Below are 207308 nucleotides of genomic sequence, written 5' to 3' on the forward strand. Positions count from 1 at the left end.
GTGAACTTAAGATAATTGCGTCCAAGTGCTGAAGACAGATACTTCTCTGCCGAGTTTGTTGTTGAGCGTTTCTTAAATTGTTTGCTTTATGTTACAATTCAACAAACCAAAAGAAAAACATGAATGGATGCAAAAATAAATACCAAGTATGTATTTATTTTATCGTGTTTTCCCAGAGTGATTTGGACGCAGAGCGTTTTGTGCGGATGTGATGTCAAAGGGTTGGTATTCAAAGGAATAAAGCCTTTTAAAACTGAGCTTTGAGGGGGCAGTGAGGCGTTGGGTGAGACGTTGACTGAGGGTTCAACAGCCGACATGAGTCAGACCTCACAACATCATGACTTCATGAAGCCTCAGCAGCAACAGCCATTGTTTCACTTCCCCAAACCCCTTATCTTATCAAACAACCACCTGTCTGGTGCACGACTCTGCCTGTGTTTTTATGCCTCTATGTGGCTCATATATGTACATATATGGAGTGTGGTCAGCAACTTCAACCAAACTTGATCAATTGTCCCTTGACCAAGTACTTAAGAGTACTACTTCACTGTTAAGGACTATTTAATTTGCATGTTGACTGTACCTAAATTGAACTTAACCACACCCACACCTCAATTCAGAGTTCAATTTCTCCCATTTCCTACCTACTGTACCATGATGTCAGGGGCTCTTGCAATAATTCTCAAAATGCACATTATCATTCTGGGGTTTCATGCAGTTATTTAAATTTGATTTGGATCAGAGATAAATAAGTAACTAATTTGGTTTTAAATCAATTGAGATACATTTTAATAATAATAATGATAAAAAAAAGAATTGTATCCATTTAATTATTTCTACTTTTAAATATGCTGCATCTCACATCCTAAAAACTTAGTGTGAATCAGATACCAGTGATTGTATTGCAGATACACATTTGTCACAACTATTAGTTGGGTGATGTCACTTTCTGAGGGTCTAAATAAATCAACAGACGGCCCAGACACCGTCAGAAAGCAACATCCTCCCACATAACAAAAAGTAACATATCGTCAGGAACACTCGGAACGTTTGGGGACTCGGCACGATTTCCAGCTGTTTCAAACACACGGCAATGTATCACACGAGCAAGTTTCTTTATACCACAAAATCCATTTCTTTATCAAGGAAACTTTACCTTGTCGTCTCCCGAACTTCCTCTTCTTCTGCTTGTTAACTTTTCACGGACGCACTGTTCAAAACAGTTTGAAAACGGTACTGTTCAGGTGAGCGCGCTAACCCGGAAGTTGAGGTATGTTTTCTTCCGGCCATATTTCTGTCAGGTCCTCGCTCCACTTCAAGCTACTAGCCGTTTCTCCTCGGTCTATACGACCGAATGATGTCACGGCGTACTGTGTTTCGGAGCTCGGCTGATGATTGGCTGATGCCTTCACTTTCCTTTTTCCTGCAATAAGAAATAGCGAAGATCCGTCTCTACTCACTTCTGATTGGCCAATGCCTCTTGCCTCTACTCCATAACCATGACATAATAGTGCGTTCACGCCTCACCAAGCCAACTGGACTTTCCAAGCAAATGAACTTTAATTGAACAATGAATTCAACCTGAAATGTTGCCATTCCAGTAAATACTTTAAAGACTTTACGATCATATATTTAGTAACAAACCCAAAAATTTGATGGAAAGGCGTTTTTATCAGATGCCAGAGAAATTGATTAAAGTTTTGTTTCAATAAACTAAAAACAGAGTTTATTTACGGAGAATTTATTGCTTGTGTAACAAACTTGGAAGCTGTAAATATTAGAAATGCCAACGTGATCATTATTTCCTTTCCCTTCATTCTTCTTCTTGTTCTCATTCTTTACATTCTTCTCATCCAGAACGTTAAACTATCCTCCATTATTTCTCTGCATACATAATGTTTTCTTCTAATTCCGTTCTTTTGAAACTTCACCTCCCTGCTCCCTTCCATAAACAGTAACCTCACACGACTGCTGGTATGCTTAGATCTCTATCCCAATCAAGTATCTCTCTTGTATAATACATTTATTTAGGAAACACTCCAAATAGTGTGTGAGGTTACTATAAAAGGGCAGGTTCCCACAAGAGGGCCTGAGGTTAACGCAGGATCTGTCATCAATTCTACGCCACCTTTGGAATTCCAAGCAATGCTTTACCTTTAAATAAACACAGTGTTATTGTAATTACACAAAAATAACAACCTATGTATGATAAGTGACAACACACACAGTTTCCCACATGTGCTGAGACCCACAGCTCCTCTCTGCACATAAGAAGATATGGAACACACACGCTTGTCAGTCAACATCAAGCACCATTGTCTCGGGGCTCCCACACAGTTCACGACACAAGGTTTTACATCCAGGGGCGTCGAGAGTCTATTCATGCTGGTTTACATTTATCTGGGCTGTTTGATTGCTGGTGACCTGCTTCCTCCGCCACAATGATAATGATGAAGGAATGAGAAGCCTCGAGTCAAATCTGCAGTGGGCGGAACGCGCAGATCTGCAGTGGCACGTATGTACAGAGAAAGAGGATTAAAAATGAATTTAGAGAAAGGGAATTAACGATTACCCTGAGGAATTAACGATTCCTCAAAATAATCCCTGATTACTGCATACATGTAGTTGTATAGCTAACACATCTGTGATTATTTAAAAAAAACAAAAAAAAAAAACATTTTTAATTTTCCTAAAAATAATAATTTCAAAATATTATTTTACAATTCGGAAAGTCACACCATTCCACAGACAAAGTGCAACCTCATGTGGCTACAAGAGGCTAGCTAGAAAAGAGACAGCAGAACAATTTTTCATTCAAAAACAGATAGATAGATAGATAGATAGATAGATAGATAGATAGATAGATAGATAGATAGATAGATAGATCATTGATATGAACCATATTATCTAGTTGCTCCATTGCAAAAGAAATGAATCTGATGCCCCTTTTATGACGACGGGAGCAATCATCCGGTGTGACCCGAGGGTGTGTCTGTGTCCTTACTGCATCATAAATCACCTCAATAATCAGGTGAGCTGTTGATGAAACCAGCGCGGCCTCTGGTGAGCGGCTATATATAGGAAGAGCAGAGGTGGCCACTGAAGCGTAGAGGGCAGGAAAATATTCCCACAAAGACAGAGAGTTCTGTCCTTCATCGCTCCTCTGACGTGTCTTTGAAAAAGATTTGTACGACGTCACATGTGCAACGTACTGTACATATCACGTATTCTGTTAACTCATGCAAACGCATTACGTCTATTCTGGGCTCCATTGTTTTAGTCAAATGCATACTGGCTGTCCTTTTTTTCATAGTGCAGTAAAAAAATGTGCCCCTCCTCCATCCATGTGGACAGGTTGTTAATTTAAGGTGTGCTCTTGCGTAACAATTGAAGAGGGGGCACGCACATATACACACACGCACACGTGCGCGTACACACACTTTGAGATGTTGCCAAAAACACACTAAATGCAAAGGCGCGCACACACACACACACACACACACACACACACACACACACACACACACACACACACACACGTGCACCTCTTCAGGATGTCCTTCATGTCGTCCTGAAACAGTGCAGCTTCAGAGGTCTGGAACAGCGCTAACATGACTGTGTGTTGGCAGCAGTCCCAGAGCTGCTCCCACTGCTGCTGCCCACTGATCTGTCACCAGGTTACTTGCAGGGTTGCAGAAATATGCAGAGCTCTTGGTCTTGGTCTGGCATTTCAAATTTCTTCTCTTTTTTTTTTTTCAATAAGGTGTGTGTGCGTGTGTGTGCGTGTGTGTGTGCGTGCATGTGTGTGTGTGTGTGTGATCCCGCCTGTGCGCAGCAAAAAGTCTGTATTGCAGCATCCAAAGCTGTTTGCTGATGCAGCCATCAGGGGGGGCTGTTATTGCCTGTCCAAAATGGAGGAGGTGTGAGCTGAGCGTGAAAGGCACCTCCTGCTGCAGTAAAATAAATAACGTGGTAAAGTGGAACGGCCTGAGTGCAAAGCGTTCAAACCCTTCATGAAGCACTCACTTGCAAAATTTAAAGGAAGAAAGCCGCCGGTGAGTGTGCGAGTCCAACAAACAGGAAAACTCAAGGTTTTGTCTGCATAATTTATTTCTTTATGGACAGTCCCCATAAACAAACACATTACAAAGCCTGGTACCTCCTTTCTCTGAAGAACATATAAATGCACAACTGTAGCATTGACAAAATAAAATAAAATAAAATAAAATAAAAATAATCTTAAATCACATTGCACAAAAAAATACTTTCATGCCGAGGAACATGTTACTGTGGAAACGTGCCACGAGACGCTTCTCAGTCAACACACTTGTTGCGATTGTTGGCAAATGAACATTTAAATATGTGCGCTTGCTGTTTCACAACATGAAGCGACTGTGGAGCAGCGAACCTGTCTGGGCAACAGCATCGGTGACAGACTGCGGGGTGTTGCGTGTTTTAAGGGTGAAGACTGATCACACCAGTAATAGAACAAAAAGAAGGCAAAATATTGAGAATGCATGCGATGCTGGTGACATCATCTAACCCTATAACCTTAACCCTTCACACACCAGATGCCCTTCATGAATGTCTGAGAAAGAAAGTTTTGCTTATGCTGCACAGTGTGAGTGGAAATATGATGAATGGAGTTGCTGTTAAATAAATTGACAAGCAAATGATAAAAGCGTCAGTCTTTAAAAAAATCCAATTTCATATCAGTAGAGATAAAATAGAATCAAAAGGGGCGTGAAGAACTGATGAAGGATCTGACCTTCTCCAGTCCACCTTTACACAACTGGGAATGATGATGATAATTGTTGTTTGGGATGTTAACACTGACTTATACATATTTTGATTGCACACAGGTGCCGAGACGAAAAGAAAAAAAAAAGCTTTGTCAGCTGTCTCCTATTTGCGTTTGAGCGACACCTACACTGTCTCTATTTGCAGGGTTTAATGGCCTGTTGTCGAAACTGTCATGACGTTTCAGGATCCCAACTGCTAGAAATGTCAAAAATCAACGCTGTTGTTTTGGTCACAAAAAAGATGCTGCCAACCCTCCCCCCAAAAAACAGCTAATTTGGGTCAAACTGCCTCCAAATAACAGGACGTTTGACGACCAAATAGCATGCATTACGGACGGCAGACTCCAAATTTGTGTGTAGCCTCCGCTCAAATCATTTCCATTATGAAAAAAGCAGATGTTTAAATTGTGCATAAGCTGCAGGCAGCGTTAGCGCAGCACAGATGGCTGCCAACGGTTTGTTTGGACGTGCATTCAAAATTAGGTGTTTGGCTGCCGTCGTGTATTTAACTTCAGCCCCGTGTTAAACATCATCTTGCCTTGTCACCAAGGCTTTGACATGCTGCAAACAGTAGGCACGTTTACATTTACCTTCAAACGGGAAGATGCAGTAAGTTGATATTAAGACATACATTTTGGAAAAAGAAACACAGCTAAATGTATTTAAGCTCACATACGGTGGCAATATGGCTTGTTTGTAAAAGGCATAGTCCAATAACACCAACATGTCTTTCTCTTACTTCCTGGTCAGGTGACACATGAATAAGAAAGATGGTAATGGAAGAACATCCACCAGCTTGTTTCTTTAAAGGTCTTAACTGGACACGAGAAAATGGCGTTGTTGTTGTTGCTTTGTAACTCAGTGCAAAAGCAGTCAGAAGTTCAGTAAAGGAAAAACCACCTCTGTCTTTTTTTTTCTTGTTGTTATGAATATAAGAAATTACAGCAGTTAATCCAGAGCTTTAAACTTTTTGCACTCAGCAAAAAAAGAGAAAAAAAAAGCAGCCTCATGTAGGAAATGTAAAGGACGGTTGTTGTTAATTACATTTGAATATAGTTGCAGTGCTGCTGTGAATAACCAATCACCCTCATGGCGGTAAAAGTGGCGTAAGGAAATGTGCAAAATCAGTTTGGGACAATTTCAATCTAAAACGGGGATGTAAATGTTATTCTGCCAACTATTTGCTGCAACTGTTAAAGGCCTCCTCAGGTTTGCGCTGGATCTGAAGAGGCGGGGAGGGTTGCTTCCTTGTAATGCAGATAACTACAACCCCCTATATGTTAACTATGGCTGATTTCTACTGATTGCACTCATTTAAAGGGCGCACATGAAGCAGAGTTCACTCTTCCAGCGTCATCTAACCGGAATATGTTTCTATATATATAGTCTGCCAACGGAGTCCCTGTAAATAAAGAAATCTCACTCTTTACTTCTTTTGCAGAGTGTGTAAAATCTGCCTGTTGTGATGTCACAAAGGGCAAATATTATCCTCAGGTTAGTGAGAACATCCCCAACCAGCTATTGGTTCAACCATCAGAAACAGTTTTGCAGCAACTATGTATTTATTCTATTACAAGCGTGGAATGTCCAACAAAACCTTTGTTTTTATTAGGATGTAACAACAAAGTCATTTTGCGGAGGGCTGTAAACAGAGGGATAAATCTTCTTTCTGAGTTTCTGTATAAATTGATCATGCAAAAATGCGGCACTGAAGTCAGAATGAAACAAAGATCAGAAAAAGGGTATATTGTGGGACCTGTAAAATGTGCTATGGCTTATTGCAACATTGATTTAATTTCTGCTATTTTCTGTTGAGTAAAATGTATCTAGCACAGCTGAGCGGTAAATTGCTGTTTTCTAAGTGGGCTGAATGATTTTTCTGTCACACAATGAGTCAACAATAACATTGTATATCACTCACATTACAACAAAGACACTTTTCTGTCTACTGCCTTGCTTTTGCAGTTTACAAGCTGAGGTACTTCATAAGGCTTCATTATTTCTTAAAAACAAAACAAAACAAAAAAACATTAAGACGTTTCCAGCAAGCATTGAAAATGTGTTTGACCATATATATTTATATCTTTCTTCAGTACGTCATATTTTGGAGATTTTCTCCTCTATGTCTGCCCTGTATGTCCAGTTAGTGGGGGTCGGGGGGGTGCAAAGATGTCTTGTCTCTGACCAAAAACATGACACAGATGAGCGAACGTGTTCCGTTTGGAGAAAAAAAAAAAATCATTATTTATTATTATCATTGTTTGCAAGCTGCCTGAAAATTGTTGTCCAAATTGTCAGACACAGTTTTTCAGTATGATGCTTAGATGCCACACCAATGATGACATGTGAACCAGTCTCTCAACTGAAATAGCTCAGAATGATTCTTTTTATATATAACTTCCTCCAGACGAATTTCTGTGGACAAATTTAGATCTTCTCAGACTTGAACCTTCACTTGGCCCCGTTTCATTTTGGACACCATTTGGGCTCAACCCTGACCTCATGATACTTACTTCAAAGTCTAATGACAGATTCTCTGGAAGCACGAGCTGCAACACTGGAATCAGTGATGACACATACAGTTGACAAGCTAACATTAGCATGCAGCAGAGCTCTTTAAAAAAAAAAAAAAAGCTGATACGCAGGCTGGAGTGACGAAAATGGAACAGACTCAGCAACAAGTTGAGCCCGGCGAGGCTGTCACTCAGAAAACACTGTCAGAAAAAAACCCCACAAATTAAAAGCTCAAAAGTCTTTACATTTTTGCTGAAATAACCATTTTTTTGTCTTGCTTTAGCGTGTAGACTTTTATGAAGACTTGCTGCTGTGGTTGTCGGCGAACGCTGTGAGTTGCTACGTGATGTGAGACGAGAGTCGGCGGAAGAGTCAACCACATTTGCCGTCTTGCTGCAAATGTTGAGACATTTTGGTGAAGGCGTCAACTCACACTTGAGTTGCACATGCACAAAAAAAGACATCATCAGTTATGACATTTTAACCTGTATTTCCGGGCTATGCAACGCAACAATTTGGTGAAGTTGGCGAGCAGCGACAGCCAACTCTTCTGCTCGTGAGTGACCCACATTATTTGTCGACATTGGCAATGAGACGATACGTGGTATTGGACGCCTCCACTTTAGCAACTGCCGTCTTATCCGTCTCATTCCACGGATGGAATGAGTGTTCGACCGAACGACCGACGGACCAACCGACCAAACGAAGTGGCGCTCTGAGATTCTCCGGGCTCGCCGGTCTGGTCACACCGTCGACTTTGTTCTCCAGCGAAAAGTCACTTGCGAACACTGAGAATGGTCATCTGGAGACACTCCTCCTTCAGCGCCACGAGTTCCGTCTTGTAGGTGTTGGTCTTGCCTCCATCGGCGTAGACGCAGGGCTGTTTCTTCGCCGACAATGGCGTCTCCATGGTGACCGAGCCGGCATTGAGTATGTCGGCGTGCGACGGCGAGGAGGTGGAGCCCCTGTGGCAGGCGGCCGACAGCAGGGCCGAGAGGGCCCGGCCCACGTCGTGCCTGGCTCCCTCGTTGACAAAACAGTACAAAATGGGGTCGGCCACACAGTTGAGGCTGGTCAGCGCCAGCGACACGTGGTACGCCGCAAACAGGCTTTCCTCGGAGCTGCAGTCACACGGCTCCTTCAGGAACATGACGCTCCGCACCAGGAGGAGCACGTGGTACGGTCCGAAGCAGAGCAGGACGATCAGGATCAGGCTCAGCGCCAGCCGCTGGATCTTCGCCTTCTCCTGCCGCTCGGTCGAGACGTTGCAGCGCACTGCCGCCAGGATCCCTCGGTATGCCACCAGCATGGCAGTCCATGGTGCGAGGAACCCTAGGAACGTCCTGTAGAGGTTCATCCCTGCCACCCAGTCCTGCATGGGGTACTTTTCAAAGCAGAAGGTGTGGTTGAACCTGCCCTGGAAGAGTTCATCGTGGAAGAGAGGAGCCGAGTTGGCCACGATCTCGATGATCCACACCATGGCGCTGACCATCACAGCTGCAAAGAGTCCAGATAAGAGTTAGAATAGATCCAAAATCAAACTGACGTTACCTGAGATACAAGGGCCACCTTGGAGCCTCCGTACCTGTCTTGATCCGTCGGACCTTGGCAAAGCGCAAGGGGTAGGCCACGGCCAGGTATCGGTCCAGCGAGATGCAGCACAGGAAGGCGATGCTGACGTAGATGTTGGTGTAGAAGATGAAGCCAAAGAGTTTGCAGCTCTCCTGGCCGTGGATCCAGTCGTCGCGCTGCAGGAAGTAGTCGATCCAAAGCGGAAGGGTGCTGATGTAGAGAAGGTCGGCCACCGACAGGTTGATCAGGTAGACGCCCAGCTCGTTGCGTTGGCGTACCTTTGCGGCAGAAAAGAGTAATCGGTGAAGATTTCACGTTGCAGTGTTTTCATTTATCACAATTTTTAAAAATGAGAGGAGGATGTTAATAATGTGCTTGAAATTCAGACCTTGAATGAAATTGCTACACAGGTATTAAAAAGTCCAGTTAAACTTTCTCAATATCAAATTGATCTCCATTTTTCTACTTATAACGTCACCGTATACTCTTTTTTTTTTATGATGGAGCAGCTGCATTCAGCTTGGCCCAGGCTCAAGTTGAATGCGGCAAAGGGTGGGTACTGAGATGGAAACAATAACCTAAACTTATAATACAAGTCAGGAAGGTTGGTCGAACGAAAAGTTAATTACATTTCCTCCTGCTGCTGCCAAAGCAAGCGGACGCTCCGTGGGAAGCGCGGCAACTGTTTGATGGCCGCATGGGAAAATACCCCCAGTGTGCGAGGGTTGCATCGGACATGTTTTATAACAAAGTGAAAACATGAACATGGTAACTCATGGTTATCGCACTCAGTTACATAAGTTATTACGTGACCTTCTGTGCTGGAGTAATTATTTTACAGGAAGCCAAAACACTGCGGCTCAGCAAAATAGCCAGCGATTTTTAAAAAATCGTTATTCTCTATAAACCCGGCATTCGCAAGCTCGTTTAATGGCCCAGTATGTTACATTCCAAAGCTGACCTCTTGGGATGGAGTGGAAGTGAAAATACATGGAGGTGTTGCTTTCAGTTAGACAAATACAGTAGAAAATAAAAAACTTCTGTTTTAATTTACTAGAAAAAGAACTAAGAATAGGTCAACCTGTCAGGCTCATTTACAGTAAAACAACGAATCCCAATAATTTCATTTCATCAATCCCTTAGGGGAAACTGTAACTCTGCATTTGACCCGTCCTACTCATAGTCAACCTTCACTTGAACTAGGACTTGTTCAAGGGGCCTCAGTAGTGGAGACGAGCAATGGCCACTTTCCCCAAACCGAATCTCCAGCAAACCTCCTGCCACAAGCTCGTTTTTCACAACCACGAGGCCACCGCTGGTTGGTGCCAGTAGTCCAGAACATAGAAACTGCACTGGACTGACTGGTGAACCGCGGTATTGCTGATGGTGGACGATAGAATCAAGCGGCTCCTTTACTGGGGAATGAATTGTGAATTTATCACGTGAGTTTAGTGTGTGTGTGTGTGCGTGTGTGTGCGTGAAAATTAAATACTCACAAACAACATTACAATTAATGTGTGCCATGTTGTTATGTGTAGGGTAGCGTTAATGCACGGTGACACTCAAATCTGTGTGTGTGTGTGTGTGTGTGTGTACGTGTGCGTGTGTTTGTGTGCTGCCCCCCCTCCTCACCTGCATGTAGGCGGCCCACAGAGCCATGCAGTTGGTGGGCAGCCCCAGGACGATGACTATGATGTAGAGCGTGGGCTGGAAGTACTGGTCCACCTTACTGTCCACATCACAGAACGAGATGTTGCACATTGTCTTTTGCAGAACACTCTCCGTGTCTGTCTGTGTGCGTGTGTGAGTGTATGAGTGTGTGATTTGCGTTTGTCCAGCCACCCTCAGCTCCGGGTGTCTCTCTTTGTTGTCACTGCGCTCCTGCTCCAGCGCTCGGACAGCGACGTGCCCGCCCGGGCGTCCCGCTGCTCGGCTGCCTCGCGGCCGTCCAACGTGGGGCAAGGGAAGAAAACGCCGGCGTCACTTTTTCTCATCGTTCCCGTTTTAAGCGCTGCGCGTCCAACCCAGGGGGGCCCGATGTGTCATTATCCCCTCTCATGTTTCAAAGCCAACCCCCCTGCATCCCTCTCGGAGCAGATAAACAGCAGGGGAGGGAGGAGCCGGGGATGAAATGTGGTGAAATGAAAGCCGCCCTTATCGACGTCTCGCCAGGTCTCCTGCGCCGGGACGGGACCTCATCAATCTTTCAGAGAATAAAGCTCTGCCAGCCCAGGACGGCGCTGAACATGGAGCGTATCCGTGGGGGCGGGGCCGGGGTCGAGAGCGGGTGGGGGGATCTCGCTGACACATTAAACTCCTGCGGGATGCTCTCGCTGAACCACAGCGCTGGCTCTGAATAGCTTCACCTGTCTGGGCCAGACAGGCCTTTTGTTCACTGTGCAGTCCGGAGCAGCTGCAGGAGGAAACAGAGGAGAGAGATTCAGTCACGAGGCTGCAGACGCAAAACGGCAAAAAGGGAGCGATGCCCTTTTACCTTTTTCTAAAGCAAACAATCCCATTGTAATGTGCTCATTGCCTTTCAAATGGTGTGTACTTTAAGGTCAGGTGGAAACAGCAGAAATGCTTTTATGGCAAATGTTGTTTTTCCTCCAGGTTTTGCAACTCTGAATCAGAGCAGGACAACAGTTTTCTAGGATAACAGTCACAATTCAATGAAGGCATTGGCAATCATAAGGCAAGCTGCATACATGCATAGATAATACAATTTAAGTGTAATCTAATCTCTCAAATCATAATCAAACCAAAAAAAGCCCATAATATTCAACTATATATTGCAACACATTTTTAATAGGTCTGTGCTGGGCCCTCTAGGCTCTCCCATTTAAAACTAAGATCACATCACTTCCTGCAGAGCACCACTGCGATCACTGCCAATCAACTTCATCACCTTTTTAAAGCTGCCGTCAGTGTGTGCGTGGGTGAGCAGCAGTGCGCCCACATCAAACGCGGTCTATTGATAGAAACTGAGGTGCGTCCCAGAACAGCGCCGCTAACGCGGAGCGACGCCCACTTTGTTCCTCAGCGTGCGACACACACCGCTGTCACCGGAATGCGGTCGGTTCCGTCAATTAAAGATGTTTATCTGGGAGCGTTTGCACCGCACGCAGGTCCGCCCGTGCTGCGGCATGCACGCACAACACGAGTGTGTTTCTGAGTCTAATGCTGCGGTGTCAGCGTGCAAACATCACTCGCAGACAAACACTCAACGTTGATTCATTTGTTTGTCCGACATGTGAGCTAGGCTATTCATGTCCTGTTAATGTTTCCCTCTCAAAGTTTCCTGCAAAGGGAAGGTCACCTGCACGGCACGAAACACTGACACCGCAGCAAACCCAAACAAGGACGTGGACGATTTTCTCCTTAGTTTCTTTGTTTGACATGTTTTTGAAGATGAAAATAAATGACCCACATTAATTAGGAAGTATGTCACATGAAATGAATTGTTGTTTACCTTTGAGTCCTCAACACACCACCGCAAACCTTTATACAATTCCACCGAAAGTGAAGCCGCTAAAAAGTCTTATAAATAGTCTGAGCGGATTTATTGAGGCGCAGCCGGTAATTTTACGACCGCTTTCTTATCATTTCAACAGAATCTCACACATCAGCGCTCACAGCCAGTGTGAATCATGAATCATCATCACACCTGTCACACTGCCGGCCCATAAACCCTCAGTGACACTTCCTCCTAATCTCTAGCAGCGTGTTTCTGTGTACTATAATATGGTGGCTTAAAGAAGGCTGCATGCTTGACCAACTTGAGCAAACACCTTCATTAAAGTGAAACTGAGGCAAAACCAGGGCAGGAAGAAAAGATGGCATCATTTCTTTTTTTTTTTTTTTTTACCTTTCTCTGTATAAAAAAAAACAACATTTTTTGGTAGAGTACTATTTTGACTTCCTGTTTTGTGAATATAACCGGGACGTCCGAAGCACTAGGAAAGGCAAGATAAAATGTAACAACACATCGGTGATGGAGTCATTTGCTCAGTGAGAAAACTGAGTGGTGTGGGTGTGGAATCTTGAGCGCAAGACAACATTTTCTGGAACGCAGACTCACTCCTCAGGGGACAAACTTCACCGCTAATCTAATTCTAAATAGTGGCTGAATTCTCACTGCAGGAACAATCGTTTTCTCTCAGTGACAATAATATCATTTTCAGCCACATTATGAGCGTGTGTGTGTGTGCGTGTGCGCGTGTGTGTGTGTGCGTGTCTCACTGGGCACCAAAAACAGGATCACATGCCAAACAATCTTATTGACAGTCAACAGTGGAAGCAGGAAGACACCAGTTACGCTACACTATAAAACAGGAAAACACACCTTTTACACTACACACTGTGGTCATTCATCACACACACACACACACACACACACACACACAACCCTATCTTGCGCAGGATAATAACATAACGCAATTGAATAGCAATGCGCTTTGTGTGCATTTCACTTTGTCAGAAGTGGAGATGATTCACTTCCTACCACTGAAGGCAATTAAACTGCACACACAATGACCCTCATGACGCCGCATTCCGACCGACTCCATTTTCTGCCCACACAACAACGAGCTTCACTTCTGACCTACATAGAAATGCGCTGCACAGGAACTGTGCAGGTATCGCACCGTTTCTATTTTGCCTGGGCTCTGCAGGAATATGAAAACTCCATCCTTGACTTTTTGCTGCCTGCACTATGTAGAGAAAATGGGCAGAAAATTAGCCTTTTGTGATGTCACCAAGGGCTGATTCTGTCTCCTACCAAACATGTGAGAGGAAGGAAAGAAAGGAAGGTTGAAAACGGATCCCATAAAACATGTGATGATCAGCTTTAAAGAGGAATCCTCTTTTCCATCACCTGTTGGGATGTCACTAGAAAGACAAAGACACAAGGACGTGTGCAAACAAAGCCAACAGCGCGAGGTTAGCAGTTCAAAAAACAAGAACAAGAGGGAGAGACATCACAGATGGCGGCTCAGGCTCCGCGTCCTGTGTTTGAGACACGCACCCCCAGAGGTCTGCGCCTGTCGTAATGAGTTGTAAACAGCGGGAGGGACGGCTCGGCGTCCGCCCCCAGAAGCGTGGTGGGAAAAGCCCGGCATCATCCTGTTAAAGCTCACAATAATAAACAGCAGGAGGAGAGGAAGAAGAGAGGAAGAGGAGAGGAGGCAGAGAGGAGGAGGAGGTGTAAGAGGAAGAGACTGAGCGGAGGGGGAGGAGGAGGAGGAGGAAGAGAAGAGGAGGAGGAAAGCTGGATGCTGCTGGCAGACACAGTGACAGTGAGGGTCAGGCCAGAGCCGCTCCATGTTTATGTGGGCCTTTAAATATTTGTGACGAACAACTTGAGTTTTGGATACACAAAAGGAATTCCATACACAAAGGAAGTGGCTTGACATTTTTCTTTTTAGAAAATAGGCCTATATGGCTCTTGATATTTTCAAGAGCCAAGACACCACCAAGGGTGAAATCCGGTCAGCATAGAGGGGAAGCTCTCGATATTGCTCCTACAATCAAAACGTATGGCCGGGAGAAGGCGTTTGATCAATAAATAAACTCAGCACACGGACTAGTGTTTGCTGTGCGCCGTCCAATGTAGCGCTATTGACCCCTGAGGAAGGAATATGATGATAAATGAAAAAGAAAAGACAGTAGAAACATAATCATAAACAGAAAACATCGCGACCCCCTCCGCCCCCCCACCGCGTCCCTTCACTGTCACAGACGCGCTTTATTTTCAGTCCCCCTGACGTGAAGCGCAACTGTTGCATGTCTCGCACACACAGCTACACGTCTCCAGATGGCCGACGCTTGTTGTTTGTGCTTTTTCCTTCCTCTTGCTCGTGGGAGCCTGCGCTGCTTCAACAGTTTCTGCTGTAACCCCCCCGAGCAGCCAGCGAAAAACGCAGAGAGAGAGAGAGAACATGAACGCACCGATAAACACGCACAGCTGAGGTCCGGCGAAGTGCTACACCAAGGCTGCAAACACACTTTTCTGCGATGGCGTGGGAAAAAATTAGAGAAAAAGCCTGATTATTGAATTTCAAATTGGAGCATTTATAAAAATGTTATATTTTATCTGCGCATGGGAAACAGCTGTGAATACGCGTGCAGACAGCCAGCTGTCTAAATGTGCTGGAAGTTTTGTTTTCACCTCTGAAGATGAGACGTTACTTGCTCCCACGTTCTCGATCTCTCTTGAACCGTGTGCACCCTTCAGCCTCGGCATCCCACCTGCAGCGTCCTGTCGTCCCTGGAGTAACGGCCCTTCAAAAAAAAGCATCCAGATATCTTGTCTGGAGCCCAACGTTTCACCATCCACGTACCACTTTAAAGTCCCTCTAAAGCTGCAGTTGTTTTGCAAACCGCACTTTAAACTTGTAAACACACACAAAAAAAGTGAAGAAATCTGGTTGCGTCGTCTAATCTCCTCGAGGTGTTATCTTTCGAGGGATGAGGTAAAGTTCCAGTTCATGTAGCGGTAGCAGTCGCCTCAATTGCGCAGGAATCCTGCCAAACCGGTAACATGCTCAATAATGGGATTATCTTTCAAAGGGAAAGTCCCCACCTCACTTCTTCACTCCGGCATTACATAATAAACTCCCAACAGGCTTCCAACCCATTCTCTTCAAAAATATTTTGCATTTTTTTGATGTTCACTTTTTCGTTCCACGAACACATCGTCATCATCATCATCATTATCATCATCATCATCATCTTCATCACCGGCCCCTTTGCTGCCCTTTTTCCTGTCCATCATCAGATTTTATGCATCACTTCCTGGAGGCCCAGCCAAATCCGTCCGAGCGTCGGATGTTTTTCGGAGCCGACAGCTTGCCTGGAAGCTCGAGATCCCTCCCAGTGTTGCTTCCTTCGTCCGCGCGTCAACGCACCATCTGCGGTGAGGCCAGATATTATCTGCCGTGTCACATGGAAGCTGTCCAGCGGCTGGAGGCACCAGCGCTGGTGTCACAAAGAGACCAAGGCGAAGCGATCTGGCAGGATTGCAGCGACAAGGGGTCGTCGACGGAGCCGGCGGCCGCAATCCTACGAGCTACCTTCAAACACAAATCTGATTTGGAAATGTCAGACATCTTATTAAATTACCCTCATGTTGGTTGTTGGGTGGGACAGGGTTCAACTGCACAGAGAAATGTAATCTTTTGACACAGAGTCAAATGCAAGAGCGGTCCGAAGGAAGAAGACCCAGGCAGGAGTCAACGACTGGAAAACAAATAAAGACTTTTAACGAAAATCTTATCTTACTTTTTTTCATCCAGGACTCCAGCAGAGAAGCCTTGCACAAGTCAGTGTCTAAATATTTGTTTGCACAAGAAAAAAAACAAAAACATATTTTACTGGAGACGCACATTGTTAGAAAAGAGTATTGCCTCATGTAGATCTTTAAGTATACAACTGCATGGATGTCATAGGATGACATGACTTTGATTGGTACTTTTGAAAAACCGCAGTGCTGCACATATATAACCTGCCCCAAAACACTGATTTTCCCAAAAAAACAAACAAACACAAATTCATTTTTAAACACGGCTACACCAGCACGTCTGAGTCGCTTTCATCACACATTTTGCTCAACTGCTCAACATTTTATGGAAGGAAGAAGACAGTGTCGCTTCAAATGCTTCAATTCATTTGCTTGCGCTGTTATCACTTAATACTGCACCTTTTTTTTGAGATTTCACACGCGCTTTTTCGCACATCGCAGATTCGCGACTAGATTTTGATTTGCGGTGACAAAAACGCTTTGCCAGAAACTCAGCTGAACTGAGTGCCTGACTGACTTGGCGTGAGCGAGCCGTTTGAGAAGCTTCAGTGCTTCAGGTCCACCTTCTCCACCGATGCCTGCACGCTGGAAGCTGTGTTTTCCCACCAACACCTGCTGTGGGTTTCACTGAGAAAATTACCTCACGGGCTGAAGACGCAGCAGATCCGCTGCTGTAATGGCCCCAACGCTGCCGCACCAACTTTCAAACTCACTTAATCACACGGTGCCCTGCTGGTCTTATTAGCGACAGTTTCCATGACCTGTGCGGCACCTCGCTCAAATTGCTGCCTGCGTGTGTGTGTGTGTGACTTGTCACCGGCCGTGTGGCTGCTGCCAGGGTTACGGTTATTACAGCGATCCATCAAAGGCCTAATCCTGTTACAGGTGACTCACAACAGACAGTGACTTCAGATTAGATTACGGAGAAGATGATTGGGTATATCTGGAACAAACAGCCAGACTGTGTTATTAGAAAGGCTCAGTCTCCAGCCAGGTAATCACCTTTTTTTTCTTTTTTTTGCAGTATCTCCGGTGTTAGGGGAAAAAAAGGCTACTACTATGGCATCTGACTTGGCAGTGTGTGCGTGTGTGTGTGTGTGAGTCAACGATATGGGATGTGTCACCATGTGAGGTCGCACACAACCGAAATTTGCAGGAAAGAAAAAAAAAACACAGCAACACATGGCATGTGTGTTACGAACCACTTTGTGTCAAGGGGAGATGGTTAGTAACAAACGGGACCACCACAACAATGTGTCACATCAAACAAGCCGAGGTGACGGACTCTGTGGTTCAGTTTCCTGTTTGGCTCTGTTGTGGCATGAGTTTGATGCAAACAACAAGGGACTTTCAAATCATAAACCTCTGCGTTAATGTTTTGGGGGCGAGGTTTGCCCGATGTGCATGTTTGGTATGTGCGCTTGCGTCTTTACCTTGGTGCAAAAGGGAGGTGGTGGGCAGAGGTGGCAAAGGTATTCACATTCTGGACTTAAAAAAAGTACAGATACTTGTGTCAAAAATACATTGGTAAAACAACTTATGAACTTAAGAACTTATGACTCCTTATAATTCGCCATACTCACTTTGACGTATGAATTTCCTCTTTTTCTTTGTCTCTCGAACCTCGAGAGAAGTTGGTAAAAGGTCATTTCATTATAAGGCTCTTTTCATTGTTTCAGGAGTTCACTTTACTCTCACCTCAAAACAAACTTTTTCTATGCCTCCTTCTACTTTCTTTACTATTTTTTTCTATTGTTTTTATGTTAACCTCATTGTTCCTGTCATTCAATTTGTCTATTCTGTATGCTAGACTTATGTGGGTCGGGTTGTGTACGGGAGGGGGGAGCAAGATGTCTGTATTTGTTATATAAGTTATGTATGTCTATCTTGTAATGTAACATTGTATATGTTTGCTCAGGACCCCCTTCAAAAAATGAGATGGCACAGCTCAAGGAACTCCTTTGGTAAATTCAATTCAAAATTAAAAAAGTTAAACTGATTCAAAACCTTTACTCGAGTAAAAGTACGAAAGTACAGGTTCTGAAATGTACGTAAGTAAAAGTAAAAGTAAAAAAAATCAACTAATGAAACAATTGTTTTCTACATTTTTATATCTTTTTTGTGTACTGAGAAAAATGACATGAAGAACTTTGAGTTGGAACGCATCCTCGTGACTGACAACTTGAGGTTGGCGGCTGCAGCGTGAGGACACGCAGGAAGCCGTGCGGTGACTCAGATCAACCGTTGGAATGTGTCCACGCACAGTTGCGACCAACCAGTGAAACACACCAGCAGCGGGCCGGCAGTGACACAGTTACAAACCGAAAGTCACTCCGACACGGTAGGCGGTTAACACGTCGATGGCTCACATCTATCAACATCCTGACTGCGGCAGGAGGGGATGTCAGAGCTGCTACTGTTGTGCATTAAACAACGAGTTAGTACAACCAGCTCGTTTTTTTTCTCTCCCTCTTTAACTCCCTCTCATCCATCTCCGCCCCCTTCTCCTGACGTTAAAGTCCTTTAGTCCGGTAAACAGCAGTTACAATTGCAAATGTTTGGGCCCAGTCAACGGTTCACCTGCGCAGCCCAGAACATTTACACCAGATATTTACAGACATTTCACTTTCTCTGTTGACTAATTTGCGTCTTGGGGCACCTGAACGGAGGGGAGTTTGCACGAGAAAATTAAAAAATCTTGAAATGCAATATTTTTTCGAAGTCTTGTTGATTTCAGGCCTTGTGATGAAACAACCTAAATGCCTTTTCTCTTCCTGGGGATAAACACACGCCGCCGAGGGCAGTTGAAAGCTCAGAGTGTGAACCCGCTAACCCAAAACACCGGGAAACTCTTTAACTCTTTAACATCGAAAGTCATTAGCACAAAAGTCTGACAGTGGGCTACAGCCGGCCAGTGTCTCCCACGGTCTGCTCTTGTCTTTGAAGAACACACACAAGAGATTGTGTGTGATTTATGTCCCAGGCCTGTCAGTGTAGGAAAACAGCCCCTTGTGATGTCACAAAGGGCTTGGACACTCCACTATCGCACCCCCTAGACAGGGGTGTCTGTGTTTTCCATTTGCTGCCTCCTTATAAAATGTAGAAAACACATCTGGAAGCGTGGCAGGAACAACAGGGTGCCAGATTGGGCTGTAAACAGATGGCAAAATATGCAGTTTTCTGGAGATTTGGGGATACATCATTGTACAAGGCTACTCCACTGGAGTTCAGCAAGATAGACATTTGAGGACGTGAAGGTCCTGCACAGCCGGCTGGCAGCAGCTCATCTGTTCCCTGTCAAGGTTCTGAAAGTCAGTCCAGAGTCCCTTCAGATAAACCATATCTCTGTAAACATTCATCTGTTCCGGCGGCAGATAAACACATCAATGACAAACTCTGGTGCTGCAATCAGCGAGGCACACCGCAGCTCTTCTGCCAGATGCATATGCTCAGCGGCCCAAAGCCTTTCATTTCTGCCTTGACAGCAACAGCGAGCAGAGCGACGGAATCTCCTCTCTGCACGTCACTTCGCTCCACTGACCTGGAAAAGGCGACACGAGACCGCAGAATCAGCGAAAACGCCACACTAGTCCCGGATGTGACGCTGCGGTGAAAGTGACCGAGTGCGCCGCCGCTTACGCAGCACGGCGTGCAACGCGATGACGCGGCTGCTGAGGGCAGCAGGGAACAACAAGGGAAGGCAGCGTCCGCATGATAACAGCTTCCAGGCCATCATCAGCCACCGAGCCGAGTCATGAGACTCAAGTCTGAGCAGCCACGCTGTCATCATATGGCTGTATTACCTGTACATATGTGTGTGTGTGTGTGTGTGTGGGGGGGGGGGGGGGGGGTGACACAAAGTGCGCTTTGTCTATTCAAGAGCTGGCCCGTTTCTTTTGCACAGGAGATTAAATTATCAGATGAGTTGTTCCACCAACAAAGAGCATCTTATGGAGAGCAACAGAAGCTGGAATAAAGTTCAAGAAACCTTTAAAAGGGCACTGAAAACTTCCGCCAAAAGCCATGAAGCCATGCGAGGCCATCGGCTTTGCAATGCTTAAAGGAATAATTCACTCAAAATGGAGATTTCAATCATTTTCTTCTTACCACATTGTCCAACGAGCCTCCGTTGATGTACTGTTTTTTAAGAATGGGAAGAATTCTAATCCAATTGAAACATTGGAGGCCTGTGACATCAAAGGCTTTTTAAAGTTTTTTTTAAGTCTCCCTTCTTCTTGCACGGTATCGTCCAAGTGTCCAGCCGACTCAGAGGTCCGATTTGACTGGAAGCAGCAACGTCAACCTCCTAGTCAGGAGCTAGAGCTCGTTCACGCTGACCTCATGTTTGGTGAGAGCTTTTGGAAGTGCGTGCGCGCACCAGCATGAGCGCGCGGCCCCTGTCTGGGAGGCCGCACTGCATATTTAGGTTAAAAACATGGTGTTAACGTCGGCTACGTGGATCAGAAAGTGTCAGCAGAGCCTCCATGAACGCAGCAGAGGGTGGAAAATGGGTCAGACGGTAATGTGGGTTGAAGCGTTCCTCTAATTAGGTCGTGCTGACGGGACTTGGATGCTGCACAGACAACTCGGGGTGACATCAAAATCTGAACGTCCATCTTTTAACGAAAGGAAGCAAACGTTCACGAGAAAAGCTTCACGTCTTCAGTTCTGATTCCAGACAAGAATCACCCAAACTCCTCCTGCCCCTGAGCTCCTGCAGCAAACTCCCTTTTGCCGTTTATTGTTCATACGTAGCCTTCCTTCCTGCTTTGCCGCATGAATCTATTTGAGAAACATTTCAGGAATTTAACGTGCAAAAAAGCCAGAGCGACATAACTGACTCCAGACTCCGGAGGTTCCTCGCTCAGACGTGCCCCCCCCCACCCCACCCCCCTCCAACCCCCCACTCTTTCACTCTTTTCTCTCTTTCAGATGTCTAACTTCCTGTTTCTATGTTGGGCTCCAGGAAACCTAAACTCAATCAAACGGCTCTACTGACATCCCCCGGCGCTGCCGTTGACGAGTGGCTGAAACAAAGATATGGAACAAATCAAAAAGGCAACAGGATAATTACTGGACACAATAACAGCGGCTTTGATCCCCTTGTGTTACTGCAGAGGGACCAACAATTTCTCCAGCAACGATCTGTGTCTATCTCCAGGTTTCCTCATCGTTGGGCCGCAATATGTTCACACGCCATAATTAAAAGTCAGGCTGGTTGGAATCCTTTCACAAAGACTTGATGAGCAGGACGACAACAGTGTTGACTTCCAGCCTTTGACACAGCGGCCTCTCTTGTTTCCTGACACACCTCAGAATGCTCAACGGGGTAAATTTACGGCCACATCGCTTCACCTTTAACCGTCAGTCACTTGGTTTGAATGTGACGGTTGAGGCCTCGCGTATTCATAGCTTCGGGAAATGTTATTGGCTCCTGCTGTCAAGGACGGACATTGTCTGCGCTGCTTATAAACGTTTCATTCTAGTCGCTCGCTGCACTCGAGATTCCAACCAAACCAGATGACTCCACATGACTGTCCTATCTCCGAGGCCCTCCTCCCCATTCCAGAGGTATCTACATACGATCCTTGTTTCTTTTCCTTTTCTGCCCACAGCTAGTAGCTTATTTATTTAATTCAGATATTTACATATAATTTTTGTTACGTCTGTTGTTCTGGTATACTGTGCTTCAATCTAGCAGTTGTGCCTGTGAAGCGTATTGTTTCTCTTAATAGATGTTTCCTTTACATCATATCGAGGTAGATTACATTTAAAGGGGCCCTATTATTAAAAAAAAAAGGCCACTTCCAGATTTGATAAGTTACAAGACAAACATGACAAAAAAAATTGAGTTTGAGCTGCTGCACAGCCTCGCAAAACCAGCGTTTCTCTCACTCAGCCTCAAGAGGAAGTTTTGGCTGTTTTTTTTGAACATGATGAACCCAACCACACACCATGACAGAAAAAAAAAAAAAGCTGGGGCAAAACTAGAGGTGCTCTGAGAGACTTAAAATACACAACAGCCTCGTGTGAAAAATGGCACTTCCCGTCTACAGCGACCTCCCTACATCTTGGCGTGAAAGGTCTGGTCACCGGACCGAGTCACAGACCCACACATGCCTCTGTCAAGCGTCTGTTAATGCTAATGTAATGTGTGAGACGGCTGTCTGTCAGCGTTTGCTGGGCTTAAATCTCCACCTTGGGCCGGGATTTAAACATATACATACAGTATTTCACCACATCAACATTTATTCTTGATTTTTAAAAAGTCAAATTCAAAAAATACAAAAATCCTCACACGTCCTTTGTCAAGGAAATTTTTTATTTATTTATTTATTTATTTTTTGCCTGACAAAGGTCTAGGATGGAAACGTCACAATAAAATTCTGCAAGTTGGCTATGTGTGCGGCAATTCTTTTTGTTAAAAAGACAAATCTAAAAAAAAAAACAGAAACGAGTCCAAATTTTATGAACTACTGCCTCATGTGACAATGGAGTTAGGACATAATCAGAAAAATCAGACCCAACACAAAGTGACAGAAAATGAAGAAAGCCCATGTGGTACAAGGTAACTGGACAGATTCACACTGTACATTGCAGCAGCTGCAGCGTCTCAGATCCTGTCAACCTGAATGTGGAAACAGTCGGCAGCTTTGCAGCGTATCCGCCGCAACACGGCCCCGAATTGTGACCATCTGGTTAAAAATCTGGCCGGTCAGCGAGCAGCAGCAGCAGGAGGAGGAGGAAGTGGTGGAGGAAGAGGCAGAGGAGGAGAAGGAGACGGGGAAACGCAGAGTGTCGAGGAGGAAAAGACAGTCGACAGAACGGCGGGTCCGGAATGACAAATGTGGCCGAGTCGGAGCGAGAGGAGGTGAAAAGCTGCAGGTCGTTTGTCCTGGCTGTTCATTTCACGCCTGGGCGGCGGCGGTGGAGGCGTGTTTCCAATCCGCTGACCTGACACCATGCAGGGAAAACTAATGACTTCAATAAAGTGCATCGCGCTCCCACGTGACGCTTTCCCCCGCACCGAGCCTCGCCGGGCAAAAATCTTAATTTAGCTGCGGTTAGATCACTGCCCGTCTAGCGGGGAGAAAAGTGAGTCGCTGGACTCGCCCCACCGGCGGGGGGGACAGAGAGCAGCGCAGGTGTCCTCCAAATTTCCCAGGAACACAGATGGCATTTTCTCAGCCTGCTTGAAGAAGCAGCAGATGAAGCCGTGAGCTCATAGTCACGTGTAATAATAATATAATTTAATAATGTGAAAACTTCTACAATAGAGATGTGCATTAAAGGCCCAATGCATTGCATTAAAAAGGTTATTTTTTTTTATATTGAATTAAATCAGTGGTTCTCAAACTTTTTCTGTCACGCTCCACCTTGGAGGAAGAAAATTTTTCATGCCCCCCTAGAACCCTCAAATTTGACGTGTGTCTTGAGGGATCCCGATGAACCTGCAAGTGGTCCCATGTCTGTAGGACAAAGTTGACTTTTGACCCCATAGACTTGCATGGCATTAGGGTTAGCGATAAGGCTGGAATTAGGGTTAGGGTTAGGGTTACTGCTGAAATTAGGGTTAGGGTTTCGGGGTTCCTCATGGGCTAGGGGGGGGGCACCCACTTTGAGAAACACTGAATTACATAAATAAAAACTAATTCTCTACAGGTATTTACTGTCGCTAAGGTCAAGGATCCACGTAAGGCTTTAAGGTTTTTTTTGCTGTTGCTTCCAGTGACCTCAAAGCCACAATTCACATTTAATTTCTCATTTCTAACCAACAGCAAGATGCACAGACAAGAAAGAAGGTCCAGTGCTCAGAAGGTTCTAAGCATGTGACGCAGGTGCTCTTTGGTGGGAAACAAAGTACCAAAAAACGGAAAATCCAAGGCACTCGTCTAAAAGCCTCATAAAAAGCCTTTATTTTAAACCCACATTTTGTGCCTTGGTTTTATTCTTCATGTGTGTTTTTGTGTTTCACGATCATGTTGTCTATGACAGTATTTTTTTTCTTCCCCAACTTGATGTGTGTCCTCGTCTGACTCGGCGGGTGAGTTTTGTCAGGACGCAGCAGTTTCTAAGTTTCGCGCCGTGTCGTCAGCGGCACCCCAGACAAATGATATCGTAGCCGAGGGTTTGGATGCCGAGGTGTCAGCGCTTCTAATGACGGGATGCGGGAAAAGCTCCCGTCATTTGTGAAGTGCTGGCTGCCAGAGCGATCCCAGCTGAGCTCTGTGTGCACGTGTGTGAGTGTGTGCGCGCATGTGTGTGTGGACGAGCGGACGAGAGGCTGGGGGGGGGCGTTCAACAAAACAAAAAAAAAAACAAATACAGACTGGATTACACGGATCCTAAACAAACAGGGAAGAATCTTTTCCAGGAAACAAAGAATCGCAAAGAGCTGCGAACGTCACGCAACAACAGGTGTGGCCGTGCGTCGTTTCATCACTCCTGCTCTGCAGTTCTCACTCTTCTTCTTCCTGCACACCCAGCGCTGAGATCTCGGCGGAGGAGGCCGAATCTAAATCCTCCCAAGGACCTAGTTCGGGTTCAGGTCCAGGTTCGGGGTTCATGGGTCATCGAGCCTCTTCTAAAATTGCTGCCAGGATGCAGCTGCTTCCTGTTCCATTTCCTGTTTTGTCTATTCTCGTCTGATTGGCTGCTTTTTATTCTGGTCTGAGGAGTGCGGAGTGACACGAGGGCACGGAGGGTGCAGATCTTACCAAATCCTGTTTCACCTTCAACCCAGTGAGCTTGGCAAAGATATGTGACACACACACAGTGAGCCTTTTGTTTTTACAAGTGAAAAACAAGTCAAGAAGCAAGTATCCAGGTAGAGCAGAAATACAGATATTTTGTTATGCAGCGCAGAACAGTTGACTAACAACAACTGTTCTGCAGTTCATGAGGCTGATTCAGTTCAATTCAATCAGGCTACTGAGGTGGAAGACATGAGATAAAGCAGGTTTCTGGGTCAAATAGAGGAAACCACCACAGAAGAAGAAGCCGGAAGACGCGCCGTGGAAACTACATTATAGAGCAAATGAAATGAAAGTATCAAACATCCTCCACTCTCTGCAGTCAGCTGTGCTTTTGCTTTCAGACCACTGACTTGATTCTCGCCAGCAACTGAATGAAAGATTGCAAAAATGACTCAAATGGGATGATTATCCAACCTAAAGACTAAAGTTTCATCTTGCATTCCAGCGCAGGACACGAGAAAGAGCCTTTCTGACCAGCTTCCGTAGCAGCAGGTCCGATGTTTGGGTGTGAAGAGTCACTTTGCACACCCTGAAGGGATCAAAGACCGAATATTTAGAGCACCGAAACTTTTGCGCTGATTCCTGAATTTAAAATGAACTGAGATTTTAGATAAAACAGCTGTGGCCAATAAACTGAAAGAGATGTTATCGACCCTCGGTTGATTTAGCAGGCAAGTGTGTGTGTGCGTACAGGTCTAGACGGACAGCAGTGAGCTCATCACACCCTGGATGCATTTAGACGTGGCGTCAGCAGCAGTAATGCGCGCACACATACAAACACATGCATTTCCCTGGTCACATCTCCTCTTTCAGTAGAAAAGTGACGGGCACAAGGTGAAAAAGTGACAGACACAAGGTCAACACCAACCAGTACAGTCCAGGGGATGTAAACATTACACCTAAAGCAGTATCGCTATCCCTGGGATTTTAACTTTATTTTGTCAACGTTGTGATTGCAAAACATGACGTCATTGGCGGCTGTGCCATAGTGCACAATTCCAAATAAATTACACAGCCCATAAAGTCAGGGTTCCATATTTATTTGTTCACATTAGAGCATAAAGCAGCGAAGCAGTAGCGCACACTAACTGAGAAGAATGGCTCTGAAATCGAGTCCCTGTGAATTCTAATTTAAAAATAAACTCTTCATTTTTTTTGCTGCGATGAATTACAAGCGAGGCATTATTTTAACGCGGCGGAAGAAGTGACTAAATGAGGCGGCGGTGAAATGTCACCGAGCTGGTGTCGGGCTGGCGAACTGTGAGAGGCGACAATGGTCGCGGCAGAACTCAGATCGACCGTGAGGACAAGAGTTTCCAGTAGAGCTTAGTAAGTAGCAAGCTGCATCACCATGACGACAAACAAATCAGCGGTTCGTAACATGGGCTGATGAGGATGATGTTGATGATGATGATGGAAATGAGCACTTGACTCTCTTGGAAACAAGATTAAAAATTAAAAGAAGATACTGCCACTGTGTGGAGGAAGCAGGATGTGTTTTGTGTGTATGTGTTTGTGTGCGTGTGTGTGTCTCAGCCGACCATCACCTGCACTTGCTTGTGAATCATTCCTCGAACCGAGACGGCGGCGTTTATGACATTTCATTTTCCAAGATGAGGGAGACGGAACTTCCGCCTCCCGACCCTGCAGCCGACGCAATTTCATTCCAAGCCATCACATAGCGGCGCTATAGACTCCACAGGCGCATGCATGCACACACACGTGCACACACACACACATGCCCGAACACACACGTCCTATCATGCAGCAATGGGTGGCCTTTTGTTGTCGTTGGCCAACCCACTAAGCCTTAAATGACAAAGACTGGGGCCCTTCGGCATCGTGGACGAGACGCAAATGAGCAGCAAACCTCTGGGAATATGTGAAAATATGCAATGACATATACTGCACATTATACACAATTTCTTGAGCAACTCATTCCCACTCCAGTGCCCACTGGTGACATTTTCTTAGCTAAGTAAACATTTTTCCAGTGTGAAGAATTTCACAACTATTGTAGTCAGCTACTGCACTACTGAGACTTTTGTTTTTAAGTCTAAAAATATTATGAAGATGTGCAGTTATGTCATTTGTCTGATGTCCTCAGAAGTCCTTTGCCGTGAGTGACTTTCACAGAATTAGAAAATGTCCTCATGGCTTCCACTGACCCTGGGGTGAGTCGTAAAACATTGCAGTTTGCCGAATTTTCCCCTCAAGCACAAAAAACGGAACTCAAACAAATTTCCACACTGGTCTTCAGTTTCTTTGTGGTCAAAGTATTATTAGAACTTGTAAGACATTATTTTGTCTTTGCTAACATTGGTCGAATCTTTAGGTCTGATCTTCTGATCTTTATGTGACTGACATGTTTCAAATTGTGGCCTCCACCAGGGCCAGTGAGGTGATGACCCCGAGGAGCCAATGGCTAAAATGTGACCCTAAGGGTCATCAGGGTCATCTTGGACGATGACCCTGATGGGAGGCCACGAGCCGAAACACGTAGTTGTACCAAGAATATCTGCTCTGCTCCAACAGACTGAAGACACTCAACAAAGTGTTGCTGCCTCATTAATTTTTTTTCTCGATTTTACGAACTAGGAGTATCGGCTAAAAGTTAGCAGTGAGCGGGTATTCACTTCATTCTGATGTCACGCAATTTCTAATCAATGTTGTTTATTCCGTAATCTTCACACGATCCGCTGTAAAGTCAGCGGCCCCTGCACCAGCATCTGCAGCTTTGTATGAAGTATAAATTATGTCGCTTACTCACGCCAAACACCCACAGAGTTTCTAGCATCATGAACACAGCAGTCACAGTTAGCCGCACAACATTGTACAATAAAACACAAAGATGAGAATGAGTTAGTAAAAAAAGAAAAAGAAGAAGAAGAAAAATCCCACATCTTTATCCTTAGTTTAGGAAAACTACTCCCAGTAATGGACTGGACCGAACAACAGGAATTTCAAAATGCTTTGTTTTGTTTTGTTTTGGATCACTCAGCAACACATCAACTCATCTATAAACTGTCAAGCTTTTCCAAAAAATACGTCAATGACGTTTTTTGTTGTTCGTTTAAAATTTACCAACAGAGTGCGTCGAGCGTCGATCCTCCCGACTTCCTCGCTGTTAGCATCGCGCCGGCCCTTAATCACTGTGATTACAGAACCACAGAGGCTCTTAAGTGCTGCTTCTCAAAACTCCCCTGGAGAGCAATTACACACTCACTGCGTCCTCCGTCACATTCAACCCCGGCTGAAGCTCCTCTCGGCACCCTCGCCACCTCATTTAGGCTCACCTCCATTTTTAAACAAACTCTGTCAATTATGGTTTCTTTTTGTCTTTTTTTTCCCTCTCTTTAACTTGACCCCGATCCTTGAAGTGAGGCGACACCGAGAGCCGCTTGTAGCGTTACGACCGCACTGAGGCAGAGGGATTCGCTCGCACACAGAAGATGCGTGAACTTCTTGTTGGCATGCATGCAGTCACTGATGGGATTCAGAGCTGCTGTTGGACGTGAACGGACCCCACACGCCACTCTGAGTGAGACCACTGCTGCTCTTTATAGGTCGATAGGCGTTAATGTTGCAGACATGGTCTTAACGTTTTATGAAGGACTGGAGACAACGCACAGGTCGATGCAATTAAGGGATACAGTGTTGTTTAAAAATTCATTTTACCTGTGTTTTCTATCTTTGCATCTTCGGCCTTTCAGGGAGTCAAGACATACGGCCCTTAGAACACACACACACGCACGCACGCACGCACGCACGCACGCACACGCACACGCACACACACACACACACACACACACCCCTCCCACCGACAAAGTAGGGAGCGCAGCAAAGCATCAGCCTCGGCAGCAAGCTGTAAATAGAGGGCTGAATCTGTTGTGCTCTGGAGGTCGATAAAGTTTTTGAAAAATTGCATCAAGAGAAGTCGACCCGTTTGACTCTGGGATGAAAAATGAAGATCTGAACTGGGTGGAAAATGGTACTTACATTATAGGTTATAGACATATGAAGAGTTAAAGTCAATTTTAAATGTGGGACCTAAAAGAAAGTAGGCTCCTCGACTTGCAAGTTGGAGGTGGAGGAGCATCTGATACATCCGATCCATTGCAAATGATTTTTTACAGCGGCAAATTTACAGGCAGTGCAGTGATGAATGGCCTGACTTCTGAGAAACACTGTTAATACACTGAAGGGAGGGGTCTGATCTATCAGGAGGATGTGGTTGTGTGTGTGTGTGTGTGTGTGTGTGCGTGTGTGTGGGTGTGTTTGGGTGTGTGTGGGTGAGAGAAGGAGAGAGAGAGAGAGAGAGAGAGAGAGAGAGAGAGAGAGAAAGAGAGAGAGACAATGAGAGAGGGAGAGAGAGGGAGAGAGCCCAGAGTGGAAGATCAGTTAAAGGAACACAGCCGAAGCTCTTCGCAAACCACAGTCATTCTGCCTTCAAGGTTGCAGTTCAAGCAGCCCAGATTATCTTTCACCTCAGGTCAGAAATAGTTCAGAAGAGAGGATGGAAAAGGTGGAGGGGGAGGGGAAGGATGGTTCTGATCCAAGCAGAGGATGCCGAACTGAGGACGATTGGCTGAATATAAATGAAACAGCAGAGATAGATATATGACTGAATAAAAGCAAGACGATGTGGTTGTTTTCCTTAAAGGATCATTTTCATCATCCGCTGACTTGTGACAGCTGGAACAGCACCTCTGTAACTGGCACAGCTCCCCCAGCTGGCCTGGCAAGTGTGGTTGCTTGCCCAGCACCTTCTTGCAAGAACACAGCTCTCCGCTCTCTGACTCGACTAATCACCCATCTTCTTCTACTTCCTTTCTCACCTCAGTGACATCATCAACACTGTGGCTAATGTGCTAGCCAACTTCCAACTGCCAGGCAGAAGATGTTGTTGTTGAAACAAGAAGCAACTGTTGTGCGAAGTGTGTTCGCACAACAGTTCTAAGGTCTTGAATCCAGCCAGGCAGAATATTAGAAATTATTTTCAAACAGTAGTTTGAGGGGGAAAACACTGCATTGCATTGCTGTTAAAGGTTTTTTTTTGCTGCTAATGTTTGAATCTAAAATCAAAATTACAGTTGATAGTTAGTTAGTTTGTCAGTTGACAGGCAAAAAAGGAGGCATGAACAGAAGAAGTGGAAACTGATACAAGTAAAGTAAGAAGGTGCATGATGGACGGCTCGAGGGCGCAGGTGGAAGGGGAGAAGAAGATGGAAAACAGAAGGGGAAGCGCGCGGACGGAGACGAGGAGGAGTTCCCACTGCTTTTTTAAAATCAAGCTGTCGGAGCCGGACGCAGGAATTTTGTAGGAGGAACAGAGGATTCATTGTGCCAACTGTTTACTGAAGAGGACTGTGAAGGTCTGCGGAGCCGCTTCCCTGAGACGCGCTCAAGCACGATCCTCTCTTTTCCGGAGATCATCGGCCTCGCCATCCCTCTCTTCTCCAACCGCCCCGACAGCATCATCTGCGCCGCGGCGCGGTGATTCTCAACTGTGCGACTGCACGTCTTTGCGGGGAAACAAAAAAAATGCGGCTTTGGTAAACTGTCCGTATGCGCGAGATGAAAGGCCGCCGGCTGGGAATGCGAGCAGGAGGGGCGCTGGCGTCGTATCTGCCAAGGAAAATGAAACACAAGCTTGTGGATTCATCTGGTTCTCAGGGCTGCACGAGTATCATGATAGGGAGCGAGTGTGTAATTGATGTCGGGAAGAGTCGGAGGCTTACACAGAGTCTCGAGTGTCATCAGAAATGAACAAAACACTGAAGGGGGAAAAAAACAAGAATCCTAATAATAATCATTTGTTTTGGCCGAACCCAGTGTGTCACACCGCAGTTGTTCAAACAGAAGGTAGTTGTTGCTTCTCGAGGCTCAGTGTGTAAGATTGTAGTTCTGATGTGACTCAGGGCCACATCATTAAACACAACCGTTCCACATCCTGGAACGCTCAAAGACGATTTGGCCAATCTTATTGTTCGCAAATCGAAACTCAAAGGTTGTCTGTTTTCAGTGACCTTCTCGACGCTACACAAGAACATCGACTGAACATCGACTGTCGGTTTTGACACAGTCAAGCTCTCCAAGTGCCAAAGGTCGACTGTTCTCCCAACATCAAGATCTCTCTGAGCTCTCTGCTGGCCCTCAATGCATCAAGTTCTAGATCACAACACCAATAAAGACCAAAACCACTTTGAAGGTGGAACTGTCCCACCAGGCATCCAGCAGACAGACCTAACAACACTCAACTCCGAAATCTCATCAGAAGATTCCAAACATGATAACACGTTCGTCCAGTCACACACCCAGCTTGTCTCTAACCCTGCTTCACTTATCGCACACGTCTCCAGATGTCCAGGATCACCGACACCACTGGCTGGTCCACGAGTTCACACTCACAGGAGCAGGCAGAGGACACGCGTGTTGAGGCTTCACGCTCATCCAACTTTGCCCTTTTCCAGAGTTGGCAGTTTGAATTCACTGATATTTAGGAAGATCATGGGAACAACAAAACACGCACACGCACACGCGCACACACACACACACACACACACACACACACACACACACACACACACACACACACAAACAGCCCTGCAAACTGATGCAACGGATGATTTCAAACCCTCAGCATAAAGAATGTTAAAGGATGTTCACTTGCTGTGGGAAATCTGGGCCTTACCAACACTGAGGGAACGTGACTGTGTGTCGCTCCCATGGTGCCACGAGCTCCAGCCTGAACCAGAGATCCGTTCTGAGGACTCACAACCTGACTTTTTTATTTCCAACAACACAGCCGCGATAAATGAGCTTTTCTCTGCCTGGTCAATATTTTCTGCTGCCATTGATTCGCTCCAGCCAGCCGTCTTCTGGACGCGCACGCACAGACGCGAGCCGGAATGCGCGCGAGCTCTCTTCCCCGAGCGTGCGGCTTTCTGCGGCGGCAGGTGTCGCTTTCACTCGCGTAGACAACGACTCCAAAACACTCACACAAACACACACACACACACACTGCATCGGGCGGTGCACTCACTTTCAGCGTCCGCGCGTATCCAACTTCTCCACGCCACGTCGTCTCCGCGAGGAGAGAATTCAGCAAAAATAAAAAAATAAAAATAAAATAAAATGTTATTGATTTAAAAAAAAAAAAAAAAAGGAAAAAAGAAGAAGAAGAAGAAGAGTGAAACGCGTACTGCAGTTTCAGAGAGCAAGCAGCGCGCGGACTGAGAGATGAAGTCACTGAGGGAAAGTGTGCGTGTGTGAGAGTGAGAGTGCGCGAGGGAGCGGGAGGGAGGGAGAGAGAGGGCGTGTTCATGTTATGTAGATTGTCTCGCTCTCTCCTCCTCCTCCGCCCCTCTCTCGCCTTCATCACGAGCTTTAAGTGGCCCGTTTACTTCGTGCCAACTAATTACTAACAATTGCTTTATTCCGAAAATAGTATGTACTGTAGTACATACAGTTATGATGTATACAAATATGTGGTCTTTATTGGAAAGCATTATTTTCCAACATCATCATCACCATCATCATCATCATCATCATCATCATCATCATCATCATCATCGTCGTCGTCGTCGTCGTCGTCATCATCATCGCTGATGCTGCTGTTGTCAATGCTGTCTAATATAATCCCTCTCTGTCTTTTCAGACTCTGCCTGAGTCCTGAAGCTTAACGGAAAGCCACCAGCAGAGGGCGCCTCGAGCTACTGATCCTATGTTTGGCGGAAGAACCACTGACTCCACCTCGATGGCGCTAATTTTCTCACATCCAGACACCCAGTGGCTAAATATAGTGATTAAGTCTGACTTAATGGTTATAAAGCTTCAGATGTGCCAAAATGCAGGATGAACAGAGTGAGAACTCGTCTTTGTCCGGCTGTCCTCTACCTTCACAACGTATTGTGACTATATTTTCTTATTGCTGTTTTATTATCAGGAGGGTGTGTGATGCTCTGTTGGGTTTAGCTGAATATACGCACTATAAATCAATTGTTTGTCTTTAACAACAATATTTAGATGCTGAACACATTCCCCTGCAAGGTGTTTACAACTGTTTAGATGACACTCTTTTATCATGGTTTGTGATGCTCAATGACGACATTTGAAATTATTTGCTGTGAGAATTTTTAAAAACATCAACACTTCATCGGTTGTTAGCAGAGGATAAACAGGCTCTTCGACGAGTGTTAAAGAGGAGGAGAAACTGCATCTCTCAACAATTTGGACGCACAACTTCATTGTTTGCTATTCCTCGGGCGCATTCACTCGCAATCTGAACCAGTGCAAAAGCTGGGAGACAACAAATTCAGGCAAAGATTCGTCCAGGACCTGATGGTCCAAAAGGTCCATCAGGTCTCTCTGCGCTTAATGACGCAGCACTAGCGAGGCTGCCGACTCCGACAACGTGTCCGTTCACATGCGTCCACACCCTTCAGGGGCCCGTGTTCGCTGTGTTGAAACAGGTGGTGTCTGCGGAACACACAGCAGTCCAGAGGAGGGTGAGGGGGAAGAGGAGGATCAGAACCACGCTGGGATGAAAGGCTTCGGCCCTGAGCTACTCACGGGGGTTTGCCGGCTGGAAAACAAGCTCGTGTAAGCTGCCTGCGAGCTGCCTGAGCAACGTGGAGCAAACATGGAAAGTGGCGCAGCCATCTGCATCAGTCGCTAATGTAGGACAACCTGAACAACTTGTGTAGCGTTCAAAGACGCTTTCATCACAGTTAAAAATCCAGCTTTTATCACTTTCAGGTGTGTGTTGCTGTTGATGATGATGTCTTCAGCATCAAATCTAGTTTAACAATTGTGGATGAATATTATTAGAAAGAAAAACATTTTAGCAAACTGCATGCTTACAGCCCCCAATAAAAACCATATGTTATTTTTACCATCCTGCTAAAACTGATGCTTTGTTGGGGGGAAAAAAAACCCTGATGATCTCAGGGGGAGGAGCCAACACCTGGCTGGGTGCGCTGCTACCAACCTGGCATAGGTTTTGGTGAGCTAGCCTTGCCTTTTGTGACAAATCAAAGGGCTGATGATTTGAGAGATTTCTCAATCAAAATTAAGTAGAGGACACACCTTTCCATATCCAGGGAGTTCTCACATTGTGGCCTAACACTGCAAAAAAGGTAATTTTTTGCACAATGTGAGGCCTTTAATGCACAACATTTATCACACAGACTGAGACGGCTCTATAATATTGCTAAATAATGCCTATAAATGCATTGTCTCACCACCACACTAGCCTATACTGTTCTTTATATAATTCCATGTTGTTATTTTTTGTGTTCCACCCCGCGGGACCCCTCGCAGATGAAGCCGCTGTTATTCAGCTCCGCCCAATATATCAACACGCCGCTCGACGGGACGCCGGCCGCAGCTTGGGACACCCTGGTGCTGCGGAGAATGGGCCGCCAGACACAATCTGCATTCTTGACCTTCTCCTTGAGCTCTCGCTCCCCAACACTCCCTCCTCTCACACCGTCACTCTGCCTCCCTCGGACCGCTTCATCTGTTGCGGTCTATCTTTCTCTCCTTCCATCTTTCTCTCCTTCTCTCTCCTGTTGTCTGTGCCACTGCAAAAGGCGTCGTTTGTTTCTCTCAAGCAGTTTCTCTTGAGTTTTAGCTGATTGTTCGCACCTGGGCCAACAGGTCGTCTCTCTCTCTCTCTTTCTCACTCACTCACACACACACACACACACACACACACTCCCCTCCTCTGCATTTGTTTGAATGTTGCTTTACAGTTTGATTTTGTTCAATAAATAAATGGATTTGTTGAATTTGTCAGGTTGGCCGCTCTATTTCTGTTACCACTTCGACATCAAGTGATCTCCACACTTACCGACCAACTTTGTTATGGGACTTTGCCTGGAGTGTTGGAGAGTGTTTGCCACGATTCCATGAACACAACAGCCCGACTGTAGCGCCAAAGCATAAGCAGTGTCATGTGATGCGGCGGCTCACGGCGCTGTGCTACTTCTCCATCCCTGCAAAGTTATTTGACTGTTTTAAAACATTTTGTCAGAATGAATCATGTTTGTGACTACAAGGTGTGAAAACGAATAAAGATATTTCTTCTAAATACTATCACTAGATTTTTTTTTTCCTATGAGAGAGACTGTACAACCTTAAGCTTTGAAAAGTTATTAAATCTTAACCCGAATTTATAAAATAAAAGCTTAATAACCAATTGGACTATTGTAGATGTGAAGACAAAGGTCTGATGCGGTTCCTTTTAGCACTACCAGTAGCTTTGTGTGCGTGTGTGTGTGTGTGTGTGTGTGTGTGTGTGTGTGTACCATTTGTCTCCTCATTCCCGCATCTCCACTGCTTTTAAGAAAAAGAAAGAAAAAAAAACTTCTAACACTCCCTGACGATTTAGCAGTAATTATTACAACAGAATTATTCATTAATAATATTGTCATCTTGCCGACTGAGTCATTTTTAAGACGCCCACAGTGACATTTATTTCTCCCAGGGGCTCGGATCAATACAAGTGAGGTGATTAACAGACTCCTGCTTTTGGCTACTTTGTCTTTCTAATAGTCCATTTCCTCCTAATCGGCCTGATTTATGCCAAATATATTTCTTTAATTCCCTTCATCTGTGCTGATGGAAAACATGGTGCGTGACGCATTAATGTGCCGCGATACGTAGCCCGGTCCATCATCCTGTCTCAGAGGAGAAAATGTCAGCCAGAGTCGAGTCCCTCCGAGTGTCAATCAATAACTATGAGCCTCCGGCCTGACTCATTCGTCAGCACACCCACTCCGCAGATGCTCCGGATCCACACACAGCCTGTTCCTCACCGTTGCCTCGTGCTGAGAGGCATCATGACACAAAGTCTCACTCAGCCCCCATAGCTCAGTTATTCATCAAAAGTTGAAAGTAACATTGCAACTTTTCAAGGCCCAGCAGGAGAGTCTGAACTGTGTTAAGTGTCTCTTAAGGCTTAATTGATACATAGTTACATTTATAATGCAACTGAATGCATTATAAACCATATGAACCATATGAATGGTAAATGGCTGTGAACACATGCACAATTCTGAAATATAACTCCACGGAAGGGATGTGCAGAGCAGTGTATTTGTATTAATAAGTTAATAACATTAGTGAGGTGTTATTTATTTATTACTGATGTATAACAGTGCTTGTAAATAATGCTATGATGGAAATCTCCAGAATTTGTTCTGAGACAAACTATGGAAGATAGACAGACAGACAGACTGACAGATAAATAGATAGATAATAAATTGCCCCTGAAATCCTGAAATACAGGCAATGGCCAATTAACACACCTTGTAAATGCCGGTTAAATCATTACCTTTCTTTTTCAGGAGGGCCTGTGCTTTCTGGGAAGCCCTGGCGCTGCCTTCCTCCGGCTCCCTCTCTTCCTAAAGGTCGATGTTTATTGTGTTAAAGTTTAGGGTATCGTATGTCTCTTGCTCTTCCCCTGAACCACATTTAAGCTCCGTTTGTCGTCGTAACGTTCACATTGTCGGAACGTTCACATTGTCGGAACATCCTGTCACACTGAGCTAGGAGTTGATGCAGAGGCTTGTTTATTTCTAACCGCAGAGCAAGTGTAGCTCCGGGGCTCAGATGAGGCGCGAAGGGGCGGAGGAGCTTCTGATGCAGAACCTTCAGCAGATCAAACACAATGTAGATCGTAATCATATGAGTTGCACAGTGGATAAATCAAAATCCAATGAAAGCACGTTGATGTCTGGAATGTTGCTGTAAATTGCACTTTTGAGTTCAAAATTAACTATTCTAATTATTAAATATTATAAATAAAATATTGTTGTATTTTATTTCTCACTTAGTGTCTATCAAGAAAACTTGACGACTTTTAAACATGTGTTGTTCTGCTTTGTGGCGAGGGACCTGTGGGGTCTCGGGCCCCTTCAACTTGACCTCACAGGTGTTTGACAGCAAACAGGCCACTAATGACGACAACATGACCTGAACATGATGTGGCTGACTCTGACACGAAAACACAGAGATCTTCCTCCTCGTCTGCTCTGCTCAGAGACAACGGCAAGTCTCCGGGTCGCCGAGCGACAGCGTAAAAACCCCTCTGACTTCAGGCGAATGTAAATCTGGTGGTGCTATACACAAGTTTTAAGGTTAGCAGCCACTAGAATACAAGAGAAAGAATACAAGGGTGCCTGCATTAATATTGGCAGACAAATTGCCAATTTTCCATGAATCCAAATATTCCGGTGGTGCAGTAGTTTGCAACTGCCTTTTTATTTTATTCAAAAAGAAAAGAATGAGTACGCGCTATTTGGTTCATTTCTTTTCTGTCTTTTAAGCTAGATATATTGAATTGAATTGAACTTGAATGAATGAAATACTAGACCTTCTTAAATCTCAAATTCAGGGTTCAAGGTCGTGACTTTGGGACAACTTAGCTGTGAGAGGGGTCAAAGTTGGGGTGAATTTCGCAGTAACAACAACATCCTGAGTCACCCGCCCAGACTCCTGAGTGACCCGGCTATTTAAACCAGCAAAGTTCAAAGTCACCACCATACAGATATTGACTGTCAATAGCTGACAGCACTGTGACCACAACATTGACTTTGACTTATTTTCCGAGCAAAATATTTTGAAAACGATTTAATTCCTTCGCAAAAGCACGAGGACACGGCGGGGCTGATTTTCTCTATCGGCAGCAGGAAATGGCGTTTTTCAACTTGTCTGCCGGCGTTCAATGAAGAAGCCTCGTGTGAGTAACGTCTGGGTAAAAACTTTATTTTATTAAAACAGAAGGCAAAGCACAGCTTCCACAGCACAGCAGCCTACATGAACCTTCTGCCAGTCGCTAAAAGTGCCACGGGGAATATGATAACATCCATCATCGTTACAGTTAAATATTAAATTAACACAGCCACTCGGATATACTGCATCATACATATTTACTTTAGAGACCTTTGAGACAATATATAGCATCTACAAGGGGAGGGCCGCCGCCGCCGCCGTCGTCGTCGTCATGCTCATTGCGTTGCATTGTGTCGCCACCTAGTGCCACCACAGAACAGTTACAGCAGTAGTAGTACAATCAGACACGGGAGCCACTTCGTCTCGACAAAAATCAACCTGTGATACGTACAAATACAATCTGCACGACATAAGCCTGGAAGCCGCGTTCAAGAGCAGAAGGGATGACAAGGCATTGGGGAGGATGCTGACAGTTTAAAGGGTAATGCTGCCTGGTTGGAGACTAACACAATCTGCTTTCGGATAGGTCAACTGGGTTACATTCCGCTTTATGGCATCCGGGAAGGTGTGTCCGTCAGAAATAAGATCCATTTTTCTGAATAATGTACCATTGTCTGATTATATCACAAAACAAGCTGCTTTTCTTGACTAGTTGTATTTTTATAATTATTATCCTGCTCATTTTTGCGAATCCATTGACTTCCATGCAATTAAGCAGATATTAATATTTCAGTGTTTTGTCAAATGTACACAGTCTGTTGATGTTTTATTTATTTTTTTAACATATATATGTATATATATATATATATATATATATATATATATATATATATATATATATATATATATATATATATATATATATATATATATATATATATATTAAAAAATATATCATACATATAAAACCTACAGTTCTGATATATGAACAGAACTTTCTGCAGCTGTGTAGGACGCTTCTGCCACTTTACTGGGGAGGTGAACATCTGCAGTTTGGTCGCTGCTGAAATTGTTTGGAATTTTGGGAAATGTGATTCACATCCTGCATCGCAACAAGGCGCTTCTACATTCTATGACAAAGAGCAGGGAAATAATAATAATAATACTAATAATAATAATTGATAAGAAGAATCCTCTCATCTGCTGTGACATCTATGTGGAGGCTGTTTCTTTTGTTTCATCCACTATTTAGTAGGCACAGAGGAGAGACAGTGCCCCCTGGTGGCAGCACAGTAGGACGTTGAAAAAAGTGGGCGGGATGGGGGTGGTTGCAGGTCCCTGAATGACTGTGGCAAGGTGGGTTGCCTAGGCAACCACCCACTGCAAGATGCTGGTGTCTTTCCCGCCAGCGGAGATCAGGTGACTGTTGTCGTGCAGGAAGGCAACGTTGGTCACGTGACTGCTGTGACCACTGTACTCGTGGCTCGGAGCCTGAAGGGGAAGCAAAAAAAAAAAAAAAAAAAAATTAATTCCTTACACAAGGGGGGAAAAAGAGGTGTTATTTTCCACGACAATTAACAGCTTTAAAAATGTCCGTAAAGGTCCTTTAAAACTCTTAACGTCCTTAGCTTGCCCAATTTTAAGAAAGCACGCAATTAAAAATACATCATTCCAGAAACTAGCAGTTGTGAGATCACAAAGGGGCACAGATGCCTCTCCCAGATTAGTTTTTTTTAGAAAAGACAACCTTCCCATCTACGCCACTCTTCCTGAATACTCCTTCTTGGAACTTTGACTGGCTCTGACGTTTAGTTAGAAGATGTCTGTATAATGAGCCTGCAGCCTGGTGAGCTCTCTCACAAAACTCAACCCACTCAAGTTTTTACAGCCTCTCGGCTCCTGTGCTAATTACTGCCAGCTTGCTCTCAACGCTCAGTTAAGTTTAAAGCTGCGGCTTAATTGGCTTCGGCTGAGAACTTGAAACTTGTTCTTAGGTAAAGCAACACGTTTGCTGGCTTGAGACCTACTAGAAACTGTGCGTGTTATGGGTTTGGCAGTAAAAGGAAAAAAAAAAAGTGTTTTCTTGGTTCTGCTGAGCTTTACTTTGGGTTTAACCTGGCACAGCAGATGGAATGTTTCCTGCATGATCTGGATGTGTCTTCACTGTTTATCTGGGACAGAGCTCAGAGCATTTGAAAACTTGGAAGCTGAGTGGGCAAAGCATCCGTCCGGCGTACTTAAACAGAACGATCAGATTTTATTTTGCTGGCTTTGTTTGGAGGGGACGACATTAGCCCTGTGTTATTGACCTGTGGTTGGCACTGCTCACTGCCACAGCGTTTAAGGGAACCAGGCTGGAGTTAAATGAAACGATGCTGCCTTCTGGGTGAAAATGCTTCAGAGCCGCTTCGTCCTCATTTCAATTGAAAATGCCACCCAGACCTGATGAATTAAATGATTACTTATGGAATCATGTGACTTTTTAAAGTATGATTGAAAATTCAGGTTATTATAGCTGAAAATGCAGACAAGCTAGTTGTGTTAGTCTTTGACACTTAATGACAAAAAAGGATGAGGAGGATTAGAGCCAAGTGAGGTCGGCAGATGCACTTTTAAATGAAAGATCAGAAACAGCTGCAGGACGGCTGCCTGGTGCTAGCGTGCTGCGTCCGACACTGACCCTTGGTTGAGAACACGGGTAGGAGAACAAGTGCACTTTGCCAAAGTCATCAGCAGACGCCAGCAGGGAGCCGTCATGTGACCTGCACACGGCATTGATGTCCGTGCCGTCGGCTCCGTCCGGCCAGATTCCTGGGAGGAGAAGAAGAAGACGAAGAGGAGAGATGGAGAAAGTTTCAGTTTCTTTATCATTGACTTTTTGTTCCATTTTAAGGCAGCATCAAAACATCAAGTTATCCTACAACGACGGACATAAACAGAGATGTACAAAAAAACCAAATCAAGCACATTGATTGCATTTTTTTTAAACCCACCGAAAGTGCTGAAGCTCAGGGTGCAGGTGTACGTGGCCCATTCCATGTTGCGCATTGTGTCCATGTTGGTCACGTGTTTGCCACAAGATGCCTCCCCTGAAATCAACAAAACAGCAACAAATGTTTCATTATCTTCTGTAACAATTTGCAGCGACTCAAAGTGCAGGTGTAGGGCCGAGGACCTACAGAAGAGGATCTCGTAGTCTCCTGAGTTGGTGACGAGGTACTGGCTGTCTTGGGACCAGTCCACGTGGGTGACAAAGCTGGAGTGACCCTGAGGAGGAGGAAAAAGAAACACCATAACACCTTATTCCAATTCAATTCACCACATTCAACCTCCTGGAGTCCAAAATATCACTAAGAGACAAAACCGGTAAAGATTTTTAATTTCCAGGGTTGCACAACAGCGTTGAGTGGCCCAGAGCTTTTAAAGTAAGCAGACGGACAGAATCTTTTTTTCTTTCGTGCAACTGAAATATGACTTTGTCGGGACAGAGTGGTTGTTTACAGACGGGCACTCACAGCGCATTTCCCCACTCGGCTGTATTTTCGGCCGTTCTCCGTCACAGCATAGATGTAAACAAAGTTGTCATGGGAAGCAAGAGCCAGGAAGTTACCGTCTGAAAGCACAAAAAAAAAAGATGATGCACAAACGTGATGTTACGGCATCCAAAACCACTGTCGCTGCAGCAGTTGATGCACGCCAGTGTGGTTTTACCTGGAGAGTACTTGACATTGGAGATGATCTCGTTTCCATCAGTGTGCACAGACACCAGATCCCGGGTGTCAGTGTCCAGCACCAACCACCTGACAGGCAACACACACACACACACACATCAAGATCACAAGGAAAATGTTTGGAAAATAGAAAAAGACAGATTTTTTTTATTTTTTTTTTATTCTATCTTTATTTGGAACAGACAGGCAAATCAGTCTTATTGTGATATCACAAAGGGCACTGATAGCCCACATATGCATCTGTTTGTTCTGGAAGAAGCTAACCGTAGCCCAGTGTGCTAACCTGACTGCAAACAGAGGGTTAATCATGCTGATTTCTGCAGATCTATGTTGCTATTTTGGTAACCGATGAAGCGACGCAGCTCCACTGGAGTCCGAGATGAAAAAGAAAGATTTGAAAAGAAGTATGTGACCAACCTGCCGGACATGGTTCCCACAGCCAGGACGGACCCGCTGGGATGGAAACCTGCAGACCTCCCTGGATCCTGGAGTAAAAGAACGACAAACAGCAGAATGTGTTAACATGACACCACCGTCTAATAAGATCCAGGCATCGTCGTCCGTGCTTAAAGCGCGGCCACCTCGATGGTCTTGCTCCACAGGGGTTGATGGGTGCTGGTGTCCCACAGGTGAACCTGTTTGTCCTGGGAGCAGGTGACAAACTGCTCCATGGAAGGATGGACATCGAGACCCCACAGCTCATCTGTGTGACCCTAAGAGTATATATACATATATATATATATTAAAAAAAAATCTATATATTTTTTTCCGTAGAACTTTATCAACAGTTTACGAATATGTTGAGTTTTTTTTCTGTGGCGCCTATACCTGCACGATGGGAGTCAGAGTGTCGGGGAAAGCAGCTCTGATGATGGCGTTCTTGGTGGTTCCTACAAAGAGTTCTCCTGGTTTACCTTCAGCCAGAGCCCGAACTGGGCCGAAAGACTCGCCCACCTGGACGCACACACCACCAGGGGGCACTGTTAGGACAACTATCAGTTTGCGCTTCATATCAATTATTATTTTTCCTCATGCTCTTCCCTCAGAGAGTCTCCAGAGCCTGATTTAAAAACGAAAAAAAGAAAAGGATCTCTAATGCACAAAGGTCATCACCTCCATCTCCTCCTTCTTCCTGTAGTCGTGGCCCCACAGCACCACCTTGCGGTCCTTCCCTCCTCCGGACACCATGGTGCCGTCCTTCAGGACACATATGGAGAAGATTCCTCCCTCGTGGGCCCCCGACACCTGATGGCTGATTCGGTTTCCACCTGTCGGTCAGAGATGAAGGAAATCAGGAGCACAGCCAGACGTTCTTTTTAATTTCTTATTTTCTGTCCATACGATTCATGTTTTCTCTCAATATATGGAAAAGGGTGTTGGAATTTATCTGACTGAGTCTCCACCTTTGGTCCAGACGTAGATGTTTCCACTGGAGTCTCCAGTGATGGCGTCTCCGTTCTCAGCAAACGCCACGCACAGCACGTACTTCGGCTTCTCGTGTTTCTAGCGTGAGGCGAAGAGCGTGCGGTCGTCAGCCGAACAGTTCCAAAGTCCCTGCGGCCGACTGGATTCTGCAGCAGTGTTCTCACCTCGAACAAGCCCTGCCTCTTAGTCAGGGTGGGGCCGTCCATGGTCCAGAAGTTGATGTGAGATTTTCCACAGGTGACAATCAGGTTGGCGTCCATCGGATGAAACACGGCTCCCAGTACGGAGTCATTGGAGCACTGCAGAGCAAGGGGGGAGAAATAAATGATTATGAAGTTTAGGAAAAGAAAGAAAAAGTCACAATCGGCAGGAATTTTTTATTTGTTTGCTGCTTTTTAGCACCAAACAGGCCAAAAATTCTTATTGGGGACTTGTTTTCCCTGGATAAAAATCTACAATTTTGATTAGGTTGACACACTAGAGTTTTTTTTTTAACCAGCCTTCTCTTTCATATTAACAGTGTTGTATAAATGTAGGTATTTTTTCACATCTGCAGGTCAACGGCTCCGGCTTAAAATGAACTGAGACAGGAAACGAAACAAACGAATGGCAAGAAATCTCATCCGTTATGACATTATGGAATAGAAACACAAAGCAGCGTCCAAACACAAAAAGCCTCCAATCACCTTGACCTCAGCCAGCTGCTTCTCCTTCTGCCAGTTCCAAACCGACAGTATGTGATCGTTGGCGTCGTCCACGGCGCAGAGGAACGCGCCGCCGTTCTGATGGGGAAAAGCAGCGAGTTACAGATCGACGGAGGCCTGCGTGTGTGTGCGACGTGATGGAACCCCGCAGCTGTTTTAAGTTTTCCTACCGACTTGGAGAAGGCCACGCAGGTGACCGCCCGGTCAAACACCCCCGTCCCGATGACGTGCAGCGTGTTGAGGCTCACAGAGTCCCAAATGCGGACGTGAGGAGCCAGCAGCTGAACGGGACAGGACACAGAGACTCTGTGTTAGATATACAACAAAGAAGATCTAACAGATAAATACATATGAAGCAGAGAAAGTGTGGGAACTGGGAAGCATTTTTTCCGCACTACCTTCCCATCTTTAGAGGTTCCAGCCACTTGGCCTGTTGCTATGGTGACCATGTCAGGATGCACGCTCAGGCTAAGAGGAGAAGAAGGCAATCAGGACTCTATTATCACTCTGCGCTCAATGAAAACTGCCATCCAGGAAATACGAGTGCACATTGCATTGAAAACTAAGTGACTAAGTGAAAGTTGCTCTGCCGTCGCTGAAAGCATTCCTGAATCCTGAAATAAAAGATGACGTTTGTCTGGCAAAAATAGAAGGGAAATATAGGACGGAATAGCTTGTACTCAGGCTGGATTGTCATGATCACGTCAACCCCGCGTTTCCTGTGACACATTCGTTTTTGTTTTTTTTTCAAACTGCTGATGGCATAAAGGAGAGAGCTCAGCGGGACATCGTGGGAGAGAAGTGCATGATTGTTTCCCTGCAGAGATGAGTGGCTTTCCCAGCATGCCTCCGGGGGATCGAGTTTGTTTACACGGCAGCGATTCCAGTCACAGAGCTCAATCAGAATGCAAAATGGCAACTCGTTAAGGAGGCCCGACGTCACGTCAGTGATACACACAGTCGGCCTCTGGAGCTGCGAGAGCGAGCAGGAAACAAAGTCGATATGTCATTTATCCTTGAAGGGGGACCCATGTGAGACAATTTCACCACTAGATGGCGTAGTTTCGCACTGCTCGTACACTACAACAACAAACAAGGCATAAAGTCACTCAAAACAAGCGACATGTATATTTTTCATATTTCAGTTTGGTAAAAACGGCATTTACAGTTAAATAAATAGTAAGTCAACGCATAAGAAGGCAACTATAGACTATAGGAAGGCCAGAAGACAGACAGACAGACAGAAGCTTTATTCTCACCATTTGACATCATCGTTGTGGCCCAGGTAGTGGCGCTGCTGCTGCTCCTCGGTGTTGTACAGCACCACCACCGAGGCGTTGAAGTAGACGATCTCGCCTGTGGGCAGCAGGTAAAGGTTGGAGCGGCAGTCACGCCCACGGTAGCCGTACCTGTTCAGGGTTTCTATTAAGGAGAAACGTGGGTGTAGCCGCACCGGATGAATGCAAAATTTAGATATTTTCCCATCTATAAAATGGGATTGAAAAAACAAAACAAAACATAGTTTTATAGACCAGCACTGCTTTCTTTTGTCAAGGATACACCCACTGCAGTTTCAGTTTGCGGTCGGGCAGCGCCACCTTGTGTTCGAGGCTGTAGCTCTCCTTCAGGCCGTCAGGGATGTGCATGGTGACAGGACGCCCGCGGAGGAACATCCTGACGTAGCCATCCTCTGGAAGCAGAGACAGGGGGAGGGAGGGTTTACAGGAGAGGAAAAAACAACTGGTTCTTCATGAACCAATATAAATGTTGATTATTAGTAAATGGAAAGACAGTCATTTATATTCTGGGCGTTGTTTTCATTAAGCATGACTGAGTCAGAAGAGGAAGAGGAGAATGGCTCTCTCATATAGGATCTTTAACACACTGGGCAAGTGGCTCTAAAATGTTCTAGGTTTAGTGTCATTTAGTCAAAAGTTAGTGCGGTCCAAAAGTCATCTTACCTGCATTCAAGGTGCATTCTTTGGATTTACTGAAACAGAGAGAGAGAAAAAGTCATCGCTGAGTGAGATGATTGTTTGGGCCACGTCAAATAAGATATTTGGATGTTTGAAAGACATATTTTTCACCGTAGGGATTTCTCATGGGTTTCACAGTCTGAGGTGAAAACAAATCAACTCTTTTAATCCATATTTTATCATTTGTTCACTTCATCAAGCCGTTTGACTGAAATACCCAACCGCTGGGCGCAGAAAACAAGTTGTCGTCGACGATGATGTCACGCTAACTCATCAAGACATCAGCACATAGTGACAAAGCACGCATCATTCTCTCTTACATCCAAGTGATGAGTGACTTTGGCACTGGCGAAAAGCACCGGCTGTCAGCGATAAATACAGTGTGCATCTCACAGCAGGCTGCTGGTTTGCTGCATTCTTGCATTGTGCAATCCTGCATGTCTGTGTTGACTCAGAGCTGCATTTAAAATATCTGCACATTTTTGGTCTGGTTTTTGGTCCAATAGCATCACATGCATGTTCATTGTACTGTGTGCAGTGGTCATACTGTCTTAAATGACAAGACTGTGCATTCAACATTACACCCACAGATCCAAAATGAAGTTCAGTCAACTTGAAGGTGACAGGACGAAAAGGTTAAAACAAAGTTTTGTTTGTCTTTGAGTTGAATATGCAAACACTTCAAATGTGGGTGTTTACAAAGACAGGTTAAAAAAAAATAAAGAAAAGCAAAGACAACAGGCATCTTTGATCCAGTCAGGAGACAGAGGGCAAAGCTGCGAGTCAAGACGGATGATCCGTGTGTTCTCTGCACGCCGAGACCGGTTATCATTTAAACACTAGCGGCTCCATCCGCCACTCGTGACATCGCAGCGAAGCGGAAACGGAAAAGTCAGACGCAGCACTCAACATCATCAGCATCGGACGTGTACCCTGAACGCGACACGACAGCAGGTGGGTCAGCCGTTCTGCCACGTAGGGTCACCGCAGCTGCCAATCACAACCTGCAGCTGCCTCATCATCTACCGCCTCCACCGCTGAGGCTCTTCCTGAGTCAGCCAGCCTGTCAAACACTCACAGCCCATGCATGTATTATAAGAACTGGAGATTGGACTGGCAATATGGCGTCGGGCCGATTTTCCCAGTGGACACGAGGTACTGCAGAAAAAAATCCCATGGTCCCAAAAAGCATTTTTCCCCATAGACCGCAATACAACAATAAACACCTTTAAAATGGCTCACAGGTCAACTGTGACCTGAAATGCGATTCATAGCAAATCTTTCTATTGTAGATTTTTCAGTTATGGTCTTTTAGTCGTTGACTAAAAAATCACCAGACAATAATTTATTACAGTAGATATAACATAGCTAGATCAAAGTTTGACAGTTAAAACTGAAACCAAACAATCCCATAAGCTGTGAATTCTTCAAGCAAAGGACCAGAGAAGCACCTCAGCTGGGCCCAGTTCAACTCCGAGTCCGTCTGTGTTTTCTCATCAAGGTCCAAATAATAGAACAACATAAAAGCAGGCGACCGATGTGGGAGCCCACTGTGTGGTCTGTGTTGTGTCTGCTGGGCTGGAGAAGACCAGGCTGGACGTCTCTGGCTCTTTAAAGTAGCCACACAAAGGCCTGGTTGTCTCCTGCGCTGAATTTGCGCTGTTGCAAGGCACGGCACACGCACAGCCAATCGGAGCACGGAGCGGATCCAGAGACGGTAATTAGAGGAGCAGGGCATGCTGGGTAACTGGCAGCCAGACAGGACTGGGGATCTAAAGGGACTTGTGGCTGCAGGCCCAGTCAGCAGGTTTCCAGGGGGAGGGACGGCACAAACACAGTGCTCATTAACATGCAGAGCGTCGCGCGTTGTTGACATTTAGCGGATGCCTCCACAGTGAAACACAGGGGAACTTCTGTTAAAAAAAAAACACACACAAAAAACAAAACACCAGGACAAAACTTGTCCATATCCAAGAGTCTTAGAAATCAAACATCATGGAAGAACTTTGCGAGCAGGAACCATTAGAGTTCAAAAAAACATTTTCTGGTAGAAAAAAGATGGCTCGACTTTCCCCGAGAGTCTGTTTTTGACATTTTCAGAACTTTTGAAGCCAAAAGTCCCTCTGAAAAGGTTCCAGACAGAAAAGAAGTGTAGGCAGGAATTGAAAAAAAAAAACCAACAACAAAGAACACCTTCAACCTCGAGACAAAAGCGGTAATTAATTGCTTCATTAATGCGCTTCTTTTCTTTGTTTCGTTTTTTTGGCTTGGCTGCTTGAGATTTGTTGCCAGATTTCAATCTTCCAAAATTAATGAACAAAATTAAAATTTCTGGGAAACGTCTGAGGGAAGAAGAACTGATATTTGGAGTAAAACATGCTGGGGAGATGTGATGTGATGTGATGAGAGCTTGAAAGGTGGGAAAATGATGAATGACGTCAGACCTAAATTTCTCAGAAATTAGTGTTTGGTGTTTCAATTATATTCAGACAATTGTATATTTCTTTGTTAATTTTAAAGCAAAGCTTTAACTCCTATATGAAGAACCCGCTAGGTTTTGTCAGCGTCCTGATGAAAAGGACTGAATGTATTTCAAATTTTAATTGGATTCAATCTCTTGAATGAATATAAATGACAAGATGCCATGGCAAAGTAGATATAGCATAGATGGCGTTGAGCTTTACAAGTGCAGAGGAGCTGCCACGGACAGAAAATGGGTGACGGCGGACGGCTGAGTGGTCAAAGTGGTCAACCGTGCGTCCATTTGGCTGCTCGTTATGACTGATGTACTGCAGTGGTTCAGTTAATGGACACGCACGACCACATTCTCAAGCCGCTAAAGCAAGGAGATTGAACAGTGTTCCACATTACAACAAAGTCGTTGGAGAAGCAGAGGGGAAGACGGGAAACCATCAAAAACCATTTCCGTCTGTTGATTGCATTTCTAAAGATGACTGTGTTCATTTTTTCTGAAACTCAGCTCATAGTGCTTTGAAAAATAAGTATTATTTTGAGCAATAAAAACAGAAGGAAACCACAACTGTATCTGTTAGTCATTAGACGGATGAAAACAACACATTAAATACTCTTTTATGCGATTCCGTGAATGGCCTTAACGTACAGCTGATTCAAATTAAACTCTTTTCGGGAAAAAAAAACAAAAACAATGCGTGCAGCAGAAACCTCAGCAGCGCTCAGCAGCTCTGCCCTCTGCAACACTATCAATATGTTGCTATACTTGTAAAACACCAGGTCCAATCAATGTGGTTAGTGTTTGTGCAGGATAAGCAGAAGCAGCCTGACAGCTGCAGCCAGTCGGGCTCACAGAGCGGCAGCCTCTCCAGGGTACGTCATTCAAATTCCGAAAAATCAGCTGATCACTTTTTAAAACGTGCATTCAACCGTGCGAGAATTCCTGGGAAACCTCCAGCGAAGGTTTATGCAGGCTTTCAAAAACACCACACAGGGCGTCAAAATTTAAAACAGGTGGCGATTTGGTGATCTTTGTTTCCGCATTAAACGGTGAAAATTAGAAAAAGACCCGTCGCCGTCAGTCTGAGAGATAAAGGTGCATTTCACCACGTCTGTCCAAATCCATTCAGCTCCAAACGACAACCAGCTGACGGACAGAGCTGCCGAGCGCACTCGCCCCGTTTTGTCGGTGCTGCATCTTCAAAACGCCTAAAGGCATCATGTCATAAGTGACAGATGAGGAGGCGTGTGACAGCATGTGGTATTACTGACAGAAGAAAGATAACCGCTCCAGCCTTTGGAAAGTCAATATGCGTAAAATACATTTTCAGTGACTTTGGAAGGTGCTAACTTCAACTTGCTGTAACTTGATCTTCTCTTACAGTTCATAAGATCTGCCTGCTGCCATTTGATCCACTAAACCATGGTGTCTAATGCTGCTGCCCCTCCCTACAGCTCTAAACACTTGGAAACCTACTGAAGCAAAAGGTTTGCGTGAGGACCGTGTTTGTCACGGCAACATGAAAACATCCCCCTGCAGCTGCCTGACAGCCGGACCACACCAACTGGCAGAGACTAACCACATCTTAAGCACGGTGGGAGAACATTTCACTGCAAACCAAGCTGTGCAGCCCCCGAGACATTTTTAAAAGGAGGAAAAGAGGTTGTTTTTTTTGTTGTTTTTTTTCAAAGTATGACGAAGGCAGTTGCAATTATCTATCAAAAAAGACTTCAGGCTTTTTTTGCATCTAGCTCTGAAAAAGCAAAAGCCAAAAACTTTTATCTACAAAATGACACTCACACCTGTGGTAGCCCTCAAGAATCCTGCATAAAGTTTTGTCAGAAAGCCCTCTCTGCTTTTCAGATCCATAATAGTATAATGGCATAAGGCATAAGGTTTTTTCTTTACCTGGATGATCTCTTCATGGCAGCTCAGTTCCCGTTAGCGTTGACAGTGAGCAGTGGTGAGCAGTGCTGCTTCCTGTTGTGTCTAACAGCCACAGTGACACACACACACACTTCCTCCTTCTCTTACCAAACTTTTACCCCACCCACCATCCAATCAGAGTGAGTCTCCCTCACCATGAAGGCCCGCCCCCCTCATACCGGCGAACCACACTCCTGTTTTTACAGGGAGCGGAAATGTGATCCATCCAGCAGAAAGAATAGGAGGGGGTTAAGGAAGAGAAAAGAGGAGAAAATAAAGAGAGAGAAAGAGAAAATAAATGAAAAAGGTTAAGTAGGGAAGCCAAAAGGCAATAGAAGGAAGTTAGAGTATGAAAGAAGGAAAGAGGAAGAGAAACCTGACATGAAACAGGAGTGCAGACAAGAAAACATTTTAGATTGGGTGGAAGAAATATGGAAGATTTTAAGAAATATGAAATAATCTGAGATGAATCACAACATGAATAGTGGCAACAAAAAAAAATGGATTTGTACACAAAAGACAGGACAGTGAAGGGGACCAACGGGTTCCCGGGGCCTCGTCACTGCAGACTTCAAAGGCCATTAAGGGTAAAAACAGAATTTGTGCTGACATGTGAGTTTCATCGTGAGTGCAACAAAGTGCTGAAAGTGGAAATGAAACAACGATGATGATGATGATGATGATGATGATGATGATGATGATGATGATGATGAGACACAACAGACCACATTAATGTTGACGATTCATGCCCAGCCTTCAAAAACACTCCCAGGTCTGAATAATTGAAGCCTCACACACACGCACGCGCACGCGCGCACACACACACACACACACACACACACACACACACACACACACACACACACACACACACACACACACACACACACACACACACACAAAACCAATTGCTCAGGATCGTCAGCTGCTCTCACACTGGAACATGCAAAGCAAAAGCCGGATCAGATAATGATCACTCCGCTCTTCATCCGCCTCTGACAAACAAAGACTCTGTGTTTGGCTGGTCGTTCAACCGAGGGGAAAATTACGGCCTTTAAATTAGCGTCACTTCAGTGAAACGTGCAATTTACTTCTGCATTTTTCTTGAAACGCAGCAGCAGGAGGCGGCAGTTTTTAGACAGTTCTCGCTCTATTTCACAATACTTTTGGTTGTTTTTTGCAACATGTGAGTTTGTGTAAAATGTGCTGGTCATTGCTGCTCTTCCACCGCATGGAGTGATTTAGCGTGCACCTGCTCAAGGGAACACTGTTCAATTCGGATCAAGCTGCTACCTTTTGCCTCCAGAGGAGCTGCTGGAGGAGGTAGTTCGACTCCGACTCTCCGCACCCATCTCTCTCCTTATCAGGGTGAGTCGCTCCGTTGACATACTCTTCCTAGTGGAGAGGAAAGGAATTACAGCCAAATAGGACCAACTGTAAAACTGCAAAAATTGTAAAATGTAAACTGTAACTGTAAAATGACTAATTATCAAGGCAAGGCAAGTTTATTTCAGACAAAATGTAACTCAAAGTGCTTTACATTAAAAACAAGATATAGTGATTTAAAAGAAGAGAGACCATGTAAAATTAACACAGAGCAAAAGATTAAAACACACTAACATTAAAAAGACATTCAAACATTCAAAGACAAAAATATTGACAGCAAACAACTGCTCCAAAACGCATTATGTTTTGTATCTCTATCCTCCTCAAAGTGGGGTCTCATGGGGGACGAGATTTTACGAGAATTACGGTTTTACACCATTCAATGGAAACGCCTGCGAATCGCAATTGTACGAAATTTTATGTTGCTCCTCTTTTGCGAAAAACTGTCATGGAAACAAACACAGCTAATGTGTCAAAATAATAGATGGACTTTGCATGGATCTCAGTTTGGTAAAATATAAATTTCTTCCTATATAATTTAAGAACACCGGGGGGGAAAAAAATCGATACCTCTTGATGGACTGCAGCACCTCCTTCTTGGGAGAGGAAGGGGAGGAGAGGAGGCGTTTCTGTTGAACCGTGTAGCCGTTGCTCAGAGGTCTGGAGGGGAGAGCCTGGAGGAGCTGCCGCACTGAAAAGATCACACACGAAACAGAGGCTGAACCAACAGCATTGTATGTTTGTTTAATCATGCAACAACCCAAAAATTCATTCAGAGGGCAGTGGAACTTAAACTGTCTGTATTTTTGGACCCCTAATCACAATCATCCCAGGAAATAGCTGCTCATCAGCGCCCTGGCTCACCTTTGGTGGGCGGAGTCGAAGCTGCGGCGGCCGCAGACCTCCTCCCAGCCGCCTGGGTGCCTCCTGGCTGCACACTCAGGGTTTGCTCTTCGCAGCAGCCCAGGCGGCGCAGGGCATCGGCCAGAGCCGACTTGAGCAGCTGGATTTCGTCCTCCTGCAGCTGCAGCTTCTGCTCCAGGTGGGAGACCCGGTCCTCCATGTCCATGTTGCTGCTGGCTGACACTGTGTCATCTGGAAGGGCACAGCAAACAGAAACAAACCCAATGCTGTAAAACAATTTCTGAACATTTGCAAGGTTTTAAAATGACGTGGGAGATTTTCGGGCCGTGTGCATGAACAGACGTTGATTTTCCGCCATAATCTGCGTTCATGACTTTCATCTTGAACGCCTTCCAGCTCGTGATCCACCTTCACCCCGCCCATTAGATTAATGAGGGCAAACTGCCCAGAGTAGATTATTAATCAGTGACCCGTGCAGATAATCACGACCCGACATGACACACCAGCAGAGAGAACAAGTTTCCGATCACGCACAACATTTCGATTCGACATACGTCCAACTGTAAATGTTGTCCGTTTTTTCCACGTCAATTCCGTTCAAATGCAAAAAAAAAACAGAGATTAGAGGTTCAGCTTGAGCTTTGAAAATAAACTCCAGATTTTAAATAAAACATTCAATTAAGAATCATTACTCATGCAACTAAGATCTGGAGTGAAACGACGTGATGCCTTCATGTTTGCAACATTCCTGAGTGCGTTCAGCGCCGTAAGGTGAGGTGTGAAACACAGACTGTTGGAGTTCCTGCATCACACGCTGCAGTCAAATGGGAGAGGAAGGAATAACAATGAAGACCGAAGTGACGTCCAAGTCAGCCTGCAGCAGATTTGCGTGCATGACCACATCAGATATCCTCAAACTGTCATTTATCATTTAATCACACGGCTACTTAATTTGGTAAGGCTTTCATTCAAATGACACCTTCGGCTTAATAGGTCAGAGTCTGTTAAATACCATTTGCACTTGGAGGGAGAAGTCATTCTCTGATTCCTCCTTAAGTGTTTCTGCACTGCCAGAAATACTTGGGATATTTACACTTGACTTGAACATCATAGATTCTGCACAGATGAAACACAGACAGAAACCAAGCATAAACCTCTCTTATTTTATGTTTTTGTAAAAAACTAAAACATTAGAACAGGGAAAAGCAGGATGCATGTGGGAGGGACTGCCGAGGGAGAAGAGCAGAAGGAAGGCTGGGAAAGATAAGGCTGTCGCACAAGGATTAATGTTTAACTAAAAGCAATAATGTTTATATTTCATCCGTCCAAACATGGCACGAAAACCCAGCGCAGGAGAGTTGCAGGTGTCTTTATCTTGGCATCAGATAAAAGGGTGGGAACCCTTTTCATTTACTGAAGACAATAAGATATTGTTCTGAAAACTAAGCAGTTTAAAAAGGTTCTGCAGTGTCCTGCTAAAACTGATGCTTTGCTGAACTTTCCACGTGTTGAAAAAACTTAAGCAGTGGTTAATAATAAAACAGACCTGCCCTCGTGAGTACTCATCTCATCTTTTCTATGTGAATTGGAACTAACTCGGTTTCTGTTATCCATTTGTCACAGTGTATTGTGTATATATAATGTGTTGTTTCTATCTTTTAAAACATCTGCCTTAGGACAACGGATTAAAATTATCATTCATGCTAACTCCGGCATATTTACATTGATGCTTTTGCTGACATGTTAATTAATGCGCATTGTCCTAATCAAGTAAATAGATTAAAAGAAAAAAAAAAAGATACAGCTGCAAGAAGACCTCAGCCCTTTGTGATGTCACAGTGGGTGTCAGTGACATAGAAGTACGGGACAGACTCTTCTGAGAGCGGAAGGCGATCGCTGACCGGCCAGGGAACACCTGTGTTACTTGTAAAAAGTGAATTTTGCACATTATGGGACCTTTAAAAGGAAGAACGCCTCCTCAGCCTTCACACACAAGGACAAAGGACGAAGAGCGAGTTGAGAAAGAACTAATGAAAATAAATGAGATGGAGAGACGAGCAGAGTTCACCTTTAGTCTCCTCCACTGACACGACACCTGTTTAAAAAACACTGCAGGGCCAGCTGGCTGCCAATTTGCCCTTGAATCACACACACACACACACACACACACACACACACACACACACACACACACACACACACACACACACACACACAAACTCACACGTACACACACACACACACAACAATGGTTGCACCTGACAGAGTAATGTGCACACACACACACACACACACACACACACACACACACACACACACACACACACACACACACACACACACACACACACACACACACACACACACACCTCTGTCGCCATCCCTGCAGAGTCATGGCTGCAAATGTCACCAGCTGATAGAAGCGCAAGTGTTTTCAGAATTAACGGAAGGAAGGATGATGTAGACAAATGGATGGAGGCCAGACGGATAGAGAGAGGTGGAAGACGGCGTGTGTGTAAGTAAGTGTGTGTGTGTGTGTGTGTGTGTGTGTGATGGAGCCGGCGAGCGGGACAATGGGAGGTCGGCGGGAGTCATAAAACCACAGGCGGCTGCTGCTGCTGTTGCTGCTGCAATATTCATGGTGCAGTGGAGGGATGAAGCGAAGGTGGAGGTGGTGGGGGGAGGGGCTCACCTACCTGCCATCACTGCCGCCACGTCAAGTCAAGTCAAGTGCACGCGGTCACTCCTCCTCCTGTCAATCAACTGCCTCAACGTGTCCGTGCACACGGCACAGCACAGCACACACACACTCAGTCAGTCAGTCAGTCAGTCAGTCAGTCAGTCAGGTCGCTGACTCGCTCTCTCTCTCTCTTCCCTTCCTCCCCCTTCCCGTCCCAGGACAGCATTGGATTGCTCTCTGTCTCTCACTCACACACACACACATTCACAAAGTCTTCTCCTTTCCTGCTAAGCCCCTCCCTCTCTCTCCACCCAGATCTCCCCACCCCCTCACCGTCACTTCCAGGACCACTCCCTCCTCCTCCTTCTCCTCTTCCTCCTCTCTTGTTATCTTGTTACTTAATAGGCAGAGAGGGCAGCGACAGAAGGGGTGGAGCATGGCTCTCCCCGCCTCTCACACACACACACACACACACACACACACACACACACACACACACACACACACACACCACACACACACACACACACACACACACACACACACAGCATCAGCACAGCCAGGCACCACCAGGAAGAGATGCTGCAGAGTCCAGGATCAATAGCGTGTGTGTGTGCGTGCGCACCCACACACACACAAACCAAGGTGATGCAGCACCCGTGATCCACATGCCCTCAGTGCCCCTGTGTATAGAAGCCCAACTCAAAATGTGCGAGCTGTCCAACTCTAAAAGCGCAAAAGGAATTCAGCAAGACCCCAATAGTGCTGCCTCTTCCATCTAATATTAATATCCAACCACAGTTTTAATTAAAGTGAAAACACAGTTAAATATTAACAGGGATGCTGCTAGATGAAGACAAACTAAACATGCAAAGAAAGAGTCAAAAGTTTCCTCAATGCAATTAAAAAAAAAATAAAAAAAAATCAAGCAGTCGTGCTCATTAATGCTCATTGCATCTATAGAAAAAAAAGGGATCATTCTGTACCATTCTGTACTTTGCTCTGAGCACCATGAATCAGCAGCTCCATGTTTAAAACGCAGCGCTCACCCTGAGCCCTGAAATCAGCGGCGTCATAAAACAACATAATGAATTGAGGGAGGAGAGTGGGCCGTCGCATTAAATCCTCCCACCGTGCTGAAGTAAAGCCAGGACGTTAATGAGGAGTATTCCCCCACGTCCTGCTGCTGACTTAATTAAACCGCGTCGAGTCGCCAGCAGGCCCCCACAGTCCAAGATGGCGGCCCATTGGTTTCAATGGAGCTGCTCACCCAGCGCAGACGCCGAAAAAGTTTTTGCCTTCCGTATAAATGGGCCCACAGAGCGTGCGCAGTAGCGTCACTCCCCATAATGCATCTGTCACTCACAAAATCTATTTGGCCAATCAGAAGGATCCTGGAGAACGTCACTTACAGACACGTCAGGACGCAGCCAATCAGAACGTGCTGAGACACAGCAGCAAGCACGACGTCGTAGAAAGATTTGATATGAATCACGTTTCAGGTCACAGTCGTCCTGTCGCTGTTTAAAAGGCGTTTATTTTTGGATTGCGGTCTATGGGAAAATGCTTCTGGGCCCATGGGATTTTTTTGCTGCAGTACCTCGAGTGGCCACTAGGAAAAGATTAGCACGCCGCCACATTGCCAGTCCATTATCCAGTTCTTATAATACATCCATGGTCGCCAGCGACGAGAGAACTGCTCAAACCTCCAGCAGGCGTCACGTGACTAGAAACAGTGCGGCGTCATCATACGTCACCGCATTCCGGGAAATGCAGCCGAGTACATTTGTTTAATTGGATGCCGTCGTGGTCAGGTGATTTGCGATTTCAACTGACTTTAGGATATTAAAAGAGGGAGAAACGTTCAGCAGCACAGCAAAGGTCCTTGTTGAGTCCTGGATGACTGCACAGCACAGCAACACGATTTTCCGAGAAAACCAGAACTCAACCGCTGCAATAAAACCATAAAGACATACAAGCAGGGGGAAATGGTGTGACCAGGTGGTGAAGGACAGTACGTGATAAAAACTGCTCAGGGTCTCAGGTTTCTAACTGAGGACAGATGGCAACAACAACACAAAAGAGGATTGGAGGTGACGGAGGCTCGCGTGGCAGATGTTGCACTTCTGAGATCATCAGCGCAGCCACACTCCAAGTCAGCGTGGCAGGGGACGACGGCGCCGCACCGCTCCGGTAAACAGCACAGCCGCATTTTCACACCGACTCGACTGTCGTCTGAGTTTGTCTCCTTCGCTCCTGCTCTCAGCCTCAAGCTCAGCATCACTGCGACGCTGTTGGGTGAGGATTTAACAACTGTTCATCTACCGCTGAAGCCAAGCTGATCCTTTTCCAGACTGCGGTGGATTTGTTATTATTATTTTTTTATCATTTGATTTTAAATAAAACCTCTACTGCTCAAAGAGGTCAATTTGAGCCCAGACTCTGCACTGTGAAGGGAAGATGGCAGAGATGTGCTTGAACAGGGGTGGGCAAATTTTTTTTCGACTGGTGGGTCACAGTGGCTCCTAAAATGTGACAGAGGGGCAGGAGCACGAGCAGATGGATGGAGAGTTTTGGTGAAACACCTCATAGGAGATAAAAATATGTCATGGGATATGAAGAAAAGATACGCTTTAAAGTCTATTAAAAATGAACAAAAGCGTGTCACAAAACAAAATCAGTGTCTTTGAAGGCTCACGATATTTAGCGTTTCATTGAAATGGCTCTTAAAACATTGAGAAAACGGATGAAATGCAGCTATTTTATGACGTACAGACTATCAATCAAAATGAAATGAGTCAGAAATGAGTCAAGAACACAGTGAATTTCGAGGGAGGCTGCATTGGGCTTTGTGACATCACAAAGGGGCTGATTCCCAGAACTGCATTTCATGGAAAGAGGAAAAAGACAAACGGATGAAGCTTACTCATAATAAAAACAATCCTACTTGGAAGATTTTGATATTTTTCTCAGACAAATATAGATATCACAAACACTCTCCTTACAGTAATAATAAACAAAACAAAACCAAATACACCCTGTGAGGGTGGTAAGCTGATCCTCGGCCACAGGACCAGCTGTCACTGACTGGACAAGCACTTCCTGCAGCTGAAATTAATATACTTGACCAACACCTTTTTGTAATCTTCTTTACCAATTTGTGTGCACAGTGTAGGATTTGTCTCAAAGTTAAATTGGATCACACCTCCAACCCTTTTACTTAAGACAACTGAAGTAACCAGACTGTCTCCAACATGCATCCACTTGGATAATGAACAGACCACAGCTCAGATGCAACTGGACTCGTGTGACCCCTTGCTGTCTCTGCACCTGTCGCTCAATATGGCTGTCTGTGAAGTTCGGTTCACTGGGGGGAGGGGGGGAACGGCGTGTCGGGCAGCCCACAGACAAACCCTTCTGGATCGGGTCAAAATAGTGGTTCTAGAATAATAATACAAGATTCTAGAATAATGGCATAGAGTTTGTTTGGAACAGCAATGGCACACAGGCTATTTGGAGCATGAGCAGATAGAAAAAGGCTGTGGAAAGTGCTGAAACGCTGCCAAGATGATCATAATAAAGACAAAAGATTGAGAGTATTAAAAGACTGATTTTTTTAAATGCCTCCCGATAACTTGGCGTCTGGTGTTTTTTTTTTCTCTTTAACTGGGACCAAGTGAAATCAAATCAACGTCAACTCACGGTGACCAGATAGCTTTTAAGGTGATGTTATTATGACGGATTTCACTCTCGAACCATTCCCCAGCACCCAGCACACTGCTGTGGTAAGACAAGACAGGAAATCCCTCCAAATGATCTGAAGTGCATCTCATTCCTTACAATTAGATCAATGCAGTGAGTGTAAATGGAAGAGAGCGCCCAGAACGTCTGTTGTGGAAGCGCTATCAACATACATACATTTACATTACTGTCATCCGACATTGCATGAATGGGTAAAAATAAATAAATACATAAATTAAACGATTTTCATTCATTGATTCATTCATTGTTTTTTAGATATATTATCCCAGTAACAAAAACGTATGGTGCGTATTATTATTGGAAATCTACCGCTTTCCATAAACTGAGGGGATGAAATGCCAACTGATGATCAGCAAAGTGTTTCCAATTTGGCTGCTGTGTGCATGCATTTGCCAAACACTAGCTACAGGGAAATCTCCTTCGCCCTTCTTCTGTCGATACTCGTTGTCAGCAGCTTTATTCCAGACACATCCCAGTCACCCTCGCACGGACTGACTGAAGAAATGAACATGAATCGTGGCAGTTCTCTGTTATGTGTCGGGCTTGAATGGAGGAGCAGCTCACCGTTGTTGCAGTACTGTAGCAGCAGGCTGGTGCTGTCATACAGGCTCCCGCACGAAGCCACCCGCTCCGACATCCTTCCTGATCTTCTCCTCCTCCTCCTCCTCCTTCTTCCAGCTTTTTCCTTCCTCTCCGCCGGCTTCCCCCCCTTTTCCTCCGTTCGTCCCCTTGTCGGTCTCCTCTTCACGCCGTCACCCCTTCCCGTCTCCCCCACATTCACAGGCAGACAAACACACCTCCACCTGCCCCGGCTCTCCTTCTACTCTCCCGCTCCTGTCTCGTCACCAGCATCAAGCTAGGAGCTACGCGACAAATTGTACTTCCGCCACGTGCTTTCAAAATAAGACAAGTGGAGAAACATATGTGCCAACTTTCTTTAATCAGGGACAATATTTTAGATTATTCACGGTACAAAATGAGCTCATATTCCTGAATGTCAATAAATTTATCAGTTAATTCATCTTCTACCTAGACTGGGGAGACTAATATATTTTATTTTGAAATAAAAGCCATTCGTATCCTGGCTGTAGTCACTTTTTGATATCCGCCTTGACAAATTGTTCTCCCTTGCCGTTGTTACTATAGTAACAGGCTCTCCAGCAGCTCCTGCTAGAGATCATTGGAGGCGGGAGAAACTAAACATGTTGAGCACGTTGTTCAACGTTCCGCATCTGCGAAACATTTATTTTTCCATTCTTCCCGAGTGGCCTGTAAATGCAACAGCTGACGTCCGGCTGGTGCTCCACTTTCTGAAATGAAAAACCCGATCCCAGTATCGTCTGTGTGCTTGAATAATTCATTGGAAACTTGTCGCGCGTGTTCGTAATTGATGCCTCAGGCAAAATGTTCAGTGTAACATTCAACAGTCTAAGTTAGCAAGTTTATATAAAAATTCAAGTAACATAACGTTTTAAAGAGTGTCAACCTTTTAACTACATTAGCGATTTGGGTTTCCAGACCAGTAATGACAAAACCAAAGCTCTTAATTTATACTGGTATTTAACTTATTGATATGATTTAAATAATAATAAAATAATAATAATAATAATAATAATAATAATAATAATAATAATAATAATAATAATAATAATAATAATATTAAAAGCACATGTATTCTGCGTTGATGTGTGATACAAACGCAGTTTCTTATTGTGCCCGCTAGAGAGGGGGAACGACCCTCAAATGAAATCCTTAACTCCCTTAACAATTAATTCCGAATCATCAAAGCGCACATTAAAGCAAAACCACTCCACATGAAACGCCCCATAATGACAACTCCTTGCTGATATGGCTAATTCTGACGCTCAACAGACTGCATCATTTCATTGAAATTTGAATAACGCAGTAGGTCTTCACCGTGGCCGCTAGAGAGCAGCAAACCCCCATATTTCACCAGACGTGCGTCTATTCTGCCTCCGTGACACTGCGAAAATCCTTTATGACGTGAGCTGCACCTACGCTACAGTTTATTTTTTCATCTATTTATTTTAAATAAATATCTAGTGGTCGTATTATGCAAACACACAGCACTACTTTTAACACATTCTCTTCAAAAAGGGAAGACTTCTTAAAATAAAGCGCGCATGCGTACCCCTTCGAGTTATTATGGTCACGTGACGGCTGACTCAACGCTGTCAGTCGTAGCCAACTAGGAAGTATTCTCGAAAATATGACGAAATTATCTGTCATACCCATGTGCTGACGCGTTTATATAGTGGCGGTCACAATGTCGGGTTGACTGCAAGTCATCATTTGAAGTAAAGTCGACGAAAAGCGCGCTTGAAGCAAGCAACTTAACTTTCAGCATTAGCATTATCTGAAACTTGTCAGAGGAGGGAAGTTGACAGCATCTTGACAGAGACAACTTGGCGGAGCGTGAGTTTATATTATACAACCACACCGCAATACAACTCAATTTTCCCTCAATGTTATCTAACTTTATGTCACTCTAGAATCCCCGACTCACTGTCGCCTCTCCTCAGATTTGCTTCAGGATGCGAGGCGGACCGAGGCGATCCCACTTGGGCGTGCTCCTCCTGGCTTCTCAGCTGCTTCACGTGGGTTTGGAAAACATCCCCCCGGTCACCCTGGCGGTCCTGGGACTCAATGCGTACCTGTACATGTTTCCAGCTGTCCCATTGTTACAGGTGAAGCATATATCAATAATAGTTTCTAATTTGGAAAAAGTCACTTTTCCTTCTTCACAATAAGAAGGTCGTGGGTTCGATTCCGGGCCTGGACCTGGACCTGGACCGTTCTGTGTGGCGTGTTCTGCCTCCCTATGTCTCCGTGGGTTCTCTCAAAGGATGTAATTAATTAGTTTAATGGAATTTTAGGCAGTTTTACTGTTGTGAAAATGTCGTCAACTTCATCCGTCACTCCAACATCATTTTTCCTACACTTTTCCAACCTGCAGGCATGTGTGAGTGTCGAGCGGGCCTACTGGTACAAGGAGTGGCGCCGACTGGTGCTGTCCCCGCTGCACCATGCCGACGACTTCCACCTCTACTTCAACATGGTGTCCTTTCTCTGGAAAGGCATCAGGCTGGAAAGGCAGATGGGCGGACCCTGGTTCTTTTACTTGCTGTCAGTCTTCTCCCTGCTCACCGGAGTGGTGTATCTGCTGTTGGAGATAGCACTAACGGAACTCACCCAGGAGATAACGTACAGCATGCAGTGTGCTGTGGGCTTCTCGGGTAATTCAGAAAAGCACTTCAAGTGTTGTTGGTCACTGTTTTTAGGACCACGTTGCTGTTTCCTGACATCCAAATGCACAAAAAAGTTTTAAATATGTCAGCATGAGCGTATTATGACAGCAGTAGTTGCGCCCCACTGTGAGGATGTTGCTCATGCTCTTTGTTCATTTATCTCTGCTGACTGGACGTTTCCAGGTGTCCTGTTTGGACTGAAGGTGCTCAGCAATCACTACCACCCTGGAGGTGTTACCTACATTGTAGGTTTTCCTGTGTCTAATCGCTATGCAAGCTGGTTGGAGCTGGTGTTGATACACATAACATCACCTGGGTGAGTTTTCCATTTGCAAGCATAAACTCACAATAAGATAATATTGCTTTGTTTTAATATAATATTGTTTTCGTGTATTCCAAAGATGAGCAGTAGCTATTTGTGCTAAGTTGGCCAATGTGAGCTACTTTTAAGCCTTTAAAAATGAATGTAGTCTCAGTGGTCTTTCTCCTGTTGTAGGACCTCATTCGTTGGTCACCTGGCAGGAATCCTGGTGGGTTTACTCTACACTATCGGACCACTGGAGACCATCATGAAAAAATGCGCAGGTCTGAATTTCTTCCATCCCTAAAGTCTTGCACTATGTGATTGCAATTGTGAAGGCTTTCCTGAAAGTATTGTTTTCTGGCTGTCCTTGTGTGAGCTCACCTCATTTGCGTGCATCAGTAGTAATTCCTCATGCTAATCTGGGTGGTGCGATTCACACCACATCATCGGATGGTCTGTTTCTATGAATTCCCTCCAGGTTTTGTCACCACAGATGGAAATAACTCTGGGCATAGTGCTTACTACAGCTCATCTGGCTCGTCAGGTAACTCAGATTAATTAACTCATTTTCTTTTCATCTTTTTTCCACCAGTTCTATTGCAGAAAGAGCTGAGAAGCTAGCAGCATGAAACTTCAGCACTGTGTGTGGATTTTAACACTGTGTGCGTGTCTGCAGGCTACGGTAACGCCCACAGAGGATACCCTGCATATCAGCCGCACAGTCCGTACGGTTACACAACAAATTCAACTTCCTACACAGGTGGGCTGACAGAAGAGGAGCAGATAGAGGCGGCTATTAGAAACAGCCTGAATGACGGAGGTGAGGGAGGACGGCGAGATAAGTCATTTATGAGGGATGCGTAGGTGGCACGAAAACCATCCATCCAACGTCTGCAAACGTGTTAATTTAATTTTGTACCGTAGGACAAACCAACCAGAGAGGAGCCCCTCCCCCGTATGGCTTTAGAGAACCTGGAGATACGGCTGAGGAGGTCCGTCAGAGGAGACTGAGGAGGTTCGAGCACTGAGCTGCCAAGCTGGGCGAGTGAGGAAGAAAATCCACTGGCCGATGAAAATGAGCCTGAATGGGGGGCCTCAACACAGAGTAAACATGCAAGCTTGCCTTTATTAATGGGCCTCTGAATATTATAGAGGATGGCAAAACTAAAGCTTGAACTGGAATCTGGAGCTTCTGAGTATCTTCTCTTCACGGCATCATTATGACTCATCTATGAGGCCATAAATCTCCAGCAAACTGCCTTGCGATGCATCTGTTAGCAGCCTTTTTGTTTGTGTGACTCCTTGAATGAGAGTCTCCTGACAAATGTTAAAGTTGTTCCATTTGTAAATGTATTTTTTGAAGTTGTTAAACTCACAATGTTGCAATTTCACAGTCTAAGTCAGACTTGTGGGAGCCTGTTAGGTCGGAGTTTAGAAATGTGAAACTGAGTTTTCGGCTTTAAAATACGTTTTTAAAGGAAAAATTTATGTTTTGTCATGTGCCAGAAAATGATGACCTGGAAGTCCTGTGTCAGGACAAAGGAAATATCTGCAACCAGTTTTATCTCCGTATTAATTGGAGAGCTGTTTAGTTATTGAAATCTTTTCGGTAAGACCGGAAAGTCTTGGCTGTTCTTTTCTGCCATAACGTAGTATTGAGAAAGTAGTGGAATATCTGCAGGCTAAAACAAAACAATAGTTCAGCTCTTTGAATCTTTAATTGGATGAATGAAAAATGAACAGAGTTGAAATTCTCTTTTATTTTATTGAGATTTTCAATATTAGTGAGTATTTTTCACAGATTTCAGCACATGGACAGAAGCAAAGATGCAGTTCTGAAAGGCATTGCCCGAATGTTTAATGAAAAATCTTAAATCATTTATTTTTCTTTTCAACTCGACTATTTTTTGTGCTTGCTTGAGGCCCAAGTAGCTTTTGTAATGGGATTTCAAAAAATAAATATTATTTTGTCTACAAGATCAGCTGTTTTTGTACGTTTGTATGAGTTGGTATCTAACAATGAATGTCAACATACATTTTTTTTTTTAGGTAATTTTTAAATGTATGTATATAAACAACAGAATTCACTGAAACACCAAGAATGCAACATTTAAAACTTCCATATTTGATGGATTATGTCAAGTCCAAATGGAATCTATCATTTTTTTATTTCTTACAAATGTTTGTAATATCAATTTTATAATTTATAAACAACATTCATCTGTTTTCCTCTTTTTTTTTTTGTTTGTGAACCCAGTGGCCCCATTACACTGCTATAGTGTAATGTCTGTAAGCAATGTCACAAAAGCAACATCAAAGAAGTACACTGCTGGGTCTGATTTCCCCCAAGCCTGAGGCATGATGGCAAGTAGGACGGCTTAAACTAGAGCCACGATATCCAAGGATCCGTCACCCACCACCGATCTAAAATTGTGTAGGAGTAGATTCCATCAGAACGCACAAGCCTGTTCTTGGAAGGAGCGGTGAGAAGGTCCCTGTACGATGGGCGCTCCTTAGTTTTTCCTGCAGGAGTGTTCAGGACCGAACTGAGCTCAGGTCCAGCAACAATAGCAACAACAAAAAAAAAAACAGCCTTTAGCAGTTTAACAGTTTATGGCACAATGGTGGTTTTGGGAGTGTTTTGAATGGTGAGTAATTTGTAGCATGCAGCTCAACATCAGACGGATGAAGCTCCACCTGCTCTGACGCTGTCACTGAGCATTAGAGAGAAAGCTGTTGGTAGCAACCCCCCGCCCCCCACTCCTGGTTCACGCGTTTGAAACCGAATTCAGTCGACCGTCTATGATGGCGCCGAGGTTCAGCGGTCGAAAGCTCTCTGAACAGTGTTCAAAGACGTAATAAAAAAGGCGCAAGGCTTACTTCTGTCCATAAAGGGAAGCTTTTGGATCCCAACTAATAAACTTTTGAAAATCTGATCTGCCAGATGGTGGTTTGTTCCTCAAATCAATGAGATACATTTTACATAAGACATGTGAAAAGGACACACAAGCACTCTTGGAAAAGTGGAGCCCTCCTCCGTCCCTGGAGGAACATTTTATCTTGTCTCGATAAAAACAGCAAATCCACCGTCTTTGCTATCAGTCGAGCCAGTTGGGAAGCGCTTAACCCTCACTGTGATGCCAAAATCACATGGCCCAGAGCGCACGTGGAACATTCAGAGAGGCCAAACATGCAAAACCTCAACGTTCTCCTGGAGGTTGCTGTCAAATGTTCCGTGATCAGTGTTAGTTCTGCTTTTGCTCCTACTGACGACTTATTTAAAACAATGATGTGACATTGTGCTGATCAAGCATGTGGGAATGAATCTAGAACTTGCTTGTAAATTAAAAAAAAACAAAACATGCAGAACTTTGTAATATGCACTATACAATTATTTTGTAAAATGTTGCAGATTAACTCGATTAACTCGGCTTTGCAGAGACACGGATTCTTTGGTGCCACCCCAATGTGCTCCACGCTGCTTCTGATCCCCCGGCAACGTAACGACCTCCACCCAAGCCATCGTGAAGGTCAATTTGTCTGCGCGTCAACCGCGGCAGCCGCCTGAATTTACTGCACAGTCCCGCTGGAGCGATAAGTGTGCCTCGGCGTGTTCCGGCATTCAGCGAGGGAGGGAGTTCTGGATGACATTTTTGTTCCTCCTCCACACTGTGGTGATTAACTTCATCGTGCTGAAAATCCTACCCAGCTTGTAAAATCTCATGGAGAATGGCATTAACTTGTGCTGAGGTATAATCCCACAGCTCAATTTTTTATTTTTTTTTGGCGCAGGTTTATCGCTCGTGTGCCAGAGTTACAAGCTGCTTGCTGATGATTAAAGAAACTTGCAACAGTATTTACAGGATAATCTAGGCAGGGAAAAAAAAAATCCCACATCACTCCCAATTTACTCTTACCCTCCTGTAATTATTCCACTGACTTTGTTCTTCCCTCGCCCTGCTCTTAAAAGTCCCCATTGTGAGGCCTAATGGAACTTCCTGTTTAACTGACTGAGGCCCCGTTCACCCCAGTGGTTGTCTAATCAGATACTCACCAAAGAAAGAAGAAGAAGAAGAAGAAGAAGAAGAAGAAGAAGAAACAGTGATAAAGGTCTAATTACCCTGTCCAAAGGGTTTCAGCAGGACAGTGAAGAGGATTTCAGGGGGATGGACGCAGTCTTAAGACAAGATCTAATGAGATAAAATTAGCCTGGGTAGAGAGCAGTGTCAGAGTGTCAGACAGTGTCAGATGTGTGCGGGGTAAAATGAGACAAGATCAGATTAACACATCACTATGATTCCGGCCCACACTGACGATGACTCAAGTCGGGGCCTAAATTGCAAATTCACTCCATGTGGAAAGAGGAGCTCAATGTCAAAGCGAGAATTTTGCTCAAAGTCAAACTCAATACATATATGTATGTATGTATGGATAGATAGATAGATAGATAGATAGATAGATAGATAGATAGATAGACAGATAGATAGATAGATGCTGATAGGCCATGGGAAATTCTAAAAAGACCAATTGGGTGTTTCCAGTTCAAGGCCACGTCGTGACTAATTCCAGCCAGCAGGGGCAGCGAATGGGAATGATACACAGCCAACGGAAGCGAGGCTGATTATTCCCAGTGGCCACTCAAGTTACTGCAGAAAAAAAAATCCCATGTGCCCAAAAAGCATTTTCCCCATAGACCGCAAAAAAAAAAGAAAAAAGAATGAATTTAAAACGGCTGACAGGACGACTGTGACCTGAAACACGATTCATAGCAAATCTTCCTATTGTAGATTTTTCAATTATGGTCTTTTAGTCATTTAAAGAAATGATAAAGGCCCGAAAATCACCAGAAAAGAGTTTATTTACAGCGTGACATCACCACGTCGTATGTGCTGCTGTGTCTCAGCTCATTCTGATTGTCTGTAAGTGACGTTCTCCAGGATCGTTCTGATTGGCCAAATAGATCATGTGAGTTCAAGAGGCATGAGGGGAAGTGACACTAGTGTGATGACTAGTGATAGACACAGATGAGAGCTTTCATACTGTAACACATAGGATCAATTATTGTTGGTCTGTCTGTGTTCGACCTGCTGTTATACTGCGGACTTGTTCCAGGTGTAACATTGCTCTACGGTCCCCTTTACACAAAGAAAACAAATAAAAGAAGACGTCGTTTCAGCCTCATCCAAGCCTTCATACGAATTCTGCCACAGCCACTTAAATCAACTCGCACAAGTTGCAACTTCTTTAAAGTCGCTGCTGCTGCTGCCGCTTGAGATCACCCCCTCCCCCCCCCCGACTCTTCAACAAATATATCAACTGGAATCTACTGCTTCTCTCCGTGCACCTGGCCCTCCGCTGCGCTGCTGTCACACAATCTCTCCCGCTTACGTTTCTCCTTTTTGTTCTCTCCTGCGCCCTGCCATCTCTCCCTCTCTCTCTCTCTCTACTGCTTTCGGATCCCCCTCATACCCCCCCCCCCCCCGCCCCCCTTTGAATTTCGATTCCTCCCCCGTGTCTGCACTCTCCTCTCCTCCTCCTCCTCCTCCTCCTCTTCTTCCTCCCTCCTTCCCCTCCTCTGTCTGCTCCTCTGCCTCTTCGTGCGTCTCGCCGATGCTCTTTTCTCCTTCCCCTTGATGTTTCCTCTCGCAAATGCTAGCGCCGGTTTTGATCTCCCTACACCTCTCCTCTCCACACTCTTTCTTTTTATCCCCATCGCCCCTTCTTGTCCTCTCCCGCACACACACACACATACACACACACACACACACATTGACACACGCTTGCACACATTCCCAAACTGTCTTTTTTCCTTCTGGGTTGCTCGCAGATAAGAGTTGGCGTGTCTCTCAGTTAAGCTGCAGAGTTACCCAGCTCCTTGATTCATCTCAGCTATCTGGGTGACCCACTTCTGCGCTGACTCGCACGCAGCGCCGCCACGAAATAAAGTATACGTTAAAAGTGTCTCGCCACTTCAGTTTTGGCAACATACAAGACGAACGGAAGCCAAACCACAACGTCCGCGGCTTGCGAAAAGGAAGTCACAGTACGGCCTTGCAACCTCGAGCACCAACATAGTCTACAGACACCTTTAAAACGGCCCGATAGAGACACAGCTTTAGAGAAGATTGAACTCACATTAGTCATCTTCCACAACTGTTAATAAAACATCCTTTTTTTTTCTTTTTTTGGGAGGGATTTTAGCGCACAAAGCTTTGATGATAAGCACATCGCTGCTGCTGCTGCTATTTTACTTTACAGTGATGACATGATGTGAAATACTGACGTCTACTTTGAAAGGCTCAAAGATAATAATTTTTTTAAAAGGCTCATTGTTCTTACAGAGAATTTTCTGATGTAAACGTGGTGAGGTTACTAAAAAGGCGCATTTCACGCTGGAAGACGGCATTCGATTAAGTGAGTTCTTGAGATGTGTCGACTAATCTGCACGCAGCAGCGCCCACAACAGCATGTATTCCTACAAGAGGAACTTAACTGTGAACATGAAGCATTTGGATAGTACAGAAACGTATGCCCTCTCCTCCTTGCACCTTCGTCCTTCCCCTTCCTCTACCTGCATCCGCTACTTCCTGGAAGGGCGGAGCTCAGAGTCTATGTAGGAAGACAGCTCAATAGCGTTACACCCCTCTTCCTGACTACAAAGGATCTGGCTGACCTCATGTTGGATGTCACAGCATTATTGTTGGAACCGAGTCCCTGAAATGTGAGTTTATTTCAATTCTGTGTATTTACAGTGAATCTGATTTATGTGCTGCCTGTTTAAGTTTTGATAGTTATTCCTTATTTAAAGAATGACTAATTGCTTGGAATAGATACCCTTTGTTGGAATGTCACAATAATAACCCTTTGTTATCTTATTTCTGTTTTTTTGCCAGAGAAACCGGTTCAAACAAATCAAAGACAATAAACGATTGGATCACATCACCTGCCTTCGCCTGACTGCTCTGAAAGACAGACCCATCGAGTTGATCACCTCCTGGAACCAGACTGTTTAATTAGCCTACCATTCACAAACTGAATATTTCAGCAGCGTATAAACAACTTTAAAAAAATGTTATTTTATTTGTTGCAGGGACATAGGACTTTTTATTGATGCATTTCTGAATGAAATTGCAATTGATGCACAGCCACCTCTGAGGTATTTTCTCCTCACTTTGTGATGTCTCTGCAATTTTGCAAATCACATGGCTTTGCGCTCATTTGTTTTCATTCCACAGGATAAATCCCCTCAGGGGACAAAATCAAACCGCGGGGTGTCACGTCGTATATTCTCAAAATATTTCCCCGTGAGCACCTTCATCTGCTGAGAGTTTTATGAGCACACTCACAGCCCAAGTGTATTTCATATGCGCCAGAATTATAGATCCGCCATCTGCGTGAAAGCAACGACATTGCAGAGGGCCTGTTTCTCACACCTACACCAACACACTGCGCTACAGTAAGACTAACAAACCCTCTCTCATCTCAGCGGGACAAGGACCCAGAAGGCGACTCACCAAGAGTCTACAACAATGGACAAATTTGGTGGTGATTCACAATTGTACATTTTCCCATCGCTATCTGTGGATGATGAGAACAGCTTTCTATATTAGGGTGCTGTCATTTTAGGAACCTCATACCTCCTTTTTGTGCACCATCCAGGTGTTCAGTAGCTTCCACTTTCAAAGGTAAGAAGGTCCTTAAATCAATCCACAGGCGGGGTCTGCAAGGAGGACAAGTAAGTTATTGTAGTATGCAGGATGCACCTTGTGTAGGGGGTGAAGTCCATAATGTGGACCAACCTCTCAAAGGCATGGAAAATGCATTAGGGGCCTGAAACCGGGGGTTGCAGACTATCACAAGCCCTTCATTGTCAATGAAGATGGTTGTCGGCTCGGACAGCGTGGCACAACTGCATCGACATCCATCAAAGGTGGAGGTCGTCGAAGTGCCAGAGCCCTTTCCCTGCTGTCACGGGACAAAGTCACCATTTTATCGCAGTGACAACACAGACGATTTAGAGTTGCAGGTTAAACGAAGAGACTGAGAGGAAGCGTGAGTCACCTGAGAGAATCTATGTAGCACACAGGGAGTACATGCAAACACACAGGAAGGCTCCAGGTTTGGATCAAACTCTCATTTTTCTGTGACGACTAATAAATGTGCACTACAATAAAATTAACCTACATAATAGAAGCAGCACCTCAGTTCATGTCCGAACCTCCTTTGCTTACAAATTGTGAATTGACATTTAAAATATTGCCAAATAGTGACAATCAGTGGGATTTTTCAGAAAAGGACACAATTGAATGACCTCTGAAGGACCAAAGAAACTCCCCCAACTGGGAACCAGTGGTAGATATTAGAAGACGCTTCATTGTAATTGGGCGTTGCGCACAGACAGCCCACCCACCCACCGACCATCCGGCCAACCTGCTGCGAAAAGTCTCACCGCTGCTGGATCCATTCCATGTTTTTCACTGCGCCCCTTATTACACGGAGCATCGCCGTGGAGGAAATAAACTAACGAGGCGCAACAAACAGGAAGGGCGTGCGCGAATAAGAGGACAAGAGAGGAGGAAGAAGAAAAAAAACAAAAAAAACAGGAAAACGTTGCTATGCGCCGGCGACTACGTGGGGAGGAAATGTGACGGAGCAGCAGAGAGTGGAGCGAAAAAATCAGGACGCGTTCCTCCGCCTCGGCTGCGTCTCTCCGGGATCCTCCGCGGAGGATGCTGCGTCTCCACAACCGCCGCTGCTGCCGCTGCCGCTGCTGCTGCCTGCGCACAGCCGCCCTCCTCGGCTCATTGTGACCGCCCGTCCGTCCGTCCGTCAGTCCGTCCGTCCGTCCGTCGCTGGAAGGCGATGCGGGATCAGGCTCTTGGGGAGCAGCAGAGAGGCTGACTGAAGGGGAAAGGGCTCCCCCACCACCACCACCACCACCATCGCGCACGGATACCCGCACGGATTTCCCCGCATAGACGCGCACTCCCCCCTCGGTGGCATCACCGTGCGAGACGGCGCGAGGAGGTAGGCTGAGGTAAGAAAGGAACCCGGCGCTGATCATCACCGTGCTGATCAATTATTAATGAGCACCTCGTTTGAATGATCTCCGGTCCAAGGCGGGCTCCTCGGAGGTGGTGACACGGCTGGGAAGCCGATGGATAGCCGGGCGCCCCGGATTTGCTCAGAAGGGGAATGCAACCCTAAAATAACCCCGGTGGTGAGAGCAGTTGTTGCTTGAATCAATGCCCTTAAATTAGCTCGATAGCTTCAATTCTGAGTTTTAATCACTCTGTTGAATTCTCCCTGCAGCCTTCCGCACTGTGCAACACAACGGAGCCCTGAATCCGAGCCCATCATCACTCCTGGTCCTCCCCACCTCCTCCACCACCACTGCCACCACTTTCCCTGTTCGGAGCCCCGACTTGTCCTTCTTTTTAATGGCTTTTGTCTTCAGAAGATGGAGGGTCCTACTGGTGCTCAACGTGCTCGCGATGGCGGGATTCATGACTTTCTGGGCCAAGTGCAACACACGCAGCGTCCCGGCCGCCGGTCTGGAGACTGCTGCGGCTGATGGGAAGAGGCCCCGGAGCAACGGGACGGCGCAGCAGGGGCCCAGCATCAGCCACGAGGTGCTGCTCAAGAGGCTGAGCTCGCTGGAGGATGTGGTGTACAGGCAGCTGAACGGTACGCGCAGATGTTTCCGCAGCAGAACTCTTACAAGTGCAGATGCAGAGTGTTGGTTTTTCTTCTCCTCCTCCTCCACAGGAATTTTAATCCCAAATGTGCCACCAGAGGTCAGAGGGCAGGGTTGGCTACAGAGGAAAAAAAGCTTTTAGATACTGTTCTCACGCTAAAGGGGGAGGAAAAATAAATCACTTTGATCCTAAAGCCGCTGCCCACAAACACACCCAGACCCGCGAAGAATAATCTCATTTTATCCAACTTAAAAGAGGGGGACGCCTTGAAGCATCATTAGCAGATTGTTGCACAGAAATTAAACTTGCGGTGACTCCACTCTTGGAGTGTTTGATCTCAAGTGCAAGTCGAGGCAACGCTTTATCCGTCAAGCCCCCGTTTTGAAGGCACTCTTGTATTAAATGTTAGACAAAACTGCAACAGCCGTTTGTCCGCCCGTCCGTCCGCGTGCTGTGTGACCACTCGAGGCTGGAACCATCGACTGGAGGGGCTGCGGGACATCAGATTAGGTGCAGATTGCATCGGCGGCGTGATGAGAGAGCCCCCCCCCTCTCCCCGGCGGGTCTGAAGGATCTTGACCAGTAATCTTGTTTGCCTCGCTCAGGTCTGTCCAAATCTCTGGGTCTGATCGAGGGCTTCGGGGGTCGGGGCAGAGGAGGCCTCTCCGCCACGCTGTCGCCGGCCGAGGAGAGCGACGCTAAATACCTGAGGGAGAAGTACGGCTACAACGCCTACCTCAGCGACCGGATATCTCTGGACCGCAACATACCCGACCACCGCCCCAGCAAGTGAGTACACCGGCGGCCAAACTCCTTCATGTCACTCAACGATCCTAATAATCAACCAATCAATAGATCAACTTTTATTTGTACAGCGCTAAATCACATCCAAAGGCGTCTCAAAGCGCTTTGTACAATCAGAGAAAGAACCAACTGGGCCCCCCAGAGCAAGCAAGGTGCGACAGTGGCCAGGAAAAACTGCCCTGTAGGAAGAAACCTAGAGCAGCTCCAGACTCCAGAGGGTTCGAGGTCATCTGCTTATGACCAGTTGAGGTGAGAAGGGAATACAAAAAATGTAGAGCGAGAGAAGTAGAAGTAATCAGAGTTGCAGACAGGCCAGAGTGAGTTGCAGGGTTAACAACAAAGCTCTGACAATATAGATAAAAATAAATAATTCAAGTACATAAATACAGGGATAATAAATCCTCCCTGGATGACGTGTCAAACTCTCACCCTCGCAAGCTACTCATTCATAAAACGTCCTGCATCAACCCAGACAAGCCGGGCACCGCTTGTCAGAAGGCATGTTTCCCCTGAATTATTCACCACGTGTAAATGGAGTGCTGCCTTGTTTCAGTCGGGCCGAACACCCGAGGTCCCGCTCGCATCCGCCGATCGGCCTCATCCGGCTCACTCCTGCCCGGCCGTAAATGGCTCGTTGGCAGCCGTGTGTGGGATCAGTGGGCAGAACATCTGAGCTGACACCGACACTGACACACCCACACTGACACACCCACACTGACACACCCACACACCCACTCGGACTCTGCTTCCTGCTGAAACCTCCTCATATGTGCCCAGTAAAAGTCTCTGTTTCTCGCTGTTTTATTTCTTAAAATCTTTATTATTATTATTAGGTCTCTTTATAGGCCCAGTGTGAAACCTTTAAAGTGATCTAGCGCAGGCAGGGGGCAAACTACGGCCCGGGGGCCTTATGCGGCCCGTTAAGCTTTTAAAACCCGGCCCGCCAAACTTGAAGAAATTATTTTAATAGTAAGTAAGTCATAAAATAGCTGCATTTCATCCATTTTTTCAGTGTTTAAAGAGTCATTTCAATAAAGAGCTAAATACCGTGAGGCTTCAAACACAAAGAGATTTTACTGGAAATGCTTTTGTTTTCAATTGATGAAAGCAAATCCTTTCTACATATCCCATGATATATTTTTTCTCCCATAAGGTGGACCACCAAAACACTCCATCCATCTGCTGCTGCTCTTTTATGTGATTTTACCCCAAACATTCACATAAACGAGTTTAATTTAAAACTCTTTGCCCTTTTTCTTTGTCCTGCTGCTCGATGATGCTGAACGCTGAAGTTTTTCATGGGTGTCTACAGTTAAAGTTTCCTTTTAAATTTAAATGACGCTCCTAACGTTGCCAGTTGGGACGAAAGTCAAAACTTCCATGCAGAGTTTGCCCCTCGCCAAGCCCCCGAAAAAACAACAACTTTGGTGTCATCATTAAAAATTTGCAGGCTCGGCTCTGTAGTGCCCCGCTGCTGTTCTCCCTCTGTGCCCCCCTTTCCCCGCTTTCACTCGTTAGTGACAAAGTCGCACCACCAGTGCGACTGCGAGCTCATCAACCCTCGCGCGCCGCCCATAATCTCACACGACGCGCAATTTCTCCATCAGCGTTCCTCTATTTGAAAGAGTCTGTCTCTGGGCCGCCCCCACATCACCGGCTTGTTGAGTAACAGGCCTTCCGCTCCAAAGTCAGCAATTATAATAAAGCCCTCGGCCCGTCGTCCGTCACCACCAGCCGTGTGCACGTGCGCATGTTTGGTGGCGGAGCGGAGGCATCAGAATCCAGAGCTCTCATTTGTCACTTTGGGCGAGGGGTTGGTCGGGGAGGTGGGGGGCGTGGGGGTGGTGGTGGTGGGGGGGTGGGGGGGGATGTGGTGGTGGCTTTCATGCTGGCGAGATCAAAGTGCTGTGTGAGGAGTGCTGGGGTGTGATATCTCCAGGCTTAGCAGCAGCAGCATGGAAGTTGGAGTCTCTTGCGCTCGGCTGAAGGTCCTTGTGCACTGTGAGAGCAGCAGGAGGCGGCGGTGAAAGCACTGCAAAGTGCTGCAAACACATGGAATTTGTATTTTTTTTGTTTCCCTTAATACGTCACAAATGCTGCTGTATTTTTTTGTTTCCCTTAATACGTCACAAATGCTGCCGCGTAAAGTCAAATTAACTGTGCATTTAAATGCAAAAACTCGCTCAAAGTTATCATGGTTTAATTTGATGTACATTAAATTTCACATGGGATGACACACTGAATTTCAGAAAAATATATTGGGGTGACTGCAGCTGGCTCAGGAGCTAGAGCGGGTTGTCCAATGACTGAAAGGTTGGTGGTTCAAATCCTGCTCCATCCCAGTCTGTCCTTGTGCCCTTGGGCAAGACACTTAACCCACGAATGTGAGTGAATGTTGGCTGGTGGTCGGAGAGGCCGTCTGACGCAGATTGGCTGCTATGCTTCTGTCAGTCTGGCCCAGGGCCGCTGTGGCTGCACTTGTAGCTCACCACCACCAGTGTGAATGTGGTGTGAATGAAGAATGGCACTTTGGGTGCCTTGAAAAGCGCTTTATAAATCCAATCCATTATTATTATCACATTCACAAATAAACTTGTGACAAATTCCACAGGAGTTGAATCAGTCGCAGCACTGCACCTCAAACAAGATCATTTTTGGCTTTTGTTGTTCTGCTCTCACACATACACGATGTGGTGACCAATATTTTATGCACACGCCTCTGAAAAATGTCCAGCGTTTTAGCTGGAAGAGCAAAAATGAAAGAGTTGTCTGAGGTCAGCGCTAATGCTTGAAGTTACCCGGTGCCAGCGATGGAAATTGATCGTGACGTCTGGAAGGATGTAATTCACAAATGAGAGGGGGTGGCTCAGCAGGCCCCGCCCACAACGCCGGGGCTGTCCATTCAGCAAATCATATGAAGAATGAACGCAACTTATTTCACACAGCAGTTTGTGGGTTTTATGGAGCAGCTCATAATTAAGAAGAACCTGCCGGGTAGCGAGAGGAGCCATGAGGGGACAGGCAGACTTTCACAGTCACAACTCGTGCCTGCAATGTGACAAGTTCACACCTTGGCACTTGTGATCAGCCTCGCTGCCTCGCCGGTTGCACTGATTCACACCATCCCCGCCTCCTTCTGTTCTCACTTCCTGCCTCCATAACTTCCTCTGTATCTGCCACCTTCAGTGTACACGCACTCTCCTCATTTAGATCCTCATGTTATATTCACACACAAAATAAGAAAGCCTCCAGGACACCGAATGAATGCCTTTATTTAGCATCTGCAGCCTTCTGAAAGTGTTTCCGGGCTTTTGTGTGAGTTGCAAATGCACTGTGGAACATGTGAAGGAAGTAAAGGATGGACTTTTCTTCCGTGGAGTTCATAGACAAGCATCTAAAATACAGGATGGCATACAGTCTTTGCTTGTAATCATAATTTCGTTCGTTGATTTCTTTTTTTTTTTTTTTTAAACCTCCTGCAACTTCTGCCGCCAGTGCGTCAGTGTGCATCTTCCCTTTTCATTAGGGAGCTTCAAAAACAAAAAAACAAAAACAGCAAAACAAAACGCAGGCCTTTATCTGCCGCCGACACGTTGAGAAAAAAGCAGATTCAGCTGGTGGGAGAGGAGGCGACGGCTCCACAGAGACACGTTGCAGGATTACAGTCATCTAATGCAATTAATTCATAAAGCTCCACCACCAGAGCTTCCACTGAAACTCACATCTCTTCTCTCATTTGAAACCGTGGACCAGGGCACACATTACGGGTAAATACACTCTCCTACATGCTTGCTAATGATAATGGGTTGAGAGAGCATGAGCAGACTCTTTTGATTGCCTCGTCTCTTGCTGATAGCTAAATCAATTTCTCAAAAAAACAAAAAAAACAAGATCTTAGTCTGTGGAGAGAATAATTAAAAGCATTTTTTCAGCCGCCCACCCCCCCAGAAAAAAGGACTCTATAAGCTGCTGCTGGGTGGGCACCGTGTTGGCCTTTTAACTAACAGTGTCGTCTTGGCGTGTCGTCCCGCCTGCAGATGCAGAAAGGTCAGCTTCCCCAGGGACCTCCAGCAGATCTCCCTCATCTTCATCTTTGTCAACGAGGCCCTGTCGGTGATCCTGCGCTCGGTCCACTCCGCTGTCAATCACACCCCTGCCCACTTGCTCAAGGAGATAATCCTGGTGGATGACAACAGCGATGACGGTCAGTAGAAGAAAAAAAAGAACATTTTCTTGCCCAAAAGGTAAAAATGTCGCTGTGTTTTCTTTCCTGGGCTGCCAGAATGATGCTACGAGTGCGCATCAAATTCAGTTACAATTTTGGCATCATGCTGAAAGAGATAAGAAGGCAAATGCAGCCATCAGCATTAAGGAAGCTCAATGTCCAATCTTTTGTATGGGGGGAAAGTAAATTATGGTTATGAGCTACAGGGCAGGAAATTATCTCAATATTATCATTACCAGTAATGCCAAATTAGTGTCAAACAGTGCCCCAGTTTACAGTAAATCTCTTAAATCTCACTTTATAGTAACCAGACGGGCCTATAGGCTGTTCTGAGAGCACCAGACCAGATTTCCTAAAAGAGCAGAAACAACCCATGAACATCACATATAGATTGATTGTTTTGTATGGTACTTCAGTCCATTTTGCAGGTATACACTACACATATCACTGCAGCAGAGTTTTTAAAGGAGTTGTTTTATTTCATTTGTAGCAAAGAAACAATCCCCCATCATCGCTGGTGAGCTGCTTTAACTTCACCAGCTTGAAGGATGTGAATTTTGTTTTTACCTCCTGACTGACTCTCTACTGACAGACAAACTGACAGATGAAGAAATTTGCTGATGATTATCTCGTTTGAATGGTTTGTGTCCCGGGAGGGAAGAGGCTGCTTAAGTCAGGCCACAGAAGTTATTTCTGAAAGACAAAAGTTTTTTTTTTTCCTCCATACAAAAAAAACCGCTGGTGTATTTTCATGCTATTTGCCTCACTTGCATTCCGTAAAACACGCATTTACCTTTCAGTTCTTCTACGTGTGTTATTTTTCCTTTGGAGACCAAAAGGGTTCTAACAACTCATCCTCACATCTCACACATTCAAGATTGACACGGGTTTTGACAGCTGTGGTTTGACAGGTGCTCGAATCGGAATCAGAAACACGTTTATTGCCAAGGTTTTACACTGAGAAGGAATTTGCTTTTGTGTAGTTGGCACTTAAAAAAACAACAACAATATAAAGAACAGCTAATTATACTAAATATATAAAAAAATATATATATATATGTACAGGAGAGATAAAAAAAAATTAACTATCGAGATATCAGTTAACTCTAGAGATAATTTTTTTTATTATTATTTCTGCTAACTAAACAGCAGATATAATAATAAATAAAATATAACGTGCAACATAAGACTGCTATGCAAAGAAATGTGTGTGGGAGGGCCTCTGCTCAATATGCATGTACTTTTGTGAATGCACATTTCACAGGACGTGTACACATAAGTCACCGCGCACGTGCCGTCAGACTTCAAACGAGGCCATGGAGGCTTTTACAGGGCGACGAGCATCGCCGCCTCCACTCCAGCCGTGCCAGTTTGCTTTGAAAGGAGCAGCATTTGCCCAAGTGACTGATGGCTCTGACTTTGCGCAGGGCAGGCAGGCAGGCAGGAGGCGGGGCACCACAATTGGATGTCACAGTCAAGATGTCCCTGTCTTATTTATTGAGCAGGGCTGCCAAGTTGGGCTTTGTGAGATGAAGGGGGCAGAAAGGCAGACGGAGGGGAGGGGCTGTGACGAAAAGGAAAGAGAGAGCGGCTGAGGAGGAGGAAGAGGGGGTCGGAGGAGAAGGGGGAGGCTAACACACTAAACACCTTTCTTGGAGCGAGGGGGAAAAGAAAAGAGTCTGGAAAACGGAAAGGGAAAAGTCCCAGAATAACAAAAAAAAAAAAAAAAGGTTTATAAGTCAGAAGAGGAGGAACTGTGACGAAGAAGCAAGGGAGGGAATAAAGGAGCAGGTTGAAAATCGGTGCTTCAGAGGAAGTGGCAGGGAGAGATGGTAAGGAGGAGAGACAGAGTGTGTCACACAAACAAGGTTAGACATTAAGGCCGGCAGAGGGAACACGGCGGTGAAAGAGAAAGAAACGATGGTGAGGAAGCGCGTTATTATCGAAGCCTCAATGAATGAAGGAGTCTCATTTGAATCTTTGATTAGAGTCCGATGTAGAGACTAAACTGTGTTTTAAACCTTGGCAAATACATTTATGACTTGAATAAGGTTTTGGCTTCATTCAAATCACTGTCTGGTGTTAAATTTCGGTGTGATTTTCCACCAACACAAATTCAGTTCAATTCAGTTTTCTCTTTTTTTATGTGTAGCACATTTCCTAAAAATGTCAGTCAGTTCAAGGTGCTTAACAGAGGTTCAATACGAGCATTTAAAAAAAAGGTCAATCACACCTAAGAGGAAAATGTGCAAATGAGATCAGAGACTCAAAGTGATTTAATGCTTCAGTAACAAGAGGGGGAAAAAGAACACATACGTTAGAAAATGGCTTGTGTGTTGCCATGAAGGATGTCTGAAGGAGAAACCGCTGCGGCACATTAACACCTTCACGCCGCCGACTCTCCATCGCAGCAGGGAAACAGATCGCCGAGGGAGGGAGGGAGGAAGGAAGGGAAGGAAGAATGGAGGGATGGAGTGAGGGAGGGAGGGGCGTGCAAAATAAATAAAGAAATAAGTAAGACTCACCGCTGCGCTGTCGCATCCTGCACCAGTCAGCCTGGACAGTGGCTCAGCCATGTGCACCTCTCAGTGTGTGTGTGTGTGTGTGTGTGTGTGTGTGTGTGTATGTGTGTGTGTGTGTGTGTGTGTGTGTGTGTGTGTGTGTGTGTGAGTGTGTGTGAAGAAGAGAGTCCAGTCCAGTTCAATCCAGATTCATCTCTAAAACAACAAACACACTGCCACTCACAATGAAATAAATAAGCAGCAAAATACTTAAAAGCATAAAATGCAAAGAGTTGGCTGACGTGTTTTGTGTGTGTGTATGTGTGTGTGTGTGTGTGTGTGTGCGTGCTTCAGAGGAGAAAACATTGCGACTGTTTGGGTCCTGAGGGGGGAAAAACAGGCTGACGGGTTGATTTGGAGATCAAAGTGGGAGCAGCAGTGCCGCTCGGAGCCCAGAGAGCCTGCTGTTTACGTCATGTTGGATTTATGCCACCGTCTCTTTCCTGTGAATGATCCATTAGTCTTTTTTTTTTTTTTTTTTTTTTATCATTTTCTTCCTAAAAGTACAATAACTCTGTAATGTGATTAGCGTGCTGTGTTTGTGGAAATGCTTCTGGTTCAGTTGGATTTTGTTTGTCTCTGGCCTGATGTGATGTGATGCAGTGACCGTCGCCGGCCATCGTCATCACACAGCCGACCTTGGAAAAACTCCCACTGGTTGTTACCTGCTTAGCAATAACGAGTGTTTCTAACTTAATATAACACTGAATGAATATTTATTTTCCTGTCTTCATCCCATCCCATATGGGATTATGACTCATCTCCGAGAAGCAAAAACAGAACGATACAATCCTTCCAGTATCTGATGCATCATAATTTATACTAAATACCACTTTGATGCACATTCTGAATGCATCTGAATCTGAATGCCTTTACAAGAAGAGACGCAAATTAAAATTATATCGTTTTTTAAAGTATAGAATAGAATAACATTTTCATCATGGAATCAAAAGCAGTTTAATGTTGGTAATGAACATTTATTTTGGCCAATTTTTTTTCTTACTTTCTGAAAATGCAGTTCATTTAAGAAAATTCTATTTTTAGTGTCCAAGTGCCACAAAAGGTTTTACTATCAGTCCTGACTTTCCCCTCGGTAGGGACATCAAGCAGGTGGAGAAATGATCCGTTTTATGACATCGGTTCTAAGGGCTTTTTATCCACAGCTGGAAAGTGCAGAGGGCTGCAGAAACTGCAGCAGCTGCAGGCTTCCCAGAAAAAAACAGCAAAGAAGCATCCAAGATGGAAACATTTCATTTAATAACAACACATCTCCCGTTTTCGCACCACGTGTCGTCTCTCTGCCCCCATCGGACTGCAGAGCAGCTGAAGGGCCCGCTGGAGGAGTACGTGAACAAGCGCTACCCGGGCCTGGTGAAGATCGTCAGGAACCAGAAGAGGGAGGGGCTGATCCGGGCCCGCATCGAAGGCTGGAAGGTGGCCACCGCCGAGGTGACGGGATTCTTCGACGCCCACGTGGAGTTCACCCCGTCCTGGTGAGTGTGGACGCTGGTACTCTACAGCTTAGGAACCCGCCAGTGTGTTACGGCCCCACTGAGTTCCAGCCTCAAATAGCAGCGGCTGATCAAACGGAAAGAAGTGAAGCCATTTTTTCCCTCTTCCTGCCCACAACCCCTCCTGCCGGGCCTCCTTTCACTTCTCGCGGCTCCGTGTTTACTTTTGAGTATGCGCACACACACACACACACACACACACACACACACACACACACATGGTTCATGCCCACAGTAAACAGATACATGCCCTGCAGAGCCGCACTGAGCTGAATCAAATAGAATCAGTAATAAAGCCGGTTCGACTTGAGGGATTTTCACAACCGTTTGAAAGGGAGCGCAGCTCTGAAGAGCAGCGTCCAGCATCTGTTTTGTAAAGTTTGTGTCGGTTAAATGTGCGCGTGTGTGTTTGTGTGCGTCTACGCTCCTGTCAGGGCCGAGCCGGTTCTGGCCAGAATCAAAGAAGACCGCAAGAGGATCATCCTCCCCTCCATCGACAACATCAAGCACGACACGTTTGAGGTGGAGCGCTACGAGAACTCGGGCCACGGCTACAACTGGGAGCTGTGGTGCATGTACATCAACCCGCCCAAGCAGTGGTGGGACGAGGGGGACACGTCCGCCCCCATCAGGCAAGTCAACGCAGGCGGTTGCATGAGAAAAAGGTGGCTCATGGGTGAAGGCAGTCGATGTGCAGAAGTGCAGGGAAACTTCAAACTACTTTGGTTTGGATCCCCGAAGATGCACCTTCAACGCCAGTGTTTGCAGAGTACCAGCGTGTCCTCACACAAATCAGCATCCAAAAAGCACTTTCAAAGCTCCAAAAAAAACACCCAGCATGTTTAGCCCTGTGTTTGACAGCTTTCCACAAAAAAACATGAAAATCCAGCATGCTGTGGGGTTGAGTTCGGAGGTTTGATGTAAACAAACTGACTGTGAAGGACCCAAGCCCCCAGAATCAGCACGCAAAAGAAATCAAGGATGGATATTTTCCTCATTTCTGGGAAGTTCATGGTATTTTCTCTCCCTCTCGTCAGGACTCCTGCCATGATCGGCTGCTCCTTCGTGGTCAACCGCGACTACTTTGCCGAGCTCGGCCTGCTGGACCCTGGCATGGACGTCTACGGCGGAGAAAACATCGAGCTGGGCATCAGGGTTTGTTTGACATCCAGTTTCCTCCCCAGTTCTGCTGCATCCAACTCCCCTTTTTCCCCCTTGCATGTTTCAAGTGGAGCGATGACCACCGTCGTGTGGCACCACTGATGAATGAGGCCCCTTTAAACCCCCCCCCAGAGTCCGTGCTGTTGTGCACCTCACAGCATGGCTATGAAAGAAATATGGGTCAAACAGAGACAATGGATTTCTGATTCAGAGAAGGAGAAAATATTGAAAATCTTCTAAATCTCTGATCATTGAGATTTTATGACAATCAGAAATGCTCTATGGCACCGTCTTAGAGGAAAGACTTCCAATACAAAGCAGCCAAACAACCGTCATGTTAGCGGCTAAAAGAATCCTGTCTAACACACACATCTGCACGGCCGTTGTGTAGCTTTTTGTCTGCTAACATCCATTAACACCGCAGCAAATGTCAGGACGTGTTGGCTACAGTGATTCGATATCGTCTGTGCTTTAGAGGGCACTCGCTGGCGAAGGGGAGGCTTCGCAATAAATCATTCAGCATCAAACAAAAGCTCATTTGTTCACGTTCAATGAGCTCCGATTAGAAGAGCAAAACAAATGAAGACGAATCAAGTCAAAGATGCGGAGCGACAACTACAAAAACGCCTCGTCTCGGACGATAATATGTTTTCCAACCGGCTATTCTGACAATGCATTTGTCTTTAGCTTTATTAAATGATGGTAGATTAAATCCAAACATCATCACCGTGTTTCACCACATGGGGTGCCGTTGCACTCTTCCTCTCCCAAACAAATGAAACCAAACCAAAAGCTCAGCACAGCATGCTAATTATTTCACGGATGATGGTATTTTTTAGGAATTTTGGAACAGAATACACAAGTCCCATATAGCAGCAGCAAGAACTGGTCTAGAACTTTATTGCTGCTTTTGGATGATGGCCCTGGCTGGACATAGGGAAAAAACAAACAAACTACTCCCTGCCTTGTCCTCCTCTACCACCTCCTCCTCCTCCCCTCCACTAACCTATAGGTGTGGCTGTGCGGCGGCAGCATGGAGGTGCTGCCCTGCTCGCGGGTGGCTCACATTGCGCGGATGAAGAAGCCCTACCACAGCAACATAGCCTTCCACACGCGGCGCAACGCTCTGCGTGTGGCCGAGGTCTGGATGGACGAGTACAAGTCCAACGTCTACCTGGCCTGGAACATCCCCATGGAGGTGAGCGCAGGTGGAGAGGGAGGGCGGCTTGAGTGCACGATAAAGTTGGTCTTTCAGTGCATTAACTGTTAAAACTGTTACACTCTCCATTGCACTGTTTACTGTTTAAATTCTCTTCATTTTGAACTCTTTAACTGTTACATTGTGCCCATTGGCATTATTTAATGTTATCTATGTCTGCATTACTGCATTTTTATTTTACATGGATATAATTTGAACTATTGTAATGACTTTTAAAGGCACCATCATAAATGAGTAGCTGTCCAAATTTTGTTGCACACAGTAATAACAATAAAGGTTTTTTGTTTTGTTTTTTTAATTTGAAGAGGAAAATCAACATTCATTTACATTCCTGTCAATGTGTCGGTGTTAGCCAGAGGCTAATTTTCAATTGCTGATTTTCAAAGTCCTCCGGCCTGAAGTTAAAAATCATTAAAAACACATAGTATATAAAAACAGGCACACAGGAGACATAAAATTAGAGCAAAAATACAAGAAATCCACGTGGGCAACAGAAACCGGCAGACAGTGACACTAAAAAGGAGACAGTTAATGCAGTACTACCCAAACAAATATGACACGAAGACAGTAATATACAACAAAAACAATTATGTACGGTGCAGTTAATATATTTAAAATTGGGCAAGATGAAACAGTCAGGGATGGATAATTGAGATAGGGGTACAGCAATGCACAGCAATGCAAAGACCAGAGCAGGTAGTAGTGGTGAAAGGTGACTCTGATTTAGAAATACTGCTTCAATTTTACGGCACAAAGTACAAAGGGCTCCTTCTGATGGCAAATGAACAGTGAATTGCACATCGTGACCATCAACCGTCCATGCTGGCCTCTTGCAAAGCAAAGACTTCCTCCCCCTAATGAGTGGCTCTGCCCTTGCAGAACCACGGTATCGATTACGGAGACGTCTCTCAGAGGGTCGCGCTGAGGAAGAGTCTGCAGTGTAAAAGCTTTGAGTGGTACCTCGACAACGTCTACCCGGAGATGAGGAGGTACAACGACACGCTGTTCTACGGCGAGGTGAGTCAGACCAGATGCGGCGGAAGGGGAAGAATCCTGCGGGACTGGAACATAAAAAGAGGAGCATTGCACTCGGAGGACGTGCTTGGATTACAGTGTGTTCCTGAACATGTGGCTCTAGAACAGGGGTGGGCAAACCTTTTGACTTTTGATTGAATGGGTTCTAAAATTGTACAGAGTGGCCAGGCTAGGAGCACATGGATGGAGTGTTTTGGTGAGAAAAAATATATCATGGGATTTGCAGAGAACAAGTGTGTTACAACAAAATATCATGTCTTAAAACTACTTAATATTATGATAGTAAGTAATTAAAACACTTACTACTATTATTATTACTACCACTATTACTATTGCAATTATTATTACTTGCCTGAACCAAAAATTGCTTTATCTTTACACAGATTCGTAACTCTAAAGTGGGCCACCTGTGCATGGATCAGGGTATAAAGGAGAACCACACGGCCACCCTGCACCCCTGCCATGGTTGGGGTCCTCAGGTACAGGATGGACGCCACAACACGTTTGTCAATAGTGTCCTGATACACGATCCAGTAGACAGTCTCTGTTGCCGTACCTTTGTTTTTGGACCCTCTGACCGCTGCCGTGTGATCCCCCTCCCCCGCCCCCCCCTCAAACCCTCCCAGCTGGGTCGCTACACCAAAGACGGGCAGCTCTTCCTGGGCCCGCTGGGAAGCACCGGGGACGACACTCGCTGCGTGGTGGACGATCAGATCAGCAGCTTCCCGCAGCTGCTCAACTGTGACAAGGTGGCCAGCCTGAAGCAGAGGACGTGGCACTTCTCGCAGGTGAGAAGGACAAAGGGCAAGGGTCAAGGGCAAAGGTCACTCACTCAGGTATTTCCTTTAGAAGAAGATAGAAACTTTGTCTGTTTTTCAGTAACAGAAATTTGTCTTTTAAAAAAAAAACATATAAAAAAAATACACTGAAACGCATTCACACAGACAAAAGAGTGCAGATTATTTTTTGCTATTCAGAACAGTTATTACAGAGGGGATGAATTATTTTTTGGTAGATGTTTTTCTTCTGCAGCTGGAGCTGAAGACCTCCATCTTCTTTTTTTTCACCCTGTTGCTGGAATTAATCAGTGGAATCTTGTGCAATACATTTTCTAAATATGTGACAAATTGCAATTGAGACTTTTATTAACACTGACTGTGTTGATGAAGGCTTGTCTGATGTCCTTCAGTGTCTTTGGCTCAAATCTCAATCTTCAAACTGAAAAATGTTGTCTTTTTTTCCCCATTGGTGTCGTAATTTTATTTTTATTTATTTTCTTAGCAGTGTGAGCTCAAGCAGGGAAGAAACAGCGGGAGATTTTCTTTGATCTGAAAGGTTCCCAAAGCACCACCTAAATTACCTGTAGCAGACTCTGTTCTCTGTTGTTTGTCCACAATTCCACGGAAATCTGTCACATCCTTGACGCCGACGCTCTGACGTTTCCTCTCGTCTCCGCCCCGCAGAACGAGCCCATCGTCAATCGAGCCAGCGGACGCTGTCTGGAGGTCGTGCCCGCTAACGTTTACTTCGGCTACTTGCTGGTGCTGCAGCCCTGCTCCGGTCAGAGGTGGACTATCAGGAACACCATGAAGCAGTAGTCGCACCAGAGCGTTTTCTGCCGAGGAGACGACGCCGGAGGACGGTTTCCGCGTCCTCAACTTTGCCGGCAGTGCGACAGACAGACAGACAGGAGAGAGAGGAGGAGACGGCTAATGAGGCAGGGCTCTCGCTCCCCTGCAGAAAGGACGCGCTCAAAGAGACGAGAGCTGAAAACAACCCAGTTTTTGACGGGCTTTGAAATGATTGTTTTTTTTCCCTCGCGAACCAGACGATGTAAAATGACGTAAGCTTAGCATGAGGGCTGTTTTCTCCTTCTGACTTTGACAGACGTTCAGTGTGAAATTGCCATAAGTCCTGGATGTGCCATCTTCCTTTCTTTCCGTCTTTGTTGCTCTTTACTTTTCTCTCTGTGTAGGTTTAAGGATAGAGATTTTTTTCTCTTTTCTTAACCAGCCAAAAACTGTGCTACATGTTGTGTCGGAGAGAATTCAAATGTTCATGCCCATTCCTCATTCGTTTTTCAAAGGGTTAAAATAAAGAATAAACTGACTGGAACTTATTTTCCAGAGTAAAAAAAAAGAGGTAGCTTCATTAGTGTTTCTTGCCTTTAGATTAAAGTACATTTTTACGGTAAATCTGACAGCAATCTCTCTTATAAACAAAAAACATGTAAATATCAAAAATCCTAAGAAAGTGCAATATCAATCAATACAATTTGGGGGCGGGGGAGCTTTTTGTTTTGAAAACAAGTCATCTTAAAGATCAGCTTGTAGAGGGCTATTGGGTCGACTCATCCTTCTTTTTTTTAACGTCGTTGTGGCAACGTGTCTCTTTTTGTATCGTTATTTTCTACTCCACGCATTTGGTTGCACCAAAAACAGTACACATTGTAGCATGATCGTAAGTACTGTAAGCACACGAGGCCGAGGCTGAGTTTGTTGTGTTACCCGCTGAGTGCCAGAACAGCTGAGGACCGGCGACAGGGGCCGCGGAGGAAGATCCAATCAGTGGCGGAGAAGTGCGTCGATGTTGAAAACCACGGAAGGGCCCTCGTGGCTGAGCATTGCTATTCTATCGAGTTGTATATGATGTCATATATTCAATTCAGTGTTATCAGTTGGAATATCTTGCTCTCAAGATCGTCTTCCAATAAACGACTGATTTACTTCTTTTTGTTTGCTGCGTTTGTTCCCCCTGGAGCTCGAGTTCAATGCAAATATGTTTCACAGTCTGGGGGGGGGGGTTGAGGACGGAGGAGATCCAGCTGTCCCTGAGAAACCTATTAACATTATCTCGCCATGTTATTAAAAGTCCAACAATATACAAATCTAACTTTACCAATGTTTTCCCCAACACTCTGGGAAGTGATGACTCCACCCCACGGCCAAGTCTTCCACCCTCTGACACCACCTTGTTGTGGTGCCCTCAAAAAAGTGGAATGCCCGAACAAAGCACTGGTTTTGACAGGAAGCATTTTTGCAGACAGCTGTTAACAGGGGGCTAAATATGCTTTTTTTCTGGTGACCTGTTTTGTGTTTGGATAATTAATTGCGGGGATGCAGCATTCATGTTCAGGATTACAAATTATTTCTGGAACATTTGATAGCGATACCTTTTGCGACCATCTATGACACTCATTCTCACACACACACATGCTGCCCTCTTCTCTAGCCTCCATATCCAGCTTCAGTTTGGCCAAGGCGGTTTCTTGTGAGATTCCCCCTTGAAACCTTCCCTAAAAACAGAGAACATGAAAAGAGTTTCTACCCTCGGCTCCGTGGCAGCTGCATGGCATCTGGTGTACCTGCTAACACCAGCTTATGAATAGTTGAATCACTTGTGCTTTACAAAAAAAAAAAGTGGCACATCAAAGGCAGCCAGGTGGTGCGGCATTAAAGCTACAGTGGTATAAACAGGAATTATGAATTTAATCAGGTTGTGTCCTTTAAGGGGCGTCCTTGAATCACACGCCCGAATCAGACTGCTGATTCCTGCTAAGCCGCTCTGGATGAAGAGCCGACAAAACGCTTAAGATGTAAATAAAACAGGGAAGCCTGCTGGGAGCACAAGGGCCCGTTTTTAGCGGGGAGCCGGCGCAGCTCTGGAGGACAGAGGCTGCATGCTAACACGCCGCTGAATGCTGATCAGCCTTTTTTAACGATGGAGCCTCTCATCGACTCCTGGCACCATTAAGGCTCCACTTAGATTAAGGGTAAAAATCCTTTAAAGATTTTGGTGGGAACAACACTTTCCATCAAATGGATGATTTCAGTGGGATTTCAGTGTTTAGGGCTGTAAGTTGCAGATCTTACAGGAAATGTTGTTTCTGGAATAAACAATGACTTAAAGCGGCACAACATAGTTTTTCCTTAGAGTGATAAAAGGGCTCATTGACTTCCAAAAGAAAGAACTGACGCAGCTCACCTGGCTGGCCTGTTCAGGGACTTTACCGTGTAGCTGCAGTTGCCAGGCTGACACCTTCTTGTTTGAACGTTCCCCACCTCATGGCAACATTTAGACACCAACATCAACACCTCTTAGCTGGCTATAAGACGCTAGCAAGGTCACTAGTCTCTGCATATTGGTAAAGAAAAAGATTAAAAACAAGACGCTGGCAGACGATGCGAAAGGGGAAAGGGAAGTAGCCAAGAAAGGCATGCACCACCTAAGCCCTATTTCAGCCAGGCCAGGTGGGGGCGCTGTGTCACTTGCAGGAGTGCCATTCTCCCAGAGACAAACAATTGGGAAAAAGACTGTAATTTTAAAGTGGATTGACTGCATAGTTTTGCTTTAAATTCTAACAGAATACTGAAAAACTGACAAATCTCTTTGAGCTATTCTGTTTTATTTGGTAGCTCATTGTCACGCTCAGCAGTAGTCAGTGTCTTAAGGAAAACATCCTTGATCCACCTCAACACTTGATCCCACTCCCACGTGGCACTTGGCGTACTTACCTGAGTTGAGGACACCTGCCTTCTCCGTCGGCCTGTGTCTTGATAAACCCCTGAAAGCATCTGCTTGCAAAAGCGGCAGAATGTGTCAATGGACAGAAAAGATCCAGTTCCAACAAAGTCACGCATAAATAATCAGTGTGTTGCAACTTTAGTGACAGGCTCCACTGTGTGTGAATTCCAGGGCAGGTTGTTGTTTAATGGGACAGTTTGCCTGATGATTAGGATTCCTTGTGTGTTCCTAATGCCACCCTGGTATGGTCTTGATAGCCACATTTGGATGTCATGTCCACACTGGGGCCACTTCACAAGTTGCACTCTAATTAGTGCTATCAAATGTTTCTCTGCCACTGGAGCTCCAATTAGTGCACTGGTTTGTGCAAACAGAGTGGATTTTGTGCACAGCTCAGAATTGGAGTCTCCACGGTGAGATTCAATAACAGTGTAGAATAAACAAGACAAGCGTTTTAAAAACACAGTTTTATTGCCTTATCTGTTTTTGTACACGTTCCACTATTTACATATCATAATTGTTATGCCTCTAATAAATAGTACAACAAAAGTCTTACTCTAGTCTACATGTATAAGTATTGCACATGCAGGCTGTGTATAGTGTGTGCTTGTCTAATAGGTAATGTCGAGTTATTAGCTATGTACAATGTCGACAAAAAGAAAAGACGTTTGTGTAAACAGAGAGTGAAACTGAAATGCGGAGAAAAGGAAATCGAAAAGAACATTTCCAGTCGACCGCCGCGATGCTCTAATTTTGGCGGGATATTTCCACCAAAACGGAGGCCGAGATGAAAGGAAAAGGGATTAAAGGGTCTGCCAAAAACAGCAAATAAATAAATGGATGAAATAAACTCGTGCGACCTGCAGAAGTCTCGCAGGGGGTTACGGCACAAGGCGCTCCACCGTCACCCTCCGAAAGTGTGTCGTCATGGTGAATAATGTGTGAATGAAACCTTTCACAGGTTTAAAGGATTCTGTCTGCCATAGGCAAGAAATCTATTCCTACAAATATACTGCTTTTTTTTTTAAATATATATATATATGTATATACATATATACATATATATATATATATATATATATATATATATATATATATATATATATATATATGTATATATATATGTATATGTATATATACATGTAATGTGTTTACGTAGAAGTGCTGCTCTACCTGCAGTGTTGGGTAGACCAAAGTCCACCTTTTAAATAAAATATACATTTAAAGACCTTGACATTGAATCGACAGAAGCGTCACAGTCACCCTGGTGCTCAAAGACGGCGACGGTACAGAAAAAACAGAAAGAAAAACAAAACAAAACACTGGACTGTTGTGTGGCAATGCGTCACCTCTAGATGGCACTGTTGCACGTAAGTAGCGGTCTTCCGCCGCCTCGTTGGTGAGAGGAGCCGCGCAAAAAAAACAATCATGTGAAGGAAAAAATGAGGGGGAGAGCAGACACAATTTCAGACAAATTGTCTCTGCCACTGAAAGGCCAGTCTGACCCGGTGCTGTTTCCGGTTGGGGGGGGGGGGGGGGGGGGTTGATTGAAGGAGAAACGTTGATATAGCGCGAGTGTTGTCTGGCGGAACTCTGCGGAGTCATTATGGCTTTGGCGGGAGGCTCGAGAGGAAGCAGAGGAGGCGTCGCACCGTCGCGATGGTGTCTCTTGCGCGTCGTCGACTCGTTACAAACTCTTTCTGCTTCCCTGCACCTCCGAACCCGAGTGAGCAGAGAGCCAAGACACTCATGCACACGCACACGCACTCAAATGTATATATATATATATATATAGTCTTTTTTTTTTTTTTTTTTTTACACCTGCAACAAACACTAGTAGACACACAAGACATGAGTATTTATAGGAGACGCTGACATGACCACATGCATTTGATTATATTGCCAATGGCGACCCCTTCCTACCCCCCACCCCCCTTCCCCCACCTCACCCCCACCCTCTCCCATCATGGCTGGGTTCACGGTGCAGGAGTTCAGAGCGACCACTTTGTACCAGGGGTCTTGAAACGATGCACCGTGCTGTTTGAGCTGAAGCTGTGTCGTCCGAGCGAGGTTTCTAGCTGGATGCAACAAAACCAAATGTACCCGGGTGCTTTTTCCCGTTCACGTTTCAGACGCGACGTAAGCCTGCAGGAGAGGACCCAATGCTTCTGTCCAGCACGACAACCCCGATCTGTGTTCCAGATGCAGCTCAGGTGCGCCCGGTGAGAAAACACCTGGTAGATGTCAGTGGACGAACAACAAGTGTCTCCATGGTGTAAATTCCCTGGTGTTGAAGTCAACTGACCTGCGTCACCGCCCAACTCGTGGTCGGCCTAAAGGGCTTCGGAAAGCGGGGAGAATATTTGGTTGGAGGTTGGTGGAGGTATCTTTGCTATTTTTTTGTGGTTGATTCCCATCTTGCTCAGCACCACGACAAAAAAAAAATAAACCTTCATCCTGGAGGACTGATAAAACAAAAACAAATCACACAGACTTGCTCAGGGGGAATCAATATTTCAGCAGAATAAACATTAAAGGGTGAAACTCGTTTTTAGCTCTGATGGGGAACTTCAACTCGCACAATTGACTCTGGATGTTTAGTTCACCTGACAGTGTCCAACACAGAGACGCTCTGATCCTCCACAACTCAGCTCTTTGTTGGCGTTAAACATTTTCGGGAGTGAAATCCAGTGACTCGTGGTTCGGACTCGGACGTTGAAGTACCGTAGCACCAGGAAAGAGCGGTGAGAAGTGGACCAACCCACCCGTAATTCCACTCGGACGCGCTGCGAAATTGTGGCGTGACGCTCCCGGGATTTACAAACAGGAGGGCGACGGTTCCTCTGGGCGCGAGCTGCTCAGAACTCCTGGTGGGTGACAGCTCGAGGGACACGCGTCACTTCTCGCCAGCTGGTTGAAGCTCTGAACTCGTGCACTCGCTTTTGCTTGGATTGCATGGGACAGGAGGGTGTTGGGGGGCCGGAGGGTGTTGGGGGGGACAGACACAGAAGGTAATGTGTGATGTCAGCCCTTGAGTGTCCCTGTCAAAGTGAAAAAAAGAAAAGGAAAGGGAGAGGAGTCCTGTCCGACCCCTCATGCTGGCTTTCATTAGACATTTTGGAGAGAGGTGGTGCTTCTTCCAGGAGCAATAAGGAAACAAAGGGTAATTTGGGAAGGGAGAAAAAAAACGCATTTGGTCGCTGACTACTCTGGGTGTTGTTCCTTTTGCAGTTCCTCTCCTAGCGACAGGGATATGAAGGTACCTCACCCACTGGCATGCACATGCAGGCTGGCTGGCTGGCTGGCTGGCTGGCTGGCTGGCGGGCTCGCTCCGCGCGTCACAGTGAGCACTGCTACTCCATGCCGTTCCTAAGCATCTGATTGGCGGCGATGAGCATGACGCTGATGATGAAGGCCATGGCGAAGGCGCAGATGAGGCTCTTCCTCACGCACGTCTGCCGGTTCTTCTTGGAGGGGTGGACTGAGGCGAAGAGGAGGCAGAGGGAACAAAACAACGGAAGGAGGTCAATTTTCACTCACCACTGTGCAATGTCGATAACTGATGAAGGTGTCAATGAGTTTGGACCAGATGTCTCTGTCCAAAAAGCTCTCTGCTGTATTGTAATGTGACAACATTCTGAGGACAATGACACAATTAAGTACTCACATTTCACTCACATTTCTTCACAGTCACACATTTCGGGCTGTGCATGTCTACTGTCTACTAGACACTGAGCAGCTCTGAAGGTGAAGACGACAATGCAAAACAAATAATAATTGTAACAATGGTCCATACTGTTTGACCACATTGTTTTCAAACGCTCATCTCTGTGCGTCTTAAACTGGCCAAGTGAGGTGTTTTCACATGCTTGACCTTTGGGAGGCGCAAAGTGGGACTTTATGACAGCTTTTTAATTTAACGACTGATGGTCGGTTTGGATCGGTCGGTCGGTCTGTCGCCGGCTCGAGGTGTCGCCATTCTGATGGGAGCAAAATGAATGACCTGGTGCTGAACCTGAAGGCATTTTATAGGCTAACTCACACCTTTGCATGCTGGCAGTCTAGACTCTCATTTTCTGCCTAAATCAACCACCGGCACCGACCTGCGAGTCGGTTGCTTCCCCGTAGCAGATTGGCAGGCGGCTGATTTGACTGCGCCGCCGCAATTAGAGGAGCCGAGGAAACGACCTGCAGCCACGCGGCTCACTCTCTCACGCCGGCTATTTTTACCACTCAATCCAAGACGCGCTGAGGTCATCGAGAATGCACCTCCGCCGGTCCAAAGAAAGCGCGATGAGGAAAGTAGGACAGACTTTTTATTTTTTTTACTTGGTCTTTCTTGGCTGCGGTGTGTCTGGTGGCGCCATTAAAGGAGCATTGCCACTTAAAGAAAACGACACCAGGCTCTCACATCGTATAAAATCTGACGTGAGGTAATCCTCGGCCAAAATGGGATTGTTAAAATATGAGATTTTAGCCAGTTGAGTAGGATTATAAAACCCGATGCCGAGTCATGCACGGCTTGATTAACTGAGCGGATGTCTTGTGACACAACAGTCAGAGACATGTCTAATGAATTTAATTAACTATGCTTCAAGCTGGTTTTATTTAGCAAAGCACATCATTTCTGCTGGGGCAACAGGTGGTGCCCCGACTGATTAACCTGAAATGAAACTAAATTCCAATCATCATTGGCAGTACCGTACCCGCATTAGCACTCCCACTGTCTCATTGAAAATGGTCCCCTGATACAACGACTGATACAACCTTGGACAGCGTATAAAACCACAGTTTCACCAGTAATTAAAGCACTAATAATGCACAATGCTCATATATTGCAGCCTTACCGTTTCCACTAAATTTTATTTTGGTAAATGTACGAGTCTCCCAAATCCCCCTTTAGTGTAACTTTTTAAAAATCCATGCAAACCCCGCCAAAACAAAACAGTATTATGCCACTAATTACTGAACTTCTTCACTTCTTTTGCTTAAAAACAATTAAAAAGTTTCTTCGTGAAGACACCATCACGGCTGAGACAAAGAAAGGCGAAAGAGGCTGATTAATAAAATCTGTTGGACTGGGACTCCACGTTGGCAATGACAGAGGCGTAAGATGTGTCGAGGTGAAAGAAATCAGGGAGGTGCCAATGGAAAGACCATGTGTTCCGCCGTCAGCTGGACTGACGCCCAGAGAACCGCCGTCGAGACGTTTGTGCGTCCAGGCTCATAAAACACCTCCTATGTTGCTACAACAGCGACGGGTACGGCTGCAGGGTTCACTGGTTGCCCCGGCGTCGACCTTTGACCTCTCTTGCCTCCGCACTTAAGCAGGAGGTTCATTTATGTTTGTCTGCATTTGTGCAACTGTTTGTGGAAGCTGTGACAAATGAATAATTCAATGAAATCAAAATTTGTTTTTGTTATCATCAACTTGGACCAAGTATTTGCAGTGTCACTGTACACTGGGCAGCAGTATCAACAGCGCCCCTGCTGGTGTGACATTGCTTAAATATAACCAAACAACAAAATGTCGATTTATGATGCAATTCCTAATTAATTTATAGCGTCTTACACAGAAATTAAAGTTGTGTGTCATTTAGTGCAAAGCTACTATGGTTATTTCTCAACAGAAAATGTCAAATGCATTTCTGTGCTTCCAGGAAAACTGATGGTAAAGTGTGCAGGGGGGGTGGGGGGTGGGGGGGTAGGGAGACAGATTATAACAGCATCATTGGGGTAGCGTGGGTGCACATCAGAAAAGATGTGAACATATTGATAAGATAACGGAAAGCTCCACACCTACATGGCAGCTGTGACATTTATGGATCGCGGTTGATTTCCAGCATCTGGCAGACAGTGTCCCCCCCCCATCCTCACCCCGTCAGCCCCCCAGGCAGCTGCTGCTGATGTTTCACAGCACCTTAACGCCACGACTGCAATCTGTTCAGCTATGAATCAATGCCTGCTGAGCGTCCATGGATCGGCGGTTAGATTCTTTATGCCGCGTTTTTGTTTTTTATTTATCCCCACATCATATCGATTCCACGGCGAGGGCCCGAGCCAGCGGGGAAATCAGGGGGCTTTTATGCCGCGACATATATCAGCAGGCTGCAGCGCTGGGGAAAGCAGCGGAGTAGCGGGATGAATGGTACTCGGCGTGAATTGCGCCGTGACACAGACTATCGATTTCCCCGTGACGGAGCACATTTTAGCGTCCTGGTGCAGCAGGTGGCGCCGCAAACAAATATCAGCCCCCGCTGTGATTCGCGAGGTGTGCGTTCACGACGGCCTTTCCACGGGCTCGACGTCTTGTGTCTATATCAGGCATGGGCAAACTCGGGCCCGGGGGCCACATGGGGTCCATTAAGCTTTATAATACAGCCCGTCAAACTTAAAGAAAATATATTATTATTAGTTAAGTAATGAAATAGCTGTATTGGTTCCATTTTTACAGTGTTTTAGACCCAGTTCAATAAAGAGCTAAATACTGTGAGGCTTCAAAGACAAAGACATTTTGTTGTAACATTTTTGTTCATTTTCAACTGACATTAAAGCAGTGGTTCTCAAACTTTCTCTGTCACGCCCCACCTTGGAGGAAGAAACTTTTTCATGCTAGAAGCCCCAAATTTGCCGTGGCTGTGTTTTGAGGGATCCCGATGAACCTGCAAGTGGCCCCATGTCTCTAGGACAAAGTTGACTTTTGACCCCATAGACTTGCATGGCATTAGGGTTAGTGATAAGGCTGGAATTAGGGTTAGGGTTACTGCTGGAATTAGGGTTAGGGTTTCGGGGTTCCTCATGGGCTAGAAGCCCCAAATTTGACATGGCTGTGTCTTGAGGGATCCTGATGAACCTGCAAGTGGTCCCATGTCTCTAGGACAAAGTTGACTTTTGACCCCATAGACTTGCATGGCATTAGGACAGTGGTTCTCAAACTTTCTCTGTCACGCCCCACCTTGGAGGAAGAAAATTTTTCATTCACTTTTCTCTTCATTTATGAAATCATTTATTTTGTACAAATAAACGACTTTAGCAAATCACTCTTTTCGTCCATGTCCAATATTTGTCCTGGCCATCATGAGGTCCAGCAAGATCCACAGAAAGTTGGCATTCAGGATGTTTTTATAAAGTGGACTGTGGTGGCACAGCAGAGAATAAAAACGTATGACATGTATGCTATTTAAAGATTAGATCACTTGTTACCAAGATTGTTGAGTGTGCTGCTTCACGGTCTGCAGCAGCTGGAAACTTTACAGCCTCCACTCTCCAGTAACCCAAACCCAAGCAAGGGATGAATGGAGGAACGACTGGACACCGGAGCTGTGTTTTTGTTTTGTTTTTTATCCCGGGGTGAGGTGTGGTTTCAGAGTGCTCTGTTCATTAGTCAAGGCGCAATCAATAATGCCACATAATGCGGCTCAACGTTTGCATTTATTTCCGGCGTGACATTTTTCCTCTTTCACTTTTTGTCTGAACGCAGCATTAGTCAGTGCCCAAAATGTCACTCGATGGCCACTGTTGCCAAAGGTTCCAGATTAATGCTTCGAATATAATGAAACTTTTTTTTTTTTTTTTATTCTGTCCGTCCACTTCCGTCTCCAAACATGTACAGTTCCCGACTTTGCACTCCTGAGCTTTTTAATCAGGGCTGAACTCGAGAAGGAGCGCTGGAAATGCTGACGTGAATAAAATACGAGAAAACACATTTCCCCCCTCCCCCGAGCCTCTTTGGCAAAGCCATGCTGACTTCTGGATTATTTGGTAGCAGAATCTGCACTGATACAAACAGACACTGGAGCATTTGGGGGGAAAAAGGTTTAGAAGTCATAACAAGTTTAGCCGTAGAGAGTTTAAATATAACACAGGAGGGGAGGGGCTCCATGAAACTGTTGAAAGATTCTCTTTGAGAAGTTTGAATAAACTCGAGGTTTTGGCTTCGCAAACTTTTTGTGAAACTTAGAAATGGACGAAGGCAGTTTTGTCATCAGCACCGCAGCTCACCAAGAGGAGACCATCCAAGATCCCTTGGCTTCACTCTGGGAGTTGTCTTGTTAAATGTCCGGCTAATTATTAAAGAAGATGTTCATAGGGTATTAATAGGACTATTAATTAGAACTAGAATGTCAATTTCAAATAGGCTGTTGTTGACTTTCGCAGATAAATTGTTTGGTAACAGAAAGTGATTCCATTTCAATCAAAATTCAATCTGTTACTTATTTTGCTTGCATCTCTTTTCAAAAATAAAATGCTGAAAAAAACAAAACCCAGAGTTTTTTTTTTCTAGATATCATTGATTTTTTCCCCCTCTTTTTTTCCTGAGAATATACTTTGCCACGCAGCTCCACTCAAACCCTGGGAGGAAAACGAAAGACCTTGAATAAGAAAAATAATTAAGCCGAGACAATTACACCTGCAAGAGAAACAATCAGAGTTCACAGGTTGTGAGTGGCGAGCGCCGCTGGAGTCCTAGAATACCCTCCGCCGCTCCTCATGAATCTTGGACGGCTAGTTTTGCTGAGCGAGGTCATGCATATTTCATCCGCGCGGCTCTTCGGAACTGGTGGCTGACGTTGGGCCCTACTGGCCTCCAATCAATAAATCAGCAGGTGTGCTGCGACTCTCTTGGATGTACATCTTAAATTCTATCTGACATTATGGATTATTTTCTCTCTGGCTGCACAGCAAACACTCGCCGTCTGCACACGCGCTCGCGTGAGTAAGTGCCCTGGGCGCGCGCGCGCGCGCGTGTGTGTGTGTGTGTGTGTATGAGCACGTGTGTGTAACGTCGGCTCTGGGATTTTGGCTCACCTCCTTCAAACTCCATCTGACAGTTCCCAGAGTTCTCCTTCAGGCTCTCTTCCTCATTGATGATGATGTTCTCGATGTCCTTCATGGTGAGGTGGTCGCGGAAGGCATAGAACAGGATGTGTTTCAGCTCCTCCAGGGTGATGTGCTGCATGTCGAACTGCCGGAATACAGGGAGGACATTTTCAAACTTGCAGATTTTTGTTGAGTTTTTTGTTTGTTTGTTTTTTAAATCTGGGACTCCTGCCGTTAACACATAATGACCCAAGAACCATCCACAGTTGCTCTATTCACAGCATCCTGCAAAAAAGCATCACTTTTAACTTCCTGTTTTTATTTAGGAGAGGTGTTAGTGAGTTATCAGTACTCTTTTTGACATCATGAAGGGCTGATTTCATACTGAAGAGAATTAATGCCACAAGAAGAGAAAAAAAATAGTAAGAAAATATTTTTTCAAGTTTCCATTTCGAGAATAAAGTTGAAATTTCATCAATAAATTTGAGATTTCGAGAATAAAGTCGAACATTTGTGATTAAAGTTGAAATTTCAAGAATAAAGTCAAAATTTCAAGAATAAAGTCAACGTAAATGAAGTTGAAATTCAAAGATTAAAGTCGAAATTCTGAGAAGAAAGTCGAAAGGCTCTGTGCACAAGCTTAGTGGAGTACCAGTTTAATGTTTAACTCGACTTTATTCACAAAACTTCAACTTAAAACTCGAACTTTTCTTCTTCTGGCCCTAATCCTCTTTCGTAATTTCCTCTACTGTGTCTCATAGGACACAGTTTACTAATAGCAACCTTGCAAATGAAGTAACTGGTGGACTTGACAGAGACACATTACTGTTAGAAAACTGGGTAAAATGAATGTACGTTTTCTCTGATAAAAAAATAATAAAACTTTTGTACTCATGATGAGTCTCTTAACTGGAAGCTGTTGCACTGAGAGACATCTCACACGAGCAAGAAAAATGAACCACTTGTGAAAAAGAGAACGTTTCCACATAAATCAGTCCGAGAGCTCTGATCAGTTTTTACCGCTCCTATCCTCCTAACTTAGGTTCGCCTCTGCAATGCAGCCACTTTAATCCCAGTGTCACTGATCCGCTGATTAAATTGAACACCACGCAGTTAAAGTGATTGATTTGCCTTTTTCTTTTTTCAGCCTTTACACAATTGAACTCATGAAGGAAGTCACACGCGGTGAGCAGGGCACTAACTGGTTAAGAGTGTGGCTGCAGCAGTTCATAGTAGATTAAATGTCATCTCCTCATCCAGAGGCTCTTTAAAAAAAAGAAAAGAAAAAAAGAATGAACTCTTCTTACTCGCTCCCGCAAACTTTTTAATGTGTTTGGGATGGAAATGCTAAACCGGGCGGGAGAAGGTCACGTCCCCACTCTTGTTTAGCCCATTACATTTCTGGGAAGACATCAAATTGTCCTTTCGTCCTTCTGCTTTTCCATAATGTTCCCAGACGGCAAGACTGAGAACTCCAGAAGTTCAGGTTCCAGAGTCCACTTTCCACCAAGTGCACGTTGACATGGAAACTCCTGGCAAGGTAGAAAAAGTCCTGCAGAAGAATATTTTAAAGTCTCAGCAGGGAAGCCAGTAACAATCTGCCAAACAGAGAATTTACAGAGAAGAAGGATGGGCGTGGTAAAAAGGGGGTCACTGTTTGTGACAGTTAATATTGCAGATCCTCCACATTCCCACCAAGCAAGACGACAGGAAGGAGAAGAAGTGGAGAGGTATACACCCAGACTAAAGTGCTGCTTGATACTGAAACATTTTACATACTCTGTCTTCAAGATCAAGGCTGCCAAAGCAGCTGCTTGGTGAAAAATGAAAAAAAAAAAAAAAATTGAAATAAAAACATGTAGGAATATTTCCAACAGATGGCTCTGTCTGACGCTGTCAAGTACGAGTGACCCTGGTGAACGACGTCAGTCTTCCCACCTTGCCGGAGCCGTGCGCTTCTGAAGGGAATAGCAGGCCCTTTATTAAAACTTTATTTATACATCAGAGGCACAAAATCTCAGGGAGCAAGTGAATAATAAATTTCCAGCACCCTACTGGCCCCGATTATCACAGGCCGGTGTCACGGGGAGGATGTTTGACTTTGAAAGAAGAAATTCACGTCTTTTCTTCCGTTTTCTTCAGCGTGAATTATTTCCCAGACTGTTGACACGCAGCGCTGCGTCAAAGTAGGGAGAAAATAGCTCACGTTAAAAGGTGCAAACACAGGGTTAAGCCAAGTTGAGCCCACATGTTCATCCTGTGTTATATAATGAAATGTGTGCATGACATTATGAAAATAAATAACTCTTGTCACTCTAATCTGGACAGTTTTTAATCTGGTTCATTTCCAAAGGCGATAAAGGTTTCCAGCCAGTCACCAACAGCAACATGAACAACATGCAGCCGCGAGTGATGCACAGACACAGAAGGACAAAGTCCCCCAGACTTCCTGGCCGAGCCACCGACTGGATAATTGCGCGACTCGGCTATGGATATAAATCACAGCGAGTGTCGATAGCGCAGCCGTTACCTCTCGGCCTCCGAGAGCTAATGAACGTTCACGCAGTCACACTTCAAATGTTAATCAGCCTCCATAAGGATTCATTATCAGAGATAATTAAAAGTTGGGGGTTAACGCTTCATCATTTGTTTGCCGGGTCATTAATCGAGGGACGGACCGAATGTAAATACTGCTGAGACGTGTGCATTGAAATATACACAACTCGCTCATAAATCATATGTTGGAATATTCATTAAAACTGATAAATAGGCTTAACATGAAAGGCTGCTGCAAAAAAACCCAACAACAACCAAGAATTGATAGTTTTTGTCGAATATCAAAAAGCTTCTTCTAATCTATATAAAGTTGGATTTGTATTTATCGATAATGTTATCCAATGTACAAAATCTTCCAGTGTCTAACGAGCAAAGTTCAATGAAATCCAAATAGCCAGTTTTGGAAATCAGCACCTTATGCTGTCGCAAAGGGCACAGATACCCCTCAGTGTTTGTTGCAAAAACCGCCATATAATAATGAGATCACGACACTTCCTGAAAAACAGAGCTGCCCTCATTAGTCATCAGACTGATTAAACTTCAACCACCGAGGCAATTGAATGCATGTGAAACATCAGAAGTTGTGCCGCTTAGAAGTTGCGACAAATGAGTCTGCGGAACTGCTATTGTTCCACAAGCAGACAAATCCCTGAGGATTCCATCATCCATTTTCAGCTGAAATACGCCTTCCACCACTGACAACGCGCTGCAAGTGCGTCGTGCTTCCCTTCCTTCACTCGCATGCAAACAACAATCTGTTTTGCTTTTCCTCCGGTAGACGCAGGAAGACCAAAAAAAAAAAAACACGGATTCAGACTAAACAGACGCGTCCTGCCTGGAGGCTCCCTGCGGCGGCTGCCACTTGAAGTTACAACCAACCTCTGCGTCCCATCTGTCCGAGGGGGACGGGTTAGTGATGGCCCGAGAGGTATTTGCTTGCCCTTTGCACAACCTTGCTGCCTCCTAATGATGCCATCAGCGGCAGCAGACATCAGGAGAGTGCCAGAGTTTATTTTCCCGCGGAGGAGAGGAGAAGAGAGGAGAGGAGCAGAGTGGTGGAGAGAAAGATTCATTCACTGAGTGCTGGAGTGGCTGATAAGAGGAAATCATTTCATTTTTGGTTCCCCAACATTCTAGCGCTTGCTGTCACTGTGCTTGGGATTCAGCCATGGGAGTGCACTCACAAGGAAGGAGAGGGAAAATGAACAAGACGTCGCAGTTCCAAAGGTCTCGCTTCCGGATTTTTATTTTGTCATCCGCTCAAGCGCTACGACATGATTAATTATCCCCCAAAAGAAAGTGAACTGGAAGTGAACTGAGTGGGAGCTTTGTTGGAGTTCCCACGTGTTCAGAAAACAAGGCGGTGTGACACGCACAGTTGTCACTAACTGGGTGGTGGTACCGGCGATGCATCTAATTGGACGATCAAGAGAATTTCAGCAAATTCTCTCCGTCCTTGTTGTAACGCCACTGACTTGGCTCTTGTTGACGCCACGCGCTACAGGATGATATTCTTGCTCGGCAGCGGCTGCCGAAGACTCTCCTGCCCCGTCGCTCCTGTCTGAAGTCACTTGGTAATTTGCATTAAAAAGACTTGAGATCAAAAACCCGACACATCTGACAGCGATATCTGCTCTGGCTTTTGATTTAAAACGCATATAAAATATTTAACTCTTAAGGAGTTGGAATGTGCTATACTCACAACATGTACAAAAACAAACAACAAACAAACAAATACAAATTGATGGTGCACATGTTAAAGAAAGCAAAAAAAACAAAATAAATCAGCACAATTTATAGTGCAGATGTGTTGGATATGGTTTTAGAGACAGTCTTGATAAACAATTAGAATTAGCAATTAGAATTAGAAAGAGTACCAGTGTAAACACACTCCAGTCTGAAAGGACGTATTCTCTTAAAGCTTTCCCCCTTTTTAATCCCTTTAATGATCACAGTCCTTTAATTAAATCATCAACCAGACGCCTGTTTATTGAATTTGATTAAAAAAAAAAAAAAAAAAAAAAAAATTCAAGAAAGGAGGCGTCCACTAAGCGACGGCGCTCCTCGTCAATGAAGTGGCGTTGGGCTGCTCTGGCGCAGGCGGCGACAAGGTGCCAAGAGACGGCGCCCATCCATCTGCTGAGTCCGGTCCTCTGTAGCTCAGCCAAGTCACACAGCCACAAGTAATGTTCCATGCATGTTGCTACATCCAATTACATGCATCTGCTAGGCGGAATTTCAAAATAAGCCGACACGGTGTGTATTTTTGATATTTTGAAAGAGGGGAAATGCTTATTTGCGCACGCAGCGACTGGGGACCGACATTTGAATGCAGAGCAAGGCAGAGTCTCCACTGATGCGCACAAGCTGATGTTTACATCAGTACAAAGGAAAGAAACAGCTCTGAGCCGCTTACAGCACTGAGGAGTGTATGGATAAAAATAAAGAGTTCCCAACTGTGAGGGTGAAGGGCTCTAGAGTGTCAAGAAAAACAGGTGTCAAAATTATATATTTTCATGTATTCATCAGAAAATAATGCTTTCTATTTCAACAAAGCAAAGGGATACTAAAACATACACACACAAATATATATATATACATATATGTATATGCGTACATACGTATACATACGTACATACATATGCATATATACATGTACTGTATTTATTTACACATACATACAGTATACGGTATCGAGTCAAAGTAACAATGCAGCAGTCCAACTAAACTTATTTGTCATCCTGGAGAGGTCTTTGCACTTTGGGAAGCTGCGACTGCCCGTTTCTGAAATGTCAAACCTTTTCTTCAGGTTCAGTGCAGACCCTGCTCGCATAACCAACACAGCAGGCCTGGGAGGAAAACTGGGAGGAAGGAGGTGATCCACCTACTCGTGCACTAAAATAAATCCTGAGTGCTGTCAATTGCCCAAATGACTTTTCACTTCCTGTCGTTACTCCTTCCCAGCCATTGTCTGGACCCTCCTGATTGGACCGCAGTGTTCCAACCTCACTTGCAGCACTGGTCCCATCCCAGTTCCACTGCATTTTCCTCTAGTTGGTTTGATTTTTTTCCCCCTTCCCCTCTGAATTCAGTCTGCATGCCTGGACTCAGGCACTTCTTGTACTGACCTCTGGCCACCCTGTACACTAATAAATCAATAAGCAGAACCTGCTCTGGCATAATTGCATGCAAAGTCTTGTTTCCTATTACTTCAGGTGCAATAAGGTTGACTTGGTCTTTAAAAAACGAAGATAACAAGAACACAAAGGGGGAAAAAATGAGAACAGGAACAAAGTGGGTGCTAACACCGAAATGTCAACTAATTATTTCCAACCAACAAACTGCTTCATCAAACAATCTGTCTGAGCTCCACTAAAACACAGAGCAACTAGACATACACAGAAGTGCTTTTCCACGCTCTGAAACCAGCATGTTTCAAAGAATTCACAACTATGCATGCAAGTGCATCTCAGTCAGAGATACTTGGTATTTAAACAAACAAAAAAAATGGCAGTAGCATCTCTACACCGAACTGATTACTTGATCTCTGAGGCTCCAAGAACAGGCTGATCTTAGTATTTTCCCTCCTTCCTTCTGGACTAAATTGTTTTGATCCTCTTCTGTCTCACACTGAGGGCTCAGCAGGCTTATGGATCCTTGTATCTCTGTCTCTGTCTCAAAGTGTAGCTGTTAACCAAAAATAACATTTTTCTTCATTACTAGCATTACTGACATTATATTGCAAAAGATTCCTTGATGGGGGGGGGGGGGGGGGGAGGGGAGAAACACAACACGTGAGTCACAAGGGATTGAAAAGTAATTACGGCTCATATGTTCAACATGGCTGACACAGAGCAAAACAATCAATCGATGAAACTGGACTCGCTCGTCGATTCTTATCGACAAAGTCGAGCTCGTTCAGGTCCAGATGAAAACAGTCAAATCTCTACAGAGTTCTAAAAACAAATCCCTTGATGTACTGGGACCCTAAATGTGAAAAGCAACAACAACAGAAAGATAGAAACTTATCACAACAGCTCAAATGTATTGTCGCAGCAGATGTACGACCCCGCTGCAAGTCCTTCGGGAACATCTGAATTTCTGCTCAGGAGATTAAACTCTAACTTTACTCAAAAAACAATCAATTTTATCTATCTGTTGCAAGCGGAACGATGTAACGTCAATGTCAGAGCTGGCAGAGACATCAGATTGCGAGCTCCACTCCGTTACAACATTGGAACTGGATGGCAAATATTTCACCACTGGAACCTTTGCACATTTTCACGCCCTTGCACGTGTGCTGTTCATCAAACAATAGGAATGTCTTGAGGCTGTATTTTTTAATAAATACTTCTTTTTTTTTTAATGTTTATTTGAAGCTTTTTTTTAAGGGCATGTATGCTGAGCGCTGGTACAACTTCCCAAGTTAGAGTCCATTAAGCAGATCTCTCCGTGTGTGTCTGACCAGATCTTTTTTTTTTCTACTGACGTCACAATCAGTCTTGCAAGTATCTGTGAGATTTGTAGTGTGTGGAATCAACACTTTAAAATCGTTACTCCTAATGGAAGTTTCCTCAAGGGTGCGAGTTCAGAGGATTATACAGGGACTGTCCTCATGCCTGTGGACTCCCACCTTTTTAAGTCAGTTCAGACTGTGTCCATCATTAGACTGGAAGGACAGCAGGGGGGAAAATGAAGGTGGTTAAGAATTCAGTTCCAACTACTGTCGCCGTCATTCATCAGAGGTGATCTGCTCACGCTAGGCTAAGAATAGAGACGAGCGTTTGACTTGGTTCTCTTGTTAGCTGGATTCAGGAAGCACGAGTCAAGGACAGAAGGAAGAGGAGTTTCTCATCATTTTTCAATCAACCTTGAAACAAGTGTTTTTGAGATGTTGGTACTTTTAATTGGGATTCAAAAAGCTTCACACTGAAAACCACCACATCCAGCTGTGAAGACAAAATAAAACAATAATTCTCTTCCCCTTCGACTAAAAGAGGAAAACATGCTGCCACCCTCCACCGACTGGCTCTGTTGTGATGCGCCGAGGACGCGGATAGAAAAACCTGTCTTTAAAAATCAGAGCACGACACGTTTTTGCTACTGCAGTTTTACAGGCTCAGAGTTGAAAGAAAAGCGTCCATCTCGGGAAAAGCTAACAACTTGAAATGTTAGACGATAAGCTTAGGAGGCCCAAATCTTTTCAGGTCTTACATCCATGTCGGCCATTCATCCCTCATGTCCTGATAAGACTTTAAAGTGCAGCTCGGAGGGAAGAAAAAGGAAGGTTAACCCACCTCAGCCCATATTATTAGAGAGAAGCAGGCTGCCAAATGTCAAGCAATGAGCAGAAGGCCCCGTTGATTTGCTTCCATTTAGCTGTCACATGATTCTAACTACTCATCAAAGAAAAAGAAAAAAAAAAAAAAAAAATCTAAATGGGATTTAAAAAGAAAGGAAAAAGGCACCATCACAGAAAATGATCCTAGAATAAAGCAGTTTGGGGACATTTATTTTTTTTAATGACACACTGAGCATGATTTGAAGAGTTGGCCCTTTGTGATCTGTCAGCGTTAGAACCTGTAGCAGATGAATGCGCTGATGGCGGCGCTGCCGACACGACTCGGCGCCACGTTCCGCAGGAGACGGAGGCAGTGACGGAGGCAGCGGAGCTGACTCACATGTAATTAAAGCCAAATGGAAGCCGAGAGCGGAGGGGTCAGGACAAAAATACCTCCGCATAGCAGGAAGAGCTTCCAGATGATTTCAAAATAAAATCGGGGGGTTTGAGAGGAGGGCTTTGCTTCCACGGGGTCCCGAGGTGTGCTTGGCCGTTGTTGCCGCCGCTTCAAAGAGCGAGGCGGCCTTAAAGAGCTAAAATAAGAGGCATCTAATCTATGTGCTCAACGCTCCCCGACGTGCACTTGCTGCAATTACAGTCACACTGTAAACATGCTGGAGATAAAGACCTTGAGGGGCGGTTTTTATCTGCCGCCTGACCAACACAAAGCAGAGCCATGCTGCCAAAGATAATCCCACCGGAGAGGCCGTGTTTGGAGAATGTTGTGACTGCAGTGGTTCTGTTATGCAGCACAGCCGCTGAGCTTTCAATTCTCACGTCCTGCTCATCCATCTTGCTAACCTCCATTTAACCATTCCACCATTCCTTTAAAGTGGAGACGAAACCTGGATGTTGAAAGTTTAGCTGCTCTCAACGAGACTCGCATGCTGCAACCAATCACATTCTGAGTTTCTTCGTCTTGACTTCCTCCAGAGAAAGTGGTTCTGAAATGAAGAAGCAGTGATGCAAAAGGACGGTAAAGACGTGCAGGCATACAAGTTTCTCAACCCAAATTGAACTCAAAAGTTGGCAGCCTTCTTAAAAGCCTCAGAAGAAGATGAAGAACAAAAACAGGAAGCGTCTGCGAGCCGGTAGCCTCGCTGCCGCCAAACAGATTAGCGGGGACGCTGCACTTAGAGCGGTTTTGTCGGAGCCTGGAGCCGGGTGGCGTCTTTGCATGGAAAGCAGGACGGCGGCACTGGAGGGTTTTCTCTCCGGACAACACGTCTTCCTGGCTTAACGCTGCGGTGCGTAGCAGCCTGACATGCAGTCGTGTGCTAACGTCCGTCGCACTAACAAGAAATTGGATTCTATTTGCGTCCCCTGAATATTACCAAAAAAACACGCCTTATCAGCAGGTGCAGGAGCGATTCAGAAAGTCAGCAGAGTAATTATTAGTACGAAGCCGCCCTGCTGTTCTCTCTGACAGGTGTGCAACCCACCACCTCGTTACTCATTTGTCCCGGCTGTCAGTTTACCTGAAATATGATCAGGACTCAAACTCAACACGCTCCTTGCTCTTTACTTTATGGGCAATTAGAAGAGGGGTATTTTATTATCAAGGGAAAAGTTTGCTGATTTTGCACATCAAAGTGCCGGGAGGCAATAGCGTCACATGCGAAAAATGGAAGTCGTTCACTGTGAGCAGACCCGACTTAAAAAGGTCTGGTGGAATTGGAAAAGGGTCATAAAATCAAAGCTCTGTCAGCCAGAATCTCCAGGCCACGGTACTGTGGGGAGAAATCAACATTCTAAACTTTCCACGACCTTACAGTAATAAATAACTACAAAAAAAGAAAATAAAACGTCAACAATAAATAGAAACCGCAGACTCACAGCCTCAGAATCATGAATACTTAATACGTGAAAGTACTTTGCGAATAAATCTGAAAGAGAATAAAGAATTACAGGTCTGTACGCTAATTTGCTGTTTAATTTTCTATATGTGATTGGACAGAGAAAAACAACCACATAATATACAAGACTATATTTCAAGCACTGAAAGTATGTAACGAAGTTCCACATTTGGAATTAACCATGTCGTTTGATCCCCTGTCATGGCCTTTTTAACCACGGGGCACATCGCGAGCAGAGACGCCACAAACCTGGACTGACAAATCGTGATTTATGACTCAGCTTAGGAGTTTTCACAAGTTATAATTTATGACTGCTGCTTGTACGGCACAATCTGCCCCGGCCTGCTGCAGCGTACGGGCTCCTCGGCATAAAATCACCACCACAAAGATGAGTCACGTTCCTGCTCTGGGATTAATTAGCAGCATTTAAGTGGCACCGTCCACTAATTAAAAAGCGGACTGCATCTTCTCAAATTCATAATCCATATGTTTTTTTTTTTGTTTTTTTTTTTAAATCGCTGACTGATGTTTAATCCTCCATGTAAAGAGTCGTGACGCCACCGCTGTGTCGGTCTGACAAAAAACAACAGATGTTACCTCACAAACACGGAATAGAAACATCCTGACGAGGTTCTTCTGCACTGCTCCTTGACTGATGACAGCTTCTGATTAATTAAAGACAAGAAAAAAATAAAATGTTTGCAATTGTCTAATTACATACTCAGAATCACCCAGAGGGGATAATTAGAAGCCACACTTAGGGTGCTCAGGAGTGTGTCTGTGTGTGTGTGTCTGTGTGTGTGTACGTGTGCGTGTTGCCAACTGAATCATGACGCCATCACTCCAGCTGGTGAGGAGGTGACACTTTGCCTGACATTAGCAGAGAGTGGAAATGTCTCCGCGTACAGGAAGTGAACTGCCGTCAACGCGCGCGAGTCCCGAGCAGGAGCGAAGCACATCGGCGGTCGCCGGGGTCGACGCACGTCTGACTTGTCTGCGTGACGGGGAGCGAGTCTGACAGCCGCAGCCGGTGGAGGATGAATACTTCATCGTAAGAATCCAGCAAAACGCCGGGCAGAGGAAAATGTGAGACGTCGAGGCGCCGGCTGCAGCTCTGCCGCCGACAGTGAGACTGAGTGAGGAGCTGCATCAAACTCTCACAGCTCGATGCCTTCGGTGTTTCATTGTCGTAGTTTTGCAGAGAAGGTTGGTCCACAAGGTTTGAAGTCAATCTTAGAAAATGATTGGATGAGCTTTCTTTCTATCCCGTTCAAAATATTACAACATAATAATTACATTATTTGCAACATATCCTGCGCCGCATTGTTTAATTTTAATCTTTGTTTTCTTTTGGGGACATTGAAGGTCACGATTAAGGAGGAAGTGGATCGGTTATTGGTCCATAATGACATTACCATCACAGATTCTCCAGAATCATTTAATCACATGAGAAAGGTAGTCAATTTCTTCCTATAACATTACACCTGTAACAACTGCACTATCACAACTGTCTGAATCAAAGTTAGCTTAGTTGTTCTTCATCAGCACTTCAGAAGCAGACACATTATTTGCTTAAAAAGGGGGCAGGACACTATATCTTCAAAACCCAACCTCATGCAGCATCATGACTGCATCTCATTCATTTTGGTCAGAAAACCAGAAACTGCGTAGTTTGCCATCAGCTCAACTAATTTCCCCCTACATCCTTCCGCTGGGCGGGACAAAGGCGAGGTGTCAGATGTGTTGATTTGTGGCCTGGTGTGTAGTTTGTGAATACTGATGAGTGGGACTCAGTGCGGCGGAGGTGGCACGAGCTGTTCTGATGGATGCTTTATTCAGTGTCGGCCGGGCCTCTCGGCTTGATAATGTTATTTTCGCTGCGCGTCGCCGCCATGATTTCCATTCCTCTTATTGTCACGCACGAGGCTGCAGCAGCTCCGCCGGGCTGAGAGGAATGAATGCTTCCCCTGTTATTTGTCCAGGTAAAAAATATATATATAAATGTTGTGTTTACTGTTGAAAGGAGAAGACGACAGAGCCCGACACAGTAAAACGCATGAAAAATCCACATGTGCTCCAACGACGGGAAGGGGAGGGGTGAGGCGGAGGGTCCTCGGTGCTAAATATAAATTTACCGCACGAGAATTCTGGGTTCTCGGAACCTCAACCTCCGCTCTCGCTCTCTTTCTCCCAGCGGCGGCCAAGGTTAGCGGCGGCTGCCAAGCGGAGCTGGCAGCACATCTTCCCGGCCTGCTGTCGCACCTCCAAGACTCGTGTCCTCACGCCGTGAACCGCAGCCGCGTCCAGCTGATGATTGCATCAAAAAAAATAAAAACGGGACGGGTCGGCCAAGTGTTACTCCACCTGCTCCACTTGTCGGCCCGCCGTCCCGTCGCTACCTCCTCCTCCTCCTCCTCCTCCGTTGCCTGCTCCCTCCCTCCCTGCACTGATGTTTCCTCGCGCCGCTGAATCCATTGTCACTCTGCCGTCTCAAAGACACAAAGCCTGACAGGGTCACATTACCAGTCATCAGTCCCAATATCACTCGGAGGACGTCGGGTGCTTTCATCGCAGCCGTCTGCGTGGCGCCACCGCTGGCGCAGCCGCAGCCAGCACCGCTCCCAAGTCTGAATAATGGGGAGTTTAATGAAGCGGGAATTTGTTTTTTCTTTAGACGCAATGTTGGATGTTTAAGGCGGAGAACGCTTGGCTCCCTAACTGGGAGCGTTTCCGCCTCTGAATGCAAATGTTCTGATTCCGTGGACGTGAATTCTAAATGAAGCGTCAGCCCTAAAACAGCACCAACTGTATCACCAGGGAGGAGAATTACAGTAGAAAATCATTTTAAAATACCAGTTTTTTATTCTCGAGCAGGCACCTTCTGTCCACCCCTTCATCACAGGGTCAACACAGAGAGACAAACGACCAAACACACTCACACTCACCAGCGGACAATTTAGAGGCACCTGTCAGAGAACCGAGGTAGTTCTCCACACAGAAAATCCCCAATGGAATCAAACCCACTGAACCTCCTGCACAGCCGCAGCAATAAAATAATATTGTTGCTAAAAGTCACCTTATTATACCTATTTTTCAGATCTTTATTTTTCTTTCCAGACTCCAGCGGAGCAGTCCTAGATGATCAATCACGACCGGAAAAGGAAAAAGAGTTTTACCTGCCAGAAGATGGTATCTATCGTGCTGCCCAGGAATCCTTCCCTCGTTTCAGACGACAGCAGTTTGGGTCCCAGGATGGTCATAAACTCGTTGAAATCAACTTGTCCGTCACCTGGCAAACACACATAAAAACGAGTTCAGCTGCTGCAACAGCGTCACCTTTTCTCACAGGTGAGCAGCCTTTCATGCCGGTAGGCATTATTATTGTTTATGAAGCTTTTTGCCTACTTTTCCAAGGAAACAGTAACACGCCATCAAATCAAGACTCGTTACGCTGGAATTTGCTCATTTGTTTTGTCCCACGTTTAAAATATGGATGAAATATTAATTCAGATTAATTTAAGATGAGCACAATATTGGTCATTGTCATCCACTCAACATGTGAATTATATTTGCAACCTTACCTTAGCTCTAAGGCTGAAGCTCAGATTTGCAAAGACGCCAGTTTTCGCACTGAAAGGTCTGTTTTTGTTTCCTTTATGTGTCAAGACTTTTTTTCTGTTTCTCAATCGTAAATTCAAGGGCATTCACACCAACAGCTTCAAGCACTGCATTGGGTAAATAAACATATTTCTCAGATCCTCAAGCCGAAATAAACTAATTTCTGTCCTCGATTTATCCATCTGATAAAAAGTCACTGGAGTTTTGCGCTATCTACACAATCTAAATGTAAATTCTTAATGAATGACAATTTTGCTCCAGCACGACCTCAGTATTGTCTCTCCAGCAGTTTAGGATCAGAAGTTCGGCAAGAAGAAAAGGAGGATAAAAAAAAACAGTGACAAATCGCAGACGCAGCTGTACGAGACCATAAGGTTGATTTGGGAGTGAGTAGAGCGCCACCTGCAGCCCGCCAGATGCAGCTGTGTGAGGATGAAGGCAGGCGCCGAGGACAACAAAAGTTTTGCCTGAAGTTATGAGCAGAGCAGCAGTTTGACTGAATTGGAGCGACTGTAAAAACAACCAGGTTCATTTGCGTGGTACGAGCCAGTAGAATTAGTCCGTATTACTGGCGGGAGAAGATGCGGTTTGATTGTGTTTTCCTTTCCATAATCAGGCGTCTTCAAGTGGCTCATGATCATCGCTCCATTTTCCGCGACCACGAGCCAATTAAAACTGCCGTCGGCGGGAGGATATGCGGCAGATCGATGTTCACAGCTCTGCGCATTACAAACAACAATCATGTTCCTGCCACGCAGCACTGATTCCAGCAGCTCTGACGCAGACCGCATCTGCTGCTCGAGCTGCAGCCGACAGACATCATTAAAGTCCTGCAAACAGCAAGATTTTCAATTTTACAAATTATCTTTGTTCTGGGAGAAAACTTTAATTTCTTTATCTCCCCTAAAGACTCTGGTGTCGCTGCCAGTGCGCTTTGATTTATTTAACTTTTCTTTTTAAATTCATGAAAAGAGGATTCATTTGAAAGCAGTGATGAAGTGAGAAGTCTGGTGGAAGGGCTGGTGGAATCTGATCCCGTTTGTTTCAGTCTTTTGAAGCAAATCAAGGCACACGGTCCGGATGAAACAGAATTGAGATGTGAGGATGTATGGGCGGCAGCAGGACACGGTGGGATGAAGCGCAGGAGCCTTACTAGATTAACTTAAAGGCAACCGGTTTTAAATTCTCAAAGACCCATCTTATTAATCTCCAGGCCGAATCAATTCCAGTGCATGTTGAGGAACCAATCGGCAGGTTTGAAGGGTAAAAAGAGGCGAGAGTCAGAGCCCAGGAGGAGGGGGGGCAAAAACAGGAAGTGGCTGCAAACTTGGCAACTGCGGCTTGGCCGCAGCGATCGCAGCAGTTTTTATCATGACAGGACAGTGTTTGCTTTGGCAAGAGTTAGTTGAACACTGAAGCACTGAATCACCTTCCAAGTCTGGAGCTCTTTCCAAGATGGAGGTGAATTTCAACAACACGCGTTCTCCCTGTGTCTGCGTGGCTTCTTTCCGGGTTCTCCGGCTTCCTCCCAAACTCTAAATTGAAATGGCTGTTTGTGTCTATGTGGCGCTGCGATGAACCGCCGACTTGTCCAGGGTGTCACCCTGCCTTCGCCCAATTACAGCTGGGATAGGGCCCAGGTATTGAAAACGAGTATTATAAATGGGTGGATGGATGGATAAATGAATAAACGTGACACTATTACTTGTGTGTGTGTGTGTGTGTGTGTGTGTGTGTGTGTGTGTGTCACATTCACGATTCCAAGATCTGCAACAATTAAGTGCAGTTTGATGCCCCTGTGCTGAGCTCACATCATTATTTGCCTGAAACGACGCGGAAAGACTTCCTGTTGACTGTTCACACTCTCCAAACTCAACACCCCGCACTCGCTATTTGTTTGTCCTTTGTCGCTCCGCGCGCCCGCCGGTGCATAAATATTCAAAACCAGAAGACACAAACAGCCCTCCAACACCAGGCACACGGCGGTGGGGGGAAATTCAACATTCCGTTTGTCTGAGCCACTGCTCTGTGTCTGTCGCAGCCGGAGCAACCTGCTTTTTATCAGCCTCTTCCTGCGCCGTGTCACATCCACGACTTGAAAGGCAACAATGAATAATTGAAGAGGGATGCGAGAAAAAAAAAAAAAAAAGAGAAAGCTTCTCCCTTCGCTTGGATACGACTCGAAGCCCCGTCGATGAGCGCGTCAACGTAAAGCTGTTTGCGTATCGCTAACCCGCGGCGGTGCCAGAGACGAGTCGACGAGGGCAGGGGAAGAAGCGAGGCCGAGGGAGGAGCAGCGGGTGCCGACAGCGAAAGAAACGGGTGACTTAGAGTCGCCGTAGTTGGTATTTTGCAGAGGGCATGCACGGCTTGGCAACACCCCCACCGCGGTTTGGATTCAACTGCCGACAGCGGAGCAGATAACCAATCAGCCTGTCCTGCCGCCGAGCTCCCGATCGATGGCCGTGACCGAGGACCCGGTCGCCGCGGCCGTCGATCACCAACCTCCGATCCTCATTCACGTCCTGCACCGTCTCCGGCCGGGACGCGTCTCCTCGACCCCCCCCCCGACTCTGTCAATGTGTCATCGCATTCACGGAGGCAGATAATTACGCACAATCCCTGCTAAATAGGGTATTAAATAGTAATTACTCATTCACTCACTCTTGGCTGATGCACTCAGAGCATTAAGTGTCTCGTGCCCTTCTGCACAATAGTCCAGAATAGTCTACGGCTACGGTTTGACATTAATTGACAGCTGTAATTCATGTGCGGTCACCCTCTCTCTGCGATGTAAAGGGCATACAGACTGCGTTAAAAATAGACACATATGTTATAAGGATTTTTTTATTAATGCAACTCGTAGATCATACAGCAGCCGAGGGCCAGTGTGGGCCTGAAGGCGCGAGTCTCGTTTGAGTTTGTCTAAACCTGGAAGAAGTCTAACATAAGTTCAAAGTGCGAATGAAACTGCTGCTTTAAAGCAATGCTGCTTCGTCTCCCTAGAAATTAAAGTTTTAAAACCATTGATTTCATTAGTTGCGTTTCCATTGCAGTTTTTTGCAAAATAAAAAAACGTAACGCGCCATTTTCACTTGGAGTAAACTGGTCATGTCACCCCGTACGTCACGCCCGCTGACGTGTAAATACGAAACGTGTTTCCATTACACTTTTGCGATATACCTCCAAATCAATAGGTCTGAAAAACCACCTCATGAGAGCGAAAAAAACTTTTAGACATATTTGAGAGGTTTTTCGAAGTTTACGTGTTTCCATCACCAGTTTTATTTATTGCGATATTTAGGCTTGCGCAATTCTAGGGGTAATGGAAATGCAGCTACTGACTTGTAACAGGTGTTGTGGCCTTCATGCAATACTGCAGTTTTTTTGCTAACAATCAAGAAAAAAAAAACACATCTACAAGTTTACTTTCTTTAACACACATCTTGAAAAGAAATTGGTGGCTATATATGTCGATACCTTTAACTGGAAGTTACTGTTCATAATTCATATATTTGATCATTTTATGACTATTTAGTGTTTGCTGCATGTGCAGAGGGATGAAACTGGCAGTTTAATCTGCATTGTGTATTTCGTGCACAGTGACATTTGTTAAAGAAAAACAACCTGGAAACTGTACATACACTTTGTTTGGGAATTTTGCATGCCACATAAAGAGAAGGCTTCAAAGACGGGCTTAAGCCAACCTGAATGAACAGACAGACCACCACAATGGGAGCCAGATGAGTAAATAAACAAACAGCCTCAACACGAGTCGAAGCTCCTGCCACCAGAGCCGCTGTGACCTTCACCGCCTCTGAAACGAGTCGTTTCCTGCTTCCTCGAGCGGCAGCGGAAGATGCAACAGGACCGGAGCCTCCGGGCGGCAGCTGAGAGGCCGGAACGGATGAGTCAGGAGAGGAATAAAGGCTGTCCAACTTCACCAACTCAAATATTCAGCCTTGAACATTCAGCGAGTTTCTTCCTCTCGCTGCGAAAATGAAGGAGCCCCTCATCAAAAGGGACAAGATAGCGGCAGGAGGAATTTCAATCATTTCCTCGTCATCAGACATTTGCATATTGCGTTCTCCCATTTCCACCCTTCAACTTTAAGAGCCGTCCTTTAGAAAGTGTCAGCCGGCCGCGGTCGATAGGGATGGCTCCGCCTTGAAACTTGGCTCAGCAGCAGCAAGAGGGATCGACTGCGAAAGTTTCTCTCCGAGGACCGAAGGCTAAATCGGAGTGGATGGCGTTCCAAAGAGAGACCTCAGATGACTCAGATCTTTTTGTTTTGACAGTGGGGGGTTAAAGCTCTCTCAGTGCGTTGCGTGCCAAAGTTTTGAGATGCTTTTCCCTGTGGATTCCACTGCTGAGGCGGAGGCACCGCTACGGATTCATTTGGATTTAGTGGAGTCGACCTTCGTTGAGAGAGACGTTCTGTTATATTATCGTCATTTCTCGTTGTACATTTATTTAGCTCGCTCTTGTCGGACGTCACTGCGTCACTTATCTATTCACATTTAAATAGGACACCGGTCTTCTCATGTTCACGCACAATATCACATGTTTTACAGGTATGAGTCAGCCGGTACATTTCTACACCCCTCCGTGTGTGTGTGTGTGTGTGTGTGTGTGTGTGTGTGTGTGCGTGCGTGTGCTTGTCCACGTGACTCACCGTCCATGTCTAGTCTCTGCATGATGATGGCCAGCTCCACCTCGCTGGGCATGTACCCCAGCGAGCGCATGGCCATCCCCAGCTCCTGCTTGGAGATGAAGCCGTTCCCGTCGCGATCCAGCACCTTGAACGCCTCCCGGATCTCTGTCGACACAAACAGGGAAACCCACTCAGCATCGACAAAACAGTCATTTAACAAAGGTTGTGCCCGACGGAGCCTGCGGGGGTTATTTTGGGTTTATTTTTTTGGGCGGCAGGACCCCCTTCGCACGACTTTTGAGCTCCTGCTGGGGTTAATGAAGTGGGCTGGGACTTCACCTCATCAGCAACGCCCCCTCTCCTCTCCCTGCCTCTCACTCATCCTGACTGACCCAGCTTTGGGCTGCGCGTCAGGCAATTAGTCTCGCGTCCCTGCCTCGAGTTAACGCCATCGATCTCGGCCATCGATTCATTTTCTCCAGCTGCCGACCGCGGCCGTCCACGTCCCTCAGTGCTGCTCGCCGTCTCCCTTTATCCCCTCTGTCTCCTGTTTGCTCGCTCCTCAAGCGCGGTGTAATATCTTTATTAAGCCTGTTGAGTGGTGTGGCAACGATGCGCCATTAACAAATTATGCCATTCAGGCTTTGTCGATATTTCTCGTCCTTTTGGTGTTTGTTGTGAGTCTTTCTTGTCCTCTTCCCTCCTGCACGAGCCTTTTTCCTCTTCTTATTTGCCTGTCCATCCTTTGGCCTCATCCACCATCATTCCAGTCTTAATATCTGGGACTTTATTGCCATTTCTCCTGGACCCTGCCTGCTTTTCTCATTTTTCTCTGCGCCCTCTGGGTTTGTTTGCACTGAACGGCCACCCGGCCGTGACCTCGGCCTCCCTTCAACCCTCCTGTCGACCATTTTCTCTCTGGACCTCAACAAGCTAGCAGCGCTGCCGTGCTGCCGACTGCGCTGCCTCCGTTTGCAGTGCTCTCAGCTCAAATCCTGGTTGTGCCCGATTTGTTTCTTTAACCACACCGCATATGTTCTGCCGAAGCTCCGTTTTGCTCCAAGTGACTCATTCGCACGGCAACGCACAAGAATTCCTGACATGTACGCAACTGAGTCAGCATTTGTGTCCCTGGCTTCGGTAAGGTGCGATGCAGTTATCGGCGGAGGCAGTCTTCAGCCTTTAATAAATGCATATTTTATAAGTGTGGCGCCTGCATCAAGGAGAAGGTGCAGAAAGACAGAGAGCGAGCGAGCGAGAGAGAGAGATAGAGGGATGAAGAGACTGACAGGCATCTGGTGTTTTTAAATAGAGACAGAATGTCACTCCCGCTGAAGAACAGTGTGACTGCATGACACGCATGAGCACGCTGGCGAGCACTGAATAATTTCAGACGGCAGAGTGAAAGAGCCTTTTTAACTCGGACGCCGTTTTAGTTGTGACAGAGAAACATGGAGGACATTTCATTGTTTTAGACTATTGCCAGGTTTCCAGTACAGCTTTGTTCAGAACAGAAGCAACACTTCAACACTGCATTTCCAACTCACTCCTAGAAGGGTGGTAGTGGACGTTCTATTTTAGCGTCCATTCATCAGGTCCATTCTGACTGCACTGCTCCCGCTGCCGACTCACTCGCCATCGCCGAGCTGCTTCACATTTGCATTGTTTATTGTTCATCCCGTGCAATTTTAACTGTAATGAAGTTTTTCGATTTTAGTCGAGCCAGAAAACAATCGAATCACGTGACACACAACCTCATGTGAGCTCATAAAAAAAATCAGTTTACATTTCCAAGGTTAATGGAGATGCTCACGGTGAGACACAATCAGCCTGTTGTGATTGCCTCACGCATGAAATTCCCAAACTGAACCAAAAGGCCGTCATTATGAAATTAGCCCATCAATCATCCCATTATACTGCTGGCATCCTCAACCAGTCCGCTGGCAAATCATCTTCAGGCGCTAACGCCAAATGGAGCGTAAATTATGAACGGCCTCATAAACAAGGAAGAGCGGCGTTTGGATTGCACTCAGGAGATAGTCGGAGGTCGACGCGTCCCATCGCCGCTAAACAGCCTGTTGGTGCTGCAACAGACATCTGCTGCTTTAAACATCATCAAAGAGTGTGACCGTGCAACGCTTTGTTCAGGAGGAGGGGGGGCAGAAATGTGGAAAAAGCTTTAAAAAAAAATAGACATCAAAAGGATTAAAGATTATATTTCCTGCAATATGATTAGCATCTTATGAATACATTTATTGATGACTGAGGCTTTTGTTAAGCACTTTTCCAAGTCTGCAGCGCTTCAGATAGAGACTCATCGAATTAGGTTTCACGCCTCAGTTCCCCTGTTGGACAGGCACAGAGGAAAACACTGAGCTGCTGCTTCTCAAGTATAAAAAAGGGGGAAAAAATGGCTGGCTATCCCCTCTGTTGACTTTGGCACTCTGTGATACAGTTTGTATTCATAACGGCATAATCACACAAGTGACATAATTGCTACAAAATTATTATTCCCCCCCCACACAAATAGTCTTTGTTCCCCCGATTTGGTGCATTACAATGTGCGGTTCATGAGTGACTGCAGTGCCGCAGCTTGGAAACATGCACTTTTTTTTATTCTAGTTTTTGTTCTGACCTGCCAAATGGGCCAGAATTTGTGACAGCAGCTGAAAAGAAGATATTCTAGTGGAACATTTTATAATTATAATATATAATATATAATAATGTTGTTTAAGGTTTTTTTTATTTAAATAATCAATCAAGTAAATAGCTCTTTGTTGAAATGACTCTTAAAACACTGAAAGGATGAAATGGATGAAATACAGCTATTTATGACTTACTGACTACTAATATAATTTCTTCGGTTCAGTTTGCCCACACGTGTTCTAAACGGTCCCTTATCTTAAGTCTTTCAGTATTTTAATGGAAAAAAAATCAACCACAACTCTCACATACTGCAGAGCAGCAGCCTTTCTCCTTGGGAGCCGCCATGTTTGCTAGTGTGAAGAAATGTCGCCACACGTTTACGTCAAGGCGGCGCACGCGCACAAAGAAAGCAACCACGCAAGGTTCCATTTCACCATCCGTTCACATGAAAAGGAAAACCCTCCCCCAGTGAAACCGAATGCAATTACATTTGGAATTGACACGTTCATTCCAAATGAGGTGTTTATATGGAGCATTTTTTTCGTTTTCCGGTTTGGACGTACCAACGGATTCTAATTGGGATATTTTGGTTCCACGTAACCCCAGCTAGCGAGACCGATATGAGAGTAAACACAATCAGCACCCTGGACAGCTCCCAAGGATCCTGCTGAAACGTCACGTCTGGTTCCAGTCGGCGCTCTCGGAGTTCTCACATCTGGTTCTGATTCTAGAGCCAACAGTTTGACTCTCAGCGTCGCAGCGAAGCAAAAACATTTTGCAGGTATTTGGTTAGATTTGAGCTGGCCGCCACTCCTTCTTGCTCTCCTTGTGCAGCCTCTGCGAAGGGAAGCCGGGTGGGCTGGCCAGGTTCGCTGCAGGCTTAAAGCCGCCTGGTTTAGCTTAGCTTGCTTCGACCACCAGGGGAGCAGGAGGATTTCCTCAGCCGGCCCCTTTAACTAAACCTTTAATACGACCACCTATTTCAGTCGATGGCTGCAAAGCCCGTCTGTGACATTCAGCCAGAAATTTAATCTGCTGTTGGTGAGAGATTCAGCCCCACCTGCGATGAAGTGTCCCTGCGCCACTATGTCAGGGAGAGGGACTTAATTTAATTTTCAACCTTCCGATGTTTGAAAAAGAAGAAGAAAGATATTGGTAGTTTGTAATTAGAACCTTTCAACATGTGCCAATGTCCTGTTGAATGCCTGTTACAAGATTTCCATGTTTTAGTGCTTCTGTCTCCACTCAGACTGGCTACTGCACCACAAGGACTAAAGAAACGGGACGGGAAAGATTCACAGCTCTCCTTGACTGTCTTGGAGGAGAGGAAACGGAAGTGTCTGGCGTTTGGCGGATTTTAGATTTGATGATTTTTTGATGCTATCGTCACAGGAGACGAAACAAGGCCACCGCTTTGCAGTTTAAAGTCCAATTCCAAAGTTTCTCAAGAACGACGGCGCAAACTGAATAAGTGATTCTCAAACCGCAGCAGCTGGGGAGCTGGCTCTGCAGAACAGGATGGACACACACATGCACACACGCGCGCGCACGTACACACACACACATTGTTCTTGACACCTTGTGAAGCAAAAGGGTTTGAAGGTGCAAATTGTGCAGCTTGTGTCAGATAAAAGGAAGAGTGAGGCATTGTTGAGTCGTTGCCGCTGCTTTCGCTTGCAAACAGCAGAAAACATGCAAGGCGTTTTTTTTAACGACGTCTGTGCCCTCCGACTGTCTTCACAGCTGCTGCTGCTGCTGCTGGAGTCGGAACTGAACGTGATGAAAATCCTGATTCTGTCTGGATTTTGTGTTCACACCTTTCATTGTATATGTATATGTGACTTCCAGGTATTGATTCAAAATGAGACGACCTGCACTGTGAGATTCTTTGCATTCGTGCCGAGGCACAAGCAGGGTTAACCGCTAGCGAGGCTGAGGTCATGTTACAAAAGCTCTCCATCAGTTGCTGCTGCAACAGCAGAGCCACTCTTCTGTACAAGTGCGAGTCGTTTTGGATCCGGAGAGCCCGCAGAACGCCGTCGCTAAAATAAATCTGCACTCGTCCCGGTGAAGCGTGGACGTGTGACATCTGCGCATTCAGCTTTGACTAATTCATCAAACTGAGAAGCCAGCGAGATTGTCCGATGCTTGAGTGCCTCTGTGGAAATTTCATAACGTGAATGAATATTATGAATGAGTAATTTCTCCCACTCACTTCCTTAGACGATTAGATTAAAAGGGCCGCCGGACGTCCGTGGTGGCAGCGGCGACGACCAGCCTCTGGTTGGTTCCACTGGTCACTCGACACTAAATCAGCGCTAATGCAGCAATTATACTATTTCACGTTGTTTAGCTGACCTCATTAAGACGCTCTGTTAAAAAGCCATTGGCTGGACAAAACTAATCAGCCGGAATGGGGAATGAGAACGTGCAGCAAATATCTGAAGGCATATTAAAATGCGGCTTCAGGCCATTACGGCGCGGCCAATTTTCCGGGCCGCGGTTTAATGTTGCTTCAGCTGAATAATATTTCGGGAGGTCGGGGGCCGTGGCCAGTTTGTTTGCCGTCTTGCAAGGCCGCCGCTGCCCACTCCGGCCTGGAGTAATAGATCAGGTCCGTGTTCTTGCGGGCCGGGGTTATTATTCTTCAAGAGATCTCGGAACAAAAGGGGCTTCGACAGAGTCTGAGAAGGCGGCTGATTCATGGCTGGGCTTTGTTGGCTCAGGTGAACAGGTGCTAATGGTTTCGCACCACTGTATTGTCCTCTACAGCATTATTGACGAGATCTACAGCAGCAACAAACCTTTTACCGTCGGCGGGCTGACTTGCAGCGGAGCCGAGTGTTCTCTGAAAAGACTCTGCGCTCTGATATTCAATACACGTCAAGTCATTTGGCCGCCGTTGCTCCCATTATACTTGCTTAGTCTAAAGTTCATCCAATATGGAGTATAGCATCAGTGGGACTCCGAAACTTTTTGCCTCACTCGATGTATGAAAACAAGACTGACTGCACTGGCATGTGAGCTGGGTTTGATTTTTGTTTTTCAAGGAAAATGTTATTTTCTACATCCATATATTAAGCAGTAAGAAACTGCACAAGCGAATGGGTTTTTGCAAATAAAGAGTCGGTGATTTTGAATTTAATTTAATTTAATCATTAATCGACAAGTTCAATCAACTAAGGATTAATGAATTAATCGATAATTTGCATCCATAGTAGTTATAATAATAATAATTAGTAGCGCGAAGCAAGGAAGAAGAAGAATATATCTCACAAGAGCGAGTACTGAATATTATATTATTGAATGTTTATTTATTTATTTTGGAAATTATATTAATTTCTTTATTCATTATTTTTAATTGCATAGTAAAAGACAATGGCCAGTCATCATCTCCTGTGACGCTCTATATAAGGCCTCCAGTAGTGAGCATCACAGCTGAACTTTTGTTTCTAATTAAAGCAATGTTGAGGTGCAATTTTTTATAAGACCATAAAATGCATCAGTGACAATTAGTGTAGAAATGGAAGAAAGCAGTTGAACTGACCGCCGAGCTCCTCCACGGAGATGCTGGCCATGACGTCGCTGTCGCTGTCGGACAGCGAGCCGCTCAGGTAGTTCCCCTTGTAGAGGAGGCCTGCCGTCACATGGTGGAACGGCATCTTCTCCCTGAGAGGAAACGAGAGGGACACTCAGACTTCAGCCGAGGACGGACCGGGCTGATGGAACATCTTAGTCCTAGAACATTTCTCCTTTTCATTACCAAGGATTTTCACCTGTTTTCAAACTGAAAACAGGTGACGCATCTAATAAAGAAAACACTAATCATCAGCAGGCAGATATCACAACAGTTAATGCAACCCCCATCCAAAACGGCCTCTCAGCTGGATGTGGGAATTGACCAGCAGGGGGCTGGTCTCTGATGTTGGAGGGGCTACATGAATGAAACCTCCAGAGAGTCCAGAAGCAGCAGCAGCAGCAGCAGAATCAGGAGAAGCAGCAGAACAGCAGAAGCTCATAAACCAAGCAGGAATGGAATGACGCAGCAAAGGGAGACTCATGTTTGTACTTGTGTGTGTGTGTGTGTGTTAAATTGCAATGGAGGCAGTTAATTATTCCATAATTGAAAAGTCACAGGTACTTTCAGCATAAGGGCAGGCGGAGTGGAGAAGTTTAGATGCTCGTTTCCTCTTCTTGGAAGTGGAGTTTGCCTGCAGCTCCTGGCAGAGTGCAACACGCCAACCAGTGAACACCGTGTTATCATACAGGCTGAACTTTTCCGTCATGTTCCTTCAACGTCAAGAATTCCAGACAATGGCCACGACCTCTCCACGTTTAAATATGTGTCTCATTGTGCAACGCACTGAGGTGTTGACTGAACCAATCACCGTGAACTAAAATACTTTGAGAGGAGTCTCGTCCTCACAGCTTATCTGCGCAGTTTGTTTTGGTTTTTCTGGCGGCACAGAATTGGACTGCGCTCACAGACAACAAGGGGGATTATGGCAGGATGAAATTTAGAAACTGCCACTTGACAAATGTGGGTGATTTAGTAGCAGGTGAATTTGCCAGAGTCCCCAGCGGTAAGTAAATAAAAGAGAATGGGGTGGGGAGCAAATTGTTTTATTCTACAGCACAGATTGAACTGCCACTCTGCTTGTTTCACTCATTGCACAGGGTGAGAGGTTCGCAGATTAAACATCACGGCGGAGACGGCGGCCAAAAAAAAATGAAAAGAGGCAAAATGTTTTGTAAAGGGAGGCGGGGAGAAAGAGAGACGGCGCGGGGCTCGAAGAGTGGCGAGGAAGGCAGTGTTCCATTTAGTTCAAGGTGCCGTATTATTCAAAAGGCACTCCAATGTTCTCTGACAATAATCTGTTGACTGTCAGTGAACTCCACAACAAATTGGGGAAGTCTAACCTTTACTTCTTTTGCTTGCTCGTTATTTTGAAAAATGGAAGTCGACCCTTTTGGACATCACAGAGGGCACTGATACTGATCCTACGTTATTGATAAGAGCCCAAGTCAGGTTTTCATTCTGCTCCTTAAAATTACATTGCGCCCATATGGTTTTTGCATGTTAAAGTGTCCAGAAAATCATCAATTTGAGCAGAACTGAAAATGGGACAGATAATGGGCTTTTCGATTTCCAGTAGATCTCAGTCATAAAAGCACTAATGGTTTTATTGGCTTGATTTTAATCACATCTTTAATTACTGTGCAGCAAAGGGACCCAAATTGTTTATGACTTCAAATGAGCTTCACAAACACCTAAAAATCCCCAAACCTCAGAAAACTGTGAAAACCGTATCAGCGTGTAAATATTTGTCCAACAACGCTGGAAATGTGGACTTGGAGCATCGCTGGCCCCTCCCACCGGCCCTTCCTCCTCTCTCCTCTGCATCCTCAGCCTAACGACGCCCATGTTTCTCTGTTCCAGCCATCAGCCGTGTGTCGCCTCGCAAATTGAAAACGGAGTCCAGCATCGTTTCTTATTTGTCACCCCGTAATAATAAGCGCAGCACGTTGAAAGGGTCCGTAACGACGCCCAGGGCTTTCGCCGCGACCGGCTCCCTTCGCAACTAATAAAGATTTTTCATTACCTAATTCATCAATGATTCAGTCATCTGTCTGCTTGTGATCATGAATATTGTAATCAGCCCTCGCCTCCATTGGGGGAGCAGCACTGGTGCTGTCGAGAAGATGAGCTTCATTGATTTACAGTATTTCCTTACGGTAAAAAGTCCTGAAGATCCGGCCGTGAATATGGAAAAAAATTCAATAACTAGTTATCAAACATTTATTTAGTTTGATAAAAGGAAGGTGGATGAAATTCACTGCTTTTGTTCAGCTTAAACTTTCTTTCCCTTCGGCTGTGGGAGCCGTTCAAGCCTTCTTTCTCAGTCGCGTCACGTCATCTCGGCATTCCTAAGTAATCTGCTTATCAAGGTAAAAGCTCACATGGCGCCAGCAACGGATGTAAAGTGTTTCTCAAACATGGCCGCAATGTTTTTGACTGACGTTTAGTGGCGCTCCGCACCGATCGGAGCTTGTGTCGCCGCCGAGGGTTTAAAAGATTTTCTGCCCTCTTCCATTTGTTTGCACGTTCAGCTCGAATCTTCTTCAAATTTGAGCGATCCATCCAATTGGGCAGGAAACAAAATGACGTTGTGGTGCCTCTAAATTCTCCCGCCACCTGCAACATGCATTCTTAGAGGCTGGCTGAGAACAAAACGGTTGGTTCAAAATACGTTTATACTTCTTCATGTATATATATATATATATATATATCAGTGTAGAATAACTTGGTTAGAACCTCCAAAATGCAGTTTTATTCAGTCTTGGTTTTTCTAGCCAACAATATTTTCTTCCTCCCCGGGTGAAATAGAATAATGTTTTTTCCTCCCTTTACTTTAATGATGGGATATTTTTTCTGGCCCTCGCAGCTTTGTATTACTCTTTCTGCACTTACATTTTAAGTTCTAATGCAATATCAAGAACGTAACGAGGAAATAAAAGCAAAACATTAATTTTCCACAAATCATATGAATCGTATGAAAAGACCTCCACACAATCCATGCATAGCTTTGCAAAAGCAAACATATGCGTGCATTAAAAATCACATAAGTGAATCAAAATATAACCGACATGAGTGGCAGATGGCATCTGTATAAACATATACATCCCAATGACACTAGACTAATGTTAACAAAGTGGTTAAGGTACGAAAATAACATCTAAAAAATATAATATGTCCATGATAAAAGAAAAATCCCAACAATCTTCATGTTAATAAAGAGCAGAGCTGACCTCCAACCACCACGTCAGCACTGAACCGAGCGGCTCGCCTCTCAAACCATCATCACTATTTGATTAAATTGATTAAGGCCTCAGCTGAACGTGTTAATTAGCCCTTCAGGAGCAGAGCAACACAGAGTCTTCGCTTAATTCAGAAATTAACCGTCACAGCCGCTATCAAGGCCGCCCTCCCTTTCTCTGCTATCAAATCAATATTCCCTCCTGCTGCGAGAGTTTGGAGGAGAAAGACGCAGGGATTCCAGCGGTCAGATTCTCCGGCTGATAACAAATCGAGCAATGAAAAGAGGCTTGTTGGCTTACAGATAAAACCGCCCGTGCAAGTACCACAGTATATTACAGAGCAGGCTGCCATCCTTCGCCTCTACGCCGGTTATTATTCAGACGCTTTGCCGCAACTTACACTACAACAATAAACACTGAAACCATTAAAAAGGAATTAGCTTATTGATCTTTCACACCCAGTATCCGACAATTGTGACTCCAAAGTGTTGGTTTTTAAAGAAGCTCTCCGCAAATGGGTTTGGGGCTGACAGCAAAATGAGCCAGCCGGAGTCTGTTGGGGTTGGATTCAGCCCAGAGCCATTAGCAAAACGCTGCTGTTGCTCAAAGTAAGTTTCAGTCTGAGTGAAGAAGTTGGGGACGCGGCGAGGTGCCGGTGTGCTCAAGGACGCATTAAATTGACGGGACACATGGTTGCTGATGGCTGCAATGGTTGCTGGGGGACCTGAGGAAATGTGGCAAGCTGGCGTTGGGCTGTTTAAACATAGAAACTCCTCTTCACACTGATTTTGCCTAAAAAAAAAAAAAAGGCACGGAAGTATGGTTGCATATACTGCTGGAAGTAAGCTTTTTTTTTGGTAGTAAATTATATCTGAATTACAGTAAATTACTATTACAGTAAACATTTCGAATGGAAAGATGCTAAGCCTTAAGCAGCAGAGCTGTATGACTGCGCAGAATGTAGCAGTGAAGTACAGGTAACGGAAATTAACATAAACTCAACTCAAAGGCTGAGAGTTAGATTTAATGGTATTTAGAAGAAAACATAATGCAAATAACATCTGAAACCATGTTGGAGACCTCAAAAAATAAACTACATTTGGACTGGAAGACTGAAAGTCCTCCTGTCCTGCAGAGAGCAGCAGATGACTTCAGCATCACCATGCAAATGTTTTCCTTTCATCAGCAAAATTTTGTCTTCCTCAATTGTTAATATCTCACATCTTTCTATAGCAAGTTAAGTTGAAAAAAAAAAACATGAAACCGTGAACAGATCTACGTTGCGAACTGTTGCAGATACATGTTGCAGATCATATGACCACCTCTTTACACTTGGACCCACTACCTACTATTTTTAGCCACTAAGAAAATTACTATACCACACTTTTCACTCTCTGACTAAAAGACACACATTTTCCTTTTCAGTTTGCTAATGGAGCCTCAAACGTTATACAATGAGCCTTTAACACGAAAAACCAATAGAACAGTGTGGAAGTGAATTACCAAAAGGAACAATGATTTAAAATGAACTCCCCCTTTTGAGAAATCCAATCCAGATGACAATATCCAGAGCAGATTTATGATATTTCCTCCACACAGCATCCATCAATAGAGCTATTCTTAAGGCTCCCTGACGGAAGACAAACAATTACTGCATCATTACAGCCTTTCTGAAGCTTTTCCCATTGTTGTTAAGGTTGGGTCACTGTCGAGCTGAACCCAATTACTGCCGAGACATAAATAACACCGGCTCCACACCTCTGTCGCACTCATCTGGATGCCTTACAGGGAAATGACGTTCTGACTGTACCGACGCCTCAAGGATGAGACAAAGATGACATGGGTAATCAAAACACGCTGACCCTGAGAGGAAGGAAAAAGAAGAGACAAAGAACATGGAGCTGTAATTACTGCTTCGATTAAAACGTTGTGTGTCCTCAAAGGACCTGCGCCCAGGGGATGAACTCAATTTGTAATTGTGTCCAACAACAACACATCCGTCCTCTCCGCCACCGGAGGAGGGGAGTCACTGGCCGGGCATTTGCACTTCCTGGGCGGGGCCAACACATTTAAACCGCGTTCAGACTGTCAGTCAAAATCTGATTTTTAGCCCATCCAGATTGAAACCGGATAGCTCTTTTGTAGCCTGAACTGTTACAAATCTGAATGTGGCCCAATCTGAACAGAGCCAGATCCCTGATACCAGATCTCTAATTTGAATCAGAGTCGCCTGCAGTCTGACCGCAGCCTAAGGTCTGCTGCTAACCGATTCTTTTGTTTTGATGTCCAGAGTTGTCCCAAAGGATCCGACTGCAGTCATGGCAGCAGCGCAATGAGTCAGGAGGTGCAAAAATCCAAGTGTAGTCTGTGTTTTCCGCCAACCTGCGACAGATTAAATGAGCCCCTTTCAAATCCACTGTTGTGTCTCTGGATGAGAGCTCGGCGAGATCAGAGCAGCAGCAGCTGTGGCTGGAGGACGTGATAAGGAACTGGTACTGACTAATACCTGGGTGTATACAATAACAGTGTCATTATGCCACCGAATAGATGGGAATGGACAGTGTGTTTCCATTTCTTCCTACTGTACAGACTTAAAGCCAATGCATCCCATGAATCCCTCCCTGGCTTCATTTCAGGGGGAGGAAATTTCTCATCATCTTGTCACCTCTCTCACAGGCCGTCGTGCACCACAGCGTTGCGGCACTTGGAACAGCGACTGAATTACCTTTTAATGAGCCAGTCTTTATAATATTTAGTGCCACTTAGTGGTGCTACAGGAAGTGAGAACTCGGAGAAAGTAAATGGTGTTCACGCCTTTCTTTTTTGCTTCAGCATTCTAACCTGATGATAACTCTGCAAAAAATATGAGAAACTGCAGCCCACCGACAAACAACATTTTCCTTTTGGCGCCGTTGGGGGGCCGCACATGCAAGGACTCCCCTGCTGTTCCTTCTTCGTGATTTTTTTTTTTCCTTCTAGGTCCCAACAAAACAGTTCTTTCACACTGCTTCTGCTTAGTGATTTCTCCATAGTGAGACCCAATGCAAAGTGTGCCGCTGCACGGAGAGCTTTCTGCATGATAAGTGGTCGCAAAATGGCAAATTTATCACATCAAACGTGGACAACACAACACAACAGCCCGTAAGTACAGACTGATATGGAAGGAAAGTGTAAGGAGGACGCTGCGTACCAGCTGCAGAACCAGCTGTGGTAAGAGCATCGTGGCAGATGTTGGTCTGAAATGTTGCTTATCTGCATTAGCAGCAGTGGGAAAATACAAACACAAAGTAAAAGGCCGGACCAGAGCTGAACATGCTGCCGTTCTTCTTCACTGAATAGATCCACTGCTGCATTGTGATAGCAAAAGAAAGTAGTGCATCGTCCATAGTGCAAACCCACAATAAACCACAATGGCCCATTAACTCATTCTCTGCTTCGTTTCTCTGTCTCACTGATCATTTACAAGCTGAAAAGCAGAAAAATCTCATTCAGACCGAGTCAGGTCTGTCCCAAAATGGACGTGAAGTTTTAGTGCTTTGGGTTTTACTTTATTGCTGTTGGAATACACTTACCCAGTTTAATGTCAATAAAAAATAATTGCTAATGATTCTATGCCCGTTCAGTGATTTTTACATCACTGTTCTTGCTACCAAAAAAATTCTACTGTTAATGGTTGTGGCCTTTCCATGCAGCAAGGCAGCTTGGTGCCATCTGTCCACTCATCTTGTGTTAAAACAGCGAGCCTCCCAAGGCACCGCGAGTGGAAACTGGTGTAAAAACAGAGTGGCTCCGTCCATCCATCCATCCATCCATTCAGCCAGCCAGCCAGCCAGTCATGATTAAGACGCACTAAACTGCCAACTGCCTTTCACTCCTCAACAGTGTCTGTTCCCGAGCTGTGTGCAAAGACACCAAGTTACGCAACAAGGACAACAAGGCAAACGTGCGCGTCAACAATTCTCAAAATCTGCCCCTTGTAATGTGAGTAATGAGGTGGTGGTGGTGGTGGTGGAGGTGGTTGGGGGGAAGCTGGGGGCACAACTCAACAACGGCAGCCTGCATCTAACACAACAGAAACAATTCACAGTGAAATCATTTCAAACAGTCGCTGAAAAGCAGGAGTCAAACGCCCTCTGAGCCGAGGGGAGGGAAGACAGCGTCCCAAACAAGTGGCACCTCTCTGCAGCAACACTCTTACCCACACCGCTGGCTCTGCTGGCTGTACTCGGCGGCATCCTGCAGCACAACGGGCTCCCTGGCCGGGCTCTCCGTCACGTCCACCACCACCACGTCCCTCAGGTACGGGTTCCCCGGCAAGTCCCCGTTCACCTCGGCGTGCGTCCCCACGGGCGGAGGCATGCCGGCGGGCTCGCTCGCCTGTGGATCGGGCTCCGTGACCTCCTCCTCCATCAGACTCTTAGATGTGGCCGTGCCTCCAGCGGCAGCAGCAGACTGCCTGTCCACGACCCACAGAGACGGGCTGCCGCCACAGTTTGGGCTCGTCCCAGAGCAGCGGCATCGGCTCCCGCAGAACCCAGTGGTTAATATTTGAGCAGTGAGAGCAGCAGGTAGAGCGGCTCCTCTCATGCTCCACTGCCTGGCTCCTCACTCGCTCGCTCGCTCGCCCGCTCCCTCCCTCTCTCTCTCTTTCTCTGAGACTTCCTCCTCTCCCCTTTTGCACTCTCTCACTCACTCACTCTCTCTCTCCCCAGTGCAAACATTCCTACACATGGGAGGGTAGAGGCGAAATGAGCGGAAGGCTCATCAGTGGCTCTCAGGCGCAGACAGTCTGCATGCAACCGAATTAAAGGAAAAGCGGGCAAATGGAAGAAGGTGAGGGGTGATTGGGTGGGGACTTGGAAGTATTAAAAGCCAAGCCAGACTTTCCCCCTCCTGAGGGGATCACGCCCACAGAGCGCTCTGCAGGTTCATGAGCATCTTTCTTTTAACGGCGGTTCACGGCGCTGCGCCACCGCGTGGCGGAGGAGCGCGCAAGACGCTGCGCCTGAAGGAGGATGTTGAGGGTGTGATGGGTGGACGGTAGCCGGGAGGTGGGGTGAGGTTGACCAGTAGGGGAGGAGTTGGAGGAGGGGACACACCTTTCGGGACATCACACGCGCGCGCACACACACACACATTTCCCGAGAGCCGTGTGGTAGCAGGCGCCTCCGTGCAAACAGTAAACAACCTCAACCTCCGAATCACCTCATGTCTCATGAGATTAAGATTAAAATAATCCCAATCTTAGAAGGAGCTCTATTTAAGGAGGAAAAAACACGTCTCAACATTCTAGTTATTAAGGAGGTCAGCGGTTAATAATTGAAAAACTTTATGAAACAGCAACAAGCCGACGATTCGGCTGCTGCAGCCACTTCGACACAAATGATGGATACATTATTTGTTTTTGTTTTTATTGTCGGTCAGTTCCTGCACAGCAGCCAGACAGACATCAACCAAACCTCTGATCCGAACAGGTGTGAGTGTGACCCATCAATAGCTCCCGATACGCCCATAAACACTCCCGAGAGGCTCATTTATCGACTCTTACCTCTGAGGGGCTGGAGTGTCTGACGGAGATCAGTCAAAGCCGCTGATCGATGGAGACAGTCCAGTTTCCAGATTCACGGTGCAGATCTCAGGCAGGCTCGCCGTTAGGTTCCTGTTTGATTTTTTTTTCCCCTTCTTTTTCCCCCCCTTGTTGCGATAAAGAAAATATCAGTCCTTCATTCGAAGAATTCAGCAACTCTCTCCCATTGTGCATTCAAAAGATGTCACAGAGATTGTCTTTCTTTTCCTTTTTTTCTCCTCCTCCTCTTCTCTCCCGACAAAAATAAAGTCCAGCGGCGCTCAAGCGAGACACTTTTCAACCAAACTCTCGTTAATTTTTCAACGCCTCCTCACTCTTCGCACGCAGCTTCCCGCGTGCTTACAGTGTGTAATTAGGTCTGGTGAGGAGTGCGGGAGGTTGTGCAGCGGGGCGATTATAAAAAATAAAAAATAAAAAAAGCTTTCACCGTCAGCGTCCTTTGTTGGAAAGTCTGAGGGGACCGATGTTTCCGCGCGCACAGGTGTGTGGCGAGCACACGTTCCGGAAGATTGATGAACGTAGTCCGGCGGACGACGGCACGCGTCAAGCCAAATCAATGCGCAATCGAACCGCAGCGCAGCGATTGGCTTGTTACGCCTGTTGGGCTCCCAAACATCTTGTCGTTGACGCCGACGAAACTGGACCAGAACACCGCTGACAATTCCCACAGTTGTTCTATTTAAAAGTCAATAAACGCGAAATGTCGTCTCACATATTTTTTGTTGTTGTTGAGCATCTTAAGTAAGTGTGTGTTTGTCAAACTAACCGGCGCTAGGTGGCGTCACTTTCAAAAGTAGTACCTGTATGTGATGCCTCAGTTTAAACATACAAAAAAAAAAATTTGAAAAGGTTTTTCTTCCCATGAAACGTATTGTAAAAAATAAATGAAACTTATATTTGTTTTCATTCAATTGTTTAATTGAGACACAGCAAACCATCAAACGGTAATTGGACATGTTTCTCAAGTAGCAAGACCAAATACAAAACCTTTTCACTCCCTCTCCCCTCCGCCCCAGTATGGGATCAATTGCTGGTTTCCTTCCGTGCCAATGTCCAACATAACTGCAGACCTTAAACAAAATGTGTTGAAAATTAATTCAAGTGTGATGCTCAGCCTATCGTTTAGACTTCCAAATCACCAAGTCAAGTGGCTCTGTTCTTGCATCTGTCAGTTAAAGTCGCCCCCCCAGGGGAGGAAATGGCTTTCATCAAAAGTCTGCAGTGTTTGTCAGTGTGAACAGACAGCGTAGTTGCACTAAAGTATTGGGGAAAATAATAATAATAATAATAATAATAATAATAATAATAATAATAATAATAATAATAATAATAATAATAATAAAACTTTTATTTGTACAGCGCTAAATCACAACCAAAGGCGTCTCAAAGTGCTTTATACAATCAGAGAGAACCAACCGGGCCCAATGTGCCCGTCACAAATGCCAAAGCGCTGCGACACCCCAACTCACTTCCTGCCACACACAAAACAATTATTTTTCACATTTTCAGCCATTTACAAGGTTTTTAAACCAGCATGACTGAGAGTGAGTCATGACGTTAGAGTCAATTTACCAGTAGGTTTCTCCAGTAATTTGTTTTTCATGGAGTTTTTTTTCTTTTCTGGAGATGAAATGAAAAAGTCATCTGCTTATCTAAACGGTGGTTATGTTGACGTGTGTGGGCTCATCTTTTAGTCAAGTTTAATTTTGACGTCAGCGTCTTCTGCATAGCTGTTTTACACAATGGATCACGATGAAAGAACATTACAAATACCGGAGACAACATGAAATAACAGACTGTGCAGCCTTGCAAATAAAAAAAAAGGGAAGCCTGTGAACCAACTGTGAAGCATCAACGCTAAAAAGGTTCCAGATACAGGTCGTTTGGACCACGCCCCACTTATGTGCTTGATGTGCTGAAAAAAATCCCCGATGATCTACAACATCTCGTCTTCACTGTTTATATAACGCTCACGTTTCCCTGTGCACACTCTGCAGGGAGAGAGAAAAAAAGGACTGTTCCTCCTAATTGGGTTTCAATCAGCCGAGCCTGCGTGCAAATTGATTTGGTCATGTGACCCTCGCTCTTTACGACAGTCTAGTTATGTTTGACAGGAACAGCATGTGACTTGCTAATCTGACTTGCATTGCACGCTGATAGGGGCTGTTTAGATTGAGGAGCCAAAGATGTTTGCGTTCACATAGTTTATGGATCTCCTTTAATTAGGGATGGCAATAAACACACTTCAATTCCAACATCATCCCACAATACAAAAGTAACCCACCCTTGTTTATGAGGAAATTTGCATTTACACAGTCACTGCACAGCAGAGAAAGTCTGCAATTACCAATCATGTAAATTTGCCAAGTAAAGACTCAGGAAGATTGACGGGAAGACCTTTGGATTCATCTGCAGTTTATTATGATTATCATTTGATGCAGGTTTGCACTCGCTCTTCATATGAACAACATGGGGACCCATTCAGTCTCTGCTTCTTTCTTACACACTTGTGCACACATGCAGGCATTCTTCATGTGTGACAAGTCCAATCTGTGCTCAGCTCCTCCACCAGTTCAGCCTCGGAAAGTTCAGCGCCAAGAAGTGTGTGTGTGTATATGCGCTAGTGTGACTGTTACTGCATGTCTCAGCAGTGCATTCATATTGTATATCTGTGTGTGTGTGTGTGTGTGTGTGTGTGTGTGTGTGTGTGTGTGTGTGTGTGTGTGTGTGTGCTTGATGGAGTGAGTCACAGTGTCTGTTTCTGCAGAGGCTTCATCTAATGAGTCAATACGTCTGTTATGGATTTGCTATAATGAAATTTAGGACTCCATTGATATGCCTGATAGCTGGAGGTGGACCACAGTGCCTTCCATCTGCTGGATGTGTTTGCACAAAATTGTTGGATCATGGCAGAATATGAAAGGAAGACAAAAAAATTGGAAGAAAACAGGATGGGAAATTATCATCATGGTCACCAAATAATACAGGAACAGAATAAGTTTATTTAGGTAATTTAACTCAAACCTTTGTCTTAAGTCAATGAAACAGGGAGACCAACACCTAAAACAATTGACTGAATTTTAAGAATGAACATGTTTGAGATTCAGATCACTTTAATGTGCTGCTTACAAAGCTGGCTGCATATTTCAGGATCGACAGGCGAGTCATGATCCACGCTGAAACTTCAGGAGAGGAAGAGATGAAAAGACACTCCTCAGGGAATCAAGAAGCAATTGAACTGCCCCTATAATGAACATGTAACAGAACACATCGCTGCATGCAGCAGAACGCTATGACTTCAAACTCAGTATGTTATTTTGGCCCACATCGTGCAAGCCTGCCAGTAACATACTGTTCAATGTTCCTGTAAACATACATCACCAAAGCAAAGTGTTGGAGGAAACTGGTGATATTTTGTGTGTTTTGTTGTTTTTTTCCCCACCTTTTTGAAAACTGCTGCTACAGAGATTTTACAAGACTACTTCTTTTATTCATCACCTCGGCAAAGCTATCAATATGTGCAGGGGAGAAAAAACAACTTCATTTGTATGCTGCAGCAATCGCGAGCCAAGCTGTGATATATCAGAGAATATGGTAATGGTATCTCGCTCGCCTGCCGTCGCCATAAGGAGCGTTTGCAACTGAGACGCTGCTTGGCCCGGATAATCGCGTCATCTGACCGCTCCTGCATTCGCTCTGCTCATATGTGGCCGCCGAGCAGCACGACGCTCGCAGACAGTAGAGCACAAAGTCCTCGCACAGTTTCCCTGGAATGCAACCAAACGTGAGACATCTGTGCCGGCTGACGAGTCACACTGTGTTCATGCACACAGACCAGAGTGGCAGAGATTGTAACATACAGTATCATTCATGTATATATATATATATATTTATATATATATATGTTCATACATATATATATATAAATATATATATCACACACACATACTGCTGCTGTCGACGTCACCATGTTCCTCTAGTTTGTGCCATGGCATCTGTCAGCCCCCCTGCACTGTTCCACCTGCATCTAATTGGACCAAACTTCTGCCAAAACGATCGGTCACCCCTTCCTCCACGTTGCAGAACTGAATAATGAGGACACTGCACACGTCGCAACCTCAACAGCAAGGCACAGGATGTGTGCAGGGCTGATTCTTTCGGCAGGGCACTCAGGTGCAGGATAGTCGATTGCTATAAAGTTTAATTACCAAGAGGTATGAACGCCCAGAATAGGTTTAGGATTGCTTTTTTTCCTGATGCATAGTGCGACGTAGAAGAGTTTTCCTGCAGGAAAAGTCTGAACCGTCTGCAGATCACGCTTGATCTTTAGTTCTGAACATCTTTAGACTGCAAATCAAGTAATTGTGAGCAGTAAATGATTCATCCTTGACTACTTTACCCCCACAAAAGTGAAATAAATGTCCTGGAGGTTAATGATGATTAATGGCCGGACAGGATAGTGTAAGCATATGAAGTTCTAGGAAATATGATGTGATGCTAATCTGATAATTAAAACTTAACGCAGAAGCTACTTTATAAAGATTGATTCTTTGTTGAATTAACTTGAATTAATAAGTAAATCATTCAATTGTACATGCTATAAAGAAGAATCTTTCACGTGGGAAGATAAAACCTTTTAGGTTCTCAGTTAGAGCCCCTCTAATTTGAATAAAAGCCCCCAGGGCTGCGGCGGAACCCCAGCAAATTCAGTCTTTTTTCCACGTGAGTTCAGGTGACGTTTGCTGAAAGCACAGGTTATTCCCACACGTATCATCTTTGCAGCCATGCATCCAAATTGTACTCGGCATGTGTAAAAAGCACAAACAGTCACAGTTAGTGATTATATAACTGTTACATTTCAACTGTTAGAATTTCATTCAATTATAATCAGACAGAGCGCCAGGAAGTGCAGAAACATACAGCTCAAGTGATGCAATTTTTACCTCTGTAGCTGCAAACATTCTGTCTGATTACTGTGGATTATGCAGACAGTTCGTCCATAGCTCTGGACTTGGCAGGAAAAACATTGTGTTCCAACTTCAGAATGTAATTCTGCCCTAAAGCCCTGCATAATATTCATCAAATGATACAGTATGTATGATATGAAAACTCACAGCGGACGTGGAGCCAAACCACGTGACAGTCACCTTTCAAAGCTTCGGGATCTGTGAGAGTTCAGGCCTGAAAACCTCCCAAATGATTCATTAGAACCAAGTGCAGCGCAGCAAGATGGACCAATTTACTAGAACGGGCATTTTTTTTTTCCTCATTAGAAGGAAGAGCAACGAACGGCACAGAGGGCATTTGCCAGATGAAAACAACGTCTTTTCACTGATCCTGACTAAATTTAATAAGAGCTTGATTCTCAGTCAAGTCTCGCACAGGAACCAAAGCAGCAAAATCAGGAATTAGTGCAGGGAACTGCTTATTATTGTTATTTTTAAAATGGTGTCGTATGCTTCCCATTGCTTTTAAACAGACGTGAAACATTTCCCTTGGACATTCCATCTAGCGTTACAGGTCGAACCGTAAGTCCTTATGTCTATATAATATTTTAAAACAACCTAAGATCTTATTTTCTTCTGCTTTGATTGGATGAAAAGAAAAATAAATGGGCCCGGTCGCTGGGTGATGAACACTTTTATTGTGTCTAGAATTAGTTGTCGGCAATAAAACCAAATAAAATTATCCGAGATGTTGCAGTTCCTGGTTCCTGCTCCTGCGCCCTGCTCTGTCTAGACGGTGGCAATCAGTTTTCTAAAAAAGAAGCAGCAAGAATTTATTAAGCGAACAGCAATTTGTGTGTTGTTTAATTTCTAGCTCGTGTTGGAATGCATAAGTCATTCCCTCCCACTGAAAATCAGACCAGGTTAGTTTCTCACTGTGAATTAAAGGCAGCTCTGGTGTTGTTCCCTGTAACCAAGCAGGAAACGTGATCACTGGCGTGTGACTGAAAATGTACAGAACAAACGCTTCCTGTTCCAGCGACCTCGGATCAGACGCAGTCGGGTGCCCACGCGCTAACGGTGCAAACACCGTGCGTTAAAGTTGCACTTTACGCTAGAGGTTTACGTGCGCAGGACGTCACGCGCCTGCGTCAGAGTCTGTTTCCGTGAGGCAATCCAAAGTCACGTGGCTCCTATTTTTCGGTTCTGTCTGCAAGACAGACAATAATCAGCTGAGTGGGATTCAGCTCACAGTTCGACTCGGCCTCTCGCCCACAAAACCTGTCCGCTCATCAATCAGACCTCCCCGGGTTTCACAGCACGAGGACAACGACTGCGGTGCTGGAAAGTGGAGAGGAGAAAATATCTCCCACCTGGTGCACAGCGGTGAGCGCTCTATCAACGTGCACCGCGCATGCATGATCTCTCTAGGCGGGAGTCACTTCCCCAGGCCGAGGAGAGGGGAGAGAACTGCAGATCATTTGTCAGCTCTTCTCCTGTTGTTATCGCAAGGACGATCTTAGATTTAACAGATCTTCTCATTCCGTGACCGTCCCTTTGGGTGCAGCTGTGTGTTGATGTCATCAATCCCTGAAACCCAGAGATGGACTTTAGTCTTGGACCGGCTGTGTCTCAGTTGCCTTTTCCTCGACTTAGAGTTGTACGCTAAATTCAGCAAATCAGAGAAAAAGCTAATTTTCCAATGGACCGAACAGGCAGATTCATGCAACACTTGCTTGTTGCTAACGATACCCAATCCTGCTAAAACTGGTAGAAGTTGTAACCGACTGTTCCGGCATCTGCCACCGTATTCCCAAACTTACAATGCGTGTCTTTACTATCAGCGACAATCTCCCACCCCACTGAACACAAAGACAGTTTGAAATGGAATCAGTGCTGCTACATCGTCGGCCTTGCAGTGTAAAGATTGTCGTATGCAAATGCATTGCTGGCTTTGCATGCTTGAACGAATGACACAATATTTGCAAGCCGGCGCACCAGATGGAGCATTTCCTGCATCCAAGAGCCAAGAGAAAGAGCGAGGAAGAAAAACTCACGAGGTGATTAGGTGAACCGTCTGTCTCACGGATTCAAGAGGAGCGATCAGATTTGAAACTTCCAAGCTTCCTTTGGGAATCTCATTGAGGGAAGAAACAACATCAGTCGCATGTCGCAGCAGTAAAGGTACAGTATCCTTATCCCTTACTGGTCTTCTCCTGTGGATTTCCAGACCAGCAAGAGAGTTTATTCTTTTTTCCAATTCTGTATCCATAGAGGAACTTTAAGACTCGCTTTCCATTTGAAGTTGGCAAGACGGACGAGCCAGATCTGTCGAGTTGAAATCCAGCCGCCGCCGCCGCCGCACAAGCCTGCAATATTTGCATAGTCTGATCGATTTCAATCTTCTAAAAGCTGAAAACAGCTCATGTGTGATTGTCGTAGGGCCATTGTTTTGAACCGCAATGCATTCTGCAGACCTAAGCAGAACAATCGTAGCTGTATTTTGTTAAGATCAGCAACAGTCACCGAGGCCAAATTGGGAAATGTAGGAATTTGCATACAATTGTTTACTTGAAAGATGCACTGAGAATATTTTAAGAATCTTTGAGTGCAGAGACTTTCTGAGCGAGGGGAGAAATGATGCGGGACACGCAGCAGGCAATTAGCACATATCTCTAATCGCTCCACACCCACAACGCTTCTCAGCACTCATTACTGGGACAGACTTTCTATGATTCATTGCAATGCCGCGTGATCTACCACCAGTCAGTTGTCAGGCGAGGATTCATTGCACGGTGGGAATGCAAATCATCGTCCCAACTATAAAAATAAATAAATAATTAAAATCATTTCAAAATGCAAGGCAGCGCCTTTGCTAGATTGTCATTTGATCTAATTGAGTCGCTTAGTTTAAAGGGAGAATTAGCAGCGGAGCTAATCAAGGTCATTCCCCACGGCACCTGTTTCACAGAAGATTTACACTACTGGGGGGGAAATGTTGTGTTATCAGGTTTAATTTTTGAGCGACGGCGTGGGTTGCCAGATAAACAGGAGGCCTGAGGGGAGAGTTGGAAATGCACAAACTGTTCAGCGCCGCCGCCGCTGCCTCCACGAGACGAGAGGTCAGGTGTACGCTGACGGAACATTCATGCCGCCGCCGCCGCCTCTCAATCCCAGCTGCGCTCCACTAATGTTACAAGCCATGTGAAAAAAAAGAGCAGAGGTCCAGGACGAGGGGGAGGAGGAGGGGGAGGAGGAGGAGGAGGAGATGGAGGAGGAAGCGTCCCAGCACAGCTGGAGCAGAAAATGCGGAAGTGTCCTGCCTGGGAATGGAGTTTATCCACCGCAGCAGTGCTAGTGTTTGCTTTCATCTCGTCGTGTCTTTACCAAATTAGTTGTGGGAAAGTAGCTCATGACCTGCCGGAGCTCAGCAGTCCAGTAGGTACACTTGCCAGTAAACTCAATGTTTCCTCCTTGGTGTGGGGTGAAGCTCAATATTTGGTTCCTGTTCCTTAAAAACCTGCTGGCTTGAGGGAGCGCCACCAGCTGGTCAGCTGTGGGACTGCGGGCCGGTCACAAACAGATTGACGGAGACAAAGCTTCAAATTTCCACACAGTTGTCTCAACATCGAGGCGCATTTCAGGAATGTCATTGTACTTCTGAGTCAGTTTTCTTTTTACATCTCCAATACTAGAAGTTCAGACACACACAGCAGGTATTTAACTTCCTGTTGTCCTCTGACCTCTTCCTCTCTGTTTTTTTTTTTTTCACTGGCAGACAGGTATCGGTAGACGGAACACTCGGTGGTGTTGTTTGGGTGGGTGTCATGGTGTGAGCTGCAATAGAATTTCTCCTTGCGCTATCAATAAAGTTGTCTGAGCTGTTTGAGAACTCAAAAGGAAGAAACAAAGAGAAATCAATGTTAAAAGGTGTCCTGGTGCTCTCTCAAGTGTCAGCACTGCCAGTCAGAAGATGTAAAAATGGGTCAGAGATGATTTATGTGCACTGTGATTTATGTAGTTACATTTATCTTACTGAGTTTGAGGACAATGTGCAATAAATCAGCGTCAGGTAAAAACAGATTTTAATCCAGCCCGATGTGACAATCCATTTGTCATGCTGCTCTGTTATTCACTTCACTACGTGGCAAAAAAAACACAGATTTTCTTTTAGGTTGAAATCATCAGGGTTGACAAGAGAAAGTGTATATAGGAGGCCGAGGGCTTACAGCCGTCACAACTTGCAATCCGATGCCGGCTGCCTTCAAAACGGACAGAACACGGCCAGAGAGGAAGAGCAGCAGCGGAGCCGCTACCTCCTGTTTTTCAACAGGCGCTGCAGGAACAGAACACAGCTCGGCCGACCCCCGCGGCTCTAACGACAGACGATCCAGGTGACCTCTGCTCGACCAAAACACACCGCAGCGTGACAATAATGGGCCCCACGGGGCGCCGGGTTCAGCCTCTAATGGACATTCTGTCAATATTTTTTGACTTTATTCCACCGGCCTCTTGAGACTGCTCTTGGGACTCTGAACCAAACTGGAACTGTGCTTCAAAATAAAAGCATGTCACTGTGTTTCCTTGCCAAAACAGTGGCTCCTCTGTTTCAGGTGCCTGCTTTTTACGCCACTTAACAGGACCTCGACGCTCTGTGGAGGAAAATACAGCACAAAGCCTTTTTTGGATGAACCGAGTTGCTGTTTAAGTCTCCATCTGCTGTCTGGGCTCAGCCAAGTGTGAGTTCTTAGCCTCACATATGCTCTGGTAAACGCTCACTAACAGGGACTGAGCGATTTGGATCAAAAGAGGGGATGAAAACTTCAGCAACATGTATGTGTGTGTGTGTGTGTGTGTGTGTGCGCTATATATACTCGTAAGTAGAAAAGTAATTCAGTATCTATACAAACAAAGAGCTTCTTTTTTTTCTTCAATCTTCCCGCCTCTGTTCCACCTCCTGTGTGAACGCTTTCGCTGCCGGAGACAATTACCGCCACCTTTTCACTTCACTTTATCTCAATTATTAATTATTTGTCTCATCGTCGTGAAAGGGTAGGGGGAGCCCGAGGATGATAAAAACACATTTCTTATTCAGAAATTATCGCCGCACGCATTCACGTAATGAAAAATTTATCTTCCACTCGTAGGTGATGAGGGCTGAGTCCGGAATAACGTTCGGATGGCGTAAATTTAACGTGTAGATACGAGTTGGAAAGAAAGGGGGAGAGAGAGAGAGAGAGAGAGAGAGCGAGAGAGAGAGAGAGAGAGTGTGTGTGTGTGTGTGTGTGTGTGTGTGTGTTGTGGCCAGTTTTGCTCAGGGCTTCACCGCTGCAACCATTAATTGCATTTTCCGGCTGCACGGCAAATGCTAAAGCTGGTTAATGTTAAACACAATCTTCATGAAGTCTAACAATCTTTATATTCTATTTTTGCTTGGTGTCCAGTGAACTGAATGCAGTAAACGCTACAAAGTATAGGGCAGAGCCATTAAACGCTGATATATGATTAATTTATCATCCGACACGTATATTTACCAGCGCTGTGGTTAATGGACGATTTAGAGGGAAAACTATTATGTTTGCACAGCCACTGACACCCCGCAGCTCAGCACTGCGGCAGTAACTGGCCCCCGTTACATAAACACTTGTTTTAATATTTTTTTTTTTTCCACGCACTCTCGTGCTATAGGAATGTGTTTTTCTCCAATGATGCATTTCTTCAGCTCATTTTTATTTGTTTTTTTTGGTCTCCCAACAGTTAAATCTCGCTGGGAGGTGGAACGCAGGGCCAGCATCTTAACACAAGCCGAAGCAAAGGTAGAACAAAAGGAAATTCTTTGAAAATCCAGTAGCACTTGAAAGAGAGAGAAATGTCATAACTTCAGGGAGAGACACTCGTGAAGGATTAAACATGAAGGACGTGATGTGTTTAATTAATCACTGAGGCTGACAATCATATTTCCTTTGAACATTTATTTTAAAAGGGAGTCATTTTGTCAGTGATATTGAATTTACGCATTTTGTTGCAGATTGGTTGGATGAATCATCGTGTGTGAAACTGAATGTCAAAAGGTTCTCCCCTGGATTTGTAGCTATTTGTGACAATGGCACTTTAGTGCTCCAAAATACCCCAGAAAAAAACAAAACAAAAATTATATTTACCAGAAATATGTATCATCAAAAAAAAAGCTTTGTCTAAACACATTTTACTCTGGGAGATACATGCCATGTTCTCTCAACAGACAACAAATGAAAAAAATGAACCGTTACAACTGGAATGACATTCAAATAAAAACAATTTTGGTTTTTAACTTCTCTTTTAACTAAAATACAGCTCAAGACTCAATGAGATTTAACAGGAAGAAAACCAAAGCAGCTACGAGGTTCAAAAAAAAAAAAAAAAATTATAAAAAATCGAACAAACCCAAACAAGGTGATAAAGAAAGTGAAGACGTGGCCGCAGCAGGTTAAAGTTCAACAGTGCAAATTGTCCTGAGTGCTGCTGCAGTCAGATGGATAAAACATATGGATTAGACCAGTAACATTAGAAAAACAAAAACAAAAAAAAAAACAACTCACAAACGCACAATCAGAGCTTCACAAATCAGCTGGATCGCTGAAATCTCAGTTTGGAAATCTGGCTCATCCGTCTTGCCGACCTCCGGCAGACAGCATTTTTAAATTGGAGCTAACCGTCTGAATTCGCCTGCAGTCCATAATCAATCAGGGAATTTATGTATAAAGTGCCGCAAGAGTCTCATGTGACTTTCCCATCCTGCGCTGAAGGGCTCCTGAAGGACATCTGGCAGAAATCATTAACACGGTCAACTGCTAAAAGAGGCTAATGTGGAAGCTGGACGGCATTTTTACATTAAAAAAAAGAAAACAAAACGTAGCACTGAAGTCTTTTTTCAGTGGACAGTGTTGGCTCCTGTTAGACAGCTAGCCATGAAGCGATGACGCCTCAAACTCTCAGGGAGTAGTAACAAATCTGATTGGTCCTATAGAGTGCAACGAAAAAATGTTTGCCCCATCACCTCCCAAGCTTTGCGTCCCCTTACAGGAGAGCAAACGCATCAAGGAAGCAAATTTACATTGGTTCATTGAATACAGTGTAGAATTTCAAATAGCAATGGGGGAAATAGAAACAAGGCAATTGAAAAGAGTTAAAATCGATGAAGGAGGCTAAACGCTAGCCATGCTGCCATCAGCACCCAGATATGTCTTTGGTTTTGTTGCGCCGCTGGAAGCGGGTGTCATCAGGGTCGAAGCCTTGCTCGCGGGCTCCAAACAGAGCCCAGCTGGGCGTCTTGGCCATGTAGTCCAGGGCCGAGAAGCTCTGCTGTCCCTGCGTCTCCTCGTGAGCCTGGGCGAGCTGCTGGAATCGCTCGTAGTCGATCCAGGTCCACCACTCGCCCTTCACCTTGAACTGAGAGGAGTCACGCGTGAGTGAGCAGCAGTTGCTTGAAGTTACATTAACAAAGAAAAAAAACATTTCGTACAGTAACTTGATGGAACATTGTGAAAAATACAATTATTTTAATCTGGGAATGTAAATGTTTTGCCGACTAAACACTGGGTGGTCCATGGGGATTCTTAAGAAAAGAAGGGAGATAATGAAAGAAACCAATGGGGACTAAATAAGTTTTGAGACCATTTTGAAAGAATTTATTTATGTAATTGGAATAAATCAATAAAAAAATGTTAAGCAATGTCGGCATTTTAAAACAACTATATATTTAGGCTGTATTTGGCATGTATGTGGATGTAGGAGGCTGATTATTTCAAGCGGATGGAAAACCCAACAAATGGAGTTCTTCCTGTGTACATGCAAACATTAAATTGAAGTTTCTGGAAGGTGTTTCCATCTCCCAATCTGTCTGCGTGTGCTTGAAAGAAGGCAAAAAAACCAAAGAAACGCAAGAAAAAAAAACTACCACTCAGAGTGTTTCTGCCGCTATCACTCAATACACATCTCTTGGGCCGTAAAAAAAAAAGGAAAAAGAAGAGGAAAAAAATCAATCACTGCTCTTTTATCCAAATCACCATCAATCTTACTAAGAGGATAAAGTGGGCGGAAAGGACAGAAGGAGAGCAAGAAGACAAAAGCAGAGGATGTGTGTGCGTTGTCTTGTTTACTTGTGCGATCCACACACACACACACACACACACACACACACACACACACACACACACACACACACACACACACACACACACACACACACACACACACACACACACACACAGCAAAGCCTCAAACGCCACTTTTCTACACTCATTCCAGCAGAATTTCCTCAAACCAGCGGTGGAGTGAAAGCGGTGACCCCTCCCTTTCTCTCTACTCCTCTCTTTCTTTCCCAGCATGCAACGGTGCACTCCAGTGGGTAAGATCGCTTGTGCAAAAGCTGGAAACTAAGAAACAACCACTTATCATCAACAACGGCCAACCCCAAGTCACCGGAAAGCGAAAGAGTCGGGAGGTTTTTAAACTGTCGCCGTCTCTGAGCTTCTGCGCTCTTAACACCCTCTGAGGCGGCAAATTAGCCTTAAAAAAAAACCACAGAGTGCCACTTTGTAAGGGACTGTTTGGGCCAAATGAAAGGCATTTCTGCTGCAGATGACGAGACTGCCAGCTGAGGCAGTGGCAGCGTTACGCTACTGAGCCTTTGGAAGCCTGATGCCAGCCTCGGCCATTAGCGAGCAGATACTCTGTGCATCGCTAATGAGGCCTGAGACTGGTGGGAAGGGGGAGTGTGTGTGTGTGTGTGTGTGTGTGTGTGTGTGTGTGTGTGTGTGTGTGTGTTTGGGGGGGGCTTGTCTGTCGGGATTCTATGTTTTGGTGCCGACAAGAGACCATATTTGTTCAGGCAGCATCTCTGCAAATCATTTGAGTCTCTCGGCAGCGAACAAAGTTGCGCTTTCTGGGACGCGAACAAGGCGGCGTCTTATTTTTTTTTCCGAGAGGCCCGCCTTGTCGTCTAAGCCGAGGATCGACAAGGAGCCCCGGGGAAGGATTCTCCGCCAGGGGCCGCAGGATGTGCACTGCAGCCACACAGTACCGTTACAAAGTTTGACCCCGAACGTGAGCACAAGAGGCGACCCGGCGAGTCGAGCATCACTCCCACTGCTGGTCTGCACCAGGACCTTGTGAGGCTGAGAGGTGAGCAATCAGCTGAGCTGAACTAGTCTCACACTTCAAGCTGAAGTTCTTTAAAAAAAAACAACAACAACATCTCTGTTATTTAAAACATCTCTATAATAATACACCTGCATTCATGTGCAATGATCGGCCACTTTATTAGTTGCTTCCTTGTTCCTGCTTCAAGGCCGGACTTGTGCAGCTGCAACCAGTGGTCATTTAATGTTTTTTTTTTGCCTCTCTATTGTCTCCAACCAGTCTGCACATTCTGACCTCTGACCCCTGACATTAACACAAAGGCTGCTCAGCTCACCGGATACACTACTTTTTCTGACAACATTCTCTGTGAAACCCAGAGATGGTCGCCATGTGGTGAAAATCCCACTAGACCAGCAGGTTGTGGAATACTAATATTCATTTAATCGATTCTCTTCTAAACTCAGTGATGCTGCTGCTGCTGGAAGGAGGTGATCGTTTCCTCACTGCTGACCTCCACCTCGTGCTCAGTGAGGTTGGTTCCATCTCTGGGCGGGAGGAGCAGAGGCCCTGCAGCATGACCGACAGCTCGCAGCAGCCATCGTAGCAGCGTTCAGGAAAAAAATCTCTCATTTAACTCGGTGTGAAATGGACACTTGTGGTGCCTCCATTCATCTGTAAAGCTCTGCGCCTCTTTAGACGAATGAGCTGTGATCTCAAGTGTCTTTGTATTTAGCAGCCTCGGTCTCTGCTTGGAATTTCTTGCAACACAGATAACAGGCTCGTGTCCAACTGGGACGAATATTGTGAATCATTAACTGGCTTTTCAGATTAAAAGCTTGGGGGATAAAAACATAATAAAAGATGGCTTCTTGCTGCCACATGAAAAATCTTATTCAATAAAAATGTCACGCGATAATAAATCAGGAAAACTCGAAAGAATTTCTGACAACAGGTGAAACGACTTAAGTCAGCAGGTTTATCAGAAAGATTCTGCGTTTGTGCACAATGCCAAGTCAGTTTTGATGTTACTTCAGTGCGTAGATGCCTATTCAGTTGAACAAAGCAAAATCTTTACGATTGACAGTTTGTAGATTCCTCCAGACTTCGCCAACTTTCACTCTTAAGGGCCAAGTTTCAGGAAACCTGACTTGGAAATTTTCTGCTTTTCTGCTTTGATTTTGCAACCCCAACCAGAGATAAAAAGAGATTTGTGGCTGATCTACGAGAAACATCAGCGCAGTGATTAAAGAGAATCTTCTAACCGCTGATAGAAAAGATAAAAGGGAGACGTCAGGAATGCCGCGGTGATGCGGACGGACAGTCGAGGCTGATCTGATTCTTTATCGCTTTATCTCAGTGCGTCACGCGCCGCCTCGCAGCTCTGATGTCTTCTAAACGGCCACGTCGCACGTCAACATCATCCAGCAGGAAGTGGAAGAGCCACCGAAGCGCCTTCCAGAAGAAAAACGTGCGCACAATGCGGCTAATGCAGTTCTGCTGCGATACGTTCTTGACTCTGCCGTTACGTAAACCAGCATTAAAAAGTTGGAGGACTTCATATCCCCGAATTGTGGCCCCCGCCGTGCTGCAGGAAGACATCCAGGGCACAGGAGACACTCGACAGAAAGAAAAACATCAGACTCCGAGTTCGCGGGAGGAGCTGAGAAACGCTTCCAAGTCTCTGAACTCTGCTGGATTATTGATGACAGGCCCGAAATAGCAGATTAACTCATTTAGGCAAGAAGGAACATTTCTAAGTATGAAGAAAATCTGAAAAATATTTGCGTTTATTCTTTTTTTTTTTTTTTCAATATATTTTTTATATACTCTGCAGAAAATGTTTTCTACTTAAAATATATACATATACTTGTCTGTGTCTCTGGTCGAGTCTTCCTCCTGCTTTTTTTCTTCAAAAAAAACCACCCTTTTTTTTCTTTTTTTTTTTTTTTACAAAGCTTAACACGGCAGTGAGAGCAAAATGCTGTTCATTCTTCTCACAACGTGTCGGGCCGGGCTATTAGTAAGCAGGCAGACAGACCCTGCACCCAAGCACCAATACGTTCAACCCGTGATGATTGAGCGCAGCCAGTGAAGACGAGATGAAGGGCGTGTGTGGGAGTGTATATTAGAAATTTCTGGGGATCTGCTCGTAAATTGAAAAACTGACACACGGATGAAAGGGATGTAGAGACGAAAATGAGTAAAGGGAGGCCACATTGATTCAGTGATGCATTGACCGAGCAGTTGTCGTGTGAGGATGGGATGGAATTAAGCGAACGACTCGCTTTGAACACCTTTTTCCCCACACAGAGACAGATAGTGGAGATGCAGCTGGATGATTCACTCAGCCGAGACTAAAGTCTTAAAATACAAACACATCATGTTGACAGAAGCTGAATGACAACATATGTAAAAAAAATATCATGTCACAGAATTGTTAGGATCTTAACATGCGATGCTCCTCAATTTTTCATTAATGTGCCATTAAAGAAAAACAACTCTGGGCTGTAAGTGACGCACACCTGCAGCACATTTTTGCTTGTAGCTGTTTAAAGTTCAATTGTTTAATATTTGCATCTTTTATTTCCCAGGTCTAGTTTCATGTCTTTTTAACGGCCTGATGTCTTATTGTACCGTGAGATCTGGACATCTTGGACAATGACTTGTGAAAACAGAAAATACTAAATGGAAAAATGTTCTCATTTGAGCCGGTGAGACGCGCGGCTAGTTCCCCCCCTTGACTTCTGAAATAAATGCACAATGGCATCGTCTTCGGAGAGCCGTCGGCTGGTCTCGTGAGAGACGCTTAAGAGCGAAGACCAAATTCTGTCCAGTCCGTCGTCTCCGAGCCAGGAACAGAATGCCGGAGAGACGAACCTTCTGTTAGCGCGGCTAAAAATAGACATAAGACAGCCTGGGCCGTCCAGCACCAGCCGTGTTCTCCGTTATAATAACAACTAAACAAACACGGATCCAGGTTTGTATGTAGTATTAGCAAACATATCCCCCGTTTCCACACGGGTACAAACTTTCAACAAAGCAAGTCAGCAAATATTTGTTTCGACGCAGCACTTCCTTATTTATTATCTCGGCTCTCTTGCTCGTTCTGAAGTAATTATGCTTCTCCATGCACTTGTTGCCTTCGACTACTTGCCCTTTACATATTAAAGGGGCCGGATAACCAAAAACAAAAAAAAAACCTTGGGCACAGGAACGCCTCAGCTTTTCACTGAGCAGCAAAGGATTAGTTGGGGAAGAAAATTAGAAGAATTAGATGATAAAAAGAAGAAGAATATTCTTATTTTCCCAGTTATCCCTCTGGAGACATTTACCATAAGCAACATCAAAAGTAGTATTTGCGGAGACTGCTTTTAAAAAAATAACCCCAGGAAATAGCAAAATAAAGTCTTCAATTTGAGCGCTTAAATAAACTGTGATCACACACTGAACGCAGCACTTATGCGCGCGAGTGTAATAGAGAGCTGCCAAGAAAAGCCTGCCAAGAAACCAATTAATCATTCATTAATTATTGATAGGCAGTTTCCTTGGCAGATTCCGCCGCTGTCTGATGCTTCCTGGGGCGCCGTGAGCCACGCGGGACGAGAAAACACTCTGATAGTTGCATATTTTGGGTGGAAGGCAAACAGGAGGGAAAATAAAACAAACAGCTACCGGCCCCAAAAAAGAGAGAAAGGATCATAAAAGAAGGAAATCAAACCACTAATTTGACTGGTGGGAACCTGCTGTGAATGTCTGTCCTCAAAGCTGCTTTGAAAATGGAAATAAAGGAAACGCGTGCGTGCGTGCGTGCGTGCGTGCGTGCATGCCGCAAAAAGAACTGGAAGCACAACAGAATCAGGGAGGATCACCAGGAGGATATTATTCATTGTTGTGTGTGAAGGGAGGCTTCATACAGCATCGACAGTCTGGGTCCACAGATAATGATGACGACTTACAATGCTACTGCGAGCAGACAGTCAGGTGCTGCACCTAATAAAGGTGTTGGCACTGTGAAATTTGAGCAGCGTTCACACAGTGAATCCAGCTCGCATCTGATGGATTCTAACAAGTGAAGGGCATAAAGTCAAGCATATGACGCATGCACTTGTTTTCTAACACTGACTCAGCTGAGATCCATTTATGACCATATTAAATTATATATATATAATTATTGTTATTATATGCCATCCATATATTATGTAACTCGTGGCTAACTCATGATTACCCACAGGTTGATTCTGGCCGGCTGTGAAAATTGACTAACCTATAATTAAAGTCTCTGCTGCTTTAAGGGATGACCAAACTGCATCTCCCACAATGCTCTATTTATGGATGTATTATCAGAACTGGATACCGGACTTGCAATATGGCGGCGCAACGATTTTCCCCAGTGGTCAGTCAAGGTACTGCAGCGAGAAAAAAAAAATTCATAGACGGCATTAAAAAAAATACCGGCCTTTAAAACGGCTGACAGGACGACTGGGACCTGAAACACGATTCGTAGCAAATCTTTCTGTTGTAGATTTTTCAGTGATGGTCTTTCAGTCGTGTAAAAAAATGATAGAGGCCAGAAAATCATTTATTCCCAGCGTGATGTCACAACGTCATACAAGCTGCTGTGTCTCAGCTCGTTCTGATTGGCCGCGTCCTGACGTGTCTGTAAGTGAAGTTCTCCAGTAACGTTCTGATTGGCCAAATAGATCATGCGAGTTACAAAGGCATGATGGGAAGTGACACTAGTGCTCATGCTCTATGGGCCCATTAATGCAAAAGTCAAAAACCTTTTCAGCGTATGCGCTGGGTGAGCAACTTCACTGAAATGAATGGGCCGCCATCTTGGACTCAGGGGGCCTGATTAGATTCCAGTGTTTCCACATCAGCAGAGTTGACAAATACGCACAATTTATTATCAAATGTCCAAGAACAAAGGTAATGTAATCACATGTGTTTGATATTTGTCTTTTGTTACTGAAGGTAATGCTCCTTTAAAAAAGTGTTGTGAGGTCAGATAAGGACAGTTTGAAATAGTTTCAGAGAAGGCTGATGAAATTAGCCTTCTCTGAAATACTTATTTTATGTATTATATTAAATAAGTATTCAGATTTGTTTTAAATGTGAATGAAAATAAGCAAATTACATTACTGTCTGTGTTTGTGCGTGCGTGTGTAGAAGCATATAGACTTTTAGACTTTTTTTTTTTTTTTTAGAAACTCTTGGTGCCGAGGGCTTTCGGAGCTCTTACCTTGGTGTGTGCGATGAGCAAACAGTTGGAGTGCTCGTGTTCACAGGCGATCTCATACTGAGGCAGCATGTCGGCCAGCTGCTGGACAAAAGCGACCACTTCCTGGTGCCAAGGGACATTAGCCATGGTCAGGCTGCTGGCGGAGCTCTCCCCGCAGTACGTCACTCCCTGCGGACAGCCAGACACACACCATCAAAATTAAAGTTCAGGCGGGGGAAAGGCAGACTTTAAAAGTTTAGAACTCTTGGGAAAAGCAAGAAAATCCCCCAAACAGCCTCCGAGTTGTGATGCTTTAAGTCTAATAAATTCTTCAACACCACAGCGAAAAAAAAATGTATTTTCTTGTCCTCGCCTCATTATCAAGAGTATTCTATATATAATACATCAAGTGATGTATGATTTAAAAAAAAATATATGAAAAGATAAACAAACCAACAAAAATATTATTACCCCAAAACTTCACTCTGCTGTGAGTTAACCATTTCAACACTTGATTATTTAACCAATGATCAAACGGAAATCTAGATTGTGGCATTTGGAAGCAACATACACATTAAACATATATATGAAGCAGTCAAGTCAAACATGGAGATGAGCTGGGAAACTATTTAATCAAAAGTGCCTTTAATACAGGCAGAATAAGCCTATTACAATGCACTGTGTCATGCTTGAATAAAGGGAAATTTGGGGCAGAGAGTCCAAACACAATGTCTGGAGCCGAACATCATTAACAATTCTCTCAGAGAAAACACAAATGGCAATTTTATACGATCAGAGATTTTGCTCCGTGAGTCGTTATTGCAAAGAACTCCAAGAGAAAAAGTCTGCCAGGTTTCCTCAATGCCAGACCTTCTGAAACCTTGTTTTCACACCTGGATTTCAGAGGGAAGAAATGCACAGAAACTGACTCAGCTTGCTGGACCTGATCTCACAGACCTGAAGCCAATCGCTGAATACCGGTTGATAGCGCTCGGCGGCCGATTGACTTGGAGGATCCTTTGGAGTCTGTACACGAGGTAGAGAGGGTGAACATTTTCTGACCGATGGCAAAAATATTTTTTCCCCCGCTGTGGTTACGAGTGATGAGAATCGAGAGTCTCTGCGTGGAGATCAACAGCTCCCCCAGGGCGAACTATTGATGAGATAAGCTGGAAGGAGAGAATGCGAAGGAAGAATCCATGAAGTGTGTGCGTCCGGCGGCCCACTCGCACAGATTGCAGGACGCCGCAGGAAGCTTTAAATCAAGGGCCTTTAATAAAAGAACCGCAAGAGGAAACATCAGAGACTTCCTCACTCCAATCTATAAATGTGTCAAACTGTTCTGTTCTTCTCTGAAAAGCTGTTTTTCAGCATTAAGCCGCTGCCTCAGGTTGCGTGTGATCGTGAGGGATCACTCCCAGCAAGGGGATGTATTGACTCGCACGCCCAGAACGCTGTACAAGCAGCAGACGTGACAAATTTCAGTCGTCTACATTCTTCTTTTTTTTTTTGCTCCATAATTGTGTTACACATAAATTAGCCTTTGCGACTTTCCTGGAGGAGAAACCGGGGTTACGAAAAAAAAAGAGAGCTGGGCGGCGCAGAGGGAGAGCAAATTAGGGGGGTAATTAAAAATTGAAGACTATTTAGAGCCATAATTAGTCAGCGGGGAGCTGAGCTGATACCTTTTTTTCCCCCTCCGAAGTGTTAAAGTGCAAAAGGAGAAGAGAGAGGTTCTAACAGGTGTTGCAGCATTTGACCTTTCCCCTCCATTACACTGAAACTCCTTGACACTGACGACAACGGTAAACACAGGGAAACATTACTTGGGGTAAAGTGTAAAAGAAAAAGCAAACAATGCAGACGGCGCAAAGCCGTTTGTAATTCTTAGTTGCACTGCAGCGTCACGAAGCCTCGCTGCCACCTCAACTGTCTGAAACGTTATCACCTAAAACGCTCACTCGAGGATCACAGGAAAAACAAAGCTCACCACCTCCCTCCTGTGTTTCTGTCGTCTCACGTGCTCTGGTAAAAGGAATATTTTTTGAAATCAGTAGCAAGCAGGCCGAGCTGTGCGATATAAACGTGCACATGTCCCTCATCAGCCATCTGCTCCAGGCAGCCATTCATTAGTGACACTAGCTGAACAAATTTAACGCAACCTGTGCCGCGCTGCAATCCCGTGATGAGCAGCTGATACCAGAAAATGTATTACAAGATGGGTGCCTGGGGGTGCAGATCGTAAAAAAAATAATAATAATCTGGATGTGTGGGGTGGGGATGTGGCAAAAGGGAAAATGCAGGACCAATGAGGTGAAAGACAGAGATCCCTCAACTCCTTTTATAACCCCCTGTAGAGCCACTACGAACTAAAAATTACAGTGGTTCCTATCGTCGACTGGGCCCACTGCTCAAAGAGGATTGTGCACTTCTAATTTGAGCATTTCTTTGTTGTAAGACTGATTTCCCCCAATAAATCTAACAATGTTATTTCCCTTCACAAATGAGGCCAAAATTGCAAGCAGCAAAATTTTGCTGAACCTCCTTTGCCCATGCTAAGGTTATTTTACCACCGCACAGTCGTGGTGATCTCTGCCTCCTCTTGCAAACTGTGGCTATTTTCTGCTGTACTTCCAAGGCATGCATCTTGTGGGGTAGCGCCAGAATTCATCTTGCCGGGGCCAGTCAACACAACAGAGAGTCAACCTAATCTTCGGGAGGCGGGCGTGGACGTGGCCGAGGGGAAGGCGAGAGAGCGCCGGTGGAAGGAATTGATGAGGGACCTTGGTGTTATCAGCCTTGCCTGGAGGTCCACTGAATAAAGATAAACTCTGCAGGGCTCGGGATAAATCATCGGAAATGGGCCACGAGGCAGAACCGGCGCCAAAAAAAAGAAAAGAAAAAAAAGACTGGAATTTGATGTGTACACAGGGAATGAATGAACCATCTCACCAAGGAGATTATGTGTGTGTGTACGAGGGCTGGGACCCTATTCACCTCTTCATTAATGATCTAATTTTGTGCACTGAGGTAAATACACGAGTGCACATTTATCCGGTTCAGTTTTCTACTCTTACTACTACTAATCCATTTCCCGTCCGGGACTAGCGAAGAGCCGCTAGCAGGTAAGTGGTATTGATGCAATGTCAAGACGACAAGCTACAAAATTGGACTGCAGATGGTAAATTGCCTGACCAGGGCATGTTGTACCATATGAAGGGGCAAATCAATAATTAATGGGTTAATCACAAAGACGCGGCCGCTAGCGACCGTCGACGCGCGGCCTTGTAATGCAGCAGTTTTTAAACCAATCCATACTTCATCCAAATAAAATATACACGTCTCTATTGTGCTCGAGTGGATATAGACTGTGTGCCACTGGGTGACGGATTAAAAAGGTCCCATGTCACGTTCAATATCAAATCCAGGCACGATTAATTATCCCAAACGCTCTGTAGCGGCCCAGAAAGCAGTACTTAACCCTCTGTTTACAGTCTCCAGCAAAGATGCTAGGGTTTAACCTCCTACGGACACTGGAAATAGAGACTCAGCATATTTCCCTCCAACTCTTACACCGCTTCACCTTGACATGCAGCAGCTACTTGGCTTGCAACGTTAAATTTGATGGCTTGTGAAGAACAGGGCTCTTTAAGAGGTCCCGTTGTTATATAATGGACAGTGCACCGCGATAATTAATGGGTAAGAAGCTGTAACGCTGAAGGAGGGCGCAGAAGCAATGTCAGAGGAGATCATTTAAAGAATTAAATGGGAGTTCACCCCAACAGTGACCCTTTCCTTTTGCCACTGAGAATAGCTAAATTATATATATATATTCATGGCCAGATTGTAAAGTGATTTTCAAGTTGCAGTGGGTAAAACTTCTAAGTTATAAAGCACTTAATATAAAATACAGACATGGGGGAGTGAATCATTAGGAATGTGATTCTGGGAGAAATTCCAGGTCAAAGGTGAGTTTCACATGAGAAAATATGACTTGGATTTAAACATCTAAAATCAGATCATGTCTCTGTGAGAATAATCAAAAGCCATAAAAAAACAACTTTCTTTTTGACGCAGCACCAATTATTATGTGTTTCTACATAAAACTCACTTCATCAGACAATGCTGTAATTGGAAAGGCGGTTTGGATTCGGCCTCATATAATTGCTGTTCAACTCACAAATTAAGCCCAGGATCATCGATGAGACGGGAGTTTTGGCTACGTCGTCACCTCCTCCGCTCAAAGCAAAACAGACGTGAAGGGCTCGAGTGTTGATTTGCTCTTTGCAGGTCAGTTTTTCTCAGTAAAATCGGCACCGCGATGCCACATTCGATGGGCTGCTCTGATTAGCCGTCCAATCCAATGTTCCCAGCAGTCTTGTTTTTGTAAGATTTTGCAAAAATACCGCAGATTGTTGGATCAATCCAAACTCCTGGGAGAGATCTTCAGTGTGAACGCCAGCCAGAGGATCACCGCCCGCGAGACTGTTTGGTCGTGTGCGTGGGCGTGTTTTCAACCTTTCAACGGCACATGATAAACCCGACCATTAGGCTAGCTCTTGATTACTCAAGTAGCACAGCATGGAAGTTTCCTCGATTAGCTCCGTGTCGAAATCTGTAATTTCTCACAACAGCTGCCAACACTCGTTTCGACGCAGCAAATTGCTCTGACATTTGGAGCCCACGGGGAAAACATGAGTCAAGACGCAGATCGGGAGACAGCAAAGACAATCAAAGGACGCTGAACTAAGAGGGGAAATTAATGAAGATGAAGTGAGCGTTGGGTTTGGTGCTTTGCTTTTTTCCCCCCTACTTTTAAACAAGTGATTCAGGAAAGTATCAAATTGTGCAAAATCAGCCATTTCAATCTGCTGATTGATCCAAAAATGACAGAAGGAAAATCGAAGCACTCCCGAAAGAACAAGTGTGAAGGAGGAGGGCGCCACCCAGAAGTCATCCACAAAGTTGTTGATGGACGCCACGTGTGACGCCTGACGAAGGTCTGTCGACCGAAACCTTTTATTATCAATAAAGAGACAAGAGAGCTGGAAAGTGTGCGGGAGCTTCTGTTTGATTGTGGAATCTGCTGATTGATGCCAACAGACCACAAAATAGTCACGAGTAATGAAATGCTAGGTTTAGGTGGTCAAGTGTTTATATTTTTATGGTGCAACAGGAGGCCTGCCTGAGTTAAAACCCTTTTTTCCCATTATCAAAACATGCAGATTTTATTCCTGGCTGATTGAAACTGATGAGCTATCAAGACTGATGAGCTATCAAGACTTTAATTCATGAATCACTGATTAAAGTCATTTATTTTCAATCTTGGTTCATTTTTTGATGATTAATCTAAGATTTGTGAAATCTTGTGGAAGACAAATTTGGACAAATGGTGAAACTTTGGCATTAAAAATCATCAATACTGTATGCATTTCCCTTTATCTTGATACCGGATAATTATATTCGCCACGCGCAACGGATCCCGCAGCTCCCTGTCGGGGCATCCATGAGAGGCTTTATTCCTCAGATAAGACCCTATTTGCAGCGGCCACTTCCCAGGGGCGGTCCTGTGTGGGTGTGAGCCGGCTGCGAGAGGAGAACAAAAGCGCAGCCAAACCTGCGGAAATGAAGGTTAAAGCGTCTGGTGTCTGCAGTGGCTGGGAGAAGATTATTCCAGTGGACACTGGCCAGTGGAGCAGACACCAAGTGTGCTTTGGATTATGAATGAGTGGATGGCAGAAGGTGTCCCCCAGCGGGGCTCACAAGAAAGAGAAGGTGCTTGCTGAATGCCAAGCGGGCCTCTGGGAGGCCTTTCGCTCATCCTTTTGTCTCAGTGGCACGACGTCCAGAACAAGGGAAGAGCGTAGTGGGACAGGTACAGAAATGATTCAGGCATGTCTCTCGAATGTGTGGCCGTTCCCGAGCCATGTGACGAGCGGCCAGATTGCCTGTTCAAACCAATTAGCCTGAACCCCCGTGGTGGAATTAAAGTTTGTTCCGACTTCAGTTAACTCCAGAGTTGACTGATCTTTTCTCTATAAAGCCGAGGCAGAGGCTCATAATTGGGCTGGGCTAATTATTTTTAAAAGTCCAACAACCGTTTTGAGCAGTAAGGGATAAACTGCACGACGCAGCAAAGTTCAGAGCAATTTTCGACTGTGAGGCCGAATGCATTATTAAATCAAAGACCAAGGGTTCCCGTTTTTACAATATCTGCTGCCGAACACTGTTATAATGCTCAAAGGCTTCATTAGCAGAACACCACTGCAATAACAGTGAGTCAAGCCTTCCAACAAAAGGTTGCATTAGGACTTAAAGAAAGTCCACGTATCAACAGGATTAGCTGCTGTTCAGGAACAATGTCAGAGCCCCTGAATCTGCACCACTCATGTAGCAAAGAGCAGATGGTATCCCGCTTGCAAGTGGTGAGTCGCTGCCATTTGTGCGCTATACTGCACCTGATTGCATTCCCTTATTTTAAATTGGCCGTGCCAAACTCGCTGTTGGCCCGACTTATCAAATAATCCCTCAGACCTCAAACAGAATGTGGCTGCTAATGAACCTTCTCGTCTGGAGCGAGAAGGGACACAGCCTTCCAGAGGGCGTCGCGTCATAAAGGAAGAGTGCGGCACGCTGTCCGGGTCATAATAATCAGAGCGTATTACAGCAAGGAGGCATTCACCTCCACTGAAGATGATTCCATCGCCCGGGAAGATGTTACACAACTGCATGTCTGCAGAAGCGCTAAGCGCTGCCCAGACCCAATCAGACCAGTTTTTTTTAACTTTTGCCTCCTTTCAACATATATTGAATGTTTGAACTCAGTGGTCGAGTGCCTAACCTTTGTTTAAGTAGCGTTCCGGGCTGCAAGCGATCAACAACTGCCCCTGGAAACACTTGGCAGGAAGTGCCTTCCCCTGAGGTTTTTTCTTCTCCCAATAGATAAATGAGCAGACAAGGGCAAGTGTGTCACTGACGACAGATTACCACAAGGTGCCCTTTCTCATTATGCCGGTCCTGTGTCGACAAATGGCGGGAGAAGGCCACTGTGGCGCAAGTGATTTATGGTACTCACCCACTAACCTCCTTATGAAGTACTAGACACAAATCAACATATCATCTACATATATCTTTCAGTTCCTTTTTCCATTTAAGGTCAAGTAAGTTGTTTTATTCTGAAATAGAACGGCTAAAGGCCCGTGTGTGAGATTTTGTCGCATCGGTTTTGCAGGATGCTTCCTGAGATCCATTCAGTGCTGCCACACTATTTGTCAAGTATAATGCTACGCCCATGGCTGCATCATTATTGCGATAATATTATAAATTGCATTAGTACTTGGGGGATGGATCATGTATTCTGCTACATCACATAAACACTTCTCCTCACATAAATTCTGTCAGAGAAAGTTCAACTTGGTGTTGATCCTTGTTTCCTAATGTCCTGCTGGAGGTTGAATCTGAGTTAAAAGAACTGCAATACCAAGATAAGCATCACAAGACCTCAGACAGACTCGCGTTGTGTGCTTGGGTAAATGCTGTTTATGTAAATACATAAACACCTTTATTTTAGTGAAGGACAGCACAAATGCATTTTCCGCACTCCTCTTTACCTTGACCTCGATGAAGTCTGGCTGACCCAAGGCAATGAGCTCCGAATACGCCTGCATCTCCTCCACATTCCAGGCCTTCACCAGAGTCAGTCTGTACACCGTCCTCTGCCTCTGGATGGACACAGAAATTGGAGAAGAGTTGCACCATAAAAGTGTTTTACTGTAAATGGACTGCACTCAGTTTGCGCTTCTGCAAACCTCGACAGGGTCCGAAGAGCTTCACAAGGCAGCACATGTTCGCACACGCCAGTGGGCAGCCAATTGGGAGCAATTTAGGGTTCAGTGGATTGCCCAAGGACACTTTAATGTGTGGACAGTCAGAGCTGGGACTTGATATGCCAACCGTTAAGTCACTAATAGGCCTGCTCGTACTCATTAACTTCACATTCAAAAGTAATTTTACAGACTGGAAACAGTTGATACATTGTGTAAATTTGGTTACAAATACAATGTTGACCACAGCGTCAAACTAAAAAAAAAAGAAAAAAAAAGACAATATGCTCCAAACAATGAAGTGTATTTGGAGGAGGCGGCCCAAAGATCATCGCCTCTAGAATAAAAAAACAGCACTATTGTTGGGCCTAATTATTGAAAAAAGAAGATTAGAGAACAGCAAAAACCAGGACTCCGATTACATAAACTTTGATCTGACAACACTGATGCAAGAATTGAAGTTTGATTGAATGAGAGCTAAATTAAAAAGGGGCTGAAGAGCAGCATCCTTTTCATGGGATTAGCTGGGTGATACAACACGTCCAGCGGTTTAGATTCAATTCATTGTTATTGGTGGGCAGCAAGACACAAGATTATTAATAATCCCGTGAACCGGAGTGTTTTCTCTCTATTCATGGGCCCGCTGCCTCGCGGTGCTTTCACCACTTTAAGGTGGGCCAATAATTGGCCAGCAGAAATATGGAGGTGAGCTACATCCATCCCAAATCTGACACTGAGGCGCAACTCTATCAGCGCTGCGGTGCACGGCCGCGAGTGAGAAAAGACAAGCTGTCAGACGGTGGACAGAGGGATCAGTGCTCGTGAAGGATGGAGATCAAGGACGCCCGTAAAATCCGGATTTAGCAATGTTGAGACACGGCGGGGCAGACAGAGACGTAGTAAACACAAAGAGAATCTATTTTGGGGGGAACTGGGAAGTGGCTCACCGAGAGCCGATTGACAAACAAGAGGGAATACTTTAAAGTACTTTCTGCGGAAATGTAATTAAAACCATGACAGGAAATCCATACAGGTTTTATAGAACAGATATCGTTGGTGTTACTTTTAATCTTTGCGCTTGGATGCATAATATATAAACCCCTTTATTAAATGTGCAGTGGACATATCCTGCACATTTTGCTCAATATATTACTTTCGCATATGCAAAGGGAATTCTCCTGCAATACAAAGCAATTAATTATTATGGAAGTGCCTTCTTTAAATTCATATCAGAGTGCGCAGCAGCTTGAAACTGTGTAATGCAGCGAGCTCACCGTTTGCTTTGCTATGAAAATAACGACACAAAGGGAAAAAAAAATATATTATTTAGATGTGTTCCTAGTTTGTCGCTCTGTTACTATGACTATTGGAAAGTAAGTTCTAATAAATTAATTATCAGTATTATTATTATTTCAGCCTCATTTAAAAGTTCCTTGGAGTCCCAGAAAAATGAACAAATGAACAAAAGTCTTGACTTAATTTAAACTGGTATAAACCAGATTAGAGTTCAAGTTGGAAATGAAAGTGAGAATATTTTGTTGGGGCTTTGCAATAATCCTTGCAACACTGAAATTCACAGATAAGCAAACGCTTATGAAGAACTTCTAAAAAAGAAAAAACTCTCCAGCTGATAGAAGTGGGAGTGAGGGGTCGCAAGCCTCTACCACTGAGAGGCCCTCTCGACAGAGGCCCCTCCCACAACTCAGAAGAACAAACAACGGTTTAATATGATTAAATCTGTAGAATGTAAACTTCACTCGATAGCGATCGTGCATCGCCTGAACCTACTGGAGGGAGGTAATGATGGAAGGCAACTGCCCAGAAAATTAATGAAACAAAATTAATTCCAGCAACGAAGCAGGTTGAATTTTCCAGGGGCTAATTACACTTCCATTTAATTACAGCTCTGAAACACTGTTGACTTATATAAGTGGAGGCTGACTGAAGGCACTTCAACAAAATGTGATGTTTGGCCATTTTCACTCCACTCTATCACGTCTCCAGCGGGCGGCTCACCTTCTCTCCAAGGGCCTTGAGGCTGTCCAGGAACCGAGGCCAGAAGTCCTTGAACAGCGGCCGGTCGATCTTCTTCAGGCTGTCTTTGGTGCTGGCGTCCACGCTGACGTACAACTGGGTGACTGGCACCAAGCTCCTGAGTGGGAAAATAAGGAGAAGACACTAATATACAAACAGGACAGAATATTTAAGTTACGAGTGTCTTTAAAGGTCCAGTGAGTAAAATTTGTCTTAAATTCAGATTTTTATATGTACTTTTACACACTGGACCTTTAAAAAGTACTTTGTTCATCTTCCATATATAGCCTTTCATCTCAGCCGGCAATCTGTGTTGTTTTCATTAACCAGGCTAAGTCATCCACCAATTTCAGAAACTCTTGCAGGCAACAAGCTGTTGCCAAGCAGCACAATTGCTACGGCCCTTCTTCACTCTAGACGGGAAACTTCTGCAGCGGCGACGGAAACAAAACACATCTTAGAAAAATCGATGCACACCAACCGGGCTCAGTTGTTTCGAGGGCAAGATCTAAACAGCGCCACGCGCAAAAACACGCTGTGGGTGTGATCGTACCTGATTTCCTCTGGGAACTGAGCGTTGGTGACCAGAAAGCTGGAGATGTGGTGGGAGTGGAGGAGACGGATGAAGCCGTTGATTTCAGGGTACATGATGGGCTCGCCCACCAGAGAGAGAGCGCAGTGTTTGACTTCCAAGCCCTCCCTGTAGCGCTCAGGTTTCACTCCAGGGACACCTGGGGGAGAAAAAAAGAGAGAGTGGACACTTGCACCTTTCATTTCACCCAAAAGCATTCATGGAAAGGTCCTCCATGTAGAATAAAATGTATTCCAAGGTGTTGTAAAATATAATAAATGGATGAACTGTACAGGTACAATAGAAGTGCGTAGCTCTGACTATGCTACTGAAAAACAGAGCAGTGGAAATGAAAGGAGAGGATCAGAAATAATGAAATCAAGCATCAAGATTAAGCTCAACACAGCAAGGGCCACTGCTCAAAATGTGACAGATAGCATGCGAAACGCTTTGTGCACTCGCTTGAGATGTAATAAGCAGTGTGTGACAGCGACCTTGCTACACTTAATGAACAGTGTCAATCTTGCATGAGTGTGCACTTGTGGTTTTTCCAAGGTGTTTCAAAACAGTGTGACGGAGAAAAGTAATAAACACAAAAAATAATCTAGGTGAAAAATATTTTTATACTACAGTGCAGATTAATATGTGTAATGTGTTCTCCAGTGAATCTAAAACAATGCTCTAAACTTTTGACTTCATTCGCTTTGTGAGATTATTAAACAACCGAGTGCTTTGCAGCGCTGGATAGGGCTCAACTTCACAAATCAGCAGCTCCTTTTCTTCTTTCAAAGACGGATTTCCTCCTGCTGCAACTGCACGGACATCAAGCAACGCGTCACCCACGAGAAATTCCAATTAAATCTTATTTCTCATTAAATGCGTGTATCTCATTATGCCAGTAATGCAAAAGGTCCAATTTACTGAATACATAATTCCCTCCCAGGAGGTCCTCAGTGCGCGGAGCGGGCTTCCTGCTTCTGAAGGCACGGAGAAAGAACGTTAGCAGCAGGGATGCTGGGCTCTGTTACACTACTGTTTCTGAATTACATTCCACTGGATGGATCCAAACTAAAAAAAAAAAAAGGTCTTTATTGTCCTCAGAGCTCCTTGAGATTAAGGTTAAATGAGGTAGTACTAAACAAGAATGACTTTAGCCTTTACTTTACCCAGTCCCTCTTCCTGCTCATTTTCATTCTGTGGAGGAGAACCACAACCGCTTGACTTGCTTGTTATATTTTCGGATGTTTAGTTAGTTAGTTAGTTACAAAAAGCAAATAAAAGGGGAACTTCAATGTGCAAGCAGGAGCATGACGGTGATGAGGAAATACCTTATGCATGACTGGAGTGATTTATTTAAAAATTGAAAGTGCTTTGTTGTCGTGGCGGAACAAAAATATTTAATTGATGACTCGAGCCGTGAGCTGGAACAGCAACAGAACTTTGTCCTGGGGCGACCCCGGGTCAGTGTCGACAGTCCAGCTTTTTAGGTTTATGTCACAATTTGCTTTCCAGTCAGCTGCTGTCACTGAGGCCAAACGTTTCTGGGAAAAGGATTTTGATTTAAAAACAGGTTTACTGAGTCTTAGGCTGGGTAGCAGAATGAAAAAATGTCTATTGTTGTGGGAAGGACCTTCTAATTAGGACTACATTTCAATCTTTATAAAATGATTAAATTACTGTATGTTTCTGGCATTAATCAATATTTCTATGTACTTGGTTTTACTGATATTAATGTATCATTTAGTCGGACACTCGTCGCTAATAGAGTTGAAATCTATTAGCGACAGAGAATTAAAAACTTGATGGTTAAACCTTAACACTCTGTGGGTGAAGTCACTGAAAGTGGCCAGCAGAGTCTGTTTCAATACAACAGGTGTACATCCATCTGTGGGTATTATGTCACACTATAGTATCCTCCAGTGAACTTTATGGCTTCAGTCGCAGTTGGACCGGAGAGGAAATAGAAATTTGCAACGATGACACAAGCTTCAAAAGTCCTTCGACAGATGTCTTTTTCTTAACTCTGCGCGATAGACTGTAAGCGGCTGCAGTCCACATGGGATTACATGTGCTATTGTTCTATTTTACTCACAGCAGGAAATTACATTGTCTGTGATCGCCCGGCATTTAAACGCATCATGGCCGGCTGCTCTGAGAAAGATATCTGACAGAAAGCAGCCTTTTGAAGATGATCGGCTCTTAAAAGCGTCAGTATTTGGCATCCACCATTTCCTGTACTGAGGACATTTTTTTTTAATCCATATTATAATAGGATTAATGGGATCAGCAGCGTGTTCGGTGTCCAGAGGAACAGCCAGCTGGATGGAAGGTCACCTTGCTCAGGAATACTGAGGTGCAGTCAGCCGTGTCTCCTTTCCTTTACAGATCCAGATTGTAAAAATTACACTCGACTGACAAAATACTGTCCTTCTCTTTCTTCCAAATACCAGTGCAGAGATAACGCTAATAACAACCGGTTATCTTCAAACTGATAAGATGTGCCGAGTGTACGTCGTGTTTGCCATTTGATTGAGATTCTGCGCAGCCCTCAGATGGGCGGCGGATTAAATGTTGTTAAATTAGCTGGATTATGAAAGCCGCTGGTGGGAGCGCACGATTAAATGAGATCACTTTGTCTGTGTGTGTGTTATGTGTGTGTTGTGTGTGTATGTGTGTTCATAATTGATTAATGAGGCAGCACAGCCAGGGTGCGATACAGCAGACAAACAGCCTGAGCCAAACTGTGCTTAACAACATGAAGAGGCCATTACAAGAGCTCGCTCACAGCAGTTTGGAGGCGGCGAGCAAGCAAAGTGTGAACGGCGCCCTGGGGGAGGCGACGCAGCGGTTGCACAGATTAAAAGGTGAAACTGTGAAGTGAAGCTTGGTTGTGCACACGTGAAACAGCCAACCTCTGAACTGTCGAATCATGTTCTGGTGCTTCTCCAGGGCGTCCTGCAGGATTTTCTCAGCAGGGTCCATCTTCCAGCGCCACTCGGTGCCCACGGGGTTGGTGTGGTGTCTTGAAGGAGGACACACAAACACACACAGAAGGCAGCTGAGGAATAACTTTTGGCGTGTTTCAATGGAACCAGTTACAGCAGGTGGGTTGCTGAGGACCAAAACACTACTGGCATGCAGGTGCAAATCACAGTGAGTGCAGGTACAGAGAAAACTGGGTGGGTCCTCCAGCTGTTTTTAATGTCTTTACACCTCAGTTGTGACAGCGGGTGAGCAGGCCTCATGTCAAGATCAAGTGTAACTACACAAGAGTGCGTTAATGAAAATAACTCTCCATGTATTTTTTTTTTTTTTATTACATCTTAATCGTATATTATAGCAAACAATGTGATGACTACTACTGAGTTGTGTTAGAAGGCCGTGATTTTTCCTATAAAAAGTTCACCAGAGACGACCCGAGGGTTAGAGCGATCTGTGGTTTCATCATGGAAATGACGACCAGCCTTTTACCAAGGTTGAAAATAAGGGCTTTTGTTGGCTAGTAAACCACTCGGAGCCATGGTTTGTACTTCTGAGGCGTCATGATGCGTGTTTGCCAGCAAAATACGACGCGATCATCACACCCTTGCATCACACCGATCGATGTAAATAAGGACATAAGCGTCACTGACGATTTGTGGACATGTAGTGTTACCCCTGTAAGCTCTGTGTTTGTTTGAAAAAAAAAAAAAAATAATGCATTTCTGGAAACGCAACTGTTCTTGCTTTTTGTTTTGTTAGTAGTCGTGATCTCTTGACATTTGGTTAGGACAAATCTACAGGTAAAATGTGTTAAATCCAGTTTTTCTTACTTCCAGGAGTGAACACACGACAGGTGAAGCTAAATTTAAAAATTAATAAACATAAATACGTTATTGGTATCGGCATTGAAAAGCAGGAAGTTATCTGTATCAGCTTGCACTTTGCATCCCGAGGAGGAACCATAGTTTCAACATGAGGTAGCGAGGAGAACAATACTCACACAATAGCCAGGGAAATGTGTCTTTTCAGTGGACAACATATTTTGGCTTTAGTCTTGATTCGGCTTGGGCAGCAAGTGTTTACTAGGACACCGCTGTGCTCGGTGAGCAGCTACAGGTAGCCCGAGTGTTCAGAAACAAAACTCTTGTTCGACAGGAGGGTTAAATACAGGGAGCAGCTCCGACACAAACACAACCCCAAGCCCTGAAGCAGCCGACTTCCTGTCATTCCACATATCATCCCGCCGAGGCCCTGCTTTATCTGCCGAGACAGGTCAGCGGTCGACCGTCGCGCTACCTCGCGGCGACCTTTCGCTGCCCAGCGCAAACACCTCTCAGAGTGGAACTGGCAGGAGGGGGAGAGCGAACCTGCTCACATCTCACCTCCGTCGTGACCAACCAGAGGTCAGAACACAGTCCACCGCTGGGGCCTGGCAGCTGCGACCTACTGCGTCCGATCATCAGCTTGCTTGCCATGGAGGACCATTGATGCTCGATGACAGTTAAGAAAAAAAAGAAAGAAAAAAAAGCGCCGCTAGAGCTTCAGTTAACCTCAGGCTAACATGTTACTAATGTCTGGCACCTTCTGACGCACAGCAGGAATGCGGAAAAAACTGAAAGAGAGGCGGTGATTTGTTGCCAAAGAGCAGCGGGACTGAGTCAGGACATGGGGAATGTTGAAGGAGAGTGAAGATGTTTTTCAAGTGATGGAGGAAATATCCTCAGCCTGAAAGGTGTGTGTGTGTGTGTGTGTGTGTGTGTGTGTGTGTGTGTGTGTGTGTGTGTGTGGGTGGGTGGGGGTAACTTAGTCCTGATAAATTAATCCGTTAATTAATACTAATAATACTTAATAATAATGCATCTCAACCTAGTATCTCATGAGTGAGATTTGACATTAAGCATTTGGCTCAGACATTACACCACTTTCCAGATGGCCTTTGATGGGTTCCACAGCATGGATTAGGCTAATTAGTGTGGTCGTGTCCTGACCAGCCATATAAAACAAGGGCATTCTTTTCTCCATACCTCCAGCAAAAGACACATTTGTTGGCACAGGCGAGGCTGGGCGTGGTCTCCATGCACCGGTGCGACTCAATGCCGTAGAAGGTGTGTTTGTAGCATCCTCCTCTTCCTCGCATCATAGACTATGAACAGGATGGGTGGAAAAAAGCAACTTTAATATGACTCACGGTTTCACTTTACTTCCAAATGTCAGGTACTCAGCACTGAAAAGACAAGAACCTTGGTCCATCGACAAAGTTTTACTCCAGAGTGACTTCCAATCAGTTTGTAACCTGCAGGGAAAAATAAAGAAAGAGTAAATTCATGAGGAACAGACATTACAAATACTATTAACTTTGTGTATGTTAAAGGTCAAATATTATACCCATATTAGATTCAATATTTTTAATCTAGGACTTCTGAAGAGCAGCCACGCAAGACTGACCCTGAGTCACAGATTTCCCTGTTGCTGTTGTTACTGTTACTTATTGTAGTCGCAGAACCAACAACACTTTGGACCAAAGTGGTGAGGCTGTGAGCAGAGGAAAACCTCCAGATGTAATCAATGCTTATACCTGGAGAGAGCTCCATCACACCAGTGCAACAATCAAAAACTTCATAGGACTATTGCACGACTTAACACCCACTGTGGACAAGCACAACACAACCTTCATTGATTTCTGGATGTTGTGCATCCATCAGAATTACAGCCCAAATTAAAATAAGTCGCTATTCACATCTTGTGTTTTAAAGTCAATTCCAACTTTGAAGTTCTGCTTTACAAGAAAGTTAAGAATATATTGTGAAGCAGCTGGCGAGGTCCCGCTGTAATGTGTTTTTTTTGTATTGCTAATAAGTCAAGCTTGATAATGTGAATACATTACCCAGGGACAGCCAGCAGATGTTCTTGCATAAATGGAAACAGAGATTCCCCCGAATAAGTCAGCGTCATAAAAACTCACCGACAATAGAAGCAGCTGTGGTTATACAGCACTTAACCATCTCACTTTTCCTAATTGGTTTTTATATAAACTATTTTTTATTTTATTTCATTTATTTATTTGCTTACCTTGCTTGGTCAGAGACTTTCTCAGCGCAGGGGTGATCATCTCTCTTCTCTCCTCTTCATCTTCAATTTTCTTCGAGCCGTTCATCTTGGACACTTTGACCAGCTGACCCTCTGCATTGCTCTGCGGCACACAGAAATAAACACAGCCCTGACTCTAAACCGTGCTGGCATCTAGGAGAGAATCACGGCATGCTGCTGTGCTGTGACTGACGTCTGTCACAACTTGCAAACATCACAAAAGATGATCTAATGCACGTCACACTGGGCTGCAGAAGAAGCCTCACAAACCCGACATCGCCAATAATTTGCAACCAAAATAAAACCAATGAATGGAAAAGACATGAAGTGATGAGAGTGTGGCAGAACAACACTGCCCTCGACATTTTGGCTTACTTAACGTTGACACTAATTGCAAAATTTCGATTTTATTCGCAAAATTGCGTCTTTTTACGTCAACTTTAATCTTGAACTTTCAACTTGATTTTTGAATTGGAAACTTTTTCTCTCCTCTTGTGGCCCCAATCCTCTTCCGTACGAATCTCAGCAGTGATTTTTGTAGCAGAGAATCAAATCCAACAACAAGGGAGTGGGGATGTGTTGGAGGGGGGGGACTAGTTGGCCACAAACGTACACCGTCACTTGCTGCATCCATCGTACACAAATCCCCCAACAGCACATGCAACATGTAACCAACAGTGCCACAATCTGTTCCCGAGATTCGTCTGGCCCCCGATCTCCCTGCTTTCCACCGCTCGCCTGAAAAGCTCATGCGCGTGCCTTCTGGGCCGCCTGGTCCGTGCTCGCTGCATGCACCGGGCAGATCTCATCCCAATGTGTCGTGATCTGGAACAGTGACACGACGTGGGGCTGATGCAGACGGACGGTGGAGCAGCAACACACGGTGCAAAATGACAAAACACGAGGGAGGGAAAGAGGGGAAGTGGAGCAGAGCAAGAGAAATATGGACCCATTTGAAGAGGACACGGGGGAACACAGACAGGTCCGCACCTTCCCCGGGTCACCTTGCCTCACTGGTGACAACGTAATTGTGCATGTTGATGTGTCAGCTGAAATCTTTTTGAAGATTAATTCTCCATGACTTGGTTACCCGTCGTTATGAATAAAGATGTGCCTGGTAAACAGCGACGCTCGTTAACACATAAAAAACACAACAGTCGGAAGTATGTCTTAATCTCTTCTTCATTCCTCTGAACAGTGAGCTGAAAATATTAAGAGACGAGCGGAAACTCCAGTAGCGATTTACCTCTAAGTTTCTGTCTGGTAAGAATGTTAAAGAAATTGCCAGTTTTTGTATTTTGACAAGTGAATGATAACGTTCAGCCAGTTCGCTTAGATCTGTGGTTCTCAAACTTTCTCTGTCACGCCCCACCTTGGAGGAAGAAAATTTTTCATGCCATGGCTGTGTCTTGAGGGATCCCGATGAACCTGCAAATGGCCCCATGTCTCTAGGACAAAGTTGAATTTTGACCCCACAGACTTGCATGGCATTAGGGTTAGCGATAAGACTAGAATTAGGGTTAGGGTTAGGGTTACTGCTGTAATTAGGGTTAGGGTTTCGGGGTTCCTCATGGGCTAGAAGCCCCAAATTTGCCGTGGCTGTGTCTTGAGGGATCCCGATGAACCTGCAAGTGGCCCCATGTCTCTCGGACAAAGTTGACTTTTGATCCCATAGACTTGCATGGCATTAGATGCAGAACGCAAAGAAATGACAGTGAATCGAGTCATTACCGCCCCCTAGTGGTCAAACAACGCAGTCACCGGGACAAATGTGGTGAAAAAGGCTTTCATTGTTCACGCTTGGCAAAATACCATGATAAAACACATTTCTATCATGTCATGCTTCACCTATCTGACTAATTATTCGATTTTAAAGTGAAGAACCATCACAAAAATAACTGGTAGTGTAAAAATAAAAAGCATGATTTTTTTTAATTATTTTTTTTGTTCCTCTGCACTGACCTGCTCCTTGAGTCCTCATCTGAAATCTATTTAATTTCAACAGCAGTGAACTACAGGAGCATCCATCTCCAGCCTGTCTGAACCACACACAGCTGACACACAACATAGTGCGAAATTCGTGTGACGACGAGAAGCTTACGGCTGCTCGAAACATCTTCTTGAAGATGACCAACTACACCTTAATTGTACTTATTCTTGATTTCAGACTCTGCCGAGTAACTTCACAGAAGTGATTATCTAAGAACTCCCTTCAACTCACCAGAAAGCTGTGTTTTCAGCCTTCTGTTTACAGCCTCAGGTAAAAACACTGGTAAAAATTCATTTTGTCTTATATAAGACCTTTAATGTGTAAAAACAGTGAAATCATTTCACACCTTGCCAAAATGAAAAACAGGGAAGTCCTTCAGGCACTTGAGAGCAAAGAGAGGCCAACATGAACTAAAACTTTTTTTGTTTGTTTACACTCCAAATCTACATATTTGAGACCTTGAAGGGACACGATGACAGTGAGAGCGCCCATTGTCACGCTCAAGTCTCACTTTGTTCAACATTGTTTCAACTCTGGGAGACTGAGGATGTCTGTACCTTTTTTTTTGTGTGTATTTTCTTTCCCCCACAGCGTTTCTTGAGTCACTTAACGAGGCAGCGAGGTGGGCGCTCTCTCTCTTACACAAGCTTCCGCTGGTCGTCTGCCGGGGGTTTGGTGTCAACCCATCTGTCACTTTCAACACGGCGCTTTGTTGCAGTCATCAGTAGATTCACGTTGGACCAAAGAATGAATGCTTAACATCACAACGGCGCCTTCTTGTGCACCTCAAGGGACAAATTAAAAAAAAAAAAAAAAAACCCACCTGACTCCAACTTTGAAAAACAGGCTGTTTAGCACTGGTCAACTAACTTTCACTTAAGTGAACAATAATTATTTCGAATAAGTAAGTAATCAAATAATGACAATTGGCATTGCGATTCTTTTCCCAGCTAAGTGTGATGAGCCAGTGTATTGTGCTGTGGTGGTGTTGCTGCGATCCAGCCGTGACTTAAGCTTTAAGATCAACATTTGATCAGCTGGTCAGCCCTTCACCTACCTCTTCAGCTTCATCGTATCATTTATAAAAACCAAACCAAACCTCATGACTTCAACTTTCCACGGCGGAAAACAAAACTTAGGTTCCAACGATTGGATTAATACCCTCCTCCCTACAGGCAGAACCTCTTTAGTTTGCATCTCCTTCTGACTGGAATCAGTCAGAAGCTGGAGCACACAGTGGTTTAATGGTATGCGACCGCTGCACCTGCTCCAGATTGTTCTCCAGGATCAACGCCACTGGACCTTCCACTGCCGACTCATCATTGCAAACGAGAACTGTGTCTGGTTGCAATCACAGACAAACAATTCAGTCTGACCTTTGCTGTCTTTGCTCGGTTCATGATGATGCCCAGGTCCTCCATGTCCAACAGTGAGGCAGAGTTTTGTTCTTCCTGCAGGCCAGATTCCTCATCACTGCTCGACTCCATGAGATCCCCCTGGAGTTTGTTGACAGTAGAAATAAAGCAGAAATGCTCACTCAGTGCCTCATTTCACAACTGAGTAAGAGCAGCCTTGTGCAACACACCCATTCAAAATGCTCATTTCATCTTTGACTGGCCAGTGGCCTGATGATTTACAACAATCCCTTTCAAGCCTCCGCCGACGTGAGTTCAGAGGGGCGGCGGCGGGCAGTGGGTCGATAAATCAAGATGGCCGGCCGCTTGCCACAGTGGCCATGGTTAACAGCTTCCATCGTTTCCGGCTGAATGTCACCTCAGCTGAGTCCTCCGAGTCCCTCCAGACGGAGAGGTAACAAGTCCCAGCCAGATCTGGCTCGGAGGTGCCTGCTGCCATGACAACTGGTCATCTGTGTGGGTCGGGATGCGTGTAAAAGCTATTTTGACATGACGACACAGACAGCAACGCTGACAGGTTTTTTGTTTTTTTTCTGCAAACCTTGCAGAACATTTTTAAATTGGCGCTTACTGTTAAAAATACGCAGCAACAGTTGCGCGAGAACAGACTGCGAGTAGCAGAGTCTTGCTCTACTTGCGACCCAAACCAGATTTTTTATCGGGCTGTTGGAATGTAGCAGTAGCCTGTTGATTGAGTCTATGACAGAAGTCGTTTTTTCTGGACATTTCATAATAGAAAATAGGAAATATCAGCTATTTAGAATTTTTTATTTCAATATGAACATTATGTTTAGAATTAAAAACTATCACTCGTGTGAAATGCATTTTCTTTCTATCCATTAGTTTGCTGAAAAATAACAAATAAACGAGTCCATTAGGATAAGAAAAATAAAGTAAAGTATATAAATGTAAATAAAGTAAAAATACAAAAAGTTCTTGAGAGACACTTTGTCATTCAGACTGACCAGAACTGTATGCAAACATAAGTTTGATCATTTGAATTTACCAAATGTAGTCTCAATGTCAGACAGGCATATAAAGATAATATTATTATACTTGTCTGCACGTCAAGAAAAATAACATGCAAATCAACAAGTCACCCTGCAGAACCTTAGTAATGAATCATTAAAACCACATTAGCTACCTCTGAGCCGTCCTGTGAAGCTGCCTTCTCCTCCTCCTCATCTTCCTCCTCTGCTTGTCCATCTCTTCTCTTCTTACAGGAACCTTCAGTCTTGCACTTCCCAGTGCAGCTCTTCTCCTCTCCCTTGGCAAGAGCTTGGAGACGCTTCAAGAACTTTGCTTTCCAGGCCAGGAAATCGGCCTGGACGCTGCCGTTGCGACTCTTTATCACGTTGCAGTCGCCTTCTCCCCGGGTCATGATCCGCACGCCGCTGAGCATCCAGAGCCATTTGTCCATGTTTTTACCCACCTGGAGAGGTAAAAAACAAACTGGCGAATTTTTAACGTTTAAATCAAACACTTATGCATTAGTCATCAAAAGAGTGGTTACATTTGGTGAGACACTGAAGAGCGACAATGACTAGAAAGACCAATGTCAAGCAGCATTAGTTCACACAACTTCAGAACAGAACTCATCACGTCTTACTGTATTGTAGTGTCCAACATAGACAGAGTTGCCCAGTCCAAACACAGCATATCTGAGGCCTTTCAGGTAGGTTTTCCCATATCTGAAGTCAGTGGACGCCTCCTCCAGCCACTTACAAAACCACTCTGCATTTTCTGTTGGCGTTCCGTCAGTGTAGGTGGCCACCAGGAACACGCACACTGACTTGTTGGTGCACTGAGAAGAGATAAATAACAAACATAGGGTGGGCAATGATTTCAAATGAAAGATGAAACCAAGAGGAACAATAAAAAGGATTTGTTTACGAGTGCAGTCTCTTTAAAGTGAATATACAAAGCATTGCTCCACAGACAGTAACTCTGCACTCTCCTTTCACCTTTTCTTACCTCATCAGCAAGTTGATCATCCGGATCGTAGTCTTTCATGTCAATCACCTCTGCCGCTATCCCCAGAGTCTTCACCTCATCTGAGAGAATGTTAGCAAAGCCCTGTACACATGACAGCACTCAGATGTAGATATGTGGGAAGAAGTAAAGGCCTGAATAGCACAGGAGCTTGTATCTGTGTTAACAAAATATGGCTAGTTGTGGTATCTGTACCTTTGCTGTTCCAGTTTGGGAGCCATAAAAGATTTTAACTCTCCACACATGAACCACAGCCTCTCTGCTGTTGCCCTTCACAACTTTGTGAACCAGTGAGTTGACATTCTTGGAGAGGCGTTTCTACAACAACAACAACAACAACAACAACAACAACAAACCACAGAGTAAAAAAACAACAACCGTGAGGTGCACAACAAGCTTTTCATTTCAAAGCAGCATAAATCCTTAGCACAAATGTATTATCAGTGTTTCTTAATGTATGCCATTACATGAAAGGTTATTTTTTCTTTCTTTATAATATGAAACGTGAAGTGTCAAAGCTTCCAATTCTTAATAGGTCTGAAATTACACAAACTCAGCAACATCTACATGACAGATGGGAAAACCACAAGCATTGGGTGAATTACCCTCTTCACAGCCATCTTCAGGGAGAAAAAGAGACCAAGCAGAAGTGCAGCAGCTGTGTACAAATACAGCCTGTTGTGCCATATCAACCTGAAATAGCTTTCGCCGTAGTGGTGGATACTGTGTGACTCTAAATAAAGAGGGATACATAAATTACTTCATTTGAAACCCGAAAACTGGCACAAATAATAAAACAATCAGGTTCGCAGCCATTGCATCAGCGATTTGGCCACGTTGTGCATGTTTGTTGCCACTCCTATTGCCACATCGATTTGACAAGGTGTTTATTTACCTGTTAATGCTAGCATGCTAACCACTAACAGGCTAAACAATAACCCTAGTGACGCGAAGTTGGCAATTGTGTTGAAAATATCTAAACTTACCTTTCGTATCCGACGCGCAAACACGGCATGCACAAAGTAAAACAAGTGCAACGCCAGACAACATGGTGGTAAATATTCGCGTCAACTGTAGTAGCTTCTGCACGGCTCAACTATGTTCAATCAACGAAGAAGCCATGGTGTTTTGCCGACAGGCATGCTGGGACCTGCAGTTCTAGATGCAATCGGCGTTACTCTCAGAAGTCATGATTTATTTACAGATTGTGGCTGCCTCGATGCTTTGCTATGCATTATGGTGATGATGACTATACTGCTGACATTGATTTTTCTTCCGTTTACCAGGAACCAAAACATACTGAGTCGTTTTTTCTATCTGTCAGTGACAATTGTTAGGACCGCGTTAAAGGGCAAGCCAATTAGTAATATTAATTTGTTTTTTACTGCTCTCTTGTGGCCACTGACAGAACTGTAGAATTTGCGTTATATATTATTATTATTATTATTTATTTATTTATTTATTTTTGAACGGCCGAGAAATGGAATTGGAATTTGATGGTAAGAAGTCAGACTTGACTGTTGGTTAATGAAGACAATCCAACAACAATGAAATAATGAAAAATACGCCACACCAAAGATTTTATTACGACTTTCATCTCAGTGTAAAATGGGTATGCTTCGTCGTTTTTCGACTTTAATCTAAGTTTTTCTGCGTGGCCATAAATATTTTTCTCAAATAGATTTACAAAAAAAGGTAAGGAGAATTATGTTAACGTTGTTATTACATTATTACAAGAAATATTTATAATTATAAAAAGAAAAAAAAGAAAAAAGAACGGAACTATTTGACTTGGGTGTTTCCCAACGGAAGCTGCTGAGAAGCGGACTTTGAGACCGTCGTGGTTGGATACTGTCAGCCAGGCAGCCTGCCGATTTCTTCCTAACCATGTCTATATTTACGCCAACAAATCAAATACGACTCACAAATGTGGCGGTGGTACGAATTAAAAAAGGAGGGAAGAGGTTTGAAATCGCCTGCTACAAGAATAAAGTCATGAGCTGGAGATCAGGAGCGTGAGTATGCTAGTTGCCTAGCTGTAAACAACAAACGCATATAGTAGTTACAACAGCTGTTATAGCGAGCATATTCTGTTTTTCTGTGTATATTTTTCAATGTCCGAGTTGAGTTGATATAGATCATTAGAGGGTGGTGTAATTTTTTGCTATCTCTAACTAAAAACCAGTAATTTAGTTAGTATCTGTTGTGGTCTGTGTTGGCGGGGAAGCGCATTGGCTTCTAGATAAATGCTATTCTGCTCTTATAAATTATGCTCGACCATCTAATTTATTATGTCATTATTATACAGTTTGTGTTTTCATTAGATAAAATATAAAATAAATGGATGTTTATAACATTAAAAAATGACAAAATTAGCAAGAACTTCACTTCTGTCAAGTTGTGTATCTTCTCTGCTGAACTATGTAAATTGAAACCATCAAAATGAAGAAGACAATTTTTAATGTGCACAAATTTATGTGATTCTAGGGAAAAGGACCTGGATGAGGTTTTACAGACACATTCAGTTTTTGTGAATGTGTCCAAAGGTCAGGTGGCCAAGAAAGAAGACCTGACGAAAGCATTTGGAACTGAGGATCTGACGGAAATCTGCAAACAAGTAACAAATCTCATCCCTTTTAACACTTTTTGGTACGGCACTCTACTGTGTCTGTCTATCTGTGCCCACCTTAATCCTGTTCTTCTTCACGTTTTCTTTGTGGAAAGATTCTTGCCAAAGGGGAACTCCAGGTGTCAGACAAGGAGCGGCAGGCTCAGCTGGAGACCATGTTCAGGGACATTGCAACCATTGTTTCAGAGAAGTGTATCAACCCAGAGACCAGGAGGCCGTACACGGTCAATCTCATTGAGAGGGCAATGAAAGACATCCACTACTCTGTCAACACCAACAAGAACTCTAAACAGCAGGTGAAGATACATTTTGGCTGTGTATTAATTTTATTTCATCGGTTTTCCTGTATTTTTCAGCTGCTAATGATTATTTAACATGCCAAAATTTTGAGGTGTTTTTGTTCTGCAAAAATGATCTATGAAGACTCTGACACACCCCTCCAGTAATGCGTCTTTCTAATATTGTTTTTCAGTCTTCTGTTCATTGTCGCTAAGTGACCCATTTGTTTGCAGGCTCTGGAGGTCATCCGGAAGCTGAAAGAGACAATGCAGATCCAGCGGGCCTACATGAGACTGCGACTGGTGCTGCCGGGCAAGGAGGCCAAAAGGCTGAAGGAGAAGCTGAAACCACTTCTGCAGGTTGTGGAGAGTGAAGACTTTGATGATCAGCTTGAAATGGTGAGGAATGTGTGTGATGATAAGCTCGTCGCCACAGTCATGTAGACTGGCTGAGGTGACGAGTGCCACCGAGCAAGGGTTGATTGAAGCAGTTTGTTTTACATAGAGACATCAGCTGCTGAAGCTTAGACTGATTACGTTTGGTTCCATCATAAGTTCCAATGTCCCAGAAGGACAGCTACTTCCTCTGTTTGCTATTGTGCGACATTTCATCCAGTCTGTTCACCAATTCTTTTGGTGCTCTGCTTCCTCTCAGACTGTCCTGGTGGATCCTGGCTGCTTCAGGGAGATCGATGAGGTGATCCGCTGTGAGACCAAAGGCAGAGGGAATCTGGAGGTTCTCAGCCTGAAGGACGTGGAGGAAGGAGATGAGAAATTTTAACAATCCAGCCTGTCAGAACACTCTTCCTCCTTAACCCAACAATGCAGCACAGCAACTAATAAACCTACTACAGAGACTTTATTTATGAAGAGATCCAGAGTTGTTTTTATTTTCATTATTTTTTCAGCCAATTGACTGGCTTGATCATGATACTATTGTCAGATTTGTGTTCAGTGTTGCGTGTTTAAGAATGTAATCAATCATTTATACACAAACTTCCTGCTGTTTTCATGATCGATCTGCCTTTTATTCTAGGGTTAGGGTTTCAGTTTGCTTTTTCAAACCAAGAGGCACAACAGGGCTTTCTGTGCATTTGATTTTTCATCCTAAAAATAAAGTATAGATCTTTATATTTTAATGGGTTTGTACTGTATTATAGCCATTGGGCAAAACAAATCAATTTGGGGTGAAATGCAATAGTTCCTATGTAATCCAACAACCATGTTGCAGCTTTTAGTAAAAGTACCTGAGCTGCATTGCAGTCCGCATTATAGGAGTAAATAAAAAATGTTGTAACTGTTGTGAAAGTATTTTTGCTTTTTGCCTTATTAAATGACAGTGTACATTGGGAGAAATTGCATGATTATGTATCTGAAGTTGTACCTTTGGACACACTTAAAACTTGGGCTTACAAGTCTTTAGGTTTATGGGAAAATATTTAAAATATATGTGTCTACCCTGCCTTCGACCTGTGGCGGCTGGGATAGGCTCCACCCATGTGACCCTAAGCTCAGGAAGGAGCATGTTTTGAAAATGGATTTATGGATAAATCTGTCTAAAATGTCAACAAGAAAACATAAATTAAGTCATGCTATTATCTTGAGACTGACCTTTTAACTGCAAGTTGATAATAAAGTTGAATAAACATTCAAAAGCAAAGATATAACACCGAAGAGACTTTTTATTTTGTTATGTACATTTCACAGTGGAGAATAAAAACGTTATAAACGTGTAAAAATATCAAATCATTTAGAATGAGGAAGTAATTTCTAAATTTTTCTCATCAAAGCAAAAATGGTGCGTAAACAGTCATGAACTACAACTATAAGAAGTCAGGTAGAATGTTGTTGTTTTTTACAAGTTAATATTGGTAGGAGCAAAAGAAAAAAAAATCCAGTCTTTATCCAAACGAGAGGCTTTCTGTTCCATTTGAATGCCAGTGGATTCTTTCAACAAGTTCGATGTGAAGTGCCGGCTGCCTCACACTGTCCTCTCTCCGCGTTCATATTGGCTGTTTGTGAACGCAGCCCTGTTGATCCGGCTCAGCGGGTGACTTGCATCCAAGTCCTGCTCCGGGCTCCCTCCTGCATCAGGCCGCTTCACCTGCCTCGCTACGGTGGTGATAAAAACACCAGCAGCCAGCAAAAGCGCGACGGCGATCCATCCCAGGTAGAGCGCAGGTCCCCAGTCTCTCCTCAGTAGCACAGCGCCCTCCAGCGGCTGGCTGGTATGATGGCAAGTCCACGCTGTGGGGATCAGCAGCAGGATCCCAGCCAAAACAGAGAGAGCGCCAGACACCACTTGAATCCAGCGTCTGGCTGGGAAGCCCAAGGCCCCGGCGGCACCCACCATCACGGCCAGACCCCCGGCCACCACCGCAGCCACGATGAGGCTCCTCCACGTCCTGAAGCTCCCAGAGAGCGACATGAGAGAGCGGTAGAAGGAGCAGTGCAGGCTGCCGTCATGGGCCAAGTCCCAGTGATCCCACTCCAGCCACACCCCATCCCAGTAGGCAGGCAGCGTGGCCGTGCTGTTGTCCAGGGTGCCGCTCACCGTCCACAGGGCCAGGGAGCGGGTCAGGATGGCGCAGAACCACCCAGCGAAGGCCACAACCAGGGCCGCCAGCTCCAGCCGCCACCGCATCACGACTCAGGCCTCGACTCCTGACTGCTGCGGGCCCCGACCGTCTGTCTTCAGTCAGCTGGCTGCAGACGGGCCTGGGTGTGGTGCTTTTCTTTGAAACGTGTGCATGCTTGTTTCAGTAAACCGGGGAACCAGTTCTTTTGGTATTCGCAGGAAAGAAGAGAAAGAAGAAGACAAGGTGCTCGCTGGGTGGAGTGAAGGAAATTCTCTGTGTTTGCTCTGCCTCCAAAGCAATCTCTGTCTCTCATTTTTCTGTAGGGGGGGGGCGGGAAACTTCCTTCCTGCACTCTGGTTCTGATCCTCTGTCGCTGCGTCAGGTTATGCAAGACAAACTCATTTAATGGTTTCATTAAAGTTAAAGTTCATTAAACTTAAAGGTTGCACATAAAACACATTCAGAAATCTTTTTTTAGCCCTGTGTTTACAGCTCCCACCCTTTCAACCTGCTGCTCTACAAACAGTATTTGGAAACAGACAAAAAAACATTGGCCACGAGAAAGTTCCTGGAGGGCTGAACATGCAGTTTGTCGTCAATAACTTCATAAAGTTTCCAGTCCCCTTTATGACATCACAAAGGGGGCAAAGTAGTAATGAATCATGAAATGAAAACAATGTTAAAGTCAAACTAGCAATATATTGGGCCTCTAACTCAATTCTCCTGCCAAACCTTTCAATTTGGCTGGTGTTGATATCACCTTGGACAGAATGAAAGTGGGTTCTGGACAAAAGGAAGCTCACAAAAGTGAATAGTTTCTATTTTTATACTTTTAATGATTAAAAATGCTGTATCTTGGTATATATGTTACAGCCCAAAGAACCAGATAAATTGTGTTTTCCAGTGTCAGACAAACAGACTGATCTGACTTTAGGCTCCCAGCTTTCACTTCACACATAGTTCTTGAAAGCGTAGCTGCTGTGTGTGGCCCCATTGGCCAGAGTGTAGAAGGCGGCAGAGGGTCTGTCCTGCTGCGGTGGGCAGCTCGTGCACAGAACGGCTCCTCCACAGAGCAGCAGGCCGGACGTCACAAAGCCGATATAGATGGCAGCTCCCAGCTCCCTCTTCAGCACCTCGGGCACCCGCGGGTTGTTGAAGTCCCTGATGATGGAGTTGGCCGTCCACGACACGGCCACCATGGTGGTGAGGGCCCCCAGGCAGAAGATGGCCCCCGAGCTGAGCACGATCCGAGCCTTGATCCTCTGGTGGCTAAGGCAGTTGGTGCAGCGGGCCCCCAGGAGGAAGACCAGGAAGCCCAGACACCCCAGGAACAGGCTGATGCAGATGAGGCCGCGGGCCGCCTGCAGGTCTGGCGACAGATCCAGCAGGGCGTCGTAGAGCTTGCACTGCATCTGACCCGTGTACTCGCTGACGCAGGTCATCCACAGACCCTCCCAGAACACCTGCATGACCACCAGGTGGGTGCCGATGAATGCCGTCACCTTCCACATGGGCAGAGCGCAAATCAGGATGGTCCCGGCGACCCCGGCCATGGACAGGCTGATGCCCAGCTCCTGCAGAGCCATGGGACACGTTGTGCACACGTCCTGGGACACACACACACACACACACACACAAATGAAAAAAAAATTAGCTTTCACTGAAATCGGAAAAATTGAGGCAACATAAATGGTAGACAAGATAGTAATGGTTGTAGGTAAAACAAAAAAAAAAAAAAAAGGAACAATGTTGTTCCTCATTGAATGAAAGGGATGATTCAACCAAATTACGCATTAAGATTTGAGGAACAGAAACCAAAAATAAGTAAGTAAGTAAGTGAGTAAGTAAACAAATGAAAAAAAAGTACATTCCTCCAACTATTGGAAACATTTTCACAGTACAGAAAACGTACCCCCCACTAGGTGGCAGTATTCTGTCAAAGACAGAAATGTACATGTAACTTGGAGTCATTGTCTCCTTTTTACGCAGCTGGTTTTGAAAAATTGCTCTTATATTGATTACAACAACATTGGCCACATTTCCCTTATCTGCAAATCAACCGAACAGGTCAAACCAAACACTCCCGACTTACTATGTGTTATTGATATTATGCGAGTGCAAATAAAACCCTGGGCAAACAGCACATGACCGCAGAAATGCTAATGTATAAACATTTGCACTGCAATGGCAGACATCTGCCTTGCAGGAGTGTCATCAGTGTGTCTCTTTGAGTGTGTTTTCAGGTGAAGGGAGTTGTGCCTTAGGGTTGCCACATCTGAGCGTGTGAAAGCAAGACAATAAAAGAGTAGGAATGAGTCCCCCCACCACCACGGTCCTGCTCTGTAAACAGAGCAGCAAGAAACAGAAGGTCCTGAAGTCCCTGAGTCACTGTGTTAGTTTGCTTGACAGTATCTGTGCCAAGTACCTGACAAACAGGTTCCCTCACTGCCTGGAGAGCAACAGGTGCGCTCCTCAGGGTGTGCAAACAAGAGTGAGAGAGGAGAAAGAAACCAAACTGAGAAATAAAAAGTCATTTATTTTGAAAAGCAAATAGACGCACAATACTTAACAATACTTCAAAAGACAGACTTTACAGATTATATTTTTCTAATTATTTAAATGGAGGACAGTGATTTCCACAAAGGTGTGGATTGTGTCTCTATGACAAGGGCTACACACATATATTTCACAATTGAGACAAAAATAAAAGCAAATTTCCTTCATCTGGGGGTTATTTAAGTGCAAGATTCCAAAGCAGCAGTCCAGTGTCTCTCGGTCCCTTTCAGAAATCCTAAATATATGTCTTGGTTGGTGTCATGGATCTGCCTGAATCCCCTTGGCCGTTTCCTGCGGACCTGTTTAGAAGATACTTCACCGAGGTGTCGTCCTCTTTCGGGGGACACTGCGCACACAGCAGCGCTCCGCCCAGCATGAGCAGCCCTGCGGCGCCCCAGCCGATGTAGAGTGACGCTCCCAGCTCCCGCTTCTGCGCGTTGATCAGCTGGGGGTTGTAGAAGTCCCTGATAACCATGCTGGCCGTCCAGGAGACGGCCACGAGGCAGAGCAGCCCGCAGATGATCAGCAGCACGCCGGCTGCCACGCACGCCTTGGCCTTGGCCGCCCGGTCTGGAACGAAGTTGGTGCACTTGCCTCCGGCGAAGGCCACGAGGAGCCCCGCCAAGCCCGTGATGATGGAGACCACCATCAGGGCCCGGGCGGCCTGCAGGTCGACGCTGAGGGCCAGCATGGAGTCGTAGATCTTGCACTGCATCTGGCCCGTGCTCTGCACCACGCAGGTCATCCACAGGCCCTCCCACACGGTCTGCGAGGTCACGATGTTGCTGCCGATGAACGCCGTGACGCGCCACATGGGCGCCCCGCAGGTGATGATCACGCCGATCCAGCCGAAGAGGGCCAGAGCGCAGCCGGCCATCTGCATACCCATGGAACCCATCGTCGTCCTCGTCCTCGCCTCTCAAACTCCAAGAGACTCTGCCAGGGTTTCGGCAAAACTGATCAGCTGTTTGTGCGCATCAGAGGCACAGCGGAATTAAAGCAAGGGAGGTGTTCTCGTCTCACTCGAGATTTTTTTTTCATCGGCCCCGCCAAAGAAGACTAGCTCGGCCAGATTCTTTGTGCATAGACAATACATGGTTGTCGTCTCACTCGATTCCTCCGCATAGAGAGGAGTGTTGCATTACAAAGGGTTTTTTTTGTTGCTGCTCACAACAAGGGTTTCACACTGGCAGCGTTTGGCAATCAAATACGCCATAAGAACTGTTGGAGGTAGACAAACTTCCTGTGTTTGTGAATTGGACTGAGTGAATGCAAACAGCTGCAGTAGAATCAATCATTGTGCCGCGTCCTGCACAGTGTCGAATTCTGGGAGCAAAAAAGGAGTGAAAAATGAAAAGGAAAAAAAGCAACAGCTAAAAAATCCAACCAAAGCCAGGAAGGTGTTTTTCATTGTCAAGATATTTATACTATTGAACAAAAGCCAGTGTTGAATTCCTCCCACAACTCATCCCTACCTCAGTTTCTTAGTAAATGTTGCCCCAGCATATCTCCTCTGCCAGAAAAAAAAAAAAGGGAACGGTAATGGTAAAATTATTTTTGTACGGACTTCTTCCTAAAACATTTGTCCATTTCCTGAAATCAAACATCAGCATGCCAACCAGAGCACGTACCTACTTCAGTTTCTTAGGAAATGTTGCCCCAGCATATCTCCTCTACGAGAAAAAAAATGGAACGGTAATGTTAAAATTATTTTTGCACAGACTTCTTCCTAAAACATTTGTTCATTTCCTGAAACCAAACATCAGCATGCCAACCAGAGCACGTAATCAGAGAAACGATTTGTGTTGCTCCACTGTTGTTCTGACAAACTGAAAACTCCACAAATCACACCAGCTCCAACTTTTACCATCTGGACGCTTCTGAACATTCTTGTCCTACTATTTTTCTTTTCCTTCTTTTTTAGTTCGCAAACAGTTTAACGGTCGACCTTGATATTTTTTTTTTTTTGAAATTTCAAACTCAATGACGTCGTCTCAGTGACGCGGAGGCTCATCCCTGTCATTGTCCCCGTCGACAGGGATGACTTTGACGTGATTAATCTGAAACAGGTTTGGTCAGATTCTCTCGAAGACAACAGCTCAGGAATGTGAAACCACGTTGAGTGGAGAAAAAAAAAAGAAATGGGGCGCGTTCGCACAATTGAAGACCACGCGGCCTCGCCCTCACCACATGTGTCTGATGCCGTCGCCACAGCAGGGGCTGCTTGCCGAATGTGGACCAGTGCAGGCCACAATCTTTGTAAACAAGCACGCCAATCACTGAGAACGTCCGTCTGGATCTTACCCAGAACTGCTTTACACAACTGCGGAAAAACAAACTTTGTGTTGTGACTCTCCGCTTGTCTATTCAGATTTAATTGAAGACGTCCACAATTTATCTGTTGGTCAGAGTAACTGCCTATTATCGTCAACAGTCATAACAGCAGCCATTTGGCGCACATATAACTGTTTTTGTGGTTGTTGGCATGAAGAGAAAAGCTTTGATTAGCACATACAATTTGAGGGGTTTTGTCGGTGTCTCGTGATGTACGTATCCCTACTTCCTGATTTCGAAAGAAATGTCACCTCAGGCTCTGTCTCTGTAAGTCTCATTCCAGTTATTCTGGTACATGTGATTTGAAGTAAGGGAGTGAATGATTTAAATTTAACCTTAAAGATAATTTAAGAAAATTCTGACATTAATTAAGTGAAATTTGTCCTCAAATGCTCAGTTTTTTTGCACGGCCAATTTCAGCAGACAATTTTCACTTATGATAAAATAATTATATTCAGGAGGAAATCTAGTCTTTTATCCAAACCCCCCTTTGAAGTTTTATACATTTGTCAAACATGCATTTACAGGAAAAAGGTCTTTGCGAGCAGTGTCATCATCCTCTTTCTCTGAGGCGGTGACGCTAGTCTTGCATGCTGTAAATTACCAGTGAGGTCAACTGTTTATCTTCTCAATCTGGGTGTGAGCAACTCTCCAGGCTGGCAAACAGGAAAGGTTTTATTTCAGAGGCATGTTAGAGAGAAGTCATGGTAAAAAAGCACCTAACTGATTTTCTAAAAGATAACTAAGGGTAGGTAAGCAAAATATTAAAAAAAATAAATAAATAGACAAATTCCCCAATATAAGTCCATGGAACCCTGACAATTTATTTTTTTTGCAATCTTTCTGACAAAAAAGAAAAAGTTACAACAAACTTTACAGTACTACCAAAAATAAACGAAACCTTTGAGCAATATACATGTCCAGCAGGTCGGTCGGAATTAATTTTTTCTTGTAGAAGGCAAAAAGAGTGAACTGTTTGATATGATTTTAAATAAGTAAATTCATAGGACCTGTTTTATTTAAGCATACCATTTTTTTCCCCTTGTGGTTTTCCTTCATGATCATCCTTCCCATCTTTTGAAAATAAAAGTGGTTGTGCTTCAAGAGAAGAGCTGAAGGAGGGTGCAGCTGTTAAGTTGAGACTTTTCATTCTTACCGAGGATTTACTGACATTAACAGAAACGCAGGCTAACGACGACGTTCCCATCCAATCAAACCTGATAGTCAGTCTTAACCGCAGCAACAAAGGCTATAATTGACTAACTGCCTCGTGCCCTTAAGACATCTTAAATGTTGAACATGTAAAAAAAAAAAAGCTCATTTAAATATTTTATTCATATTCTGAAATGAACTTGTTGAGCATTCGTTTACCTTTTTCTCAAGTAAACAGATAGTGTAACTACTAGGAGGTGTCAAAAATGACAAAAAAAAAAAAGCAACTGCAGAAAGTTTCACAAAGCCTTGGTTTGTACCGCAAAACTGGTCAAACTGGTTTCAGCACTCGCTTGAATAAATGTTGTTGTTGCTGCTCGACTGATACTTTAATCTTGTCTGTGTATTTAAAGTCATCAGATGGTAAATTCAGTGAATGTTCAATGCATTCAGGCACAACTGTGTCTTCCCTTCATCAAATTGTCAGATGGAATTCAAATGGTTGTTTGAATGTGAATGCCCACAATCAATCACCACTGATCTGATAAGCTCATTAGGTTTTGGCTATTTGATCTTTTTATCATGTCGAATGATTTTTCCATTGGTGTTTTCTCTGTAGGTGATGCAAGTAATATAAATAAAATACAAAACATATAGTGTGAAAAGGAAAGGTATAAACACGCTGATGAAAGTTTGTGATTTATCAAAAGATTTATTTTTATTACAAATCAGTGATTACAGTAAACAAAACCAGCCTTTCATCACATAATCACTTGTCACAGATTTTATACAATAAATTCACAAGACATTCCTGTGCTGTACAATTTTCTTCTACAGGAGGAACAAAGTTGAAAATCGGAGCATAGTATAGAAGAGCAACTCAGTCCAGTCCTTCTTCTCATGTTTTCACAGCGCTTAACTGCGCGTCTCATTCCAACATAAATAATCTGTCTCGTCTACACCAAAGATCTGAGCTCCTTCAAATTAAAAAAAAAAAGCTCTCGCTTCTTTGTGTCGCATTGCACACGAGAAAAGTGAGGCCCGACTCGTGGTGTTATGAAAGACTCACAAGTCATGGAGGATTAGTCAAGAGGGTTTTTAGGGCAAGTTGTCTCTCTTCTCTCTGGAGAACGGAGCTCTCAGACGTAGGCTCGGCTGCTGACCGCAGACTTGGGTGCGCCGTACTTGACGGGGTACTCGTCTCTCTCCTTGCGTGGGCAGGAGCTGCAGAGCAGGCCGCCACCGAGGATGAGGAGGCCGGCCGTGCCCCAGCCGATGTAGAGCGCGGCGCCCAGCTCCCTCCTCTGGGCGTTGGTCAGGATGGGGTTGTAGAAATCCCTGATGATGGTGTTGGCCGACCAGCAGACGGGGATGAGGATGAGAACGCCGGCGCAGATGAACATGATGCCAGCCGCGATGGCCACCTTGGCCTTGGCCGTCTCGTCCTCCACGAAGTTGGTGCACTTGCCTCCAGCCACCCCCAGGATGATCCCGAAGGCGGCCACGATGATGGCGATGACCACCAGGGCCCTGGCAGCCTGGAGGTCCTGGGGCAGGGCCAGCAGCGAGTCGTAGATCTTGCACTGCATCTGGCCTGTACTCTGTGTCACGCAGTTCATCCACAGGCCCTCCCAGATGACCTGCGCCGTCACGATGTTGGCTCCGATGAAGGCCGTGACCTTCCACATGGGAAGGGCGCACACGATGATGGTGCCCAGGAAACCGATGATGGCCAGGATGAAGCCCAGCATCTGTCTTCCCATCGACACCATTTTGAGGTTGTAGTTTGAGAGTGGCGGTGAAGTTTCAGGAGGAGGTCGGCTCAGCTCAGCTCAGCTTGGCTCAAAAAGCTGGATGTCTGGGCTCCGGCACACCTCCTCTGTTTTTAAGGGCTGACTTCTTGGGGGTGGAGTCAGAATGCCTTACCCCTGACCTGAAACTAGTGTCCTTCACTCGCCCAACCAGATTCTTGACATTATTATGTTTGTGAACTGGGAGTAGTTTCGATGCAGATGAGACGAGATGAGCCTACATCCTAACAGCTCTATGTAAATGAGGACCGGAAAGAGGCGGAGCTACTTGAGTGAAACAATGACAATGAAGTTTAAGAGGTTTCGATTGGTCAGCAATTGAAACGTCTGCTCCTTGTTTGAAAAGAAAAAAAAAATCCCCAAAGAGGTAATAGTATCACCGGACCAATGACAATTAACTTCCTTCTCATTTAAGTTTCCTGTTCTTACTCACACAACCATTTAAGCACCTGTATATGTTGTATTTTTTCAAACAATCTCTGTCGAAACCACCAACCAACCGCATGTCACCACTGACTGGGTTTTGATTAATGTATTCTGTATCTTGGTGTATTTTAGATAGGTTTTGTATATTTGTTGGTTTATAGATTCTGTAAAATGTTTAAGTAATGAATAAATAGGCAAATGAATAAATGAATGTTATTTTGAGGTCATTCTTTTGTTTAGAAGTTGAGGAACCATCTCATTCATTTCTACACCAATTGAAATGGCAGCTCAGACCCTGATTTGAGGTTACCCATAAAATGAGAAGAGACAATGAGATTTGTTAAAATGAAGAAACATTTTTATTAAAGCTCTTGAAAATGAATTCTCCAAAGTCTGATTTGTGAAAAATCATTTGAAAACAAACTAACAAAGCATCTTCACTATTTACATAAAAAAGAGCACTTCCAACTTGTAAATAAACAGACAGGCACAATAAGGCCAACAAACAGCTTTTATGATCACATCGAAACATTTTTCCTCACATTTTAAAAATTTAGGCAAAACTGAAAACAACAGATAGCAATTGTTTGAATGACTTAATTTTCGATTCGAGGAATGTTTTGGGAGACATCCGCCTCACACTGCACTAACAAGTCTTTCTTGCAACGATCAGAGTCTTTTTTCTCCTCTTCTCTTGGCAGTATTTGTTGTTTTTACAGATACTGTGCTGCCGAGTATGCGGACGGCGCTGCATACGGCTTGGTGGGAGCGTACGAGCCTGTGGCCGAGTACGTTCTGGAAGGGGGGGCATAAACTGGGCCGTATGCTGCCGGGTTGACCCCCGGGGCTGCGTAGGGGTACACCGGCGCCGGTGGGTAGCCAACGTATCCGTACATGGGCTTCTGAGGAGGGCATGATGTCGTGAGGGTTATTCCTCCGATGAGAAGAATGGCTGCGGAGGCCCAGCCAATGTAGATGGCAGCTCCGATCTCCCTCCTCTGCGAGTTGATGGTCAGGGGGCTCTGGAAGTCCGTGATGGTGACGGCCGCGGACCAGCAGACGGGGACCAGGATCAGGATGGCTGAAGCGATGATGAGGCAGCCGGACAAGATCACCACCTTGGCTTTGGAGGAATCGCTCTTCACGCAGCCGGTGCACTTGGCTCCAATGAAGCTGATCACGAACCCGATGAAGGCGAAGATGAGTGCGATGATGACCAGGGCGCGGGAGGCCTGGAGGTCCCTGGTCAGGCTCATGAGCGACTCGTTGAGCCTGCACTGCATCTGGCCTGTGCTCTGCATGACGCAGTTCATCCACAGGCCGTCCCACACCACCTGGCCCGTCACGATGTTGGCCCCGATGAAGGAGGTGACTCTCCACATGGGGATCCCACAGGTCACGGCGATCCCCACGAAGCCGATGAAGCAAATGACCTGACCTGCGGTCTCCTTGGCGATCCTCCCCATGGTGAAGTGGCCTCGTCGCAGAGCGAGAGACAGGAGCGTTTCAGCGCACACGTCCGCTGCTCTCACCGAGTAGTGCGATTCTCCGGCTTGTTGTTTTTGCAGGAAGTCAGCAGCGCAGGAGGAGGGCTCGCCGTGTTGTCAGAGAGGTTCTTCTGGCCAAACAAGATTCCTCTGCCTTAAGCAGCGGCACCCGTGTTGAAACAATGGTTCCCCTTTGTTGTCATGAAACAGGCTTTTATATGCAGATGTTCTCTGCACTGAGGATCGAGGGGATTGGGTGGGATTTCCACTCGTGTTAGATGGCCACTCATCGGCCTGCAGCTGTGGGTTTTTGTGCTTTTATTGTGCTAATTAAAATGTGAGTAGTTGTGGGATGGACAGTAATGGATCTCAGTGCAGAACCAAAAAGGTAAGATTTTATCTTCATGGGTTGTCTATGACATAAAAAAAATCATTTGAGAAAAAAATAAAAGTGAAAAAAAATGTTGTATTATTATTTGCTGTCAATAATCATTTGTGTTAATGTAAAGAGCAAATAATGTTTATGTCAAGAACTGTGAGGAGTTGGTAATATTAATAGTGTTTCAACTGTAAACCATAACATGGATCTGGTTTGAGTTTCATGATTTGATATTGACGTCACTCTTGGTGTTACAAAAGTAATATAAAACATAAAACAAGGATTAAGATGAATATTGTTTTTTGTTTTTTTTTACCATTAGTTGCTACTGAATCTTGCCGACTGGAGTTTTCTGCAGTTTATGTGCAAAGAGGGGGATGGAAAAAGTTAGGCACTCGTCACACTAAATACTTTGATCAGTGGGAACTTTGTAGAAAAATCCATGTGTGGTATTCACACATTGGTGACATGGATATGAAACAAATGATAAAATACAACTTAATGAAGTGTTTGTCCTCGCCCTCCTAAAGGGGCGTCACACTTCCAGCACAGGAAGGGATTATCTTTTTAAGCACTGCTGTTGATCACGGCAGTGACGTGATGACTCACAGGAAGTCAATCAATCACAGGACTTGCACTTATCTATCTACATCTACCTACTATTTAGAAGCAAGTTATTTTGTTTTTTGTTTTAATTAGCATTTTGTTTTTGCCACCGGTGTCTGAGAAAGAAGCTGAGCCACAGTCATCATGAGAGTGCATAGTTTATTTATATTAAAAGAACATTCACGCTTCAAAACAAACAAACACAAAAGGACAGCCAGAAAAATCCATGGGTGGTATTCACACATTGGTGACATGGATCTAAAACAAATGATAAAATACAGATAAATAAACAGGCTTTTTTGTAACATATTATTGTTTGCCCGTTAAAAAAAAATTATATGTATCATTTAACTGAAAACTGATTTGCTGATTTTTTTAAAAAAAAAATTAAATTAATGTCACTTTGAAAGTTTAGATAGGGACATTCATCAGACCATGTTGTTTTCTCACTTGTACAGTCATCAGTGCATCAGCTTTTTTCCATCCTGGTGTCACTGAATCCACTAGAATCCAAAACCTCTCCGGTCGATGGCAAATGAGGCCTCTGTTTATGTTTACAGTGACTTGAGAGTGGAGTATCACCTGGTGAAGGTCACGCTCCGACAAAAAGACAAGCAGCGGGAGACGTCCGACACAAGGCGTCGGCTGAAAAATCAGACCCCCGTTTTCTCAGGCGCACAAAGAAGAAGAAGTGCCGAACATTTTAGACGTATTCTCTCGACGTAGATGTTGATTTCGCTGGGGCGTAATTGGGGGCGTAGTTGGGCACGTACTGCTGCCGATCGTGTTTGGGGGGGCAGTTCCAACACAGGAGCCCGCCGCCCATCAGCAGCAGGGCGGTCGCCGCCCAGCCGATGTACAGCGCCGCCCCCAATTCGTACCTCTGCGCGTTGAGGGTGATGGGGTTGTAGAAGTTGGCGATGATGGTGTTGGCCGACCAGGAGACGGGGATGAGGCAGAGCAGCCCGGACACAATGAACAGAACCCCCGCCAGGATGCTGGCTTTGGACTTGGATCGCTCGTCCTCGATGCAGTTGGTGCACTTGCCGCCGGCGATGGACAGAACCAGCCCGAAGACTCCGGTGAGGATGGAGATGATGATCATGGCGCGGGCGGCCTGCAGGTCCTGGGGCAGCGCCAGCATGGAGTCGTAGACCTTGCACTGCATCTGGCCCGTGCTCTGCACCACGCAGTTCATCCACATGCCCTGCCAGATGGTCTGCGCCGTGATGATGTTGGCCCCAATGAACGCTGTGACCTTCCACATGGGCAGCGCGCACACCACCACCACCAGAAACCAGCCGATCACACACATGAAGATGCCCGTCATCTGAATCCCCTGGGAAACCATTTTGTCCGTCCTTGTTCCTGGCAAGTCCAATGCGAGAGGAAGGCAAAAAAAAAAGCGCAGGTTCTGACGCAAGCTTGTATTTATACCCTTGCTGTGTGGGATGTAGCAACACACACATGAGGGTATGTGAAACTGCTGCCATTGGCCAGGAGGAGTTTATCCATAAACAGACCCAGTAACCTTTTGTTGTGCTGACCTGCCAGAATCCAGAGCCTCAAGGTCAGAGACTAAATGGAGCCAATGGATCGACCTCGAGTTTCTCATAACTGAGATACAGTTTACAGGTCTAATAATTACACTCACCTAAAGGCCCAGAGAGTAAAGTGTAGGAGCCTCTGGTGGCCGGAGAGCATATTGCACAAAATGCTCACCTGTGTTTTGATCTTAATCTCAAATCTTTCTTATACCTGGTGACACCATGTGTCTGCGTCTTTACAATAGGCCTCTTCTTAATGTCGATATAAATTCTCATCATTATGGAAACACATTGGTGACCTCATCTCTAACTGCCTCTGTCTTTGTGAGGATTCCCTCACGGTTCATTTTCAATTCTAATCTTTAATGCCAATACCGTTATTCATCGTAGTTTGGCCTGCAGGGATCTGGATGTACTGACGAATAAAGCAAATAGAAGCCACAATTGCGCCAACACAGGGCGATAAGTCCTGTTTGGATTGAAATAGAAACTAGTCATAAGTCATAAGATGAAAGCCATGTTTACGCATGACTGAGCAAGGCAAATGGCAGGACTTTCCATCTTTTACCAGCAAGTGGCACCATTAAACAGAGGGTGGTGACATGTCAAGAACAGGAAGATACTTGTGTTGAAAAAGGAAGAATTTTGGAAACCATGAGAATAATTTCATTTTTGCTGAACCTTGTTTCTCAAAAGCTTATAATAATTTCTTAAATTCATTCGTATTCAATACTCATTTCTTTACTTTTTTTTTTTTTTTTTTTTTTAATCAATCTAGCTGTGCGTAACTTACTTTTTGAAAAACATGTTGCATTTCTGGGGTAAAGCACGTCCTGTCATCAGTAATTAATCAAATAATTAAATAAATCAAATTTGTTGGCACTCCACTTTTTAGTAGCCATAGGTTGAAAAAACACGACACAAGATCTACAGTGATGATACAAAAAAAACTTTATTTACATTTTGAAACAGTCACATATAACACAAACATAAAATGTTGAAATGATATGATAGTTGAAAACAAAGGAAATGCAATAAAACCTGTGAAACGTTGCAACAGCATAATATTTTTTTCTTTTTCTCTTTTGGAACGCAATCTGGACAAACTGTTCTTGGCAGAGTGTTCCATGACATTGTCTTTTTGTTGTCAGGTGGATCAAAATCTTAAGCTGCATGACAAATTGGCATGAAAACTGCGGACAAAAAAAAAAGTCATATCAAAGTGATGTTTTGTCTTTCAGAGCCGTTGTCATTCCTGCCTCCTCTCCTCAGACGTAGTCCTTGGGTCCGGTTGAGCGAGCGGCAGCGTACTTGGCCGAGTAGTTATCCTTGGGGGGGCAGTTGGCACAGAGCAGGGCCCCGCCCAGGATGAGGAGAGCCGAGGCGCCCCAGCCGATGAAGAGCGCCGCTCCCAGCTCCATCTTCTGCGAGCCGGCCAACAGCGGGTTGTAGAAGTTCCTGATGATGGTGTTGGCCGTCCAGGACACGGGGATGAGGCACAGCATGCCGGCTATGATGAAGATGGCGCCGGACGCCATACCCACTTTGGCCTTGGTGCCCTCGTCCTCCACGCAATTGGTGCACTTTCCCCCGGCGATGGCCAGCAGGAGGCCGAACAGGCCCACCAGGATGGAGACAATGGTGAGGGCGCGGGCGGCCTGCAGGTCAGTGCTGAGGGCCAGCATGGAGTCGTAGACTTTGCACTGCATCTGGCCGGTGCTCTGCACCACGCAGGTCATCCAAATCCCTTCCCAAGTGGTCTGAGCAGTCACTATGTTCTGACCAATGAAAGCCGTCACCTTCCACTGCGGCAGGGCGCAAACGACGATGACCCCGATCCACCCGATGATGCACAGGGCAGTGCCCAGCATCTGAAAGCCGGCTGAAACCATCGTCTCTTCTCGGTTTGTGCGTCCAAGGGATTAAAAAAAAAAGTGGTCCACAAGGTGTTCTCTCAGAAAAGTCTCGCTTGAGTCTTGCTTCCTCAAGAGTGAAGTGTCCGGGCATCGTTGGACTGCGTCTTTTATACACGACATTTGGGAGGGGCTTTGACACACAAACACACATCGTCGCTTGGAGATATGGCGCAATAGCTGCCCCTCGTTCCACAACCCCAGTCCCAGGCATGTGTCATCTTGTGGGTTTCTGTCTACGTCAATTTGATCAGCCACACCCTTGACATTTTTCGCCATTCTTTTTTTCTTTGTCATGTTTCTATTTGTTGAACGTGGTAATAACTGCGAACAAGGTGCCGCCATGGTGAAAAATAAAAAAAAACATGAACATGTTTTTTCTTGTTTCAGCCCAGAGTGAATGAAAGTTAAAGCAAAGTAACCCAGCCTCAGGTTTTCGTTTTTTGTTTTTTAATAAAAAGGACGGAGAGTCCGCTTTCTATGCTGATATTTATGCTGAGCACAGGATGAACTCCAACTTGAGTTTTGTTTGAAGCATTGATAAAATATATATTTATCTTGTTTTACAGATAGAATCTAGTTCACAATACAATACACAAGTTAGATTTTAGCTATATTTTACTTGTAATGGCGCTAATGCAAAAGCTGGTAAAAAAAAAAAAAAAATGTTTTTCTTCTGCTTTTCACAGACTCACTTGATTAAAGACTTAAAATATACAATGATATAATACATACATTCCACTTCAAAAAATTGAAATTATTTTTTCCTCCGTGCTTGCCCAAATGCAGCTGTCAACCACAATTCACAATGATTACAAATTACTTAGCTGGTCTACTAGTAGTGGAGTGATGCAATTAATGGTTTCAATGGGCACATCATGTCTAAAAATGTCTCAAAAACAACCAAACACCCGACGGAACAACTCAAAAATAACTGACAAATCCAAACTAAGCCTCAAAAACCCGCTGAGCGCATTAACAAATAAAACGTTAGGATGGAAATAAGAGGCTGACCTTGTGTTGATCGTAGTCCTTTCCAGCTGAAGGGTTGCAGCCACCGTAGTTGGTTCTTCAAGAGGAAAAAGTTGAGTCTGCAACTTTATTAAGTCCCAGTCTACAGATTTGTAGTTTTTACTTTGCAGTTGAGAAGTCGACAGGAGGGAGATGTCGGGAGGAAGGCAAACACCAAGCCAAGTGATTCCGGTTGCAAAAAGAGGGAATAGTGAGAGGGGGCAAGAAAGGCAGGGAGAGAATCAGATTGTTTCAGAAATGAATAGAAGCAGTGTTTAAGAGCCAAAACTACCTTTAGGACCATAATGCCTCTATTTTATCTGGGGCAGGATCATTAAAGCCTCTACAGCCTCCGAGTGGAGATTGGGTTCCACACACACAGGTACCACACACACACAGGAATTTCAACAATCAGGGATCTGAGGAGAGATGGTTTCAGGGTGACATTAAACCCAAAGTGCTGCTCCTCCGAGCTCTACACACTTAATTAAAGTCATGCTAAATTCATCTGGTCACGTTCAATTTGTATGAATCTTTCTCAACATATTCCCCAGTTACATACAGTAGGGAAACCATGAAGTGCACCGTGATCCACAGGTTCGTATCTGAGAGCCTCTCTGCAAGAGCGGAGCAAAACAGCTTTTGCACAAACAGGTGAACAATCGAGTGCCGCCGCCGTGGGAAAACGCCAGAGGGGTGCGAGGTGGCAGGGTGTGAGCAGGTTGTGCGAGGCAAGCCCAGACTTCACAGTAACGGTTGGTGCTGCCTCTTATACAAGTGTCCCAGCAGGGCCAAAAAGGTTGGGTTGGTGTCTTGTGCTCCTCGACTTGAAGATATCCCCCCAAAAAATGTATAATGTTTATTAAAGGTAGTGGCTGCAGTGAGAAATGGGGCTTAATTGGTTTCTGTTGGCATTGATGATTTCAGTTGACCAGCCACTGATGATCATGTGGTGGAATTTGTGAAGCTTGAAGAAGGTGGAAATTGAGGTGTGATTGCATTTCAACATTCACCTTAAACGAAATAGTCTTTTGATGCTAATGGATAAAACTACTTGATCCGGCTCACACTGACAAAATTGATTGGCCAAGCTGGTAAACCGCACAAGCAATTGGACAGAACAGCAAGATCAGTTACAAATTCATGTCAGAGGCATTCGTGTTGTGGCGCGTGTTTGGTTTGCGTGTGAGAGAGTGTCACCATTTCTTGTTAACCAGAAAAAATTAAGCGGGACGGTAAATTGCCGTCGGACAAACTGGAGACCAAAAAAAACCCTGAAGTTTTAAATAACAAATACACAAAACGGTTGCCTGTGAGTGAGGGACTGAGCAGCAGACTGATCACGATCATGTGATGAGTTGCAGCTGAGGAGACCTGAGAGCCAAACACCTGGCTGGAGTGCAGGTGTTTGGCCTGATTCTTAATTTATCAAGAGCAACGTAAACAGGAAATGTGTCAATGCGTGACACACATCAGAAACATTTATGAGTTAAAAATAGTAAAGTGGAATTTTTTTTATCCCATGATGGAACTTAAGCTGCATGTGTGGGGTTGTGTTGATTAATTTAGAGAACAGCACCTGTGTAAGTGGTTTCATGTGTCATTGTGCAAGTGTGTGTGTGTGTGTGTGTGTGTGTGTGTGTGTGTGTGTGTGTGACGTCACCGCCAGGCAGCCACACAGTTTCAGCAGGTAATTCAAGAGACTGCTGTTGCCCTTGTTGGCTGCTCCGTGACTCATACATGTTGGGACGTGACAAACATCACATGACCTAAACAAGAACCCTGAGGTTCTAACAGTCTGAATCAGTGGGGGATCGCAGATAAGAGAGCCAGAGATGCCTCTTTGCGTTGAACAAAATATTGTTGCTGTACTTACTTTTGATTCTTACAAAAAAAAAAAAAAAAGCTTTATTCCTCTGACTCTCTCCTCTCCAAGTTTTCCAATAACTCTTTTTTCCTGTGGAGGAATCATGCAGATTATGTGTCTGTTGCACATATGCCACAAATGCCTTTGATGTCAAAATGCTCTGCTGAGGGGGAAAAAAAGAGCAATAACAACCATTCTGAAGAAATACACTGGGATGCAGAAACAATTGGGAGCGTTTTGAATTGTGATTTTACGGTTCAAACTTTACGACACCGGTCCTTCATTCAAACCAGTTGGACTCGTTATCTGCCCCAACAACAGGTGGATGTTTTGCAAGGTGTCTGCATGTGGTTACATGCATGTTCACAGGTTCTGGGTTTGTCAAACAGATTTTCATTTTGTGCTCAAAGGGCAAAGCGTGCATAAAAGTGTGCACTCAAAGCAAAGTAGCCGATGCATTTACAATAAAGATGCATTTAAATGATGTGACTATAAAGCACAAACATCATGTTATTTGTGCATATGTTGAAAAAAAAAAAGAAAGAAGAATGCTTTGTCCAGATTTTCTTGTTGGTTGTGATTGGTGTAATACAGTTTTACATAGTTTTATTTGGAGGATTTTACATACACGTCTTTTAGCCTAAAACAAATACAAATCAAAATAAATATAATTACAAGAATAAAATCAGATAAAATAGTTTAATAGTTTAATAGCATGACTGACAGTTTTCAGTGCCGTCTCCATTAACAACCACAATGACTGATCATTAGACAAGGTGGTGTAACACTGTCCTGTGACACTTCTGAGGAAAGCAGAAGCTCTGCCGGAAAAATGTCAAGAAGGTAAAACCAACAAAAAAAAACCCTTGTCTGGACAAAAGAAACAACCAAACTATAACCACAATGACTGGCTATGAGGAACATAAGTTACAGGACAATCGGATGAGCAGTGAAACCATCTTCAACACCGCAAATAAAGAGCTCCCCCTGCCTGTCAGATAAGTCCAACACATACAAATTAAGTTTTGTTGTTTTTCTTTGTTGTTGTTGTTTTTCTTTGTTTTTAGCACATTCAACATTATTTGACCATTAAAAAGTCAGTGTGGGTGCTATTGTTTGTCTGTAGAAGGGGGTTGAAAAGCATCACATTACAACTACTGACCCCTGGTGACATTAGTTGATTATAGGGCAGCTTCTAATGAGGTGGTGATCACCTGTCTGGAACCTCCAAGATTCTGTTGTCAAGAAGAAGATGTTGAAGTTCGAATTCGTATCAGCGTTTGTGCTAAGAGGACAATGGGGTCAGGTTTTTTTTTTTTATTTGCATACACGTTCCAGAAATGTTATGCCCCCTTTTTTTGGATTGAAATTGAAGAAGACAGTTGTGGTCTGACAATGTGAAGTGATGTGTCTTGTGCTCCCACAGATAATGAGGCCCTTTTTGACTCGAACCTGGAGGTTTTTCCACCCGCTGTCCCCCAGGTGTATGTAGCTGAAGACAAGGCTCGTCATTGTACCTGTCCGCAGGTCTGTCTTTTTGCCCAGAGAGATTTCATTCAGATCGTGACTCAACATTTTCTTCGATGCTGGTCACATGGTCATATTCAAAAGAGTTCAATGAGACACAGGCACAAAAAGTTCAACAGTGTGTACAGACTTCATGATAGATTCCAGATTATTTATGCATTTGATTTAGATTCAGGAAACACCCCAGTGTATCTATTTATAATCTATAGTGGTTTCTATAATGATTTTGTATTATCTGAATTTAAAGAGATTTGGAGAGTGTGTTTAATTTTCTTGTGTTACTGCATGCTGAGCTGCTTCTCCTCATTGGCAAATTCTGCCATTTCCTGAAGTCGCAAACGTCTCAACATACATGGATGTGTCTTAAAGGTAAACACGATGCCACCAAGGCCAGACTCCACCTTCAGTCGTCTAATCTGTATAAAGAAGGTAGAATCGGTTTCTCCCTCTCATTTTCCTCTCCCGCTAAAGTCGTGAGCCAACGGGATCCGATATCGCCTTTAATCTCAGGAGGCTCGAGCCAGCCCGTGGACACAGAGGGCCTTCTTTTACCCCCGACCAGAGCCTTGCTCAGCTATTTCCACGCGTCCCTCAGCTGCTGAACCATGTATTCCGCAGGCTTGGAGGTCCTGGGCATGATCCTGGCCGTGGCCGGCTGGCTGGGGGTGATGGTGGCCTGCGGGCTGCCCATGTGGCGGGTGGCCGCCTACGTGGGCCAGAACATCGTCATATCGCAGGTGATCTGGGAGGGCCTGTGGATGAACTGCTCGGTGCAGAGCACGGGCCAGATGCACTGCAGGGTGCACGACTCCATGCTGGGGCTGCCGGCGGACCTGCAGGCGGCACGCGCCCTGGTCATCGTCTCCATGGTGCTGTGCATCGTGGCCATCGGCCTGTCGGTGGCCGGGGCCAAGTGCACCAACTGCAGCCGGGACACGAGCAGCAAGCCGCGGCTGGTGGTGGCCGCCGGGGTCACGCTGGCGCTGGCCGGGCTGCTGATGCTGGTCGCCGTGTCGTGGACGGCGCACGTCATCGTCCTGGGCTTTTACGACCCGCTGCTGCAGGAGACGGGGAAGAGGGAGTTCGGGAACGCCCTGTACTTCGGCTGGGCCGCCTCCTGCCTGCTCCTCGTCGGGGGAGCCCTGCTCTGCTGCTCCTGCCCGCCAGCGCCGGCCACCATACAGAGCGTCGGGGGCTCAGCGCCTCCACAGGCCAACTACCATCCCGTCAAGACCCTGTCCGCTAATGGATACACCAGGAGGGACTATGTGTGATGGGTGGTGACCCGCGGTTCTTCAGTCATGGACTTTAGTGTGAAGTGAAAGCAAAATACAACATTTTGAGCGCTGGCGTGTCTTTCGCAGGGTTTTTTTTGGTCTTGTTTTTCAATTTAAAGGCCAACTCTGTAAGATTTAGCAGCAGCCCATGGTAAGAAATATACTGCAAACAATTTTAACATTGACACATATTTGCAGGGATTTCAGGGGATAGTCACCAAAGCCCAACACGGCTACATCCAGAGCAACTGTGGAAATTTGGTATCGAGATGTGAATAAAAAAATGTCTTTATTTGTGAACCAATACCCACTTTTAAAATGATTTTTTGACTCTTTTCAATTACTAAAAACATGTTTTTATGCAATGCCATAACAATTAAAAACAGATTCCTTTAAATTTGACACATTGGACCTTTATGTATGGACAAGTGTTCCATAGAGATCAGCATTGTTGATCTCTAACTGATTATTCAACATGATATTAACTAATAAATTCTGCTGTGGCTTTGTCAAAGGCACATTGTTGCAAGTTTATTAATAAAAGGAGAAAGTGAACAGAAACTCCATGTTCAATCTCACACTTATGCAGTTTTGTAATTAAGCCTTGAAATGATGTTTTAATTAATCACAGACTATGCCTGCAACCTGATACCTGTGGAAATCAGCAGGCAGTCTGACTAATGGGAATTTGTGCCACTGCACAATGAAATTGGGTGTTTTATGTCAATGTTTGTGGAGAGAAGAAACAATGAGCAGGTTGTTGCTGCTTCCCTGCTATTGTAGCTTGCCCTCAGTTTTGGGGGAGTGAAACTAAGTCAAAGGTAAACGTCTCCAACTGCAGCGGGATGGAACGTGCACTGTAACCAAGATGAGGGCGGAGACACAAAGACGGCCTTTGTTTAGATGGCTTGTAACTGTTTGCTCTCATCGCCAGGTGGACGTATCTCAGTGGTCCTAAGCACAAAACAAAAAAGATTTGGAGCAAACTAGAACATTGTGTTTTAACAGAAAAGAAAAATTGTCTTGTAAATAGTATAACAATATAGGTCATAGACATGATGGCAGACCAAGGGGACTTGAAAGAAAAAAATCTAATATAAACATACAATTAAAACCAAATAACAAAGACTAATCAACATTGACTGAAGCACGATGCGGTTAATCACCTAAAGGATAAGAATCTTAATATTCTGAGTGCTGCCTCTAAGTCAGAGCTTCATGGCAGGATTGAGTTTCTGAGCCCTGCACTGCAGTCGTGTGTTGATGGGAAAGAATTCCGAAATGCAGAGTCATTTCGACAGTGAGAGAAGCGTTTTTTCCTGAGAACTTTCAGCACTTCCAGCGCCAACAACACCGGCATTGATAAGGTTATCACACTGTACTGTACGAAAGCAGATAAAAGAATTGACAGTTTCCTCCTTGAATTATTGTTGGTTTTTCAATTGTCTTATTTAATAATAAAGTTTGGTTCTAAATATAACCAACATCCATCAAAGCCCAGCAAAACAAAAATCATTCAAACAGAAGCAGAAATCACTTACTTAAGCTATCTGTACTTTCAACACAAGAAACACAGTGACAAAAAACAGAAGTCACACAGTCAGTACAGTGTTGCCCCGTCAAGCCAGAGAGAGTGATCACCCACATACAAGACAAAGAGTCATGCTGACATCCACCAGAGTCATACATACATTCTAACAGCATTCTTTTAAATAGATTGTAAATCACTGACTGACGATCAGTCTGACAGTCTTTACTTAAATGCCGTTTGACCTTTTAATCACCTCCTGCGCACCCTTTATTTTCAAGCTTGTGTGTGTGGTTTAGTGCATTGTGTACCAGGGTTTGTGAACGGCGCACACTCTAATTGTGGTTCTGCGCAAACAAAGCTCCAAACAGATAAAGTGCAGGTCCAGGCTCTGTTTGAAATTAAAACTAATTGATTTGACTTAACAACCGGCATTTCCCTGGTTTCTAAAGGCTAATCGTCTCTCTCAGCCGTTACTTTCTATTGTGAACACAATGATTTACGACGTCATAAAGTGGAAAGGCTTCCTGTAAAACAAGCTCCTTTTTTCCATTTGTTTTTAGTGACCCGTGCATTAGTTAAATTGAGGTTGAATCCTGCTAAGGCACTATGACCTGCAGGGCAAGGACAGTGATAAGAACCCTGAACCCCCCACTGGAGCACATGCACGTGGACAACCAAATGTCCGTTGGACTACCAGATGCCCTTTTATTTTTATGGTACAAGCATCTTCTCTGGTGTCTTGGAGTCACGTCTTCTCCATCAATACATCACCCATGATGATTGTCTTTTTACTCCCATCTGAGAGTGCCTTCCACCTGCAGACACCACGAGTGGGAGCGTGGGGGGTTACGCTGTTTACTTTGCAGTTCCCACATCTGGCCTCCGTCGCAAACTTCCCATGCTAGTCGGCCGGTGGAAAAAGTTGGTGTTGGCATCCCGGAGGAGCGAAGAAGAATTTCCTCATCTCCTGGTTTCTAAAGAAGATCATTTTTCATGCTGTGATATACGACGGTCTGCGTGAGGTTTAGTGTGGAAGGAAAAACATTGCCTTATCACCTCTTATCGCTGCCGAGGGAGTGGAGTGATGTCAGGATGCCTGACATGGCTTAGGCCATGAAAAGCCCATGAATTTAACTGGAAAAATACGAGCTGACTCACACCCTGGAATATTGAAATACTCAGAATTCAGAAGAAAAAAGACTGAATTTCTTTCATTTTTTTTCACATCAACTGGAATGAAAATCCCTCTGGGGTGGGCCGGACATAAAAAAAACAAACACACTTCTGATCCTCTGAACGCCAACGCTGTCCTGCCTGTTTGTTATTTGGAATATCAGCTCTTTTTTCATTTTCTCTTAAGTTTCGCAGAATGAGCAACCCACAGGCATTGGAGTTGATGTGCTGTCTTCCATTTTTAATCATTCATTCGCCGATCTTTACTGTGTCTGTTACCCTTTAACTCCTCCAGACCTGGAGATTGACTCCCTCTGTTTGCTCTCCCCCAACCCAAATAGGAGGCAGGGCTACCAGAACTGGAGGTAGTTGAATGATTAAGCTGTCAGGGTTGCAAGCTTGTTGTTTAAAATTCGGGACTGAAGATGATTTGAATCACCCCTGGCCAATGACCAGGTGGCTCCACCTTCACTGATAAAGCCTAGTCGAGTGCGGGGGATCCGGGAGAACATCCTCACCTCTGGAGTGGAGAAGTCTTCTGCGCACAGGTTCTCACACAGGTTCCAGACATGCCTTCAGCCGGACTGGAGATACTGGGAGTGACTCTGGCAGTCCTGGGATGGATCTTGGCCACCATCTCCTGCGTCTTGCCCATGTGGAGAGTCTCGGCCTTTGTCGGGATGAACATCGTCACGGCCCAGATCACCTGGGAGGGCATCTGGATGAACTGCGTGGTCCAAAGCACGGGCCAGATGCAGTGCAAAGTCCACGACTCCATGTTGGCTCTGAGTGCGGACCTGCAGGCCGCCCGCGCCCTCACCATCATCTCCATCGTGGTGGGCATCGTGGGACTTTTGGTGGCCATGGCGGGCGCAAAGTGCACCAACTGCGTGGACGAAGAGTCGGCCAAGGCCCGGGTGATGATCGTCGCCGGCGCCGCCTTCATCGTGGCTTCCCTCACCCAGCTCATCCCCGTGTCCTGGTGCGCCAACAGCATCATCATGGAGTTCTACAGCCCATTGACACCCGAGTCCCAGAAGAAGGAGATCGGGGCAGCTCTGTACCTGGGCTGGGCAGCAGCTGCCTTTCTTCTGATTGGGGGAGGCATCCTGTGCTCCAGTTGCCCGCCACAACCCGAGAAACGATACGGGCCGCCGTCAAAGATGACGTACCCCGTGAGCAGGTCGATCGCTCCGAGCGGTTATGACAGAAGAGACTACGTCTGAACCCGCACCTGTCGGTCTTTCTTTGCCACGACGGAAAGACGGACAGATATTTTTTGTTTGTTTTAATAAACTTAAATGTGTAATGTTAGTGATGTAAACTTTGGTATTCATGTTACAATCAATTTTCTTCTCAACAGTCGGAAGATTTTTCTTAGGTTAAACTTTGTTTGTCTGAGAATGTAGAGAATGAAACGTATGTGAGAGGCAGCGAGGCAAACATATACAATGCAAGTGTAACTTAACGATAAGTATGGCGTATGTATTTCATTCAAAATGAAAATAATGTGGAATGAGATCCAAGTGTTGTCTTTCCATATTCTGTATGTTTTACTACAACATTTTTTAACATGTTTTTATATCTGCTCATCTGAAATGTCTTGATGTGTCTTTTTTTTTATTATTACATTGTTATTATTCTTGTACGTGTCTATTGTTAATAAATCTTTTTGTAACTAAAACAGCCTCTCTTGAACACATTTTTTTATTTTGAGTTCTGAGTGATTTCTTAGCATTTTACTGACGTTGAAGACTAAAGAATGTAGAGAAATACTATGACAATCCACAACAAACAGTTTATCTTTGTAATGTTTATAATTTATTATTGACTACAGGATGAAAAAATCTGGGTTAAAAAAAAAAACTGCTGTGAAATTTCCAAATTGTGTTATGAAAAAATGAATCAAGTTCACTTCACTTTGGCAAACACACTGAAAACATTCACTCGCAGGCACTTTGCATTCTCAGCCACTGAGCTGCCGACCGGCAGTCTCCATCCCACCACCAGCCGCCCACCTGGCTGTCTCCCATGTGTCTGTTGGCTCCATGATAACAAGAACCACGGCTGTGTCAGCTTCCCGGCCCTTTGACCATCCGAACAGCTTCCTTCAACAATGAGTCTGTTTCATGTCATGATTTGGAAGGTGGGGGCTGGTGTGTTTTTGGGGGGGTGCTGTCAGCAGTGGCTTCCAGAACATTAGGGGTGGGGTCATGAAACGGCCCTGAAGAATGTCAAGGGCGAGACTTTAAGGCCCATCAAACTGAACACCGCTGTGAGGTGGAATCCTCCCAATAGCCTTTCCCTGAAAGTAAAGCTGCACCTCTGGATGAAGAGGAGTCGTTACTCTAATCCCATGCCACCTTTGTCAGAATAGTTTGAAGATTTTTTGAAAAAAGGATTTCACTTTGTGGGGGAAGAAAAGAGTTGAAGAAGTGCCTAGTGAATCATTTTGAGGAAGTGATCTGCATTGTATGGTGGAATAAAACAAGCACATTTTTATGTGCAGCCTCTTAATGAATAGATTCAATTTCTTGAAGTCAGGAGTCGACTTCTGATACATTTTAATACAACTCAATACTTGTTTCAATCTCAAAATCATCCATTAATCAACAAACCAACAGTTCTTATTTTTCCTCTCGGCCCGTCAAAGGCCTCTTTGTGGCTGAGTCCATTGTAAAGTCAGCCACGTAAGCTGATAGCAGTGCCGTGTCCAGGTTCTTCCTCCCCCTTCGGTGATGTCAGCTCCTTGAAGGACTCCTCCCCTCCACCTGATCTGGCTTATAAAGGATAGTGGCGAAGTCCAAGCAACAGATCATCACGCAGACACAGTGGCAAGACTCGAATTAGGGATAGTCAACGGTTAGCCGACTGGTTGACCTCCTCCTCCTCTTCAGAAGTCCCTTTTTTGTTTTTTTTGTTTTATTTTTTCACCGCAACCTACGTTCAGGTTGGCCGGAGGCTCGCGGGTTTCAAGATGTCTGTCGGGTTGGAGCTGATAGGCATCTCCCTGTGCATCTTGGGATGGATCATCGCCATCGTGGCGTGCGCCCTGCCCATGTGGAGGGTGACGGCCTTCATCGGCAGCAACATTGTGACGGCTCAGATCATCTGGGAGGGCCTGTGGATGACCTGCGTGGTGCAGAGCACGGGCCAGATGCAGTGCAAGGTATACGACTCCATGCTGGCCCTCTCGCAGGACCTCCAGGCCGCCCGCGCCCTCACCGTCATCTCCATCCTGCTGGCCATCCTGGCCGTGCTCATCGCCATCGCCGGCGCCAAGTGCACCAACTGCATCGAGGACGAGGCGTCCAAGGCCAAGGTGATGATCATCTCGGGAGTTTTCTTCATCGTCTCCGGGCTGATGCAGCTCATTCCCGTCTCGTGGTCGGCCAACACCATCATCCGGGACTTCTACAACCCTTTGATCACCGACGCTCAACGCCGGGAGCTGGGCGCCGCCCTGTACATCGGCTGGGCGGCCTCCGCCCTGCTGGTTCTCGGCGGGGCGCTGCTCTGCTGTTCCTGCCCGCCACGTGAGACCAGGTACAACCCTTCACGGATGGCGTACTCTGCCCCGCGGTCTGCGGGCGGACCCGGCTTAGAACGGAAAGACTACGTGTGAGCGAAGAAAAGAGCCATCGGTGAATCTCACGCCGGCTCTCCACACCAGAGCGAAGGTGCGGTGAGGAGCAGAGCCCAAGGAAACAGACTCCACAATGAAGAATGTGTTTTGATTTTGTCCAAATATTTTCTGAGAGACTGAGAACGAATGCAATGAAAACAGGAGGAGATATTTTGTAAAAAATAAAAATAATAACAATAAAAAAAAATTTAAAAAAAAAGCTACATTCAACAAGCTAAATGAAGTGTCATTGAGCAAATATATACAGTATATATATATATATTCTATATGCCAGGTTTACCATTAAATATTCCTATTCAGGACAGTGTTTTGTGTCACCTTCATGAACTCGGCATACCGAGTGAAAGATTTGTATCAATGGGTTGTCATCTGGACTTTGGGTTGTAAATACTGTAGTGAGTGTGTTTTCACTCACTCCAAGGAGTCCCGGCAGATCATTATTCACTCCGTGCAGCCCACTGAGGCACGGGAGGCCGCGGGTGTTTTGCAGCACGTCATTCTCTGTGATATGGATTCATGCTTGCGTTGAAAATGTACAACATGTTGCTTGTGTAACGTGAGAATGTATGCGTGTGCGTGTGGGCTTTATAAATAAACATGACTTTTTTTGTAAGATTGTGTGCGTGTCTTATCATGTGGATTTTGTTTAGGATTAAGACCCCCATGCCCAATACACGATTTCGTGCCCGGCCGCTCAATCCCTAATCCTGTAACAAAAAATAAGGAGCGAGTGCGTTCTCTTCCAGGTGCTTTTCCTTAGAGCAGCCTGACATCCAATCCCCAGGGGCAGAGTTACTGGCAACTTAACCACACATGCTGGAGGCAATTAGCCGCGGGATCCGCTAACGGGCCGAGGTGAGAAGCAGATAGGAGTGGGGTCAAGATGGGTCCCGTGGTTCATTCCTCTTCATCACACGGTTACGGCTGGAAGTTTGGCCAAGGTTGTGCACTTTCCGTCCAGGCTCGTCCACATACCTGCTCCGATATCAACACACGCCCATGCGCTTTGGCCACTGAGCGGGTAAAATGAAAGCACATGCAACATATTTGTTGCTGAAGTTGTCAAGTTAACGTGCCAGTCAGGTTTGGTTCTGTGGCCAATCTCTGGCATTCACTGACCCTCCCTAAAGATACAGAGAGTCAGCACCGCTCTGCTTCTTCAGAATACAAATCGTTTGCTGGCCAGAGTCTCTGAGATGGACACGGGATGCATCTCATTGTCTGGGCCCCAACGCATTCACACCTGACAAAGGCGGCTTCATAAAAATGCAATGAACAGCCCATAGTAAATATGGCAGAGCGCCCCAGCCGGTGTATCACCTTACCTTCCGAATGGCCTCCAACAAAGGACATGAAACATTTTGACTCCTGCTCAGGAATACAACACCTGAAGATCAGAAATTATTTGAATTCTGAGTCATGAACTTATTGAAGTGTATTTCATTATTTTTGATGTGTTCATCTGAACACACTCGCAGTTCATACTTACCAATCGCTCATGCTGAGAAACACTACCTACCCTTCAAATGTAAAATAAGCCCAACACAACACAACACAACACAACGTGACTTAAAACGAGTCATGTCAGATGCTACTGATCGGCACGTGTGTATGTTTTATTTCACTGGACATCATGTTTTACACTATCATGCTCAGCCAGGCTGAACCTAAGTATCGGCTTTCCCTGTAATTTAATGGAGAACTTATTTCACACTGATGCTGCTCAATTACAGAAACCAAAACTACTCATTATACTTTAACGGGCCTCTTTCGCAGAAGCACCAGGGGTCTGTTTAACAATGAGGGGCACTTCCTGTGTATTGTTCCAGTGACTAGTCTGCGACCCTCAGGCGTGTTTGGTGATCGTGGAGCTAATCATTGATTCTCACGTGGGTGTGCTCGTCACTCACCCCTAAACTGACCTGAACAAGGTGGCCCTGTTAGCAGCGTAGCAAAAGAAGAACTCTTTCTTTTGAAAGATGTTATTGGTGTGTTTGAAGGGTTTGAGCTACATTGTTGTTCCTTCAACAGTAAGCTTAAAGAAAAGAAAACATGGGTCCTCTATATAAACACAGATATTACACATATTCATCATAACTAATACAATGACTACAAAACAACAACAAAAGTGTAGCGGCTCTGTAAACTGTAATATTTTGAGGCAATGATGGAACTGAACTTTGGGAAATATTTTAAACCTGAGTCACTCACTGAAGAGAGCGTCGGGGTTTTTTCGCTGTTCCCTGTGGTCATGCTCTACTTGCTCGGTCACATGACCGATACTGGGGAATGTGAAGGGCAGAGAGTTTGGCTGGCACCTGAAGTCAACCCCCCACTCTCACACACTGAAGATAACACTGGCTGCCTGTGTCCAGTCAGTGGGAACGGAAACTCCCTGAGGTTTCCTACCTGCAGCAGTTGGTGCGCTGCATCAGAAACTCAAGCCACGAAAAGCTTGTAGGAAGCACACCATCAACTTTTAATTATTAATAGTACATAAAACATAGTCGTTTAATATGCGGCAACATTTCATCCTCCCTTTTTGCTTTTGAAAGATTGATTCCTGCGCTGTTTCTTCCTGTTATTGGTGCTCTGTTTCTTCTTTCATCCGTTATTAAATAAAGTGTAATAGATACATCGCTAGATCACCTGCGTAATGGATTAGACAAGCTTTTGTCAGGTGCTTCATGTTCACAGATGGCCTTGTGGATACCTCTGTTCTGACAGCTGCCTATTTGGGCTAATGAAGCTAATCTGTCATCTGCAACCAGTCTGGCCATTGTCTCTCTCCTCTGACCTTTGACATCAACAAGGCATTTTTTGCCCAGAGAGCTGCCACTCACTGGGTATTTTCTCTTGTCTGGACCATCCTCTGTAATATGATGCCACATTCAAAGCCACTGAATTCACCGTCCCTCTTTACTCTGATGCTGCGTTTGAATTTCATCAGGTTATCTTGACCTACATCGTCGTGGCCATTTGATTGGCTGCTAGCTATTCGGGTAAACGTGCGACTGAAACTAATAAAGTGGCCCCACAAAGTGCCAGTGAACGTATGTTCGATTCTCTATGATTGATTGATGTATGACAGTGAAAAAGATGTGATATGACTGAACACAACATCATGTTTTTCTCCTTGAGAAAAACGTAATTGGGGGCTTTCAAAGTTCAGTTTTCAGTGTCTGACACGTAGGGATTAGTATTATGGCTGATCATTAAATGTTGAAACAACAAACCAAACATTAAGAATGGCAGTTTATGTCAAAGCATTTCACTGTGTTGGTTTATAACAAAACCTGGACTAGTTGTGGTTGGGGAGGACTGCTGTTCAAATATCAAATAGATACTGTGGAAGTCATCTGGTTTGTAAGATCAGATTGTACTGGCAGTACTCCTGAGTCCGTGTGTGTGTGTGTGTGTGCCTCCAACATTTTTCACATTCAACCTTCAACCCAGCAGTTTCAGTCAGAGATCAGAGTCTTGCCAGCAAACACTTGAGCAAGTTGACCTGTGGGGTTATTGATGCAGATCAAACCGTCTCCTCTCTTTAGAGGTTTGCCGCCCTTCTGCCGCATTATCACACGGTTCATCCGTCACACTTAAATCCATTTGCTGTAATTAATGTAGGGTTAGTGGGT

General features: G+C 44.9%; 13 protein-coding genes and 1 long non-coding RNA gene across 25 annotated transcripts; 5 read left to right on the forward strand and 9 right to left on the reverse strand.

Moving 5' to 3' along the window:
* Window positions 1-4092: 4092 nt before the first annotated feature.
* Window positions 4093-32140, reverse strand: gpr4 (G protein-coupled receptor 4). Of its 2 annotated transcripts, none has more exons than XM_076036592.1 (4): window positions 31990-32140; window positions 10521-11301; window positions 8902-9166; window positions 4093-8813 (listed from the first exon to the last, which is right to left on the reverse strand). In XM_076036592.1, the coding sequence occupies exons 2-4, from the start codon at window positions 10647-10649 to the stop codon at window positions 8092-8094; spliced, it is 1116 nt and encodes a 371-aa protein (XP_075892707.1). In that variant the 5' UTR covers window positions 10650-11301; window positions 31990-32140; the 3' UTR covers window positions 4093-8091. The 2 variants fall into 2 exon arrangements, with proteins under 2 accessions (XP_075892707.1, XP_075892708.1); XM_076036593.1 differs by lacking the exon at window positions 31990-32140 and adding an exon at window positions 28944-29184.
* Window positions 32141-37697: 5557 nt separating this feature from the next.
* On the reverse strand, window positions 37698-59278 carry eml2 (EMAP like 2). Of its 3 annotated transcripts, none has more exons than XM_076036600.1 (22): window positions 59117-59278; window positions 52111-52341; window positions 51817-51937; window positions 51154-51255; window positions 45447-45475; window positions 45046-45175; window positions 44745-44894; window positions 43884-43953; window positions 43656-43766; window positions 43468-43563; window positions 42946-43080; window positions 42760-42859; window positions 42470-42624; window positions 42185-42310; window positions 41938-42069; window positions 41774-41841; window positions 41337-41425; window positions 41141-41238; window positions 40805-40892; window positions 40619-40714; window positions 40306-40436; window positions 37698-39116 (listed from the first exon to the last, which is right to left on the reverse strand). In XM_076036600.1, exons 1-22 carry the CDS (start codon window positions 59187-59189, stop codon window positions 38991-38993), a joined length of 2457 nt encoding a protein of 818 aa, XP_075892715.1. In that variant the 5' UTR covers window positions 59190-59278; the 3' UTR covers window positions 37698-38990. The 3 variants fall into 3 exon arrangements, with proteins under 3 accessions (XP_075892715.1, XP_075892714.1, XP_075892716.1); XM_076036599.1 differs by lacking the exon at window positions 59117-59278 and adding an exon at window positions 54807-54828; XM_076036601.1 differs by lacking the exons at window positions 51154-51255; window positions 51817-51937; window positions 52111-52341; window positions 59117-59278 and adding an exon at window positions 49843-49970.
* Window positions 59279-59465: 187 nt separating this feature from the next.
* On the reverse strand, window positions 59466-62133 carry LOC142895503 (uncharacterized). Its single transcript, XR_012928224.1, has 3 exons — window positions 61997-62133; window positions 61080-61801; window positions 59466-59862 (listed from the first exon to the last, which is right to left on the reverse strand). It is a non-coding gene; the product is annotated as an uncharacterized LOC142895503 (long non-coding RNA).
* Window positions 61108-64104, forward strand: rhbdd1 (rhomboid domain containing 1). Of its 2 annotated transcripts, none has more exons than XM_076036609.1 (7): window positions 61108-61260; window positions 61530-61809; window positions 62005-62137; window positions 62318-62406; window positions 62604-62669; window positions 62802-62945; window positions 63050-64104. In XM_076036609.1, the coding sequence occupies exons 1-7, from the start codon at window positions 61108-61110 to the stop codon at window positions 63151-63153; spliced, it is 969 nt and encodes a 322-aa protein (XP_075892724.1). In that variant the 3' UTR covers window positions 63154-64104. The 2 variants fall into 2 exon arrangements, with proteins under 2 accessions (XP_075892724.1, XP_075892726.1); XM_076036611.1 differs by having other exon boundaries at window positions 61530-61801; window positions 61997-62137.
* Window positions 64105-70562: 6458 nt separating this feature from the next.
* On the forward strand, window positions 70563-87070 carry galnt17 (polypeptide N-acetylgalactosaminyltransferase 17). 2 transcript variants are annotated; one of them, XM_076036596.1, is made up of 14 exons: window positions 70563-71162; window positions 71245-71345; window positions 71438-71812; window positions 72429-72612; window positions 76665-76831; window positions 80732-80906; window positions 81359-81556; window positions 81962-82079; window positions 83098-83283; window positions 84184-84321; window positions 84723-84818; window positions 84966-85127; window positions 85624-85674; window positions 85803-85939. In XM_076036596.1, the coding sequence occupies exons 3-13, from the start codon at window positions 71566-71568 to the stop codon at window positions 85669-85671; spliced, it is 1719 nt and encodes a 572-aa protein (XP_075892711.1). In that variant the 5' UTR covers window positions 70563-71162; window positions 71245-71345; window positions 71438-71565; the 3' UTR covers window positions 85672-85674; window positions 85803-85939. The 2 variants fall into 2 exon arrangements, with proteins under 2 accessions (XP_075892711.1, XP_075892710.1); XM_076036595.1 differs by lacking the exon at window positions 85624-85674 and having other exon boundaries at window positions 70565-71162; window positions 85803-87070.
* A 3864-nt stretch (window positions 87071-90934) lies between these two features.
* LOC142895493 (calcium-binding protein 8-like) lies at window positions 90935-130002 on the reverse strand. 2 transcript variants are annotated; one of them, XR_012928221.1, is made up of 7 exons: window positions 129372-130002; window positions 121902-122023; window positions 115730-115873; window positions 110613-110725; window positions 99081-99235; window positions 97672-97828; window positions 92222-92344 (listed from the first exon to the last, which is right to left on the reverse strand). XR_012928221.1 is itself a non-coding variant. In XM_076036597.1 (6 exons), exons 1-6 carry the CDS (start codon window positions 129758-129760, stop codon window positions 92217-92219), a joined length of 1053 nt encoding a protein of 350 aa, XP_075892712.1. In that variant the 5' UTR covers window positions 129761-129985; the 3' UTR covers window positions 90935-92216. The 2 variants fall into 2 exon arrangements, 1 of the variants encoding a protein (XP_075892712.1); XM_076036597.1 differs by lacking the exon at window positions 99081-99235 and having other exon boundaries at window positions 90935-92344; window positions 129372-129985.
* An 11917-nt stretch (window positions 130003-141919) lies between these two features.
* Window positions 141920-173342, reverse strand: tyw1 (tRNA-yW synthesizing protein 1 homolog (S. cerevisiae)). 3 transcript variants are annotated; one of them, XM_076036604.1, is made up of 16 exons: window positions 172928-173342; window positions 172547-172561; window positions 172137-172259; window positions 171924-172025; window positions 171559-171753; window positions 171094-171381; window positions 169911-170030; window positions 166527-166647; window positions 165698-165750; window positions 165482-165600; window positions 163388-163497; window positions 160458-160635; window positions 159887-160022; window positions 157658-157768; window positions 150069-150236; window positions 141920-143134 (listed from the first exon to the last, which is right to left on the reverse strand). In XM_076036604.1, exons 2-16 carry the CDS (start codon window positions 172559-172561, stop codon window positions 142913-142915), a joined length of 2061 nt encoding a protein of 686 aa, XP_075892719.1. In that variant the 5' UTR covers window positions 172928-173342; the 3' UTR covers window positions 141920-142912. The 3 variants fall into 3 exon arrangements, with proteins under 3 accessions (XP_075892719.1, XP_075892718.1, XP_075892720.1); XM_076036603.1 differs by having other exon boundaries at window positions 172547-172674; XM_076036605.1 differs by lacking the exon at window positions 172547-172561.
* A 381-nt stretch (window positions 173343-173723) lies between these two features.
* Window positions 173724-176159, forward strand: sbds (SBDS ribosome maturation factor). Its single transcript, XM_076036613.1, has 5 exons — window positions 173724-173956; window positions 174429-174558; window positions 174666-174866; window positions 175083-175247; window positions 175504-176159. The coding sequence occupies exons 1-5, from the start codon at window positions 173829-173831 to the stop codon at window positions 175627-175629; spliced, it is 750 nt and encodes a 249-aa protein (XP_075892728.1). The 5' UTR covers window positions 173724-173828; the 3' UTR covers window positions 175630-176159.
* Window positions 176160-176460: 301 nt separating this feature from the next.
* Window positions 176461-177498, reverse strand: LOC142895505 (claudin-4-like). The gene has a single exon (XM_076036614.1). It carries the CDS (start codon window positions 177490-177492, stop codon window positions 176830-176832), a length of 663 nt encoding a protein of 220 aa, XP_075892729.1. The 5' UTR covers window positions 177493-177498; the 3' UTR covers window positions 176461-176829.
* A 706-nt stretch (window positions 177499-178204) lies between these two features.
* LOC142895506 (claudin-4-like) lies at window positions 178205-192725 on the reverse strand. 2 transcript variants are annotated; one of them, XM_076036615.1, is made up of 2 exons: window positions 192653-192725; window positions 178205-179034 (listed from the first exon to the last, which is right to left on the reverse strand). In XM_076036615.1, the coding sequence occupies exon 2, from the start codon at window positions 179011-179013 to the stop codon at window positions 178378-178380; it is 636 nt and encodes a 211-aa protein (XP_075892730.1). In that variant the 5' UTR covers window positions 179014-179034; window positions 192653-192725; the 3' UTR covers window positions 178205-178377. The 2 variants fall into 2 exon arrangements, with proteins under 2 accessions (XP_075892730.1, XP_075892731.1); XM_076036616.1 differs by lacking the exon at window positions 192653-192725 and adding an exon at window positions 179520-179816.
* LOC142895508 (claudin-4-like) lies at window positions 179944-187311 on the reverse strand. Of its 2 annotated transcripts, XM_076036621.1 has the most exons (3): window positions 186591-187311; window positions 186062-186076; window positions 184162-185052 (listed from the first exon to the last, which is right to left on the reverse strand). In XM_076036621.1, the coding sequence occupies exons 1-3, from the start codon at window positions 187170-187172 to the stop codon at window positions 184609-184611; spliced, it is 1041 nt and encodes a 346-aa protein (XP_075892736.1). In that variant the 5' UTR covers window positions 187173-187311; the 3' UTR covers window positions 184162-184608. The 2 variants fall into 2 exon arrangements, with proteins under 2 accessions (XP_075892735.1, XP_075892736.1); XM_076036620.1 differs by lacking the exons at window positions 186062-186076; window positions 186591-187311 and adding an exon at window positions 179944-180888 and having other exon boundaries at window positions 184754-185340.
* Window positions 188324-192764, reverse strand: cldna (claudin a). Of its 2 annotated transcripts, none has more exons than XM_076036619.1 (2): window positions 191142-191837; window positions 188324-189539 (listed from the first exon to the last, which is right to left on the reverse strand). In XM_076036619.1, the coding sequence occupies exons 1-2, from the start codon at window positions 191615-191617 to the stop codon at window positions 188882-188884; spliced, it is 1134 nt and encodes a 377-aa protein (XP_075892734.1). In that variant the 5' UTR covers window positions 191618-191837; the 3' UTR covers window positions 188324-188881. The 2 variants fall into 2 exon arrangements, with proteins under 2 accessions (XP_075892734.1, XP_075892733.1); XM_076036618.1 differs by lacking the exon at window positions 188324-189539 and adding an exon at window positions 192653-192764 and having other exon boundaries at window positions 190659-191870.
* A 3677-nt stretch (window positions 192765-196441) lies between these two features.
* LOC142895511 (claudin-4) lies at window positions 196442-197868 on the forward strand. Its single transcript, XM_076036624.1, has one exon. It carries the CDS (start codon window positions 196649-196651, stop codon window positions 197315-197317), a length of 669 nt encoding a protein of 222 aa, XP_075892739.1. The 5' UTR covers window positions 196442-196648; the 3' UTR covers window positions 197318-197868.
* Window positions 197869-200444: 2576 nt separating this feature from the next.
* Window positions 200445-203841, forward strand: LOC142895512 (claudin-3-like). Its single transcript, XM_076036626.1, has 2 exons — window positions 200445-201079; window positions 202975-203841. The coding sequence occupies exons 1-2, from the start codon at window positions 200594-200596 to the stop codon at window positions 203647-203649; spliced, it is 1161 nt and encodes a 386-aa protein (XP_075892741.1). The 5' UTR covers window positions 200445-200593; the 3' UTR covers window positions 203650-203841.
* The last annotated feature ends 3467 nt before the right edge of the window (window positions 203842-207308 follow it).

This window comes from Nelusetta ayraudi, unplaced genomic scaffold (assembly GCF_046127955.1).
Source record: "Nelusetta ayraudi isolate G7.1 ecotype Tasmania unplaced genomic scaffold, CSIRO-AGI_Nayr_v1 ptg000048l, whole genome shotgun sequence".
NCBI classification, from domain to species: domain Eukaryota; kingdom Metazoa; phylum Chordata; class Actinopteri; order Tetraodontiformes; family Monacanthidae; genus Nelusetta; species Nelusetta ayraudi.

What these genes read in the sequence shown, in the direction of transcription:
- LOC142895493 (XM_076036597.1), bottom strand. Translation starts at nt 129,760, where the DNA reads ATGAGAGGAGCCGCTCTACCTGCTGCTCTCACTGCTCAAATATTAACC. An exon ending in GCAGAGACTAGACATGGACG is followed by an intron (nt 110,726 to 115,729) that starts GTGAGTCACGTG and finishes TGTGTTTGCCAG; the next exon opens with GTGACGGACAAGTTGATTTC. An exon ending in TCAGATGGAGTTTGAAGGAG is followed by an intron (nt 92,345 to 97,671) that starts GTGAGCCAAAAT and finishes TCTTCGCCTCAG; the next exon opens with TCCACCCCTCCAAGAAGAAC.
- rhbdd1 (XM_076036609.1), top strand. Translation starts at nt 61,108, where the DNA reads ATGCGAGGCGGACCGAGGCGATCCCACTTGGGCGTGCTCCTCCTGGCT. An exon ending in CAGCTGTCCCATTGTTACAG is followed by an intron (nt 61,261 to 61,529) that starts GTGAAGCATATA and finishes TCCAACCTGCAG; the next exon opens with GCATGTGTGAGTGTCGAGCG. An exon ending in AAACAGCCTGAATGACGGAG is followed by an intron (nt 62,946 to 63,049) that starts GTGAGGGAGGAC and finishes TTTGTACCGTAG; the next exon opens with GACAAACCAACCAGAGAGGA.
- eml2 (XM_076036600.1), bottom strand. Translation starts at nt 59,189, where the DNA reads ATGTCGGAGCGGGTGGCTTCGTGCGGGAGCCTGTATGACAGCACCAGC. An exon ending in AGCAGCTGGCTGAGGTCAAG is followed by an intron (nt 43,081 to 43,467) that starts GTGATTGGAGGC and finishes CTTGCTCTGCAG; the next exon opens with TGCTCCAATGACTCCGTACT. An exon ending in AGACTACGAGATCCTCTTCT is followed by an intron (nt 40,715 to 40,804) that starts GTAGGTCCTCGG and finishes TGTTGATTTCAG; the next exon opens with GGGAGGCATCTTGTGGCAAA.
- LOC142895508 (XM_076036620.1), bottom strand. Translation starts at nt 185,241, where the DNA reads ATGGTGTCGATGGGAAGACAGATGCTGGGCTTCATCCTGGCCATCATC. An exon ending in AGGAGGGAGCTGGGCGCCGC is followed by an intron (nt 180,889 to 184,753) that starts GCTCTACATCGG and finishes GGCGAGGACGAG; the next exon opens with GACGACGATGGGTTCCATGG.
- cldna (XM_076036619.1), bottom strand. Translation starts at nt 191,617, where the DNA reads ATGGTTTCAGCCGGCTTTCAGATGCTGGGCACTGCCCTGTGCATCATC. An exon ending in GCCGGCTCGCAGAAGATGGA is followed by an intron (nt 189,540 to 191,141) that starts GCTGGGAGCGGC and finishes GCCAGGAACAAG; the next exon opens with GACGGACAAAATGGTTTCCC.
- LOC142895506 (XM_076036615.1), bottom strand. Translation starts at nt 179,013, where the DNA reads ATGGCTCTGCAGGAGCTGGGCATCAGCCTGTCCATGGCCGGGGTCGCC.
- galnt17 (XM_076036595.1), top strand. Translation starts at nt 71,566, where the DNA reads ATGGCTTTTGTCTTCAGAAGATGGAGGGTCCTACTGGTGCTCAACGTG. An exon ending in GTGGAGTTCACCCCGTCCTG is followed by an intron (nt 80,907 to 81,358) that starts GTGAGTGTGGAC and finishes CGCTCCTGTCAG; the next exon opens with GGCCGAGCCGGTTCTGGCCA. An exon ending in ACATCGAGCTGGGCATCAGG is followed by an intron (nt 82,080 to 83,097) that starts GTTTGTTTGACA and finishes ACTAACCTATAG; the next exon opens with GTGTGGCTGTGCGGCGGCAG.
- LOC142895505 (XM_076036614.1), bottom strand. Translation starts at nt 177,492, where the DNA reads ATGCGGTGGCGGCTGGAGCTGGCGGCCCTGGTTGTGGCCTTCGCTGGG.
- tyw1 (XM_076036603.1), bottom strand. Translation starts at nt 172,991, where the DNA reads ATGTTGTCTGGCGTTGCACTTGTTTTACTTTGTGCATGCCGTGTTTGC. An exon ending in CATGATTCGACAGTTCAGAG is followed by an intron (nt 160,636 to 163,387) that starts GTTGGCTGTTTC and finishes TTTCTCCCCCAG; the next exon opens with GTGTCCCTGGAGTGAAACCT. An exon ending in CAGACTTCATCGAGGTCAAG is followed by an intron (nt 150,237 to 157,657) that starts GTAAAGAGGAGT and finishes GGCTGTCCGCAG; the next exon opens with GGAGTGACGTACTGCGGGGA.
- sbds (XM_076036613.1), top strand. Translation starts at nt 173,829, where the DNA reads ATGTCTATATTTACGCCAACAAATCAAATACGACTCACAAATGTGGCG. An exon ending in ATGAGCTGGAGATCAGGAGC is followed by an intron (nt 173,957 to 174,428) that starts GTGAGTATGCTA and finishes ATGTGATTCTAG; the next exon opens with GGAAAAGGACCTGGATGAGG. An exon ending in TTGATGATCAGCTTGAAATG is followed by an intron (nt 175,248 to 175,503) that starts GTGAGGAATGTG and finishes GCTTCCTCTCAG; the next exon opens with ACTGTCCTGGTGGATCCTGG.
- LOC142895512 (XM_076036626.1), top strand. Translation starts at nt 200,594, where the DNA reads ATGCCTTCAGCCGGACTGGAGATACTGGGAGTGACTCTGGCAGTCCTG. An exon ending in AGAAGAAGGAGATCGGGGCA is followed by an intron (nt 201,080 to 202,974) that starts GCTCTGTACCTG and finishes ACCTACGTTCAG; the next exon opens with GTTGGCCGGAGGCTCGCGGG.
- LOC142895511 (XM_076036624.1), top strand. Translation starts at nt 196,649, where the DNA reads ATGTATTCCGCAGGCTTGGAGGTCCTGGGCATGATCCTGGCCGTGGCC.
- gpr4 (XM_076036592.1), bottom strand. Translation starts at nt 10,649, where the DNA reads ATGTGCAACATCTCGTTCTGTGATGTGGACAGTAAGGTGGACCAGTAC. An exon ending in TGTGGGCCGCCTACATGCAG is followed by an intron (nt 9,167 to 10,520) that starts GTGAGGAGGGGG and finishes TCTGCCGCAAAG; the next exon opens with GTACGCCAACGCAACGAGCT. An exon ending in GGTCCGACGGATCAAGACAG is followed by an intron (nt 8,814 to 8,901) that starts GTACGGAGGCTC and finishes GACTCTTTGCAG; the next exon opens with CTGTGATGGTCAGCGCCATG.